The following is a 288,358-nucleotide window of genomic DNA, read 5'->3' on the forward strand; positions in this document are numbered from 1 at the left end:
TTTTTCTCTTTCAGCAGTCCACGCTGAAGTCTACATATATTAATTCAACCATCTAATTTACTAGCTGATGTGGTGGCCGATGTTATAGAGGGTGACGAAAGACTCATTCCTTGTCGGTCGTGTAAATCGTGGCTAGGGTTCAAGACAGGCCTCTGGCGATAATACCTGAGGTTGTGGCATGGTGCTTTTTTGTGGCCTAGGATCCCGTACCATGTCTCCCTTGTTGTCGCAAAAGAACCCGGGAGGATGCGCAGAGGGTCGGTCAAATCGACCAGAAGCGTACTAGGTGGCGTGCGTGAATCCTTGCCTTTGGCCAGAGGTGGTGACATCTCTGCGACCGGCATGCTTGCAGCCCATGTCCACTGAATACGTGGCCTAATGAGGCGTTATTCTCCTGAAAGTGAATATACGGATGCCTTTAAGAGCCATATAATTATTCTATATTAAAAAAAAAAACCTGTTTCAAACTAGCGCCATCGAATTCTTTCTTTTAAAGCCGTTTTTTTTTCTTGTCACTCTGAAGGTGGAATGTATTTTTATGTAATGGGTCAAATACCCCGTTTTTTATTTTGATAACTTCAGGAACAAAATTAACTTTGATTTGCCGTGGACCGTTAAAAACCACTGCTCTCAGTCTAGCTAGGATTGTATTCCTATAACACAATTACTTATTTTTTGTTTGTTTTTGGAATGACCCTTTAAACAGTTGAGGTTCACTAGATAAAGTGACTGGATCTTTTAGTTTATTACACAGCTCATCAGACTAGTTCCTCGGTTGCACTACACAACTCAATGGGAGAAATTAAGATTTTATGGTCTCAGATGACATGTTTATAATTAATACAAATTTATTAGAGACAAATAATGTCGAATGCCATCCAAGGGTGCTCTGTTGCTTACATGAAGTTTAACGAACATATTCTGGTTGGCCTCAAAACCAACGGATCAACATTAACTATAAGAACTAACGCTTTCAACCCCAGTCCCCTTGCAGTGAGACTGTGACTGTGTGACAGCGACGTAGCCAGGAATTTGAAAGGGGGGGGAGCACTTTTTGCGATTGATATCGATTTTCAAAAATTTATGCACGACTATATGAGCGGAGCGCCACCATCGGTTGGCGCGGAGCGTACAAGAAAATTTTTGGTTTTACAAACCCCCCAGATGGCCGGAAACGGCCCTTCCCGAGTGTTCATGCTGGTTCCATGGCCTCTTGCTAACTTGAGACACCTCATTCAATATCACTTTTCAACCAAAAAAACAAACGAGTTAAGATAGTACATAATTCAATAATACATAATGTATTTAAAATTAGCAAGGTACATGTACAGAGTAGTCTTACTTTTCAACTGCTGATACTTGTAGTTACATATATAGATAGGCCAGAAATGTCTTAGATACAACTATAGCCAGTAATTATCTTTGATACAACTGTAAATGTTTAAGTTAGCCTAATAAGAGAAGGCGAGAGCTATCCGACGATTGCCATCTGATTCAAATTTCTCAACTGTTTTCTCAACTGAAATATTATCTGCGTAAACAGGTTCTTAACTAGATGTTACAACACTGACAAGATCGGATCCTATAGTCTTTTTCAGCGGGTAGAGTGTTGAATGAAACGGCACGCGATAGAAATGACAGCCTAAATTAGAAGACTAGGTCACCTAATTAAGCCATATTCTTGCTACGTTCATTTCAATAGTTATTCCTGTCTAGACTCTTAAACTCGTCCAGCAAGCTTATGGATTTGAAATATGGGTGTTTTTAAAAAAAGATAACTTGGCCAAAAAAAGTGTAGGCCCGGGCCCACAGTGCTACATACTGGCTACGCCCCTGATCATATGATATCATATTATCAGCAGATTTTGTTTCCTGTTTGAATTCTTTTACATGTTCTTTTACATAATACATCAGAAAGACAAACATAGTGCTCTTTTACAATTTTTCAAGTAGGATGATTCTTGTTTATTGTCCAATGTCTGGACTTTAATACATTTGACCAACTTAACTGATGGACATTGGACAATATAAACTCTCATATTTTGGAATATAGCCATATATGCAGTGGCCTAAAAACAAATATCGTTATCACAGTGTATTAGCAGTGTAATAATTATTATAGGAAGTGCGTATCACGTACGATTGCTAGCTTGGCTTCATTACATGCTGTTCGTGCACAACTTAGGACGAATCATAGAAAGGATGAGATCGAACGTTGTCGACGTTGTTGTGCATACGGTTCGTGACATTCCATAGAGTGAGGTTAGGTAGGCAATATGTATTTTATTACGCAGTGGCCAACTGTAGGCTTGTAATAGGCTATAGGCTAAATTTAGCTAATTGCATCTGCCAAACTAAGTAAGTAGTTGAATCAGTAGGCATGAATGTTACTACGATTATAATTGAGTTAACGGAGCTGACGAGTATTCAAGATCAAAAGAGCACTGACAAAATACCATGCTAAAAACACAACAGTTTTTAAACATTTTTTTTCGACACTGAAAGGGGGGAGCGGTCGCTCCCCCTGCTTCCCCCCCCCCTGGCTACGTCCTTGCTGTGTGATCATCGTCAGGTGTGTATCACCATTCCCCTCGAAGGGGAACAGATACTACACATGATCTTAGCCAAAAGGCCGAGAAGTATATACAATAGCACGGTAGTCAATGTGGCTTCCATTCCTTACTTGTGCCAGGTATAATTAAAGGTATCGTTGCTGAGGTAATTTACTAATCGTATACAGGAACGTAAAGAAGTACGAATGTTCAATGCATCAGAGTAAAAAACGAAACCTTTAGTATTCGATCTATCAGCTTGCATATTTAGAGTTCTTCTCATCTCTGATATATACGGTGATAATATGGAGTTAAGGGTGGTTATAATCCCAGTACATCAGATTTATTGATACTGTGAAGAGAAGACACGGACTTAGGCAGCTTGTAGGTTATTAGATAGAAACCGGTGGAATCACTGGAATGCCGAGGTAGCCAACAACAAAGAAAAGAAGAATAAGAATAAGAATAATAAAGAAACAAAGACATAACAGCAACTGTGCTCTCTCGTTAAAAAATATCGCCAGCTCTGAAATATTTACCGATCAATTAATTCAAATACCGAACTGTATCGGACAAATTACCAAATAGATAACGGTGACTTTTCTCGAAATACGCAGGGATATGCATGATTTTCATTTGAAGAAACCTCTCCGCTCTAAAGAGCATGCCAGCTTTTGTCGATGTTCCAGAGTGAATGACTGCAAATGCCATGCAACTAATTAAGCAAATCTAGAGAAAGAACATCAGGCATTCGACCCCCCCCCCTACCCAAAGGCGATGGTAAACCCGTGCAATTTTTATGGTTTACCGGGTAACAGGTTAATTCGAATTATTTACAACGATTCCTCAGATTTAGTGTCATAATGCCCGTCTTTATATACCGTAATATTTTGAAATGATGGAAAAGAGATGGTGCTCTTTTCATAAGCGTTCTCTAATCATTTTATGAAATATTTAGATAAGCTTCCGTAGGTGTATTTTAAAGAGGATAGCGCCTCTTGCAAACTGCAAACTTAATGTAGACCCGTAATTGTCCGCGAAAAGACCTCTGAATTTTTCTCGCTCAAGACAATATAAGCCTGTAATTGACTGGTATTATATCACATATTTATTAAGTGTCTGTTTGTTTACTATTGAAAAATTTTCTTCTTTCATCGTCTTACAGAATAGGTCAATGGTGAAACATCTTAACAATTCAGTAACCATAGTGAAAGTATGTGTTAATGCCAAGAAAATAAAAGCAAATAACTGAATATGAAACCGATATAGTTACCACGTGGTCTCAAAATCGTGAAATAATATACAGAACATGCATAGCAACACTATAAAACAAAAATATCGTGAAATAGTGAAAACTAAGAAGAAGAAGAAGAAAAAACAAACAACATTTCAAATGGTAGAAAGTAGAGCTTATTATAATTGGCAGAAAGTAGAGCTAATTGTACATGGCAGAAAAGTATAGCGTTTCTTTTATAAATAGAAATTAGAGTTAATTATAAATCACAAAAAAAAAACGAATTAGTTAAAAATTACAGAAAGTAGAGCTAATTATAAATGGCAGAAAGTAGAGCTAATTGTGAATGACAGAAAGTATATAGCGCTAATTACAAATATCAGAAATAGAGCTTATTATTATAGGCAGAAAGTAGAGCCAACTATAGATGGCGGAAAATAGAGTTCATTATAAATCACAGGAAATAGAGCTAATTATAAATCACAGAGCTAATTATAAATAGCAGAAAATAGATCTAATTGTGAATGACAGAAAATAGAGCTAATTACAAATAGCAGAAAGTACTGAGCTAACTATACATTGCCGAAAAAAAAGCTAATTATGAATGCGATCAATTTTGCTTAGGTATGTAAGTAAGATATCAGTATCTTTAATAAGATTTGTGAATAGTAACTATAACATGGTACATATGTACTTTACCAGGTTACTAGTTATATAAAACTGTTACGCATAACACATACAAACATCACCAAGTTATTCATAGTTATAGGTCAACGTTTATTTTGGTTTTCACGCTTGTATATTAATCTGTTCCTCCGCTTTTGGATTTCTGGATATTCTTTATAATTACATTTTACGGGTAACTAATATGACAAGCATTTATGGATAAACTATTACAAAAATTAGATTCATTTGCTGTGATGTAAGCTTTATATGAGAAGTTATACGAAAAAGATCAAGTAGTCTATTGACACATTTATTACAAATAATATTATTGTGAATCTGTTCAGTTGAAAACTTACAGATTAAATATTAACACTACAACATCATTTGCAAAATCCTGTTTTTATTTCTTAGCCTATAACACTAAAAAGATTAGTGATCAGCAAACGTTGGTTGGCTTGTTTGAGGCTAGCATAAACCAGTATAGTAAACCTATGAAGTTATGAATATAATATAGGCCTAAATTAGATTATATAGCACCAAGGGCGGCGGAACCGGGGGGCACAGGGGGCACAGGGGGCACGTGCCACCCACGTTTCCTCAGGTTAAAAATGTGCCCTTTTTCTACATAAAAATTGAGGTGTCTCAAGTTAGCAAGAGGCCAGGGAACCAGAATGAACACTCGGGAAGGGCCGTTTCCGGCCATCTGAGGGGTTTGTAAAACCAAAATTTTTCTTGCTAGTATGCATATTTTCCTTCAAGGGGGGGGGGGGGGCGTTGATGGAGTGATGTGTATACGCAAATAAGATATACAGAGCTATAAAGGGTACTAAATATAAGGCTGCATCAGTCCAATCGAATTTCTGCAAAGTGCCCTTTGATGTCGGTGCCCCCCCCCCCCCCCCAGATTAAAAGTGCTTCCGCCGCCCTTGTATAGCACGCTAACGTTCTTAAGAGTAAATAGTTACAGGTGATAGAATATTAAATGTACAGATAGGTTAGAATGAACTTTCAGGTATATTTACGACGTTGCGCGTTTTTGTCGATGAGACTAAAATACGTCGTTATACCTTACGTGATCGCCTTCAGTGTTTTACTATACACATCTTTCAGAGAAAAACATTTAGCTACTTTCGCTTGTGTCCATGAAAAATATGTTTGAATTTCGATATCCACTTTTTTCTTATTCGAAATAGACTTTGTAAAAACATACCGACACCGTCTAATCATAATTTGTTAATTAAACTAGTTTATGTCAACACGTTGTTATTGGTTATATTAACGATCAAAATACTGTGTTGACTTATCGCATGTGATCAACAAAGATTGTTGAATACTATAATGAACATGAATTTATGATGACTGTAAATGAATAGTAAAAAAAGCTTGGAAAGGAAATTCAGAAGAAGAAAAAACAAAGAAAAACACCACAGCCATTTCGTTTACTGCATTTTTGCTTGTTAAAATTTGAAACATTTGTCTCTTAATAGTTAAAAAAAGGCTTTTAAATAGTTAATGTTCAAATCTTTATGTTAAATATATTTCAGATACGCTTCTCCTCAATATATATATATATATATATATATATATATATGTATATATATGTATATATGTTGATACTAGATGAGACTAGTGGAACACTAGTAGTTGTAACTCGGAGTTTCACGCTTTGTAGCGATCTTCAGACAACTGGTAGCTTCAAGTTATGCTCCATGAATATATAGGATCCTCGTCGGGATTACCGGGGATTATGCGGTTGTTGGTGTATTGTTCTGCCTGAGTATTCTCTTTCGCGTCCGTTCTGTTTGTGGGTTTGTAAGACTTTCTTCGGTGTTCGGCTGTTGGTGTATTCTCTTTTGCGTCCGATCTGTTGTTGGGGTTTTTTGCCTTCCTTCGGTGCTCGCTCCTTAGTTGTGTGTGGTTCTCTTGACGGTGTTTGGTGGTTGGACTGGAGTTGTTTATGTAGAACTTGTTTTCGTGGCGACACTTCGATATGAGCTCTGGGCGTTTGTTCAGGAGGGTCCGTTTGTCTGTGTTGATAATGATGAGTTTTTCAGTGAGACAGAGGTTGCACCGCTTCGACTCGTTGCTGTAGGCTTTGGCTCTGCTGGCGATCGACCAATTGATAGTGAATGGCTGGTTGTTCTGTTTCAGCTGCCAGATGTGCTTCGAGAGTTCCGTTGCGTTTTGGTGTTTTTCGTGGTTGAGCGACATCTTGTGGTTACCGTATCTGAGCTTGAAGGGGGGTTCTGTTAGGCCGATGTATGTCTTGCAGTTGTCGATGGTTTTCACTTCGGCCTTGTATATGATGTTAGATGCCTGGCAGTTTCCATTTAGTGGGCATGTGTCCTTTTTTCGGCAGTTGCAGGCTTCCTTTTCTTTCGATGTGTGGGTGGCTGCTATACGTTTGTTGTGTCCTTTGATGATGCTGGCGATGTTGGGCATGCAACTGTAACTGACTTTCACGGTGTTTCTGTTGAAAATCTTGTGTAGTTTCGATGTCTTCGGGAAGTGTTTGTTGATAAGTTTCAGGAATGTGCCTCCTATGTTCGTGGCTACGTTGCTGCTAAAAGGTGGGTTGAACCAAATGATGTTGCGCTTTCTGTTTCGGTTGTTCTTGGTAGGTTGGTGGGCGATGTATGAGAGATGTAAGATAGACGCCAACCTACTCTATATATGTATATATATATATATGTATATATATATATATATATATATATATATATATATATATATATATATATATATATATATATATATATATACGGACGTACGGGATTCAGAATTACCAAGTTACGAAAAGTACGAGAACGCTACAAAAACTTGTCCTTTAGTCCTTGAGTGGCTGAGTTTGATTAACATAGCAGCTTTTGAATACTATTAAAGTCATCATCTTTTAATATCGTAATAGTCAAACCTACCACGTGATAACAAGCTATAGCAATAGATTATAGAAGTTTGACAAATTTCGTAATCTCACTCACGAGACTGGATTATAGTGGGGATTATAGTGGGGGTTATAGTGGGGGTTATAGTGGGGGTTATAGATTATAGTTGGGTAGTTTTAATCCGAATTATAATCAGCTTATTGGCGGTAGATCTACTTACAATCTATCGCCCTGGTAATGGAACTCGCGACTCTCTTTAGTGTCACCAAAAAATAAGAGGGTCGCCATAACATCGGGAAGAAGATTAAGAATGGAGAAATTGCCGAAATTTGTGGGCAAAAGGTGGATATAATCATCAACATAATTTTTCTCAAAAGTTGCAAGACATCATCATTTCGAAACTAAGTACCATTAATCAAACACAAATTTCTTAAAGGGATAGGAGTACCTGCTTCCAATAGAACCGCTTCCCAGGCCATAATATGCGCCACTGGAAAGGTAGCAAAGAGGAATAAAGTGAAGGTTTGGGTCACCAAGCAAGAAAGTGTGAATACCATGTTGTCATGGATCTATTACTGAAGTTATCCAATGGACAACTGTGTAAAAGTCATGCAGTTACCCAAATGAATGCTTGCCTGGTTGAAGACACGAATATGCTACGTTATTAGCTTTAAATGTGCATAGCGTGAAATATCTTCTCCTTTCCCTCCACCCCCCCCCCCCCCGGTCTACACAGCCCAGTAGCTTTCTTGTTACGGTAAACCTACAATTGTTTTGTAAGATCAATTAATATATGCTAACAAATAAGTGTGTAAGTCATTGCATTCTTTTAATGTTTGTGTTGTTAACAAATCGCTTTATTTTTACATATTCAAGTAAACATCTTTTTGAAACTTCCGAAGTTTAATCCTATGTGTCGGGAGGCAAATATATATTTTCTATTGGAATGATGCGAAAATAATTTTCAAATAATATTTTTGGGATCATAACTTTCTCTTGCCGATAACTTTCGAACCGATATATCCAGCTATATTGAATCGATATATCCTGAAGTATACCGATAGTTTTCATATTTCATATTTCATACTTTTCCCCACCCTACCCCTCCACCGTTCCCAACGATCGAACCCGAAAATGGTGATCAAACATTATTTACAATCTTGAAAAACATGGAATCTGCAAGCAAAGCCTGATTAAGAAACAATCCATACATGTACACAAATTGCAAAATGAATCCACATATATAAATATGCATGAGCTTGATTATATCACCAAATATCATCACATATCACCAAATGATTTGCATATCAATATTAACATTCGTTCAATTTCATGAATATTGAAATCATGGAGCTTTAAGAGCAGCCGATTGGAGCAATATCCAATAATGCTAACAATTTCACTCTATACTAAGGTAGGGAGGGGGATGTGGAATTGTCTCTTCATCCTCCGTGGATACGGCCCTGCTATATAGATGTCTTTTGTTGTGAGACAATCAAGAAACAAAATTTTATATTATATAAACAACAAAGCAATATACCGTAATGTATAATATCTCTCGACTGAATAATTCTTTGTATCCCCTTTCTTGCATCATCATTCGTGGTTACAGAATAGAAACATATTCATGTTGGATACTGTCATATTTTAGGCCTATGTAATACATTTAGAGGGATTCTTGAGTGGCTACAGATTCTACAATTTTTGCAAAAAAAATGTGATAATGTTAGTGATACTTCACAATTCGATGATAAATTGTGTTGTCAGGTTTAGGAAAAAACACACACAAGCAACTCGGCAATATATCACGGAGGTTAGCTTGTTAGCTCAACATTGAGTATCATGTGCAGTTTAAGGCCCTTCCGGACCACCGTAAGTGGCCTTCATGTATGGGACCTTCGGCTTTTACCCCGCATACTTCTGCTTCTTCTTAAGAAGTATAGCGTGTGCTAGCTGTTCCTCAGAGGTAGGTAGAGATGACTGATTTCAAGCTGTGGTATGCTCGGTTTTGAAGGTTTGAACTGTTACTCCTGTTGAGTCTGATACCTGTTGTTTATCCTGCAGTTCCATTCCTTTGTATTGCTATGTGTAAAGAATGGAATTATTATGAGTAGTACGAAGAATGCGGCGTTTTCAAGTGAACTTCGTATATTTACCAACCACCGCAAACAAATATCACAATATTATTAATAAAAAAAACCCAAACCCAGTTATTCTGAACCTACAAGTGCATAAAACGCGTTTTGTTATTTTCAGCCTACCAGTGTACAATCATATATATGATGGAATCAACTTGACGCTGAAAAACATGGCCAAACACATCAACACTGACTGCGCCCTTTCATTCTAAACTGCAGCCACTATAACAAGGAAGAAACGGAGGCGTATATGTATACCATGCGTCGGTTCCTTACCGAACTAACCACTGAAAATCATAACAAAACAGAACCGCAGTTTTGACCAAAAAGCAACGAAAAAAAAACCGAAAACGAAAACAAAGCGAAAAACATAGCAATTATTTACACGTATAGGACATTTTACCAAGTCTAGTCTTATTTTGACATTTCTTTCAATTAGTGTAGGCTATCTAGCTTAGTATAGGCCTATGTATCATTTGACACCATGAAAGAGAATGATCACCTTACAACTATACTTTTAAGTTTACTATTGATACTTTTTCTTATTCGAACCTAAACACCAGAATATTGTCAATATTTTACGAAATTCTCTGATCCATCCCACCCTGCCCTTTCTCCTCTAGAAGCAACGTGTTTCCACGGTACGCTCATTCCAGAAACTTACACAAGTACAAACACCTGCACATGTACCTGCATATCCACCTACACCTGCAAATGGACATGCACAAGCAAATGCACGTTTTCGGACACGTCTCATGCACAAGGCGCTATATCGTACTTCAAAAGTGTTGAAGTTGATTCTTGAATGAGGATCTGTTATGTCATACACTTATAGTGTCGTGAACCCTCATGTATATTTAATATATGCAGATGTATGTAAATATACTCTGTTTAACTTATCCCTTTAATGATTTCTTGGAATTAAACATATGTGTAGTGTGATTGGCTGCTGCTGTCATGTGACTTAAACGTTAACTTATGATTGGAAGAAAGTATCTTGTCTTTTGCCTCGTCATGTATGACAGTTTTGTAAGCCAATTCAGTCTCACTGTATACCTCTACTGTGTAAGGTCTCCGTGTGTGAAAGCACGTACAATATACTAGAAATTACACTAATTATATAGGTTTCCACATATTTAATCTGATCAATCCTGCGAAATAAATAGTACGAATCATTATATCTCTCTGTTGGACTGGTTATTCACGTTATTCGTGTCGTCCCTGCCACGCGACCATCGAAATCTGCCTTACCGTACTGGGACGGACGCGACAGGATCTCAATAGATTGCGCGGTCAACCTCCCCCAACCTCTATTTCCATCCCGCCTTTACTATCTCCCCTCGGCCCTCACTCGGCCCTCCAAGCAAACAAACATCCGCTATACCCTTCCAAATAATAAAATAAGTTTCCCATTACCTTAGTGTTTTTCTTGAAGACCCAGACCGAAAGGAAGACCAAAATGGCGAAAAAAAGATCGATAGCTCGTAGTGAAGCTATCAGCCCGTAAAAGTGAAACCGTAGACTGGGTAGGTCGTAGAGGATACAGTTGCCAGTTTTCCCACAAGATGTCTGAAAAAGTTGGCAAGCTTTCTCTATACTAGCACCGAAGTAAATTGGACCCGGGATAAAACCTGAAAACATAAAAACGAAAGTTCTATAGATCGTTTTCCAAAAAAGTAATGATAACAATAAATAATAATAATAATAAACAGTTCTTATTAAGCGCCCGTAACAGAAGTCTCAGGGCGCTTTACAAATATAAAAGTCATAAAATACAAAAAGAATACAAGTCAAACACACAACAAAAGAAGCAAAAGACCGCTGACCAGACAAGGAACATGCAACGAAAGAGCAAACCAATAAGAAAACCAGTGTCTGGCCATCGATCCTGACCTATTCTAAAAAATAAACCAAACCAATTTGATATAAAATCAAACATGTATAAACAAGAGAAAAGTATACAGTATGCTATATTCTATGTGAGACAAAACGCAAACGCTCAGCACGGCATTCATCTACATTAGTGGTTTTCTGTAGAGTTCAATCCGCTCACCAAGAAGCAAAGCTGCCAACAACATTGCACTAATCGGGCATGTAGGAGCCACTTAAGATTATTAGTTTGTCCATTTACCTACCGGCAAACCCTGTACATTGCTCATTCGTAGGTACAGTGAATTTATTTTTATATTTGTAACCCTTTGTTGCAATCAATTGTTGTTTGTTTGTGTGGTCCTCGTAGAAATGATTCGTGGACCCCTTGATCTACATATCTGTTGTGTGAAAATCGCAATCCTACGAATGCCCATTAGTGCCATTGAAAAAAAAATCGGCGGGTCTGGGGTTGTTTTTTTTTTTAGTATGTAAATTATAAATTTAGGCGTCTACAAATTATTTGTCTCAAAACAACAGAGATGCCCAATTTATTTCTCGGAAAAAAGATAATATGTCAACTTCTCTCTTTCTCCACGTCCCTCCCAACCCCCCCCCCCCAAAAGAACACTATAGTGGGCCAACGTAAAACCGCCGTTCCACAATTGACGTAGCCTATTAATTATACGATATAACATTATCATAGGTAGCTGGCCGTTCTTTCAGTACTTGCGAGTCGGCCACAGACTTTATACATCGCTTACATTCTTATTGTATGTAACCTCAAGCAAGAATTATGAACGAGAAACTGTCAGAACTCACCGAGAACTTTCATGAACACACTTGAAATCCCCATCATAACTGATCGGTCCCTTTCTTCAACGAGTCTGTAAAAGAAAAACAATGAAAACTTTAATAAAAGTGAAAAAGAAACTCATTAACGAAAAAACCGACTGGAAGCTTGTTATTAATCTGAAATGAGCATTTATAAGCAAGAAGGAGATTCGACTCAAAATAAAAAGTAACGCCGGGATTGTATACAATTAAACTGGGGTGTAATCCGTGGCTACACATATACAACTTACTGTGGCTTCCGCGACTGGTATGGCGCAACCCCCCCCCCCCGCACCACAGTAGAGAAGTGGTCCCATATAAGGGGCCGCCAATCACGAGTACATCGCTGGTTAACTCGTTTGGTATAGCGCGGGAAAGTGGTAATACTTATCTTTAACAGCTATAAACCGTAGCTATAGTGTTGAACGACTGGGGGGATGGTGAAAACCTGGGGAGGGGGAAAACTGGGAATAAGGGGGTACTTCAAAGTCATATGTTGCAATGTAGTTTTTGATCATATGTAGATCCCCTCGTTCATGCATCCCCCCCCCCCTCACGGTATAGCGCACTTTACACTGTATGTGACCTACCTGATCTGTAACATCAGCGTCGGATTTGCGGCAAAAGTAACCAGAGTGAAAAATAGCATATTGACAGCTATGTAAACTATCCACATATTATCACAGCCTGTAGGACAAGCCTCAGAGAAAGCGTACCCTTCGTCTTCTTGGTAGAAATCATTGGATAAATCTATCGGTACACAACTGCATTGAATAAAAACCTGTAACCAAAAAGTAAAGCATACTTCTAAAATTTTGTAAATTTCAGATTATGCATGGCAAAGAGCGATCCCTCAGAGCAGTGACTTATAAGTCAGGGGTGGGGGAGTGGTTGGTAGTGGGTAGGTATCCAACCCTAAAGCAGACGTGTAGCCAGGGGGCGAAGGGGCGACCGCCCCCCCCCCCTGAGCATATATTTTGTATGTTTTGATGATATCGCTAGTTATTTCAAGCATAGATGCAACTTACAAGGCCCGGGAAGTGCCATTTCCAGCGACCTGGAGGTATTTTCAGCCAAAATTTTCTTGTACGCGTAGTGCCAACTCATGGTGGCGCTACGCTTATAGATAGATTTCAATGCAGAATCTACGGCTCTGCAAGTTTGCCTACAGGTTTGCCCCTCCCTTGGCAAATTCATGGCTACGCCCTAAGGGCGTCGCTCAGGACATAATTTTTGTACGCAATCTAAAACTCAAGCATTTACACACTTATATATTCATTTATGCACTGAGTGTTATGAATATTCATATAGCTACGTACTGTTGAGTTTTTCCCAGATATTTCCCAGGTCTCTTGCGACTTGCATCCAGCGTGACAAGGTGTGATGTAAGTGATGCCATCCGAACCACATACCGGTTGGTAGTTGACTGTACAATCACAATCATTATTGCACATATGGTCTAAATCTGATGGCGTTTCCCCCCTATATGTTGTTTGATACAACAAGTAAAAGAAGAGACGTGATAAGGTTAAAAGCAAGATGAAAGGGGTGGGGGGGGGGTGCAGGTATAGGGAGGAGAGTTGAGGGTACGGAAGAGTGAGAAGGTGGGTAGAATGAAGTCGAACACTGTTGAACATTGTTATAAACATGGTGAGTTCTTAACAAAGTTTACTCTTTACTCTTGATTTCTATGACATACGAGTCCATGTAAACCAGGCTTTGGTTTGAAACGAAAATAAGGAACAACATACTTCGCGTCCATTAGTTACCCTGGATAACACTTGATCAAGAACATACAACGATTCGTTTCCCTATTGCACAAATACTGATACGGAAATTGTATAGTTTCATCACTATCATAATTCACACTAACTTACATACGAAGCAAATGAATGAACATTAATCGAATGCTTTCGTCACTCGTATCGTCTTAAAGGCATTGAAGACTCGCCCCAAACCGCGTGCCGCCCTCTGAAAAAGTTAACTTTCCGTTGCTTGCAAGTGAAGTTTTTTTCTTGTCGCTACAAAATGCAGAGAGTAATGTATGTATGTATGCGTGTATGTGTGTATGCATGTATATATAATGAAACATATATGTATGTAATGTATGTATAATAAAACGCTGTTATCTTTTATCTGGATCTGAGATGTCCATCGCTGCTATATGTACACTGTGTTGTGGGTATTGACCGTAGCTGTATGTATTGACTGTACACTATAGTGTCTAATAACCGACGGTAGCAAGCTGTGTGTGTATTTTCTGGGATCGATGGTGGCGTCTACAGGGCGTCTAACACTTCTGTTACACCTCATTTGGCATCAGACGTTTCTTTGTGCGCGAGTCTTCACACCCTTTAATGATGCTAGACAGTCATGAAAGGTTTCTCTCATCTTCTTCTATAGATCCAACAACGCAAAGTGATACCATAGGACTTGTTCCCTGCATGGCATGAGAAGTTGCATGCTCTCATTTAAGAACCTTCAACGTACTAGGAATAATTCGAAAGGATCGCAACCATTTCAGGAAAAGAGTTTTAAAAATTGAAGCAATTTTACTTTTTTTGGCTTGCTATAATATGGTATAGCAAGTTTGATGACCTTTCACATGTACCTCCGTAATAAAATAGAGGCAGTTTTAAAAATTGTATCATAATACACAACAGTTAGGCCTATAGCTATACTTACGCGACATAACTAGAAGAATAACTATCCCTTGATTCATATGGAGCAGTAAGCCCAGCAGTCGGTGTGTTTGGACATCCAATGAAGAGATACATTATAGTGGTAAAGAAACAACCAATGTGTAGAACTAAGATCATCATAGCTTTGCCCTTGTTTTGGAGGTTGAATGCTCGTATAATACAGCCGCCTGATAGGGTACCGATGAAGGCAGCCGGTATGACCACAACGCCTATGGAGAAATGTTCCAAAAAGAGAAGCATAAAGTGCCAGTCATAATGGGATAGAATTGTTATATTGAATGAATTCCGACGTAATATTAATCTAAAAACTATATCCCACCCACTCTCCTTCCCTGAAGAAAAAATATATATATATTACAGAAGTTAATGGTCACACAATTAAAAAAATAAAATAGTAATAACAGCCACTCATCTTTAAACTTAATGATGATTTTTTACTGCAACATTTAAAGAAGTTTAACGTGTTTGTGAGACATTAACTTACTAGCACTGTAACTTGACAAAACTCAATGTCCTCATTTTAGATCAAAATCTCCAGAAATACGGAAAATTTTGGAATTTGAAAGGATAACCTGTTGGCAATATCCCATGAACCCCTTCATCTGTAGAATCTTAGATTATTAGTTTTACTTTACCTGTTAAGAGGGCAGCCCTAGATGCATCTAGATTAAATTGATTTTGGATATACTTGGGACCAAAGGCTCTCCCTCCAGCAAGACTTGCCGTATTAGCACAAGTGGCCAATATCATCGCCATTACCGTAAAGTTACGTAACACTCGGAGAACCGACTTTAATAATCCTGGATACAAGATAAATGAACAAAAATATAATATGGATTAAGGCTTGTGATTTGGATATATATATATATATATACATACATACATATATATATATATATATATACATAGGCTATATATATATATATATATATATATATATATATATATATGTGTATGTATATATATATATTACGATTTTCATTTATATATATATATTTATTTATATATATATATATATATATATATATATATGTACTTCTATATATATGTACTTCTATATATACTTTTATGTATTGAGCATGTATATGGAGGGGATAATGCTTTCAACGCAAACAGTTGCGTAAATACAACAGCATGTCTGATGATATGGAGGGGTTGGTCTGAGGGGCTGCAGCTGTGTGGCTCGGGGTCATTTATGGGTCACTTCAAAAATTGAAGACTATATAAACAGGACTCAGTATCATACTTGTCCGAGGAGCCCGACCACCATCTAGACTCTCCTGAATGTAAGAGTGACCACCCCCCAACCCCCCTCCCCCCAACCCATCCGCCCGTTCTCCATCACATCCCCAGATTCGAAGAAGTGAGGTTGGGTACGTCCTTATCCATATTTCATAATAATATGAGATAATATTTGGTCACAAATTGTTGATACCTTTGACAAATCCAGTGATACCCTCGTCTTCTTCAATGTTAGGCATATGGAAGCTGAGGGATACATCACCCATCTCTGTATCATTCTTGTCGTCCACCGAACCCTCCTGCTCCCGACTACCTGCAGCTTTGTTCTTGGATATCTTAAGAGGATGGTGATCAGCAAAACAAAAGACAGGACAGGAAAATAAAAGTACCATGCATCCGGACACCACAAAACCGAGCCACCAGGCACCTACCCAGCGAGGATCGTCTGGCCCTATGGGATACGTTTCAAGGGTATCGAAGGGGAAAGATACTGGTAAACCGAGGCACATGAATGCGATCATGTAGCCAAGGGTTGCACCGATCGGAAAAGTGGTAAAGAGAACGGCTGTGAATAGAAGGAAAAAATGTAAAAACACGTCAACTATACCCTTTGTTGATTTTTATAGCGTTACATGTTTCAGTAATGACGTGAGTTTGGAACAAAGAGGTTACTGGGCGATGTAATCATTTTGGTTTATCATCATTCTTCTTTTGTTTTTGTTAATATGATTGCAAATTTTACGTATAATTGATCAGAATCAGAATTGACATAAAAATAACAAATATTATACCATACTCCTTTTATCTCATTTTATCTCCTTCTATCCGCCTCAATTACCAACCTCTTCCCCTCTCCCGCATCTCCCACACCCCACCCTCCACCCTCCAAAAAGACTTGCATTTAAAAAATCTTCCTTTAACTCTTGTTTAGTTATCATGTGTAACTATTTGAAGGAGAACTAACAATTCTTAAAGATGAAAAGGTAAGTAAGAAAAAAAAAACTATGTTCAACATATATGTGATAGAAAGTATGTAACAAAACTACATCCCATGGCTCAAATGAACTACATTTAAACGATTCAATCGTGGAGTTAATCATTGGAAGGGTTATCTTTTGGAATATTGACCTATAGATAAACTGATGAAGGAATGAATTCCCCTGATGTCACCAGTCTAGCTGCCTGCTGTGCAGAGTAAACAGGGAACTTGTGTCAAAACACACTATAGTTGTGTGTTAATACAATATATGATTTATGGCTGGAAAGCACAGAGCCTTAATGTGCATGTACTTGCAAGGCACCCTGCTCCCCCTACCCCCTGCTCCCCCTACCCCCTCCCCCACCCCTTGCTCTCGCTCTTTCTCTCTTGATACGCTGGTACGCAGTGGAGTGTTAGCTCAGTGGTTAACGTCGGTGCCTTTCAATCATAAAGTCCCTGGTTCGAGTCACTCCCAGATTAATATGTCGTTCAGTTACAGAGTTGTTGACAATTAACAATTCATAATCATGGACGCTAAATATGAATGTAAGAGACTGACTTCGGTCAGCTTGCGGCTTTGATAAGCCAATGAGGCTTCTTCGCGAGTTCCTGCTGGCAGGAGGATCTAAAATACATACCTACATACATACGCCACTAATCGCAATGACCTGGCAGGCATAGCATGTCATTAATAAATAAATTAGTATAGCCTATACTAGTACTGCACGGTTAAGTTATGATAAGAAGGTACATGTTACGATGTCTGATAATACAAGTAACAATGGCTACTATCTTGATAAACGCAGATATTCAGACTGGTATAGCATTATAATCAGTGTACATAGTCAGACATCAACATGATAACGACACTTAAAATGATTCTTTTTGCCATGGGGAACAATAAAACCACTTGAGATAATATCTATCTCACTCGTCAGAAGTAAAAAAAAAAAAAATACAAAGCCGTATTGACTTTCTGGGTTGAGTAGGTTAAGGCGACCTATGGGAGCGATATACTGTGTAGACATACACACATAGGCTTATCACAGGTGTATGGAAATTTTTTATTTATAGTAATGTAGCACCGTAATTGAACTAGAAGAAAAATCAGGAGAGATGAAATATTACTTCCTTGTGACTAAGAAAATAATAAAGACATTTTACAGTCATTTCCTTACTTGGACGAGAAAAGGGTGGCTGGAGAGACTGATAGAAGGTATGGGGGGGGGGGGTGAAGGGGAGGGGAGGGGAGAGAGGGGAGGTTCTTCTCTCATGTAAGCCGTCTACTTGTACCAATGCTATAGTGTATGTTAGTGGCATGCATTTTTAACTTGGTAAATGTAGGAAAGGAACAATGGAATATTTTACTTGTTGTCGTTCTAATAATTTTGAACTTGAGTTAGTAAATGAGAGAAGAAAACACTGTTAATAAACTGCATATCTATTGCAGAAATTTTTAGTAAGAAGACATAAAAAATAGGTTGGGCAAGCATACTGTGTAGGATTTAAAATGTCAGGCCTTTTAACGTTTACATTGTACATGATTAAAACCAGTTAAATGTATTTATGATTCCTGTTGTAAACAAACTCGACAGCCATGTAACGTATGTGCAAATGGATGGGATGAAATGGGTTGGATGGGATTGAGTGGGTTGGATGGGTGGGTGGGATAGTGGGTCCCTTTTCTACCGACCGATATACACTGTAGAGTTTCGATGGCTAACCTTGTCATCAATGAAGTGGGTTGGATTGCATGAAGTAGGTTGGTACGGGATGATGTGGGTTGGAAGGGATGAAGTGGGTTGGATGGGTGGGTGGTTTGGTGGGTCCTTTTTCTACTTACCGATATACATTGCAGAGTTTCGATTGCTAACCTTGTCGTCAATACAAGAGACGATAAGTGGAAACACAGCGCTGCTAAAACTGGTCAGAACCTGACCAAGGAGAATCCACCATGCCTGATTGACAAGAGCTCCCGATTCACTATTCAAACCGTTATCACAATCATCATCATCAGCATCATAATGATGCTCACTGTCACTGCTGCCATGTGCGGTCTCAGTGGTACAGAAACGGTCTTCTCCGTTCTTCAAATGACCACAAGAAAAAGAAGAAAAAAACAGTGTTTAAAAAGCAAAATTTCAAATCTCGAATTGTACTTTACATTTTCTGTCCCTATGGGAACGTTAAAGGGTGCTATCAAAATGGTAAAATATTTTTTTTTCTGCAATTTTAGCTGTTATATTCACCATGTTGCTACAAAATGATATTAAGTGATAAATTTTATCATTTTGGTGCAATTTGGTTAAATTGATGACATTTGATAAATAACTTCTTTTGTCATATTTCAACAAAATGTTGACATCCTCACTTACTATAGATTCAATGAGTTCGTCTATTTATTGCAAATTTTTAACGTATTATTCGAACAATTAATCATCTTGTTGAAACTTGATACAATATTTACAGAGAGAGATCTTAACATGTTAACGGCACCTTTACGCTTCCATAGTCTTCCCATATCTCTTCTTTTCCTCCTTTGTATTTCGTTTTGAAATTTTGTTATTGTTCACTATAGGCATATCATTGTGACTATCACAAGAGTGACTTTGCCAATGTTGCCGTTATAGTTAGTTTTGTAGCCAGGTCCTTTCCAGTTTATTATATATTTTTTTTTATTGGAAAGTCCTGCAGCAAAACACGCTTTAAGGGCGGTAACGGTTATGCAACTTTAGACGTGGGGCCCTCGTGCACTCTTAATGTTTAAAGAATTAGAGGAGTGACCAGGGGAAGGGGGGAGGGGGACAAGTAGTTTGGGCCTAGTCGGAACCCCCCCCCCCCCCCCCACACCACTCCGGCTACCTCAGTTATAGTCACTCTTATCTAACACTGACTAAATAGCAAATTTAGCACTAAAATGGGTAAGTGTTTTCAATGTATCAGAGTTACATTACGTCAGAGTTAAATTAGTTAAAATTCACTCTGAAGAGAAAAACTATAAATAACACTTATCGACCAGTGTTCACTCTTTGGGAGTGTTCACTGTGAACACTCTCAAAGAGTGAATCTTCACTCTTTGGATTTAAGAGTGTGTGGCATATTTGCCATTTGGCCTTGATCGATATTGATAAAATTGTAGTGAAATGGTGAGTAAGTAAACAATTCGACAGACCGGCTGATACTCCAAACAAATAGCTGACATATAGGCATAGAGCATACTATATATTTACGATTGAAACTTTTACAAAAATACACGTGATAAATTATTCAAATTAACCAAATAAAGTTAATCTTTACCTCTCCAGTATAGTTCGACTGCGTTGCAGGATCCAATGCGGAAGGCAAACTATAGAGATAATGGGGTATCGAACACACGAAACTGCCACAAGCACAAATTAAGTAGAGCGCCCCTAAAACACGGGCCCTGTTTCTCTTCTGGCCATAATATATCACAAATAGAACCGTAAATAGGCCAACGATATCCGTGACAGTGAAGAAGAAAGCCGTCTGCGAACTTTTTAACTGAAATCTCTTCTCCAGTGTCGAAGTACATGCTCCTAGGTATGTCACGGAAGCGGCGAGACCGATGTTTGCTAACCAGACGAATGCGGTGAACATCTTGGGGTTATCAAACAGGCCCATTTCCCTCCTCGCGACCGGTGGGGAGTCCTCTACCGTCGGCTGGTAAGCTGCATTGGACCGTCGCGTCGACGGCGAACTCTGACCTGAACCCGAATAAGGCATTCTACGGTATCTTGGCCGGATTTCTGCAATGGCAGCCTGCATGATGTGTAAAAAGATTATAGGAAACTATGCATAGAAGTTTAGCTGGAGTTAACGGTATATATCGCAGAATCGGTTCTATATTACAGATTACCGTCTCTTCTTTATGTGAGGCACTACGTGTAATCTATTGAGATAAATGGCTTTGTTGTTGTTAAATAGTACGCACGTAGTTCACTGACATCCATATGTTGTTTACAAGGGCGTAGGAACCGGGGGGCTGGGGGCGCCAGCCCCCCAGTGAAAAATATGATACTTCCGCCCCCCCCCCCCGCTCCGCAAGTCAGAAAACCCCTTTTTCATTTCCAAATGAGAAAAAAATCTCATTTGGAGCACCAAATTGCATCTAAGTCCAGGTGAAAATGCAAAATTATTTACAAAATGGAGTGGGTGTTTGAAGTGTGCTATATTGCACTCAAAAGTACCTTCCTACGCCACTGGTTGTTTATCAAGGATCCAGTGTATGACTATACGTTTTAAAGTAATATTACTCTTTATTTACTCCTGATAATCCTTCTCTTATACAGATTGTTCCATAAATCTTGTTTCATCTTTTTTTTGCTCGAAAGGGAACAGTCAAACCTTTATAATTTTCTATATAGAGCTGTTATACTAAACTTATCATTTCCATAGAGATAAGTATAGGCCTAAACAATTACGTAAATTATGCGTATACTGTGTTTACTAGTTTATGTATTTACTGTTTTATGTCATTGTATATTCTAGATTGTTTGTAAAGCGCACAGATGCATCGCGCGTAGTGCGCTATATAAGATTTCATTTACATTACATTACATTTACATTGTATATATTCGACGTTCAAGTTTTATTACACAAAATATGAGTTTTACGAAAAACATAAAGTTACAAAAATCCTTGAAAGTATGCGAAGGGAATCAATTTAAATATCACGTGGCATATTAGCATATATACAGTCGATGTCCTTTATTAGCTATGTATGGCGATTAGCCAAATATGATATTTGTTGTGTACATATAGGCGTATATACAGTAGCGAAGTCGTTGATTGTGTGTTCTTTATTGGTTGTTCTCTATAGCTGTGCAAATAGATTCAAATTAGTATACATGCTTAACTGTTATAGATACCTATCACGTACATTCCACTAACCGCCGAAAACTCAAGAATGATTTCACGTCTTGTTGAAAGTTGACGAGATTAAATTAAAAAGCAAAATTAATTAATATAATAACATATATAAAACATTAAATAAAATAATTCCGTCACTCGTAAATATACGTAAAAGATTACTTTGAGTTTCAGATTTGAGTCAGAAACATTATCACACACACATACACACACACAAAAAATATTCTTAAGTATGTCGTATAATTAGTCATCAGTTTAGCGTGGGAGGGAACATCTCTTACATAACGTTCCCGCCACACGCCCACACCTGGACCAAAAACAATAAAACGGTTACACATCCAATTACTGAATTTCTAATCAAGATTAATGTTACCAGTCTGGGATATAAAGAATTAAAAATCCCACAATGAAGAGCCATTGTAAAGCAAACAAAATTTAAACATTATAACTTACCTATAAATACAACGGCATAAAAGTTTTATAAAACAAAACTCGTCTTTTTTCGGTATCGATATAAAATCACCGTGGGTATAGTTCTATTTCGATATTTTTCTTGAAGCTGTGTGCTCACCAGGTGTTGATATTCGAATGGTAAGACATACGGATAAAAATCGACAAGAACCGTTATACGTGAATTACCATCTTGCGCCAGTCACTAACCATCAGCCCGTTTGGTATCAAAGTTCAATTTCGTGTTTCTTCACAATAGCAGGTTAATTATTAACACTTTTTGATAATTATTATACAAACATCTTGTGGAAGGAGATAAATTACTCTGAATATTTTTTTTTTTAAAAGTGACTAATAAGAGAACGAACAAATGGGTTCTACACTCTGTTGACTAATGTCTGCGGTAGCAACCCAAACATTTGCTCAGAGAATTATAGCTTTCCCAAACGTGTAAAAATTTGTTATCTTACTAATTTTGATTACAGTCTTTGCTTTGTTTAAAAGTGAAACAAACCACATCCATCATCTTTGTTATATGCGATTGAGCAGGGGCGTAGCGAAGGGGTTTTTGTTGGGGGGGGGGGTGTGGAGAATTTGATTTGCCGACGGATCTGGAAGTGGTGACTGAAATGGGAAAGGGGTCTAAGGGGAGGGGGTGTCCCCCTCCCCTTTGGCAAATTTTTAGTTTTGAAACGTCCTTAGATGCAATCTGGTGTATATTTTAAGTCAAATTTGATTTGCCGACGGATCTGGAAGTGTTGACTGAAATGGGGGAGGGGTCTAAGGGGAGGGGGTGTCCCCCTCCCCTTTGGAAACTTTTTAGTTTTGAAACGTCCTTAGATGCAATCTGGTGCATATTTTAAGTCAAATTTGATTTGCCGACGGATCTGGAAGTGGTGACTGAAATGGGGGAGGGGTCTAAGGGTAGGGGGTCTACCCCTCCCCTTTGGAAAATTTTTAAGTTTTGAAACGTCCTTAGATGCAATCTGCTGCATATTTTAAGTCAAATTTGGCACGGAAGAAGCTCCCGTTCTCCTTTTCTCTATTCAGCTTTCCTTCTTTCTTCCCCTTCCGCTCTCTGCACCTTTTCTCCTTTTGCCGACAGACCCAAAATTTGCCGACAGCGACCAAATTATTGGGGGGTGTGACACCCCCCCACACCCCCCCCCCCCCCCGCTCGCTACGCCCCTGCGATTGAGGTAATTTAAGATAAAACAATTTTCGTAAACAGTTTAAAAGAAAAACAATTCCCACTTAATATGGGAGTTTTTAATATTTCAATGTTCATCCATACATGGACAAGACATAAGACTTGAGTAAGTCTAAAAATGACATCATTGATAAATTTTGTTATTTTATTTTAATACATCTCGACGGCTTTTTGCAAACACTGAATCGAAAATATTCAGGTCCATTACATGAATTTACAATTTGAACTGACATTGGTTTCCATGGCAACACTGTTTAATTCAGCTTGGAAAATATGCATAGAAAAACAAAGGGTATAGAATGTTCCATCTCCGACGATGCGTTTATAGGCATCACAGAGCGAAGAAAGAGGCCTCCCTGACACGATTTTGTAAACCCCTGATTTGTCTCTCAAGCGGAAATAATATTTGGCGGAGTTATTCATCACAAGGATCCGAATTATTATTAGCTAACTTGATTGGTTTACTTTGACCGATCGTTTATTCGATAACAACGTATCGGTATTAATGATGAACCCATTAACCGTCATGTAGTACTTCTAATAATGATATTAACATATGGCATCAATCCTGTATCTCTGGTTACATCTTTACAAGACGCCATATTACATTCATAGGTTACAGTTTGAGTAGAGAGAGAGAGCCTGGTTGTATCCTAATTTCTAAAAGTATTGTCGATAGTAGTTCCTTTGTTTTAGAACTTCTTTATCGACTCTGCAATAGGTACACACATTGTTTTTTGTCAAATTCATAGAATATATAACAATATTGATTTTTGTTTTACAAATACGGCAGATTTTAGAATTCACTTTACGACTTTAGGAGAATCTTAAAAAATTTAATAATAATAAAAACGTTATTAAATTTTTTCCTACGAGACACGAATAAAAAGCAAATGGTAGCATATTTTACCTAAATAGAAATAATAGTGAGGTTGGAATAATGTTTGTCATATTTGATTCTTCATTTTCATCAAATCGCTCAGAAATTCATTTCAATTGGGCAATTTTTTTTTATTGGTTCAGAAGAAGAAATATCATCTGTTTATATATAAAACACATGCAGGTATATTATTCAGTAATAGTTAACTACACCTATGTAGAAATTTGTATAAAATAAGTCAAATATTTCCATCGTTTTTGGAGTGTTCCTTAATTATATGTCCATCCGCTATCATAGTTCATATAATGCATGCTGCACTCTTGTGGTCATAGAGTGGAGTTATTAAATATTTACCTGCTTTGTGGCCACTTCAAATGATAGACATTTAATAATTAAGACGAGCAAAAATCCTTAAAAATTATCAGAATCATCCCTAAATTAGAAGTTAGGCGAGGCATTTCTTATACCATTTAATCATTCGGTCCAAAGTGCTAGGGTGGGGCAGTGTGAATATATTCAGTTTGTTTAAGATGAGCTTTTTTTCAATCATTTATTTTCAAAATTAAGAAACTCTATAGAATTTATTTGGGTGACTTTCGCAAGCAATATACTTTGACACAATAAGGTTAAGTAAATGGCTCAAACTGAAAGCCGTTCAATATTATTGATAGATATCGATATCGGGGGGGGGGGGGGGCTAGTATGTGGAGGGAGGTTGCATGGGTTGATTCTGATATTTGGACTCACAAGGTGCACATGCGTAATCGTAATTTGTTTATACTATCATTATGTTTTGCGATTTGTGCACTTTGAACCGCTCAAAGTAGATATACATAAAAGATACAATCTGCGAATCACGTGACTTTTTACGACCTTTCAAGTTAATAACCTGATCATTTACGGCTGTTCCAAAGGTGTATCTCTCCCTCCCTCTGGTGGCCAGCAAGCCTACAGAAAGGAATAGTTAGTGTGTGGGATGCAAACAAATACATATTGGCAGTAAATGTTAATATGGATAAGAACCAAAAACTGGCCCGAGTGTATAGTTTTAATGTACTTATACCATATATATATTCAACGTGGCAAAAGGTATACAGCACCGGCTCATGGTACCAAACTCCCGCATTCAGTGAAGACCGCCTTGCTCAATTTTTGTCACCATGGAAACCTGTCAGAAGTGTGAACATCATGTTTGTCACAAAACAAGTCAAGTAGGCCTATATAGATTTGCCAATATTTATAACAAAAAGTGCTTACAATTGCGTTGTAAATTTTATGAAACTTTGTAACGATTTTATATTGTATTCCAGAATTTGTTGTGTCATTAAGATACTGGATGGTTTTTCATACGTGCCGTAAAATATATCAACGTCCGCTTCATTTATGATCCTTCTCTTTCTTGACTGGAGAGTTTTTTTTTTACAAGATGTTAATTAGTAAATGAATATTGTTCTTTTTCGGTGATCCTTTCACTTAAAATTTTAAATCTCTTTCACACTAGTGCACAGATTACTTTATAGATTTGTAAGAAAACATTTACCCCCCCCCCTCCTCTCTCTCCCGAACTCTACCGCCCGCCATGTCCATCCTTTAAAGGATTGGTTCAGGTGTTTGACATGTCTATGTTGTATGAAAGAGCACAAAAAGACAAAAAGAACAGTGAAGAAACTACCATGATAGCATGCTCTGTTAAGGAGATATGACACTTTGATGTCACATCCTCACTTCCTTAACATGTGTGAATATATTTCTTTAAAAATTATTTACATTTTTTAACACATTTGAAAATAATATAATCAAAAATTCTTCTGATGTTTAATCTCAAATACTTCCTTTGACAAATATGAGATCTCCTGACATATCTTTTGGTTGAAAGTCATGAAATCTCATAAAATATTTAGAAAAAAAATACAAAGACTTTTCAGGAATGTGAGGATGTGACATCACAGCTAGTCAGATTTCAGCAGTTTCTACACAATCTGATAAAACTTTACACTTGAATATCTCTTTAACCGAAAAAGATATTTGAACAGTTTTTTTCACCATTGTGTTTCTTTTATTGTCCTCTTTCATATAACATAAACATGTTAAGGCGGAGTGTATAGCCTAAGGCGGAGTTTATAGCCTAGTGGTTAACGCCGGCGTCTCCCAGTCATGAGATCCCCGGTTCGATTCCCCGCCGACAGCAAGGTGTGTCGTCTGGCAAGGGTGTTGGTCAATAACAACTTCCCGACATGGACGTTAAATGGATGTGTGCCGAGAGATTGGCTTCGGTCAGCTTGCGAGTCTATAAGCCTCCATGGCTTCTTTCGCGAGTTCCTGCTTGCGGGAAGATCACATATACATACATACATGTGTGCCAACTGAACCAATCCTTTAATAAGATCATTCTATACATTGCCCCTTCTTTGCCCTTAGTTGTGTATTCAAGCGCAGTAGAATTGAGAAAAAACACGTGATGGCGGTGAAAAGTACAATAAGACAAATACAATCGTTTCGCTGATTGGTTCATAAGATTTTCAAACACTATCAATGGCTGTTGTATTGGCTTTTCAACTCTCTTGTGTTTTCCCCCTACCTGGTGAACTCGGTTTGAAGCATTCAAGTGGAAAATGACAAATAGCGAGGTTTATGTAAAAATCTCTGAATATTCATTATGTTTTCAATCGTCACTATATGATAGAATAAACAAGTGCAACACATATACGGTAGCCTTAGAGTACTTTCAAGCACAGACGAAATACAATTTAAAATAAATTAATAATCAAATAATAATCAAATCAAATAATCAAATCATTTATAATCGATAGCATTACACGAATGCATTCTTGAAATGATGAGAAGCAATAACGTATCACAGTTTGGAAAGCTGTACCACAATGTAGGGTATAACAAAACCTTTGTGTTTACTTTGGAAGAATTTTGAGCAGATCTCAGATTTTCGACATCTTTTTTCCCAACCAAAACAAAGAAAGAAAGAAAGAAAGAAAAAAACTCGTACGTATTAGCATATATAGCATAAGTTAACACTGCAATCGTTTCTTGGATATTAGTATCAAATTATTGTGTGTGTGTTTGTCTGTCTGTCTGTCTTTCTCTCTGTCTCTAAATATGTTGGTAAAATATCTGTCCGTATATGTATCATCGATAATGTTTCTTTTCTTTTTTTCAATGCATGTTTCATTTGTACCTTAGTTCACACTATTCACACTGACTGATCTGAGAGAGAAGATGTGAGAATATAGTTAATAATTAAACAGATTAAACTGATTTTCTATGCATGCCCGCATTTTTATACCGTGGGTGCGGTGGTATTATGTATGTATGTATGTCTATAAACGAATGTCTCGCCTGGCTGATCCAACCATGACCCCCTGAATAGTGCGACCTTGTAAGACGCCCACTTTTTGGACACTGAGAGAAGATTTGAGAATATAGTTTATAAATTAAACAGACTAATTCTCCATGCATGCCCGCATTTTTATACCGTGGGTATACGTTGGTAGTATGTATGTATGTCGATAAACGAATGTCTCGCCTGACTGATCCAACCACTACCCTGAATAGTGCGACCTTGTAAGACGACATTTCTTGGCCACTGTAGGTTTTGCAGTTTTGTCAACAAAGTTGATCAAAGGCCGTATTTTGGAGTTCGTAACTCAACAATAATTTGGCATCTTATAAAGAAGTTTGTTTACGAGGGCTAGTTTTGTCTATGAAATATATTTGTTGTATCTTTCAAGTTGTGACGTGTCCTATGGAATGCTGGCAGCGCATCAGTAAAGCCAAGCTTAACAGAATTTATCAGAACACTATATAAAACCTGTTAAATAGTTTAATCCACTTCCAGAACTGACTCAAAATTTGACAGTGAGACGCGCTATCGTGTGGTGAATTGCTGTGGAGGTAGGTGTTACATCAAATCTCGTTGTGTAATAATTGGTAACCTAATTCAGTATGTTGATCTTCTTTGCTGTCGTGTGTCCCTCATATGGTTTCCATTCATGTCAACATTATTTCAACAATTGTTAGTTAATTTCAGTCGGTTCTAGTCAGTATAACGACGTAAGCTATAGGCCTATTATATCAGGTTTATTTCTTTTCCTAACGAATACATACAGTTGCGGGGGAGTGGGGGGGGGGGCGAGAGGTGGATGGCCCAAAAAATATGAACCTTAATCAGAGAGGGATAACTTTATCAGAGGATTAGTTTTCTCTGATAGGGGGTGTGAGGGGTGTGGTGGGGGACGTATGTAACTGTTTAGGAGTGCAGGGTGGGAGACAAGAGCCAAGGGGACTGGTGGGGTGAAACATTTTCAAATATTTTGTATACTCCGTTACGATTTTGTAGCTCAAAGAATCACCACATTCTCACTAAGACAGACGAATTACTCTGAAATTTCTCTAAATGTAACCACCCCCCCGCCTTTTATCGGCTTTTAAGTGCCCAGTATTACAGGGGATGGTTCCATTGCATATTTGGATGAAAAAATACCGATGGTTGATATTTCAGTTGAGGGTGGAAAGTCGGGGGGGGGGAGGTAAAAACTAAAGAATGAGAAACTTTGACGTATGTTTGCTAATAGATAAGAATTATTATTATTATTATATTTTAAATAAAATTCCGATTATTTATATGTTGCCTATGGGAACCATACAATGTGGGCTGGACGCCCATAATAAGCAACAGTGAATACAAGTTAAACTCAACATATTAATCACTTCTTCTTCTTTCATCCTTGTACTACAGTTTTCTAGTCAAGTTTCCTGACCGAGTGACTATACATCTGTTAGTCAAATCCACCACCACGACGACAATGTCTAATGTACGTCATATTTACAAACCTTCCGCCACGACGGATGACAACAAGGGGCATGATGACGACATTAAAAAACCATCCGGCTCACTGATGGAGAGGATTAATAATCCAGTCGTTTTCTCGATCATCACTTTACTTGCAACGACCATGGGTGTGGCAGGATACATCTACCAAGCGTCGTGTGTCACCACGATTGAAAAGCGATTCCAACTCAAGAGTCAACATACCGCGATTTTACCGATCGTCACCGATGCCGTTGGAGTTTGTACCATGCTCTTCATCGTCCATTACGCCTCCTCCCGTCATAGACCTAGGGTCATATCCTGTTCACTCATGTTGACTGGTCTTGGGCTCATGCTCTATAGTGTACCCCACTTTTTGTACCCTGTCCCGCCCCTCCTACAGACCTCCTTCGTCGGGACTACAAACAACACAGCTAATTCTGCCGTGTCATATTTGTCATCTGGTCCTGGGGAAGTCTGCAACGATGCCGACAGCCCAGATGAAGATTGCTCAGTGGGGCAGTTACAAAAATCGGGCGCTCTACTCAACCAGGCGTTTTGGCTGTTCGTCGGTGCTGGTATTGTTGGTCTCAGCACAAGTTTGTATCCGTTGTTTATTGTACATATCGATGACGGTGTCGAGAAAAAGAAGCTCCCCATTTACATGGGTAAGTTCTAATCATAAATTGTCAGAAGCCATCGGTCCATCAAGGTTTTGTTGACGTCACTACATGTACGCACGCGCAAACAATGCGCAGAGATGTTGTGGTATCGATGGTTTCAAGTTTTGACTTTTTCACCTTAACCAATTCCGTCAAGTTTATCATGTTAGTTTTTTTCCCCAGTACGTGATAAAACAAGAATATTCAATGAATAAACTATATTGACCATAATCAGAAATACAGAATAAGTCCCTTGGGATTACTGATCGGTATGTGGGACTGACGTCATGGAGGGAGCACCGTGATATTTGATATACCAATTAGCTATCACAACTGTATATATTTGTTACAAGTATAAAAACGTCACAACAATATAAGAAGCAGATGCAGGGAAAACCCCTTTTACTCCAATTTGGCATCCAAGTGAAAATAGCATTAAGTGAAAAAAAAGGCTCTCCAGAGAAAAGAGACTCTTTTACCGTTACATGAAAACAAATTTCACACATGTTTAAAACTGCCTTCAAAACCTCTTAATTCATGCTCGTATACCATAAAAAAAACAACGAAATTCTCTGAAAATCACACAGAAACGAGTTTTGTTTTCTTTCAAAGTAGCCCTTTCTGTTCTCCTCCTCTTCCTTACCAGGAGTTTTGATGGCGGTATTTGCTGCCGGTTCACTGCTCGGATACGGTGTAGCGATATATTGCCTACAGATACCCGCCTACATCTCCGATCCAGAGTTTAATCAGCTGACACCATACGACCCAAGCTTCCTTGGTGCTTGGTGGCTCGGATTCCTCGTGCTAGGGTTATTACAAGTCATCTTTGCCTTCCCGATTTTCTTTTTCCCTCGATATCTGCCAAAACCGAAGGATCAGGAAATCGATGTCAACGGGACTGCTGCAGGAGATGATGATATGACCGACGCCATGTTAAAGGGTCTAAAGTTTGAAGTCACGGGAGATGAGGGTGAAAACTTCTTTCAAAGTAAGTATCATGGCGGAACAATGTCCTGCTAACCCCCCCCCCCTTCCCCCTCCCCTCAACCCCTTCTGCCTCAAAAGAGCAGACATCTATATCTTATATGAAAACTCACTAGTCAAGGAAAAAAAGCATCATAGTTGAAGAGGGACGTGACCTATGTGTCATTCATTGGCTTAAAGGTAATCAACGGCAACCATCCGCCCCCACCCCACCCCCGGGCCAACCAAAAATATGCCAGAAAGTCCGAAATGTGTTACCTATAATCAAACATTGTTTACTTCTTGTAACGCATATATACTAAAGAACCCTTATTTTCCCTCCCTGAGACATTTAACTGGCTCACAGAACACCCTTTTGATATATGGGAAATAATTTCTGGAGTGTTGGATTTTTAAGTAAGAACAATTTCATAACTTTTAACTATTCTAACATTGCTAGAACTTGGAGACGATAAAAACAAATATCATTGTTCACAAGGTTGTAGGCTAGGTCATGACCATATTAATTGTGTTTCTTTCCAGGATTGGATAAACATGAAGTTCCTGGAATAAACAGTTGGCAGGCAGGCTGGCTGGGTGGTGGGGTGGTTAATAACGTACGTGATTCTTGGAAGACATAACCTCACGTGAATTGCTACAGAATATTTATCCTATGGCAAGCTTCTATCATTTGGAGGCAAGAAACAAAACAGTACGAAAAGTTATCAGTGTTATTCTCCAACATGCTCTTTATGTAAGAATTACTGTTTTACTTGCAATTGAAGGATATGTGTCCTCCTTCGAGATCAAATTGTTTATCGTCTGGGATTTTCCCTATGGGGCTGAACAGTGAACGAAAGAAAGCAATTTGGTGTGTGCATGGTGGTAGGGGGTAGGGGTAGGGGGGGGGGGGAATAGACGGATGGGAAAATGATATTCCTTTAGCTATTCGATGGCGACCGTAATGCTATTCAAAACTCAAATCTCGTTTTCGAAAAATATAAAATAACTGCTAATTATTTCAACCCATACACTTATTCCTGTTGAATTAGATGTTTACCATCCCCTCCCCTCTCCCCAACACCGAGCCGCACCTTCATGAAAAGAAACAATTGGGATCATACATGGTTGTGTCCCTTCATACAATCGCCATGTCAAAGTAGGCTAAAAAAAACGTATAAAATCATTCATAAAAAACCCCTTCCTCCTACAAATTCACCGCCCACCTATAGCCCACCCCCTCATAACCCCATCCCACACCTATCACTATATACTACCCTAAGCCCGTATCAATGATAACAAAATCAAAGCCATACATTACTTCGTTTAATCTGTTTGTAGCTCCATGGTTTAATATATTATCACACTCACATACCGATCTTTCTTTCTTTCTTCATAGGTTTAGTGAAGTCCATTTGGAGGGTTTTATCTAACCCCACACTCGCAGCCTGTTTTGTCTGTTATATAGCCTTATCGGCATACTTTGCCGGCGCCGGTGTTTTTGGACCTAAATATATGCAGACACAATTTAATATCAACCCATACCAAACAGCGATGCTTTCTGGTATTTTAAATTTCTTATTTTTCCACTGAAAATATACAAGTCACTAGAGAGCCTAAGCTTTTCCATCCTATCGCAGGATCTTCTTCAGCGGTTAACTGAACGAAAAGAAACTAAGAACACAGCTTCTGAAGAAGATCTTGGTAGGATCGAAATGTCAGGTTTTTCAAACATTTAAATATTTACCTATATACTGCAGGCTTGTTGCAGTAGTTTAGCAATTTGCTGAATCCCTTTTCTTTCTCTCTTTTTGTTATCATTTTAATATGATTTTTAGCTCAAAACTTGAATATTAACTGATTACTTTGAGTACGTTTATAGTTTCTCTAGTCATAATTAAACAAAAACATTTTTTTTTTGAATATACAAGAAAAAAAGAAAAGAAAAAAAATTAAAACCGCTTATCAAGTAGTACTCCGAATATAGATGCTCTGCACATGCACAAATGGTGCTTACGTCATGATAAAAAATTAAAAAAATGAAGATATATACTACAGATACTGCTGAACAGATGTAACATTCCGTACGTGTGTATATATATATATATATATATATATATATATATATATATATAGGTGTACACATAGGCGTAGGGGCCCAATTTGTTTTGGGGCGCTTTGACGACTTGCCCGAAAAATATAACCAAAATTTTTCGCGGGTGTAATTTCATATAGGCACGCACCGGTTGTTACATCGCATGCCAATTACATACAATCATTTGCCGTGTTATTACCCTTCCATATTGGTTATTATTTTTCGGGAAGTCGTTACAATAATAATGATAATAATAATATAAGTTTAACCATTGAAAAACACATCGCAATTTATTTTTCTAATCAGTAGTTGCCCGGAAAAGTCTCAGCATATTGCCCGAATTTTCACAAAAAATATTTGGTTGGGGGCTGCAGCCCCCCTCCCAACCCCAACCACCCCGCCTCCTGCGCCTATGGGTATACATGTACTTGTTTATGGGTATAGATACTACACATGATCCGATTACAGGTTGGTTAGTAATCCCAACTGGGAATCGGAAGGTGGCATACTACATATAGAATATGTATCAATCCGCCTGATTGTTGTCCTATCTCAGGAAAATGGCCGAAACTGTATCAGGTGAACATCTTTTTAGATATTTTATCAAACAAAATATGTTCTATTGTTTTGTTTTGTAGCTTGGATAATAAAAAGCATGATGGGGAGTTCATGTGGTGAAAAATGGGTCAATTGAGGCAATTTGAGAACACTTTAGGCCTCCCAGGAACAGCGTATGAATTTTTTTTACTACTGAGTGAAGCGGTTTGCTTACCAGTGACAAAACCTTCAGGCGCTCATAGCAATAAAATCTTACATGGCCATGATACGGAAACTTGATGGTGCCATGCGTGGCGAACTTGTCAACTGTGAAGTGATGGGTAGCGGTTAGCTGCGGAGAACTTATATAATGACACTTAGAGACCACATTACTTTGACGATTTAGTATGTAAGTCAATGGGGGAAATTATATGGAGTATGCTACCTTAACATGTACTACACAGGTATTGTACCACAATTAATCGTTCCATTAACTTACACACTAAACTTCTCGTCAGATAGAAGTTTTCAACTGGCATATCCTACCCACCACACGATAGCTGCAGTCTTGGCCTATCATGGTACTTCATGCCTTTTTTTTATATTGAGCTAGAAGAGGAGCAAGTTTAGCACACTGACCCCCAACTCTTCCGTCTGCGCGAAGTAATTTTAAAATTTAACCAGAGAATCTTTAAAATAGTTATATCACCTTCAATCCTCCCTATTTTCACACCATATGTACTTTAAATTATGCTCTTTCACATAAAGGCAGGAATTGCAGTGATAGTAACTAATACTATATATGCTAAGACAAGCAATACATTAGGTCATTTTAGCTTCTGTTTCATTCGACAATGGTTAACCTTTCGAGCGCATGTACACTACTCTAACTGTTGTACGGTTGCTACAAATGATTTTGGTCAAAGGTTGAGGAGTGAGCTAAACTCTTTTATTGCCTGTATTATAGGTACCGCACCACAATTACAGTAATGTTCATCCGCTCGAAAGGTTAACCATTGTCAGAGAAAAGAGGTAAAAGTACCTAAGGTAAAGCTTGTTTAAGCATGTGATCAGTTACTGTCATCGTTTGTTCTGCCTACATATGAAAGAGCATAATTTAAAGTACAAATGGTGTGAAAATAGGGAGGATCGAAGGTGATAGTAAACCATTTTAGAAAATATTTGGTTAAATGTTGATATTACTCCGAGCGAGCAGATGGAAGGGTGAGGGGGGGGGGGTTCAGTATGCAAAACTTGCTCCTCTTATAGCTCAAAATCTAAACGGTCATGATATAAAAGTTTGCAAGTGCCATGATAGGCCAAGATCTCAGCTATCATGTGGTGGGTAGGATATACCAGTTGAAAATTTCTACCTATGCTTTGGCAGGTCTTGAAAGTGACAAGTTAAGTGTGTAAGTCAACGGAACAATTAATTGTGGTGCGAGATCTAAAGTCTACACCTGGAATTTGTTACACAAGTGTAGTCTGATCACTTGGGTACTATCCTTTATGTAGGTTACATGACAAAATCACAAGTCTAGTATATATATACACCGTATACTAGGTACAGGTACTATAGACCTATTCAAAAAGTTCTACGAACCGTGAAGTTAGCATTTGTACAATTCTTTCGGGGATTTGTTTGCCTTTTCTGTAGATTTTGTGTATAGTTTAGTTACAAAGCATAGAATTATGTTAACATTAGATCACAAGACATCTATTGCGTAGGGTGTAGGGAAATCATTCAGGTCTAGACAATATAAGGCAGCACTGGCATTGGAAGAAACTGAAGAATCTGACATTAGAAGCAAAGGCGATCATGTGTAGTATCTGTTCCCTTTCGAGGGGAATGGTGATGCACACCCGACGATGATCACACAGTCACAGTCCCGATGCAAGGGGACTGGGGTTGAGAGCGGATCAGTCGTTCGGTAGTTTGGTTTTCGTGCCCAGGTTCTTTCCTGGGCGACTTTTTCTTAAAAAGTAAGGCGATCACCATCATCTTCCAATACATGGTCTGTACTAATATCAGACAATCGAGACAAACTACGCAAATATCTCCCTGTAAATTAAACTATACCCATGAGGTCACATTGAGAGGCTTATTCAATATAGGCCCTCTTATCTAAGGTCGTGTATATACGAAAAGAAGATACAGAACAGTGCACGTGCTGAGTAGTGACATGGGGGTGGGGGAGGTTGGGGTTTGGGGGAGGAGTAAAGTGGACAAGCAAACATTTTTTCTACAGATCGGAAGCGTAAAACAAACACAGAAAACTAGAGCCAGCCAGAGGAATGGGAAAAGCTGACTTAACTGGGTGGGGGGGGGGGGGTGGGGTGCCGCGGCCCTGGCAATACCACCCTCCCTAGCCTTAAGAAAAGAAAAAGTCCCTCCCTGGTGGCTGGGCTGTTGCCCGGTACATCTTGTAGATTGCTCGATATCCTTCTAATAAAGATCATGTGCCTATCCATAGATTGACATTTGAGGACTGCATGTGATAATAAAATCCCATAATTTATAGCTTGATTTATAAGCTTGCACATGCTAAGGAAAAAAGTCGAAAATGTAAGGAAAAACTACATGCATTTTCAATAATTTTTTCCATGTATTTTATACTAATTTGCCAAAAAAAATGAAGAAGAAGCGAAGAAATTATAGAACCAATCAGAGTCATAAATAACTTAGTCGTGTATTGCATTTATTCTTGGGTATTGTTTTGATGTCTCAGTTTTGCTAACTTTATATATACTCCAGCATCTTATAATGAACATGTACGGGAGACCAATCAGAAGCAAAACACCGCTTTGAAATAAGCTATAGTGTCAGTATATATATACAACTCTATTACGTATTTAATCATCATAAAGTATATATTTGTAATCTGTTTTATGATTATTATTTTTTTTAGCTGTTATTATGCTTCCACCGGGATTATTTGGTAATCTACTCGGGGGAATTGTTGTTCGAATCTTCGGGAATACTCGGCTAAGAACTGTTACTATAGTCGTAGTTCTCGGTGTTGTTGTTATGCTGTTGGAACCTCTATTCTTGATATTTGGCTGCAAGAACGGTGATATTGCTGGGCTAACGGTGCACTATCAACCAGAAGGAGCTACTATGGCGTGAGTAGCAACTTATTTATATGTTAAAAAATACGCATAACTTTGTACTATTTCATCGCTCTTGGCTTGGAAAATCAAGTAAAAACTCAGGTAAAACGTTATCAGTAAATGTCCGTATATTTATCAAAGTTCCACATTCGATGAACAGCGGACCGGGACAGTGATTTGCTCAGGGAGGGGGGGGGGGGGGGTGGGGATGGCCCTGCCCCATCTCCATCGTCACGTTCAGATGGGGGACTTTTTCAAAATTCAAAAGTACTTGTTAGCCATAACCTTGCGTTTAAAACTACTTGAAGACCTAATTTGTAGTAGAAATATTCCTCAGAATGCACCATTTTTTGACCTCGCATTTTTTTTTTCTGGGGGAGGACGCCAATACTCATGGGAGTAGAATCCATCGACCCCAGAAACACACCCCTTATTCATGAAAGTTTGGATCCGCATACATTCCATAAAATTCCATGCCCATACCTAACTCATTTCGGGGGGAAGTTGGTATTCCCGACCCCCACCTTTGCAATCCTTGACACATCACTGGCCCGGGGGAGAGAGGACGGGAGAAGTGGGGTGGGGTAGGGGTTGGGAGGGAAAGATGTGTACTATTGTCATGGAGGTGAATGGATGATATGAAGATTATGATTAAGCCGAGGATAAGTAGTTAATAGAGCTATAAATATATAAACGACTCAACAGCACAATAAAGTATTTTATCAAACAAACAAGACCGCTGTATCAGTTGTGTATGCACGTATATCCATTTTTTTTTCGGTTTTCGTCATTTTTTAGGGATATAGAACTACCTAATCTTGATGCAGGATGCCATGAAGGGTGCGGATGCAAAGACCAGTACACCCCTGTTTGCGGGAGTGATGGGGTAACCTACGCCACTGCTTGCTTTGCGGGCTGTCAGAGTTATGGAAATGTTGAAATAGAGGGCAGTAATACAACGGTATGACATTTTTTTTCACTTCTAAGTTATAGCCAGATTTTAAGGTTGCATTTCCAGAAGTTTACAAACATGACTGTTTTTCTCTCTTATATTCTAACATTCTAAAGACCGCTAGTAAACAATAGTGACGTATTTGCTTGTTTTCCTTACTTGTTTGTCGCTTGGTAATGAAGGCTAGGAAAGAACTTTCATTATAACCAGATGCAAGGTTGCATTTCCAAAAGTTTTACAAACATAACTGTTTTTTTCTTCTCTAATATTCTAAAGACATCTATTAAACAATAGGGGCGTCTTTGATTGTTTTTTTTTATATATATATTTTGTCGTTTTGTTAATGAAGGCTTGGAAGAAACTTTCATTGTTTTTAACTTTGTGTCGGTATTACATGAATGAAACAATTATGTATAACAGACTGCCACGTCTGAACTTTCTTTAATCCTTTACTTTTACTTTGTCAAATGTCTTTCAATAAAATACGAGGAATACAATATGTGTTTTTTTATTTTGATATACTGCCATCGTTAGTGTGTTTCTTTAACATGGGCGTTGTATAGAGATATTGATAGAATTATCACAGTTTGTATTATAAGTGACTTGAAGCTAACACGTGTGAAGCACAGTTGCGCATTGACGGGCAAAAATGTTTTCTTTTACTTGAATAGAAATTGAAAATGGTTTTCGATATAGCAACGGCGGTAGTGTATTCACACTAATAATGCATCACAGGTTTGAAATACATTAAACTGCAGTTACCTGTTGAAAAAAAAAAAAATTAGAAAAGAAAGTAAAACCAATTTGTTAGTGCGCTTCTATGACATCACACCTGTTTGCTTCAAGTTCACTTCTGATGAAGACACGTGTCAACTTCAAATATTATCTCAAGAGTTAAAACGTTGTATATATGAACTGAAGGCAAATTTTCACCTGCAGTATGCTTAGAATATAACCCTCTTTCAACTATCAAATGTAAAGTTTCTTCTGGACTATCCTTTTTTAAAGAGGCCTAAAATAACTTATGTTATGAATATCTTTAAGTGAAGTTTTCTTTTGCTTTGGAGATATCCTGGTACCAAGGTTAAACAAAGCATATATAATTTTATTCGCAATTATTTTCTCTCTCTCTCTTTACTTTCTTGCAGGTGTATTTAGATTGTGCCTGCATTCCGTCCCAGGAAACCTCCACATTTATTTCTGGAAGTGACGTAGTTGATGGCGTACTAACCGGCCAATACGCCGTCCAAGGAGCATGTCCTCTTGATCCACCGTGCCAGTCCCTCTTGCCCTTCCTAATCCTGAGTCCATTAATCATGACGATAGGGACAATGCTAGCTAATCCCATATCAATCCTTCAGATTAGGTGATTATTGAATATCTACTTCGTATAATTCTAGTTCGAAAACTATCTGACATAATTGGTATAACCATGACCTCAAACACTATTACAAATCCCAGGTATAACTGATGTTTTAATTGGACAGTTTTACAGAATCCGTTTGAACGATCGGCGCGGTTTCTACACCGTGGGTATAACCGCCATATATTGGAATGTGAAGATATTGTTGTGACGTATAGTTTGTTGTACTAAACGCATCCATCGAGGGCTCCCTGTTGGCATTCCTCTATTTCCCCTTATGTCATATACTATTCTTTAACCAATATTCGTTTACCCCCCCCCCCCCACACGCACCCGCCTCCATCGACCTCGTTTCATGGGGGTGTGGTACCTCTGAGCCCCTCTCACAAGGGCATGTTCTGAAGAGATGAACGAATAATGCAAACTCTTTCCATAATTCATAAATCATTTTCCATCTTCCCATGCAGGTCTGTTGATCTGCCTGATCGTCCCATGTGTCTTGCTATGGGAAACATCCTAGGGAAACTGTTCGGTATGTTGTTTTTTTCTCCCTTTATTATAACAATGACTTCTTATATTAGTTTATTTTTTAGAGGGAACGTTAAAGCAGCATTTTGCGTCCTCGACTATGATATTTCTCAACCTCACTGACTCCACTATGCCATAACGACATACATAACTAGCTTATCTATTTATATTTTACTTCAAATGGTGGCATAAAAGTCGAAAAAAATGCAACTTTCAACTTTGTTGTTCTCCAAGATATTTTCCGTTGGGAACCCAATAAACCTCGCCCATAATATGAATATTTAAACATTACGAACGTCATTGACAGATACGTAATACAACACCACGCTTGATTTGTGTACAGTCTATATGGCAGTTGTACCAGGGTTGTACCAGAGTTGCATAACAACTCCCAACGCAAAGTCTTGAAATCTATTTTTAGCAACGGCTCATAACTAAACCTGCATCTCTGATTGGTTGAATTCAAACTAGTGGGTTTGGGAACTGAATGCGATTTAACTTTGTATGTGGAATACTCGCCAATTAACGTTTTTGGCAGGGAAAAACTTGGCTAATATCTTAATTTGCTGTTTTGTGATTTGATGTATGTAAAAAACTCGATGGACATGTCAAAAAAGTAGAAAACGGCGACCAAACGCAAAATGCTCATGAATAAACATACTATTCACTGATTGGTGGAATTCAAACTAGTGGATTTGGAGATATGAAAACTTTGTCGAGGACACTTTTACTCATTATCGATATAAATCGTTAATTACTCGCTAATTAACGCTCTTGGCAGGGTGAAACTTGGACGGTATCTTAGTTTGCTGTTTTATGATTGATACATGTAAAAAAATCGATGCACATGTTAAAAAGGTGGAAAAAAGCGACCCAACGCAAAATGCTGCTTTAAGTAACCAGCCGATCAGGAGATTCCGTTTAGAAGAACGGGGTTAATAAAAAAAACACGACCTGCAGGAAAATACGTTTGTACGTATGTACGGTGAACTTGGGGTGGGGTGGGGTGGGATGGGTTGGGGTGAGCGAAGGTAATCACTGTGATTTCCATTTTGCGAAGATGTTTGATATACTTTATAATTTTTCCTCATATATCATAAATTGTTATTTGTAGGATTCCTACCAGCCCCAATAATCTATGGTGCAATCATAGACTCCGCCTGCTTGATGTTCCAGAGTTCGTGTGGACAGAGCGGTAGTTGTATCGTCTACGATATTGAACAGTATCGGTTTACCTTTCACGGTTTGAACAATGTTTTACGGGTACTGGGGACGTTATTTCTATTCGTGGCCTACCTATCGGTCAGACTAGGATGGGACGCCAAAAAGGTAAGAATGATGTAATATTCATCTGTCCCAATGATGACAGTATATTTTCTACCAAAAGTAAGCGATAGACGATTTTTAAATTTTTATATATATTTTGTTTATGTAAAGAAGGTACCAGAGGCGAGAAATGAAGCCCCTAATCAACTTTCCACATCGTTTTCTTAATTATTAGATGATATTGTTTTTCTCAATTAACCAGTTACGCAGTGATAAGAACGGTAAATGTAGTTACCAACAACTTATGGAAGCGTATAAATTCCATTTAAATGTTTTAAATTGCATTGGTTATATTTTTGTAGTGACCTGCTTCTATTATAATAGTACACTGTTTTACATATTGATTATGCCCTGACTATATTGTCATAGTTCAGTTTTTTATGTTAAAGTGACCTTGCTAGGCCTATAGTACAGTGCTTAAATTGTCATCGTGACCTGTTCATATATTCATAGTGTACTGTTTTATATTGTATAAGTAACCTCCTTATACATTATTATGGTGCACTGTTTTATAGCATTAGTGTTCTGACTTTATTGTCATATATAGCGCACTTTTTTATATTGCTATAGTGACCTCCTCATACATTATTATAGTGCACTGTTATATGGAATTATAGTGATATTATTGTCATAGCGTACTGTTTCATATTGCTATAGGTGACCTCCTTATACATTATTATAGTGCACTGTTTTATAAAATTATAGTGTTCTGTGTTTATTGTCATAGCGTACTGTTTTATATTGCTATAGTGACCTCCTTATACATTATTATGGTGCACTGCTATATGGTATTATAGTGATATTATTGTCATAGCGTACTGTTTCATAGTGTTACAGTGATATTCCGTTGATTGTTTCCCTACTTTCTTTTGAAGCCAAAACAAGAGAACGAGAACCAAGAGGAGAAGGAACCGATGAAGAAGGAATCAAATGTATAATCGGAAACCGACCAAGAAATGCGAAACGATTGAGGTCATTCTTAAAAGGCTTTAATCAATCACTAGAAAAGCCAGTTGGCTTTGTGATTCCTTGCCATATACCATTTACTCAAACTGCCACATAATTATCCGATTGATAAAGAGTAAGTGAGTTAAAATTTGTCCAAGAATTAAGTGCGAACCAGAAGTGATCAGAGATGTCCAGCTCTTATTTGTATCACTCACTTGTGTGCAGCAACCATTTAATTCACTGGTAAGGATTTTACAGTATAGAACATTTTTTCCCAAAAAGGTTTCAATGTCCAGAATGAGCAGTCTTCCTACGTAAAATATAGACACAAAGATGTATGCATAAAAGGACATTTTCTTTCACTATTTTTGATCTAACAAACCAGCTCTGCCACCAACAATATCCCTTTAATAACTGTCATTAATGAATTGACATTGAATTACTTGACATTGTTTATACACTGTGAAATATTTTCACAACCTACTGCCAAAGTAAAAATCATCTAATATAAATCACAGAGAAAATGGCCAATTTTTGCACCATTTGAGATAACCTGTTGAACCCCTTGAAGCTAAGAGGGTGAAAACTGATAAAGGCCACTTGAGTGTGCTTTAAAGCAAGACTATCAACTCTTTGAAGCAGATTTAATGTCATGGATGACGACTGCATGTTTTGTTGAAGAACTACAGAGCCCCTTCACAAAACTAAACTGAACTGATATTGACAAAACTAGTATGTTCATCAAAAGAAAATCATAGCATTGGAGAATTCACAGGTGAATTGTAGCATTAATTTTGTAGTCATCATGCTTAAAAGGTTTTCAGACCTTGACACCTGTTGACCTCATGTGACCTTTGACCTCCACCAAATGTCAATAGGGTTCTTGTACTCACTTTGCTGGATCTGCATACCATGTATGAAGTGTAATACTTCGAGTTATCATGTTTACAAAGTTTTCAGACTTTGACCTCGGTTGACCCCAAATGATGTTGAACTTCACAGAAAAGAATAAGGTACTTATACTCAATAAGACAGATCCACAAACCATGTATAAAGTTAATCAACCATGAAATTTTTGAGTTACTGCCTTTATAAGCAAGTGTCACATACACACACACACCATCCCATAGACTCTTCCTGCCTCTGGCAAGGAATATAAAGCTGAAAGTATCAATATTTAGCTGTACCAGTCTTTCAAAGTTATATTATATCGTGTAATAACCTAAATACATTAAATACTATATATATATGTATTTTTTAATCTTTTATTCTTCAAAAAGTTAAAGAAAAAAAGGTGTACCCTTAATAAAGAGATCTGTTCCAACCATTTGATTGTTCCTCTAAAACAATTTCAATTGTGTGTGTGTGGGAGGGGGGGGGGCGGGGTGGGAGAGGAGCAAATTCTCTGGTCTCCTCACTGGATCGGCTAGAACATTGGCAATTATTTGAAGTTAATTCTTCGTTTTGGTTCGATTTTAGTGGTTTAAATTCCCAGATGTTTTGTTCATAAATACAGATAGGCCAGTATATATTATATGATTTTATGTGTAACTATATAACATTGCTTTTTCGTTAGCTATTAAGGATAACTAAAAACTATGTCTAAACCTAGATTTCATAAAATAAACGAAACGATACTCCAATAAAATTTAGTTATATATGTTTAGAAGTTTAAATACGCTGGCTAAGTACAGTAACTTCTATGGAAATTCTTTATTAGCAACTTTTAAAACATTTCAGTTTCATCATTCATTTGAGTCAAACTTTACGCTAAAAGTTGTTTTCCAAAAAATCTTAAGGAAGTTTCTGGCTATTCGAGACACTACATATGTAGAAAAGTACTCCTGGTGGGGGGGGGGGGTAGGGGGAGGTAAACTGTTATTGGATGGAATAGCTTGGTCGTGAATCTATATCAGAATCTACAGGCTAATTATTTGAAGATATTCTTTAATGTATACCAATTTTCAGGCACAAAAATACATGTTAGGAAGCGGAATTGCCTTTTTTTTGTTTAGCAAATTAGTGTTGAAGGGGAGAGAGAGGGGGAGGGAGGGAGAGGGGGAGGGGAGGGAGGGGTTAAAGACCTCCTCACCTTCCCGCTCCATATATACAACTGCATTTAATTGTTGAATGCAAGTGCTTTATGGGTGGCAGTAAAACTATGCAAGACTGAGAATATATCTTTCTTATCATCACTTACAACAATCCTGAATGTTTAACTTCAGTATTCGAATTCCAATGAAAAGAGTAATAACCTACATATATCACTCACAGATCGTCTTTTTTTGACATTCCCTTAACAGGCTCCTAAAGTTAGCAAAGGTTTAGTGTCAATCTCAGTAAAGAGGCTCTTCTTATATATCTACGAGAACTGAACTCTTTAAGTGAGTGTTAATGTTACTGAGCAAATCACAACCTGGGCGCAACCACCTTTTAACCGGGGTAGTGGCCACGATGTTAAGTCGAGTAGGGGAGGGATCTACAGTGGTGTAACATCTAGGATTTATAGGTAATATTCTGTCTACCAGTGGGAGAGGGGATGATCCCCTTGATTTTATTTTGTGGGGGAGGGGGGTTAAAGACTCCAGAAGTATACGTGGTGGCGCCCCCCTCCCTTCCCCACGTCTACAATTGTTTGTCTCACAGAGTCAATCCTTATTGTAAAATCGAATAAGCGCAAATCACAGCTAGAAGACGTCTTCGCACATAATCCAGTTTTGCCTCCGAATAAGCTATATGGTCACCAATGCTCAAACTATTATATAATATACCAAACGCATAGGTACTTCTTTTCAACACAATTTAATGATCTTATGTTAGCCTCATCATGTCCGAGCATAAAGTTTGAGGGTAGCATATATTTTCAGGAACTAACAGTTGGAATCATTGAGCTATTTTTTAGCATACTGTAACCAGTGACACAATACAAGACTCCTCTCATATGTAGAACCTTGCAGGTGTTCCTGTGTGCATATTGTGTGGGGTTGTGCTGCGTTTTTCCCTTCCCGAATACTGTTTAGGCCCAGTTAAATCATTAGTTTCTTGTACTTGCATAACATTAATGGGTATTTGTAGTTTTTTCATCCATAACATATGATGATTTCATTTCATACGCATTTTCACTCTTTCTACTTACATTGGTACAGAGAAATATATATCCTTTAAATACAATCATACAATCAATTCTCATATCATTTTTGTCTTCGTCCTGAAAATATTATACCACAGACAGAACGAAACCAGTTTCTCTTGGAGTTTATTTGTGCAAGGAGAGTAAAGATTGGAGAGGGGGGGGGGGGAGGGAGTGTGGGGGCTAATGTATTGTAAACGTGGAAACCTAGGGGCGGGGGAAGGGGGAAACACAATTAGTTATTTGCACGACAATAGAAATTGACTTTCAAGCATATTTGTGGGTGGGGCTTGAATACTGATGATCCTTTATCGGTTTCATTGTCTTTTTCCTTGAATCTAATAAATGCAGGCCCTATCTATTGTTTACAAATAAAAACTGACTGTGCCCGTTTCACCCCACCCCGCCCCCCCCCCCCTCCGTACAGGCTCTCCCCTTCCATTTTGAATTAAAAAAAAACACCCAACCCTAAATAATATACAAAAAGAAAGTCGAATTTGTGAATATGTGAACTTTATTTCAGATGAATGACGAGAAAATATAATATTTATACTAAAAGTGCCCGATCAAAGTACTCCACTAAAAGCAATTTTTTATATATATATATATACATATATATATATATATATATGTATGTAAATCACACTTTACATCTGTTTGTGTTACGTACTGTACAGGTCGTGACAAAAGACAAGGCAACCGCACAGTTAACTATGCTCATTAAATTAAAACAAGAACATAACCGTAAAGTACTACAAAATAAAAAAAATCCATGCATTCCTTTTGGACAGAGAATGCAATTAAAAACTATGTCTGGAACAAGAATTTATAGAGTATATAAGTGCACAGACCGTTCGCGACGTGACGTCTGCATTATTTCTTACCCGTTTTCTTTGACCCCCTCCCCCCCCCTCATCCCCTGTCACCTTCCTCTTCCTTATAAGGCTATTCTTACTTTATTTTAGTTTTCTTATTTGTGACCTTTGTGATGTCTGTGTATATTTCATTATATTCCAAGTATGTCTCTTTCACACCCCTTGGAGAACACAGAAAATAAATCCACTAAACTGAACTGAACCTTAACATCATGGAAGTTCATTGTGAAAAACTGACCGATATGTGTAGTCAGTCTCTCCATAACCACAAATAGCTTTTGCCTTTTGAAAGCAATCTGCATTTTCTTCCCCCCACCCCCACCCCCCCCCATGCATTTTCAACCAAATCTACAAGTACTTACTCTCAGTAATGTAAGATTGCAATTAATAAAAAAAAACAGAAGATCTCTCAAAATGAAATGAACGTTTAATCCAGCGAGTGATCAATTATTCAAAAATCGATTCTTCAAATTTCCTGCCCCTCCCCCCTCCCCTACACCCCTCGACAAGAAGATTGTGTCAACCAACAATATATAACAGAGGCAGACAAGTACGAGAACAAAACTTTTCTTGACGACGTATTCTATATCAGACACTGATATACCCTACTCGCAGTTTGCTTTATATCTTAAGTATGTAACATGTCTAGTAACAGATTCCCTTCCCCCCCCCAATTCCCATTTGACCCCCCCCTCAATCTGATTAGCAAACAGTATTTTATATACAATTTCTAATGATAACATGATTGGTTGTTTGATATAAATTTTACTTATTAATTTGGGGGGAACCATGTCTTTATTAACAGTGGAGTTACCTTACAATAGAATCATGATACGAAAAAAATTACTGCGTGACTGATTCCCTCTGAAATATCTGATTTAATCAATTAAACAAACTTCAATTAACCAATTAATAAATCTACCATTGTAACTTATTGATTCCAACTATGCAACTGCATGACAGGCCGCAGTGGACGTAAAAAATTTGCAACAGATGTACATACAAAGATGATACTGCTGACCTCATATTATAAACCAAACCAGGCCAGCAGGTTGCATTTTACCCACAACAATGATAATATTGTTAGTCCACTTCATACCAGACTCGCTGCTACTAAATTACTACTACAATCATGCCATTTAAAATCCAGGGAGGTCCCCTGTGCCCCACTATACCTCCCTAGTGTATTTAATGATGCCATTAAAATTCTCGCTCCTGTTACACATGAGGTTAGCTATGGAACCCTTCAAAGGATCCCCCACACCTCATTGTACATGTCCCTCGCCCCGTCCACCCGACCCTCACCCACCAGCTGGTGTCGAGAATATTTGGGTTTTGCTTCTGATTGGAAGCTTTGCAATTCAGGTTTGTGACTGGAGCCATCAGTGGACAGATGCCACATTACAACATGACAGTGACATGAAACTAAGGACCCTCTATCTCCAAATAGAAGAAAGAAAGAGGGGGAAAAAAGAGAGTTAAAAAAGATATGGAGCTTTTTGTTTCGAATACCTTTGGCACAAAAGTTTAAAAAGAAAAATAACAATGACCAGCGGATGGAAAAGAAGAATGGTTAAACATTTCACCATAAACCCTAACCTGTGAAAAGGTTAAGTATTGGTGGCCATATCAAACCATAAACCCTATCAAAACCTGTGAAAAGGTTAAGTATTTGGTAGCCATATCCAAACCATAGAACCTCTATCCTCCTCAAAATTCCAACTATTGATCTCCTAGTCCACACTATACCGCAAGTACTTGTCAAGGACGATCTCCCACCCAGTGCAACTAACCGTCTCTCTGTGACATCACAGTCTCTCTGTGACATCACAGTCTCTCTGTGACATCACAGACTCAGAGAGACTGTGATGTCACAGCCTCTGGGTGAGCTATGTAACAAGTGACACCTTTATGACTTTATCCGTGAGCCACACTTCAAAAAGAGTCACCATAACATTTACTGTCCAATATAACAAAACATTGAGAAACTTAAAAACCAAAAATCCCTCCCTGACAAAACGTCTCAAAAAGCCGGAACAAAAATGAGGTGGGGGGGAGGGGGCAGGTGGGGATAGGAAGAGGCACATAAGCAGCATAGAACCGCAATAATTAAAATATTGAAAACTAAAAAGGTCTTCTTGAATATTTTTATGATTTCAGATTTATCCATTTTTATTTTATACTTCTTTTTTTTCTCTTTTACTTTTTTGGTTGCAAAATTACCAAATGGTAAATCTTTTGGATTTTGGGAGGAATCATAAGCCAATTCATCTAGCTCTCTCTCTTTTGCTTGCCTTACAGAAAATTCTAAAAAGAAAAAGAAAAATTCTCAAAAGAATGGCCAACCACTGCTCATAGTTATCACAACGACCTACAAGCAAAAGATCTTGGGAATAGAGCCGAAAATGACAAGATTAATCTCCTGTAAGCTTTAACGATATATGCTGGCTATTACTTATCCATAGACCGATACAGATGTAAATTAAAATATCAAAATTTTATGAAGCTAAAAATTGCTAGAAGTTTTCAAATCTTCTTTCCTTGTGGTGATATGTCTAAAAGTTGTCCCCCCCCCCCATATAAAAAAAATAGGATTATTAAAAATTGGACAATGAAATGTCTCAGTGGGGATATACATATACTCAATGAGTAACAGTTAACTGCTTCTTGAAATATGAGCATGGTTAACCATCCTCGGACTAATATCTAGAATACCATAGGACTAATTCTGATGACCCCTTAAAAGGGATCAATGTTCTCCTTAACTTCTAATATCTAATAAATGTATGTATTACATTAATATAAAACACTGGCCCTTTAAACTTTACTTCATGTACAATTTATACAAACCCATTATATCAAAATTGGTTACTATTGTGCAATTTTCTAAAGTGGGTCAATGTAACCATATCATATATACATTTCAGTGACATAGCAAGTTTTCTTATCCTAGAGCAAGGTGGAGATATAGAGAGAGGTGGAGAGAGGGGAAAAGGGGAGATTGTTGGTTGAGAAGAGTTACCAGGGATTGTGGTACCTTTTACAGGTTGTATTCCCACACCTATGTTAATATATCTTTACAAGTATGTAATAATTAAAACTGTCTACAAGTTTTCCATGGACAAAGCGCAAAGAGAAAGTATTTACACGGATTTTGCTGTCAGGTGGCTAATGATATCATTTGAAAGATTTTCAGTAGCAAAAAAAAAACAAAACAAAAAACAACCAAAGTAAAATACTAGGGAGAAAAAAAAACATACTGTACAATAAAGGGGGGGGGTGGGTATAGGGGAGGTGGGGGAAATCGTGGACTTGCAAACAACCCATGTGAGGGGTTTGCAATGCAAGGTTTTAGCCACAATATGTCATTAGGTGTGCCCATAAAACAGATTTGAAAAAAAAAAAAAAAAAAAAAAACGAATGGAAATGAATGAATTAAAAACCTTAACCTGATTTAAAAATTGCATGAATATTCAACAGTTAATACATCAGCTGCTCACCAATAAAAATGTGCAATCAATTATAATTTTTACCCTTCGAAAAAATATTCATATTATCAGCTGTCAGTGACCAGAACCTATTCATCACATATTTTACCATCAGTACTAAAAAACAGGGGTGACTTTGAGCAGAATATTAATCTTGAAATATGTTATTAAAAAAAAGAAAAAGAAAAAAAAAGTGAATTTCTTCAAAAACATATATCTTGGCTACAACCCAGTTCCTACTGGTATCTTCCGAAACCACATCAGCCTTCAATTACTGTACAGGCTTATGGGATAAGTCCAACAATATTTGCTGATAATCGTTACCCGACTTATCATGTGTGATCGTTCTTGATGTCTCTTAGTGCCTTTTTTTCTATTGGTAAAAAAAAAAAACGAAATCCACTGGCATTAAGTCAGCAAAAAGACTGAATTTCGAGGCCTGTCAAGGTCATTACAATTAGATTTTCTAGTAGTTTTTTTTATCTTTGCTTTCAAAGTGGAGCATGGTTCCATGATCCCATACGAGCATAACGTAAGTCCCTGATGCCAGATAGCTCTACACAGACCGCGCAGCAAAACTTGTGTGTCGCTTCATTCCATCACTCTCTACCCGAAAATAGTTCAAGACTTTTGCAGGGTGTGAAACCACCCAAAAAAAATATATGTATAAAACTTACTTTCAACAAAGTATATTAATGGCTGTAAATTTTGAAAACATCAAATCACAGCAAATGTTGCGATAGCAAAGTTTGTATAGCATTAGAACACTACATATCCTTTAGTTTGTGTAATCGATAGAAACAATCTTTGCGGGTTGAGGCATTAATATTACCTCCGACAGCCCGCCCCAAACCCCCCTCCTTAGTTGGAACTGAGTTTACATTATTACCTATTGGTAATTTCATCTATAATCAGACTACTGTAACACTGAGCATAATATTCTCAAAACTCCCGTTAACATCATATCATACAAAATATTTTGTTGAGCAAATAGTTTGTGTTCATCGGCATCTGGTCACAACTTACAAAACCTCTCATTTTATGGAGCGACACCTATTCGTCTTGACTGCTGAAACAGTGTGTTGACCACAAAATAAATCTACTTTCAGTATCACAGAACTTCAAATATAATACATAAAAAGGGCTGTTTCTTTTGAATATACTTGCACTTACAAAATTTCAAACTGGTAGTTGCGTTGAACAGAATAATAGGGAAAAAAAAGAAAATCACTGAAAAAATGGTTTCAGATTTTTAACTATCATAACTATTTTTTTTAATATATCAGGTGCACAGTACCAATGTAAGTAGTTTCAAAGACAATTAAAACAGACATACTGCAAATACACTCAATTTAGGTCGAAAGGAATGCTTTTCCAAAATATACATAAATAGGACATTTTGTTCAATTCTTTAAAAATTTACGATAAAACTGACTAAAAAATTTCATTTATACTAGACAGATCCCTGATAGGTCTTTTCTCTTTTCAAATAGATTCTTTGCCTCTGTTCAGACACCCATCCAAACTGTGGGACTTTACAAACAATATTTACATCACAGAACATGAGAGAAAGATCCCTGATAGGACTTTTCTCTTTCAAATAGATTCTTTTTCTTTGTTCAGACACCCATCCAAACTGTGGGACTTTCAAACAATATTTACATCACAGAACATGAGAGAAAGAAATTAATGGAAAAAAAAAAAGAAGAAAAAAAAAAAAAGAGGATACCAGATTAATTCTCAGAGACGAGTATTTTCCCGACAACATTTCAGAAGAAAAGCATTAAAAAAGGAATACCATTGGGTGAAGTTAGACTTTCAAATCCAACTTCCTTGTTGTGGCCAAGAATTAAAAATACTGACCAAGTGCAGAAGAGTCCCAACCCCGCCCCCCCCCATAGGTCTTTGATAAACTCTGAAGCACCACTGTTCCCCAAGAATGTGACAACAGTATCCAAATGTTCTGGGAAGTACATTGATAAATGCGACTGTCTGGTGGCAGTACTGAATGGTTTGAAAGTAGATGTTATAAATTGTTTTTTTTTTCTTTTAAATAATCCTTTGTAGTGCAACCGCAATTTCATGATACCTTCACAGAAGAGGAAACGTATTTAATCGCTAATACATGATAGGATAAAAATAAACTTCTCAGCAAAACTTATGCAGTTAATGCTAGATTTTGGGATAAAATTATAGAACTGGACTGATTCAATATCAACATTCCCGAATGCATGATTTTTCTCCAGAGATTAATCTTTGAGTTAATGATATGGGGGGGGGGTATAAGGGGGGTATGAGGGGGGTAGGGAATACTATGCCAAATATTACAGAACATTTTCACTTTTGGCAACCACAAATTGCTTAGGGTTAATTTACAACAGCAAAAAATAAAACAATTTCAACCAAGCTGAAGTATCATTCAATATTTCACAATACAAGCAACATATTGAATGGATGAGGGATTTCTCCCCAAAAGTGTCTGTGGAAAACTTTTTGTCTTTTTGATTCCGAGAAATGTTTTCTAATATATTCCCTGTCCCTGTACAGCTATAAACACACCAGACTTTGTTAATATAGTAGAATTCCCTACAAGACTACAAGCCATGAGTTGTACTAGTATCAATGCCCAATGTCGCGAGTACCAATGTGAGTACCAATCTATGAGGACAAGTACAAGTATGGGCAACAATGCTACAATATGAGTACCAGTATGGACTCAATACACCTCCGGAACACACTAAGTTTTACACAAGGAAATTGGAATTTTTTTTTTCTTTCACAAATGTTGAGATGATTAATGTTTAGATCACATTCTTTCATATGTGATAAGACCTACACTTGAAAACATGAACAGACCATACATGGTATGCCATACATGACCATGACCATACATGCATTGAACGGACCATACGTGGATTAGTCATGCATTGAACGGATCATAAGTGGTATTATTCATGCATTGAACAGACCATACATGGTATTATTCATGCATTGAACAGACCATACATGTATGGTAATAGTCATTCACTGAACGGACCATACGTGGTATTAGTCATGCATTAAACAGACCATGTATAATATTAGTCATGCATTGAACGGACGTTTATCTGTTATCTCATCTGATCTTATCATTTCATGAATATATTTTCGGATCCCCTTCATAAAATATGAAACATGCCACCACACTAGACTATCGGAGAACTGTTAAAAAAATACTTTCTAATGGTTTTCTGAGATTCTTTTGAAGGCCTCTCGGCACAAAAGAAAAGTGAATATGATAACTTTTGAATCACTGCTTTCATGAAACCAAAATTTATCATGTACCATCGAAATATCTTTTCTCAGTTCACTCAGAGTCTCATTCAAGGCACATAATTGGCATAAACTTTGAATGCTCTAACTTTTATCATTCTTCATTAATCAAGAATAGCAACTTCACCCTTGATCAGATTTGCATACATGATTATTCAACGGATTGAGATGTTACAACACATGCTCAAATTAACATATATTGTTTCACCTAAGAATGTTACTAAATATTGTCTCATATATTAAAGAGCTACCTTAGAGAAGTTAAACAATTTTTGCTATCTGAAGTGTCAGATTTTTAGAATGTAACTCTAATATAAAAAAAAATTAAGTTTTTATAGCTTGTTCTTTTGTTCTTTATGAGAAGGCACCCTTTTCAACTAGAATAACCTCACAGGCCAAATTCAAGTCAACTCTTCAAAAAGTCCCTGAAGAATTACCAGATGTGCTCATTCATACAAAACTGGTCAATGACAAATTGTTAACATTCATGTCTCAGGGTCTTGAAACAACGCTATGAGGCACATGCAATTGACAGAGGTATCTGAATTAACGAAATATGAACATTCAACGAACATTTCGCCAGGAAGCAGGTTCTAGAACACCCACAACCATCCCCCCATAAAGGGAGGAGGGGAAATCCATAAACAGAACATCATAGAAACAAAGATGCCATTAAAATCTGCAAAAAAACATCTATGTGAAAATCACACTTCAAACAGAGAATTTTACCTGAATAAGCAGTTAAAAATTGAGGTAATAAAGCCTTTGCATTCCTGTGTGCGTGTCTGTGTGATACGTTAACAACAGTTTTGAGATCCACAAAAGTAGTTCTTACACGACAAAGCAATATTTAATACACATACAAATCAAACTTGAAATTACTTGAGTTTATACACTGTAGACTATTTCAAACTCTACTTGCATTTCAATAATTGGCAACAACCAAGCCTCATTACCACAGTACCTGCGCATCTTACCGATGAGATGGACCGAACAGTCCTGACGGTAGCGAAAACTCTTCATCGACCTTTGGCAGGAGGTTCGAGGTATAAGTGTGGCAAGAGTACTGCAGACATCAATCAATCAATCCATCCGATAATAAAATTGTTCAAAATAAATTCCTTATCCAATTTGAATTTCAGTTCCTTGTAAAAACCCTGAGTGTAAAAATATCTGGCAATGGTTAAGAAAATCTGTGGAGAACAAAAAATAAAAAAATAAATAAATAAAAAACAGAGAAATAAATCACATGATATCTATTGTTCTTGTTGTTTTATTCCATAAAATAGGGTTCCCAATTCTTTAATATAACTCTTGGTTTATAGGTGTGCTAATATTGTGTATACTTACCTTAATTATTAACATTAACTTGTAATTGTATACCTTACCTATCAATGTGATATCAATGTTATATTAATATAACTCTTGGTTTATAGGTGTGCTAATATTGTGTATACTTACCTTAATTATTAACATTAACTTGTAATTGTATACCTTACCTATCAATGTGATATCAATGTTATATTAATATAACTCTTGGTTTATAGGTGTGCTAATATTGTGTATACTTACCTTAATTATTAACATTAACTTGTAATTGTATACCTTACCTATCAATGTGATATCAATGTTATATTAATATTACTCTTGGTTTATAGGTGTGCTAATATTGTGTACACTTACCTTAAATTATTAACATTAACTTGTAATTGTATACCTTACCTATCAATGTGATATCAATGTTATATTAATATTACTCTTGGTTTATAGGTGTGCTAACATTGTGTATACTTACCTTAAATTATTAACATTAACTTGTAATTGTATACCTTACCTATCAATGTGATATCAATGTTATATTAATATAACTCTTAGTTTATAGGTGTGCTAATATTGTGTATACTTACCTTAATTATTAACATTAACTTGTAATTGTATACCTTACCTATCAATGTGATATCAATGTTATATTAATATAACTCTTGGTTTATAGGTGTGCTAATATTGTGTATACTTACCTTAATTATTAACATTAACTTGTAATTGTATACCTTACCTATCAATGTGATATCAATGTTATATTAATATTACTCTTGGTTTATAGGTGTGCTAATATTGTGTACACTTACCTTAAATTATTAACATTAACTTGTAATTGTATACCTTACCTATCAATGTGATATCAATGTTATATTAATATAACTCTTAGTTTATAGGTGTGCTAATATTGTGTATACTTACCTTAATTATTAACATTAACTTGTAATTGTATACCTTACCTATCAATGTGATATCAATGTTATATTAATATAACTCTTGGTTTATAGGTGTGCTAATATTGTGTATACTTACCTTAAATTATTAACATTAACTTGTAATTGTATACCTTACCTATCAATGTGATATCAATGTTATATTAATATTACTCTTGGTTTATAGGTGTGCTAATATTGTGTACACTTACCTTAAATTATTAACATTAACTTGTAATTGTATACCTTACCTATCAATGTGATATCAATGTTATATTAATATTACTCTTGGTTTATAGGTGTGCTAATATTGTGTACACTTACCTTAAATTATTAACATTAACTTGTAATTGTATACCTTACCTATCAATGTGATATCAATGTTATATTAATATTACTCTTGGTTTATAGGTGTGCTAATATTGTGTATACTTACCTTAAATTATTAACATTAACTTGTAATTGTATACCTTACCTATCAATGTGATATCAATGTTATAGTAATATTACTCTTGGTTTATAGGTGTGCTAATTCTTTGAAAAGAAGTAGGGGCCATTCTCTGGAAAATGAAACTGGCATGAAAAAACTAAAGTGTTCATCAGGACCAAATGTTATATTTTTTGTTTTAGAGGGATAACTCAATTTTTCTGTTTCATATTTTTTTTCATTAATTTCAAAATTACAACCATAACATACTAATTTGCATAAATTTGCATTATTGTAAGTTTAAGCCAAAATTTGTAGATTTTAACTGTATATTAGTATCTAGAAATAATATTTCAGTTATCAACTATCACATGGAGGCAGTCATACATGGGTTAATATATTTCATTCCTAAAGCAGAGGTTCCTGATCTTCAATTCTTCGTTAATAATGGGTGCTACTTAGCATAATTTTCCTGTCACACACGTGACCAAAATAACGCAAAAGTTTTCATAAAAAGAAACTGATGTGCCTTATGATGTCCACATTTGATATGCAACCCTTCTTGGTAAAGACTGTTAGTTCTGCAAAATATCCAGTCAAATAATTATTCCTACGATTAATTAATAGCCTCAAATTAGTCGTTGTATATTAATACCTGTCAGTTGCAAATTTGGACTTGCTTGCTTACCATACCTATAAATAATAATAATAATCAGCAGTTATTTTTTACATCGCTTTAAGGGAACACAAATGTGGGAGAAACCCGCAAGGGCTTAAGGATTACTACTTACATGTCGGGTGGCTTCCAATTCAACATTTGGAATAAAAGAGACGTTACAGTGCAACTATGCTTTCATCTTACCTTAGGATGATGATTCCAACTCTGAAGCTTCAGGCAGTGTTTCTCCTTCTCCTGGTGTCGTCTCGCTCTGCGTAGTGTCTGAAGAAGCCGGCGACAATAATCCTAAGGACGATAGAGATGTCATCTTAGCAGTCACTTGAGACACAGATTGGGATGGAGACGGCATGCCTTTCCGGGAGGTCATCCCGGACGCCTTACACTCCACCATCTCCTTGTGGAGTTTCTCGAGGGGTATGTTGTTCTCCGCCGAGCTCCTGGCGATTAACTCCACCGACTCCACGGAGAGCTGACGGAGGACCGGCAGCGAGGTCAGGAGGCGATACGACCTCCTAGCGTCCCCGGGGCTCTTACGATTGGTGTAATGGTGCAGAGCATCAAACATTGTGTTCTGTAGTCTTTGAAGAGTGCTCTTGTCCTTGATTTTTGGTGACTCTAAATAACAGAAACAAAAAGAAGACAAAAAACAGGTTAAAAATGAAATCTGGGAAGATGGAGGTGGTAGTATGGGCGGTAGAATGAAAAGGGGGGGGGGGTAGGTTGACTGGAGGTGACCAGTCACCATGAGAGTTAATAGTCTGAGAGGGTTAACAAATCCCTGTAGATACAGCAGAGAGAGTGTGCATATGTTGTGAGGAGGCAGGTAAGTTGAGGCAACAAAGGTCAAATTCAGGCAGCAATGAGATCTGTAAAGCAACCACACATAGCAAGAGGAACACACTATTTGATGGGATCGTTCAACTAGCGGAGACGACAGCGCGCACTTTGTTGTGCAAGATAAAAACCAAAAAAAATTCAGCAGGTTAGTGATACCTTGCCATATTCATGAAAGGAAAGAGAACATCAAATCTTAAGACCCTGTCCACAAGATTCTCAACTCTTTGGCCATTATTGACAGCAGCATGAACCTACAGATCAAGAAATGGTGTTCACCCCTGCTTTCCAGCTTGGGGTGGGGCTTATTATGTTTACAAGGTTCTTATACTTTGTTTAGGTCCACTACTGTTGACCTCAAATGACCTTTGACTTCAACAAAAAACCATGGGTTGGTGGATGTACCCTGAAAAGTAGTTAGCTTATCAAAAAGAGTTTCTAATGGAGTTTCTAAGCTCTTCACAAGGTTTTATCACTTTTAAGCTATGTTTATCTCAAAAATGAACTTTAACCTCCACCCACTTTGATAATTGGAATCTATAATCTTAGGCAAAAGTATCTGATGCCCTGACTGAATACTCTGCTAGTTCTCGGATGAGAACGAGGCCATACTCCACGGTTGGCTCAAATCAAATGACCTTAGCATCAGTTCAGACCAGAGGAATTAGTATTACCTAAATAGTTTCATTCACCAATTTTCTAAAGGTATGTGAGTCATCTCCCATTCTCTGGGGCACAAAGGGTGGGGGGGGGGTGTGTGTGTGTGTTTAAGTGAACAGTGATCAATGATCTACCCTAAGTCACCAAAAATATCCAGGCATTTATTAAACTTTATCAAGATAGAGGTTGAGCTCTGTCAGTTGTACTGTATAAGACATACAATTCTCATACATCTATATATGTGCCAAACTAATGACAATATATTATGTACAATAAACTTCAACTGCGTATGGCAATACCTCTAGGGCCAGAAATGTCTTATCTGAATATTCATAGAAATGCTCCTGGCAGACTCAACGGACACCTATTCCGAATAACCGTCTACGGATAATCAACTTTCAAACGAATCCATCAATGTATTACAGATAAAAATTGAACTCAATCAGACAAAACGTGCGGCAAACGACAGTTCCTTTGCAAATTTATGCCACCCCCCCAAAGAGGATTAAAATAACAAACGCTAGCGACTGTGTAGTTGAAAATGTAAGCAGTGATATTGCACGGCAAACTATTACTACTGCAGTAGTATTAAATGTGCTTGTAAAATTACCAGTTAATTAAAATAAAAATCTAAATATTCAGGCTTCCAGATAGAGGGCATCTTAAATCTAAATCATCGTAAGGAGATGTACACCACGACCATCGAACTGTTAAAGTGACGGAGCAATGTGATACTCACCTACGTTGAGAAATATGACAACTTTCATCAAGAGAAATTCCGAAAAGTCGAGACTTATATCTCTCAGCTTCCGGATCAGCGACATTCCCCGCTCAAAGTACAGCTCGCAGTCCGTCATCTTGGCAAGTTCCTTCGTTAAATAAATACCGTCGGCGATGACCGCTCTGTCTCCAACTTCATCATCCAGAGATCTAGAAAAAATAAACCAAAGAGACAGAAAGAGAGAGAGAAAAGTGAGAGGGAGAGAGTAAACGAGGGGGTTATTCCATAACAAAGTAGTAGAGTAATGGCAGATTAAGAACTATTCAATTGTGCTACTGCAAATGTTATTTGTCAAAACTGTACCAAAGAGTTGATAGCTAGCTACCTTGGTTAGCCCCGGGGTCCATAAAAATAGAACTTTCAAAGTCGGTGATTAATGCGCAGCACGATCATTGCCAGCATGTGTTCAAACCTGTTTGGGATATATGTCAAGCACATTTTACCCTGTGGTTAACAACAGGGTAAGGTACCACTTGTTGCACATAAGTTATGTAAATGTCCGGGAGTTAGTCACAAAAGTAATTGTCCAATTGCCACTCGTACTGATACATCGTTTAGATATGATTTTCTCTTGAACTATAACACTAACACTGTTTTAATGAGTGTTTATATTGAATACATTTTAACAAAGATTTTTGTGCTTGAGTAATTAATTCAATGTTAGCCTCTTCAGCAACTAGTGTGAGAAGGTGGAGCGGCAAGGATGAGGTGAAGGGGGTGGGGGGATCTTACGTTTCTATCTCGTTGACTGCACTGAGCCATTCACAGGTGAATAGAAGTGAGGTGGGCAAGGGAAAGGTCATGGTGGGGGGGGGGCAAGGAGGAGTAGTAGGGTACTTCCCACTCATCAACAGTACCTTTAGCTTTCAATAATCAAAGGTATCTGAAGTTTTGATGTAAGAAATTCATGTAACTTCTTACTACTACAGTTTGATGTTATCCCTGACCATTCCTCTGTAAAACTAGTGAATTAAATTGGGATGGACATGGGCAGGAGGGGGGTGGGCAGATTGCCTAACCAGATGTATCTACCCTCCTCCCTCTCCTTGTTAGCACATTGTTTTACCTTTTGTACATCTCACAGGTTTTGTCTACTGTATATACGGGAGACCTCCAATTCTCCTTTATCCCGGGGTACATGGAGTTGTTACTGGTTGCTAGAAAATTCATGTGGCTATAAAAACTACTGCCAGTTTGACACTTCTTCCACCTGACCATTTAAAGTGAATTTAAAAAATAATGTATTAAACCATATTGGCAAAAAATCCTCTTATTTTCGGACTAACAAATCCGTACCTTTGACAAACTCTCCAAAGAAGAACCTCCATCCAGTTCTCTTGTAACAGTACCATCTGATCCTCTAGAGGCAGCTTTTTGAAACCTGTGATTTGAAATTAAAAAATGAGAAAAATAAAATGGGGTGCACTCTCTTACACTCTGTTTTTGTCAAATTTCAGTGAAACGTACAGGCTCCCGAATAAAACCTCACTTGGTGGAAAACACTGTTACATCGGAAGTGGTGATTGGTTGTAACAAGGATTTTCCAGTGAACAGAGTCAAAGTTTATGTCGATTCAAACTGTCCCAGAACTTGGTAAGCTGTCGCTCAGTTTGTTCGGTGTTTGTTTGTGTGTTTTCGTAGAGTTTCAATACATACCTAATCATTTTTTTAGACAACATACTCCACCATTTGTGGTTTAAAGTAATGACCTATTGTTAGGTGTAACCAACACTACTTGATGACACCACTACAGGCCTGGAATATCACAATTCTACCCACTTGCACTTGCTAAAAATCAAGTTCCGACTTCCGCACATCCAGTTACTGTCCATATTGATGTGGACGATTATGTTCTTAATGTCTACCAGTTTTTGGCAGAAAAATGAAAGTGTTTTCTTTTTTGATCTACTGGCAAAACCCCAAACCTAATGAATGGTAGAATAGGTAGGAAGAATGCAGTGACCTGTGAGGGATCATGGGGGTGTAAGGGGAGGGAGGGGGGGTGCAGTGCAAGATCAGCCTGAATATGTATCTAGGAGAATGGTAAGGGAGGAATAAAGTCAATCAGGAAAATCCACTTGTTTTTGTGCCAGTAAAATAACTTGAATTTTGAGGCCTGTATTATTGTATAAATTTACATACATGTAACAATATTCGTCAAACTATCAGAGGCTTAGTTAATTAGGTCAGCTGTCTGGAAATATTTGAATGACAATAGAACCTTGAAACAGTTGGCTTAGATGAAAACAATTGATGCTACTCGACATTACAACCTCACAACAATACATTTCGTTTAATTTACCTTAACAAAAATTGAGTTTCATTTCCAATTTATAGAGATTGAAAAGTGAAGAAATGTCACGTTTGTCAATTTGCTTAAAGTGTATGTAACTTAATACTGACGCGAAAACATGCAAGTGCCCTTTTCCCCCCTCCCTCCCTCCCCCCCCCCATTTAGCCAGTAAATAACCTTAACTTTTGAGGCCTGCTTATACAATGTAGGTTAGATGTAATTCCTGACCAAATGTTACAAAGGTACAGGCTTTAAAGTTATAACACCCAGTGCATGGGGTCTTTCATTTGAATTTATATTGAGCACCAGTGAAATAATTAGAAGCATAAACCATTGACTTTTTTTTTTTTTTTATTAATTATCACACCAACTACAAAAAAAAGTAGGGCCAAGTCAATGTCATGTTTACATTCTTTCTAATTCTCTGGAACTGAGCTCAGTGTGAACCTTTACCCATGACAGGTCATTTAACTTTATAATTAATATAAACACAACTGTCTGTGTAAACATGTGCAAGCGGCAGGTGGTGCTAACAACATTTACATTTCCTACAAAATGCAAATAACATTTCTCATCAAAACATGTTGAACATTTCAGGGCGGGGCCACCAAATAATGTCATTCCAGGTGCAACTAGAGTGGGCACATTTTCAGCTACATACAGTCCATGTTAGTATACGTTTTGCCATAGCATAAAGGCATTAACACAACACTGACGATATGCACATAAATTTTGTCGATCCATTCATTTTGGGCCTCTGTCGTTCATTTCAAGAGAATGCAACTGTTTGCTTGTCTGAGCTGCTTTGAAGTGACTAATAAACAAATGTGATGCATTCTTAGTGTACAGTGCTTACAATTACCCATGACATACTTGTTTGTAAAATAACCCATTTACTGGTTTGTACAATAACCCATGCCATACTGGTTTGTTATAATAACCCATGACATACTGGTTTGTACAAGAACCCATGACATACTGGTTTGTTATAATAACCCATGACATCCTGGTTTGTACAATAACCCATAAAATACTGGTTTGTACAAAAACCCAGGACATATGGCCAGTGAGGAGACATGTGACTGGGGCAAAATTTGTACGTAAATTACCTGGAATTTGTTTAGCCCAGGCAACTGTGTTAACTAAGGCCTTGTCAGCGATTGTGGTGCTAATGGCAATAACACGGAAAATGGCGTCCTTGTTTTGTAGTTCTGGCACTTTGCTAGATGGTGTTCCTGGGGTGGGCAGCGGTTCTATATTCTTCAAGAGCGAGATCAGTTCCTCGACTGTAGTGAGATGATGCAAAAGAGATAAGTTAAACTGTGAGAAATGATCTGAACCAAAAAACAAAAAATCAAATAAAAGAACTTTACAAACATACCAAGCTAAAGCCAATCTGAAGAGACGGTTCTTTTCGATTTTTTTTTGTTTATTTTTTGGAAGCAATACGCAGACTCTCTGAGCTATGCCTTAAACAGAATTTAGTTGAACTCCGATTCCAGGAACTATATTCGAATGATATAAACAAGAAGCTTGCCACATTTCCCCTTACAGTTTCATACAGTACTGTAGGCTGTCTAAATCCTCACCGACATAGATTAATTATAAAGTCAACTACTGTACACACTTGATATGAATTCTCAACTTTACCAAAGGATCGGTTGTTCACATGGCAACAACCTTACTTCCCTCACTACTGTACCGGAGGAGCAGTCTCCCTTGACTGGAGACGGTAAAACAAGAAAGTCTGTCAGCGATTGTGAGGAGACAAACATGTACCCAAGGGAGCAGAGTTATCATTAAACAAGGTCGAATAAATATGTATGTAGTCAAACACATACAAAGCACAGGACATATATGTGTAGAACAATTCCTGGGAAATTTCCAATTCCAAGGCATATCTATGCTGTATAGTCAACATGTGCATATACTACTTCCAGCCACAATTTTACAGGGGTTGGGTATACAGTGGTGGCATGGGTTGAAAACAAAAATCATTACAGCTGTAAGTGCTTTTATGGGGGGAGGGGAGGGGAGGGGGATCATATCCTTTGCACATCCAGTTTTGACAAACTATTTTCTCTGTCTAAAAGGACCAATGTCTGGTAGTTGACAAGAGTGCATACTGTAATTACAGAACACTGGAGACAGATAAAAGGGGAGGGAAGTAAAATTACTGGTTTTAATTGGTTGTCATCTAGGCTCACATCAAATCTCACTCATGCCATTCTCCTGCCCCTACCTTTCCTCCACCCCTTCCCTCCCTCTGTCCCCCCTCCCAACAAACACCTCTATTGCAGACTACACATAACAAAATCTTAATGTTAATTATTATAATGTTCTTCTACAAAGCAGACTATTTTTATTGCTGTGTTATCGTAAAAATATGATCACCAATTAATATTTTAAAAAATGGATCAACAGGCTTAAAACAATATCAGAAATTTGCAGCAAAGTTCTTAAATTCTCATCTTGTAAAGTATTTACCACTTTTGTAAAATTTTACCGCGTGGGGAGGAGATTTGACCAAACGTGTACAGTGCTAAAAAACACTACCAGTTCACTCAGGCATGATACAGTGAGAGTGCTTATGTTGTGGGGAGACATGTAAGGAAGGAGCAAAGTAGTAATTTATACCTCTTTTGTACTTGGCAATTTTACTGGATGGAGCAGGAGCGAAATCTTTCTCTTCGGGCTTTCTCCTGTATTTCTGTCTACCTCCTCGTAGCCTGTCGTGCCTCACACCTGTACAAAGAGAACATTAATTATACATTACTTGGTTAATGAGGCAAAACAAAGACAGGAGACACCAAACTGAAGTAGGTCAAAATAGTAATTATTTGATTACTGTTTGCTATCTTCATGAGTCCCTGCTTGCAGGAGGATCTAAAATACATACATACATACAGTACATACACACATACATACACACATACATACATATATACCGTCTATAATTTGAAAGAAATAGAAGTCATTAAATTTGATTTTGTAAGTGAATAATACCCTCCAAAGAACTGCACTGATAAGCACAGTAGTTAAAAATTGTTAGAAAAGTAAGAAATAACCTGACACGGCTTGTTGCATTCCACTGCCATTTGCTCTTAAAGCTGATGTCATGTTATTACCACATCTTTAGCCCAGAAATAGCAGATATTGAATCCAATTATATCTAATTGTATCAAATCTGCAGCCCTGGAGCGGGTTCCACATCCCCCCCCAATCCCGCCCCTCCTGCTGGCCCCTATACCCCCTATACCTACTGCAAAGAGTCGCACGCCCTCGAACAAAAACAGAGATGACCAGAACTCAGGGTTGCCATTAATAAAGTTTCGTTAAAAGAAAATCCCGTGTTCATAAAACCTTTGTTTTGATTAATAACACCACACCTACGATGTATCTTTTACTTGAACTGTAAAGTTTGAAATTACTTTGGGGGGGGGGGGGAAGGCCTGTATATTGCCACCAATGGCCAGCATTGTGAGAAAAAAGGAAAGCATGCCATTTATATGTTGCATTATATGCATGTCTGATAAAAGACTGGATACCGTGCCAAAAATGAAATATGTTCAGACGACAGCGGGAGGGAGATTTCAGACCCCCTGGGTCATCCTGCTTCTTTCATTTTTTTTGACCCTCAGATCATGACCCGTATGGGAGTCTATACCAGTCTAGTGTCCCATCTTATCAATTGCTACCTGAAAGAACTGCTGTCTGCAATGAGAAATCCATCCTGAATTGTGATGTTAAGGATAAAGTAAATGGCTGCATAGGGTAGGACTGTAAAACTAGTACTGTTAATAGCCTACATTATAAGCACTGCACTGTACATATCAAACAATTCATGTAGCTGTCATTGTACCGTCTCATTTTACGGATGTGTAAAAGTAAGTTGGCCTGACATTTCGATCCTAGCAGGATCTCCTTCAAAGGCTAAATGACAAGTAACAGTGGCAGAAGGGACAAAAACACGCACAGAATACAGACAGGTTAATGAGCATAAATCAAAATAAAATAAAACTGTTAGCAAACTGCTTATCCACTAGAGAACCTGTGTAAGAGAACGTGTAAAAGTAAGTTGGCCTGACGTTGCGATCCTAGCAGGATCTTCTTCAAAGGCTAAAATTCATGTTACGGATGGCATGAGCCAAAGGTGCATGCTTTTCCAAACAGAAAACAGTTTAAATATATACGTCAACTACCGAAGTTATTAAACTGTTACCGGTTGTTCACTCTAGACAGGGTAGAGCCAGAGTGCAGAGGTTGTGCAAAGACATGTAAGCAAGGAAGGAAGTAAATCTCTCAAGTTAATTACCATGTATTTGTGAGACATGATATGAGGTCTAAAATAAGTTTGATAGATGAGTAGAATTTGTCTTGAATTCTTCAGTTGGATAGAAACATTAGATCTTTAGTATAAACCAAGATATCATAATACAAGAGTATTTAATGTGATTTCTTATTTCTAAAGCAGATTGACAAACAGATTTTGTTGTCTATTTCCTCATTCAGTTCTGAATTCTGAAGCTTTTTCATGAGAGCATATATCTGTAGCATGATTTGGCAGTAACTCTCTTAAGACTATGTCATTGACTAGATGTGGTTTTTGCTATGATATCATTCATGGGACCATTGCAATAAATCTCTCTTAGTACAGAGGGGGGGGGGGGGGGTTTAGGGAGAATGCCAAGTTTTGTTAAATACATCAAAAGCTCTCCTGAATTAGCTACTGTATTTGCCAAACAAATCATTTCATTCAGGCAAGTGCCAAGTTTTTTTATTTTTTATTATTAATTTATCAAATGGATGAGACATAGAGGGTCAAATCTTACCTAGGCTTGTGAAGATGTGACCTCTTGAAGGAAACTCTGATCTCCACTAAAATCAATGGGAGGAGAAGGAGGGGCTCTTATAAGTACACATTGTGATCTTACATAACCATCACACAAGACAAGCCGACAATGCTCATTGCAATTTTTACCATAGTAACATAGGGAAATTCGGTCTTCGAAACAGAGCATTGATACAAATTTGGAATGATCTATCAAAAAATTTGAAGTTCATTACTTCAAAACCCACATTCACCAGGCATTTGAAAAAGGAGTTCATTAACTCGTACTAGTAATATTTAATCTTTTCACGTATCCATCTAGGCGTCACTAGGATATTATTACTGTATATTTAATCATTACGTATATTCTGTATTATTAATATTTGTTCATTTTTCTTTTCTTTTCTCCCAGGGAGTCTCCTACCTTGTTAAGTCTTTTATGACTTTTTAGGAGACTTCCTTTCCCTTTGTACACAATTGGCGATAAAACAAATAAATGAATTAATTAATACAACCATGTATACCTACAGACAGTATAGTACATCTGTAAGTATACATGTCTACAGTTTACTACTGTACAGAGTGTTTACAATGTATGCCACATATAGGCCCACTGTAGGCCTACCATGTTCAGTACACTGTACAGAGTGTTTACAATGCATGCCATATACATGTAGGTCTACAGTACATCTATCCTATATAATAGTGCCATCACAACACCCACCAACATGTTTACAATGCATCCCACATATAGGCCTACTATGTACAGGATACTCTACAGAGTGTTTACAATGTATTCCACATAGGCCTACTGCACATCTAACCTATTTAATGGTGCCACCACAACTCCAACTAATATGTTTACAATGCATCCCACATATAGGCCTACTGTAGGCCTACCATGTACAGGATACTGTACAGAGAGTTTACAATGCATTCCACATATGCCTACTGCACATCTAACCTATTTAATGGTGCCACCACAACTCCAACTAATATGTTTACAATGCATCCCACATATAGGCCTACTATGTACAGGATACTGTACAGTGTGTTTACAATGTATTCCACGTAGGCCTACTGCACATCTAACCTATTTAATGGTGCCACCACAACTCCAACTAATATGTTTACAATGCATCACACATAGGTTAATTATACATGTATCTAACCTATATAATGGTGCAATCAATACTCCATCCCCCTCCTTCCTATGTTTGAAGATGTTTCATAGCCAAACCACCTCATTTCCCCAATTAGCACAGGTCTTCAGTTGAAGCTATTGTATTCAGTCCAGTGGCGTATGCAAAGGGCACGGCTCGTGCCCCTCCGCTTCCCATCACCAAACCAAAAATTGTTGCAGACATCAAAGTTTGTGAGTCAGTTTGTAAATGTTTGTATGAAACATTTTAGACATCAGTGTTGCCAGTAGAATGTGCAACATTTTGTTGTAGTTCCAAGTGGCATTACAGTAGGTGTTATATTACTGAACAGATCTCTGCTGCGGCCAGTGTCAGCAATTACAATTAAGAAGTCACACATACATACTAGAATCGTTGTGTGAATTGAGTGCAAACCAGTTTGGCGTATCCCTGCGAGTTTGAAAACCTCGCGAAAAACAAGAATACTAGGCAGTATTTTAAATTTAGATTAAACAGATGCAGTAAACAGATCTGTTTTGCTGGTATAGTTCTATAATGCAGTGCTTTTACAGTACCTTCCTACAGGTACTGGACATGTATGTGTGTGGAGGTGTACAGCTGATAGCAGTTTACAACAATATCGGTTGGCAGGAGTGTCATTTTCCGTACATACATTTATTGTGCACTTGGCAGCTCCAAATTTGATATGATCTGGCAGATGTACTGTACACCTTTAGCTACCATTTACTGTCCTCGTTCTTAACACTGTCGTGACTTGTCGTCCTTCATCTATAAACAGGGATGGTATGTTAAAATGCAATCCATCAATCTGTAGAACTGCCATATCACTGAGTGTTTGCTTTTCTTCTGGAAATGAAAGAGGAATTTGGAAATGGAAAGGTTCAATTTTTTTCCCCCCTCCTCCCCCCCCCCCCCCAAGGAGAACGGGATGGGAATAATTCCTTGTTTTGAAATCTATTCAGGGCCCTAATTAAATATATAACAGTACATGACACTCACTAATTTTAAACAGTATTGAAACAATCTTACTACAGTCATAGCGGCATGCACAGGATTTCAGTGGGGGGGGGGGGGCGGGAGTAGGGGAGAGAGGAGTTAATTTCAAAATTTCCCCAGGGCCAGTGACTAATCAAGGATTTTGTAACATTTGGATAATGGAGGGGGTGCAGCCCTGGGTTCCCATAACATAAAAAGTTTGGTGTCAAATGGTGCTTTGTCAGGCACATTAAGACTATTTATAAGCTAAAGTGCAGTTTTAAACTCAAGGTAATGCCAATAAGTACTTTGTGTGTGGTTGAAAAGGTGGAGAGGTGGTCTAATTTATTCTGCAGCTGAATGTAACAAATTCCAGATGATTAAACCATCCCCCCACCCCCGCCCCACCCCCCTCCCCACACCAAATACAGTGGACTTATATTGCACCAAATCAGAAACAAGCAGCAGCTGCTCTGGGTGCTTAACAAAATGAGTAAATCAAAATCAAAAGGACAAGTAAAGAAATGAGTCTTCAATGGTGGGAAGGGGGACATGCCCCTCAATGTCCCCTTCTCCTCCTCCCCATTTGCAAATGCCACTGTAATTTTGCTTAAATATGATTGCAAATTTTATATACCAAAAGTACCAGTAGTCATTTTACAATACACATGAATCATTGACAATGCATGATTCCAAACATGCAGTGTACTAAAAGTCAGAACTACATTTAGGGCGATCATGCATGGAGTTTTAAAGAAACAGAAAGGAACATTGGTTATCATATAGTATCGCATCACAAAATGCTATGCACAATGGGAGACTTTTTTTCTCTCTTTTTACACAGGAACAGTGTAGTTTTTTATAAGAGACGAAATTCAGATCCTCTGATAAAATTTTGGAAGATAAATCCTTCTGAATCATGGATTAATTTTGCAATATTGGTTATAAATTTTTAATGGTAACAGTAGAAAGCTAATCTTCTCTGAGATGAGTTCTTAATCCAACCTGTACTTTAATGCCCACAACTGGCATAACCATAGCAACGATGCTATCTTGAATATAGCAAACTATCAAAGAATAAAGCGTATATATTATATATTCAAGAAGTAGAAATCATGTAAAAGTAAAAGGTACAAGGGCCAGTTTGCAAAAAAAAATTAATACAAAACCTTTCTTTCAAATGTTGCAATCATTGCTGTAGTTTCTTCCTACTGTACTTTATCCTCACAGTTCTTTAATTACAAGAAAAGCCATCTACCATCTCATACCTCTACTTGGGTTTTGGTAAGTACACAAATGGCCACCTCCAGCCACACTCAAAATCAAGATAGGGTGCTGTCATTCATTGTTCTTTTCTAGTTCAGCGCAACAAACTGCAGCCTCTGAAAGCACAGAGAATTCCTTTGAGTAATCTCTGAGCACTTTTGGGCAAACTACTGTACAGTACCTGCACATTCCCCTAATTCACACAATGTGTGACATAGTCGAGCTAACATCCAGTTTTTACCGCTCCTAAACTAGCACATTTTTAGCAACCAGATGTCCACTGTTCGTTTGTCAACTTTACACGTGTCTGTCGGTCAACCAATCAGAAAGCTTCTTTGAGGAATTTTCAATCACATACACTTTTTAAACTGGGTTTAAACTTTAGGCGTGAGTATAAACCAAGTCTCTGCAATAATAGAATATATACTGTACTTATACCTGCAATTCTTCTCATAATTATTGAAGACGAGATCTTCTGAAAAATATTTTCACAACTAACACTAAAGATTGAGATCTGTATATTATACAGCGCTTAACAAAAATCTTTGGAGATTTGTAAACAGGATATAGATCACGCACATTCATTAGATCCTCATTAGTAAATTTATATCATAAAGTTCATAATAAGGTCTTCAACTGAATGGACTCCAAAGTTTAATGCACAAAGCCACGGTGATTATTAATGATTTCTCTTCCTTTGCAGTCCGAGAGCAATATCATAAGTATTGCGCATATAATCGTTTGCGATATCGGTACTGGCTGGTATTTTTGCAACATCGGCGGGATATCCGTATCAATAAAATTTGGCCTCATTGCCGATTACGGAAAACATATATACTTTTTCTTGATGCTTTATGTATTAATGTATGACTTAAAGTGTGATTAGACCTTTATTCTGGCTGATTACAAATATCGGTATCGGGCCAATATCAGGATTGGAATATAGGATATCAGCCAAAACCGATATTGGCGATATCAGTTCAACACTAAATCTAATTGGGGGGGCGGGGGACGAGTACTTCAGTGTCAATTGTACAGTACTAAATCAGTAAAGAAAAATAAAAATTTAGGCTGACTGGCTGTATAACACAGGACTTAGTCAGCTCTTTGTGTATTACATATGGAATGTATGGGACCTTATTATATAAAACACTACACAAAAACCCCCGGATTTCAAAATACTATTCAGCATTTCTCTGCCAGGATTTTCCTTTAAATACTGTGTCTACACTATTTGCAATGTGCTCCATAAATCTTGTGACAATCTTGGCACGATCACAAGGTTTTATTCTTTCTTTTCCGTGTTGACAAAGAACACATTGTGCAAAGATAAAGTCTTCATTGAGTCTTGTTTACCATTCAAGCTTCTTTTTTTTGCTTCACTTTATAGTTCCTTGAATATGACTTTACTGTGTATGACTCACCAGTGATCATCATACCCATTCTAATGCACTTCATAGTCCCTTGAATAATATTTTACTGTGTATGACTCACCTGAGATCATCATACCCATTCTAATGCACTTTATAGCTCCCTTGAATGACTTTACTGTGTATGACTCACCTGAGATCATCATACCCATTCTAATGCACTTTATAGTCCCTTGAATAAGACTTTACTGTGTAGGACTCACCTGTGATCATCATACCCATTCTAATGCACTTTATAGCTCCCTTGAATAACACTTTACTGTGTAGGACTCACCTGTGATCATCATACCCATTCTAATGCACTTTATAGCTCCCTTGAATAACACTTTACTGTGTGTGACTCACCAGTGATCATCATACCCATTCTAATGCACTTTATAGTCCCTTGAATGACACTTTACTGTGTAGGACTCACGTGTGATCATCATACCCATTCTAATGCACTTTATAGCTCCCTTGAATAAGACTTTACTGTGTATGACTCACCGGTGATCATCATACCCATTCTAATGCACTTTATAGTCCCTTGAATATGACTTTACTGTGTATGACACACCTGAGATCATCATACCCATTCTAATTCACTTTATAGTCCCTTGAATAACACTTTACTGTGTAGGACTCACCTGTGATCATCATACCCATTCTAATTCACTTTATAGTCCCTTGAATAAGACTTTACCCTGTATGACTCACCTGAGATCATCATACCCATTCTAATGCACTTTATAGTCCCTTGAATAAGACTTTACCCTGTATGACTCACCTGAGATCATCATACCCATTCTAATGCACTTTTTGTATCTGCAAGACTGGCAAGCTTTCCGACATTTCTTGGAGATCTCACAGTTTTTCTTTCCGTGGCACTTATATTTCAAGTTACCTGTAAACGAAAAAAAAAAATGGTGGCGATGAATATTGCCACAAATAATGCCATTTTGAATCTATAGTCCCCGAGAAGGTACTTTGATTGACTGTAATACCGTAAAACATGAAAGGGTGCACTGCCCTCAGTGAATACAGGGACAGCACTGTACACTAGGTCTGCAGAGAACAAAAACTACTGATTGACTGAGGGCAGAAAATTTATTTATAATAAAATATGATATAATCAGCAGTTATTTTCACAATGCTTATGGGACCACAAATGTGGGAGAAACCTGAAGGGATTATGGATTACAATAAACACATCGGATGGCTTCCAATTCAACATTTTTTTTAACTCAAAGTTGGAATCTTTTCCAAACATCAATCAAAATTTGCAAGCCCCGCCCAACAGATCATGCGCCAATCAAATCTCTGTTTTGTTGAGAACAGTTAGGTAGGCCTAGGACTACTTTCATTTTCGTGGCTAGCCTGTGTTAGGTCTCTTTCCTTGAATAGTATCTTTATCTCGGTCTTACCGATGTAGCTTGCGAAATGTGACATTTCCTTCCATTGCAATGAAAAAACAGGTGTTTTCACACGTTTCCTCTGTGGAATTGGGTAAAGAAAGTGGATGATACGAGTATAGGACTGCGTTAAAATCTTGATCGGGCCGCATGTGTAGACTATTTTGTTTACATTTTTGTAATGAAAATGTTGACATGGGGGGTGGCAGGGATATTACAGTAAATCGTTCGAGCCATAAGGGCAACACAATATAAATTTTTTTCTTTCTTTATACCCACCTGGTCATATGCATTTAGAATAAGAAACATTTAATCTACTTTGGAAGTTTGTTTTCCAAAATTCATCAGTAAACAGGTATTGAGACTTTGACTGAATGCTTTATCAATTTTGGTAACTCATATAAAAGATGTTCTTTTATGTAACTGCCTAATTCATAGAAAAGACCAGGTAACTTTCCATGACATTCATTACCATTTGCATAGGTTGACAAATTTGTGACACATCGTAAACATGTGGATTTGGGGCCATAAAACTCTTATGTCTTCCCTATGAGTTTTGGGTTACATCTGAAGAACTGACCTACTGGTCTATACATGTGTTAGACTAAATAGTCCAGTCACTCTAATTGATTGAACCTCACTAGCTTAAAGGGTCATTCCTTAAAAAAAAGTGAAAAGCATTTTTCGGGAAATCTAACCTGGACTGATAGATTGATGTTTTGATGGTCTACAACATATCAAAATCAATTTTCTGTCTAAAGCCATCCTTTAAGAACATCTGCATGTCAGACATTGAAATTACAAAATATCTAGACATATAAACATAACTGGCACTCAAGTTTTCCTTTTTCTTCTTGCACTATGACATATCAACACTAAACTTCTGGCTCAAGTAATACTTTAATGTTCCCGATTCAATTCCAGGATTTCTACTGTATCAGTGATATTGAAACTAGAAATACTGTAAATCCAACTGCGTGCAATACTGGCTGAGTAGAGTTTGTAACCTAACACTGCACTGGTATAAACTTGATTTGAACCCTGAAGTGGAATGTGGTTATTTAAAAAAGGCCATCAGGTTATTTAACATACATAACTTTTTCTATAAACTTTACAAAAACCAAGCGAGCTACTCTTTAAACAAAAAGCATAAAACAAACTAGGAAACAAATCAATCATAATTTTTTATTTTTTGAAATGTTTTTAAACTGTGCATAGGACACTTCTTACAGCTGTTGAACTGAAAGATAAGATGGATCAAAGTTGAATCTAAGCTTCTCATTTTGAGAATGATAACAGGATTTTTTTTTACCCATCTGCTTCTGTTTCATAAGAGACTCTGATACTGGACCTATTGAGTACAGACTACAAAAACTTCAGCAAAAGTCCACAAAACACTTTACCTTGTACGGTGCGTTTGAAGAAGGCCTTACAGGCTTCGCACGATGCTATCCCATAATGATAACCGGAGGCAAGGTCCCCGCAAACCATGCAAAGACGTCGACTGACCTCCTGAGACTCTTCGCTTGAGCAATCGTCCGAATATTCCTCCGTCTTTAAGATTTTTGATTTCTCTGTCGTGCTGGAGTCGCAAGTTCCGTCATAATCGCTCTTCGATGCCAACGGTGAAAGATTCTGGCTGGCTGATGAACCAGGGACGGTTTCGTCTTTGCTGGGGCCCTCGAGTGTGCCCTTCTCCTGCTTGACTTGAATGACACCAGGATCATGTATCGTTGAGGAGGAGGAGGAGGATGAGGATGAGGAGGAGGGACTAGGCGCTGACCTTTTAGCAGAACGGTAAGCTGTGAGCTTACCCTTTGATGAGAGACGAGCAAGGCTGTCAGGGCTCTGGCCTTCACCGGTTGTAGAAGCTGAATCTGGATACGTGATATGTTTCAAGGGCTGCATCGTTTCTTCTCCCTTCTCACTTTACTGAAAGACAGAAGACAAATTCAAGTACTGAATGTTCACCATATTTCATAAATGGGTAGTGCCACTCAATACTAGGTGAGCTCAATCGAGCGGGTGCAGTGTTTTTAAGTTCTACTGTACATGCAATGACATAGAAGTGCATGAACTTTTTGGAATATATCATGTAAGCCTCCACCAATTTGAAGGCAAAGAAATTTTACTGAGCGTTAGAATTTTATAGGTATTTCTTCATTGTCTTTTTTGCTTTCTTTGTTACATATCCATTGAAGCTTCTGCTGGGTAAATCTGACTTTAAAATAAATAGGTATACAGTATGCTTGAAGGATTATTTGATAAAGGTATGACGTGACAAGCCTACCTGAGGCAATACTATGGTTCATCCATACAATAAGCATGTAATTGATTGGCTGTAATTGGCATACAGCTTGCACATTGCTTAACATACAGTAACTGAAAGCAAAAAGGTTTTGATTTGAAAGCAACTACCATCAGTCTTGTCTATAATTAGTAAGGCCTTCGAGCAGATATTATCAGTTTAGATTTGCTAACTTTATCAAGGGTACAGTACAGTACTTGCTACTGACATACCATAAACAATGTAGGTCATATGTAAACAAAAGGTAAACATTTCGTTAATGTTTTCGCTTTCAGATTTATTGTGCTTTCATATCACTATGAAAGGTGTCTGATTGGCAAAACTTTTGAAGATCCAATCAAATATGTTAATTATCCTCGCAACGGCCCTCATGCCCTGCGAACATCTAGTAGTGCGCAGTTCCATGGTAATGGAAAGGACCTTTGGACTAAAGATACCACATTTCAAACAAGTGTCTCACAAACATTTTCCTTCATTTGATCAAACAAAAATCACCATTGTATATTAATACGGTACTTTGAATACACTTCCATTGCCACATCTTTGCATATAAAATACATTTCATTTTTTCAAATATTTATGAGCTGGGTAACAGATGGACGGTAAAACGGACAAAGGTGTATTTGCATAAACTCTGTGAAGTTAATAAGGTTATTTTGCTTTAAAAGTTGACAAATTTTGATACAATCCTTGGAGTTTTAGCTACACTATACTACTTTCCATTTGACAATACTAGGGTGCGTCAATAAACCGATATACCGGGTTTATCGGGTATTTCCTTCATACCGACGGTATTGAAATCTTTTATCAACGAATATACCGAAAATACCATGTATAACCGAAACAAATCTTGAATGCCCGCTAAAAATAATACCCAATAAAAAATACCGACCCAGTACGTACAGAAACGTATAACAAAGTATAATTGTGTAGATAAACGTAGAGTATACATCTACGCGGAGTTATACGCGAGCCGTACTGTGGTCAATATAAACCAAACACTTCAATCATTCACTATCCATCTACACATTGTTCTTTGTCACAAAGTAACTCTTCACTGCTTCATGATTGCATCTTTCTCATGCCCACATGTTGTCAATGATAACAGCTAATGTGTTTATCCTACTAGAAACTACTGTATATGCATGCCAACCAATACACTGCAAATGTACTGTAAAGTAATTAACCTAGTTCCTTGTGTAATTTTGGACCAATCACATGTTGTTTGGTTCTATCAAGTACTGTATGGAAAAAGTCCTGTTCAACTTTACTGGGGTCTGTTCCACTAAATGCGACATTGGGGTTGGTCTATGTATGAGTTGCCAAAGAGTACAAAGGTCAAGTTTTGTTGCATTGAATGTGTGCAAGCACGCAATGCCGGAAGAGATTGCCTGGGCTGTACAGTACAGTGTACACGCGCAGTAAAGGTAAATGGAAAGCAGTTGATCAATACTTTCTCTGGCAGGAATTGTAACAAATTTTCAACAAACTTTACACTCCAACACATCAAGACGGTCTATGGGAATGTCTTCCAAATGATAAAATTACAGAAGAATACTGTACATGAATTTTGTCCTCCCTTTCATTAGTTTGAAAATGTTACTGAGAAAGGAGTCCTCTGGTTTCCCTGAGTACCCGTTCCCATCACTACAAGATATGTCCACTTTCATCTTGTACGTCTTTGTACATGTATGTCATTTAGAACACAGGTATCTAGATAAACTGTACTACTAGAGAGTCACTCTACAATACAAATTTGGCAAGGATTCTAGGCGGTTGCGTGCAGGCGCGTAGCCAGGAATTTGCCAAGGGAGGGGCGAAACTGTCGATTCGGCATTGTAAACTATCTAAGCGTAGCGCCACCATGGTTGGCGCGAAGCGTACAAGAAAATTTTGGCTGAAAATGCCTCCCAGATCGCTGGAAATGGCACTTCCCAGGCCTTGTAAGTTGCATCTTAGCATTTTCTCTTTTGAAAATACTAGCGATATCATCAAAACATTATAAAAAAATATTTAAAAAATGCTCAAGGGGGGGGCGGCTGCCCCCTTCGCCCCCCCCCCCTTGGCTACGCGCCTGGTTGCATGGTCCAATAATAACCTTATTAAAAGAAATTCCAATCACCAAACTATTACATGTTATGATGTATCTTTCACCCCATAAACATACTTGGTGTTATGATCACGCCACACAAATGTGGACGTGAGGTACAATTGCACCACAACTCCAAGGCTAGGCTAGACTTAAAGTCTCAATGTGTGTCTGCCAAATTTTAACTTCAACCTTTGCAGCTTACTGCCCTTAAAGCTCAGTGAAAATAACACTGTTCTATGCAATTTTCATATGAACAATCATTATTTTTATTGAGTTATCTGTCGTTAAACCTTTTGAGCTGAATAAAATTTGCCAGATTTGTTAGCGAGATTCCGTAGATTCTACAAACTTCAACCTAAATTTGCAACCTCTGAACTAGTGTTCAACCGATTAACCTAATCGGAATCGGAATCGGTACGAATATTGCATAATCGGTACATAATCGGAATCGGTAAAAATTACGTGGAATACCAGTTATGTCATACCTATTATTCAAAAACATATGGAAGGTGAAAATATCATTATTCAAAAACATATGGAAGTTGAAAATATCAACTGATGTTTTTGGTTTGTTCTTTTACTACGAAATATTAAAAAATGCACCCCCTATACCTCTTTCACAGTGTATACTTTCATCAAATTAGGCTGTCAGGGTCGCCGATTTTGCTTCCCTCGTGGTTATTGACTTCATATTTCTTGGCACAGCAAGCATAGCAGCAACAGCAATTTCGCGAATTCACGAATTTGCTGGACAGGGTAGGAAATAAGCGGGGGCGACGGGTGATTCGCCCTCGCAAGTGCTAAAAAGCCCTCCTAAAGTACAATTACGAGTGCGAAAAAGAAAAATGAAATATAAGAAAATCGCCCTCGTTATATCAGGTGTCTGTGTAAAATTAATTGTGACATGCGTTTGATTTAGCTAGGAATTGCAGTTGCAGCGCGAATCGCGCAAACAGTTTTCACATCCCGCATCAAATTTGAAGCAGTGCGAGAGGGTCGCGCACAATCACCGGGAACTTCCCGTGGTAAATTACGGCCTGCAGTAGCAGCGAAAATAACCTAAAATCCTCACAAATCTCCGACCACATAGTAGCCTTACTTCACACTAAATCAACTGCATGGAAATCTAAACTTGCCATCTGTTTATTCGCTCTAGTTGTGTCGCAAATATAAACTACAAATATCCACGGAAACTGCAATCTTCGACCACATGTTAGCCTAACAACCACACTAAGTCAATGGGAAATGTAGCCTAACCATTGGTTTGCAAAAAAAAAAAAAAATTGCGTAGCTTAGTGTACAACTTTCAATTTGCTGGAAATCGGCATTTGTTTGGAAGGTAATGTAAGTGATACAGTATGTCTTATAGAGGGAATGTTATATTTTATATTGGAGTAGTTTCTAGTTGTTATTATTTCTTTACATCAATCTGGTATTACATTTTAGAGTAATTTTAAACAAGTTACGATGGTACAATTTGCTTTTCAGTTTGATTGGCCTAAGCTTACACATTCTAATTGAACCTGAATGGAGTTTTATAGGTAACGAATAGGTATGTTTAACTTCAAGTTCGTAACATTTCTATTTGTTCATAAACGGTATCATACTGAAAGTAAGTACAAAATAATGTCGGAATGAAGGCAATATGTCATTAAAATTTACACTTTGGTAACGATTGAAGATGGATGGTTTGTTTGAGATCCTTTTTGAGATGGATATTTAGAGTAACTATTCTTAGCCCATTTCAAGCCATTAACAGGTGACATTCACGTCGAGGTGGTTAGGCCATTCGCTTAGCACAGTGCTGACTAGGTAGGATGTCATATCTCCGTATTTTGGAAATAAAAAAAATTAAAAAAAAAAAACTTTTTTTTCTTTCCGAGAAACTCCAGAGGTAATTTGGTACATACAAAATGATACCTTAGAGCCTTGTATAACAACGAAGCAAAAGGAAACAGGGGAAATCACAACAATAATTGTTTCTGTCAAACTTTATTGCCGATTTCGTATAAACGGGATATTTTCTCATTTTCAAATAATCGGAATCGGAATCGGTACGATTATGAAAAAAATAATCGGTAATCGGTATTTTCTGTTATGCATAATCGGTTGAACACTACTCTGAACAACAGATCATGCACCAATCAAATCTCTCTGTTCTGTTTACAACCCTTAGGCCTAGGACTTAGTTTCACTTTCGTGGCTAGCCTGTGTTAGGTCTCTTGAATAGTATCTTTCTTTCGGTCTTTCCGATGTAGCTTGCGAAAATGTGTCATTTCCCTCCACTGCAAGGAATAAACAGGTGTTTTGAGACGTTTCCTCAGTAAAATTGGGTAATAAAAGTGTGATAATCTCATTCAAAATATGCTGAACATATGCTGAATGATTTACACATTTGAAGTTTTTCGATAAATCTGGGGAAGCTCATGCAATATGCGCAAACTATGCGCTCATCATCAAAATTTCTTATTTTAGCCCTTAATAAGGTAACCCCTAATTACAAGCCCACTATATACCATTTAAATAATGAGATGTTCCTCTTTTCAGAGAAGACAATGAAATATTTCAAAATAATCACCTAAGGCCACTAACCTGTGTTCAGTGTCCTTGAAACAAAGGTTGTGAAAACAAAGGGATAATGATGTTCATAGGTGTCAGTAGACCTTTCAGAAATTCTTCAATCATGCAAACCACATTTTCAGGAGTAATTCATTCAATGGGGCATTACACACTGAGGATTGAAAGGTTGTAGAGTTACACAGTTTACAAGTGACCAAACCCTTTCATAGATCACTAAAAAGCATAATTTTACATGCTCCTGAGCCATGGCAAGAACCATTGTGAATTGTGTAACCATCTTCTTATCTGCCATTTCAGCCAACTGCACTAGATACACAATGGCAAATTATTTATACATAGTACCTACATATTTTTTCCGCCATCAATTTAAAGTAAAACCCACAGTTCCAAGGAATTAAATGGCAAAAATATAAAAGAACCCTATTTAACACAGGACAAACTAAAACGAATGACAGCGATGACCGAATGACAATTGACTTTGTACAGGATTAATACAGTACAGGATATCATTCGCGAATGACAGCGAATGACAACGAATAACAACGAAGGACGGTGGTGAGTGGAGATAGAATGATTAACGGAGTGGAGTAAATGCGGTTATTGGTTTTCTGCGCAAAAATGATTTGAGGAAAATTGCATGTTACGTGGTTGCAAGGGGGGGGGATAAAAACAATAACAATAATTTTTTTACAGTAACAAATTTTATCAATTCCCCAAAGTTCACGGGGCAAAACCTCACAGGGCAAGTCAAACATCTTGCTCAAGAATTTCCGAAAACACCGGTCACAGTCGCAAAATGTCAACTCGGATTTTTGCGATTTTAACCCCGATTTTTGGGGAAAATTTTCCGCCAGGGGGGCGCCCCTTGTCCCCCCTTCCCTACGCAACTGTAACAGAGTAGCTCCATAACTGGCGCAAATTTTCTCCTTTTCCAGTCCCTTTTGCACCCCCCCCCTAAAAAAAAAACCTTTTTTTTTCCATAGAAATGTCCAATATAAGGACTCTTCCTGAAATTTTTAGCCGTTTCAAGATAGTATTGTTAGTTTCTAACAATTAATATCGGGAAAATGACGTTATATTTACTTTTTAAAATCAGACTTACAATTTCGCTTACTATAAGGTGCGTTTGTATCTTGTCCGGCATACTTTTTTAGTTCTGTAAGCCACGCACTTCGCGTCCACTCGGTTTGCGTGGCTGTAATATACCCACGAAGTCTGAACTGTGATATCCGGTTGAAGCAAATGTCTGTGCTATCATTCACTGTCATTCGTTTTAGTCAACGCAAATTTTTAGTGTGTACAACATATTGTCATTCGTTATGTGTAACGCAATTGTCATTCGTTTTAGTAACACCCTTTAATACTACTGGACCATGTACAGTATCCAAACAAAAATTTCCCACTAGCATAGAGAGCAATACTCAATACAGTATATACTAAATATTTTGCAAAACTTACATAGGTCAAAGACTACCATTCACAACACTGGGTATGTACCATCATAATTTCGGTCTAACAAATGCTTCAATCGCATGTGATTAAAACATAGCATTTGAAAAGAAGCAAAGGGATTGAATTTTCAGACAATAACAGAAATATTTCTCATTGGCATCGAGTAGTGTAATATCTTCTTTGACAATGGTTTTTTAGATTTGTCAAAATGAGTGGTAGGCTACCGGTACTGTAGGCTAACTAAGTTATTAGTGGTAACTGTCAGTGGTCCATGTAAGGCTGATTTTCACTTGTTGAGGTAGCTTCGACACCTTACGTAAAGATTTCAGAGTCTGAGCGGGAAAATACACTTGTAATTAAATAGGGAGAAAGAGTTCGGTCACTGGTTCAAGTTTTGTTTTATCCTTTTTGATATAAGTACACACTCCAAGAAGATAAGGAGGATTTACAGATCTATGTTAGATTACAAGATTCCTAGCAATATACAGTATGTCTAGATGAGTCTGGGACTACAATAATAACAGACTTTCAAGTTATACTGTACTCCAGACCAAATGCACATAAATCACAAATAGGCACACACAAGCATGCATGACCTGATTGGTCAAAATTGTGCAGTAGCAACTGCATAAATTAAGAAAGCAGACTGGATAGATCAAATATAAGTGCATTAAGTGTGAGCATGTATCTTCTTGACAAACAGATGATAGGCTATGCGTTCTACTCCAATAATAATAACAACTTCAACCTGAAGCTGGCAAAATGCCAGGATTTTAAGCAAAGACATCCGTACAGCTTATAACAGTAGATCTAAAGCAGTAGAAAATTATATAAATCATATGTATGGAAATAGCTCACAGAAAGAAAATATTGTTGTCAGTAACATAGGGAAGGAACGAAAATACATCTCACATTCCGCTTAAGCCAAAAATACTTAAGATGTATGGTGGTGTACGGTAACTTTGCATGTCCCCTAAATTCACGTAGTACTGTGCTTTGCGTATGTAGCTGCACTGATACACACTGTACAGTAGTTGCGGTGCTCGTAAGTAAAATTGTAAGTGCTTTCTCAACCACAACTTTATGCTACAAAGCCTTAACAGAAACGGGCAAAATTGCCACTATAAACACCAGACATCAAGTTTGTATACTGAGACACTTTCGCGGATTATTTAACCTATTTAGAAGAATTACACACTTACTGTAACTTCAATGTATGCGCAAAGGTTAGGGAATTTTTCCCTTGCTTTGAGTAGTTTGATTCCCAACCTTTACAAGTATAATTCTTTCTCTTTCTGGCAGAGTCTGGTAAAACTATCGATTATCACTTAAAAAAACATTCATGCCCTTACTATCACAAATTTAAAGCATACCATAAAGTCATAAGGCTACAACATGTAGGGTGCACATGCACATGGTGCACATGCAGTCACCACTAACTAAAAGTTGGTGCTAATGTAAGATGATGAGTTTTCCTAGGCAATAGACCCAGTAGGCTAACTTCAGGTCTAACCTAGTCTAACTTTTAGGCCTTACGTAGGCCAGTTTTAAATAGGATAGGCCTAACAGAATTTTGAATATGTTATGTTATGGTGTTAAGCTGAAGAAAACACATCTTCATGTATGATAGCCTACATATAGACCTTGGCCTAGGTACCGTTGAAAGTTTGTGAATCAGTTAAGGGTCGCATAGGGTCATGTGCCGAGAGATTTACTAAAATAAATATGAATAAACGATATAGGCCTAGGCTAAGCCTATGACTATACTACGTTTCAACACTTTTTCGTGTATTTAGGCTAGCCGTACCAGGTGCAATGGTATTAGGCCTAGTACTAGTACTAGCAGTAAACATAGGATATTATTGATACTAACATTCATATCAATGATATTACTGTTAGTGTTACTGTGTTAGCGTTGCTGGTTGGTATTGACTATGTTTTTTTACTGAATAGGAAATACATGAACTTGGACTTAAGCTTGTTACACGTAATCTTCCAAGTTTGTTTACCTAAACATCTGTAGGACAGCTTGGCCCAAGTCGCTCATGCATGAACAAAATTACCAGTATAATTTTCAGACAGCCATTGGTAAGTCCAAAATCGAATATGACCTTCACACAGTGCGACATGTACCTAGCAAGGTCGTACTTTATTTTCCTCCATGCAGTACCCGGAGTACTATACAGTTACATACAGAGCTAAGTTACGCAGTCAACCTGCAACTCTCGCGCAGTGCTCAAGACAAAAATAGATTAACCTGAAGTTCAACTCGGCACACATTTGTATGTGTTCTATGTGGTAGATGATAGTATGTTTTCAAATGATTAGTACATGCATGTTCTAGCCTTGGCACATTGTGCCCACCTCATATCGCATGCGGAACTGTAATGGTGAGTTTGTGTTCAATAATGAAGAGTGAAGGCGGTTTTGTGTAGCACTACAACACGGCGATAAGGTTGACGTACCATTGGGGGAGTGGTTGGGGGAGGTGTGGGAGAAAGGTGGTGTGCGTTAGGGTGTGTTTGTGTAAACAAACTAGGGACTTCAAACGTGGGTGAGTGTGTGCTTGAGCACAGGGACTTGCACAGGGACGAAGGGTGTAGTTGCAGGTTCGTTAAATACAACTCTCGTGTAGGGGGTCTTGGGGTGCTCAGAAGACAACTTTAAAGTTCACTTAAGGTCAAATGGTGCATTCTGATGTTTATTTAGACCATGAGTTTGGTCTTTAATTAGGTCTAAACGCAAGATTGTGCTAATAACTACCCAGGGAGCCCGACCCCTCTTACGCACGCAACTGTTTGAGCATGAGATATGTAGTGATGCCATGACATTTACCGTGATATGGTCAAAGGTAGCAGGTCAAAGGTGAAAAACCTAGGCGAGGACGTGAGAGGTGCATCAGAAGACGTCAGAGCCCATATAGTGTCGCAGTGGATCAACGGTAACTTGATGTGAAAGGGTGACAAGCCTCCACGAAAGCAAAAACCAATTGTCAGAGAGAACAAATACTAAGAGAAAAGGGAGGGCGACCGGGTGTATCAACAGCCAGCTCGCACACCAATACCTTCGTAATGATCGTACGATTGAGTCTCGACCTCGATCAGCAATTGACTTCATGGACGTGGGATCGGGAGATGGGGGTGGGGGTGGTTTGTATTGCACCCGTGCCTCATGTATGAACAGTAGAGTGGCCTTTTGCTTGAGTCCCCGCTAATTGTCGTCCAATTTATGCGATTCTTGGCGATATTATAGTGTAGATATATAGATAGAAAAGAAAATTACCAAGAGTATGTTTGATCGACAGATTTAACGAAAAACAACCATCAGCTTTAAGAACTTGAGATTGAAGCAATTTTCCTTAAGGACACACAATCCCAATCATCCTCTTCACCATTACGACAGAGATTATTATGATTAAACGACTTCTTCCACCCCACCCCACCCATCCCCTCCCTCCCACCCATTCTCCAAAAAAAAACCTAGGAAAATCTTTCTCCGCTTGGGAGATTTCCTCGATTAAAATTCGTGTCTGGAGCTGTCGTTTATGCGAAGTCATAGCGCCAGTGACTAGGATCTGAGACCATTTACTTCCTCTTTGCTATGTACTTTTCATATTTCCATGGTGAGTACGTGTTGGCATTGAAACCAATACTATCATGAGGTCATGTTAAGGGCAATATTTTCCATACAGCATTTGAAAACCCATTGCCATTAAAAAATATTATCATTGTAATGAGTAACTTAATAAATGAAAACAGAAGAAATCAGGCATAATGATCGATGATGTCATATTTAGACTTGATCAAGTCTCCAACCTCAGAGTGTGTGTGTGTGTGAAGGAACACTTACATCTGTGATACCTCCTAAATGGTGTACGATTTTTCTTTGCTGTTCAATTAGGACGTTGTTCATGATATTTATCTCTGACAAATAGGCCAAAAGTGATAGTAGCGATTGCGTGTCGGATTTTAAAAATAGTCAATTTCAAAACAAAACTTTCTCCATGTGAGCTTCCTCTCCTGGGCCTGTGGCTTTGGTCAGGCGCGGCGGAACGGGAAAATTATTGGGGGGTTAATGTGTGGAGACTATCTAAGCGGAGCGCCACCATCGGTTGGCCCGGAGCGTACAAGAAAATTTTGGGTTTTTCAAACCCCCAGATGGCCGGAAACGGCACTTCCCGAGTGTTTTATGCTGCGAATACCTAGCCCTAAAATATGGGTCCCAAGCCTGCAATTTCTCAGATTGCACGTAAAAATCTGTAAAAACATTGTAATTTGTATATTCGATGGTGTTTTAAGAGAGTAGCTATTACTCGTAGTGTACTCGCAAAGACGTTTTTGAGTGTAGTAAATTACTACTTGCCCATAAATGCAATAATTAAATAAATGTCATAAGAAAAAACAGAAAGCATTTCTTAATGTCAACAAATGGGTAATTCCAAAACCATATGCAGTTGCCAATAAATTTCTATGAACCAAGAACTTTCACGAATGCATGTACCCTATACAGTACAGGTGAAATGCTAATATTGTGTTTTTGTTCGTTTAATAATTGATTGCGTTTAAACATAGAGCCATGTTCCACGCCTTGCGTGTACTCGTAGTGTAAACGCAAATTTTGATGAGTGTAGCGTTTAGCTTATTACACTCTTATTTAAAACACTAATATTCGATGAGGCATGATACAGACAATCAATGTGGTCTATAGCCAGGGGACGGGCCGAGCAAGGGCGTAGGAACCGGGGGGGGGGGGCTGGGGGGGCGCAAGCCCCCCCAGTGAAAAATGTGGAGGGGCGGAAGTATCATTCCGCCCCCCCCCCGCTTCGCAAGTCAGAAAACCCCTTTTTCATTTCCAAATGAGAAAAAAAATCTCATTTGGAGCACCAAATTGCATCTAAGGCCTGGTGAAAATACAAAATTAAGTTTACAAAATGGAGTGGGTGTTGAAGTGTGCTATATTGCACCAAATTGCATCTGAGGCTACCTGGAAATGCAAAAAATTCCAAAGGGGAGGGGGACACCCCCTCCCCTTAGACCCCTCCCCCAGGCCGGCCATCAGTCTTCAGCCCCCCCCCACTCAAAAGTACCTTCCTACGCCACTGGGGGCGAGAGTCCCCCAGCATTTAGTAAAATTATTACACCTATATAGTATACGTGTGCATCGGACAGATCGACAAGTATGCATTGAAAAATGGGCGTTTCGGAGCCTTGGTAAATACTGGGGGGGCTTATCATGCATTTGCCCCCTCAACTTTTTCATTGGGGGGGGGGCTGAGCCCCCCCCCCCAAGCCCCCCGGTTCCGCCGCCACTGGTTTTGGTCATTAATGTTTCAGTATTTGGTTGCTGAGATATCCATCAAAAACAATATCAATATCCAATAAAAATTAAATTCTAAGTTTTTTTTACAATGACCCTTCAAATTAGCGTCATAATGATGTCATTCTATATTACTTGAAAAACTTGGAAAGTGGCGCTATTTTTTATTAAACCTTATCTAAACAATGTTTTAATTATTTAGATGGATCTTATGAGTTTTCTAGGTGCGTTTTTATAGGAGAATAGTTCCACGTTGGGGTCATGTATGTTCAGTGGACATGGGCTGCACGCATATCGGTCGCAAAAAGTGTTTCGACCCTCATGCAGCTCTGGCCATTGGCAAAGATTCACGCACGCCACATAGGACGCTTTTGTTCGACCTCTGACCAACCGACCCTCCACGCATCCTCCCGGGTTCGTTTACGACAACCAGGGAGACATGGCGCGGGATCCTAGGCCACAAAAAACACCATACCCAGGCGCGTATCCAGGGGGATGTTGGGGGCGCGCGCCCCCCGGGTAGGAAAAAGAGGAGAGAAAAAAAGAGAGAAGAAAAAAGGGAAAGAGAGGGGGGGGGGGAAGAGGAGGAAGGAGAGGAAGGAAGGGAAAAGAAAAAGAAGAAAGAGAAAAGGGAGAAAAAGGAGGGAACAGAAGAAAAACGCCAAGACACCGGGAAGAGAAAGAGGAAGAGTGACATAATTACAGCGCTGATCCCTATTATATACACAGGGTAGCCAGTGAGGGATCGAGGATTTCGGAAGGGGCGTGCGCCTCAACCTACACCTTACACCGACAACTCCATTTTTGACGGTTCCATTTTTCCTCTCTCACTAATGTATATATATATATATAAATATATATATATATATACATATATATATATATATATATATATATATATATATATATATATATATATATATATATATATATATATATATATATATATATATATATATATATATATACTATATATAGTATATCATGACGCGCGTGTGTGTATGGACGCCTTAAACAATTGTAAAATTGTGCTATGAAACCAACTGTGGCTGGTCTTGAACTCGACCGAGTCGTCGGGGAACATGACGCATTTCGGTATTAGCCCAGGATCTATATGCGAACTGCACTTGACATATGTCCTTCGATGCAACACTGTCATCCAGAGATAAAAAAATGTTATACAACGCGAACTGAATGCTAATTGTTACCCCACCCCTAGTACCGTTGTAACTCATACAATGAATCTAAAAATAAAATAAAAAATTCCGCATGCGATTTGAGAATTGAGCACATTTCCTGTGAATATCATGTAGTGGATCCAAAGGTGTATCATTGCCGGCAGGGGGTGGGGCGTGGGGGCGGACGCACACATCACTTCTTGAGATTGTTCCCACCTGTATGAAAACGTGCGCCCCACAACCCTATACGCCCACCCCTCTAATCGCTTCCCGATGAGTTACGAAACCAGACCCATCATATACAAAAGTCTACTTGGATTATTAGTCCCCTGATTTTTTCTGCAGATGCCCATGCATTTCCCCAAACTAAATTTGTAAGCCATGAGATTTAAATCTTAAGGAGGTTTGGGAGCATCATTGGGTCTGGGAAGTGTTATTTCCGGTGATATTGGAGGTATATTTGCCAAACATTTCTTGTACGCTACGCGCAAACCCATGATCGCGCTCCGCTTAGATAGCATCAGACAACAGACACGCGTCCCCACCATTATCCAAGACTGATCTGCGCCCATGCACCAGTAAATTAACTTTGTCTGAATTTTCGAAATTCCCCTGACCAACATTCCTAAACATTCTTCCCTCTTCTCGTGCAATTTGACCGGTCTGTTAGGGGTTGAAAGAGGTTTTCTGTATAAGCTGTCCAGAAATTGTGTGCAACATTATGGGTATGTTTTGAAGTGAATTTATTTCACGAGAAGTGTGAATTTTCAAATTCTGAACGAATAATGGGCTTAAAACTTTGAAAAGTGGGGCTGACGGGTATTGAGGGCCGCGACGTAGAATCATCTACAAAAGCAATGATCCACAGAAGATGCGATGAGGTCGAACATGATGTGTGACTGGTGACAATCTTCAAAAAGGTTATGGATGGAAAAACAAAATATTGGGAAAAATACTTGGTTTACTCAGGCAAAAGTGAACATCTAGTTGGTCATTTTCAAGCCCGAGACGTGCCATTTCCGGTGATCTGGGGGGGGGGGGGTGTCAAAACCAGAAATCAGTTTTCTTGTACGCTGCGCGCCAACCGATGGTGGCGCTCCGCTTAGATAGTCATTCGCGCCCCCCGGGTTAGAAAATCCTGGATACGCCCTGACTACCTACAGCCGTGGTATTATCCCCTCCGACCTGTCTCGAACCCTAACACGGATTACTCGATTAGCTGTGCAAGGTCTTTCGCTTACACCGTCGCGCTAATCAACACGACTGCTGGAAAATTAACTTCAATATCAGTACTTTTAAAGATTCGACCGACGAAATTGTCAGTTAATGAAAAATAATTTGGTTCTTAAACTGTCAGTTGGAATCGAACTCGGAACAGACTACTCATGTTTGTTCGTTGATTCGCTGAGCTATCTATGGACACTGAAACGTGTGACATTGATTTGAAGAAGCAAACTGCAAAATCACCTGAAAACGTCTGAGAAAATGAATCCTCTTTGCATTCCGGATCACAAGTTCCAGTATTTGATTGTTTTCCAACAAACCTCTATGATGTCACTCTCTTTACCCTTTGAGAATACCATTTCAAAGAAAGGAATTCCCCAAAGTTCTTTTCTACAGACTGTTACTTGACAAAATAAAGGTACCCTTCTTGCAATAATATCTTTACAAGGTTTTTCACAATTTGACATCTCATGACCCCAAATGACCTTTGACCTACACCAAAACTATAGGCTTCTTGCACTCAATGTGGTTCATATAATATTAAATACGAGATCTACCTAAGCTCACCTTCTTGAGATATCATGTTTACAAGGTTTTCACAATTTGACCTCTGACGACCCAAATGACCTCCACCAAAATAATATGCTTCTTGAACTCAATGTGGTACTTCTACACAGCAAATATGAGGTCTGCCCAAGCTTTCGTGAAATATTGTGTTTTCAAATTTTGACCCCAAATGACATTTGACCTCCACCAAAAATGATAGGCTTCTTGTACTCAATGTGGTTCATATACATATTGAATATGTGATCTGCTAAAGCTTACCTTCTTGAGATTTTGTGTTTACAAAGTTTTCACAATTTAACCCCTGGTGACCCTAAGTTACCTTTGACCTGCACAAAAACAATAGGCTTCTTGTTCTCAATGTGGTACTTCTACACAACTTATATGAAAATTGGTCAGACCTTCCCTTCTTCAGATATCGTGTTTACAAGCTGGGCGTCACAAACGCACACACAAGCATACATACACCATCATGAATGCAAAGGTTACAATCATCATTGAAACCAAGCTAAATTATGGGGCCAATACTTATGACCTAGATTAAAGAACATAATATTACTGCGTGTCTCTTACTGCGTATCTCTTATATATACAGAAAAGAAGAAAGCATCAACTTTTGCAAAGTTAGTTTATTTATTTCACTGTGTATCAAATATCTCTCATACTAGAATCTGACATGACGTACTCTTCATAAAATATCCCTGCTTCACATTAAAAACCTTTCCCACATCTACATCGACTGGCAAAAAAAAATGCATGTTGTTTGAAAAGATTTAAAACAAAGCTCATATCTGTACATTTCACAAATGTCATTAGTCACCATTCACTGTGGAAGTGAACAATCACCGTATAAAGTACACAACATCCTCAAATCCCCCATTGTACAAGAATAATTCAAAAGGTTTTACTCAACAATCAAATCATGTATAGCAAATGTGTACCACCAGTGGCGTAGGAAGTTACTTTTGAGTGAGGGGGCTGAAGACTGATGGCCGGCCTGGGGGAGGGGTCTAAGGGGAGGTGTCCCCCTCCCCTTTGGAAATTTTTTGCATTTCTAGGTGGCTTTAGATGCAATTTGGTGCAATATAGCACTGCACTTCAAACACCCACTCCATTTTGTAAATAATTTTGCACTTTCACCTGGCCTTAGATGCAATTTGGTGCTCCAAATGAGATTTTTTTTCTCATTTGGAAATGAAAAAGGGGTTTTCTGACTTGCGAAGCGGGGGGCGGAATGATACTTCTGCCCCACCATATTTTTCACTGGGGGGCCCCCAGCCCCCCCGGTTCCTACGCCCTTGTGTACCACCCCACTACCCCCCCCCCCCCCCCCCCCCGGTTCCAACTTCCTCCCACACCTCCGAATAAATTGATAAAAATAAAGCACAGTGCATTTTCTAGATCTTTAAACTGGGAAAAGATCGACTTAAAACAAGGAAATGTTGAAACTGCATTAGGAAAGCAACTGATTATGACTGACTGTTTTGTAACAAGGGCAGTGATAATAAAACTGACCAAAACCACATTCATAATTTCACTTTTGAATGTGAAGAAAAAAAAACCAAAGTTAGTTTTTCAATGCTACTTTTCTTTTTTGTTTCTATTCTTTTTACAATGCTGAGTGTTAGTTTGCTATTAATATATGTTAATTTAATTAAGATGTGTAATGGTCTTATGTACAAAGAATCCTTTCACCACAGAACCTCGTGTGGGAAAGTACCACCCGTACCATGCACATGCACAGCTTCTGCATATACTACATGAGCTTCTATCATGACACATTGAATGTCAAAAATTATTCCCTCCTTGAACCTAGGACCAAAGGGGTTACTTTATGCCAACCGTGCTTTTTCAGTTTCTGGTCCCAAATTGTGGAATTCCCTCCCAAACCATTTAAAATGTATACCTAATAAATCACTTTTCAAATCTAAACTAAAAACCTACCTCTAATGCTAAACATTTTTCAATTTGATTTGTAATGATATTTCATTGTTGCATTATTATTTTTGCTTTTCTTTCTATTCATATTTATATGTATGGCGCTTTTGACAACTATTTTGTTTATAATTAGCGCATTATAAATCTTAGTTATTATTATTATTATTAAGAAACAGACCATTTTGTGACAACATCCTTCGTCAGAGATGGAGCAACAGAATTGTTCACAAGACATTGATCACAGTTGAAAGCAGCAGGTTGTATTTCATAGCTATCACTTTAAAAGTCTGCACCTACTTACCCCAAAATTCAACACTTTTGGAACTCACATAAAATATGTATTTATTGCTCTGCTCAAACGTGATCATGCAGTTTCTCTCTCTCTCTCTCTCTTTCAAGATGGTGTAATCAGTTGGCACTTAGCCTCATAATTTGATGGCAATAACCATCACATCGCCATTTATGTTGATCATACTGGTGTTGGTACAGCAATCTATAAACACTACTACCACAAAACATTATAGGACAGCGCCCTCTATTGAAATGCTGGAGGGTCCCATTGGTGGTAGTGGCAACCTAACTTTCTTAATTTTAGATTAAGAGGTATCTAACTATCGGTGAACATTACATGACCTCGTTAACGCAGGGGCAATGTTATACATCTGGTTTTAGGGGGGTGCCCAATGTTTTTCTAGGGGAACAGGCATGACCTATTTTCTAATAAAATTTGGGGGGCCTGACAGATATTTGGAGGGAGGGAGGGCCCCTGTGTTAACAGCATATCGACAAAGTACAACGCAGCGTTAAATGGAGAACAATGATCTTGTCGTTAAGATACTACAGGAGATGATTTAGAATTTTGATTGAAATATCATAAAATTACCCGGGATTGGTCAAAAACAATAAAAGAAAATCATATTACAAATAGATTGAAAAAGTGATTGAACATGTATAGTGCAACTCTATCCTTACCTAATTCTAGACCAGTAATAAAATCCTTGGAAGTATTACTCAACCCTGTATAGATTTCTCAATAGCAACAAGATATTCTCAATAAATTATATTACAATTATTTCATCAACTGCCCTTTTCTTCTCTTATAACAAATTCTATGTAAACAAAGTCAATTAAAATTCATACCATAATCATAATGCAGGTGTATTAAAATATATTCACTTCTCTGCAAATGTCAGGGAAATAGAGGGAAAAAAGGAAAGAAAGGAAAAAATGGTCACACAATATGTGTAGTTTTAGTAAGTTTTACACCCTATGGCAAACAGATTAACGCAATATTAACATTTGGTTTTTTTTTTTTTTCCATTTTTTTCTCTGAATATTTTGTAAGTTTTCATAATAAACACTGTATATAAACCTTTCATTTGTCAAAATTATATTTTTTAATAAAATAATGAAAGGCGCTGAAAGAGACTAATGCTTTAATAAGTATGAACAAAATAATGTACACTAGGTCTATATAAGTTGAATTTTTAGCATCAATTCAAACTTTTTATGTTAATAAGTAACAAGTGGTCAACCATGAAAACAAAGCCCTGCTACGGTAACATATTTTGTTCATATTAAAGCTTTTAAAACTCTTTTGATCATCGTATTTCGGTTCACGGATTTTTATAGTAGAAGATTTCTATACACCCTGTTAAAGTTCACTTTCAAAGAGCATTGTTTTTCCTCTTTTTCCCACTTATTAATTTTGGTTTAAACAGTTTACTTTGTAAAATATTAATCTACATATATATATTCATATATTTCTGTTTGCATTTGTAATGAATACAACATATCATCTTCATAATAATATGTACAGAGAGCTGTTTAAGGTGTGTGGTGTCCCCATAAGACTTGGTCTTTACACTATCATCCCCCACCCACCACCAATACCTCACCAACTCCCCTCCCCCAGACTTCATCCCTGCTAGTCTATCATACTGACACTAAAAGAAAACCATAAATTTTCTAACATTCAATACTCATTATGCAATAGCCAACACTACTAATTATTGAGATCATCAGTACACTCATTATTCCATAGCAACACTACTGATTATTTATAAGATCAGTATACTGATTATTCAATAGCCAACACTACTGATTATTTAGATGACAAGGTGTACTGATTTTGTGATAGCCATTACTACTGAATGTTAAGATCATCAGTATGAGTGATTTTAATAGCCAATCCTAAGAATTATTGAGATCACCAGTACACTCATTATTCCATAGCCAACACTACTGATTATTTAGAAGATTAGTATACTGATAATTCAATAGCCAATACTACTGATAATGTGTGTGGAGTAGCCAACACTACCAATAATTGAGATCATCAGTACCCTCAATATTCCATGGCCAACACTACTGATTATTTAGATGACAAGGTGTATTGATTTTGTGATAGCCATTACTACTGAATATTAAGATCATCAATTGAGTGTTTGGAATAGCCAACACTACCAATTATTGAGATCATCAGTGTATTGATTATTCAATAGCCAACACTACTGATTATTTAGATGACAAGGTGTACTGTTTTTTTCATAGCCATTACTACTGATTATTAAGATCATCAGTATGAGTGATTTTAATAGCCAATCCTACCAATTATTGATATCATCAGTATATTGATTATTCAATAGCCAACACTGATTATTTAGAAGATTAGTATACTGATAATTCAATAGCCAACAATACTAATTATTGAGATCATCAGTACACTCATTATTCCATAGCCAACACTACTGATTATTTAGAAGATCAGTATCAACTGATTATTAACTAGCCAATACTACTGACAATTTAGATCATCACTTGAGTGTTTGGAATAGCCACTCCTACCAATTATTGAGATCATCAGTATACTGATTATTCAATAGCCAACACTGATTATTTAGATGATTAATATACTGATTATTCAATAAGTGCTACTGATTATTTAGATGATCGGTAGTACTGATTATTAAACAGCCAATGCTACTGATTAACTTAGATGATCGTTCAGTACAGATTTTGATAAGCTAATACTACCGATTATGATAGCAAGTAATACTGATTATTGAAAGCTATTACTAATGAGTTTTGTTAACCAGCATAGTTCTAGATGACTGACAGCCAGCACTGCCAATGATTGACAGCCAGTGATTATCAATAGCGAGCACTACCGGTTATCGAGAACAACTTTTACCGGGTACTGGCTAACTAATGAATATTTATAGCCACTACTACAAACTGATTATTAGATAACCAGCAGATATTGATAATATCCAAAGAATGGTTGTTATCGGTCAGACAGTCAGATATTATCTAGTAATTTATTAGATATTATACACCAAATGATTTATGGTACATATGGTGAAAACCACTAAACTTGAAAAGCATAATAAATCTGTTTACCTCAATCTTCAATTTTACCACTGAGTCAAAATAAACCACTTGTATCATGTTAAGTAAATAATGTTTATGCAGACTCACCATATGTATACAATAAAAGTTGAAAGGTCAATAAGCCACTGTCACCATGGGCGATATCCTTGTTAACAAATCACATAGCTAAGAAAGCGATATTGTGGACTGTAAACCAGATTTCATTCCTGGCAATTTATCATTGTTTTGATTGTTTTTTGACCTTGTAACCTGATCATAGGTATGTGTGTGTGTGTTTCTTCTTTCTCTGAAGTAAGTACAATTTCAAACATTGTACACACTACTGTTTGTAAATTACAGAACAATGGAAGAGTCGTCTGTGTGCCTTCATTCATGACCAAATGAAGGTCAAAATGGAAAAGCTCTGGTAACGCAGGTTGTACATAAAATCTCCCACAAAATCTATTTATCTTACCATTACAACACATGTCAGCTGATGGTTAGTGATAACTTCTTGGTAATCTGGTTGATGCCAAAAGGGAAATCTTTCCAGAGTTGCTTTCTTCAGAGAAAGAACCTTTCTCTTCTTTTGTTCTTCTCCACATTTACCAACCTTTCCTTCCCAAAATTACCTCTCTGGACGACGTTACAGCTGGCTCCTGGATCCGTCACCTCGGAGGGGGGTGAACTTTGACCCGACGTGACCCTAGAGACGATTGGTCGATCAGTCCTGGCTGAGATTCTGTGAAAGCGATGAGGTAGCTTGCGAGTGCGTGGTACACTGAAGCATCTCCTTAAAGAGCTGTTGGATCGGCACGCTTCTCTCTTCCGAGTATCTCGACACGTGTTCGACCGACTCTATGGCTAGCTGCCTGAGAAGAGGCAGGACGGTCAGTAGACGACACATTCGCCTCGAGTCCCCCGGGTAATCCTTAAAGATATGGTGGTATAAGGCATCGTAGAGGTTATTCTGCAGATGTCTCAAGTTGTTGGCTTCTTCGATTCTTGAGGCTTCTAAGAGAGGCATTCAAAGAGAAATCGTGAAAGGAAGCTTTGACCATTTGCTTAAGGATATGACATCTGGGATAAGATATTGGTTTAAAAGGTGGACACATGCAGTACCGGAAAGCCAAGACATTAAAGGGAGGCAAAGCAGGGACACTTGATAGACGCATCACATACATTTTGGCATTCCTCCTTCTGTGATAAATTTACCGTAAAATTAAAATATTTTCAATATGATATTAAAAGGTAGTTTTCTAGAATGGTCAAATAAGAAGTCATTTTTTGGTCAAAATTATAATCTATCACAATCTTATCTACCTAGCACCATACATATTAAAATCTGGAGAAATCCTTCTTTTTATTCTAACTGCCAGTATTTTAGACAAATATCCAAGAATGGGGAGAAGACTGTAAGCAAACTGCTAAACTATTGCAAAGGGCCTGTGTAGGTAAATGTAAAAGTTTTGATCCTAGCAGGATCCGATTTTGTCCCTCAAAAAGATCCTGCTAGGATCGATACGTCAGGCCCTCCAACACGCGAGCCATATTAGACCCTTTTAATACCAGTGGTGTGTTTCAATATGTCTGTCTAACTTGATTGTATATCATAGAGATGAGACCTGGAGCTCTATATCTATTGTAACAATTACAGTCCATGTCATGTATAAAATTCTAATTTTACAGATACTGTAAATGCAGGTAATTCAAATTCAAATTAATTATTAATTGATTTGTTAATGACCAAACTAAGGCACTTCCCAACATTTATATTTCAATACAAACTGCTATCACTAGCTGTTCGATAACGATTTCAATGACATTCTCACAAATCTGTCGACCAAGACAATTTCTGATACATCAAAATGAGACATGTTGCAAGCCCAAACAAACAACGACACAATGTTTTCAGGGTTACCTGAAAGATGTTATAAATCAACAGATTTAGAACTTGATATTACTTGATGAACGGACAACAAAATTTAACGGCGATTGAATGTATACATTATAATTGCATCTGGACATCCTTACAGTCGTTTAGTCAACAACCATTTAAGTAGAAGACAAGAAACAAACGATAAAGACAAAAAAGATGGAGTATAATATTAGCATAAATTTGCTCATGTCCACTCTTCACGTCTCCATGTTCGATGCTCTAGACTGATTTTTAAGATTAAAAGAAAAAAGCCAACTTACCGACGTTTGTAAGCACCACCGCCTTGAGTAATGTGTACTCCTCCTTGTCGATCCCGACTTCCCTCATTTTCTTGACGATGTGAAGGCCTCTGTTGAACAAGGGCCCCAGACCCGTACGCTCTGCTTGTTCCGTGTCCATGCTAAGGCCGTTGGTGAAAAAGATCCGATCCGGATTGGTAAGACTGAGTGAACGGAACAAGACCTGCCACAGTAGGATTTCCATCCAACCCTCCTGTAGCAAGATCATTTGGTCATTGAGAGATAATTCTGTTACACCTGTAAACCAGAGAAAAGCAGCAGAAAGATAGGTCATGATCAAAGAAACCAAAGAAGATGAAATTAAAACTATAAACAACCCTCCTATAGCAGGATCATTTGGTCATAGAGAGATAATTCTGTTACACCTGTAAACGAGAGAAAACCAGCAGAAAGATAGGTCATGATCAAAGAAACCAAAGAAGATGAAATTAAAACTATAAACAACCCTCCTATAGCAGGATCATTTGGTCATTGAGAAATAATTCTGTTACACCTGTAAACCAGAGAAAACCAGCAGAAAGATAGGTCATGATTATGAAAACCAAACAGAGAAGTTCAAGAAGATGAGATTGAAACTATATCCTCGACGACGACGATGCTGGACTGGAGTCGGAAAATTCAAGTCGAACTAATTATTCGACGAAAAGAAGAGGTGATGCGACAATCTTCTTCTTCGTATTGTCTATGGCATGCCAGGTAGATGTGTGATACAAAGGGTAGATATATGATACAAAGGGTAGATATGTGATACAAAGGGTTTGTTTGTATGAATCAAAAGCCTGACTGGGGTACTACACAGTTCAAATCATTTTACAGCTTTTTTAGATGCTTCTTTCATTTGGTTACAGTTTTATGGTTCACCAACATTAACATTTGACTAGAATCCAATGTTCATAGTGATGGTGTGATGGCATGATCAGGAACCTTAACTAAACAATTTTTTTACATTTCGCAAATACTCAAAGTCACCCTCTTTCCTGCTGTTACGGCCAAAAATTGTACATCCAAGACCAGGCAAAGTGAGTGTCCAGTGAATAAAGTAGTTATAACACCACCTGTAGGAAATGGATTCACTTGAAATATTTGATATTTCTTTAAGCCACATCAGACCATCAAAAACCCATAGTAGATGTTTTATCATTGCTGCCTCAGTCTACCGAATGCCTACATATCCCTTTCTCGGGATACCAGTGGTGGTTTGCTCCTAGAGCATTTGAATTACTGTTTTTAAATGTAATCTTTGATGCAATTAATACTCTGATGATATTTATTTTTGATGTTCAATTACAAGTTCTCAAACCACTCTGCTTGGTCTTACATCTGTTTTTATTTTTTTTATTTTCAAGTTTTCATGCCTGGACCCTTGTTTTTTACAGTGACTGTGGAAACCTACCTGGGACCTGCTTGGCCCAGTGGACGACATTAACCAAGGCTTTGTCACCGAGATCGGTGATAATCTTCATAGTTCTGAACTCCATATCCCGATCCCTTAGACTAGGATCTAGAGGACTCATGTCACTGACGGGCGGTTCAATCTTTAAAAGTAACTTCATCAGCTCTAGAGCTGAAAGAAAACAGAATGACGAAAAAAAAGAGTAAGTTATACATATACATCAAAAGTAATCAAATGCATTCAATTGCACAAACTAAGGATTGGGAGGAGAAGCGAATGCTTTAAGGGCAGGTTAAAAAATTGCCATGGATTTTCATAAGAATGGCAGAGTACCACACACCAGTCTTTTCAGCTTTAAAATGGGCACCAAGGCAAGTTTCAAACTTACAAAGGGCACAGAGGCATTTTCCCCAAAATAATAGAAAAACACATTCAGAAATGACAGAAAAACCAGGAACGTATCAATTTCTTCTTCTTCAAACTTGCTTTTTATAGCATTTTCTCAGTCATCGCTGTGGTCTCGCACTAACAAGGTTGGTTCAGCCATAATTCAGTTTGATACTGGAATATAACAATTAAACTTGGTATGAGGGCAGCTAGGGCAACTTCATGAAAGGGAAACGGCAGTCACTACCTTCGGTAACGGTGATTTTTTAATTGTTATTGGCATGCACTGCCAGTGGTTTTTTCATCCGATCCGGGCATTGAAGAGACAATATCTGAATTGAAAACTCAAACATAGTCTTCCAATAGATTTACTTGTCCTTCGACTCACAACTGCAATGTCATGAATAAGCACTCTGAACTAATTCTTCACATCCATAAAGCTGGTGTATTCACTTGGTTAGTAGTTATAACAATTAGCAGCAGTTAAACTTCAGCCCTGATTCAACATGCAAATTAGACTAGGCTTGGTACACCTTATATGATTTGTGCGGTCGGTCAAATCTGAAGAAGTTCATGTTTGTTTTGAAAACATAATTTATATCTATTGTTTCCACAATTTAAGACAAAATAATAAGTTGTTTACATTAATACAGCATGTTTAAAATAAAATACTGTCCATCCAAAGACATGTAATGGCAAGGGGGTTAATGGAGCTGCAAATGTAACAAGCTGGCGGCTAGTTTAAAATATCGTTTATCTTTGGAATACTTAATTTTATCGCAAACTTAATTGACTGACAAGCAATGAACTACACAGACAAAAAGAACTGTTTGCTTAATTAAGCAACTGTAAATATTTTGAAGTGAGACTACATCATACAGTGCCTTCAAGTTTTATCAGTCATCTCAAAGCTATTCAGATTACAACAGTAGCATATATCAGCTGGATACAAAGTTAAGTTTTTCTCTGATAAGCAGCGATGATAAATCATCGACTGGTTTTGATATAAGTGCATTGAGGTATTAAAGATCATGTGAATAGGCACACCTAGAGTAACCTTTGTAACACATCGATCCATGGCATGTGTACACCTGTGCAGTAGAGATAGGGCATGACGTGGCAAATTATTTGATTTGTTAAAAAGGGTGTGAATGGGAAGGTAATTTGGAAGATTTTAAAATCATTTCTGAGGTGAAGATGACATTCTTCGCCATACCTTTTTTCACGACAATAATGGCAAAGGTAATTCCAAAACCTGACTCGTTTTGGATATTTTAAGAGTGATGAACTTACCTGTCTCTTCACAAAGTTCTATTGCACTCTTGACTACTGACTTTAATTGATGGTTGCTGACAACCACACAGGGATCTTGAAAACCTTTTAGAATACACAACTAGACACATCCGATGATAGTATGAGGCCTGAGATGGACTGTAGGTGACTTAAATTGTCTACAGGTGACCTGTGACCGTCAGAGGTCAACGGCTAAATGTCATCAGGTCACAATATACATGGTAAAGTGAGAGCAGTAGTTCCAAAGCAAATGGTAAGGGACTAGTTGAGAATAGTGGAACACTGGTAGTATATATATATATATTACTAGTATACATATACTGTATATATAAATATCAATCCCATTCCATCCTAAGCCCTTTCCATCCCATCATAAATCACTCCATATCCCATATACCCTTATCTCTACTCCATAGAAAAAAAATATTAAAAATAACCCCCCAAAAAACCCAAACATTACCACAACTCTGAAAAAGAGAGCTAAAAATAGTGAATGGTATGTTCCCATAGATATGAAAGACAGCCTCAGATAAACACTTGCATATATATATATTGTCTGATCCAACCCAATCCCAGTGGCTGACAAAGAAATTCTATCACGCGCCGCAGTGAAAGAAGCTTTAGTGCTCAAGTTGCATGAAAACTACATAGGAATATCTAAACCATAGGTATGACATATATCGTTACACTGACTGGAAGTAATACACAGTTAATTTTGGACGACTAATCACGAACCTCTCCGATACTTTGCTCTTCTGGCAGATGAAGATGGTGCAAAGTCTGTCTCTTCGGGTCTTCTCCTGTATTTCTGTCTGCCCCCTCGGACTCTATCTGGTCTCACGCCTAATGAAGAACAGTTGATTAATATGCTCATTATCTCTGTGACTGAGACGGTTTGAAACGAACCGCTTCACAAATACCATTGGTACTCAATACTGTTTTTTTATTTTTTTTATAGAGGTGGTTTGGGTATGTGGGGATGACCAAATTTGTGTCCCTGATATTAAAAAAAGGCACTCAATACTGTTTTTCTAATTTTTTTTAAAGAGGTTGTTCGGGTATGTGGGGATGACAAAAATTGTGTCCCCGATATTAACAAAAAGCAAAGTGAATAACAGTACAGGATGACTATACGTCAGGCACATTTTGACCTGATTTTGCAGAAATGTAAAAGAGATACTACTTTTCAACATTGTGTATATAATAAAATATTAATATTGCACAGTACTGTATAAAAGCTGACTGCAAAGAACGCTTCCTAGTCATGTGCATAAAAAATATCTAAACATATTACATACAAAATGTGATGAATTCCAACTCTTACATCATCTGCATGAAATTAAAATGATTAAAAGCAAAAGTGAACTGGAATTATTGCAATTAGTCATTACTGTAATATATTACTCTGCTATATTAACTTTGTAATGTACACAAATAATTGCAGATATGAACATAGCATATGATTTCAATAAAAACATCCTGTTAGAACAGTAAGGAATCATTTATATGAAGCACCGCATGAAAAATGAAAGAAAAACTGGGTTTGCCAAAGGAAGACAATTGACATGTGACAAGAGCCAAACAATGCTCTGGTAATCCACCTATTTGTGACCTTTAGACATTTTGACGATGAGCCACGGTGGAAAATATCAATCAAGTAGAAAGGAAATTTATCTCAAGTGAGGAGGAAGTGTGATTATCATCTGTTTTTATACCTGAAAGAGACAGGGCCTTTCCACCTTTGTCCTTGATTGTGTCTTTGTTCCACATTCTCATGTTGCCTTTAGACATATTTTGTTGTTTTGAGGTATAACCAAGTCGATAGGGAAAATTTGCTATATATATTGTCAGGAATACAGTACTCCCAAACTCCCTGGGGTTTAATATGTATAACGGATGATACTCACCTGTCCCTTTTATCACACTTTCTCTTCTACCTAGCTTATTAACTGCTAAGTTTATAGCACCGCACACCCCCACTCCCCTCCCCCTCCTCCTCCATTAACCCCTTATTCTGGTCATGAATAAGCCCAATCTCTCTGCTTTGGATATGTATTTATAAGGGACGATACTTACCAGTTTCTACACTTGTATCACACTTTATTCATCTACCTAGCCTTAATAACTGTTAAGTTTTTAGCACTGCACACACATCCCCCTCCCCCCCCCCCCCATCCTCCATTATCCCTCATTCTGGTCATGAATAAGTCCAAACTCCCTGGTTTGGATATGTATAAGGGACAAAACTTACCAGTCTCTACACTTCTATCACACTTTTCTCATCTACCTAGCCTCATTCAAGTTCTGCTAAGTTTTTAGCACTGCACACACATACCCCCCCCCCCCCTCCCCCCTCCATCAACCCTTATTCTGTTCATGAATAGGTCCAAAATCCCTGGTTTGGATATGTATAAGGGAGGACACTTACCAGTCTCTACACTTCTATCACACTTTTCTCATCTACCTAGACTTATTAACTGCTAAGTTTTTAGCAGTGCGCCTCCATTGACCCTTAATCAGGTGAGGTCATGAATTTTAACTCAGATGATACCTGCAGACCAGATATCAAAATTAAATGCTTCCTTAAGGTCATAGGTCAAATATCAACTCAAAAGAGAAGCTGTCAAAGAAACTAAAAATGGCAATGGATTTAGTGATTCAGTTTTGAAACAAAGTTTTTTCTGACATTCTTACTTACCATCTAGCATCATTCCCATATCCATACACTTCTTAAATCTGCATCCAGGGCAGGCTTTTCTCCTCTTCTTCGTCACCTCGCATCTATTTTTGGCGTGGCATAAGTATTTGAGATTACCTGAAGGCACAGAGGTGTGAGACAGAGACTTTGAAGCATATTTAACAACACACGGTCTACCGTATGCAAAATACAGACTGACTCAGCCTAGTTAATAAATGATAGATCTCTGATCAGTTGATAAGTAGAAAACAAAAAATGATTGGAACAACAATGATTGGAGAGAATATTTTACATGAAGAGATTAATAAAAATATCATTTATTTGTCTCTGTAGTTTTATTGAAGGAAAAAAAGGCTACTTACACTTATAAATTAAATAGTAAATATCAAAATGAAAAATTATACCATATGTAGGCATTCATCCTGTATTTTAAGTGCAGGTGGCATAGAGATAGATGGTGGTTTAGAGAGGTATTCCAAAAATACAGCATAGTGCTACTACTTAGTGGTTGCTTTAATCACCTTCAGAAAAGCAATTGACAGCCGATTTTGAGTGGTAAGTTTTGTTTGACTGATATGTATGTAGTCACAAAAGGCTCCAATAATTGCACCCTTGCCACGACAGAGTAATTGAAAATGCACAAAACAATTTTTTATTAATAATAATAATAATAATAATAACAATAACAATAATAATAATAATCATAATCATAATTATAATAATAAATCATAATAGTAATATAATGTGCCTTGTTGTGTACTGATAAATAAACTTTTACCTTGTACGGTCCTTTTAAAGAAGGCTTTGCACGCTTCACATGAGGCGATGCCATAGTGGTAACCAGATGCTAGATCTTCGCAGACCGCACAGAGCCTCGGATTGGATGGCTTGTCGTTATCTTCCACCGCCCCCGGAACCGATCGTTCGCCCATAAAGTCGGGAGTGGAATCCGGAATGACCTGCAGGTCGCTCAGCAGCATGTGGCCGCCATCGCTGACCGATCCGATGGTGTCGCTGTCACCGCTCCCGATGGAGGAAGAAGGGCTGGTCATCGAGATGATCTCCTGCTTCAGAATCTGCTCCTGAAGTCCCGACGCAACGGAGAGCTCTTCCATAGGGTTGAGCTCTGACCTACTGTCACCTTCCTCCAGTGATGTCATGACAGACTCGCATGAAGGATGGTACAAAACCTGCAAAACTGCAACGACACAAAAATGGGAGGAGGGCGGGGGGTAGTTAGAATAAACTGAGATAAACAATCATAAATGAAATTATCACATTATAATAGAAATAGTGCTCTGACTGGGGATAAGGGGGGGGGTAGTTAGAATAAACTGAGATAAACAATCATAACATGAAGTTATCACATTATAATAGAAATACTGCTCTGACTTGGGGATAGGGGGAGGGGAGGGGGAGTTGTGAGGGGGAGGGAGAGCAAGGTGAATTGTTTAAGAGACTTCTGTTGTTTTGCTATCAACAGATGATATAATCTCAGATGATATACTCTTACTAGCAAAAGCCCTGTTAAAACAAAATGATTGAAAAGAGCAACAATTTTTTTTGGGGGGGGGGGGGAGAACGGGATTGGAACCAGTGACCCTATTGTGTATACTGCAGTCACTCGTCCAACTCCTGAATGTGTACAAGTACACTTACCTTCTGTGGATTTCTAAGGAAAAAACTGCTGCGATCTGAAATTGTATCACTGACTGACTGTTCGGTACTTACAATTTCATGAATGTTAACAATGAGACCATAGAGAGGAAATAATTAAATGATGTCAGTAAGGTTGATCCAAGTATAACTATATTAATGCTACTCTAAAAGAAGGCATTTCGGACTATAAGCTTCACGAGTACCCACCTTGTGAGCGTTACTTTCATTTACGGACAGAGTAGTTTTTTTACTGTATAATAAACAGCACATATATACCGTACGTACTTTCGTCCAACTAATCTCCCAACCATGCATCCTGTGACCTAAAAAAGGCATGTGTGCTATTAAAGATCCTGTTATTTACACATCAACACACATCATATAAATCTATAAGAAATTGCATGCCTTCCTTTTTAATATCAACACTTTCATTTTTAACGTCGGGTTTTGTAATTCATTAACTGTTTTGACTATTATATATATATATAACAACGGCTTCTTTCATGTGACAACCACTACAGTGTACTCATGCTTCTGGAGTGACTCATATAAACATATCCATTTGTTTCGAATGTAGCGTGACCTACTTACCTTTCTAAATTTACAATACATTCTGGAGAGCCTTTATGTACAAAGATCTCGACAGCTCGATACAGTACAACAAGTAGACACTTTGGGTGGTCGACAGAGGAGGAGGTAGTGAGGTTGATAGGAGGTGACGGGTAAACAGGGGACGTCTATGGCAAGCCTAATGTATAATTATTCGAAAAACTCAGTCTATTGCCAACAAACTCGATTTTTTTCAAGCGAAACACTAGAGTCACGAGAAAAGCTCAATTTTTCGACTGAAAAACAGGATTTTTCAAAACTCTGTTTTACAGATTGTAAAAATGAGTTTTACAAGTGGGTAAACTCAGTTTATCAATGATAAACATTGTTTATTGAATAAATCTTCCGGTTGAGAATAAGAGTTTTTCGAAAACTCAGATAATATTACAAATCTAGGACTGATGGTTAGCCAATCACTCTAAATGAATCTATAAGTTTATACTGTACATTGTATAAACAATTGCCTGCGCCCAGTGATAAGAATTCTCATACTTTCACTGTTATGTAACACCTATATACAGTATACATCTATACATAAACAATAAAAACTGATCAAAGCTTACAACCTATAGCATATCAACATGGCCGACTCATTTCTAATCTTGTTATGGAGTGACCTCAGGTATGGGAATTGCCAGACCAGATTGATATTTGTAATTTTATATGCATTTACAGGTACAAATTTGAAGGTATACTGTATAGTGTAAGCCATGTTGAGGTTATCATGTCCACAACACGTAAAATGGTACTTTATGTGAATCTAAGAATTCTGATAATCGGTCACCAAATTACGACTGAAACTCACTAAAGTAAGTGCCAACATTGAAAGTTACACCACTGATTGTGAATAGGGCCATGTACAGTAATAATGTATGTTGTGTGCGGTACCTGACTATGAAACCCATAGACCAAACTTTCATATTCAACATTGACCAAATTTGGTCTTTCCATACCCACTGTACTGTAGCTATACCACTAGAAGAAGCCTTGACTCAGTCGTAGTCTGTCACACTGTTTGCATTATTCTGTTGCAAAAGAGTTTTAGATTTACGCTATCATGGGTGTTTGTTTTTGTTTTATAAAAAGAAAACAATCCTGAGGCTAATTCTCAAAGATAAATATACAATTAGTTTATATAATGGCATGTTAAAAATATTATGAAAATAAGACAATGTGAAAGATCTATGTCATTAATACAGCAAGCTCCTTTAACACAAATCAGATTTTACACTAAACTAGCTGCATCCTAAAGCAAAACTACGGAATCTGTTTATTTTAAGATGTTTGCTTAAAATATATTACAAATAAACATTACTGTAGGTGCAACTACAAAACAAATTTCCATTTTATTTAATTTTCTAAATCAGAAAGGTATGGGATCTTTGCATCCTTCAGGATTGAACTATTAGGTTAACCCCTCTTCCCCTCCCCCCTCCCCCACAGCCACCCATTCATATTTTTTCATCTTCTTGCTTCAGTGATTAGGTACTGTACAATTGAGCTGTAAATTACATCTTAACGTTTTACTATTACAGCAAAGCCATGTAAGCATGTAATTTCACAAGTCACCAAAAACAATCTGTAATTATATGACATCTGTGAGGCTAAAGACAAACAGTTAGTTACAGAATATTTATTCCAGTACAGGAAGAAAGGAAAAATTGTGTCCCATGAACTTTGGTAATTACATCGTTTGCAGAGATCTGTTAATTCGTACAATAATTCCATTCCTGTGGTACTGTATTTTGGCACTGCAGTCTATTAATCTAACTCATAGTCTGTGCTTTATTTCAAGTTAGAGCTTATATTTCATTAAGTACTGTCAGTATCCACAAGATTGTGGCAAATTTTAAACAAAAATACAGCTTTAAAGTTATTTCATAACCTGGACTAAATTCATCAAACTGGTGTATATTATATACTGTAAGATCATTCCCTACCAGTGTACCATCCTCATTAGAATTGCCTATGCACAGTTGGTATGAACACTGTTACCAAGCCTATGATAATCATCAACAAATTACTACCTAAAGAGAATGTACAGGATGAATTATAACTATTAGATAACCTTGATATATATGGTACAGTAGGGCTTCACAGAAAAGAGCTGAGAGATCTAACAATACACCAGAATGACCTAGACCAGCGGGGAAGAAAGGAAAGGTCAATTTCGATTAAGTACTCTACTACGGTCGTAAATACTCGAAGCAAATTGAGTTAATAATATAGTACAATAGCCAATTCATTTCAATGGAGTACTGGTTAGCATTGGACGAAAAACTATAAAATGAAAAATGTGCATTTGTCACGAGTATCGCTTTCTGTCTTTCTTTCTTTAGGTACTGTCTAGCTTTGATGGATAACGTGGGATGTTTTTTCAGCTCTCAAGGTAGAGTAGCTATAATTGCTTCTGCTATTGGAAGCAATCAAGGAAGGGTTTACAGAAAAGCAGATAAAGAAACAAACTCAAACTGACCTTAAATCACCACCTAAATAAAAGTAATCATTCTAGCAGTGTATGCCCGTCAAAACATTTACTATTGGGGACGTAAATGTTACCAGTGGAAAGAGGGTTCTGGCAGTCACTCTGAACTCACTTCCTCTAAAATGTTAATACTTGGAATGGGAACAGGGATGGGGGTGGGGTGGTCATAAAACTGTTGCCAAATTTTCTCATGCAGTTTATGCCATCAAAACATTGACTATTGGGGCCGTAAATATAACCAGTCATAACAGTGTAAAGTGGGTTCTGGCAGTCACATGCCATGAATTTGAAGGGAACAAAACTTGCAGCTTTGTTGATATTGCATAGATCTACAGATACATAGTTGTGATTGAATAAACATCAGTTGTTACAAGTAATATAGTACTATTTCTACAATGATAAAACATTAAAATTATGGAATATGTGCCATATCAGGCTATAAATCTGTCTAAAATCACTTCCTCTTAATGGGAGCATAAAAGTTAAAGCTGTTGCCAAAATTTCTCATGCAATACTTCAGTATACTTACAAACATTTTGGAATCTGAAACTCACCTCTGAATGAGTTGTTTTCCCATATATATACTGTATGGTACATACCTCTTTTGTTATGTAAATTCATTTAACAATACTTGTTATGGCCATTATTAGACACACACCGACAATACATGTATTGTTGCCTTAATGGGCCCATAGGATCTGAGCATATAATTGACCTAATCGTTCGTAAGGTTGCATTGTACAGCATTACAGTGATTTTTCGTGGTCTGTGCCCTAGGAATGTACAATGGGCTACCCATACTGTCCTGTGGTTTCTGGTCCTGGGAGCCTTTTTCTTGGGAAGAGACAAACATACTGTACACCATATAGTACATGATAACAATAAACCACATCTACTGACCCTTGAACCTCTGCCATTCTACAGGGGTACACATATAGCAGTGCAAACAACTCACAATAGTCTATTCTGGTATCAATCTATTCAAGTGCTACTGTTTGCATTACCACTGACCTTATATTTAGAATATACTATTGTTAGTACAGTAACATAGTGTTGCTACATATACAGAATAGGAAGGCATTGTCATATTTCAAATTATCTGTTATTTGAAGGGAATGTATGGCTTATTATAAGCCTATATCTTTATATAAATGTACTGTTTTTGGAAAGGGTGAGGCAGATCAATCCAAATGTTGCTCATGGGTGGGAGGGGGAAGGGGGTGAATGGTGGGAAAGAAGGCATATGGAGGTTGAAGGGAAATTTGTATGGAATTTTATTCTAACCTTTTGGTTGTCTGAAAAATGTAGCAAAATAACAAACAAAGATGAACAAAATGAAAACTACTACACTGGTACAATAGCAGAGATGTATAGGTTTGGTGGATAGAACACCACCTTTGACCATTTACACCCCCCCCCCCCCATCCACCCACTCCTGTTTCTTTCACTGGGAAGGAAATTTGACTGCAAATCATCAATGTAACATTTTTACAAGATGTAAAAAATTTCATGTTCACTAAAAGACATGTTGGTTTAATATTTTAACCCAATATGCTCCTTCCTATACTTGTGACAGGATCTCACTATATTCAAGCCAACAAAATTGTCACCTAAACACTCACACCATCCACCCCCCCCCCCACACGAGACATGTAAACTTGGAGATTTCTAGAAAAAAAAACCTGAAGGTTGTTCCAGGCTGAAAGCTGGAGATTTTACAAAACAGTTTCATGTCAAATAAAGTTGATTGTTCATTCGAAAAAAAATGCTACTCCATGTAAATCTGATCTACTCTGTTATACATTGGTATACTGTAAATTTGTGGTAATAACGGCATTAATGTAATTATAAAAGATAGCGGTGATGACGATCTCACTGAGTTTGCTCCTTGATTTAGTTCTAGATCCTTCAGCGATGTGATTTCATCGATGGTTTGACCAGATTCCACCAGAAATAAAAAGAATTACACTTGTCAAGCTTGGTGACCAGTCAAACTACTCAAAGCAAGGAAGAAATTCCCTAACTTCGAGCATGCATTGCATTTTAGTGTATATAATCGGGTAAAATAATTGACGAAAGTGTCTCAAAATATACAAACTTGATGTCTCTTAATTTCACTGTGGCAATTTTGGCCGTTTTCGTAAAGGCTTTGTGGATTACAATTGTGATTGAAAATGTGGTTACAGATGTCTATCAGTACAGCTGTACAGTATGTGTAAAACGCAGTACGAGAATTTTGAGGACACGCCAAGGTACCGTGCACCACCATACCGGTTTCAGACCGGTTTCAGACCGTTGGACATGAGATCATCCTGGCACCATGATACTCTCACCATTAAACTGTGAGAGTTGGCAGGGTATGTAAGCATCACCCTAGTTAACATGAAGATGGAATGTGGATTCAAGTGCTTAGGCTTCTGATAAGAATTTTTTAACATTTTCTTACAAAAACTGTCAACAGCTTCACCTGAGGTTGTCTAGACCTGAGTATCCATACTCTGCAAACTAATTCCTGGAATTTTTTTTCAACTGTTCAACTGTTCAATATTTCCAGTGCAATGTGCTTATCACTGTCAAAGATACAGTACCTGAAGAATTTACTCATTCAATACAGCATTCGCTACATTTTAAATAAGCAGACTTTACTTTCAATACATTTCTTCAACACGATGACATAATAAAGTCCTGTTACAAGATATTTATCTACGTAGTGGAGCAGTATAGAAAAAAATTATTGACCGCACATTTTCTTCTGTATTGCATGGGTATAGTGGGGCTTTATAAGTTTTCGGTTTTTCATGCATGCTTAAGAGTGCTTAAACTAACAAAGCATCTAGCGAAAAAAATAAATACTAAAGAAACAGTTAAAATGATGGAAAATAGCAACGGTTTGCATCTAATCTTACTTTAAAAACAAAATTCTCATAGGGGATGGGATCCTTCCCCTGGTTCAACAAAAGCCAACAGTTTTGCCTCTCCCCCCCCCCCCATTAACTTAACTAAAGTTTTAATACAAATAGAACCCTGGTTATGGGTTTACTCCATATATAGTTATTACTAAATATAACAACAAAGTAAAGATGACTGATGCAGAATTAGATGAATTATAATTAGATACTCCAAACACTTGACCTCAAGTGACCATAAGTTTGTAATAAACATGAGTGAATGAAGACTGAACTCACTACCAGGCATCCTGTTTAATAATACCAATCATTCATTTCAAGCAATGTGCTGGAAATATCCTGTTTCTAATAACTATTTGTGAAAAGATTTACGACACTGACTTAAACACTGCCCTCTGATGACCACTTATTTCCTTTCGATTAGTTTACTTCCATGAAAGGGACGTTTCCTGTATATATATAGTGTACTACTGTACCGTATACTGTATGGGGTTAATTCACAATGTCCCTTATGGATTTAATGTATAAATGTACGAGGACCTCCAGTTGAGAATCTTTGACCAACACCATAAGGAGTGCTTAGTCATGGGCTGTTTATCCAGCATCATGGCCTGTGCAAGGCACAATTTACGATTACCTCATATACTCACTCAAGATGTTACAAAATGTTTTTAAGACAAGCTGCATGTCTAGGCAGTAGATGTAAGAAAAACTATTTCAACCAAATCCAAATATCCAGAGCAATGAATACATGTAAACAAATTAGTCTGGTACAGGTAGTGCCAATCATAGATACTGTAAATGGTTCTAGTATATAAGTGCTACTGTCACACATACATTTACCTTATTAATAAAACAATATCCCTTTCCTGGAGCTGAGAGCTTTTTAATTAATGAGGACTTAGGGAGAGGACAATGTTCAGTACAATACTGATACTGGATATCTTGAATAATGATGGCTTTCCAACAACATACTGTATATTCAAAGTGCTGTGCCGGACAGAATAAAGCGCAACTGTGGGAATAGATGTAAGAATATTCCCTTTGCAGTGTATTTGTAATCATCGACAGAGAACAGAAACCATGGAGTCTGTGTCCCAATCAGATGAGCAACTGCTGGGCAAATTTAATGATTGCTACACTGCCAGGCATCCTACTGCCAAGAGAAAACCCACCAAGTTTCTGGGAATTTGCAGTAACATGGAGAGCTGGAGAACTTTCAAAGTGGAAACATGTATAAAAATATACAGAAGCAAAACAGCTTGACAATCTTACCACTCCACAGTAGAGCTTAATTTTTTTTATACTTGCTCAAAGTTGGTGGTGACTTAGGTTCTTAGGCTAAGATGTATAAACAGTGTAGATATGCCAGACCAATCGTCTTTCTTTCTCATTCACATAATGAAGGACATAAAATAAAAGTCCTACCATTAAGGTCCATGGTCTACTGTAGATCCATCCTCCTTTAAGTTTGTCTGATTTTGGAAGACTACAGCAGTGGTTTAATAGTCTTGTACCAATTCCTCAGTGTCTTCATTTTAAACGCAATTTAGTGATCACATTTTTGGTCCAAATATCTCAGTTAAATTAGTTAGAAGTACATATATCTGTGTGACACCACAAAAATATTAATAATACTGATATAACAGTTTCTGAAATCTTGATCAAAAAAAAAAAAAATGACAGCAATACATGTAGTGTTGATATTCTTTGCCTCTAGTGTACTGGACACTCACAGAAAGCTAAAGGTTTGCTCTGAGTATATCCAGACAATTAGTTTAGTTCAGGTTGGGAACCATTAAAATACAACTACAGCCGTGTGTTCTTATTTTTAAGGTACGCTTTATGTTAGCATGGACAATCATTTGTTCAGTTTTGCTTTTAACACTGATTAATTCTGTCGCAGTGGATGCCATGAACCTCTTCAGCCAAAATATTGCAAGTTTTGTTTTGCCGCTTCCAAAATGATGCAACAGATTGAAATCTTCAAGCGTTTGGATACATATATAGTTAATTCTCAGCACTTGTTTGACTATCTTTAGAACTCACTTTCTCAGCACTTAGTTCAGACAGTAGCTCTTCCTGGGAGTTCACTGTCTGAGGCCGCTATACATGTTTATATTGCAAGTGCAAAATAGCAAGTTTTTCGTGTTTCAAATATTTGTGAAATATAATTGTGATATGCAAACTGGATTCTCAAAATATAATCTTTTTATCATTAATCGATGGTTTTAAGGAATCAAAGCTGCATCCATGATACTTTTTGCAGTTTTTAATAGATGCGCTAATTTTGGAGTGATTTAGGAGGGGTTTTCTACGTGTTGTAACTTTTATTCTCACCGGAGCCCCACAAGCACTCTGCATGTTAGTGATCTATAGGCTACAGTAGATTTATCAAACGTTTTTCAACATCACATACACAGTAAAGTACTTCTTACATTGTGGGTGACCACGGTGTATTGTTTGTAGGTCACAATATTCCAACTTTTTGACAGGGGTCAGTAGGTATGTTCAGTTAAAAATTGTTCTGTGTCTAGTGAAGTTTACTTTATTATTATTATTATTTCGCCGTTATTTATATAGCGCATAATCCACAAGTTCTATGCGCTTTGACAACTTTATCAGGCAGTGAAGAAGGTTGGCAATTTTTAACGTTGGTAGCCCGACCGGATTTAAGAGCATGAAGTTAAGTAGCCCGAATACAGTAATAAAAAGCCCCGGCCTCCTGGCGCCCATGATTTTTTTAGCCCTGTTTACTGTATGTCAGTTTGGGAATGAACCAAATACTCAGTATACTACTGTACCTAGATATATATCACTACAATGATGGGCCTGTGAGGAAGAATTGTGTACAAGGATTAATTCACTGGTGCAACTTTCCAATGAAACACACTAGCACCTACAGGACAGCATGCACAGTAATTTACAATGTGTGTTACGCAGTGCAAGCCTAACAGTAACATAGTAATACAATAGTACTGAAATTAATAATGAAAAGCATTAGTTTACTGGAGACAATTCTCATGTGCCCTTGGGAGTAAATAATTCAACTATCAGTTTTGCAATACTTTCTAACTTAGTCTACATGCGCTTGTGTCACTATAAATGTAATGCTAGGCCTTCACCTGAACTTCTTGAAGATTAAAACATCCACTAAGCCTACTACTAATAGTAGTACTACTACTAGCAAAAGCAGGTTTCTTTAATTTGATAGTAGGCTATAGCCTAAACATTATTCACTGCATTGTACGCTACGAGTCTGGGTAATGTGTAATCTAGCATTGTATAGCAGTGGAACTTTACTGAGCCTATACAACTGGTGTAGATTTAGGAATGGTAGTGTACATAGCTGAGCCTTAGAAGTTTGGAACTTTGGGATAGCCTAATACCTGTTAGGCCTAGCCTACCGTAGGCTAAACGTTGTGCAATGGAACTAGGTAGCTTTTGACCTGGAAAGCCTACGTTAAGCTCCTAGCTGAGGGCGCACGGTATTTTACTTACTTTGTGACGAATAATACGACAAATGAACTCTCAACTTTGTACTACTGGTGAAATGTTTTCAGTTATCTGTAAAAAAATTCTTCATGATACCTCCTTCAATGTGTCATATGCTGCTAAGATGCTTTACGGAAGAAGTCAATACCAGCAACAGAACGCTATACAATGTGCGAACAATTAGCATGGCGCTTTGCACCACTGTACAACAGCCAAGTCAGGTGACTTGTTCTGAAAATAGTAAACAGAGATTACGTAAGTTCCGGGGACTTTGAACTTGCGAAACTCTTCCGCGGTGAGGTGTTTTGATGTGTTTCAGTGAAATTGGGATCGGAGTTTATCAAACAATTAAACAGGAAATTCCACCTTCGCAAAAGTGACATACGAGAAATCACCTGATCATTTGCTAAAAGCGTCGGATCAAACCTATGAATCCAGTCACCGTAAGGACGAGAACATTAAACACTGCTAAAATGTTATTTGTGTGTCAGTTGTCTATAAAATAATGAACAACCAATTGAGCCATCGCAGTATAAAACATTTCAACCACCGAGTCAATTTAGTTGGCTCTAATCAGACCAAGTCAGATTATTTGAATGTTCAACATAATGGATTAAACCTGCGGATTGTTTTTGAGATAACTCATTGTATAGTCGGTTAATGAACTGATATTGTTATGCATGGAATTGTTGTATTGATCAAGTGACCTACTGCCGAAAGTTTACCACAATCAGTGCAAATGTAACGCTTTGAATTTTATATGCAAATTGGTTTCATAGTTTACAAGAATACGTGATGAAACCCAACAGTCTACTATTCTTGAGTAAAAAGATCTCATGTTCAAAGTATCTTAGCAGTATTTTTCTTTCCTTAGGTCACCCATCGCGACAACGACGTTAAACTGTCTCATTGAGGTATTACAGGCTGACAAGGAGTCCGTAACAGAAGAGCTATTGCTTGCCATTTTGTATAGTCTATCTAGTATATCTGCAAGTTAGGGGTGGGGGGGGGGGGGAAGCTGAAGGTGGGCATAATTAGCTAGTGAGGAACACTAAGGAATAAGCTCAATGGTCGAAGCCAAATGAAATGATCTAATTTATACCTTACATGCTGACACGATATTCAGTGCCCTACCAGTTTGTGAGTGCTCCCGAATCCCTGCAGTGACGTGGTCCTTAATGTTGCAATAGGCTTCTCAATAGGATAATAGTGGGTAGCCCCTGTTCGACCTCAGGGGAATAATACATGCGCCTATAGTATACGGGTGGAATTTATTAGTTCATTGGTTAGGAGCTAGTCTTGTTAAGACCCTAGTATATATGAACAGCATATAGTCTGTCCGTCACTCTGAGACATGTACGTATGCGATTAAAAGAGTACTAAACATTGAGTTATGGCATAACAACTCCCTGCTACAAACGACTTGGCCAAGACTAGTCAGGAGCCGCTGAGATCATCGGGATTTTTTTTTTGTCTGGCAGAAACGTAGTGTTTACTTCAATGGAAGTATATAAGTGATACAGTGTACGGTATAACGATAGAGAAGATTGATTGTGTACAATATATAGGACTTAGCCTGGCGTGACGTAGTAAGATTTTAAAAAAAGTAATTCCCACAATAACCTCGTTGCAAACTTACCTTTGTGAGAATCATATTCCATCGCGTACGACCATTCATTTATAGTAATGAAATATACGATAAAAACAAATTTTCACTGGCGGATTTCAGTCCAGAGCGAATTATCCACGGTGAGGTCAAAAGCAGTCTGTTTTCTTAGTAAACGCTGTTAAAAACAAGTTCATAGAATGAATGATTAAATGCGAAAGACGCTAGCTAGTTTTACTACCGTGTTTTGTTTTGCCAGATATCCAGGGCAGACAATTAACGATATGTATATAGCGATGAAAGTATATATATATGAAATGGCACAGCTTAGAGTCTCTGATGCATGACCTGCCAGTCAGCGTGCGTCATATTAAGGAACTAAATAATTCAAAATAACATCTCTGTTCCACAATTAGTGCAACAATCCGAACCAGCCTTAGTACGTTGTTTAAAATATGTAATTTTTAACAAGATTCCAAAGGCTGGTTATGGAGAGTCAACTGAAGAGCTACATACTGGCACACTACAGAAAAGTGATCAATGTGCGATCTGAGAGATTTTTCATATGTTATGTTTGCAATGTATGTATGTATTTTAGATCCTCCTGCAAGCAGGAACTCGCGAAGAAGCCTCATTGGCTTATCAAAGCCGCAAGCTGACCGAAGTCAGTCTCTGAGATTAATATTTAACGTCCATGATTATGAATTGTCAATTGTCAACAACTCTGTAACTTCACGACATACATTAATCTTGGAGTGACTCGAACTGGGGACCTTATGATTGGAAGACACCGGCATTAAGCACTGAGCTAACACTCCTATGTTAAAGAATAAAAGCAAATGTCCATTTTGTCGTGTAATCCTGATGCCATATGTTCATACTTTCCTACTCCGTTCAGCTAGGTATCAACGTCTCCCCTGTCCAACCGTCCGAACAAATGTATATTCTCATATTCTTGTCTGGTAATATGGTACATGGTTTGTTGGATTCCAGATCATGAACGCTTAACCATTCACATTAATTGTCATTGATAAAAATGAAAGGTTTCATGTTCTAATTGGGAGTGGACAACCATCCTCAGGCCGGTGGTGACGAATAGGGCGACCGTCTCGGTGGAATTGAAGTGAACAACCGGTCAGCGGTTATGTCAATAGGACGGTATATACCCATCCCAGCACCCTTGTGGTGATGCAAAGGACATCCATCTCACTTGGGGATGGAAGGGATACCACCTCAGTGGTGACGATATGGACCACCGTGTAATGAAGTGGACTACAACCATCTCAGTGGAGATGGATATACTGTCCTCAGTGGGGATGAAATGGATATACTGTCCTCAGTGGTGATGGTATATAAATAGCTAGAATATCTTGGTCAGTGTCACAGGTTCACGTCTTAGCTATAATGGAGTCACGGTGGCCTACCATCTCAGTGGTGATAGATGGACAGACCCAGGGCCGGATTTAGCTTGTGGTGGGCCCGGAGCCAGAATAGTTTGGGGCCCTTTCACGACTAGGGCCCACTATCTTAGCGGAGCGCCACCATAGGTTGGCGCGTAGCGTGCACGAGAAGGTTTGGCAGAAAATGCTTCCCAGATCGCTGGAAATGGCACTTCCCAGGCCTTGCAAGTTGCATCTAAACATTTTCAATTTTGAAATCTCATGTTCTGGAAATTCACTATTGTCGCAATTAATATGTAAATTTTGTTTTGAGATGTTTTTGCTAATGCCCCTCCAGGAATCAATATTCCGTTTTCCGTTTTTCGGAATCACATGATCGGTGGTTGATAGCCAGAACGTCATCCATATATCTACAGGGATGCCAATTTGTTTTGTGGAAAACCGACAGAATTTACATTTGTAAACACTGAATTTATGGGGTTTGTGGTGTCACGTGTGTGACAAGTTACGCAAATGCCGTAGAATAATGACCAAGCATCCTTATAGGCCCCATGTATTTATGGAAAGACAACTTTTGTTCAGTGTGGAGTTTTGAACAAAGGTCCGTATTTTACATATTGACAATCGACGGACGGACGGAAAGGCATCTTATGCCTCCATTTTTTTAGACACCCAAATGTGGGGGCCCCTTAAAGTGGGGGCCCGGTGGGCCCCGTCGTAAATTCGGCACTGGACTGACCCACCTCATTAGTGACGTGTAATAAGCACTCATGTGAGTATTCGTGAAATGGACATATTCTCCTCAGTGGAGATGGTGTTGAAAACCAACTTACTGGTTACGTCATAGAATAAAGCCTTAGTTCTAATGGTCATACAAGTAATACAAAAAAAAAATCCGCTTTTTTTATTTTGCAGCTAACCTCAAAGCAATTTCTCTCCAGGGTTGCAATCGAGTCCAACAAACCCGATTCCGAGCAAAGTCCGAGTCCACTAGGGTCCGAGTCTGAGTCCTTTACTGCATTATTGAGCCTCTCTTGTGAACTGGACATTTGGGATATAAGGATTACCATACCAACCTTATGTTGAGACCTGTAGACTAGACGATTCCTCACACAGGCCTTAAGGGAACATATGCCTACTATATATGAAAGTAATAACAGTAGGAAGGGGAAGGACTCATGTACAAAAGAGCATATCTAACAATGGGGCAGGGGATCCCCCGAAACCAACCCTGTTTTTCTCACTCTCTGAGGCATTTCATTGTCTAATTAAGCACTTCTCAGTATATAGTAACAATCTAGCTGGGCGTTCAGAACCTCCACATAATAGACTATTGGAAGCTCTTATTATTAGTCATCACAATGACCATTCTTTGCATATACTAACATTGGAAGGATTTGCAAAGTGACTCTATCGTGTGTAGCATATACTGTAGCTGTAATGTTCCTTCCGGAATGGAACTGTCTTGCTCAGCAGATCTCAATACACAAAAGCAAACGGTACGCAGGTAATTTATTGAAAAATAAAACACAAAGTCAAAAACTACTTCCGAATTATAACATTACGGACGTTGAACACCTTTTCTTTTACTCAGGTGGCTAAAATGTCGTTTTTGTTTCGTGTCCTCATTTTTATAACGAATATAGGTTTGAAATATATGATTCATTAATTAAAAACTTTGACCCTTAAAGATGAGTACGTATGTTGTATCACAAATCCACCTTTAAACCTTGTTAATTAGTCCGTAAAAGTAGCTATACTTCTTTAAAAGCACTTGGAATTTCCTGAATTGCCACCTCAAATTATTACTAAGAAACTACGTAAAACAATAAATCATCTCGGCACGCAAAAAAAGAGAGTTTCGCCGATGATATAAGTGCCTATTAAAGCTTTGGAATATGAGAGACCCTTATATGACTTCCTATCACAGGATTGGAGATGGAGGGGGTTGGTGGGGGGTGATGAGTCCGACCAATTCAGCGATGTGCAAAGTGTACCTCACCAACATGAAATTAATAGCTCCGAAAATAATGCGGGGATTATCGCTGCCCGTGTCCGATGGTGTCCCTATAGCAAATTTAGAGGCAATACCGCGGGGACATTTAAACACATATTACTACAATACGTATCATATATAAATGCAGAAACACGTCACTGAGAAACCAATATTTACTTTCTATATCTACACAAACGATAGTGTGACTTGCTTATAACTGTGTTGAGCCTGTTATTATATACTTACCGTATAAGGAAATAGGCATGAATGGCACACTAATGATCCGATATCGTATTTTGAATATCCACGGTATAAATAGCTATATACATATAGGCTATATATGCATATACGTATATGATTACGTAGGATAGTATACAACAGTTTACGATTATCCTGATGTGCCCTAGTTGTTGACCACATGCAACCTAACGTGCATATGGATATAAGCCTTTCGGATTTGTTACACTTAAATCTTTATACTAAACATATAAAGGTCAGATTCCAGACAACCTTAAACAACAAGCACTGATGAAAACAAGAAAAAGCTTACAATACGATTTATATATTTACTCATAAATTACTTAGAACGGTAATTAATCTGATTATCTTTTCTTATCTGTGGCTATGCCCATGTGATCTTTAGACTCATAAGTTTGGATCAAAAGACCAAAAGAACCGAAGTCCAATTTATCTGGTAAAGATACGGGGCGGATTCATGAAGACTAATGGTTATTTTCTTCAGGTTGAACGAGGTCAATTCATGTACTAATCGTATAGGAGATACCATCATGCAAAGAAAAACTAAAACTAAACAATAACACTGCGTAGCATGTTCTTTGTTTTCTTCCACCTATATGCGGAGTACATGGGATACAGAATTTACAGAGTCGACTTACGGCGGTAAACAACCAACTGATCATTAACATGACTCACAGATAAAACGTTAATCTATCTACAGGCAGCTATCAAAATAAAGTGCAATCACCCGCACCCGTGTTAAAGTATTAAAGGGAGGGCGGAATGGGGCGGGCTTGGGGGAATGGGTTGGGGTGCGGAAGGGGATATGTGCAGGAAAACCATATTAAAAACGCCACAAAGCTGTGGATAATATACTGTCGCGGGAGTAACTGAAATAATCATAAAATAAACACAAAATCGGGTGCAGAGGTATGGCTTGTCGATAGTAACATCGATCTCTCAAATTCACTGAAGTTGGATGTATGAATATTTTGTGACTTTTTTTGTTGGTTTATGACGTACGGCCCGGTGCAGTGCTAAATGTATACTACAAATGAGTCCCCTACGCTGCCGAAGTAAGGAATTAAGTACGGTTACACAGGAAATACAGTTTCAGGTGACACAATATTTTTTTTTTTGGGGGGGGGTTCCTTTGTTCTTGAGAGGAATGGGGGGGGGGGTCAAAAGATTTGCTCCAGTCTTCTCAAGACATCCTTACATCTTCTCTGACTCGTGGTTCTGTGAGTGGTGCGTCTGCACTCATCGAAGTACTGCAGTCTTCATATATAGGGATCACAACAGGCCCAGTGCGGTCCTTCCTTCCACACATTGCAATGTTAATTTGTACTGCTGTCACAAGGAGTCGTTAGCGTCGATGTGCTTGGAATATATACAAGTTGTTGATATGAGCACACGAGCCAAATAAGCATGGAAACTTAAACGCAATATCTACTTAAGAATACATAATCTTTCCTTACCAGATTATCCAGATAATTCTGAGCATACAATCATAAATCCTGTAAAGGTGGCGCTCTCTCTATATATTTGCATATATATTAACTCAGAATATATGGAAAGTAGTTGACATACAACCGTTCTGTGTATACATCCGCATGAAAGGTTTACCATCGTCCTGATAAGTCCCAAAATAGATCTACTGAAAAACCAAAAATGTTGTGGCATGTTTGCAGTATCCATCATTTTATTGTCGTTGCTATGTTGTCGAAGAGTAAGAAATACACTATCGATGGTCTACACATCAGTAGGATTAATGGTGATTCTAGGAATTATTAGGAATTCTTTAGTGAAGGACGAAGATTACGATTACAACGAGAGCTGGCAATCGATATATTGTTTACCTCTTACACATCTGGAAGTTGTCTAACGGTCATGTTGCTAAATGTGTTAGTACCACCACAAGCCATCAGCTATAAACGTGCGGGGTATATAGGATATTTCAGTTGAAATCTCCTATATTTGTGCTCTGGGACCTAACGAATATAGTGTATAGGTTAATGAAGCATTTAATTACATAATAGGCATGCCGAGCACATGTGTATATATGTTAGTTATGTAGGTGTTATTTCGATGTTGGCAATGGTATACGTCGCAGAGTAGAAAAATAGACCGTTTCTTTACCTTTAGAACAACCTTGAAACATTCCTCTAATTATTCTGCTATAGGCTAACTAGTTTGATGACGAATAGCAGTAAATGGGGATGGTCTAATGTTATTCCCTACTTAAAGCTCCCTCCCCCCCCCCCCCCACAGACACACACCAACGTACACGTCACTTCAAGGGAATAATATTGGCAAATTATCCATCTTTATTATACAGTATGTTTGTAGCTAAGCATGACACAATTTTGCGCAAAGATCACGAGTAAATCTACACAAAACTTGAATAGCGTCCTCAGTTTTTAAAGTTTCACCTTCCAATCACTGTAATGCCGTGTGAAGTCTAGTAACTCCCTTGATTTTTTTTTTTCACTCAGTGAAAGTAGCACGGCAAGCAATTACAGACGGTGATCAAGCACGAACTGTCAAGACCATATACCACTTATATATCAGGTGTATCCTTTTAACCATTTAATCCGTCAAGGTTGATTATAGTGCTTCTTAACTTTTAGAGTGTTATCAGAAACAATATATCATCATGCATGAAAGAAACCGTTTTACGTATATAATACCTGCAGATATAAATTTATATGCATTTATACTACTTTATGACAGTGAATTTATAGAACCCTTCTTTACAGCCAAGGCTACAGTTTAAGCATTAACTATCGCTTAAAGGCATTGAAGACTCGCCCCAAAACGCGTGCCGCGCTTTGAAAAAGTTAACTTTCCGTTGCTTGCAACTTGTCGCTACAAAATGCAGACAGTGATGAAACGTGATACCTTGTTATCTTGTATCTAGACCTGAGATGTCCACGCTGCTATGTACACTGTGTTGTGGGTATTGACCGTAGCTGTATGTATTGACTGTACACTAGTGACTAATTACCGACGGTAGCAAGCTGTGTGTGTATTTTCTGGGATCGATGGTGGTGTCTAACACTTCTGTTACACCTCATTCGAAACTAGGTCAGATTACCGGCATGAGTCGTTTCTCTGTGCGCGAGTCTTCACACCCTGTAAAGTACTCTTTCATAAACGCTTCATCGCCATTTTCTTTATGCGCTTCGTACATATCAATTCATTCAGCCAATGTATAAAAATATTACACATCGAAAATCAGAACGTTCCCCTCCCCACCCCCCCCCCCCCATGCTCCGTAATAGATATTAGCAAGAAATTGAGAAAAATATGTGAAGATATATACAAAATATGTAAGAATATAAAAATGTCAGAAATATGTAAAGATATGCAAAAAATAATTTAAGAAACCTAAACAGTGCAAAAAATGTTCATATGAAATATATAAAAATATGTAGAAAAAGGCTGAAAAGTGCCTAAAAATAGGAACAATAAAATCTAAAAAGAAAATATATATACCTGTTATGACGAATTCAATAATTCCATAGCAGATGGGGAAAAAACCATCAGTTAGACGCTTATTTCCCCGACACAATGTTTTGAATTTCCCATAGCGACACAACATAATATTAGCTGAAGCATCACACTCTGATACCGAACTATGAGCAATGATCAATCAAGTGATCCGTTTTTGCTTTCATAATACGTCATCGGTATAATAAGAGGGACGTTCGTTTGCTACTAATCGACAAATGTAATGCATGTCATATCCTCTTGATTTTAAACTGAACAACAAAACTGCATAAATTCATCGAGTTTAGTTGAATAATAAACGTTGAATTCTCGACGGAGTAAATCACCAAAAAACATGTGTGGAATGACTCCGATGAAACGCTTCCAGTGTTTCTAAGTCAGGATGTAAGACATTCCTTAAATGTTTTATATCGTTCTAAAATACTTCCTAAACATGCTTTATAATATACGTCCTCATTTACCCTCCTCACCCCACCCCCCCCCCACCACAAAGAGGTTCAAACGGTCCCTCCTATACTACTTACGTGAAATGGCGCATTTATTGAGTCTGAGATATTTATGAGCTATAGATTAGGTCTACACGCAAGACTGTGCTTATAACTTCTTTTTGTTTGTTTGTTTCTTCGTTCGTTCGTTTGTGTGTGTGCATGTGTGTGTGTGCGTGTGTGTATGTATGTGTGTGTGGGTGTGTGTGAAGGTGGATGGGGGGGGGGGTACAACCTCACATCACCTGGCCCGGTGATGCGGATGTGATCTTAAAACAGTTAAGATAATATGGTCAATTTGTGTGAGCAGAAGAACCTCTTACTTAATCCTAAGAAATCTTAAGAAATCCTTTTTGAGAACATTAACATTAAATATTAAGGTCTCATACAGACCGGGGATCAGAAAACTTAAGGCTTCATTGTTAAGCGGGTATCTCATACTATGTACTTAGGAGTTGATATTAACGCCAAGTTAACCTTTACTAACCATATATATCTAAAATGTTGTCTAAGGTGTGTTACATTGTATCAACGTTGGGATACATTACTCCTTATTTGCATTCTTGTTGGTAAAAGATAAGGTATTCACCTCATCAATTCTGCCAGTCATTGTGTATGCAGTTCCTGTCTGGTATCACCTTCTACTTGAAAGGGACAAGAAAAGAATCAGAAGTTTCTTGAAATACTGCTCAAATATATTTTATCTCTATAAAAGCCTGCTTGGTAAAGTAAACATTACTGCTAGAAATGACTTCATAAGACTAGCGAAGAATAAACATAATTCTAAAGATCACCCACTTCACTCCGAATTGATCTCTCTGTGCAATAGAACAAATAAGTACAATCTACGAAATCCTACTATCTTGCCAACTTTTAGAATTATGCTTTCAAAGAACTCATTTATCTACAGAGCAGCCATGGCATTTTTATTCAAAATGGGTTCTTAGAATCTCTGTTATAATACTTTTAATCTTTCAACCTTCTAATACTCCATCTTATTTCTTATTTGTTCGTGCTTTCATGATTGTACATTTCACATCTTTTGTGTATCATTATTATGCGTTCTATTTATAAATTTTGCAATTGATACTGGAATGAAGAAATTGAAATTGAACTTACGCGGAAAGGACAAACCGTATCAGAACGTGACGAATATAGTGCGCCTAGTAAGCCATAAGTTCTGAAATTTACATGTCGATTTATATTGGCATATGTCGGTTTCTCGTACTCTCATTGGACGACCAGTGTCACATGTTGTGTTATAATGCTCTTATTGGGAGAATTCAACATATGTCAAATTAAATAGACACAGGCCTGTGTCGGTTTCTCGTGCTTTCGTTGGACAACCCAGTGGCACTTATGGCACACTTGGCACACCATAGACGAATACCGTTTGTCAATCAGGTGAAAGATTGAGCTGAGTCTACGGAGACATATAATAGCCATTTGTAGATACGTAAAAGGGAGAACAGCTGCCATCTTTCAAAACGGCTCACGTAAGAAAAATATACCATTTGAAATTTCAGAGTACCTCGTCAAAAAGGTGTAACATTAGAGAAATATAATTCCGTGCGCCTATCGAAGTTGAAATTCGGAGCTTATCACAGTGGACGAGCAAATAACAATTTGCAAGGACTTACTTTAGGCATTTATCTTAATGCAATCAATGTCCGCAGGTTGTATTACCTTTATGAGATCAACCACTCAACACTTCCGTAATCGACACTGGGTTCTTCCCTACGATCTACATATCAACGATAACGTCGTATCTACCATATACATGATAATAAGTACGGCTACTTCCTTAACCCAGATCAAGCTACCCAGGAACCATCAATCTGATGTATTTTATACGCTTCCGTACCTTTCTGTATTTTGCAACAGTAGGCCATGGGCCGTGGCTCTGAAATCCTTCCAGAAAATGATTCTTGTTACGTCCGGAGTGGTATTACATGAAATATAGTCTGAGTTATAGATAATATGTCCTTAATAAAGAATCAAGTTGTTCTTTTGCTCAAAAGTGGCACATTAATATGTAATTCACGGATTAAATGTCACATTTTCCAACATAAAGAAATACATAAAAAAAACAGCGCCCTCACTTTTTCAAAAATAATTATTCTGTCTCCAGAAAGAAACAGTTAACCCCCAAAAAATTCACATTTTAATGTGGAAACCTTTATAATTGTAAAGAATATGTATGGCACAACATTTCTAAAAGTTTGGATAGGCATATAACTATTGGAATAATATTTTTCAACTGTACTTGGTGTTTATTTGTTGTGGGGATAGGCCAGTTTGTTCATTGTTAAATTGTTGAAATACACTATTTCTAGGCAATTAATGATCCAGTAATAACAAATGAGAGCAAGGAGTAGGCCAGCAAGTATACATTATAACATGACTGAGGATGGGGTCATTCTTGGTGAATAAATAAGCACACTATTTCATATTCATTATAATCAAACTGGAGATTCCGATAGACTTTTTTAACAAACAAAGTATGTCTAAACAGCCCTAAAAAAGTGACAAACTCAGATCTATATGTTCTTCTTTTATTTATCAACTGCAAATCTTTTCAACATGTTTAGAACACCAAAGTTCACAACAGACTACTACATGTACAATGTTTTGTTACAAGCAGCGCTTCACCTAACTACCTTCACAAAAAATTTTAAATCTCATTTGTAATATGCATTAAAACTGTTTGTTGATCATAACATTGCACATGAAACTTTCTGTAGATAGTATCAGTAAGTTGTACTCTTATGAATACCCATGGTGAATGGGTGGCACTTGTTTGTTTGTTTGTTTGTTTTTTGCGGGTGGGGGGGGGGTGTTTGAGTGATCGCATAATCAATATTCAATAGGGTGTGGTGCACTGACTATGTCCTTGATTATTGTATATTAGATTCCATACTGAAATGGTGTTCTGGAGACTGGTGTCAGCCACGATTAAACTAACATGAAATAAATCAACAATGTGTGTGGAAATTTGCATCAAATTGAATAAACAATAACGTGAGATATTACTTCATGGGACCATTTCGAATCACATTATAGTCCTACACCTTTTCCAACTGATACTGAAAGTTACAACAGAGTACAATTTAATTTTTTTTTTCAAACTCAAGGCATAGCCACAACTCTTGACAATACTGAATTTGTTTTCTTCATGTTTGTCCTACAGATCCCTCTATTTTCTTACACATTATTTGAACATGTAACTAATGATGCACTATATATAGTTCACACATTCCTGCATGTATTTACACATCTAACAATCACAATTTTTGAGTTCACATTATAAAAATGCTAGATTTTGAAATATTACTCCAAAGTCCAATTGATGTCTGATGTCATGCTGTGTCCACATGTACCTCTTGGACAGCAATTCTAAGCTGTCTAGCTGTAAAGTACATGTCACTCAATGAAATGCCTTGACTTCTACATGAACCTCTTTGTTCATGCTGCAAATCAGATTCACTACCACTTGAAATGTCTAACTCGTTACTTGACTTTGTATCATATTGTAGATTAACCAGGTTTACTGCTAGATCCTGAGCTTCTACAATTCTGGAAATTACAACTTCACTTTCATAGCGTCGCGTTGGTTGCAAAAAATGAAGTTGTGGATAGGAGCCTTGGAGACGCTTTTTTAAGTTGTAGGATCTGTAACTTGAGGCATCAATCCCTTGAACTTCTTTAACCATTTTGATGAACTGGGCTGTGAGTTTTGTCATCCTGATCGCACCCTGTTGTTTAAGAATCTGTTCATCAATGACATTGTGGCAAAACTTTGCATATGCCTCTGCATATAGAATATCTGTTGTTTCTTTTGGCCACTTCCGAGTGAGAAATCTGATTGCGTTGCGAAAACAACTCGGATGGTATCTTGCCTCGGAACTTCAACAAGGTCTCTGCCACGCATTTGCAAAAGAAGGGATTCGTTACATGTCAGCTCAGCAGCCTTTCTGAGTTTCCCAGCATCTATTGTCTCGTAACGAGTCAGGGGCTCTCTTCGTCTCTTACAGGTCACCTTGCCCCATATCCAGTGATCAGCGTGACAAATGATGCACGACACTGGAAGTATGTGTGGTCTGCCTGAAGAAGATGGTCCAGCTACATTTGATCTTAGTGTTCGCTTCTTACAGACAGGTTCAACATCGTCATTGTCATCATCAGTGGAATCATCTGTAACATTCAAACAAGAGAAAGATACATATTAAATACAACTTTAAAAAAAAAAGTTTAAAAAATTTGCTCTGAATTCATTAACCTACACCGTTTTACAACTTGAATTGACAAACCTAGCCCAGTTTATCTAAACTTGTTATAATGAATAATTTTTTTTACAAATGAAAAATTGGGCACAGATTTGGGGCCCTTGTCTTATTTTATCAAATCATTGAGCAATAATGAAATATCGACCTCCACCCATATAAAAAAATCAACCAAGTATTTGTACAAATGAAAAATTGGGCGTGGGTTTGGGGCCCTCGTCTTATTTTATAAAACTCACGGAGCAATATTGAAATATTGATCTCCAGTCCACCCATATAAAAAAAAAATCAACTAAGCGCAAATGGAAAATTGGGCATGGGTTTGGGGCCCTCGTCTCATTTTATAAAATCATGGAGCAACTACTGAAGAAAGTCTAAAAGTTAAATACCAACCCCCCCCCCCCCCCATGACAGGTACTTCTATTTGTTGAACACATGCCAAATGTAACTTAACACACACTAAATACAGATTTTGATTGTAAATGTATCCCTGTTGTTTGTACATATCTAACCCTAACCCAAATAAATTCACGATTACATCAGGTTGATGCATTTTGCACAACAAAATGACAGCAGGACTAGGCCTAGGTTACAATACAATAACAAACCGTCAAGAACGAATGTAAAAACTTAAAAGCACAACCACATTCCACAAAATGTCAGATTGACATTTCTAATTTCAGTTGGAAAATGGATTCATACTCATAATATTATTTAAATGTTTGCTTACCATCTTTGAGCGGATTTTTAGCAAGCCTTTCTTCAGTCTTGTTGAGTTTATTCATCTGTGAATCTCTGTTAGCACTCACAATGATAGCCAATGCACGACTCACCATGCTCATGATCTTGAAAATCAGCTAAAGATTTTGAGCTCTCTATACAGTATTTTGAAGTGACATCTCTAGCTAATGCACCATAAATACCTGGTTACACAATCCACCTTAAAACACAATCCTTGAATTTGGCAAAAGAGCTGTCAGAAAAGGATGAAATATTCGTTTTTGTCTGTGCACACACATGCATACAACATTTGAGTGTGGGAGCAGCCATGTTTGTGCAGTTAGTGTAACCATGGTGTAACCAGACCACAGATCAACAGCTGTGATTGGTCAATTAAGGTTTGACCTGAAAATACTGACCAATTAGATAAGCTCTTTTAAGAGCAGTGGGTAATTTCTTTTGTTAGTTTTTCTTAAATTCTGACTGTTTGTGCCAGTAGAACCAAAAAGAACAAGTCAATCTTGATTCAGTACATATTTATACTAACTATTTCAGAGAAATTAACTTTCCCCACTTACCATGTGAACAAAAGTGCATTTAAATTGGCCATGGCCCATGGCCTACAGGGACCAAAGTGGTTTTGGATCGAAGAACTGCGATCACTTCTTTGTTGTGCGTTGTACAGTTCATACGCGGCAAGAGCATATTTTGAAGTCTTACGATATCAATAGCAGACGACATGGAGGCTGATGGAGGTAGCAAATATTGTGTCTTTTACTTCTTCTGTAATGGCAAAAAGGTTTGCATCAATGTCTTTACTTTGTAATTACATACGTTGCTATGGTCATTGGCTACTGGTGTAGCTGAAATGTATAACAGTTATTAGAGTTTATTAAATTTGACCTTTCCCTTTGTCCGAGGGTCTAAATTTACATTGGCAGTAAGGACAATAGGACATGCACACTCAAGCCTAGGCCTAAGTTTGACATGTAAAATATATGCGGTGCCAACCTTATGCAATAGTTGCCTAACTTGTAAAGTTGTAGGATTTGTAAGTTACACACATTGAAGAAAAATGTCATCTCTTGTCTAAGGACATGTCGTAGGACTGTCTGAAGTTGTGCAAGAGTAGGACTAGGCTTAGTCAATATTTTTTCGATTTTATTGACAAGATTGTGATATACCGTAGGCCTATTGTATTGCTACTGGGGTTCAAGAACAAAATAGAAGTAATGTACACTGCTGAATTTTGTTGCAGATTGTGTTAGCTTGATGAAATTTGTAAAGTTTATAAATGATTTTGTGGAACAATGTTAAATTCCTCACATTTACAGAATTTGTCATTTTGTTGAAAATTGTTAATGACAGCAGAAAATCATCTTGTTGAAAATTGTCATAAATATGTACAAAAAGATCTTAGAACTTTGACAGCACCTCAACGTTTCCATATCAGAGGCTCTAAGTGAGGCACTGTAGTCTAGCTAGCTGCAACCCTACGCTAATTTATAAGTATATAAAGTATTATAAGTATTTATAAATAAGTATATATAAACGCAAATAGTATGAAGACAGAGACAAATGGTAGTAGGTTTCTGCTATTTCAATGTCTTTCTTCCATAGCCCCCAGATATATAGACTACTCATATGTAATAATGGCAAATATTTAAGAGCTGAGTAAACTTTATTGACAGTGGCTGACTTGGCAGGAGCCTGGAGGGGTCAGAAGCTGACCCTGTTTGTAGGGCCTATGCTGGGATATTTCAAAACCCTAATGTTGTTACGGCGGCGTGACAATTTGGCTGGTTTTTGTGGTGTCATGATCCAGACTGTGAATATTAAAAGCCCTCAAAATCTGTGTTTAAAGACTTTCATAAGACAAATTTATAAAAAAAAATCAGAACTGGAAAATCTCTTTTCATTTTGCTGTGAGGTGCATTTGAAATTTTGTTACGGCGTGACAGGATAAATTTGAACTTTTGTCGTCATCTGCATTCATTCGTGAATATTATCTCAAGTATATACTTACATTGAGTTTCTCCCCTTTGGCTCAGTTTATTTTGCAAATGTATTTTACCATTTCTAAATAGGATTAGTGCAAGGTCATTGTGGTTTAGGAGAAAACTGGCTTTCCCCATTTTTTGAAAACCGTTACGGCGTGACGCATAGTCTACACTGTTTTAGAAAATTCGATATTTGGCCAAGTATGTTTATTATTTTGTTCCATTTGAGTAATAAAATGATAACAATCACTACAATATATTGTATTTCTAAGGAATATATTGAAATTATCACTGAACAATCAAATTCATACTTTAAATTTTACAAATATATCTGAAATTGAGAAGCATCATAAAACAGAAAGAAAATGCTCCATTGGGTACTGTTTTAATATCAACATTAGAATCTTTATAAGATCCTCTTCCAATAAAAAACAAGGATTTATGTTTAAAAATTAATGACACAGAGTGAAGAGATTTTTGAAATAAAAGTAAATAAATCTCTCTAGGTTGATTTTACATTGTCATTTACATAAGTTACAGTGTTCACAGAAGGTAGTCAAGATCAACAACAATTTCCTTTGAAATCCACTGCATCCCCTCCCGTAAACCCGATCTAAGTATCAAAGCATAATACAGTACTTTGAGTCCATGAAGTTGAATATTGTGGACTTTTCCAATGGATTTTTGAAAATCATTATATAAGAGAAAAAAATATAAAACAAACTGGTGAAACAAATCATGTTGATATCAAATAGCTACAAGAAGTTTGAATATTCAAGTTTGAAATTCTAAGAAATTGTCTGCAGATAGACGGTCAAAGGTTAAGTGTGACATCCCAGTGGCAAATTCAAGCAAAGTTTTTATGAATGTATTTTGATAGAATATGTCATTCAATTTTTTCATAACAAAAACTGTTGGGTACATGGACAGATGATTTACAAATATTAATATAAACTGTATGTTATTACCTGCCAAAATTTGTTTCTGAAAAATGTTTCAAATATCTTAGAACAAGGTGATGAATTTTCAAAGAAATACAGTACATATCGAATTTGTATAGATTTGTTTGTATGACATCACAGAATTAAATGAACATAACTGCAGTGTCTTTTAAATGCACTTTTTTACTCTGTAAAAACTCATATCTCTTTAAGGGAACATGGTATCAAAGTGGTTTTAGCACCTTTTTGTTTAAAAAATGTTCCTCTATTATATAAAATTTTCAAAAATCCATGTGAATATTCCTTTAAAACTTAAACATTACTACTCAACAAACAATTTCTAACATACTCTACCTACTAAGAAACTTTGAATTTCCCAAAAAATTATAAAATCTAAACAAGCTAACTGGCAAATATGTGCTTGAACATCAAAAACAAACAAGTTACTCAGATTAAAATTTCAGCCAATATTATAGTATCTAGAATTACAAAAATTCTGGCCAAATATCATACCTAATTGAGCAACATAATATATATTTTTTGCAATTATTGAAAACATTAAATTTTGCACTTTTGTGGGGGCAGCTATTTTGGTCTTTAACAAGCAGATTGTGAATTCACCAGGATGTTAGAATGTTATGTTTCTTATTATAATCTAGCTCAAGGTTGCTACCCCTTAACAATTGATTTTATTATAATCAAGGTCGTGGACATTTTTGTGTACACAGTCATTATCAAAACAAGCTTTTACCACTTTGTAGTACCAAGTTTTGGAACAAAAAATGAATATACAATTATGAAGGAGAAAAATACACTCCATCATCATTCTGAGGAAATGATGTCATCATGTTTAAGTATTTGGTCCAGAATTGAGCATATGTCAAATTTAAGCATGGATAACTTGGGCTAGATATGAGCTTTTAACTAGCTTTTTTTTTTATAACAATTGGCTTAGATTTTAGTTTTCTGCCATAGGAGTTTTAAGGTTGATGTTTGAGTTTATGTTTCTCCTTTCAAATGCATACAAAACATCAAGAGCATTAACTGAAAAAGCAGCTCACAAGCACCAATTTTATAACTCAAAGATTAGCTTTGGCTATGTGAGTGTTTTGTGAGATTTTAATGACCTTTTAATCATTTACATATTCCTATTATAAGGTGAACACAATTTGGAATATTGAGACTTTCAATCAGCATATAATATGAACCAAATTAAAAATGTTACGGCGTGACATGCATGATTGTCACGCCGTAACGTTACGGCGTGACCATAATATTGCTACCCATTCCACACCATGCAGACAGACAATCTAGACCAGCCCTTGTTTTTGTGTCATCTTGGCGGCTTAGAGATAATTTAGCTGGATTCAATCTGTTCAGTGTGGTTTATATTTTCTGGGTAAAACTATTTGACCCTTTTTTTGTTACGGCGTGACCCTGAAATATATGAACCCTTTAATCAGAAAATTATTGGTCTTTGAATATTTTGTAGCTTGAAAGTTTAAAAAAGGTGCAATATCTATATTGAAAAACATTATGATAGTGGCATACCTCTTGTTACTTTACTGGTACTGAAATTTTTGAATTCATAGCGTTTTACTACCTTTTTGGAATATCAACTTTGAGTGCGTTTAATTTTTCTTGTAACGGACAGAAACCAGCCAGGCTGTTTGGTTCTTTAAATTTAGACCCTTTTTCAGATAAAAACAGCATTTGATGGTGTAAAAGAGGCAAAATAAATTTTAGGTCAAGTTACACCTAGTTTTGAAATATCCCCGCCAGTAAGATAAATGTGACAGGTGACAAAGTACATACTCTGGGAATGTCAGATAAGATTACTGAATACTGTACATCACATTACCCCTCCCCCCTCCACTAGAATCAGAAAGAATCAAAGAAAATAAGATCAGGTTACTTCACTAAGTTCAGGTATAAAAACTGAATATTTGCCCACAAGTGGTGGATGATGATCCGATTAGATTCCAGGTGCCTGTTATGGAGCGGTAAAATTGATGGTTCAGCAGCACCCGCTCTGGCATGTGGGATAGATGGATAAACTGCCTAGGAATTCTCGAACAGATTTAAGTATTGGGGTAGCTTGGAGTAAAGCTGTCATTATGAAATCATTCAAATCTGGCGTTACTTTACTGGTACTGATATTTTTGAATTCATAGCGTTTTCCTACCTTTTTGGAATATCAACTTTGAGTGCGTATAATTTTTCTTGTAAAGGACAGAAACCAGTCAGGCTGTTTGATTCTCTAAATTTAGACCCTTTTTCAGATAAAAACAGCATTTGATGGTGTAAAAGAGGCAAAATAAATTTTAGGTCAAGAATCAAAGAAAATAAGATCAGGTTAAGATCAGGTTAGGAGCGGTAAAATTGATGGTTCAGCAGCACCCGCTCTGGCATGTGGGATAGATGGATAAACTGCCTAGGAATTCTCGAACAGCTTTAAGTATTGGGGTAGCTTGGAGTAAAGATGTCATTATGAAATCATTCAAATCTGGCGTTTTGAGGCATATAGTATTGTTAGGACCAACAATATCCGTTGCCACCTTTCAGTGACCAGGGCTTAAATTAGAAGTTGAACATGTAGGTTGCATAGGGCCAGGTAGTATCCTAGCCATATCTTTATCATGTCAGGCGTGTAGCCCCCTTGAGCATATATTTTTTGTATGTGTTTTTATGATATCGCTAGTAATTTCAAAGAGAAAATGCTAAGATGCAACTTACAAGGCCTGGGAAGTGCCATTTCCAGTGATCTGGGAGGCATTTTCAGCCAAAATTTTCTTGTATGCTTCCCACCAACAATGGTGGGGCTACGCTTAGATAGTTTGCAATAACGTATCTAAGGCTGTGACAGTTTGCCTACAGTTTCGCTGAGCTCCCTTGGCAAATTCCTCGCTAGGCGCCCGTATCATGTGACTGGCGTACTGTATAATTCTTAATAATGGTCTCAATTTGTTTATCCATGAGTGGCCACCAGTAGAGCTGCCTTGCTCTTTGTACTGACCACACCTTAGTGACCCTGGTGTGCAGTATCGGGATAGTGGAACACTGGAACAACCATTCACCCCATGCCACTGAATAGAATAACACTATTTAGAGACAGCTCGCTTTGGATTCGAGAATAGGGCAGAAAGGCTCCAGAATTGTGCTCTTGTCATTCGGCCATCCATGAACAACATACTCTGCACTTTAGCATGGACATCATCATTAAAGCAGTCTTTTTGTGTCCCTTTCTATATTTTTTCAACCTCCTTGACCCCACGATGCCATAACGACATACATTACTAGCTTATCCATTCAAATCTAACTTCAAATGCTGGAATTGGTTGTTTTTTCCTCGAAGATATTTTCAATTAGTATTGCAATAAACCCCACCCATATGTTATGTCGCACGCGTATATTGTAAGTAATAGGATGAATGTAATTAACCTGAATAAATAAGTACACAGGAAACGAATGTATACATTAACTATTTATTCCATGTCTTCCTTGGTGAGTACCCATGTAGCAACTGTTCTCATTCATATCTTATATTATATAATAACATAAATGAGACTAAATCACAAGCTGACCCTATTGGTATGTAGGTTGCAGGCATATGACAGGTGATATTATACAGTGAGTAAAAATGGTCATCGCAGGCATATGACAGGTGATATTATAGAGTGAGTACTAATGGTGGATTAGATGAAAACTAATATATCATATCGGTAATAATGAATGGTCGATTAGATAATAACTACTATATCACACCAAAATATTTAAATTCTAAAGACAACATTTGGGGAACTGTATATGTGATTAAGTTTAAATGAGGAATTTGTCGGAAGACGCTCTTCTCATTATCTGCAGAAATCCTAAATTACTCGCCAATTAACGCTCTTGACAGGGAAAAAACTTGGCTTATATCTTAGTTTGCTGTTTTGTGATGAATACATGTAAAAACTCGATGGACATGTCAAAAAAAGTGGGAAACGATGACAAAACACAAAAAAGGTGCTTTTAGTAAAACGTGGTGTAACTTATCTTTACTAATGCTTTGACAGCCCTAGCATATTTTTGTTAATATTTTATTGGATTTTCTTTCCTGCATGGAACCTTAGTTCTGATGACATTAAGCACTCCATTCATTCATTCATTCATGACATAGCAAAGAACATTCAGAGAATGACATACAGTATATGGGCAACCAATACGTAATTCTATTGACCAGAGTTTTTACATGAAAGCATGTTATTATTTGTGAGGGTAGAAGAAATTTAAAAACTGAGAAAGCATATTGAAGAATCATGAAATAACCAGGTCTCATTTATTTAAGATTTCATATTCTCGGTGCTTTACAGATGGGAATTGACAAATCGAGCAAATACAAACTGCTTCCAGATAAACTTTTTAAGTGGTCACTGAAAACTTTTTTAAGTGGTCACTGCAAACAAAGTTTTGCATACATGTACAACACAGACTTTATACTACAGTGGCTCTGCTGGCTCAACCCTTAAATGGGGTTGAAATTAATTAACTTTTCTGCCTTTTGGCTAAGATCATGTGTAGTATCTGTTCCCTTTCGAGGGGAATGGTGATGCACACCCGACGATGATCACACAGTCACATTCCCGATGCAAGGGGACTGGGGTTGAGAGCGGGTCAGTCGTTCGGTAGTTTGGTTTTCGTGCCCAGGTTCTATCCGGGGCGACTTTTTCTTAAAAAGTATTAATTAACTGAGAAGAAATTAAATCTTTGGCTTCATATTTCACAGATTTCAGATCCAGAAGTTGATCCATCGAAGACTCTCTCATCTTATCTTCGGTTGAATTGTATCCTTAAATTTCCGTTATCTCACATTTGAAAGAATGAAAGTCTGGTAAATAATGATTTCAAACACTCACTATATATAAATATGTAGAACCTTTTAAAGTTAGATTGGTGGTTTGCCGTTATTGTATGGTTGTCGTCATACCAGCTCAGTGTACAGAGTAATGCCTTTCATATATGCCATGAATCATGTGTGATGATATCTTTCTTGACGATTATGAAATCTTCTGTTCAGTGGATCTAAAAGGAACAAAAGTAGCCTGCCAGGAAGGAGGATGTGGTGCCTGCACAGTGATGGTATCCTCGGTCAACGTGACGACTGGCAACATTCTGTATCCTTATCATCACATTTTCCTCTTTTTTTTTCAAAAAATAATTTAAGTGCGCAATATGGATCGTATAGCCTTTAATACTAAAAATTATCAAGGCAAAAGGTAAATTATGAAGAAATATCACATTATTTTGTTCAGTCGAGAAATGGTCTTTGGGTGAGATTAATTTGCCAGATTGATAGTTGCATTTTAGTTTTTTAGTTTGGAGAATTTGAATCTAAGCCTGTTTTTATAATAAATAAACACTGTACGCTGAAGATTGTGCAACAGGATGATTCTTTCAGTTATCTATTTATCCAGTTGGTAAAGTCCAATTTTGAATTTCTCAGTGCAATGTTTAGAATACTTCCTTTTTTTTAGTAATCTCTAATTTGCAGACATACTTTGTGCCCATGCTCTCTTAACTTTTAGTAGTCGTTGAAATCCACATATTCCTAACTATTTATCACAAATTTCACTAGGTTTGTTTCTACATCTTTAGCTTTATATGCAGTATACACTCTCTTCTTGTTTGTCTTATAAGTCTTAGTTTTTCTTTGGACAAATATATATATATATATATGGGCAACTGTAAAATTCAGATCTGATTGTCAATACTTAATTATGTGCATCAAAGTTGATGTAATATATAGTCTTCATAGGCTTTTGTTTAACTCATTGGAATATATTAAAGTCAAAGTGGCTTTGAGTATCTGGTTTGCATTGAGTGTATCGTCTGCTTAATATGGTTAAATTCTTAACCTCAAACATAATTGTCAGACATACAGCAGTAAATTCTTGTCTTACGCCTATTTGCAGTGTCTATGGCATGGCTATTACTACAATAGAAGGAATTGGGAGCGTCAAGAAGCTTCATCCCGTACAGGTGAGACAGTGTCAGCTATATATATATACTTGACAGGGAATAATTTATCCAGTATTTCGTCTATAGTATCATGCTATGCAGAATGGTCAAATTGCTATACAAATACAAAAGATGTATATCTGTTTTTGTACACAAGATATCATAGTATTTCATAATAACAAATTTCAGAGACTTCAGAAACTGTTACACAAACTTTGAATGCTAAAACTATTCCCTGCTTGATCAAGAAAATATTGCTTTGTAGGCCTACCTGAGATGCCCTTCACCACATGACAACATTAGCATGGTAGAAAAGTAGCATGCTTCTAGTAACTTACAAGTGTAAACATAGCACGAGAATATTCCCATCAATTTGAAGGCAATACTCTGCCTATTTGCTCTACTAGATTCATTAACACTGCAGTTGCATGAAAAACTAGAATGCAAAACGGGTTGCACTTCAGTGCACTAGACTTCTGCTTGTTAGTAACCAGAACGGGTTGTTACAATAGAATTACAATAAGAATTTATGAAATGCTAAAAGACTCTTTTACTCCTAGATTTTATTTGGAAGGTTTTTATTTTCAAAAAAATGATTTGGTATCAACAGCAAGAGATGTGCAAAGTATGGTTACAAACATAATAAATAAATTGGCTCCCTGCACAGGTTCAATTCAAATGCCTTTGTGTTTATTTTGTTGTTGTTGTTGTTATTGTGCAGGAGAGGATAGCTAAAGCCCATGGATCCCAGTGTGGGTTTTGCACCCCTGGATTTGTCATGTCTATGTACACCTTGCTTCGCAACAACCCAGAGCCCACAATGGAGGAAATCGAGACAGCCATAGAGGGCAACCTCTGTCGATGCACAGGGTATCGACCAATCATAGAAGGCTTCCGGACGTTTACAAAGGTGTGGATTTTCATTTAATCACCGCTTGTATATTACATCTTGTCTTTCAAAAAGATATACTCTCAATTGTTTTCACATTGTGGGAAAACCGTTTTTCTCTGTTCATTCCAATTAGGGAAACTGCGATCAGAGATGTACTGTGGGAAGGTGCTGCCAGGACAATTTGTTGGATAGTCGACAAGACGGTATCAAGGTGAATGATAAATGTGAGGAATTCTTAGGGGGGGGGGCAGTATTTTGAAAAGCAACAATGTCACTAATTGGCTAATATCTACTGCTGCTGATACAGACAGACAACATGAAATGGCTTTACTTCTGTGATGTATGATGAACCATGATAGGTGGAGCAATTCACTCTGCAAAAGTAAATTGTGCTACATCTCCAGGGTAGTAGTTTTCTTTTACCTCTGTTATACCTTGCTTTTTCACAGCTGACGTCGACTTTGTTCAGACCACAGGAGTTTATTCCGTACGATCCTACACAAGACATTATATTCCCGCCAGAACTCATGGTTAGTTATAGACTGTTGTTTGAAATAACGGATTTGTTTGTACCTCTTAATTGTTTTTATTAAATGTCACGTCATTGGCTAGTACCACTTTGCATTTTGTCAATCAGGTTTCATGAAATTAAAGAACCGAAGATCTATGCAATTGACTTTATCTGAGTTTTATAACTACTGCATCCATTGAGCACGTACTTAATTCAGCAAGGACACTCGAAATTCATCGCTTTTTTAAATTTTCCATCTTTCAGATAAACCAAAAAGAACAACAAACAAGTGATGAATGTCTTATCTTTACATCAAGGAGGGTCAAATGGCTCCGGCCTTTGACCCTCAAATCTTTACTGCAAGCAAAAGAGAGACATCCTTCGGCAAAGTTGGTGATTGGAAATACAGATGTTGGTAGGTTTAATTGTCATTCGTTCATTTGCAGGCATAGCTTGCATCGACTAATGTTTTGTGTCACATAGTAGCAGTAATGAATATGCAGTTTAATAATGAATTATCAGTAAGTGAATATGCAATAAATGAATATGCAGTAAAAATAGTAGCAACAAATGTTGGAAAAAGGGTATTTAATAGTTTGGTTTTATTTCCAATTACTCAAGCTGATATGTTGATGATGATGAAAAGTTTCTAGATACAAATTTTAATATCTGTTGATTAATTAGGACAAGGAATATCTTTGGACCCACATGGAGGCATATATGCCATTTTCGCCACTTTTATTCCTTGCAGAATAATAAATCGAAAGTGAAGCTAGGATAAACTTCACAGTTGATATCTAAATCCACATGAGTGTACCTATCCTACTGGTAATAATTAGTATTAAAAACATGTATAATTTTTGTGGAGTCTATATATTAAATACTTCTTCTATTTATTTAAAATGTAGCATAGAATAACCAGTAGCCTGTTGGTTTTGTGGTTTCTCTTGCTTGCGATCCTCAGAGGGGAAGGACAAGAAATTACCATTTGTTGTTGTTGTTGTTACTGTGAATACCTACCTGCATATCTACCTACATACCTGGCACCTGGTTCAGTTCGAGGTCACCTATTATGAAATTAATGACCTCACCTTGGCTGGTTTTCTTGCAATCAGTTGCCTCGATTTTACAATTTCCGTTGCAAAACAGACCAGCAGCTGTCAAATTTCTTTCTTTCTTTTCAGCCAATTTTTGTTACCATTTATACTTTCGTACTCTTCACAGATCAATTAACAACTTAAACCCTTTTTTTTTGTCATAATTTTTTTCAATCATACGTCCTTGCCACCAAAAAATTGATTGATAGCACTTGTGTAACTTGATGTGAAACAAACACTTTAAATTTAAAAAAAAAATACTTCTTTGAAGAGAGGAAGTATTCACATCAAAAAAATTTTTTGAACACTTTGCAAATGGTACCATGGGTAGTTGTAACTTTCTCATGAGTAAGACTATAAGTCATGGGGTAAGAAAACCTCCACTATTAATCTCACTTGTCTTTAATACCTACCATCGCCATGGAGTGGGTGGATTTGGTGATTAGGGGGTGGGGGGTGGGAGGGGGATGATGGAGGCGGGCTCAGATTTAGTGTATAGTTCAACAAGATTTCATCACAGTCTTGTCGAGTTCTACTTAATGGAGATAACATAACAGAACACAAATTGAGTCTAATCATTTCTTGAAATTAATCTTCAACAGGATATATTTTCATGTCTTAAAGAATAAGACAAACGTAACCCACTTAACGTTTTCTTTTATCGACAAAAGGTGTGGAGGTAAAATATTCGGATAAATTTTATCCGATCGTCATCCACGCAAAGCACATCCCCGAGATGAATCAGCTGAAATCTGTGTCAGATGGAATCTTCATCGGATCTGCGATCACCGTCACGAAGCTCACCAAGTTCATCGACGAACAAATGTCGTGCTTGAATGGTAGGTATACAGGTTTCTGGAACTGCTGCTACAGATTTCTCATATAAAGTTACTAGCACAGTTGATGCTCTGCTGTTTTATATGAGTTTCATAATTTTTTTAATAATGCTATTTTGATATTGCACTTTTGAAAATGTAGGTCACTAACTTGACTAGTCAACTGTCAAATTTTCAAATAATGATAGTTTCAGGTAAAGTTTTCCAAAAAAAATCTAGGGTGCTGTTGATACATGTAAATATATTATTACTATAAATACAGTCTGTGTGATGAAATGTTTAAGACTAAATTTGGAATTCATTAATAATTCTCAGAGATTAACCTTAATTTGATGAAAATATCTTGGAGGGTTTTTCATTTTGGTTTGATCCATCGCCATCTTGTTTTGAGTAGTACTAAAATAAAGGCTTGGTAAATTAATGACCATTCTCACATAGCTGATTTTTTTAAGTGCTTTTTCCTCTCCAGAAACCCTCAAGTACATTTGCATATTGAAGTGCCAAAAAAAAAGTAACACAAGTGTGAAAAAAATCATCTCTTCGTGACTGTCATGCAGGCAGTTAGTAGTTGAAAAAAGTTGAACAAATAGATACAAATAATATTTCACTGGGACATATTACAGCAATATCTAAGAAAGTTAAAGTTATGATTATTTGTGTTCAAGGTCAACTTGAATATGGATGTTGCCGGTACATTTCAACTTTGGGTGGTCTATTCGTTTGTATTTACCTGCATTATACCTCGAAAAATCAAATTTCAAGGTTGTTTAAGCAACATCACGATTTTTGATGGTGGACTGAGCTTCAAATCACGTCATACTTACTGGTTACTGTTACCGCCTCACCTGGCTTTAAATTGATCTACCGTTGGAACAAACGCAGAGAAAATATAAGAACACCTCTCGAGACATATAGTCTTTCTTCCATAGACGTATATTGACTTCTTAATTTTGGTAACGTTAGAGGCGAAGAATGGTCGGGCCATAAAATGAAATGGATGCAAGAAGAAAAGGTCTGTATAAGGCAAAACCTACATAGGAAAAAAAAAACTGCCTGAAACATAATGGCTCCCTGCTTTTATATGAACTAAAGAGAGGAACAAGCACGGCAACATATGATTGCATAATCGTAATGACTGGCTATGCATGCACAATGTAAACTTATTCTGAATTTCATGTGTATGATAAAGGAATAAACTCTTTTACAAGACTAGGCTACTGTTAGTAATACTCGCATTAAAGTGTCTCATTTTGGCAAGCTCCTCTAAAGAGCTCAATGCGGATATGTTTTTTCAACTTCCTTTTAATTTTGTTCTCTCCTTATTATCTTTCTAGATTCCAAGGCTACAGTCCTGCAGGCTATCAAGGAGATGTTGAGTTGGTTTGCTGGTATGCAAATTCGCAATGTGGCTGTGAGTAATTAGTAATAAGTAATAAGTATTAGTAATTAGTCGACAGACTTATATACACAATGGCTGAGCATTATCATTTGTTGACGTTTTAAAGCAGTTTGCTTTTTAAGAAAACATTTAGTTGATTTTGATAAAAATTTCCATTTGCAACTTGATGATATAATCCTAATAAAAGTGTTGGTTATTAAATTGACTATAGTTGTCAAGCTGTTATGCATGCTGATGGGTGTCTAGGTGAAGAAAACTTAGCCCCTCACCCCCCCCTTTCTAGAATTGACTCAATTATTACTTGTGTAGGCTAAATGTTTAATGTGGTGGAAGAAATATAGAATGTTAACCTTAGTTTGAGCAATTGCAATCTTCTTTTGAGAAACACTTTATTTTAAGGGTTTTGTTTGAAAGGTTAGACCAAATGAGCAGAGGACTGCTTGGAAAGTTGTGTTGCTTTATCTCAGTGTTCTCCAATCCAGAGACAAATTTTTAATTAATCTATATGCTCTATTGTCTTATATACCCTTCACTGCTAATCACTTGAGCGAGCAACGATACAGTGAGTAAGCATTGACAGATATTAATTAAAAGTGTAAAACTGAAAAACAACGAACAAATACAACTTGAAAAACAACAAACAATGTACAAGTTAACTGTGTGCTGAATGATAGCCTTTCTGTGAGTATAAATCTCTGATAACTCTGCTGTGACCGCAATAACATTCATTTAACTTTAATACCGATTACTTAATATATTTTGACTTTGACTGTGAAATATATAAAATGCCATTTAATCATGGTGAGATATTTGCTGGAAGAAGCCTTGTACATAATACGTCAAGTGTTGTTTCAATGAAAGGATGCAGTGAAAGAAGAGCAGAAACGAAATAAAAAATTTAAAAACTTATAAAAGTGGCTGGACTACTTAGTTTAGTGGATATACCATCATGACCCATGACCCAAAATGAAAGTATAATCTGTGACAGTGATGATATGGAACTTATAATAACTTATATACATATTTACATTTATGACTTCATCGATGAGAAATCACATAAGTGTTATTTATTTATGCTTTTGTTTTTGGTCCATCTTCAGTTTTTGTTTTGGGATGATGAATTTTGTATTTATACAAGAGAACTTTTAGCTCATGACATAAAACCAAAAGTTCACAATGTTACGTAACTCTCTGTTTTGTAGTCTGTTGGTGGTAACATCATGTCAGCCAGTCCCGTGTCTGACCTCACCACACTCTTCATGGCATCGGGAGCCACTTTGCATGTCGCTTCCATCAAAGGTAAAATTCATATTTTTAATAGAATTAGTATAGGAAAAAAGAGTTTTTTTGGAATGTGATGCTGAACCTATTAAGGGAAGACATTTCACTAAAAGAAACAGGATCTATATAAAGAATGATTGCTTGATGTTAAATCTGGACACTGGCATGTGTAGTAGGTAGAAATAACATTGTAAGTCTTCTACACATGTAAAAATACAATTTTGCATTATTTTTTATCAAAATATACTTTTTCCATATTTTTGATAGCTATCAAAGTCACAGAATTGTTCTGTTTGTTTATATTTTCATTTATGCTTGTCTGATAATAATCTGATTGAACAAAAACCAATACTACTGTTTAATAAAAATGTATGATATTATGAACCAAGTGTTTCTCATTCCAACTTGTTTAATAATCCCAACGTTTATCTGAATTACTAGGAAGCCGAACTTTAGCGTTGGATGACAAATTTCTTATCGGACAGAGGAAGACAGCTGTTCGTCCAAATGAAGTCTTGATCGGAGTTCAGGTTCCTTTTACAAAGAAGGTATTACCTCACCGATTGTAAATCGATTGTTTCTAGAACAATTATATTCTACACTGGTTTGTTTGCTGTTGTTCAACAAATAAACATGGATTAGGTCAGAGCTTCTCAACCTTTTCCATTACTTGCACCCCGTTTTCACCCCCTTATTCAAGTATTGATAATAGCTCTGTGCATTATTTTTGCTGCTTATGCTTATATCTTTGCACCCTGAAGAGTTCTCACGCAGGTTTATATAGCAAATTTAGATTTATGCAAATTATGATTTCCAAAGTTTACAGCTTATGTTATTGCATGACAAATGTGAATAGGGTTCTATGGTATCATTTTTTCAAAGTTTCCATCATATAATAGCAGATGGCTTGTACTATCATTGTATTTACCAATATATTCACCACGGCAATGATCTAGATTAGGTGAAAGTTTAGAAAAACACCCCCTCTTCCACTGTTGAATATTTTCTGTTTCACACAGGAATCTGTAAAATGCCTTGACTCACCTTTAGTCCTGTTTTTCAAAAACCATCCGTACAATTTTCATCCCCTTCAACTTCCAAGCATAAATAATAAAGATTTTGACTGAAAACTATCCATAAATGTCACTTCATGTGAGACAATTTATGGTTTTTTCTTCTCGACAATGGTTGACTTGTCAAGCAGATGTACACTACTCTAAATTGTGGTATGCTACCTGAGTGTATAGGCTTTCTATACCTTGGGATTCACTTGACTAATATCATATACTGAACAACACCCAAGTAAATGTTTCTAATTATTAATAGGATACGTAGTAATAAACGTCTTTGTTTCTGAAACCAGCTGGCATTTTAGGCTATTATAATTGTAATAAAATGATTTTTTTTTGCCCAGAAATAAACACAGGTATAAAACCATCTATTAAGTGGATTTCAAAAGAAATAGATAAAAAGAACTACTATTTCATTTTTATCCAAAATTCAGCTTTGGTGTTTTTCTTTCCTTCCGACAGAATGAATTTTTCTACAGTTTCAAGCAATCGAGAAGGAAGGAAGATCCCGTAGCAGTCGTCAAGGCAGGTATGATGGTGGCTTTCAAAGAGAATACCAACGTCGTATCGGCAATAAGAGTCGCCTTCGCTGGCGTGGCAGAGACCGTCAAGCTGGCTGAAAGGACTATGTCAGAGTTAGTAGGAAAGTGAGTGACATTCCAAGTCAGTAAAGTGGTCCAAATAATAGAAATGAAAGAACAAACTATTAATGGGATATATTTGCTTCATGTGCTTTGAATTGTCTCCGGAAAACACAATTTGCTAATTAAAGTTTATGTTTGGAAAATAACTCAAATTCCATTAAGTGACTTGTGAAATATATTTTATGAATACTGCAACTGTTCTTCTTGCCCAATCAGCAGCAATTATGTGGTAACTGGCTTTTCCACGTACACACAATAAAACACACAAAAAACACAACAACAACCTTTCCATGCTGAATATACAAAGTAGGCTATATGCTAGATGCATCTGATATGATAACAGATTTTGATAAATTCAGCTTCTTGAGGCTCCCCAAGGAGTGGGGAGGGGGGAGGGGGAATGGGCTGTGATGCAGACATTTCTTTAGGAGACTTGCAAAGTAATAGGGTCTTGGAAAGTTGAAGGGTTTCCATTAAACATTTTACTAAATTTCTATATGCTGCCATGAAAGTTGGAACGACTCTGAGGGTACTGTCTCGAGTAAAGGAAACCAACCATGGTAGGGTAGATGTTACCGGTCATTCTTCCTATGTCTATGGGTCTGTGAAAATGTTTCTATTGCCCTTCTTCTCAATATTTCAAATAGGCATTGAACATAAAGTCCAAAAAATTAAAAACAAATTACATTTTGTGTTCAAGTATGTTTCTTTGGTGAGTGGTTTTGTTATTTCTGTTGTTTTCTAACCATATGGAAACTTTGACTCTATAAACGGCCTGTTGTCAGAGAATTAAATGCTGTTGTATACGCACAGTAAGCTTTTGGGTTTTCACTCTCCGAAATTGCTGTGAGAGCACTGCACACTGTACTGTGTTCAGATTAGCCGTGTAAAGGAGGACTTCACACATTTCTTACAATGCTTTTGATTTGCTGGTGAAAAGTACGATCCTTATAATTAACCAATCAAGTCAAATTTTATATCACTGGAGAAAAGATTCAACAAACTTTTCTTTTGCATAGGAATGAAATCATGCAATCACACTCTCAGCAGGCACAATGTAAGCATTGAGAGATAGGGACATTTTGAAGAGGTTCACTGCTTTCTGAAGTGGTGTTTACTTTTTCAGATTCAATAGTACGGGGTTTAGTTCATATGTATGCTAAATAACGATGCATCATTGTAAAGAGGTTACAATATTCTTCAAAATGACATAAGAAAGAGTTTTCTGAGTGCTATACTCAGAAAGTTATGAAAAGAGTTAGCGCGAAATGTGCTTATATTGTTGCGATATTTGCTGTGTAACAGGGTGTTTTGTGCCCAGTTCCGCAAGGATTCCATATATTTGTTCAAGCATGTTTATGTGGTGAGTGGTGTAGTTATTTCTATTGTTTTTAAGATGTGCTCAAATTAAGCTCATTTCCAGTTTAATGTTCTATTCGTGTACTGGAGAATCATTGCTTCCTTGCATGCAGACTTAACGTTACACTTAAATGCTTGACTGATGGTGTGAATCTGAATCTGGCTGTCATGACGTATACCTTTTCTCAACAAGTGTTGTGTCCGGTCGCTTTATCTTAATATTGCTATAATGGTTGATTATGTTTTGGTTCATTGCGGTTGATTATTAATATTTATTTGTTGTTATAAAATTGTAAAAAAAAAAAAATGACAGTGAATGTTATTACTACAAAGAGTTTATATTATCAAGTCATGAACTGGTTAAGAATCATACATTTCCCATAAAAATCATCTCTTTATAATTCTCTGTCTTCTTAGAGCCTGGACTGATGATCTGTTGACATTGGCTAATAAGAAACTCTTAGAAGATTACCCTTTGACCCCCGAAGCTGCTGGTGGCATGACAAAATACAGACACTCATTGGTCCTTGGATTCTTCTTCAAATTTTATTTGCGGGTTTTGATGAGTCTGAACAATACGAAGGTGTGTTTTCAAATATTCAAGCGATTTTTTGACATAAATTTTGATAGTACACTCTTTTAAATGTAGTTTTTGTTATTATTTGCCTCAGTAACAGCAAACATATATAAAATATTGTAACACATGTCAGATTGGACAGTGTTTTCACAGTCATAGAAAACCTGGAAAAAGTCACAGAAAAGAGTAAAAATGTCAAAAGTCATGGAAAAGTCTGGAAAAAGGTAAGATTCTTTAAAATTGCTTCTACCCGATTCTTCATCCTCCTGCAAATTCTGTCCAAAATGTTTCGACGACAAAGCTCATGGAATTCCTTAAAGTTGTCATGGAGCTATATATATATTCAAGAACCCTGTTTGAGAGATATTTGTAATTTTTCATGTTCTTGTTGTTCTTATCCTCTTTATTGACTATTTTAGTTACAGATTATGTCCGAAATACAGCCAATTCCTGAAACATGGCACTCTGCTGTTGATGGCTTATCCAAACGTTCTTACAAGAGCACACAACTCTTTCAGGTTTGTACCCTTTTCATAAACAATGAGAAGGCCTGTTGGTTCATCTTTACCTAAACCAATAACTAAATATCAGATGGAGTCATTTATCATTCATCTTGTCTTTGTTTAAAGTCTTGCATTTGCTTCAAAATATCTTGTCTATTCTGAGTTTTGCACTTAAGATTTCCCAAAAAATAGAATCCTGAAAAAAAGTAGGTGACTGCATCATGATGAATATTTTCTACCTTTTTTTACTTATCTGAGCCATTTAATATTCTGATGGTGCAGTTTAAGTCAGTTAATTGTTTTATCCGAGATTTCATAGTCATATCTGAGAGCCATTCTTTATTTGTCAGTGTAGTTAGTTTGGTAATTCTTTCATTTAAAAACTATGCAGTGTTTAGTTCAATAGTTCTGCAATCTCAATTATTAGTTTTATTTGTTTGTCTTTGAGGGTTAATATGGTTGCCTGAATATATAACGTATTTTGACTGGCTAAATCTCCCCTTAGTCCAATAAGTGGGTCACAAGTGGTCTGTAATTATGGCGGGCCATCAGTCTCAAATCATGGGAGATCAACTTATACCGATTTAAATCGACATATACCAGTTTCCTTCGACTTATACCAGTTTCCAGCAGCTTAAATTGACTTCTACCAATTTAAATCGACATATACCAGTTTCATTCTACATATCATCGATTTAAATTGACATTTACCAGTTTTATTCAACATATCATCGATTTAAATCGACATATACCAATTTAATTCGACTTATACCAGTTTAAATCGACATATTTAAATCGACATATACCAATTTAAATCGATGATGAGTAAAATAAATCGGTATATGTAAATTTAAATCGACATCTACCAGTTTAAATCGATGATATGTCGAATTAAATCGGTAGACGTCAATTTCCTTGGACTTATACCAGTTTCTAGTAACTCAAATTGACATTTACCTATTTAAATCGACATATCATCGATTTAGCTCATTAACATATTCCAAATCCTGATTTCAGTGATGATTGACATGTGGAGATACATCACGTGTAGTCACTTGGCTTGTCTATACTCAAACACGTGGAGCTACAGTATAGGAATACACATGCAACTGCATAGGCCTACAGTATGTACACAGATGCAATTACCTACTCCAGTTACACCATTAACAAAGATGATATTGTTCTGCAGTGAGGCCTACTGTAAGGTTACGTTTTACTGTAGCTAAATTTATACCAAGGGGGGATTAACAATCACAGTATTCAAGCTCAAATCATGCATTCCACTGTGCACGTGTGTATTTTCAATTATTCGCGCGCCTTGTCAGGTGACTACACGTGATGTATCTCCACATGTCAATCATCACCGAAATCGGGATTTGGAATATGTTAATGAGCTAAATCGATGATATGTCGATTTAAATAGGTATATGTCAATTTGAGTTGCTAGAAACTGGTATAAGTCCACGGAAATTAACTTCTACCGATGTAATTCGACATATCATCGATTTAAACTGGTAGATGTCAATTTAAATTGACATATACCAATTTATTTTACTTATCATCGAATTAAACTGGTATATGTCGATTTAAATCGATGATATGTAGATTTAAACTGGTATATGTCGATTTATTAAAATCGGTATAAGTCGATCTCCCACGATTTGAGTCTGATGGCCCGCCATACTGTGATATGTCATCAGGTTCGATGTGCTTCAGAAACTTTACTCACGCTACTAAAATATTCTTTTCGATTTATTCTTGCAACCTGATACATCTGGAATGTTTTCTGCTGTTGCCAGATGCAATTTTCGAAATATTACCAAATTTAAAAATCAAAATTGTAAATTTTTGATACAAAATGCTGCAAGGATGTGGTTTGTGATCTAAACATTCATAAAAATATGACTATTGCAATCAGGTTCAGCCAGCAGCAGATCCCTTGAAGTGAATTCTCTAGAAATATCTAATACATTGTATAATTTTACAGGAGGTGCCATCCTCTCAAAGTAATATGGATCCTGTTGGGAGACCTATAGTGACCATTTCATCTATTCAACAAGCTACAGGAGAGGCTAGATATTTGGATGATATTCCTGAAGTTAAAGGTAAAATGTCCACTTGTTTTTGGTTTGACAGGGAATGGAATTAGGGCTCCGATATGAAGTCCGGTTGGTCTGAAATATTGCATCAAAAAATGCAGACGTTTCTATGACGACGATATGCGACGGCGAGTAATAGTAAATGAATATCTGTGAATGCATTTCATTTTTCATATCATATTTTTGAACTTCCCTTATGAATGATGATAAACCATGAAAAACACCTACTGAGCACTTCAAATTAAATAATGTTTGCATGGTTCTTATAAAAGTAAACTTTTAAATGAATATAATCACACACAGAGTGTATAGCAATGGTCAGTTCAGGCAGTTCATGTAACTAAGGCCTATTAAGTCCAGAGCCCTCGCGGGTTTTTCAGGTCTTTTTTTTGCATGAATGGTTGAATTTTTCTTATGTATTATGGGTAGGCATACCGGAGCTTGCATTAATTCAGATCATAGTAGATGTGAATACAGGGTTGAACAGGCCATGGTTTGTCATTTTATCCCCTCACACTTAATCAGGACTGCACTAAATAGCACCATTTTGCAGCCTCCATACCCCCTAATTATCTCATAAGAGAGGGACACCCGTCCTTCCTTATACATGACAGCCCAAAAATAGAAATTGAAATTGGCCTGGTGTCAAGTCCAGGTTAGATGAAGTGAGAGTGAGATCTTATTCTTGAACAGGGGGCCCTGAAGCCCGAAACTACCTTGATCACACACGCACACGCATATGTATGTCATAATATGTCCAAAAAAGAATCATTTTTTCAATGTCACAAAAGATATATTAGTTACAGCTCGGTTCACATACATAACCTGGTGGGATATTACTATTCTTCACATCGCATGACATATAAACTTGCTTGAAACAAACCACCGAAGAAATGACACTGTTCCAGATTATTGTAAAATACAGTCCACTTTCCTTTCACTTTTAAACGGCACTTTGAACCTTGAAGTATTGCGTGTATGTATGCCAGGCATGATCGATCATCCATACAAGACAATAAATACTGAAGGCCACTTTCGTTAACCTTGGTTGGTACGAAGTTGTAAAAATCATTGGACTTTTAATGGAATAATATCAAGTGGAAGAGGGTGTCACATGTAAATGTACGGAAATATCGTAGATGTAAAATAATATAGCTGGAATCAGAATTGAGCAGGTTAAACAATATATTTATTTTAGAAGAAATTAAAATCCTCAGTAATTATTGATTTTTATACCCTCTATTAAAGTTACTGTAATTTCAAATTATTTCGAAGTCAAAATATTCAGGTTCAGTTTCTAAATGTTGAGTCTTAAATTAAAAAATTATAGACAAACGTCAAACTTTCAAGATTTATAATCAAAGTTTTGAAATTAGAAATACAGAGGGATGTATTTAGTTTGTTACTTTGTATACTATGAAGGAACATCTATTTGCAATATGGTGGTTTAGTAAGAACTATGAAAAATGAAAGGGAGAAAATCTCGAAAAAAAATACAATTTTTACTTTTTCAACAGTGTTGTCATATTTGGAAAATTTAAAAATTAATGTAAGTCAAAATTTCTAGATTTAGCAAATAGCATACAAATTTTGAAATTGAAATCCAAAATGTCTAGTTCAAAACTAAAAATTGTGAATTTTACAGTTATGTACAGAGAATTTGACTTTTTGAAGCCCAAGGATTTTATTTGTCCATGTTTCTAATAAACCACCACACTCGTAATGTTTGTAAATGCTGATATTCATCGTAATGTTCTGTTATATTCTATTCAGGTACCTTGTATTTAGCTCTGGTTCAAAGCAGGTCTCCTCATGGAATCATCAGGTATGTAGGACAAAAATGATTTAGAAAGATAGATTTTTTCTTCTCAAACTATTTGGACTAAAATAAAGTTTGCATTTTGCCATAGGAATTAAATGGACGTAACATATATATTATCTGCTTAGATAATTAACAAGGCCAAGGAGTCATAATACAGATCTTTAGTTTTCATTCAAGATGTCAACGAAGTCTTTGGTCTGCATATCACATGGATGCCTCTTTTTTTCCTTTTATTATAGGTCAATAGATTTTGAGGCTGCCCTCTCTGTGGAAGGCGTGGTCGATGTGGTTACAGCTAAGGACGTCCCCGGAAGGAATACCTTTGGTATATTATCAGAGGACGAAGAACTGTTTGCCACAGAAAAGGTTACTAAATTAAACACCTTTCTGAATTCAGTGGACACGTATCAAATTGCTTTTTTTGCTATGTCTTGTGCAGCTATGAGGCTTGTAGTGTCTATGATGTACACATTCATCGTAGAATCTTGTCTTTCACTTGTCAAGTATAGAATTAATTTCCCTCCCTGTCTGTTGATATTTACACAGTAACTAGTTTGCTTAATAACTCTCTAAAGCAGGGGTGGGCGACCTACGGCCCGCGGGCCACATGCTGCATGCCAGTGATTTTTTTGCGGCCTGTGAGATGTCTCAAGAAAATGAAAAAAAAATCAGTCTATTTTACATCATCACAAAAAAAGAGCTAGCTGCTTAGAATTTACCTGCACTAATGATGCTGTCAGGTAGGCCTATTATCCCCATTAATTATGAACTGTACTGTATTGACATTATGTTTTTGTGAATACGGATTAAGTACACACACCTATTGCTTGAAAGTCCTCGGAGTCAAAGGTTTGAAATCAACAGCAGGTCATTGGTGAGGTGTGGCCCTGTCAATCTTTCACTCCTAAACTCTGGCCCATTCATTCAAAAAAGTTGCCCACCTCTGCAGTCTAAAACGATCCTATATCACCCTTACAAACTGCGGATCACCGAACCTCTTCGTTTAATGTGGATACCCTTCTCTCGTCTTTATATGATTTCCGTCGAGTCTACACTTCATTCTTTGTTCTTTGTAAGGAATTGTTTTTCAAAAAGAAACTCAATTCTCTCTCTTTTTTTTCTTTTTTTTATAAAGAACTGGTTTGCCAAATTTGGGTTTGAAATTTAAAAATCACATCAATAATTTGATTTTAGGTTCATTGCATTGGTCAGACTGTAGCAGGAGTTCTTGCCAAAGATGAAGATACAGCTAGGAGAGCTGCTAAACTAGTTAAGGTGGAGTACGAGAACCTAGAACCAGTCTTCACTATCAAGGTAGGTTGCATGTTACTTTAATAGAACAATGTCTCTGTTGTGGTACTGCTGTCGGTTTAGCGTTCATTCAAGGCCTCTGTAGTTTCCGTTCTCAGTATTGCAGATTTTATCGTAGACTCATTTCAGTCCACAATTTGATACATCATCTAAAGAGAATTTGCCAATGGTTGTCTAATTGAGTAGGCGCGTTTGTAGGAGAGGATTTTTCATGAAAAAGTCAAGCCAATAATCCCCTGTGAAAATATGTCTTTCTTTAGCAATATAACACGTTATGCATTTACTGACAAAAGAAGAAAAAATGTTACTGAAGTGAATAGGGGTTTGGTATGTTAATTGATAGGCCGAGAAGAGACAGGAAAACGTTAAAATTTCTTCAGTAGTTACAAAGTGCTGTCACATTTTGTATTATTTGATCAGATAAGACGGGTAGAATAGGAGGAAAGGTGTCTCCCAAATAAATAGTAACTGACATTTGGTTTTTGTTGCTTTCAACCTCAACATGACCATGTGTCTCTTTGTCAACCCCCTCCCTCCCCCCTCCTCCACCCTGCAAGTTACATGATTGTATTATCTAATATTCCTTTCTTTTTTGTCCCTTTAGGAAGCCATTGCAAAAGGCAATATTTTGGGTGAACCTGTCATCATTACGAGTGGCGACCCTGATAACGGTCTCGAGATGTCCGATCACGTGATCGAAGGAGAGATTGCGGTCGGTGCTCAAGAGCATTTTTACATGGAGACACAAAGATGTATGGTGATACCTCAAGGAGAGCATGATGAAATTGAGGTCATCTTATCGACGCAATGTCTATCTCCGGTGCAGGTTAGAACCCAAAAAAATGTTTTACATAAAATGGTCGTTGACTCAGTCTTGCATGTGTGATCCCAATTTATCAACAATTTTTTTTTGTTTCCATTTATATTATTTGATAATTGCTTTATTGAGGTGAACCATGTATGATGGATTTTGAAAGAGCGAAATTTAAGAAATGAAAAGCGTTTTGCTTTGTATATAACCTTCTTTCCTTTGATTTTTCATTTCAAACCACCATTGAATATAGCTTGACCTAAACCTGTTATGCATCATATATTTATACTTTTCATATATTGTATATATAAGCGAAGCGAAAACTGAAAAATTAGCTGGCTGGCAAAATTGTAAACAATTCGGAAAGAGCAGAGCGACTTTGGTGGCTGTTCAATACAGCAATCAGAAAATATTTATGTGGCGCCCAATGTCACGTTTGACTTTTAACGCTAATTAGCATATTAGACCTGCTTCACTGTCATGGTAACGTTTGACATTGCTCAGCCTTAACTTTGCATTTAAGAATCAGGAAAGCAGACATTTTAATAGCAGTTGTCAGATGAAATTCTTCCCAATTTGACTAAAAAGACTAAACTTTATTCCTTTTAATTTGTGAAGCTTTTAGCAAGAGTTTATATAACAAAAATCATTAAAACAAATATTAATGGCACCTTAAAATTTATAGAATTATATTTAAAGACGTGTTTAAGCTTTTTGTATTTAGCCAGTTTTCAGCTGGTTTCTTTAATAATACATAAAATTGACCTTGTTTAATTTTCAAGGCCGCCATAGTTTCAGCACTTGGCATTCCGAGCAACAGGATCGTCTGCAAATCCAAGAGGGTAGGTGGTGCTTTCGGAGGCAAAGCCTACCGTTCCACGCCCTATGCAACTGTCACGGCTGTAGCAGCAGTCAAGTGAGTTTCTAGTTTTTGGCCTTAGTTTATTCGTTTCTAACATATGGTTAGGTTCAAACTGATGAGAAAATGCCTTTCCAAAAAATATATGATTTCTGTCTCGGTAAACACCTGCATTTTATATACATGACTTAAGTTGAAATTAAATTATCAATGAAGTGACTTCATAAATGTAAATCATATGCAAAAGAAAGTCCCCGTAACAATTTTTAGTCCTAGAACTGGTTATACACTATGGACTCGCTTGCTCGTGTAACTTTGTAGTATATGCTTAGCAACTTATTACCAATTAGTGATATAAAATGTATGTGTCCTGGTGGGAAGGTTTTTGAATTCATGAAATCCACCCACCTGCTGATATTGAAAATTATTTGCATACCCTTCGGAGATAACACAGCAGTGACACTTTCTAGACTTGTCGCTTGATGTAGATGTCAGTCATATTTAACACATATTTAACGTACAGTACCTTGAAGAACTTATTGTAAAATTAATTACAAACACCCCTATAGTCTCATTTGTTAGAGATTGCAGGAACAAAAATTTAAAATAAATGTTTCAGTTAAATGAATTTAATATTCCATCATGTCATGTGGAAACTGGCAACATCAGAATAATGATGCAATTATGAAAAAAAGAAAAAAGAACAGCTATAGCAGAGTTATTGACAAACGAATATCTACCACAACTTCTAAAAATGTTCAATTAAACCAACAGCCCTAATAAATATATGAATGAGTTTAAAAAGTTGATTGCTTTGTTGAATTGATAGGCTCTTGTTTGCATATATAGTTTTATAGGCATTTTCTTCTTCTCATGTCAAAAAATTACTTTTAATTTAAAAATTAATATAACAAAAAAATGATTTTACATAAAAAATTATTTTGATCAGGGTCGGATCCCCGGTCAGATTAATTCTGGACAGACACGAAGACATGATCAGCTCTGGGACCCGTCATCCTTACTTGGTCAAGTACAAAGTAGGATTCACTGACCACGGCAGGCTGACCGCTGTAGACGTTACCTACTACGCCAACATTGGCTTTGTGCTCGATATATCACAATCTGTAAGTTAAGAAAAGCCAGACTTTTAGGCAATTTAGCTGGAAGTTTAATGACTAAAATCCTCTTGGAACAAAGGTTCTCTTTCACATCCAAATTTTGACAGAAGTGTGGCTGCAGTTCTTATTTTTTAAGGTGAGGAGATTTGTATTCCTTTCCCGACTGACTACAAAATATGTAAATTACATTTCTTTGATATTGGTTATGGTATAATATCAGACCTGTCAACTCTCCCGGCTTTTACCCGAATCTCCCGGCCTTCGGTTTCATATTCTATTCTCCCGGTTTTTTAATGTTTCATCACTTGAGACATTTCTGAAAATAGCCAACAATTAGTCCCATGCTTTCTCACTGTATTGCATAACTATACTTATTTAGGAGTATTTATATCATTTCAGTTGAAAATTACCAACCTCCCTATTTCCCCCTTGTTCTCCCTATTTTTTGGCCCTGAAAAGTGTTATTCTCCCTATTTTGGGGTCAAACTGGTTGACAGGTCTGTAATATGTTTATTGAAGTTTGAGAATGCTCACAAGATTTGTTTTGCATAGCATATACTTAGCATTTAAGACTCAGGCAAGAGACATTCAGCAAATTGTCAGATAAAAATTCATCCTATTTTGACAAAAAGACAAAATGTTTTGTCTGTAATCTTTTGATGCATTTTAGCTGGAAGTTTAATACTTATAAAGCCACTGAAGCAAGATTGTCTTTTGCATTCAAATTTTGGACAGAAATGTGGTTATACATTTCTTCTTCTTTGAATGAGGAATCTTGTCTGTTTTCTACTGACTACAAACTCTATGGATTAATTTTCCTTTGATACAGGTCATGGTTACATCCTTACTGAAGTTTGAGAATGCTTACAAGATACCCAATGTTAGAGTGACTGGTATCTTTTGCAGAACCAACATTCCCTCGTGCACTGCCTTTAGAGCATTTGGTGCACCGCAGGCGATGATCGCCACGGAAACATGGATGAACGACATCGCCCGGATTTGTGGGATATCACCAGAAAAGGTAAGTAGTACTTAATAAAGTATGCTGGTTTGGTTTATAGTAACAACTCTTAACTATTTGCTCATAGTAACCGTATATTATTGCTCTGTCTTTCAGCTTAACCATTTGTGTGATGCTTCACACATTGTTTACAGGTATGTGGTAGAATTTGGAGTTGGTGGTTTTAAAGATGAAGGTAAATATATAATGTTGTCCAAATCTGCATTTATACCTGCCTATATAAGCTAAATGAGCTGGAAAATGTACATTATGTGTTGAATATAAAAGCAAATCTTTGCTCATGCAAGACAATTAACAATGAGTTTACTAACCCGGAGTATTTACTCAAACTAAAACTATGGAATAGAGTAAAAAGAGCAGAATAGAGTAGATAAACATTTTGATACTAGTATTGTTCAGAATCGAAACTACACATCAAAACTGTTGAACTTAAAACAATTGTTTTCTTTTCTTTCATTTTTGAAACAAAACTTGTCAGCGAAGTTGTCATTTCAATGGGATCTTATTATCAATAGTAAAATTCAATATTTAAACAAAAAAAAGGAAAAAATTATCACTACAACAACAAGCTGCTCCTAACCTGCAAATTCGATCTACTTGTTTTCCGCAACTCTTTTCAATAGCTTTAACAAAATTCTCCATCTTTCTCTCAGATTTATTTTGTAATTTCATATTTATTTACTTCTGGCTAACTCTTTCAGTCTCCCTGTACTATTCTTTAAAGAAAATTAATCAACCAAAACAATTTTGAAATGAACCATTTAATATTGCATTTTACTTTTTTTTCCAACATGCACTCATTTGGTACAAACTTTCAGTAACATGTGACTCCATTTTCAGACAAGAAGGGAGAATTTCTCTTTTACCATTTTCAGTGGACAATAAATATAACAGATAATGTATAAACAGGTGCCTCTTGTTTAACTGTGGATTCTGGTATTACACAATTTTTACAAATTTTGTACAAAATGCAGCTTTTAGTGTCATTTTGTACTGTTTTACCCTTGGTGTTGTCATGATGTATACTATGCTTCATATATTCTTCAATACAATTTGAAAATGCTTGTACAGTGTCCTTTGAACAATTCGAACATGGAAATACCCAAATTTATTTGATTTACTTTTAATAAAAGGACAGGTAATATTGTGTAATTAATATGGCATGTAATTACCCTATTGTCTGCAGGTTCGAGAACTGAATTTCTACAAGGAGGGAGATGCGACCCATCACAGCCAAGTTCTTCACGGTGTTACGTTATCCCGTTGCTGGGAGCAGTGCCTCACCCAGAGTAACCTTGCCACCAGGAGAATAAGTGTGGATAACTTCAACAAGTAATGTTGAATATTTCTTCAGTTTATGTTGAATTTGAGGTGATAGATCATTCACCAACGTTGAATCGGTTTTCATCGTAACTTATTCATCTGAGAAATGGCTAAAGGTTTGCAGGTTAACTGGTTTGCAAACTATCATTGTGTCACTCTTTTCAGAAGTAAATACATATTTAAAAAAAATGAATAATGTAACAACTTTCAAAGATTCACAATGTACTTCGAACGACGACAAGATGAATTCCAATCCCAACTCCATGGATATTGGCTGAAGCTAGATTGATTTGGTCGAAACAACAGATAAACACAGTTAACAGATTACGGCTTATTAAATGTGTCAATTACCAATCCTTTCACCCTCAAGCTGGAAACCTCGTCTGTTCGCTTGATGCAATTTGTTATCATTTTCGTTTATCTCTGCTGCTTCAATTGGTCTGTGAATTTGACCTACCTGTTTATTTCTTTTTCATAACATATTCACAGGGACAACAGATGGAAGAAAAGAGGTCTGGCAATAGTTCCGGTCAAATACGGGATCGCATATATCGGTTTGGTCAAGTTTATGAACCAGGTTAGTGGTAGTATGTTCAACATTTCTCTGTTCTTTCTTTCTTTCTTTTTAAATTCTTTAAATTATGTCTGTCCTTGCTGGACATCCCTTTATTCTCTCTCTGTGTTGTGATTGTACATTCATAAATACAACGATGGTTTACTGTTTTTCCAGGGAGGTGCCTGCGTGCATATCTACAAGGATGGTGCGGTCCTGTTGTCCCACGGTGGAATCGAGATAGGTCAGGGGATGTACACTAAGATGCATCAGGTCGCCAGCCGAACTTTGGGAATTCCCATGGATAAATTCCATACCATCGACACAGCTACTGACAAAGTCCCTAACACATCGGGGACGGCAGCCAGTACCGGAACGGATTTGAATGGCATGGCAGTCAAGGTGAGCAATAATTGTTTCTCTTTTAATTAGTAAAGCCAGTGGCGGAGCTAGGGGTATTGGTCAGGAGGGGCGAGAATGGTTTGTAGGGGTGTTTTTGACACTATCTAAGCGGAGCGCCACCACAGGTTGGCTCGGAGCGTACAGAAATTTTTTGAGTAAAGATACTCCCTAGATCGCCAGAAATGACCCTTTCTGGGCCTTGCTAATTTGCAGATAAATGAAGAATAAATAGGTGTCATCGCCATTTTGTCAGAAAATTACACCTACAAAATGTGCCAAATGTCAATAGGTATTTGAGAGCACAATAAAAAAGTCAATAATCGTGAATAAGTAAAAAGTGGTAAAAAGCTGAAAAGGGCGCCAGCAGTCCATTTTAGTCTTTCAGGGGGGGGGGCATCCGCCCCCTCTGACTGTATGGACGCTCCGCCACTGAGTAAAGCGACTGCACTGACCACAGAGGGTGTAGAAGGGAGGGCAGTAGGGGGAAGAGGGGAGGGGGGGTGGAGAGGATGGGGATTCTCTAAGTGCTATTCTCACAAATTTCACCCCATCCTCATACTATCTAGAAGAAATGGAATATTGTATACTGCAGAAAAATGTATGAGGATAAGGTAGAGGCTCAAATCCAAACCCTTGAGTCAGTTTCTTGAGGCAGTTTCTGTTTAGTTAATTAAGCCTCCTGATGATTACATTGCTTCAAGTGGTTTTTATACAGTTACAAGTTTTCACAGAAAGGTACAAAAGTTGTAAAATTAATACTTTATGTAGAAATAATTTACTACATTATTGATTGATTATTTTACTTTAATTTTCCAAAGTTGAAAAGAAAATTGATTTGCATTTGGTTTGGTTTCCCAAGTGTCTTTCAGTTTAGTTATTAACCGTAACGATACAGAGTAATTAATTTTAACTTTGAATGAAAACGTGTTTCTCATATGCAAATGGCACAGTGAATATTTCATCAAAGTGCAAATCAAAGTAAGGATTTTAGGAAAACACATAAATGCAATGGATCAACATACCGACCTACTGTGGGTTTACACCCAATGAATATGAATTTATTTGCGAATAACTTTTATAAATGATTCCATGAAAGTCTAACAATTTTTGTCACCCGGATGCGTTTGCATATATTTGCATTTAACTCATACGAAGAGAAAATTTCATTTTTTGGAATTTTATTATCCAGTAGTGTAGGAATACCACAAAAATCAACTCAAAAAGATGAATTTTAAATTAATCATTTTCATTCTTTTTTCTCTTCTCAGAATGCTTGTTTGAAAATCATGGATAGATTGAAACCTATTGTCGATAAGAATCCTTCTGGAACCTGGGAGGATTGGGTAGGCATTTTGTTTCTCTTTCTCTTGATTTGAAAATGCGTTGCTGTTACTGCAATCGTGTGATGCCGTGTTTCAATATTCATCATTTAGTTTAACTACCGTGTAAAGTTGGCACTACTCGCCCATAAGCTCGATGGGGTAGGTTCGATATTAATAAAGTTTTATGTGGACATAAATTTATGTCAAGATAAATAAGACACATCAGATTTGAGATACTCTCAAAACACCAGAGGTATCTTGGGGTTTTTTCTGCAGCTAAGGCTTACACAGGCCACTGCAATAGCAAAAACTTTGAAGATGGTAAATAGGAAAATTCAAGTTTTGGGGTTGAGAATGCCGAAGTGGTGACTCATTGCCACATGTCTGAGATCAGTGATGGTTTCTTGTAGCCTGAATATGATGTACTGTACTGTTTCAATATGAAACATGTTCAATCGACCCATGCAATGATATGGGCCAGTTATGTCCTGAAGACTGACTCGAAAAATTATAAAAACAATGAGATTGTGATAGGAGACTATCTGTCCTTAAACAAAAGAGAATATAAATGTAACGAGAAGACTTTCAGATAATGTAACTGTTCAGTATGAAGCATGTTGAATCGACCCATGCTATTATACTAACCAATCATGTCCTGAAAACTGACTCGAAAAATTATAAACAAATTTTGAAAGGACAAAGGAATCGTTGGCTGGATTTTAAATTAGCGAGCTCACTGGAATACAGGCGTTTCTCGTGCATTTCATTAATCAGCGAGTGAAACATTGACTGGTTTATAAATGGAACAAATCATAGTTAGATTATAGATATGATGGGCTCAGAATTTGACATTGAAATTTCTCTCATTTTTCACAAGATCTCTGAGGCCTATCATTCTCGAATCAGTCTATCAGCTACTGGGTTCTGGAGGTAAGTGCTTCAAATAGTTTTTATTCTCAAGGCTATAACATGATAAAATGAGATTCAGAATGGGAAGAAGATGAGAATTGGAAGGTGAGATATAAGGAGGATAAGGAGCATAAGGAGGATGGTTAGAAGGTAAGGAGAGGAGAACCAGTCTTTGGGCATACTTCAGCATACAATGTTTACTTCTAGGAGATGTAAAATATTATCTCTATCACTAAAGATGAAGAAGAAGAAAAGTTGGAAGGATTACAGTGTTTGAAAATTAACTTGCGTTCCATCTTTCAATATTTTTGAATTTGATGTAATCATCAGAATTATTTATATTTTAAGAAATTACATTATTTTTGTCTTAAGATTTGGTTTTATTTGAAGAAATTTTTCAGATAATTTCTATAACCGATAATTACCTAGTGCTACATTAACACCCTCAGGGACCCTGAGGCATTGTCATGACTCCCCCCGCCCCCCTCATTTGTTAAGTTTTACATGCACAACCTGGAAATTGAAAGTTGGTGTGTCTTGCCTGTTAGTGTTCAAAGAGGAACCTTGTCCATTGTGGGCCCCTTGACCTTAGGGGACCTTAGGGGCCCCTAGACAAGTAGCCAATTGTGTATTCAATAACCCCTCCCATTAACTACCCATGCATCCTTCTATCAATTGGTTTTCCTCTCTTTCCCACCTCCAGGACCCCTGACTTGGGTTACGACTTGCAAACCAATCAAGGAAACAATTTTAATTACTTTTGTTACGGGGCTGCAGCATCTGAGGTAGAGATAGACTGCTTGACGGGAGACCACGTGACCCTAAGAACGGATATCGTAATGGATGTGGGAGATAGCCTCAACCCAGCTATTGATGTCGGCCAGGTGAGAAAACAGAGTAACAAAGTAATGCTATGGTGTGGTAGTGGTACGTGCAGGGGTGCTGTTACCCTCCATCCCACATGAGTCATAATGTTTAGAACAAACTAGTATAACAGAGTAACAAAGTAATGTTATGGTGTGGTAGTGGTACATGCAGGGGGGTGCTGGTCCCCTACATCCACATGAGTCATTATGTCTAGAAACAAACTAGTGAAACAGAGTAACAAAGTGATGTTATGGTGTGGTAGTGGTACATGCAGGGGGTTGCTGGTATCCCTACATCCACACAGTCATTATATTTAGAAGCAACTAGTTAAATCAACCGCCTCCTACTTTATTACGTTAACGTTAAAGTCTGCAAAAGTATTACTCCTAAGTGATATCAGATTAATAAACATTCTCCTGTTTGTCTTCATTAAAATATATAAATAATTAACGATATATTGAGGAGTTTATTACTAATTCATTCATTGAAATATAAAACCTTACATGTTCACCTGCTATTTTGAATTGGTATCAATATAGCGCAAACAGAAATTTGGTATTTATAAATGAATTGATGTGCTTTTATTAAAGCATTTATTAGTGCATGCTATACCAATATTTACCAGCTTAAACCACCAAAACATTAACCCAATTAAAAGGATTTAACATATGAGGTACATTTTGCAATGTAGAGAACTTGTTAAATAGTAAAAATTGTTTGAAGTCTGATTAAATTCATTCCTGGGTTTCATCCACGTTGGAAGTTGCTATTTTTGCAAAGTTTTTTTGTTGTTGTTTCTTTTCATTTTAATTAAAGATGGGACTACTTCTTTTTCTCTCCTTGGCCCCTAATGTTATTTTCTTTTCATACTGCTTCGTTAAAATTGAGGAAGAATTACCAACGATATTCTGTTTTGTGTTTTGCTTCCATTTCTAAGATTGAAGGAGCATTCATGCAAGGCTATGGGTTGTTCCTATTGGAGGACTACCGTATCAACTCTGCTGGTCAACTTCTCACTATAGGACCCTCTGCGTACAAGATTCCAACCGTCAGGAACACTCCTGTAGAGTTTAATGTATCTCTACTGCATAATGCTGCAAATCCGAGATCAGTTTACTCATCAAAGGTCAGATTTATATAGTTTTTATTTCTTGTGTTTTCCGTGGGGTACAGGTGAAGGATGGGAGGTAGGGAGGGAAGGGGAATGCATCTGTTCATGTGACAGTATAAGTGAATTATATTAAAGGGTGTGAAGACTCGCGCAAAAAGAAACGTCTAATGCCTGTAATCTGACCTAGTTTCGAATGAGGTGTAACAGAAGTGTTAGACACCACCATCGATCCCAGAAAATACACACACAGCTTGCTACTGTCGGTAATTAGACACTAGTGTACAGTCAGTACATACAGCTGCGGTAAATACCCACAGCACAGTGTATAAACGACACAGCAATGGACATCTCAGGTAACAAGATAACAAGGTATCACGTTTCATTGCTGTCTGCATTTTGTAAGGACCGAACAAAGCGTCACTTGCAAGCAACAGAAAGTTAACACTTTCACACGGTTTGGGCGAGTATTCAATGCTTTTACTACTTGACTATCGGGGCATGTCAAGCATAAATCACATAATTTTGTGAGAAGTGGACAGGGGCATGAAAGGCATCAAACATGACACCCCGACATTTGGTCGCATCTTGTCGCTGCGTTCCTATAAACAACATTAACTGTTGATCATGGAGTATAAGTCATAGAGAGTCAGAAGCCACCCCTTCTTACAGCAACATGCATGCTTACCCTGGGATGGGGGGGTATTCAATCTGAGGGAGGGGGTGGGAGTACAGACTTTGTGGGGCAGTGAGACATGTGTGAACTGATCTGAGGGGGCAAGCTCATATTGACCTCTGCGCCCACCTTCCCCCACTTCCAGCTCCACTGCCTGTGATTAATTACCAGTGTTAGCCATTCACCTGTTATCACAGTCCTGTATATTTCTGAACAATCTCTATATTTAGGGTGTCGGTGAGCCTCCTCTTTTCTTGGCATCGTCTGTGTACTTTGCTGTGAAGGAAGCGATTTCATCAGCGAGGCTGGACGCACATCTGCCCGTAGAGTTTAGATTGGATTCACCAGCAATACCAGAGAGAATCAGACTGGCATGTCAAGATTCTATCCTCGGGGAGGTAAGAAGTCATTTGAACTGGTTGGTTGTTTTCTTCAAGTGAGTTAAATCATAGAACATGTATGCCATAGGTCGTGTGAATCTTATGCTTTCCCACTTGCCCATCTTGTGACTGATTTTAGTTTGTGACTTAATTCTATTGAAAAAAAACACAAATACACAAGCATGCATTTGCTTTATTTATTTATTGAATTTTCTGGTAGATACTAATTCTCTTTTGAGCAATGCCATATATCGGTAAGCCTTACCCATAGGCACCTGGCAAAGACCTGTGAACTTCCACTTCCCCCCCCCCCCTCCCCCTACTAACTTCTTTTTATTTCATTTTGATAAACATATTTTTATGATTTCGGTCGGGGCTCAATATTATGTCATATTTTCTCCCGAAGTCTTAAGCAAGTGCCTGCATTATTAGAGCCCAGTGCCATCCCACAATCCATTGCTATCTTGCTCATGTGCACATGCCTTCTTATAACTTTTCTCTCACAAGTTTTACCCCTTTTTCTCCTTTCAGTTACCTGAAGAAGAGACAAGTAGCCCTTTCTTCCTCAGACCGTAACCATGGTGATTGCTATACTACAGCTGCTGAGAGGGTAAAAGTCTGGTGAAATTGAAATATACAAAACATATTACATAAGCATAAGAACATGTATGCCCTTAATACTTTTAGTTCTTAAGAGTACTTTGTAAATTTATTTTGTAAATAATATTATAATTATTTCTTACCTGAGGCAATACACTTGTTTAACTCGCGTGCAAAGCGATCTGGCCACAGTGTGTGATCTGTCACTTGCAGCTCTCTGTGCTGCTTCTGTTACTGTTCTGGTTCTGCTTATTTAGTTTTATTCTTGTAGTTGTTCACTAATAGCTTGTTTATTGTATGGTTCTGTTTGTATTCACTACTGTTTTATGTTTACTGTCGACAGGAAATCATTTTCTGTTTTTGTTTTCTGAAATGGACAATAAAGTTCTATCTATAAGAAAATTGAGAACCTGCAAAAATGATTTTTGGTGTTGTTTAGTTTCAGACTAGAGTGGATTGTATCTATATCTAAATGGAGTAATAAATGTAGAAAATGTTTTTGGTTAATATGTGATGAACAGAACTTGAGCTAGACTATTTGTATGTAACTAATAAAATACATTAAACAGATTGAGACAAAACTTGAGAAAAGTCAGAAATGAGGAAATTCACGCAGGTTCATCGTGCAATGCAACCACTAGTAGTTTGTGGCTCATTCCACAAAGAAAGTTGTATATAAACTAGACTATTTGAAAAACAGAAAAAGAAAATGGAGAGGTTACTGTTTTGAAAGTATGTATTAATTGAAGAATTGAAAGCTGTTAATTTGACAATGGGAGGTTAGGGGGTGAGGGGGGGGGGGATGTGGTGCTAAGTCAGTTCCAACTATCATGGCAAATGTTTCTTTCACTGGAAAAGTAAGCAAAATTTAAATTATTTCTAAATCTATTACAGATTTGTACAAACATTAAGCACAAAAGTTAGAACATTTTTTCTCCAATTTTGGACTTTTTCTTTTGCATCAGTTTAAAAAAAGGAAAGAAAGAAAAAGAGATTGACTTGTAAATAATTTATGGACTCAGTGCAATAAATAAAGGTGAGTTCTCAACTAGAAATTTCTTTGACAGAAATAAGCTAGATTTGCAGAAATGTAAATAATGCATTCTGCCAGGGATGAAATGTTTCACGAGACAATAATGTATATAAGCCAAGTCTTGTTCACCGAAACACGAGATGCAATTTCCCATATTTAGTTGTGGAATTATTGAATGGCATGGCTACTTGACCAAATAGTTTTATTTATTAAGGTTATGGGAGGTATTTTCAAGTTTAAAACATTTGTCTATACGGGTACATATACAGCAAAACCATGTATTTTAACATATGTATTCACCTATTATTATTATTTTTGGTTGATATTATCCTTGGTTATAACTACAGCATTAGTTACTCAGTTGTGTATTGTAATAATTGCTTACTTTTAAGTACTACTCTATTGTTATCAAAAGATTAATTATGCATAATAACTGTGGGACTGCACCAAATCCTTTTAATATCAAAGTCATTTTGGTACTTGTTATATCTTCATGCATACACCTAAACATATTTAAAATATGATATGTACGGATCTAAGAATTATGAAAAATGTAATATATATAGTACTGTATATTTGATTTTAGATAATATCTTGCTTTTGCATGTTGCATTGTTCCTAAATTTCTTTTTCATTTGTAGTAGTTTTCAGTATATCTACATTTTCTTAACAATAGTCTAACTGTCTATAAGTTTGGCACAATGGCAAAATGGCAGTACCTTACTACTTCCTGATGTGTTAACAGGAGTGTCAGACTAATAGTAATATACTGCAATCATACTACTAATTGTTCGGTATGTTAGTAAACATACATCACCGGTGCATTCTTATCTTCACACAGCCTGTATGTACAGGATCATACAGTAGCCTACATGTATATCACTGCTGGGGCAGACACATATGAGTATAGTTTTATTATAGAGTAATACATATTCCCAAAGGGTCGAAAAATTATACGGCTACAAGTAAGTATGAGTACTTTAGCAACCCAGTCTGGGTACTGCATGACGACGAGTACAATCAGTAATACCAAGTACAATTAGGAATATCTAGTACAATCAGGAGTACCGAGTACAATTAGGAATACCGAGTACAATCAGTAATACCGAGTACAACCAGGAATACCGAGTACATCCAGAAATACTGAGTACAATCAGGAGTACCGTGTACAATCAGGAGTACAGAGTACAATCAGGAATACCTACAGTAGTACAATCAGGAATACCGAGTAGTACAATCATGAATACCGAGTACAATCATGAATATCGAGTACAATCAGTAATACCGAGTACAATCAGTAATACCGAGTACAATCAGTAATACTGAGTACAATCAGTAATACCAAGTACAATCAGGAATACCGAGTACAATCATGAATACCGAGTACAATCATGAATACCGAGTACAATCATGAATACCGAGTACAATCAGGAATACCAAGTACAATCAGGAATACCGAGTACTAGATTCAAGTAATATACAACACTGTCATGTGTTATAGTATCTTGTTTTATAGAGGGAAATGTATAACGGTTGAATAAAATTGTAAAACATTCTGTAGAGAGTAGAAAATATATTATAAGGTAAAATACCTGTCTATCTTTGTATGAATATGTCTCAAGAAGTGTTAAATTGGTGTAATGGATGAGTTTGGGCAGACATAGCACAAAAATACCATAGCGTAGCCTGCAGAAGCACAAAATATGAATCTTTCACATGATCCTGATATTCCAAACAGAAAAACACATGCTCAAAAAATTAGTGATAAAACATGAAGTGGTTTAATGATCAGGAATGGTTTTATTGCAAATGTATGACACACACAATACAAAGTATTGTATAAAATAAACAATTAATACTTTTCTGAAAATGAGGTTACCTCTCTGATGTTTCTCTACTCCATTAAAAATTATCATTATATAACATATTACCTTATTAACCTAAAAATTATTTGACCTATAGGTAGAGACTGGATTTTAAAGGGTATCTTAATGAGCAATAATGCCAACAATATCACAACTCACTGGCAAAAACTAACATCTTACTTAAACTTCCAAAACTTAAGAAATCAAAAGAAAAACAAAAAAGATTTACCAAACTTGAGAATTACCCATGTAGGCAAATAGAGAGACGTTTGCCCTTGCATTTAAGCAGACTGCAAGAAACTAAAGATGAATACTTACTAGGATTATAATGTCAGCTGGCCACCTAACTTTCACATAAAGTATGTATGTATGTATGTATGTATGTATGTATGTATGTATGTATGTATGTATATGTGATCTTCCCGCAAGCAGGAACTCGCGAAAGAAGCCATGGAGGCTTGTAGACTCGCAAGCTGACCGAAGCCAATCTCTCGGCACACATCCATTTAACGTCCATGTCAGGAAGTTGTTATTGAACAACACCCTTGCCAGACGACACACATTGCTGTCGGCGGGGAATCGAACCGGGGATCTCATGACTGGGAGACGCCGGCGTTAACCACTAGGCTATACACTCCGCCTAAGTAAAATGATGAATACAGTCAAACTTCACATCAACAGAAATGTTGTTTACAAACCTGACAGAGAAATTTATTTTTTGAATAAATCTTCATTGTTAACTCAAAATTCTCTGGCAGTGTATCATCAAGTATGTGACACATCCCAAGCACATCAGATGGACTAACCTAGTATATGTTATATATGAAGTACATAAACAGTGCATTTTACAGGGAATGACCTAGTATATGTTACATTAAGTAAACATTGCATATCACAGGGAATAACCTAGTATACAAAGTAAATGCATATCACAGGGAATAACCTAGTATATGTTATATATGAAGTACATAAACATTGCATATCACAGAGAATGACCTAGTGTATGTTATATCTAAATTCAACAGCATATCACAGGGAATAACCTAGTATATGTTATATGTGAAGTACATAAACATTGCATATCACAGAGAATGACCTAGTGTATGTTATATCTAAATTCAACAGCATATCACAGGGAATAACCTAGTATATGTTATATGTGAAGTACATAAACATTGCATATCACAGGGAATAACCTAGTGTATGTTATATCTAAGTTCAATGGTATATCACAGGGAATAACCTAAGTATATGTTATATATGAAGTAACATAAACATTGCATATCACAGGGAACTACCTAGTATATGTTACATAAAAGTAAACGCATATCACAGGGAAGTACCTATCACACTGAAGAGCAAACTACTACTCTATTATTGCTATGGCAAAACTAAATTATCTCTTCATTAAAGAGAAATGATTTAGAGAGATGTAAGATGTTTAATTTCTAGTTCCAAATAACTTGTTTGAATACCGAAAAAATGGACATTTATGTTGGGGAAAAAAATATTCAAAATTCTAAACATTCTTTTAGGACTAGAATCTAACAGGACACTTCACATATCATCAAAGCTTTACAATGGATTTATTAATAAAACATGATTGTAAACCAACAGAGGTAAGAAGACAGAAAACCCTGTAATTATTAAAGAAATATATAAATATTATTATATATTCTCATTTATGATATCTTTAAATTCCTTAGTTGGTACAACAACTTTCTTTTCGTTCTCATTCTTTGAAAACTTGAAAATTATCATATGATTACATTGGACCCTGATTTCCAATACTGCTAGTGATAAATTCTACCTTTGGTTTTCATATTATTAAATGCTCATGATAGAATGGTTACCCTGTTTATATATGTCTCCTGTACCCTCTCCAACCCCATTCTCCTTCAGACATCGTTTCCACTACAAATTCACATATATGAGGCATAAAATATTTTTAAATTTTTTGACAGAGTATTAAACCACATGACAAATCCATCCAATGTCCGATGTGTTTAGGAGTTGTCGAAATAAAGATATATGGAGTTTACTATTGTTCTTAAAGTTTTCTTATAACATCATTATACAATTCTTAATGAAACAAAACTTTACTTGGTGTTGATCCAGAATTAAATAAGCCAAGATAAATATATATATATATATATATATATATATATATATGTCAGTTATAGGTGAAAACACGAGAAAACATCGACTTCTGAAACATTTATGCATTTATACGAAACACAAATTTAGCTATCAAGATGTTAGGTTTCAGTTAACTGCCGGTTGTCTCGTAACAAAAAGGATAAACAGCTCTGTGAAAAATGACTAATAATAATAAAATTAATATAAATTAAAGATGCAAGTAATGTTTATCAATTTGACGGCACCAGCAAAAACTTTGAAAAAAAAAGACAAAGAAGAAAAACCAAATATTGAACTGTACAACTGAGGACAAGACATCAAAAACACTTTCTTCACATCTTATATGCCATCCTATCTTCAGCTCAATGCTGGCTTATGTCTGAACCACTCTTGATGGGAAAACAATGTAACATACAATAAACAACCGTGGTTCAAAATGGAACCTACTAAAATTGATATATATTCATTTGTAGGTCTAGTCGTGTATCAAGGCCAGGCCTTCTTGTACGACCTTACAACAATTAAGTCTTTGGTACAGTGATTAATCACACACATATTATCAAGTGTGCACAATTCAAACAGTCACTCCCGGGGAGGGGTTCTAAGGAGTGCGTCACCTCCAATAGGGTACTGCCAAAAGTTGGCACATGCATGAAAGTTTATTTTATATGTTACCTTGTAGGTCCCCGTTCTGTATACACCCATGTGAGGTGGGGCATAGGCGATTATTATATTATTGCCGAAGGGGGCAACGTTATCATCCGATCAGGACTGGAACCTGCGATGCTTAAGATGGCAAGTCTACTGCTGTAGCCAATCGACCACAATATACTCCAGATAGCCACTATAGCCAGCCAATAAGGAATCAGCAAATATTATACATGAATAATTCATTATCCCTGAGATAGTTAATAGAATATGACAACTTTGCAGAATATCACTCCAATTATTAAGACTGAAGTAAATCATTCATAATAATTAAGCATGGAAATAAAGTGACATATCTCTACATTTTGAAAGCAATCTTCAGACTATTGACACCTCTATCAACCCTACTATTAACAAAAACTGGAAAATGCTATGAAATTCAACCGAATCTTTATCCAAAATATTCCAGTCAAGGCCATTTTTCGAAATCTTCTTTGATTGCTTTTTTCTAGATCGTTTGTTAAAGACATTGATCACCGAATCATCTCTGTTGCACCTTTTAACAAAACTTGTTGTAAACCCCCTCTCTGCTTAGAACAATACAATAATTAACTATATGACACAGACCAATAATTTCTACAAGACAAAGACTGCTTGTGACGAGTAAAGGCAACAGGATGAAATGAACGGATTTCACGGAGAGGAGCGGAAAGTTTCAACGGGAGGGTTTCGTGAAATGCATAGACATTTGGTAGGGGTATGTAACAACAGTGCAGCCTCAAATCACAGCAAACCTAACATTAAGAAATAAGATATGAGAGTCGTAACATTTTGACCATTATGACCAAAAATAGCCAAAGAAAAGTTTTCGACTGCCAAAAAAGAAAAGAAAGGTCAACGAACTTATCGATAATGAGCTCTAAACAAATACTGCCCTTCTGCGATTTAAACATATTTTGTCTTCTTGGATTCTACTGCATATTAGCCAAGTGAAAATCTATATGTGAATGTAACCATGAATCTGGCAGAAAAACAACCACTTATGTGGCTTGATTAAATCTCTCATAATTCATGGTAACATAGAAGTACCTGATTTGGAGACCATTTCATTGATAAAATAGTTATAGTTTTTTTTTTCTCAAGGGTCATCAGGAGCTTATATGAAACCCTACCCATGTGGTGATCAAGGATTGATACCAGTTTACATCAAGGATTGTCTTTTCAATATTTAAAAAAAAAATGGTTTTCCTATTTTATTTGCATTCATCTCTTCGGCACAACAAATTATGTTAAAATGAAAGATCGATCTATTTCATGACATAAAAAAAACCCTTCATTTCCTTTATCAATAGTGCAAGGAATCTCCTTGCAGTTTATAATTTCTTTGTCTTTTCAATAAGTGTTCAGAAATTTTCAAAGCAGGTGTATAATTGTCACCACTATTTCTACCCATGGCAACATCTCCACCTTCTATGTTATTCTGTAGAGCTTAATATTTTGTTGATACATGAAGTTCTAATTGTTAATTGCAAAGAGTATTTGGTTTTAATCAACATTTTATATTCCACTAAAAGTTTGCTTGAACAGAATATAGGGTCATCTTTTATACAAAATTCAGTACAAAATATTTGTCAGAAAACCACTAACTAAATATATTTTATTTCACCCCGTTTCTTCATGCTCGATAGATGATGGTATCATGAAATTGAAAAGAAAAATATTTTCTTTCTGATATACAGTTTCTGCATAACTTGTAAAAGTGATTACCCAACTTGTCATTTGGTGCTGCAATACACCATCCATGATTACAGATGGTTGTGGATAACCATTAAGCCTCCTTGTTTTATTTATTATACTCAAGTGATAACGAGCATCTCAAATAACGTATTTCTAATCGATGCTAGCGCACTGTAAACAGTATTGTCGATCATTGATAAGTGAAGGAATAAATCTCTTTACTCGTATCTGTCTCAGAGAGACATTTAAAATCAACCTCTGATGTTTCTCTTTCTTGTGCTCTATGATAAAGAATTTTGAAAGACAAACTATGGAGAAGGAAGCCCGGCTTTTATAAGGTCATAGACGAATAAACGCACGGTTGTGGACAAATAGCACCAGTATGAAAGATAATTGACCATGGTAATACCAGGATACTCTTCTTACATCCAAAAACCTTCTGATTTGATGAAGTAAACAAAAGAGTGGGATCTTTAATTGACCAAACAATTCCCACCCTCCCCCTACCCCTTACTTCCTAACCCACCCCTCTTTTAATTAGTCTTCCTAACCAGTAACACAACAATGACTTACTCCATCTGTTTCTATTTCATAAAAGTAGTCATTTTATGACAATTTTAATCTTTCAGATAGTAGATGGGAAGTGTGTATGTGGGGGGGGGGGGCTTGTGTGTGGAGACACAATAGCTAATGAGTTTTGAAATGAAGTAGGTCAAACCAACATTCGACCTACCTAATGCCCCCATCCACGATTATCAATTTCAGACGCACCATCACTGTCACTTATTAGTGAAATTCTTTGGCAAGATCTAAACAGAGGGGAAAGAAACAAAATTTGCTCCTCATGTTCTTCTGGAACTACATCTTTTCAAGCTCATGTTCTGTAGCTTCAATATTCTCTGTCAGCTTCTTCTTGGAGACGACACCATTGGAATCGAGAACTTTGTGGTCCACCTGCTTTGGTCTGAGACAAAAAAACAGAAATCAAGAATGCGTCACTTGGCTGATAACTCGGTAAAGAATTAGATCACAGCTTTTAGATTTTAGGAAACTAAATAATAATGCCCCCTAAACTTGATATTGAAATTTAGAATGTTACTGACATTATGTTTAATCAAATGACCAAAATGTCATTTTAATCGGGGGAAAAAGAGATGAAATGAGTGAACTGATGACAACATTACTGATTAATTTTGTCAGAATTCCTTCCTGAGCCTAATTCTTTTTCTACAACCCCCTCCCCCCACCACCGCCCTCTTTTTGTTATGTTCATGCTTGGCCCTATGTTGCAACCCGTAACAAGTTTTTTTTTAAAGGAGAGAAATTAGCAATGATCATAATAAAAATGATTTCTACAGAGGGTGTATAAGCAAGATGAAATCTTTCTGTTTCAAAGTTGAAATATCCTGAATCTAAATGTTTGAAAGGATATCGCCATTCACACTGTTGCTAACCATGTAAATACAACAATCATACATCCCCTCCTCCACTAGAAACCATACCTGATGAATGTAGCCAAGAGCTTTGGGTCCACTTTCTTGGATTGCTCTGCTGGTATTAGGTATCTGAATAACTCACTGAGTGGGACGGCGAGTAACACAGTGGTGGAGATAGTCAGTGTCGCGTACCAGTTAAAGGACAGCTGAGGAACAGAACAACAAACAGACACCGAAATGAACATTTACATTTTCATCCAACAAGATGATTAGGCTTTTTCTATGGTGATGAATCCCACACCATAACACCTTATACTTTAATCCAGTAGACATCTAGGCCTTCCGATCGGGTGATGAACGTCCCGTTCTTAAATGTGATAACACTAAAGCGTTAGTTGTAGGAAAATTTGGCTGAATAAATGTGGGTAATTTTCCAGAATTTAAATCAAAATTCTGAGTGCCAACGGGTTTCAGGTTACATATCATCTAAAGACTCGCCAGTCAGTTTTACTGGATGCAGAAAATATATATATATCTAAGTCACCACAGAATTGCTGGCGACTATCTACTTACTCAAACAGCAATTTTTGCTGTTGTTATAATATCTTTACACCCAACTAACATAACATTACTTCAAGTGCGAATGACCAGAAGACATCAAGATAGTAAATTTTTATTGTTCTTTGTAAAAGTAGTCTGCATTTCTGAGACGATGATGTGGTGAGTTTTCTCTTCTTCGCGTATAAATCGAGCAAAAAAAAATAAAAAATTCAAAGTATCTTCTTTTTCTAACGGTTAAGTTAGGAACAACCAGACTTTTGAAAAGATCCATGCAAAATGTATATTTAACAAATACTATATATACAACCAAATATTGCAATAATACATTTTAAGAAGAGCTAAAAGGTTCTTTCAGCTTTTATCACAGATCGTCAAAGAAGTGTATTTTTTCAAGCTAAATTTTCATCTAACAATCAAACAGAACAATCTATTGAGCAGGCTGCCAGACCACTGAGCATTTTTCATAACAACTTTCTGTCGTATTATTTTTAAAAAGATGTAGTTGAAATATTTCCCTAAATGAATAAGCATGGGAGTAAAGCCATATAGTGATAAACGGACGAAATATACTTCTATGCTCCCTGGTTACATTTGAAGAACTTCAGCGGTCCTCACCTGGTAGATGGCTAAAGCATCTCTGTTAATAAGTGACCCGGCACTTATCCAAGCACCGAGGGCAAAACTGCACAAGGTTCCTATCAGCACTCCCCTAGAAAGGAACAAAGATCGAGAAAATACATCGACATCGTCATCACAAATCTAGCCACGGATTAATAAAAAATTCATTCATCTAGTCCAACTATCTGTTGCCTGATTTAAGTTTTTGGTTAAAGGTTTAAAGGTGAGTGGCTATTAGCACATGCCACAAGATATTTATTGATAAAAGAAGACCACAAAAATTAGTAACAGATTTATCTACAGGTATCCCACAAAGTAAATCTAAACTTACCAAATTGAATATTTCAAAAGTTAACAAACAAACTTTGATTTAAATGATAAGTGGAGAATATGTCACAAGAGATTTATAAATGAGATGAGATAAATTTAGCAACAGTTTTATCTAAAATATAAATATATTTATAGAAGTTGTCCAGGGTTCCATAAACCACAAAGCAAACTTAAAACTAACAGACATTCTGTAGTAAACAAGTTTAACAAACAAACAATGTATTATGGTATTATATTATTATGATACCATAGAGGATGTTGTTATTTTATAGTAATATTCAAAAGATATAATTGATGGAAAAGAAAAGTTGTTCATTTAAGTTATGTTCCCAAGAAGCGTTGGTTTTACTCTGTATCTGTTACAGATTCTGAGCAGAGTTATAGTTCAAAGGTCATCATTTGCTATTAGGTAGGCCTGCACATGTTTGCTTGATATACTATTCTTTCCGAGATGTATCGGTTGGACCGATGCAATCTACTAAGTTGCAAAACAGGTTTGTCCGAGCATTGTTCGTCAAAGTGGTAATTTGGAAGAATATAAATTATAGACTCACCACGTGTTAGCTCTCTTCCAAAACATGCCCAATAGGAAGGTTGCTACTAGAGGGCCTCCTAGTGCTCCAAATATAGAATTAGCTAGAGTGACTAACGTCCCCAGTCTGCTAGCGGTAAAAGATAAGACTATTGTGAAAGCACCGAATACAAATGCTGTGAAAGAAAAGAGGTCGAAAGAGAAATGTCAAAGGTCACAGAAGATCTGTTAAACCGAAAGCAACTTAGCAGAAGCATTCATCACGATAACCACGACATCGTTTTCGTTCGATGCAAGAACTTTTATCGTCTGAACATTTTTGTATGAATGTACGACGTATGTATGTGTCAATACACTCAGAGAGCTTGTTGGAACTTTCTTAAAATTTCTTTATCATTTGGAATGAAAACGTGACTAGTCAAGCAAAGTAACTACATTCACAACTGTATTAAATTAAAACAATGCAAACGCTACATTTTGAATGAGTTTTTCCAATTTCTTTTAATACTGTTCTGCTCCATTAAAACCAGGCAATATTTGATTGGCTCTTTAGCCCATCGAAGTCATTCCCAAGAATCAATTAGATATTCCCTTTCAAAGGTTTGTGTTTAAGAAAAATAAAAGATTTGCAATAAATTTTTTGTGGCACAGACTATTCTCTGTTTGGGAGTAAATGCTTCAAAACTTACTAAATAGGAACAGATAAACCAAATTGTTGTGTTGATATTGCATGGCTTGGTAAGAGTGATACCAATTTACAACCCAATGTAAAGACAAAAAAAACCCCAAAACATACAGTTTCTTAGCGTCGGATAATAAAAAGTGACTGGAAGTTAAGACTAACACATACAGTGTTGAGTTAGTAGCTAATTCTGCACAGTGGGTTTTAGTACACAAATGTCATTTTTACTGCTCTTTGAAAACTGTGATCTTAAATGAATCTTCCTCCTGCTAAGCCAACCATACAAAGGTCTCATACAATTATGATCTCTTAAGAAGATCAAAATAAAATAAAACTGTTAGCAAACTGCTTATCCACTAGAGAGCCTGTGTAAGAGAATGTGTGAAAGTAAGTTGGCCTGACATTTCAATCCTAGCAGGATCTTCTTCAAAGGCTAAATGACAAGTAACAGTAACAGGAGGGAAAACCCCCTTCCTTGTCCGTCCACTGTTTATCTCCTACCTCTCCCCTTCCCCTGTTGGTTTCTTTCTTTCTTCTCTCCATCCCATGTCTACTAATCCCCTTACATCTATCTCTTTGTGTTCACCATGCTCATTAACCTGTCTGTATTCTGTGCATTTTTTTGTCCCATTTGTTAATGTACTTGTCATTTAGCCTCTTAAAAAGATGTTTGATAATTCTCAAGACCTTTCTGTCTAAATCATTAGGTTTAATACACTTGAATTAAAATAACAACCTATATCATTTGATTTGCTTTGAATTCCTTACTAAGAACTTTCGCTATGAGAGTGTTGTGTGCATCATTGTCCACTAACTGCGTGTGTGTCCTCTCTGCGTTCCATTTCTTGAAAGGTTTGTAAATGTCGACGAGTATGACAGCCACGATGGCGTTCAATCCAGAAGACACGGTGCTGAAGAGAAACGAGATTGAACGACGACCGTTTTTATGATTTTATCGACTACTTACGTAAAGTGATATCACTGACAGGCAAAGCAGTGGGTATTTGCACTTGGGTAAACTAAGAATTAAGTCTAATTAAGAGTTTATATGTAGCTGAAATATTCATGAGAAAATCTTCTCCAATATACCGTTTATGGCTATGAAATATTGAAAACATCAAACCCAATGGCTCTGTCAGATATGTGTTTCATTGATTAACACAATAATGCAAAATGTAGGCAAATTTCAGATCTCTGTACATCAAAACAGAGCTGCATGTTTAACAGATCAATATAAAACAACCATACTAGTATAAAAAAACAATTCCGATTGGTACCACATTGTGTGAAAGACTGGTTGCTATGGTGATACAATCAGAGTTGTTAATAACTTCATTTGTCAAACTGTTGCAAATCACAAGGATTTTTTTTTTTTGGTTTTTGTTGTTGTTGTTGTTTTTTTTTGGCTTTTTTTTTGGCAACACGCCTGTCAGACTATAATAAAGACCCCACAAGTCAAAGCACTGTACTAAAAAAAAAATATATCTGGAAACACGTTTGAGTACAATGCATACTTTTATACATACACCATATGTGCACATAATCATACAAACTGTGAGTCCTTTTGAGTACATCATTCTTGTGTGTAAGTGTTGTTCAGGTTTCAGTGTACCCTTATGAGTACATGTAAACATCTGTCTATTCAAGTAACGTAAATGCAATTCTGGTTAGATTAATTCCTTTGGGGGTGGACAGCCTCCTTTCATGTACCCAAGTAACATGCATCCATCTTACATTTCAGCCAGTCATTTTGATTAAAGAGAAGGCTTCTTATACAACCTCTATAATGCACAATGTTACTCAATTGTCTGTGGCCCTTTAAGATACATAATGCTGTACAACACACTTACATGTATGTAACTTGGGATTCAATGGCCCCTGTTAATTACAATACACAAATTATGTACAACAAACTTAAATGTACGTGCCACTATGGTTTCAGTGAATCCTTTATACTACAGAACAAGGTTTAAACTTCTCCCACCCCCCCCCCACCCACCCACACATATACAATATAATGGGCAGTATGACATGTATAAATTGAAACAAATCATGTAAGACCCAACACACCCTTTGTTTGAGCACTACAATTACAACCGCTCTAGACTGCGTTTATGCCCACCACGTACACTTAGGGCCCGCTAAAGATACTCATTTGTGCCTAATTCTATCCATATATTTAATTCACAAGTGAGAAGATAAGTTTCTTATTTGTAGGACTTGCTGTATATATGTTTTTATTACTGTATGTGTATCGCAGTCTATTGATACTTATACTATTACTGTATGTGTATCGTAGTCTATTGATACTTATACTATTGCTTTTCTTTTTTTTCTTTTCGTTTACGACCTGTGTAAGCCGAATTTCCGATTGTGGACAATAAATTCAAATTCAATTCAATGTATGATAAACAGTTAAGTAAAAGAGAGAGAAACATGAAGTTGCAAATGAAAGCCAGTTACCTGAGTGCTCCAGCAAATAAACATGAAATGAAGAGACCCTGGTAGCCTGGTATATGACCAAACTGTTCACTCACAAAAAACATCAGAATCTGTGAAAAAAGGAAAATTCCACAGAATAATTGAGTTAAGATTGGAGTCAATGATTTGGTAGCAGCAATGGAACACAAAAGTTAAAAAGGCAAATTATTAGAATTGTGACATAACTGGGTTGTCAGCTCAGGGATAGGTTCTTGTAAACAGTGCTTCTAATTTAATCGACTACTATCTATCGTTTTTATTCTGTTTGTGTGATTGTTTTTTTGTTCAGGCAGTAGGTTTTTGACGAGCCATATAGGGTTTCTTGGTTTACTTCTTTAAAACCATGTTTGCATATGCATTCATTTTAGATTTAGACTCTGTATTACATATCTAAAATGTGGTGTGGAAAACGAACTAAACGAACAAATAAACGAATGAACCAATGAATATATAAGCTAGGCAGACTGATGAATTTCTCTCTGTTTGAATTTCCTTCACAAAGGAACTTGGATTTGATAAATAAAATTTTATTGATTATTCCAAATTAAATTTTAACAGCTGCGTTAATAAACTGGACTGTATTATGTGGATGAAATGGGAAACGTCTTCCAGATTCAACGAAATGGACTGTCCGAACCATTTGTGCCAAGAAAACTTCAAAGTGCTAAACGAAATTTAGCCAACAAGGGAAACTCTGTAAATCTGTAAGCTTTGCAATAACACAAAAAAATGTTGCAGGCTTGTTATACTTAAAGACACATTTACTTGAAGACCGGATTGCCATGGTAACTTGAAGAAATATTTTGCATAAGATGCTCCACTCCTCAACCCTTGACAATTGTTTTCAATTCCATTGTCCTATATTTGTGTGTTTGCAATAAAGAAGTTAGCCCATAAAAGTTTATTCAGATGTTTACATGAAGGTTCAGGTAAAATAAAAAAATTCATGCATGTGATATTATTGGATTGAAAGGTTCACAAATACATCTGGCTACCCAGACAACAGGACAGTTTGCTTCCACCCCAGCCCCCACCCCCCCCCCCCCCCGATCCACTATCTCTTCCCTTAACCTTTGGTTTATGTAAACCCTAAAGGAAAGAATTTAAGAATCAAACTATGATCACCTGATCGGATTTGTCAAGGTCGGGAGGAGACCGCCCATTTCCCTGTGGTGTTGGATAAGTGATATTGCTGGCAGGTGAACCTGTAGATATAGATTGTACAGAAATAAATGTATAAATAGAAACACTAAAAAACATTATTACTATAGTGTAACATAGAGATTGATATGATTATTACTATACATTAATACATGTTATGGTAGATTACATAAGATATGTATTTCCACAGCTGTTGCGATACATTACATAAAAACAATGTAATGCCTCCTGTAACTGAAAACATTAAGAGTGTAGTAATAATTCATTGAAATATGATAGCAGGAAATATAATACAGTAATACCACTCAACAATAATTGATTCAAATTCAAGGAAGTTAATTACCTGTCCCTGTGAGGTAACCTATTTCAGTTGGATTCAAATCAGATGGCTCTGGGAAAAGGAAAGAAATAAGTCGATAAATTGTTTCGAGGCTGAAGAGGTTCATTAGACATGTCGTACCATGCATCGACTATCTGGGTGCCTTTTCACCATATGAATATGCATTATGAAGATTGCCAAATAAAAACATTTACTTTACAGACTTCCAAGACAAGTTAACAGTAGAGGATGTGTAATTGGTCTCTTTAAACATCTGACCAAATCTACCATTGTGATTGGTTGGAAGGTATATATTTCTTTGCCTCACATTACCAAAAAAGAAAGACCATTCTTGGCATGTACAAAAGCTATCTAAATTCATATATGGATTGTCATTAAATTACTGACAAAATAAACCTAGCATAGGAGTGTTAGCTCAGTGGTTAACGCCGGTGCCTTTCAAAGGTCCCAAGGTCGCGTCACTCCAAGATTAATGTATGTCGTCCAGTTACAGAGTTGTTGACAATTGACAATTCATAATCATGCACGTTAGATATGAATCTAAGAGACTGACTTAAGTCAGCTTGCGGCTTTGATAAGCCAATGATGGCCTCTTCGCGAGTTCCTGCTTGCAGCAGGATCTAAAATACATACATACATACATACATACATACATACATACATATCAAGATATGGCGTCTTCGCTGATTCCCTTGTGATATACTTGCTATGCTACCAAAGATTTATATGAGAAGGCATCCACACAATTCGCCTGTCAACTTTACTTTTGATTGAAACTGAAGATATTAAAAGAATCAACATAGCTTTAAACCTCATAAAACGATGGATAGTAGGATGACGAATGGGAATTTAATTACAGTTTGGTACTTCAAAGGGCAAAAGGCTCACCATTGTAGAAAGCATACAGAACCAGGCCCTCTATACAGGTGATGGCTACCAGAGTCGTTACAAATGGAAGGTTCAACCACGCTGAACTGTAAAGCAAATGTGATGTTCAGTAAAATGATAAAATGTTGAAAAGGATGCAGGCTCAAAAGAACCAAAAGGTTCTAATCCGAAGGGTTTCGATATTGCTAAGAATGAGGTGTCTTGCATATTACTGGAATTACTTCCATGGGGATCTTTGTTAAGATCCACCCTGCCGTATCTAGTCTTCAACGGAGATAGTATCACTTACATAGCAACGTCATATGAAAAGGATGAAAAAAAAAGGAAAAAAAGACAAACAAATTTGAGTGCTCCCAAACATGTCTATATGTATGAAGGTTTTAAGATGTCGGCTTTAACAATAACAATCATAATAATCAGGCATTTATTTTTACGACGCTTAAGCGACCATTAATGTGGGAAAAACCCGCAAGGGCTTGTGGATTACAAACTAACACTTCCAGTGGCTTCCAATTCAACATTTTATCTGAAATTTGAAAATCTTTTCAATTTAGAAAGTCATTTCAGATGGGAAAACCGTAGATTGCTCTTGGATGAAAAACCCGCCTTACTATGACCCCGCCAGGGATGGAACCCCGAACCTCACGATTGCTAAGCCTAAAAGCTTTAAATGCCACTGCCTTTATCCACTCGGCTAAACAAGGCTATGATGTTGACAGTCAAGTGCAGACTTTTAATGTTAAATACATTGTTTTAAAACTTTGAATAACACAAACAAATAATGTTCTTTCAGCTTCAGATAAATTTTAGAGCAGCCCTGGGATCATGTTTACACAAAATTTGTCCTTGATAAACTTTGGTTTTGTATCCGAGGAACTGTCATAATGTTCTATATGATTTTGCCTTAGCAGTTTCGTCTCTTTAATTGATGAACCTCAGATGTTTAAATGGCCATTTCTCTACATATTTAAAAGAAACCTGTACAGATTGCAAAGTTTGTAATGGTCTACCAAACAACCAGAATGAATTTTATTGCTTAAGACACAACACAGAAAAGTCCGTGACAGATCTATCATTCAGATAGTAATGCAATAGCAACATCATGTTCGCAGAACCTACATACCTACATTAACACCTTTAAGCTCCATCAAGACAAAACTATGTTAAAAGGCTTAACATGGCTATCCAGTTCAACACGGACAATTTTTGGATAAGTACAAACAGGACAAACTGACCAAACCTCTACTTACAATTGAGCATGTCTACGTGACTTGGCAGCTAGGAACCTCTGGACGGCAGTTTGGCCGACAGCCCAGAGAGGTAAAGAATTCAACCAAGTTCCAAACACGACTCCAAGAAAGGTCATTCTGACAGTGGGGTCAAATGGAAATCTGAAACGAGACGAGTAAGATTGTAATGGAACAATGTTATCAGCTCCCTCCCCTCTTATCACTTTCCATTGATGAGAAATCAACTCTTTAAAAATCTTTCCACACAGACATGTTTTTTTCACATTACTATCAATGACATGCATGTAAGTTTCAATTGTTTTCAATTGTTTTGTAATTAGCTTGGTCACTAGTTGAGCCTTGCTGTTTGCTAGTGTCCTTTATATGTTAACCTTCCTACTGTAATGTTAGGTTGTAGTTATCTTGTACAATGTAAGGAATAAATTTGAAATTCAAATTGAAAAGTTGAAAATAGTGGAAATGAAATCCAACCAGCCAAGTTGAAGAGAGCAACATTCTGGTAAGTTTCTAGGATTTAGTATGAAACGGTAAAATAAAATGTTTTACAACAAATCCAGCCAACTATTCTGCATAAAAAGTAATATTTACTGAACAGGAGGTGAAGATGGGAAACAGGGATAATTGATGAAGAGAGATTACCTCAAGCATCTGTTCTAAGAAAAGCCACAAATTTAACAGGATATGAACACTGAAGATTGGTATGTCATTAATATTGGAAAAAGGAGAAAATATGTTTAATTTTAATTTCACACTGTGATGCTTTTATCTCACAAATTCATTTGTTTTAAATAGGTTGTATTGTTCGTTAAGTTCTGTTTGTTTGGGTACCTGTAAAAGAGAAGTTTTTCTAACAAATACATGATAGTCGCCGATGACTCATCGTATAAGAAACAGGAAATGAGAAAGGCAAAATATATCTTACTCAAAAAAATTTAGCCTTCCTGCCTCCTTGTTAATTTCCCAAACGTGGCTCATACCACCGGCTTCTGCCGTTCCCATGACGATGACCAGGATGCAGGTGATGAATATAACAAAAAACATCAACACGTCCGTCCATATCACTGCCTTCATACCTCCCTAGGGGAACAAACATATTTCAAAACAAAAAGCTTTAACGGAACTTCGACCCTACAATTCACCAATAAACACGGTTATTATTTATACTGTAATATTTTTGGAAATATTCCAAAACACCTGTTGAATGTTTTTCACAACATGCACAGAGTCGCGGTTCATCATGTCATTTACTAAAGGAAAAATCAACTATAATTGGTATTTGTATTGCAGCAGTTTACTTTCAGACTTTCAGTAAATTACCTTTGATACTTCATCTGATGTAAAATTTACAGCTTAACAGGCAACAACAGTTGTTGTCTTTTTTTTTTCAATATTGATTGAAGATAGGCACTCCAAATCTGTGCCAAAAATAAAAAATAGATCTCCCAGGTTATTTTGCTATGAAATAATTTTCAGTTAATATGCAATAGGCATTTTCAGCAGTTTCTGATGACACTGAGGCTTGACACTACTGTATACAAAAATGTTAAAGTGACTGTATTATTGATAACAGAAAATCCAGGGACTTGATATTGCTCTCCTCATGTTGGCATCAAGGTGAACTACAGTACTGTACTATGTTCAAAGGGAATTGTGGAATTTTTTAAGGAAAGCTCAGTGATTTTGTTGCTTTTCTTGTTACAATCCATGCTTAGGTTCAAGCTGTTCCTACCAATGGAAGGTCAAGAAGGTCAAATTTAAAATTATTCTGCAAATCTACAAATCTTGGAGATATTTCTGGCACAGTAGACCTTCATTTCAGGAGACACTTTTATGTCTTCTGACTGTCACATGACATCCAAGGACTGTTGCTGGGAATCAGGGACTTCTGGTCACCTTAACCAAAACTAAGACAAATATTAAGTTGACATTCAGAGCAAGAAACACAAGCCGTGCAGATTTAACTGAGTATGACTAATTTCAGCATGTCATTCCTTGTCTGTGTCTGTGATCCAATCTTTACAGAGCTGCTGTAGCAGTTAACCCAAATTCGTTTGTTGTTCTTAGCAATAAGGAACAATACAAGGAGTGAAAAATTCACTGTGCAGACACTGCAGACAGACCAAAGGTCTCTAAATTTGTTTGCAATCTCCTTCTTACTCTTATAACGATGTTTATTTTGAAGCCTGCAGCTTACTTACCAAGGTGGTATAAAATGTACAGACAACCCCCGTAATTAAGATGGTCTTCCACAAGTCAAATGTTGTAACTGTGGAAACAGAAACAGAAACATCTCTCAAATAAAAGAAATCAATCAACACCTGAGTCACTTATGTGTTTTTCCCGCAAATCAATGTGTTTTATCTACCCCCACCCCCCCCCCCCCAATCAAATGTGTTAGATCCTTGTCTCACATATGAAACCAGTTTCTACAAACTAACCCTTGTACACTTTTACACCAACAGAACATACTGCAATTATGCAATTTCTTTGCTTCAGGAGTCATGTTATGTTTCAATATGTATGATCCAGTAGACAAAGAGCCGAATTCTTGACCTTTTTATATGATTTTCACATTCGGCATGATTGGTAATAATACCTGGGCGACTAAACTTTGCAGATTTGAGAGGGAATCTGTTGTCAAGAATACACCCATTTAACATTCACTTGATGAAGAAATCTACAGTGAAGGATGTCTTACTTGTATTATTAAACTTGGACTCTTAGTTGGTAGTTTTTTTTGTAAAATCGGTGGCAAACGACCGCCAAGATGCAGCCAGTTGCTTTAAAATGGACTCACAAACTAACCTAACATCAAAATGACTATCAAAAATTATACACAAGAAATTGCTTTGTACTAGCAGAACTCTACATGGTGACCATTTGACAATTTCCCATTAAACTGTGCAGGCCAAGTAACTTGAAAAGTGTTTTAAATAGTGTTTATATGGGTACCAAAAATTGGGAACCGGGTCCCCGAGGCTGTTACCCGTCGGGTATCCGGGTACCCAGAAATTTGTCTATTTACCTTCTGGTATAGCTTTTCAATAAATTGCAAATTGAAAGCTATAATATAGCAAGTGTATTTTTCTCTGACAATGTTTCCATGTTCATACATGTTCGTTAATTTCAATTTGCATTCGTTTCTTTCAATTAACCTGTCATTATAAAAATTTGTAGCTTTCGAAAAAACATTTGTAAACTTCTTAAAAAGTAAAAGAAAAGGAATATACACATTCAATAAACAAATTTAAAGGATTCGGGTAACAAATTAGGAACCGGGTAGTAGAGCGTCGGGTGGGTAACCAGGTACATGGATAACCTGTGCAAACACCGGTTTTTAATTCCAAATTGAGATTAAGATGAGGGGAAGATGACGGAATTGGATCGAAGATAACAAAGTACAAAATTGGACTCACCGGCCTCGATAGCCAATGCTGGAGTGAAGGTGACGATGGCCATGTAGAAACACGTCTGGAGTATGAATATGCATGCTCCCACAATCCTTAGGGAGAGACCATATCGAAGTTGGAGGTACTGTGGATAAATTATAAATTGAGTTAAAATCCTATGGTTTTCTCTTTTATACAGACCTTAAAAGTCATACAGAGCGGCCGAAAAGTCATTTTAACTCGAAATTAAGACACAATTACTCAAAACCTCCGCAGTCGGCACGTACTTAATTTCTCACTCTGTTGCTAACCTGCTGGCTCATGTCCAACCTACCGGTATGAAGTCTAAGTCACTCTTAAGACTACAAGAAAGAAAAAAAAAAATTTCCTTCAAATTTCCAAATGGCTTAATAGTGATTCCTTGCACATCAGCAAAGGTTCTTATACTCGTGTGGACCTGTTTAAGCCGCTTTCATACCTTGATCTCAGGTGACCTTAAATGACCTTTGATGTCTGACGAAGCAAGGTTTAATTCTATCAAAAGAATGTGGGAAATTTCATACCTCCGGTTTATTATTAAATGTTCTTACTACTACAATTGACTGAGCATTTTCCACGACAGAATTTTGAGCTGACAAAGGGAAGCTTTTGCGCCTAAATTTCCGTTGGACTAGACCATACGACCAAACCAGCTAAATATACAAGCTTATTGTCTTTGGAGTTGCTGGTACTGTAGCTGTGTGGAAGGAAGTAGATCTTAAATCATCACGTGTGCATTGAATCAATCAAGCGACGCATTAGAGCTGGAAATAACAGACCATGAAACCGAGATGACAGAAAAATGAGGGTATTTGTAAAGGAGTCAAATTATCAGAGGAAGTAAGGTTTTAAGGGTGATTAATATGAACATCAACTTATTTGTGGTAAAGAGAAGAAAAAGCAACTTACTGCAAAAAAGGCTACAGAACCTCAATACTTCTTTTGTGCAAACAGTTGGGTCATTCCATGTCAAATCACCAAATTTTGGAGTTTGTTGTAGTTTGACCTCTTTTTCTTAAAAATTATGTTATGCTTGGGAACACAATGAAATAAGCATATTCTGAAAATTTCAGTTGCATTGCTTCAAAATGGCCTGATTTAATCACACTTTGAAAATGGCCTACTATCGCAATTTGTATTCAATTCCTAAAAGTTTTTTCTACATTGCTAACTGAAATTGTCACAGTATGTTACCATATCACTGTAGGTGAACTCTGGAAGGACCTTCAAAGTAAAGTAGTAAACTGTACATGCTGCTTGTAACCCCCCATTACCATATTTTTGTGTGGTTTTCTTGCAAAGAAAGGTAACAAAAACAAAAAAACATGTCACTGCACAGTTTTGTTACAAACTACAAGCCAGTGAAGTTTAAGATGGATGTCTACACATACATACGTGTGCATGCTTTATGTGTTGGCTTGGATTTACTTGGATAATGTCAAACTATTTATCCGGTGACAAGAGTCCAATTCTGGAACTACCCCCTCCTCATTTCCCTTACTGATTTATTTACCTCGTAAGCTGTAGTTATGTCAAGACCATGAAAGACAGGGACAAACACCAGGGCAATGGTAGGAAAGAGGAGAAATTGCATGAGGATGAATGCCATATACTGCCCTCCATACGTGTAGATCTCAGCAGGAGTCCCTAGCAACGTGACCGGAGAGATGAACGAAGCTAACAGCGTCATAGCGATAGCTAGTCCGTACACATTACGGTCGGCCAGGAAAAATCTAGATGGTAAAAAGACGAGAGTTGGTAAAGTGATGAACACACACATTGCTTTCGGGCATGTAGTCACGGGAGAGGGGAAGGGGGCATTCTGGGACGATGCCCACCCCAATTTCAATTATGCCCCAAACATTTATTTTCAAAATGATGGTGTCAGTAATGGACCCCTATGGGGATCCATGCAAATGGCCCCTCAAACAAAACAAAATCTGCCCCTCCAAATTTGACAAGCTTGCCAAAGGCCTCACTATGCTCACAACTAACCTTGCTTTAGATCACTGCCTAATTGCTTGTTCATCTGTGTCTTTCTTTAAACAAGATGGCTGCTTTTTATATACTCTAACCACATTACTTTTCAAAAGACTCACTCAAACTTGTCTTCAAGAGCAACATTACAATACAAATGTGGATTTTAAAGTTATTCTTTGTGTCCATTATGCAACTATACTGAGTTGGTTATTGACTGCAGCAGTTTAATATGGACACTACACATAGTAGATTCTATCAACAACAAAGATCTACGGATTCTGGCAGGCTGCCAACCAATGCAAGGAATAAAGTAACTAAAAACAATCTTGAACTTTACATGACGGTGTCTATACCCCAAAATACGTCTCACGACCATACTGTATGTCCAGTACTTTCTCACTGTTCAGATATTGTATTATTTTAACTGAACATCTACTTCTATCTGTACTGATGTGATAGTGAACAAATTGCTGACAAATGGAAACTGATTAATTAGTTCATTAAATAATATATCGTGTAAATAATTGGCTGAACTTGTTTATTAATTCAATAATAATAATGTAGTTACGGTAGTACGGTTAGTACAAAGGTAAAGGTCAACATGGTCAGTTCTTTGAGAGTGCAACAGTATGTCTGAATTTCTTGACCACTTTGCTGCCAGTTCATCATAATTTAGCAATCTGATGTGGTCCCAGATAATGTATGGTTGTTGGCATTGAGGTTTTTTACAACTTTTTAATTTATCATAAATAACTCATAATCAAAGGGTGCTGATCTAAATCTGATTCTAATAGGGGGGGAGGGGGTGATGACCATAAAACCTCAAAAGGTTGTTATCTTATGACCATCACTGCACAGTGTTACCAACCAATTAAAGACTGTGAGAGAATACTCTTGGTAAGCAAAAGAGATTAACAGTAGAGTCACTAAAAAAAAAACTTGTCTGCGGGGGTGGGGTGGGGGAAGGGGGAGGAGTGTACTTATGAACACAATTCACCATTTAGCTGAATTTGCAGTTTCAGCTCTAGGATAAATAAACTTCAAACATACAGTACATGCTCAAATGGAACAGTACTCTTAACCAGCACATAAATTACTTCCCATTGTTCTCAGGTGGGGACCGGTAGGGTCACCACTAGGGTCACCACCACCCACTAAGGGTCTGAACCTTCTGGCAAAGTCAACAGGGAATTTTGAATTCACTGTGTATAAATGTATACAATACTTGCATTTTGTGATGTTATGGTTCTAAGCCAAGCATAGCAAATTGGGCAGAGACAGTACATATATGAGTTTGATGAGAAGAGAAATGTTTCTGAGAAAAACATTTTAAGTACTAACTGTACCCCAACCATTCTCAGCATGAATAATTAAATAAGGCTTGCTGGTTTCAACAGTTTTCCAAGAAGGGATAGGTTAAATTCAAAACATTGTGAATTTTGACCTGTCCTATATAGTAAGGGCACTTTAAAAGGGATTTGTAAGGTGCACCATGGAGCTATTTCGGTAATAGCTCCATGGGTGCAAAATTGTGTGTCATGTGATTTCAAAGAAGACATTTTGTTGGTAAAGCTGTACAAACAATGGAGATATTGACAAGGGAAGAGTGATATTCAAAATTTCCTTATGTACATAGTTTTAGGGATCATTTTAATTGACATGGCCTTAATGACGCTGTTGAAACACTGTACATGTATATTACGTATTAAAAGAATACCCACTCCCAGAGTACAGACAAATCCAAAGCATCAGGCTGCATCTGTCCCTTTGTTTTAGGTAATGGTCTTACTGTAATACTGTCTTAGCAATGTTCTTCTCATATAACATTTTCCTACTTTGTATAGTAGGAGTATTATAGATGCATAATGCATGCATTTAGTGCTATGCACTGAAACTAACAGGTCACATAACACCAACCACATTTTACAATTTAAGGACATTACTGGCGACCATTTGATAAATTAATTTGGAGATGTGGAAAGGAAACTTAACAAACAATAGATGAAAGACACTCAAAATGATGTCCAAAGAGAAAATTCTTTTTAACTTGGATTACTATACAGTAATTGATATGCCTAATAAACCAGATAAAGTAATTGAAACCCTACGCACATTTATAATCGCTTAACCCAGGCAGATTCAAATACTGTACCAATTCTCGGCATAGCATTTTTATAGCGCTTACCGTTTAGTTGTTTTCTGGCCACCTCTGGCAACACTATGGTATATGCCCATCGTTGCTGCTGCAAATAACATGACAGACATCAATACAAAATCCACCCATCCTAGTGGATTTGTTGTAGTTGTCATGGCAACACTGAAAGGATCACACTTAAGCTGAAAAGTAGATTGATGAGAAAAGATATAAACAAATCTCAAAGTGAAATAAGAGAAGAGAGTTAACCTGCTATATCATAGTAAAGACGGTTAGGACCGTTACAGTACAACAGGTAGTTAATTATACCTTTATATTCATCATTATCAGGAAAAGTCATTTACTAAGTATCACCTTGTAAATTTTTCCAAATATGGCAAATATAAACGCATTCACCGGAACCTTAAGAGTCCAGGCTCGTTCTGCCTCCGAAACGTTTTTCGAGGGGCCGGGGGGGGGGGGGGGGGAGAGGGAACTGGGACAGAAATTATGTAAATGTCATCTGCAATTATGCTACAGTAGGCATACGGTAGTGATTGCATTTAACATGTAATCTAGCATACAGCCTAATGTACTGCACAGGTTACGAATGGAAAGGTCAACACACCTGTTCGCACATGCATCGGATAAATGTTATAGAATATAAACAGTTCTAAAGAGATACCATTGTCTGAATTTTTCATACTCACTGACCCTGCGAATAGGCCACAAATCCAGTGTGGTTAAAAAAGTTCATTGACATTACTGTGCGATAATTTACTACACAATATAGTATTAGATTAGATTTGTTTATTTACCATATAGATTGAATGCATAACAAGATGTTAAAGCTGAACTTTTCCCAGAATACTGTAGCTATAGATCATTACTAGAACAGAGAACTTAACAATTTTACTTCGAAACATTTTGTGGTTGTAACAGAACTCGCTGTAACAATAAAATAAGAGACAAAGAATGCTACAAAAAAAATGTGTTGTGGTTTTAAAACTTAGAGCTACAGAACACAATGGCATAAGCATTGTGTACAAAAACATTTCCTGATAATCAAAGTTGATTTTCTACAATTTCAAATTTTCCTAAACCAAGTAAGATCCTAAGCTTTGCCCAAGTTCTAGAAATCAACCCCCCCCCCTCCCTCTCCCACATATTAGCACATAATAAGATCCGTGAGAGGCCGCAGAAATGATAATTTCCTACTGAAATTTGATATGACTTTGGTTGCTATCTCACTGTATACCCTATCCCACAGGATCACATCAACATCAGCTGTTCCTATTGGCAAGGTACCTTGTGTTGCAAAAGGTCTTATTTTGTTTTGCTTAATATTCAATGGCAAAATTATTACTGTAATTAGCATGACCTATCTAAATACTTTCACATGACCTAGATTATTGGTAATATCTACTTAGGCTTAAGCCTACATTTTTCAGAGTCAGAACTGAGGATTGTTAGTGATGACAATTTGAAATGTGGGAAAATAGGATAACTTTCCTGCCAAGTTATGCCACCTGCAAAATGTTTTCAAATGTCACTAGTTTTTGGTTATTTTTGTTTTGTGTAATTTGTAGTTGCCTTTTAAGTTTTGCTTAGTTAGCATTGGGCCCCGGCCAGTAGTACTTACTAGGCCTATAACTGGTTACATTACTAATAAATATGATATAATATGTTTATAATAAGATACCAAGTACAATGGTACGCTACTAATTCTATATAACTACTAACAATACGTTCAACTGTTGTGTCTGCCTTAATTAGTTAGTGAGTCCTAAGAAAGATGTAGGCTCACACATCCTATGCCTAGTCACCGTCAGTAGCAGCAGTTATGCGAGTGACCTACGATACGTTGTCATTCAGGATTACAAATAAAGTTGTGTTGTTATGCCTAAATCTGTCACGTTAAGCCTAACGAATCATTTTTATGTTAACATGACTGCGACGTTTTGTAACAGAAAACTACCTTTATTACCTTTTCCTTGTGTACAGCAAGCGATGGAATTTCTTAAAATTCTTATCACTCGTAAGACTGGTTAACATGCGATGTCGTACGCTCAGAACCTACATAACACTATAGCACTATGTATGCTCTGTGTAAAGTAAATAGAACAAGCATGCATGGCTGTAGTAATCGGATGAGTAGAAGGCGGAGCCTATCCAGTTTATTGACTTCTGATTGGTCGATCTCCTCGTACAGTTGTAGCGGGTTGGCGATTGATTTTTGTTTATCTTTTCGGCTATACATTGGCCGATTCATAACTTATATGATATGGGCGGCCATTTGGGCAAAAAACACAAAGATGACACAAGAGACAACCAGACAAGAACAAAGATGAAAAGAAACAATAAAATAAGAATGCAGTGCATTACAGATAGACTGAAAGGATATAGCGATGAAACATTATTAACAAGAAAAGAACAAATAAACAGACCAAAATGAAGAAAATTAACATGATAATTCAGCTAATCATAAGTAAAAGATGCACCAAAAGGAAACTGAATAAACAACCAAATTAAACTACACCAAGCCATCAATAAACGACATGACTGCGATTGAATGTTTTCCCCATAAGTCAAAACGAACGTTGGGACAGAAACACAATGTCCATGGGGAGAGAATCAAAACATACTGAGGGCGATATACTGAGCACGCCTCTTAAATAACTTTAGGAATGCCCTCAGCACACCGCAACAGCGCAGCTCGAACAGGATCTTGCTGCTTAGAAATTTTGTCATATCATCAGGCGTAGTGTTCTTGGTCACGGTGAAAAGGCCTGTCTATGGTTGGACAGAAGTGTCGTGCAAACAAGATGTCGTAATACATTTCGACAAATATATATATATACCGTCTATGCATAGGCCTTTTATAGTTGCATGCAGCACCAATGTATTTCAGCCCTGGGACTCGGGATTTGTTTGTCACTGCACAGTCAGTCCGCAGTGTAAATCAATGAAGATTTCTTTATTCCGTATTCCTGAACTCAGTAATCCAAAGATTATTCAACGCATATGTAATGAGTCGATTCGTTTATTTTGCTGTGATATCTGGTAACTAAACAAATATAAACTAAACATACGTTTGTAATTAAACAATCGATTAATGAATAAGTCAATTATTGAAGAATAAATACATAAATCCAAATCATACAGAATAAATAATCATGTATACAACAAATATACAACGCTATATCAATAAAAACACAACTTACATAAAATCTTTGGTTTAACACTGGAAAACACTTCTTGTTTGAATACGTTCTTAATATCGACTGAACTCATATACCGGTACATGACCGTAAAGACAACCAACGAAAACAACAAATGTCAAACACATACTCACGCAAGCACGCACACTCGCACCCATACATACATACAAACACGCATACATACACACATTTGCGAGTTTCCCAATGGTAATACCAGTTCCTAGTATACAGGACGATACCATGGTTACATACGGTTACCCAATTTACCTAGCTTCGTTTATACCTTTCATGCTTAAACCTGAACTAATGCTTTATAAGAGTCGACCATGTCAGAGTGTTGACTTGCATTGCACATATAAAGCTATAAAAACATCCAAACCCCGTCATCGTCACCGTCCCTTCCTCATTACCATTCAGTCTTTCAAAATGCAACGTTGGCTGATAATAGATCAAAATTTGATATTTATAAAGATTATTATCATATTTGTATTAAACTAAATACACACTTCGTATGTGTGTGGAACAAAGTCATGTGGGGGGGGGGAAGGGGGCTATACACGCAAATACCGCAGTTTCAGAGGATCAATAAACACGTCTAGTCATTTGCGGACTAAACAAAGTCTTGTAGTTGACAAATTCCCGATCCCCGTGTTTCCCAAATCTCATTGCATAAACTCAAAACCCTATGAATTATTTTTTAGGTTTCGAATAACTATGCTATTTCCAGCGATTCAGATCCCTATATAAGATTAGTCACATGTATAGTGAACGTGTTTGACTTAATAAGTATTGTCCTTTCCTCATTCAAAAAGGTCTTGATATGTGAATAGGTATTGTTTGTTGAAATTTCAGACTTAATCCCAGTTCATGATCGTCTGCATAGAATATTGTTGTAAAGGGTGACAACTTACAGCAAGAACACTCTTGCGAGTATAATCTTAATCAAGCTTAGTTTGTGAATAAGAAGATTACACGGAATCCGTTTTTCTTTTACTTCGAAGTCATCGATAGTATCGGGGCATAAGCCTATTGTACATTTACATCTTGGAAGGAAGCGACATTCTTACTGCTTGCTGCAATGTAAACAAACACAAGCGTGAGCTTCTTGTAAATAAAGATATTCAAATCCGATGTTCTAATGAGAGTAAAACAGGATGAATAGAGATTTTGTTGAAGGCAGTGTCGTTCACTGTTACCAATAGATTGTATCCAACCAACAATACCAATTTAAGCTCGTAAAAAGTTAACTCGTCCAATGGTTCAGTGGGTAGAGCAGTGGACTGGTAACCTGATGAACTGAGTTCGACTCCATCAACGATTATACACGTTTAAACATTCTTTTTCTCTTTCAGCAGTCCACGCTGAAGTCTTCATATATTAATTCAACCATATAATTTACTAGCTGATGTGGTGGCCGATGCTATAAAGGGTGACGAAAGACTCATTCCTTGTCGGTCGTGTAAATCGTGGCTAGGGTTCAAGACAGGCCTCTGGCGATAATACCTGAGGTTGTGGCATGGTGCTTTTTTGTGGCCTAGGATCCCGTACCATGTCTCCCTTGTTGTCGCAAAAGAACCCGGGAGGATGCGCAGAGGGTCGGTCAAATCGACCAGAAGCGTACTAGGTGGCGTGCGTGAATCCTTGCCTTTGGCCAGAGGTGGTGACATCTCTGCGACCGGCATGCTTGCAGCCCATGTCCACTCAATACGTGGCCTGATGAGGCGCTATTCTCCTAAAAATTAATCTATGGATGCCTTTAAGAGCCATATAATTATTTCATATCCTCAAAAGCCGTTTTTTCTAGTCACTCTGAAGGTGGAATGAATTTGATTGTAATGGGTTATTTGTGGTAAGCCAAGCTAAACATTCAAACAGTCATGCGGTTCACAAGGGTTTGAAGGAACTTAATTAAACTCATTGCTTGACATAAATGTGTTCAACTTGACAAAGATTTACACAACCTACAACAAAACAAGTATTATATTCGTTGCAATGCCAGAGACATACAAGCCAGCAAGACCATAAGATAACATTTTAATATACATAGAATTCAATCTATATCACTTCTGCAAGATAAACAAAGTAGACCAGTGTCAATATGGTCCCATTATAAGCAACGGTTGTAGCAAATTCTCATACCGGATAGTAGGTAGTTTCAGAAACTGAGTGATTGAGATTCACCAAAAAATATACCCCGTATTCTGTTTTGATAAATTCAGGAACAAAATTAACTTATATGTCGTGGACCGTTAAAACCACTGCTCTCGGTTTAGCTAGAGTTGTATAGCACATTACTTTTTTTTTGTTTTTTGAATGACCTTTAAACAGTTGAGGTTCACTAGTTAAATTGACTGGACCTTTTAGTTTAGTACACAGCTCATCGGACTAGTTCCTCGGTTGTACTACTAAACTCAATGGGAGAAATGAAGATTATATGGTCTCAAATGACATGTTTATAATTTACTACAAACTTGTTAAGGAAAAATGATGTTAAATGCCACCCAAGTGTGCTTTGCTGCTTATATCATGGGGGTAAAAACAGATTTTACCTCCATGCTTATATGAAGATTAACGAATATATTATGGTTGACCTCAAAAACAACGGATTAACATTAACTATAAGAACTGCAGTGAGGAGCCGACGTTAGCCTATACGAATATTCCAGAAATTAAGTACATTTAACGATACATATCTTGAAAAATACTGGAACAGCTATAGAAAACATTATTGGACTCAAAGTTGTTTGTTTTCTTTGTAATATAACATATCAAGACTAAAATTCTGCCTTACTCATTATTTAACTCTTTAAGTGACTTATCAAGTTACAGCAAAATCTATCTGTCGATAATGCTCCCATGATTGAATACTGGGGATACTTTTTAAGGAAAGTCACCCAGGAAAGAACCTGGGCAAGAAAACCAACTTACCGAACGTCTGATCCGCTCTCAACCCCAGTCCCTTGCATCGAGACTGTGACTGTGTGATCATCGCCAGGTGTGTATAACCATTCCCCTCGAAAGGGAACAGATACTACACATGATCTTCGGGGATGTCTTCAAGTTTGATCTCCGAAGAATATTATCCGATTCCTTGTTCCAAATTGTATTTGTTTTACAAGTCAATGGACTACATTCTGATGAACAATGAATAGATGAAGAAAACTGCCATGACTGGAATACCAAGTAGTTCGATACTCAATGACGAACCACATCATCTTTATTCGAAACAAGTTTATAACAATAGATAAAGATTAATGTCATTCAAGTGGTGCATTTGCTTTCATAATACTGAAACCTGTGCGACAAAGATGTTTACGCTATGTGAGCAGTCCAGAATGCACAGTAACGTTTAGTGTTTTAATCGGCTTCCGGTAACACGTATCAAGCATTCAATTGATGACTATATAACGACGAAAAGACAATATGCACATGGACATTAATATCCTCCTACTTGAGGTACGTATGTAAGGCTCATTTGCATCCATTATTATCATTTGCTGTAAAATCAACTTTGCTAGCATTTTTGTTTCGCAATCTGGGAAATCAAACTCGACCACTTCGAGAAAACTTAAGGTCCCTGAAAATAGCACCGTGTAATGGTATCCCCTCGGTAGGACCAGGGACGATTATATATGATTTTCTTTTCAATAAATAAGCAAGATTTATGTGACTACGGTGACTTTGTTGTTATTACAATGATAAAGTTGTTTGCTAAACAAGACAAGCCTGAATTTGTATTTTATATAGTCAAAACCCACATTCTCGCATAGAATTTTGTATGGTGAAATAAGAAGATGATAGTGTGTGAATGCATCTGGCAACAGTAGGCTGAATGATGTCATCACATCAAATTGATGTTTTGTTATTCTTTACAACATTTCATTCAGTTCAACCCCCCCCCCCCCAAAATGTTCTTTAATGAAATGATAAATACAGAGAACTTTGCTTTTAGGTAAGCGAACGTTTTAAAGCATGTATCAGATAACAAGGATAACTCAACCAAAATATATTAATACGAAAGTAAAATATTGAAAGACGCATTTGTCGTGATGGCATCGCTGATAATAACTGTGATTTACTCCCTGCAAAAACAGATTACAAGGGACAAGGTGTCATTGAAATGATGTTGTTTCCAACTAAGACGGTGCAGTGGAATATTTATCTCTTTTAAGAAATTTCTTACACTGTCCAACTAAAATGAATGTAAAACAATAGAAAAATCATTAGCACAAAAGCAAGAACCAACAGTTTAGTTGAATCGTTGGGGGTATTTGTTAGTCTTGATCATTTAAATTATATTATTTTCAGTTTTCCTGGTCAATTTTGACTGTATCTGCCAGAAATGGCAGAGACAGTTTGGTCACTACATTGGAAGAAAAGATAATCAACTTCTGATCTGCCATTGTCATAAAATTTGTCATCTCATCCATTGTCTAGGGAAAAAAATGCATCAGAAAAACTTTTATGGTCGAATGTCTAATGCCCTTTTCGTGGCGAATTCAAAAGAGCTAGCGATGAAAAATTGTGTATTAAAGATTCCAAACATTTTGGCCCCAGAGCCAAATTGAAGTTGAGCTAATGTGGTGTTGAAGAAACTATCAAAAGAAAATGAAAGCAACCTGTACTTTTCTTGACCTTGAAAGGGGACAAAAGTCGTTTAGAGGCATGTTTTTCAGAGGCACTGAGAAAAATCATTTGAAGCAAAAATAAATATTAGTAGCACAAATTTCATTTTGTGGGCTGTATAAGCATAGCCTACCACATCGAATGAAATGTAAATTTCTATCCTAAGCTCAGCAACATAAAAATAATTCTCAATATTGTAGTACATACCATACACGTGTGCCATATTGTTTATAGTTCATGCTGTGCGGGGAAAATTAAAATAGTAATACGTGAGCAGACGTGCCCAATTACATCATGATGCACCTATAGTGAGGTGGCTTAGCAACAATTTTTAGGATTAACGTTACCGGCCGGACAAAAGTACTAAATTTGGCATGGAGTTTCTTTTCGACCTATCTATTGATTTTATCCGTGGAACCCACTTGATCGGCTCCGATTTTCCAAGATGGCGGCCAAAATCCAAGATGGCCGCCAGAAAAAAAGGAAATGTCATATATCTGGCTGTAAAAATCGGAGATGAACAAATGAGGGGTCAATTCAGGTGTTTCCGGGGTTCACTGAAACAGATGATGGTCATGGCATGTTGCTTGGGCAACCCATTTCCAAGATGGCGGCCAGAATCTAAGATGGCCGCCTGGAAAAAAAGGAATTTTCATATATATTCATTCCCCAGACCCCCTGTGCCCTTTATTGATCGGGACCATCAAACCTTCCGTCCTCAAACGTGTAAATGAAACTGGGCTAGCACCTTCACTATATGTTATGGCTGGTATTCTAATTGTGTCACTTTGGCTCAGGAAGCCACTTAGGACTTATTTGGGAACTTCGAGGTGTGATCGACCGTGGATAGACACTGTCGCATAAGACTGATTACATTGAGTCAACTATATCATAGGGTAACTTGAGGGAAAACCGACCAGATGTGAATACCGACTCATTGGGAGATTTTGTACGATTGTGCACCCTTCATAAAAACAAAGTCAATTCTGCGAACAACACACGCTAAGTCAGGTCACTAGTCATCTGAGGTATTTAGGTCGTTCTTTTCGAACCTGTACTCCAGGGCTGCTGTTAGCGAGGATCTCCAGGAAGACATGTTGTCTGGTATAGACAAGCCCCCCCCCCCTCATAGTAAAAACGATAGCTTGGGTTCGAATCTCTCCGTTGGTGAGCTCTGGACAGCGGTAGCAGCGATGAAGAAGGGAAAGTCCCCCGGTCTCGATGGCCTCCCTGCTGAGTTCTATAGGACCTTCTGGGAGGTTCTCGGTGGGGACTTGAGAGACGTGTTCGCTACCTCTTTCCAGTTGAATTACATAAGGCCAAACACAGCGGGTTGGAAATATTGTTCTCCTCCCAAAGTCGGGAGACCCTTTGGACCCGAATAGGCGTCCAATAACGCTGTCAACTGTGGACTACAAAATCCTGGCCAAAGCATTAGGAAATCGCTTAGCGGATGTGATGCCGGATATTGTAGGTCCTCTTCAGACTTGTGTTGTGCGAGGCAAGTGTATTCAACATAACCTCTGGTTGATGAGAGACTTGATCGAATTTGTTAAAGTTCGTGATTTGCCATGTGCACTGGTCTCCTTGGACCAGGAGAAGGCCTTTGACATGGTAGATCCTTCGGATTGAACTCAGTGTTTATTCGTTGGGTCTCGTTACTATATAAGGACGTCTCGAGCATGGTCAATGTTAACGGATTAACTTCTGGTCCCTTCCCGGTTCGAAGGGGAGTCCGTCAGGGTTGTCCCCTCTCCCCGTTGTTGTATGTTCTCTTCAGCGAAACGCTCAGTACCTCGCTGGACAGATGCTTGGGTTTTCAACCCTTCAATGTACCGGGTGGGGCTAGAGTTACAAGCGTGCAATATGCCGATGACGTCACTTGTATTGTGTAGGACCTCGCCTCCTTCAAGTCTTTATCGAAGGTTTTGGCCACCTTCCAAGAGGCTACTGGTGCCAGACTTAACAAGTCCAAGACCAAAAGGGTGCGTTAAGGAGGTTGGCGCGGCCAATCCCTCCCATTCGATGCTACTTGGTCAGATGTCATGATCAGGGTAAAATGGCATCTGGCTAGGTTATGGTGCCGAGAAGGCTGATCAGGTGGAGGCAAGGCTCTCCCTACCTGGGAAGGTTACAGTTGTTAATCGTTTTATTCTTCCTCTCCTTAGGTATCCTGGTACAGTGATTGCTTCACCGGATCATGCCTTGGTGAGATTGGAGAGGATCATTTTTGATTTCATTTGGGGAAAGCGCAAACCAAACCTTGTCAAAAGGACCGTTCTGTAAAAGATACCCTTGAGCGGTGGGCTTGGTTTGGTCCACCTTCCATCTAAACTGGGCTTTCTCCTTTGAAAGGTGTTTTTGTTGCGTTTGAGAATCCTTCGTTTCCCTTTGCCTTTTTTGTTAGGTTCTGGGTGGGTTTCTTTTTCGCCACCACTGGCCCGGATCCTTTTCCAATATCCAGCCAAAGGCGACACGCCCTTCGGGGGTGTATACTCAGATTGGTGACTCACTTCGTAGAATCAAAGAGGAGGGTGGGCCAGATGCCTTGCACATCTCTTTGTTGATGCACATGTTCATCCAAATAGTGTAAGTCGACTGTGAACTGTCTGGTAAAGAAACATCGTATTGAAACATTGTAGACAGAATTCCCGAATACTTCCAGTATGTACTTAAAGGTCAGTGGAAGTGTAAACTTACATTTTTGAAGGTCACTTTAAGTGCAGCGGATTGATTTGAAACTTACGTAGATGAAAAGAGTGTATTTCATAACCCCAAATATCGAATTTTGAGTTTCAAACTCATTTCGTTTTTGTGTTACCTAAATTAAATATCCGGGTCCGTTGACGTCAAGAGGGGAACGAAATGAATGTCGCTATTGAGTTTACACAGTAATTGCTGATTTTTCTTCCTCCATAGGTGAAAAGTTCAAGTTAATGTTTTCTTCAAAGTCAATGAATGCTTGCATCTATATATTCTTCAAAATTCTGTAACTTTTCATTCAAATCAGATTCGCCGTTCTTAAGTGGCAGAGTTTTGAAAATGTAAATTTTTACAGCCAGATATATGACATTTCCTTTTTTTTCTGGCGGCCATCTTGGATTTTGGCCGCCATCTTAAAAAATCGGAGCCGATTAAGTGGTTCCACGGATAAATTCGATAGATAGGTCGAAAAGAAACTCCATGCCAAATTTGGTACTTTTGTCCGGCCGGTAACGTTAAAGTTGCTAAGCCACCTGACTACTACGGATTAACAGCAAATGCTTCCAGCGATATCATGTCCCGGATTGTCCTGCAAAAATATGGTCACCTTGCAATAGGGCCAGTTCTTTGAGTAGCAGATATGCATATTGGGAGAGATTCCTGGTATGCTGAAGTAGTCCCTGCCTAGGGTGGTAACTCGAGAGTGGGTTGGGGGAGTGGGGGGGGGGTTGTTGAATCACTTGCCGTGGATACCATACATTGCTCAGGTAACATCATGCATGAGTTCAACACTGATGTATGCATTATTTATTAAAGATAAGTCAAGAAGGGAAGGTTGGACGAATCCCATATTTAGTATATAGTTGGTACAAGTTCAGTACAAGATTGTATTGAGGTCAAAGGTCAGTTGGAGTCACCAGATGCCAAATTGTGGAAAGCTTGTTTTATAAGCATCCGTATCTCCCACAGACCAGCCTATCAGATAACATGTGCGTTACGCCTCATACGAATAGGAGGCTTTTGGCAATTGGAAATGAGCTTATGGGCATCCGTAGAATCTAAAACTGAAAATACACATACGCATACACCCATTACAAGAAGGGTAAAGGCATATAGCAAAATTATGATACAATACACTAATGGGTGAAATTCAAAGATATTTATGGTGTACATGCTGATTGAAATTAGGACAAAATTATGCTCAATGTGAGGTAAAACTGTCCTACAATTAGTGTAAAATCCTGGTAAACTGAGGTAAAACTAAGGTAGAAGTGTAGTAAATCTACGGTAAAACCATGGTAAAATTGGGGTAAAAGAACGGTAAACGTGGTAAATTTGTGGTAAAACTAAGGAAAAAGCGTGGTAAATATATGGTAAATTGGGGTAAAAGAATGGTAAAACTGTGGTAAATTTAGGGTAAAAGTGTGGTAAATCTACGGTAAAACCATGGTAACCTTGGGGTAAAACCATGGTACACTGTGGTAAATGCATGGTAAAAGTATGGTAAATTGAGGTAAAACTAAGGAAGAGCGTGGTAAATATACGGTAAAATTGGGGTAAATGAACGGTAAAACTGTGGTAAATTTGGGGTAAAAGCGTGGTAAAAGTGTAGTGAAAGTGCGGTAAAAGTATGGTAACAGCGTGGTAAATTGCGGTAAAATTGGGGTAAAAGCGAGGTAATTTACTGCGGTTTACCGCGTCCATAGGGCCAAAACACCGCGGTAATGTACAACAAATTTACCGCGGTTTTACCGTGGTAAAATTGTGGTATGTTACCGCGGTAAATTTGAGGTAAATTTTTTCCTGGGATACACTTAAGATGGCAAAACATCTCCTTAATTATTTCTTAATGCATTTTCTTACTGGCTATCAGTCATAATTCGCAAAGTACTAGTATAGAACAAGTTAAGGAGTTTTGAGACAAGTTTCATGATGTTGTTGCTACGGTTTTTGGAAGATAGATGCTCTTACAACCTTAGATTTTCATCATGTGTTGTAAGTTTAAATTTCATACTGCTAAGAAACATGACTTTCCAATGCGCAATTACGTAGCACCATGTTGTCTGCCTAACTGCCTAACCTTTGTTCATAGAAAGTATTGATGTTGCTGTACAATCATAGGCCTACTGGCTAGTGAAATTTGGCGAGTAGTTTATAAGCCACGGTCGCCAAATAGCTAGTACTTTTAAAAATATTTGCCGAGGCCTGAAACATTCATGATTTCTCATGGTAGAAATCATGGATACTTTTCATACATGGTATATGGATTTGCCATATTGAATACAGGAATCATGTTGCTTATGAGGTCCAATCTCCTATAGGTCACTAGAGGTCAAACGCTGAAAAACCTATTACATGATATCTAACTATGGAAATCGTGGAAACCTCTAATATTTGGTGTGTGGATTCATAACATTGAGTACGATACCCCTATTGTTTTTGGTGGAGGTGTGTATAGCCACGTACGTACAGTAGACTGACCTGTGTTTATCATGCCATGTAGTGGTATTGTAACAGCTAGTTCTGGACTAACAAGCAGAAGTGCGTTGAGGTCATCGAAACCTCAATGCATTTTGCATTCTGGTTATGGTGGCGCTTGTTCTTTTGGTTCTGAGCACTTGTTCGTTCGCGTGAGAGCGTTTTGATTTCGTGCGAATGTTCTTTTGCTTACAATACATCTTGTTTTTATGGTGGCGGTTGATCTGTTACTTCTGACTTTAAGTGGATCAATTTTGACTTCCCGGTGCTCCTTGTTTATCCCTTTTGTTGCATGTGTTTGATATGTTTCGCTATTGTCTTTTTATTTTTTATTTCTCTTTTTAAGTATGCCGTTCACAATTTTTACATTGGTATTATATATGTTTGTTTCATTTTGCATATTTCTTCTTTTTAATTTTCTTTCTTGTTTATTTGTTTCATCGTTGTCTTGTTTTCACAAATGGCCGCCCATAATGTGATGTTTCTTGTATGTTGACCTAGAAATCCCCTCCCCTCACGAAAATGTTGCTGTTATAAGGGGATTAGATGCAAAATTGTGCTACCATTTGCATCATTTTAGGTACATTAAAGTGCATGTTTTTTTTTTGTAGAAGCAGACAGCAACTGCGGTATGCTTTCGATGACGCTACATGGATAATATTATATGAATGTGACACACTAGGCTGTAGGGTATAGCCCAGGATGAACAACATACTTCAATCTAAGTAGTATACAGCAAAAAACATTGAGATTAACAAACAATATTCACATTGACAGCTGATGACCGAGATGGAAGCTTTCCTTGAATTCAGCATACAGATTGATCTCTACCAAAGACAACAGGCTTCTTCAGGCACACCTACAAGCCGTACATTAAACAGGTGCCTGGCGATTTTACCCCCTGTTTCCCAAGATTTTGCGTCTGGTTTGCCTCCAAAACATCCAACTAAGCGATAGTTAATTTTTGTAAACGGCGCATGGTCATTTCTCCAATGTTACTACATCCAAACCAGTTTATTTGGCTCTGAATCGCGACAATTGCGACGGAAAACTTCAACAACGGAAGCAAAGATAGAATACCGATTATTCACATTGATATCGTTTATTCTAATAGCGACGTTGTTTGTACCAACTGCACGACGTTCATTACACACCTTTGTGGACAAGCATGTATGTAGCGACGTACAAGACAACTCCAAAAGTTACCGACACACCTAAGCCAAGAGAGATTTGGTCGAGACGCCTGATTCTTATCTACGGATGCCTTTAAGCTAATTTTCAATTGCCAACAGCTTCTCCTATTCTTATGAGGCGAAACGCACATGCCATCTAATAGGCTGGTCGGTGGGAGATACGGTTTCCACAATTTGACCCCTAGTGACTCCAAATGACCTTTGACTTCCACTAAAATCCAAAGGCTTCTTGTAATTAACGTGTCACAACTACATAATAAGTATGAGATGGTCCAAACTTCCCTTCTTGAGATACCGTGTTTACAAGGTTTCCACAATTTGACCCATGGTGACTGCACATAGCCTTTGAACTCCTTCAAAAACAAAAGGCTTCTTCTACTCTATGTGGTACTCCTACACACCAAATATGAGCTTGGTCCAAGCTTTTCCTGTTTGAGATGTCGTGTTTACAAGCAAGGCGTCACACACACGCACATGCACACACACTCATTCGCCTGCATGACTACAAAGGTTACGATTATCATCGAAACCAAAAAAACTAAGCTTAATAAATTGCCTTTGATGAAATGCCCAAATTTTCCGAAATATTAATAATAGTGTTTGTTCGGGCATGTTCGAAGATGACCGCCCTAATTGTTTTGCGACCCTTTTTTTCGGTCGCGACCCCCGCTTTGGGAACCGCTGCTTTAGAGGATATCCTAATGCACAGAAATAAAAGTTAATGTTGTAGACCGTGTAAACACTTTTATCCATTAAGTTTTATTTCTGTACCACTTTTAATTTTTGAGAAATGACCCTTTTAAACTTCTGAATGAGGATTATCAATTAGTTATTGGTTTACGTAGTCTAACATACAGACCGATAGGTCAGTTCTTCGGATGAAAACCGAAAAATTAATAGGAAAATATAAGACTTTTATTGTCTTAAATATCAATTTTACAATGCATTTTATTGCATTAGTTAAGCAGTTTGTTAAGTTTTCCTCGCTTGGTTAACAATATTTGTGATAACAGTTTATGACGAGCGCCAGCTATCTGGACTTGTCATCTCCTGCTCCTCTGAAACAGGCGCGGACGTGACATGTGCTACCTACATTGATGTTTATTTCTGTTTTTCTTCAAGGGAAACGCATTCATTCAAACCGAAATATCGAAGGTAAGTTAATTACTGACGAAGTGATAACCTCTCTTCTCCTAGCCTAAGCGATGTTCACCATTGCTGCACTAACTGTCACGTAAAGAACTGACGGCATCTAAATCCTTGGGGAGTGGCGGAATCGGCAATCTCTGGGGTGAGGGGTTTAGGTAGAAGGAGGTTTGGGTCAGAAATGTTTGATGTTGGTTAAGAGTAGAAGTGTTATCTTTTTAATCAATATGAAATTTGATATTTTATTTATACGAAACTGGTTCGTTACTTTTTGTTTTAGTCGTCAATACATTATCAGTATATGCTACAAGCTCTGGCTTTTTTCTCTCTCTCTAAAGTTAGGGCGTTCCTTGCATTTGAAAAAAGAGAAAAGAAGTATAACGGGACCAATCATAGCTCTGAGTTTGTACTTTATTGTTTCTGTCTGTATACATGAGCTGTTTTATATTGGAGCTATACCATTGGACAGCGGGCTCTGACGTTTGCAACCCCTGCTCAGGCTCTTCCTCGTGCCCATTATTTCTGTTTTCGCCACCGAATATCGCGTATTAGGAAGCTTAAGGTCAACAAAGCCTCAAAACAATGCATCTAATTAACAGCCTATAGTGCCATTTGGATATTTGGACCAGGTACATTGTAATGTAGTTGTCTGTGAGGACGGATGTATGAGAAGGGTAATATTTCATCAACATACATAACTTAAACATAACATGATATGCATATAGATGCAGGTATAAATCAACGAATGTTTATAGCTGAAATACAAACAACTGTCTCACACATGTATTCACCTTGTCACTTTCATTTGCCAATCACGAGTAGCCGTTATGCCGAACTGGTTACATCTGCCTGTCTACTGCTAGCCAGTTGACAATACTTGCCAAGCTTGTTTGATTTATCATGCATTAAGCAACACTGAACCTGGCAGTGTCATATGTATACGTATAGGTTTATATGCCAATCGCATGTTAACCAGGTTCAGGAGTGGTAGGGAATGGACGAAGTTCAATCGCTCGCTGCACAAAAGGAATAAGGTATAAACTATCGCAGTATTCTGTTACAATCCTCGGCACAGTAAAGTTAACGTAAGAATGGTTCGTTCGACTCAACGTAACTGATTTAGGCATAACATTACTTTTATTTTCGACCCTGAATAACAACGTATCGTACATCGCTACAGCATATAACAGTAACAGTTAACCGGATACACCTTAGGATTCCCTATATAGGTGGACGGACAGACAGACGGACGGACAGACAGATAAACCATAGATTACTGTGGGGGTGGGGTCAACCGAACACAAGGAGCATCGGTTTTATCGTTTGTAAGTCATTCTTCTTTTACAGCTTGACTGAACCTATCGGTGTTACCATGACAACAACAGAGAATCCACTAGGATGGGTGGATTTCATTGTTATGTCCGTCATGTTAGTTGCAGCAGCAGGAATGGGCATATACCACGGCGTTGCCCGAGGTGGCCAGAAAACGACTAAAAGGTAAGCATGTAAAATGCTATGCCTGCAAGTATGGGTATCTGTATATATATTGCCTTTTCTAGCATATTAGGCTAACCAATTACTGTAAACAGTCTATCGCTTTTCCGTTTTGGACATGATTTTACATAATTCATTTCGACCGTATATGTTAGGTTCCTTTCCCAGATCTAATTTCTAAATTTGTATACACTGACGTCCTTTTTTGTTACTAGTCATTGATTTCATGTGTTCTATCAGTAACTTGTCACAGAACAATTTCAGCAACATACATTATTTAGCTACAAGGATCAAAACTCTCAGTTCCGGTCCAGTTTAAATTTCAAGCATTTTACAAATAGGAGACATATATAGGAGTAAAATTAAAAAAGGAAAGATTAAGAAAGCGAGGTCATGGTTAGTGAATAGAATAAAAAATGTAGGAAAACATCAAATAAAACAAGGTTGAAGGTGGGAAAGATTACATCCAAGGCTTTACTATAAGCGTTAAGCAGTGACAAATGGTTACGAAAGAAAAGAATCTTCTACAGAGAATGACTTAGGCACAAACTCAGTTTTTACATATACTGGAGAACTTTAAAAAACATTACTTTGGTCCAGCTTGTATTTCTATACCACTGGTTTTTTTTTTTTTTGAGAAACGAACCTTTAAACATCCAAAGTTCATCGATGATTAAAGCGGCTGGACTGCTTAGTTTAGCACATAAACCAAGCCATGTTAGTTCCGTAGATGCAGCACACAACTCAATCGAGGAAAAATATCACTCTTTTATGGCCTCAAAATAACATTTTTGAATTTCAAATTTGTCAGGGACAAACGGTGTAATAAGTCACCAAAGGGTGTTATGTTGATCACATGAGATTAAAAGAACATTTTTTTGGTTAGAGTTACTAGAAGTTACAAAACAATGGATTAACATTGACATGTCGCCTTAAAGGAGCGTTTCGGCAAAGTTTTAGCATATTTTACAGTTGAATATCTTGAAACGAGAAAAACTATATAGAAACAAGGCCAGCACTCAAATCCTTATTTTTCTTTGAACTATGATTTGTCAAGACTCTTCCTAAAAGGCTGTCATAAGTCACCATTAAAGACAGACAGACAGACAGACAGACAGACAGACAGACAAACAAACAAACAAACAAAAATATAGGGTTATCTAAAGCAAGTTTAATTGTTATACAAAACAATGTGTGCGTTCATCAAAATCAGCTCATCATTTCTTTTTCCTGCAGATTTTTCCTGGCCGACCGTAATGTGTATGGACTAGCCATCGCAATGACGTTGTTAGCTTCGTTCATCTCTCCGGTTACGTTGTTAGGGATTCCTGCAGAAATCTACACGTATGGAGGGCAGTATTTAGCATTCACCCTCACACAATCTCTTCTCTTTCCTACCATTGCTTTGGTGTTTGTTCCTGTATTTCATGGTCTTGATATCACTACAGCTTACGAGGTAAATACAATATGCATGTGCAAAGTGATGAGGGAGACAGAGGCATGAGACATGAAATAAACTCTAAATCATTTGAAGCCTTTGTAAAGTGCTTTTGTAAAACTTGTGCACGGGATATACACTGTATAGGTTTACACTGAACACCTAACGACACTCTCCAAGCAAAAATTGTACTGGATAACGAGTTCTCTGGTATCGTCCAACTTCCACCATGACATAAAAATGTTTCACTGTTGTGATTTGAAACGTTTAAAAAATCATCGCTGCATAGGAATTGGATGCAATATTCACCCAGATGCTGAGAATATGTTACTCGCCGATCAAAAGTAAACCTTCACCATACGTTCAGCACGGTTGAGTAGAATGCTTTCATGAAAGGAATTTGAATAACTTTGAGTAAGACCGTTTTCGTTGAGGCTGTTTGGATCAAAATTGCGATCGAAATAGACAAAAAAATTGTTAGAATTTTCACTTCAAAAACGGCAACGTCGATCAGTGCAGCTGCGTTGGGTAAACCACTGGTGTACGAGAAGTTAGGGGATTCGTGAAGTTACCTTTACACCACCATGAGAGAGTACCCAAAAAAAGAAAAGGAAAAAAGACGAAGAATTTTACTACTTTTATCTAATACATTTTTGTTTGTATATGACCCTTTGAGGCCTTTATATGGCTGTGCTGTGGCCGAGTGGATAAAGGCGGTGGCATTTGAAGCAATGAGGCTTAGCAATCGGGAGGTTCGGGGTTCGATTCCCGGCCGGGTCATAGTAAGGTGGGTTTTTCATCCAAGAGCAATCTACGGTTTTCCCATCTGAAATGACTTTCTAAATTGAAAAGATTCCAAATTTGAGATAAAATGTTGAATTGGAAGCCACCCGACGTGTAAGTTGTAATCCATAAGCCCCTGCGGACTTCTCCCACATTTGTGGTCGCTTAAGCGTCGTAAAAATAACTGCTGATTATTATGAAATGCCATATGAATAATTTCCTAAATTTATCCACAGTACCTCCAGCTTCGATATGGTCTCCCCCTGAGGATTTTGGGAGCATGCTTATTCATACTCCAGACATGTTTCTACATGGCTATTGTTACTTATACTCCAGCTTTGGCAATCGAGGCTGGTAAGTCAAATTTGTACTTCGATCTCTTCTCTCCATTGTTACCCCCCCCCTCCCACCCCCCGCCAATCCCACCCACCCTCGCACCTCCTTAATCTCGCTTTCGACTGCAAAGTTTATTTAGATGTTCTTTGTCCAATTATCCAATGATCACTGAATAGAATTGGTTAGAAGATTTTAAACAATCAATAATAGCATTTTCCATGTTGTGTTAATTTGTTAGAAAGTTTTTTTTTTTCAAGTATTTTCAGATTGGTAGTCAACTTCTACCAATAGTGTCAAACCATATAAACAGCAGTTCATGAAACTAAGAAACCCTTTACTGCAGAATTTGCGTTTTCACACAGATGAATCCTAATAAACAGTTAAGATTAATTTTCTTTCTTTCTGTAAATGTTGTTGTACGGATAACATTCATGTTTTGGATAATATCATGTGTAGCATTATGTTCCCCTTGTAGGGGAACCGTGATACACACCTGACGATGATCACACAGTCACAATCTCCATGCAAGGGGATTGGGGTTGAGAGTCGGTTCGTTGTTTGGGTTTTACGTGCCCATTCTCTCCTAGGTGACTTTCCTTAAAAGGTATTATTCAGCACTCGAAATACAAATTCAGAAAATGTTCCACGTTATTGTTGTTTATAATTTGAATCGTAACTTGGCAACTGGCGCTTATGATCAAATTGGATAATTATGTAAAATTTTGGGATTACAATTTAACCGAACATCAATGTCAAAGATGGGTTCATAATGTGAGACAAAGAAAACAACAAATTTGATTGAAATGGTGTATAGCTAGTAATATTAAATCTGCTAAATATTTCTGTAACCGTCTTATAAAGCTGTTTTCCCGCCTTTCTTTCTGTCTCCACAGTAACGGCATTTGACTTGTGGAAAACTATTCTAATAACTGGCGTTGTTTGTACATTTTATACAACTCTGGTAAGTAAACTGCAAGTGAGTGAGTGATACCATCATATCGTGGTTTTGGTATGACAAGAACAAACATCGTACACTATGCAAGAAGTAGTTTTGCAAACATCTTGATATATGAGGCAATTGTGCTGACTGCAATATCTTTGGACGTGGATTAAGTGTTTTATTTACGACTTGGGATAGTTTCTTATCGATAGAAAGGTCAAGTGACACCAACTCAAAATAAAATAAAACTGTTAGCAAACTGCTTATCCACTAGAGAGCCTGTGTTAAGAGAATGTGTAAAAGTAAGTTGGCCTGACGTTTCGTTCCGAACAGGATCTTCTTCAGAGGTTAAATGACAAGTAACAGTAACAGAAGGGACAAAAACACGCACAGAATATAAACAGGTTAATGAGCATGGTGAACACAAAGAGATAGATGTAAGGGGATTAGAAGACAAGGGATGGAGAGAAGAAAGAAAGAAACCAGCAGGGGAAGAGGAGAGGTAGGGGATAAACAGTGGAAGGACAAAGAGAGGATTAAGGGAAGGGGGTAGGGAATAAACTGGAGAAGGACAAAGACAGACAGGTGTGGAGAAGAAAAGGGGTGGAAGAGAGCTATGAGAAGAGGAGTGATAGGGGGCGGGGAAGGGGGAACATATATACATATTAAATAACTGTTTTAGTTGTAAAAGTATAAAAAGATTGTAAATCTATACGAGGAATGACCCTGCTGGATTTTTTACACTGATATAAATATGAGTTTGCGTTACTTGATTTCCATGGAGAATTGATATCCTGCTTCAGGGAAGTATCCTGCTCTTATACATCAACTATTAAATTAATATCCTGGAGGCTGGAAATATGACTCTTAAATTAACTGATGAAAAACATCTCACAGCTATTTGAAAACCTTATCTCCATAGCTGGTTCCTATAACTCGGATTTTGACTGTTTGAATATAAGTTGAGTATTGCTAGACTATTGAAAAGGGAAGATGATGTAAGAACTAACAAGGAAATCCTTCACTCACGATCAGAAATTGCTTAAAGTGAAAGGGAATATGAATATAAACACTTTTCTATAAATTTTTAAATGATACTTTAATTTCCTCCCATGAACCTGTACATTTCGGGTTTAGATGGAATAACCATTCATTCGTTAACATTTAAAACATCGATAATTGCTAATGACATGTGTTGTTTTCTTGCTAAGCTGTTCGCTTTGCCTCAGATGAAGTAACTAATTTTTAAGGTAGTAGTAGAAGGAGCTGCTGGTTGTCATGGTAACTGATTTTACTTCATTTGGTTCGTAAAGTTTGATGAAAAGACAACCCGTTATGACTAACAAGTGCAGAAAGCTGTTTTCAATGTTGAATTTTAGGATCACTTGTTTTTTTAAATTCCATGTTGATTTTTTTTTGTCCTCAGGGAGGTATGAAGGCTGTGATCTGGACAGATGTGATGATGTTTTTTGTTATATTCATCACCTGTATCCTGGTCATCGTCATGGGAACGGCGGAAGCCGGTGGTGTCAGCCACGTTTGGGAAACTAACAAGGAGGCAGGAAGGCTGAACTTATTTGAGTAAGATTTGTCGGAAAGATTTCTCTATTACACATATTAGTCAGTATAAACAAATAACGCCTATAGCTAACCCAACTCAAATGGTGAGATTAAAACATAACATTTCATCTTTTTTATTCCAACATTATGTGGCATCTTTAATGTCCATCTCTGTAAGTGTCTAGTGGATTCTTGAACCATATGTTGAGCAATAAACCATGCACTGACGTGTGCAGGGTTTCCAACGATTAGATGCAAATGGGATTCGGTGGTGGGAATGGGGGGGGGGGGGGGTCAATGGGGCAATATCCTAGATTCTCCGACTGATTTGGCAGGGCATGGACCTTTATGGAAATAATGTGTTAAATATGTTTTTGACTTAGATTGATGCTAAACGAGAAATGGTGTCTGGTTGACTAAGTTTTTTCTTAAATGGAATCATTATTTTTTTCTCACTTTTGAGAGTTCATTTGATTTCGATCATCTACAGAGAGGGTTTGATTAATGCAATGCAAATTAAACTTTGAGAAATCATATGTAGCTTTGGGTAAACGTGCTGGAAAAATAATTGAAGATCAAACACATAAAAGAAATGATTATGTCTGCTTCTCATTTCAGGTTTCCATTTGACCCCACCGTTAGAATGACCTTTCTTGGAGCCGTGTTTGGAACTTGGTTGAATTCTTTACCTCTCTGGGCTGTCGGCCAAACTGCCGTCCAGAGGTTCCTTGCTGCAAAGTCAGTGAGACATGCCAAATTGTAAGTGGTGGTTTTGAACGGGTTTGTCCTTATATTGTACTCACAAAATGTTGGTGATGGAATTAAGAGATACGTACACGAAATACAGCTATTTACAGCAAAGTTATATAGCTCGACGAAGTTTCAATACGTCACTGATATATACAAATATATATATATATATATATATATATATATATATATATATATATATATATATATATATATATAGACATATTCTTGTTCTGGTTTTTAAGGTACTGTCTGGATAAGGGACAAGAACGAGAATGTTTTGGTGGCAACATGATTTAAATATTGCATTGATCTAATGTAAAACTACTTACTATCAATTGAAGACAACGTATTGCAGGGTCGTGGATTGTGGGTTTAGACACAGCTATCAATGGGAAGGCTTCAAGAGAGGGTAAGAGGTTTCTTTTTCTTAGGAGAAAAACAAATGGAACCTTGGTTCTTTGGAACTTTAACAGTGTTCAATATAAATTTAACTCACTGAACATCATTATTGCTTTACAGGTCAGTATGGTTGAATCTTCCATTTTCTACTGCTCTGGTAGCCATTGCCTGTGTAGAGGGTCTGGTTCTGTATGCTTTCTATAATGGTAAGTCGTCCGGTAAACTAAACTGATAAGCCCTATTTAGAGATAAGAGCCACACATATATATATATACATATATATATATATATATATATATATATATATATATATATATATATATATATATATATATATATATATATATATATATATATATATATATATATATATATATATATATGTAATGTTTTGGACGTCAATGGCCGAATCAAGTCTCAATACTGTTGTCTATAGTTTCACTTTCATTTAGTCTACATATACAGGAACTCTTGTTATGGAAATCTGTTGAGTGAAATGTTAACATTATTTTGTAATCTACATAATGCATATTCAGGTCGGCAAAAGGTAATCATACAGTCGATGTGTAACACAAAACGGGCAATGTTGTTGAGCGTAAAGCCAAGTTGTTAACTTATAGTGTTTATTTCCTTTTCCATATGCAGAGCCATCTGAATTATTCCCAACTGAAGCAGTTTACTCTAGAGAGATAGGTATTGGTATATACAATCTTAGCATCTTGGTTCTTTATCAGTTAGACTTGACAGGTGTTATATTTGTCATTGTTTAATAAAGACATTTGTATTCAGTCACCGACTAATGACAATTGAACAAACCTTAACATTCTTACTAACAATACGAAACTGTACTTTATCGACTAAACACCCCCCCCCCCCATCCCCTCCCCAATAATTTTATCAAAATAATGAAGGAAGTGACTACTTAGTGATAAAAGTTTTAATAATGCAAGACGAACCGAAAAGTATATTGTTTTCTTTCTCCTTTTAGCATTTGGAAATGGAAAAGAGAATGTCCATTTTCAGGTTAAATTAAAAGGTATCATACAACTCTGTTAACAGAATATACATCACAAGCGTTATTACAAATATAAACCGTTGATATACGTCATCGCTACAGTTAATTACTACACATCTAGTGTAGTCAGTTACAAGAGGTATTACAAACATACCTTTTATGTAATGTATCACAACAGGTATTGTAACATTTCTAATGTAATCTACCATAACATTTATTAATGTATAATTCATCATATCAATATCTATGTTTCACTATAATATGATAATTTGTTCTGTGTTTTCTATGTTTTTCATGAATCACTGTATACTTTCTTTTTCTACAGGTACAGCTCCAAGCAATGTCACCTATCCAACAACACATGGAAATACACCACCGTCCCCTCCTGACCTCGACAAATCCGATCAGGTAACAACTACCTACATATGTCAAAGCCCATGTTTTAGTCTTTTGTTTTGTAGGGGTACAAAAATCGACTTTAACTCAGTCTCTTATTTTACAATGTACATATTTTGTTTCCCCCCACAGATTCTGATGTATTTTGTGAGTGAACAGTTTGGTCATATCCCAGGCTACCAGGGTCTTTTCATCTCTTGTTTATTTGCTGGAGCCCTCAGGTAACTTGCATTGTATTTTTGACTGCACAACTACATGTGACGTTGGTTCTAGCAAAATTGCTCTAATTCTTCCTATATATCTTTTATTTACTTCTTTTACGTTAACATGCTACACAATTCTATGTTTTACGTATTTTGACAAGAAAACAAACAAACAACAAACAAAAGCAATTTGCACAATTAAAAGTAAACTAGCTAATAATGGCGCCATTTTGGTATCTTTTTTTCGACGCATTATTGTTCTAAAGGGTGGAATGAATCTGAATTCACTAAGATGACCTCAAGCGAGCTACGAATAATAATCTTTGTTTTAATTCAATAAAGATGTACAGACGTAGGCTGTTTACAATTTGATTTGTAAAACATGCAAATATGTTATTAAATTTTGCGTTGCTGTACTCATCTGTGAAATGCATTGTGAGTAGTATGAGTACCACTATTGGGGAAAATGGCGGGTGATGACGTCATATGGTGACGTCATATGAGTGACGTAATATGGGTGGAGTCAATCATCCGCCAATGGTTTGCCATATAGTGGAACCGGGTGATTACGTCATATGTTAACGTCATATGGGCGACGTAATGTTTCTATTTAAATGGTTTGTTGGCATTTCTATCGTTAGTTATGTTGTGCCTACCCTTTCTAACGTACTTATTTTTTTGTGTAACAGTAAGAGGGCCTGACGTTTCGATCCTAGCAGTATCTTCTTCAGAAGCTGAATGACAAGTTACAGTAACAGAAGGGACAACTTAATACACACACAAAATACAGATAGGTTAATGAGCAGGGTGAACACAAAATAGTACTTATTTTGTATCGATACCTTTCTAACGTACTTATTTTGTACCTACACTTTCTAACGTACTTGTATTTACCTATCCTTTCTAACGTACATATTTTGTACATATACCTTTCGAACGTACTTATTTTGTATCTACCCTTTCTAACGTACCTATTTTTTTACCGACCCTTTAACTTAGAACAAATAAACATTTAAACAATCATCGACAGCGACGACAATATTAACGAATCAGACCCGGATAGTGCTGTTTCTCTGTTGTTGTTTTTGGGCGTGAAGAACAAGTTTTATATTATAAAAATCACGCTCTAATTAGAAAAACGGGAGGATTTGCTTCGAATTTTTATGTTTTACGTAATTTCGGCGAGAGCATTTCTCGATTGGAAGAATGATGAAGCCATGTTACTATAAAGGTGAGTGCTGCTAAAACAAGTACGAACCGATTCTGCGAAAAGTCAACTAAATTATCACACACAAACAGAGGGAAAATATAGACCCATTTCGTTTATAATTTGGAAGGAAATCTTACTTCGATAACATTCAAAAATTATTCTCGTCTTTCATAGACATCATTCAGTAGCATCACATATCAAATTAAACATGACCAATATCAACTCTTCTCACCCCCTGACAATAGTGGTACACTTACGCATATGACGTCACCCGCATGACGTCACCCACATTATGTCACCAACGTGACTTCACCCTACATTACGTCACTCACGTGACGTTAAAATATGACGTCATCACCTGCCATTCCCCCACCCCCTATAGTCGTACTCATGCTGCTATTGTGTTTTGATATTTTGCAAAACTTTCATGGTCACAAATGGTATGTTGGAGTCGAAAACATTAATGTCATTCGTTTTTCTCTACAGCACTGTGTCTTCTGGATTGAACGCCATCGTAGCTGTTATACTTGTTGACATTTACAAACCATTAAAGAAATTGATCGCAGAGAGGAGACACAAGCAGTTTGTGGAAAACGATGCGCACAACACCCTCATAGCTAAAGTTCTTAGTAAGGAATTCGAGTTCTTTTTTGTTTTGTTAGCAGTGTTGTAGTCAAGGGCGTAGGAACCGGGGGGCTGGGGGCGCCAGCCCCCCAGTGAAAAATATGGGGGGCGGAAGTATCATTCCGCCCCAGCTATGCAAGTCAGAAAACCCCTTTTTCATTTCCAAATGAGAAAAAAATCTCATTTTGGAGCACCAAATTGCATTTAAGGCCAGGTGAAAATGCAAAATTATTTACAAAATGGAGTGGGTGTTGAAGTGTGCTATACTGCACCAAATTGCATCTGAGGCCACCTGGAAATGCAAAAAAAAATCCAAAGGGGATGAGGTACCCCTCACCTTAGACCCCTCCCCCAGGCCGGCCATCATTCTCCAGCCCCCCCCCCCACTCAAAAGTACCTTCCTACGCCACTGGTTGTAGTCAAGTACTTCTATCCAAATACGAGTCCTTGAGGTACCGAATACTAAGCACCAGTGTCTGAGTACTGCTTTGACATAATCTGTTTTTCCGAGGACCACTGTCCGAATAGAGCATTTAAGAATCAGATTTCCTTTCGAGTACGTTTGATTGATTAATTATACAAGAACCCTGAATGCTAATATCTGCTCCTTGTTTATAGGACAGTGGAATGTAACGATATTGCTCGGTTATTGTTTTAGTGTTGGCAAATTGAGAATGGCTCAGTATTATCATAATTTCTGTTATTGGTCCGTAGTGAGCAAGTTTCTGACGTTTACACAGCAGGCCTAGAATGTTGTAATATTGCAATCATGTTACTAAAATTCAAGTGCCCAAATTAACTCTAGTGCAACCTAATATTCGTTAGCAACAATCGTCACTGATGCTTACTTCATCTATATACGTAGTAAAGCACTAGCCTACATGGTCTACTATAGGTGTTACATGTCAGAAGTCGTAAAGTACTCGTCTTGAGTACTACTGGAGTACCAAGTACAATGACTAAACGATATTTCTGTTCTTCACAGCGTTTGCATTCGGAGCTTTTACAATTGTATTGTCTTTCACCGCTAGCAAATTGGGGACTTTAATTACCATAGCTAATTCTATGTTTGGTGCCCTAGGAGGCCCTCTAGTCGCAACCTTCCTATTGGGAATGTTCTGGAAGAGAGCTAACACATGGTGAGTATATACTGTTGAGCTCAACTAGTTAAGCTATTCTTCTGGCAGTGCGTCAGTCTGTCTGTCTGTCCGTCCGTCAACGGCTGTTGAAAAGTAACTGCTCGTATATCCATTGCTGTTTGCTGTTTTTTGGGGCATAAAATTTGGTCATAATGATCAGTAGTTGATGGGTAACAAAAGTTGCATTTAATCTGCTGGTCAGAAGTTATTTACAGCCAAATGAGATCAAAAACATCGAATTCAGACTCAGGACTCAGAAGCCCCTTGTTTAATGTTTGACTTTGACCAAACTTGGACAAAGTGATCAACAGAGAATTTGGTCATTAAAGGTTGACCTAATATCTGGCCAACAGTCATTTTGGAAAGGAAGGAAAAAACAAATGAAAGCAAGCTTAATTCTTTTAGAAATTTGCTCAATGTTGATCTAAACCTGGTCACAGCGATCAGAAGATAACTAGTCAGTGGTAATGTGGGCGATCTTTAGGTCAATGATCATGTAGGGCTCCCTCGGTCAGCTAGATTATCAAACCCCAACCATTAACATAATTATCCATATCATCTTCGTACACTGATGTCTTCTCAGGCTCAAGTTTCTTCTATTAGTGTAGTGTGTTAGACATTACATTCATCTATACTTCTTGTTTTGTGCCTGTCAAATAGAACACATGGCCGTCGGGTGTACACATGGCCGCAGTACACATGTACACCGTGTATACACACCGTGTATACACACCGTGCATATACACCGTGCCCACACCGTGCTGACACCGTGTACACCGCGTACACACCGTGTACACAGTACACATGGCCACATGGTGGTATTGTCTTCGGAATGTGTTGGCAACTAAAGTTGCCACAAGCTACCAGGTTTCACCTTTCCTGACTTTTGTGGCAATCCCACATAAGTCTTATAGACATATAGGCTGCTTCAACTTTTCTATTTTACACATGTTATTGTAGTGTTCACATTTTATTGTAGTGTTGATTGAGCTTTTGCTCAGGCCAAAGAAGACCGTCAATGAAGTCCGTACCACAAATTAGTCTTATAGACATATAGGCTGCTTCAACTGAAATATTTGTATTTTACACATTTTATTGTAGTGTTCACATTTATTAAAAAGTCTTCGTTCTACTATTGACATGACAATTTTCTGTTGGCTGAAGTTGATTGCTGAATATTTCCTGAATCTTTCAGCCAGAAACCACATCCTCATAACATTTCTCAAAAATAATAATATATCTCCAAAATAAGAATTGTTCAAATTTGTTGATAGTTTGTAAATGCAATCTGGCAACAGCAGAATGGATGATGTCATCAGGGCACTTCAGCCGGAAATGTCTTTGTATTTTTTTATATAATTAGTCAATCATTTATCCACAGAGGAAAATAATATATCTACAAAAAGGATACATTTTCATGAAATTCAAAAGTACAGAGAGCTTTGACAGCTAAGCAAACATATTCCAGATGTATCAGGTTTCAAAGAAAACGCAATTAACCCCAAAAGTAAATCTAAGTGAACTGTAAACAACTTAGGGCGGGATAGATAGATTTACGGTGGGTCAGAAGATTTTTTTCAAGACGTTGAAAAGTCTTGTGACTCACCGAAAAGTTATATCCACTCATGTTAGGTCTCGCCCCATAATTTGCGAACCATCCCACTAAAAACCACTCACATTTTAACAAATGAAACGACGATCAAAAACTGAACATGATGAGTTGTGTTAATTTGTGACCTGTTTTTGTGATAATTAATATCATATTTTCTTCACTTCTATAGGGGAGTGCTGATAGCAACGTTAATCAGTTTTGCTCTTGGTGCTTGGATTAGTGCTGGATCATTTCTTAACAGAGAAGCGTTAATCCTTTATCAGGTGAAGAACACTTGGATTAATTCATGTTTAATGTTGAAGTACAACGGCATATTGTCTCTTTCAACACTGTATTTCTCTTATATATGTTTAAACCAAATCAACCTGAAACAAGTATTCGTCTTGTTGGATAACAGGAAATTAAGAATGTTCATTTCCCTATTTGTATTTACGTTCTGTTTATCAGATATCCTTTAACTGGTACGCGACACTGACTATCTCCACCACTGTGTTACTCGCGGTCCCACTCAGTGAGTTATTCAGATACCTAATACCAGCAGAGCAATCCAAGAAAGTGGACCCAAAGCTCTTGGCTACATTTATCAGGTATGATTCTAGTGGAGTGGATGTATGATTGTTGTATTTACATGGTTAGCAACAGTGTGAATGGCGATATCCTTTCAAACATTTGGCTTCGCGCTATATCAAACTTTGAAAAGGGTATTTTGTAACTTACCAATACAACCTCTGTAAAACCAACTTCTTTGATTATCATTGCTAGGGGTCACATGACACCATATCGGCCAATCAGAACCAAAAATGAAAACAGCGAATCGAACAGACCCCTCTACATGAGCCCCATTCAACGACCCCACATCCACATCCTTCATATATTCATTCTGGATCCGCCTTTATAGCTCGTTTATAAAGGTTTCACTTCCCTGCCTATCTCTTTCGGAGGGGGGGGGGGGGGTAAATTGCAAATTTACAAATTTCCAAATTTCCAAGACATGTAACTGTAGTGGGCGTGTGATTGGTCTTTGTAAACATCTGACAAAATCTAGCATTGTGATTGGTTGAAAGGTATAAATTTCTTTTCGTGATCTCATCCTCACCAGTGACATTAAACAAGATTACTTCTGGTGAATTATCTCTTCGAGTGAAATGCAACAGCTCCCTCTATTGAGTAATAGTAAACATGGTTTTTAATCTAACCAATTTGTTGGTCTTGATTTCCTTTTGTCTCAGGCCAAAGATGACCGACAACGAAGTCCGTACCTCAAATGTTTTTATCGACTCAAAGAAGAAGAAAAAGAGTCTGGAATCGACTGAACAGGAATTAGAAGAACATGAATTGAACAGTTGTGTTTCCAAAGAACACCAATGAGTGGCAACAATATAGCGTTATAGAATACTAATTGAGAATGGGTTAGAGTGGGGGGGGGTGTTGCGGGGGGGGGGGGCTAGGTTGAAGATTGACTGTATCCACTGTATTCCACGAGAGTTCAACCATTGATTCTTCCCCACCTCAAATCTCCTTTCTTTTAACGATTAATTGTCATAAAAAGGCGTACAATTTTGATGAAATCTTGGGAGGACTCATGTAGATTGAGTTGAGAAGTAAATTATAATATCATATTTTAGGAGGCGTGTGTGGATTAATCGTAGGACTGAAATTTAGGTTGGGATTGAGTTTGATTAAATAGAACATGTCTACAGTTAATCAATGCTAGCACTTCTTCAATTCAACTTATTTTTGGGTTTAAATATTCAGTTTAATATGAATAAAGTAAAAAGAAAACATCCCCAAAAAATACATAAAGATGTTGGCAAAAGAATGGGAAACATCGAGATATGTGACCCTAAAAAGTGGCTCACTCAAAACAGACCTCATCAATATACACACGCGAACAAGCGCAACCAACTCTTACCAAGCAGTTGCCATCCACGTTACTGTACCAGAAACATTCCATACAGTTAAGCGTTGCGCATTCGACGCATTTACTCCTCTGAAGTCGACTTTGATATTTGCGTCAAAGAACTGTCACAACACTTTCTCAACAGACAGTATTTCGGGGTTCTATTGAAAATACCACCAAAAAGGCAAAACAAATCCCGCACTGATACATTGACTTATAAAACTCGTCAAACCAGTTCCAAAAGGATACCACAGCTGGTTACCGAATTCCGTCAAATCAAATCAAATCAGTCAGAAGAATCAAAACAATTCCTTTCAAGTTACGACGGAATCTGATTAAAATAATCCGACACGGATTACAAATATTCCGAATATCCCAAACAAAACCCTTCAAACTACAACTTCAAGCAACTAACGTAGAAGTGTTTATATATATATATATATATATATATATATATTTTTTTTTTGGGGGGGGGGGGGTTAATTTAGTGATTTCTTTCGCCACCTATGCATCCCATCCCTGTTCCTCCTATCACACACACACACTCTGTGGAAGTACTTAAATCTAACGGTTCTAACACGTTAATTGCTATTTGGTTGCTAGTGATTTAGCAGAGGATTCAGGTAATTTCTTCCTCAATAAATGAAGATTATTCAAGTGTTTAACCTTTTGGGTAATCCGTATATTTTGACCTATCTTCTCCTTTCGACATTGATCTGATGCATGAAGACGAATAGACCGTTTACTTCCAAAGCGCCATCTAATACCTTGCGGTGTTTTAATACAAATTTTAACGTTAAAGCAGTGTTTTGATTGCCATCTTATAAGTTGTTAGTAACGTATAACTATCTCGTAGAAACATTGTTTAAAATAGTTACAATAGACGCCTACCCCAATTATAGGAACACGATAGAACAATACCTTAAGAACATTCTTTGAGCTGTTACCTTATTATTGTATGGATAAACTGAGCTATAGCCTAATACCCGACCGTTATAGCATAATACCCGACCGTTATTGCCTAATGCCTGACCATTATAGCCTAATGCCTGACCATTATAGCCTAATACCATCACTAATTGCATATTACCCGACCGTCATAGCAAACTTCCTGAACATTATAGCATAATACCCGACCGTTATAGCCTAAAGTCTGACCATTATAGGCTAATACCCGACAGTTATAGCATAGTACCCGACCGTTATAATGTAATACCTGACCGTTATAGGCTAATACCCGACCGTTTTACCATAGCAACCGACCGTAGCATAATACCCGACCGTTGTAGCATAAATACCGACCTTTATAGCAAAATGCCGACCGTCATAGCAAATACCTGAACATGATAGCAAAATACTCGACAGTTATAGCTATAATACCCGACCGTTATTGCCTAATGCCTGACCATTATAGCCTAATGCCTGACCATTATAGCCTAATACCATCACTAATTGCATATTACCCGACCGTCATAGCAAACTTCCTGAACATTATAGCATAATACCCGACCGTTATAGCCTAAAGTCTGACCATTATAGGCTAATACCCGACAGTTATAGCATGGTATCCGACCGTTATAGCATAGTATCCGATTAATGCAACATACCGACCCCCTTATTTAAAAAGCATTCTTAGGTTTCTTCTAACCTCTTTTAAAAAAAAAAAATACTTACGAATCTTTCAATGAGCGACATAATATGCTACTGATTCAAGCATCCCTACCCCCCATATCCTACCCGAACCCCCAAAATGGAAAACTAAAATTTACATACGTTTCTAACATTATCAGGGTTGTGTCCCTTTTCAACGTACAAGGTCAAAAACTGGAATGAGTTTACACAAATCACATTAAGACCTACCACACTTTCATGGCAAGAGTTACCTAGCCTATAGCCTTTACACATTGCCTGGAGTGAAACCATTTCTTGTCTTACTATTCACATTTCAGTTAACTTTTCAGCGTACTATGTCTTTATGGACGAATATCACTTCGCATACCTTGTAGTGAACATATGAGAAACCTTGAACGAGATGTGATTATGTCAATGAAAGGCAAGGGCGTAGGAACGGGGGGGGGGGGCTGGGGGGCGCCAGCCCCCCCAGTGAAAAATATGGGGGCGGAAGTATCGTTCCGCCCCCCCCCCCGCTCCGCAAGTCAGAAAACCCCTTTTTCATTTCCAAATGAGAAAAAATTCTCATTTGAAGCACCAAATTGCATCTAAGGCCAGGTGAAAATGCAAAATTCTTTACAAAATGGAGTGGGTGTTGAAGTGTGCTATATTGCACCAAATTGCATCTGAGGCCACCTGGAAATGCAAAAAAAATCCAAAGGGGAGGGGGAAACCCCCGCTCCTTAGAACCCTCCCCCAGGCCGGCCATCAGTCTTCAGCCCCCCCCCCCCCACTCAAAAGTACCTTCCTACGCCACTGATGAAAGGTCAAATAATAAATAATAAAAAAAAAGCACAATATTGAAAATAAATTTTCGGGAGTTTCTCTGATTCTCATATCTTTCATAAAGGATTTAATAAATCATTTTAATAAATTTTGAAACGGCATTAAAATGAAATTGTTGGCAAGTTGGATCTTCTTTAGAATTGCAAAATAAAAGAATGTGTTATATTTTTGTATCACAAGTATTGACTTCTATACGTGTACTCACAAATAGCATGATATTGAAAGTTCAGTATCGATTTTGTTTCAAGCGATTCTTCAAGATTCTTCGTAGGGGCCTTGACAGAAATCTTTCAAAAGCTCTGCGAAAATAATATTAATATATCATTCAAAGTTGCTTTAAAATGTATTGTCCCGATTTTACATCTTCAAAAAAGGCAAAAAACAGAAAGACAAACACAAAAAAAAAACCAGATAAGAAAACAGAAGAAAGGACATGAAGAAGTATCAAAGCCTCAATCGATTTCATTCTCTGCGTTATTCTATTCCAGGATAAGAAATAATTGCATCCTCGTGTTCATATTCTGTTGGAAAAGTCACTGCGAAATTTCAAACCAAAGATTCTATTAAAGAATATTACTTTTTGAAAAAGTGATTGAGAAATGAATATCTATCTAGTGGCTAGAATTTTGTAAGACTGTATGAAAAACATAAAATAATAATATGTACTCTCAGATTTTGTCTTGGATCTAGCAGAATTAAAAACGTTTGGTTTCTGCTTAGAGTTGAAACTGACTATTAGCTCTCGGGTTCTCAATTTGTGAATAGCAAAGACCAAACCATTTATGTGGAGCGGATTTTATACCAGCACGTATAGGTGTGTAAAGTGATACATACCTCTTGTCCAAGGTGACAGTATATCTCATCTCAAACATTATCTTGATCCTTGTTTTATACTTTGGCATTCTGCGCAAGGATCATTATGCTTACATTTGTATGAGTCCTGCTTCAAGTTTTGGAACCGATTTAAGATTTCATCATTACAAGAAACTATTCAGTTATTGGTCACGTGGCTTTAAGATTTTCCTTCAATTGTTCTCGTTTCAAATGAAAACAATGGCAATGTTTACTTTGACACGTTTCCTAATTTTTGCTTTAGCTGTTTCTGTTTCCACTGGGCAGCGGTGTCCTCCTCCTTGGAAGGAATATAAAAGACATTGTTATTTTTTCTTCTCCACGCCGTTGACGTTCAAAGCGGCCGAAACGTACTGTCGTAACGTATCTCTCTCCGCATGCCGCCTTTCGAACTTAGTCTCCATATCAGATCGAGAGGAATTTGTTTTCGTGCGCGATATGGTCTACAACACGATTTTCCAACCCCTTGCGTTCTTCATGGGGGCATACACTACCAAAGTATGTCACGAGGGCACCTGGTCGGACGGATCTAACCATCCAATCCTTATCGGAGGTAAAGAATCGGTAGTCACGGATGGCTGTATGCCGTGTGGCTTCAACGAAACCGTCGACCTATCCAGCGCCTGTGATATCGACAAATGCATGGTTGCTAACTTAAACACCTGGATGAATTCTCTGGATGACGGGTTCATCACGTATGTAGCCGAACACCGCTGCAATGAGTTACAACTACCGTTTGTGTGTGAAGGTAATGATATATATGATGAGTAGAGGTATACCAGGTAGAGAGACAAACGACAGAATGGTTCATGTTGATGGGCGCCATTATTATCTTTGTGATCTTTATATAGGAAATACGGATATTTCCGAGAATGGTTATCGGAAATTTACTGTCAATACTATTTTAAAGTAGTAATTAAATAAATTGCTATATTAAAGAAGTTATTAATTACAAGTGACTAATTAATAAGGAAGTTTAAGTCTATCGTCTTAAGATAGTGATTATTATAGCTAAGTAAAGCAACAAACGTTTCGGAAGGTTGTATCGATGTTACTAAACGTATCGAATATTGTTCTGAAAATCTTTGAAATTATCATTCATAAAAATCTAAGACATCGCCTGGTATCTTATTATTAATATTAATTTCATAATTTTAAGTTAAATATCTTAAATTAGTGTTTAGCAGAATAAATTACAAAATGTTATTGTTTATAGTATTTATTATACAAACACCATTCTTGCAAAAACTGAATGACTCAAATAGCAACTGACCAACTTATTTAGAGTATTTGAAACAAAAGGCTATCTCTGTTAAGCTGATGTGTTGCGAAAAAATTGCAGCCTATATAGACTATGATATCAAAACAAAACACACACTCTTCACTGGGTACAAACTATCGCTATTATTAGTTTGTTGAAGGAATGATATATTAAGGATGCTGTTAAAGACCTCTAAATGTGGAAAGAAACCCGCGTGTGAAACTTTGAAAATCAACTATATATGCTATCCGACAAGGTTACTCAAACTTGAATTAAAACGTTATCATTCCGCTTTCAACGGTATTCTGATGCTACACAGGCGTCCTATATATACCGTTAGAAACCTTTATAGACTTTGCCGAATATATCGTTGGTTTCTGAGCCAATACCCAATACGGGTGACTCGGTCCTTTCATAACATGCATGGTATGAAAACGACATTCATAAATTGACCAACATTTAATTAAAAAAATGTTCAAAAGGGAGAGCCTATAATCCTGATATTTATTAGTACAATATATCAGATTCTATCCAATTATACACGAAATGGTAATAATAAAGATTAATAAACTAATCGTATAGCCTAAAAATGAAGGCTCTAAATGCGTTTACACATATTTTTTTGCACGATTTTGTTTACAGTACAAATACTGTGGACTTAACTTATCGCATAACACAGAATAGAGTAATTTTTCTTTAAAATAACTTTAAGAATAGTTTAAATGTGTTATATGATGTAGTGCATATAGATATAGTGAAGTTACCGGACGTGTTGTATGTTTGTGATAGTATCTATAAAAGTAATGCAAAGTTCATTGTTGTTAATTGTTAATTATTGTTTTATTTTCTGTTATTATTAATTATTATGTGATTCAATATAATAAATATTAATTATTGTATTATTTTCTTTATGGTCTTAAATAAATACTATGTCTATATATACTACATACTGAGATATGGTTTTAATTTGGCTGCTGTATCAATATACCCAGTACTTATGGTATCATATTTATGTGTCACCTATCTCGATATGAACTGACATGAGTTTTGAATATAATGGATCTTACTGGGAAAATCATGCATAAATTTGAAAGAGCAAAGAAAATTATTGGCTGGAACGGGACTCGAATCAGTGACGTCAGCATGTAAACGATTTTTTTTTTGTTCATTTTATTTTATGATGGGTTATATATAAAAAAGAGAAATTCTCTTGAAAAGCCCTGTAGCTTTCTTGTTGTATCGAATGCAGTTGCTGTGTGATCTTAGAAATCTTGTAAGCATTGCTGACGTCACTGACTTTCCAAGTACGATTTCGTTTACCATTTGGTCTACTTCAATTCATGTTACAATGGAAACTTGAAAGCTACATGTGGGTTCTGATTCGCACCCCCCCCCCTTCACCCCCTCGTAAAGGAACGGTTACATAAAGATTCACGTCAGACTATTTTTAATAACCGTTTCAAGCTGATATTGAAGTAAAAGAACAATTCCAAAAGTGATGTTTTATACCAAGTATTATCAATCCAGCCAAAATTTGAATATTAAAGGAACTCGGAATATTAAGTTACCCATACTATGGTAGATATTGTAAAATGTTCACAAAGACTTTACCAAAAACAAAACAAAAAACATGACAGAAGCTTTTAAGTAGTTATTTACAGTTTTTAATGCTTACATTATATGTATGGTGTAATACTTTCCTGACAATCGTTGTATACCAAGTTTCCATGGTAACATAACTTGAAGTAAAGGCATATCTTTGTTTGGTATCATAAGTATTGTTTAAACATCGGAGTTGTAGGAATAAAAGGCATAAATAGTACTGTACAATATAACACAACAACAGCAACAACAAAATCAGCAAGAAAACGTAAGGCTGCACAAGAGAACTTTTTTGGTCTTAAACAACGTGTAAAGTCCAATATGTAAACTAGCTAGAGTAAAGCTGCAAAGTCTACGAATAAACGCATACTGGATATAAAAATCACCTTCTTAGTCTTACTCATGTCTGGAAAAGAAAATGAGTCTGGCTTTCTTGCGATGTGATATGCACGATACTGTGTTATCTGACAGGTACCCACATTAGGACATGAAATGAGCAGCGGTGTAACGAAGCCGCTGCTACCGCGAGGGGCCCGGACATCTTGCAGCTGGCCCGGCGACAATTATACAGAAATAAAATAACTACCCACCCGAAGCAGCCGGTCTCTGGCCGTGCAGCTATGTTTAAGTATTAAAAATATTTCAAAGATGGATCTATAAGCCCCATGGCCCTCCTCCCATGAACCACCCTGGCTCTTGCACACATCTATGAGACACGAACGGAATGTTCCGAGACATTTGTTTCTGCTGTGTATAACCTTGTTTAGCTTATACGTTGTTTACACACACACACGCACATATATATATATATATATATATATATATATATATATATATATATATTATATAAAAGGGGAAAAAACAACTAAAGCTTACAACCTTACACGGACAAGGCGTATATAATGTGTGTTTGTGGTATAGTTCCTTGCCGTCAACCTTGTTTGCTTTTGTATAATTCGATGAATTAACATTGGAAAACTCTGAGACGTTGCTTTGACTACGAATCATTTTCGTACGTTTAGAAAACTTCAGAAACATGAAACGCATGATTTTCCAATTATACAGACAATTTTGAAGCTTTACTTAACTTTGCTGGTTGCACAAGAAACGTAAAGCTTTTTTTTTTGTATTTGGATGATCCTCAGGCGCGGATCGGGGATGGGTAGGGGGGGGGTTAAAGGGGTGACAACCCACTTTTATAACCCCCACAGAAAACAAAGGAAGTTTTAGCACAACCTTACGTGAAGATCAAATTATAGACCTACTGTACAAGAATGCAACATTTCACGTCAAAACTGTAATTTCGTTTCGGGGGGGGGGGGGGAAGACCCCAGTCCGTACCCCTGTATGGGATTTGTCCTCGTCGAACTGGCAAAGCCACATATCCTCCTTTATACAATCTTGGATCTGACTCTGCTTTCAGTGATTTTACCAATTGAATATTACTTGCCGATTATATTAATAAACGCCATGCCGTTTCTTACAGGTTCGCTTTCAAATTGATTTCTCTATTCCTTGACAAATATTTCGAGTAGAATGAAATCTGAATGGTCAGTTATTGAACTGTATTGTTATCAGATATTTTAAAATCACACAGGGTAACAACTTTACCAGAATCAACTGCAAGAAAGTGCAGCCATTCAAAAATCCCTCAAACAGCTGAGATGTTCATGAACAGGTATACTGTAATGTATACTGTCTTGTTAGTTGTAATAATATCACATGCAAGAGTCGTTTCAAATCTTTGATGGCCTGCTGCTTTAGAAAGAAGCAAGTAAGCAAACAAACAAGCAATCAAACAAACAAGCAAGCATCAACGGTTAGCCAAGATTGACAAAGCCTTGTAATTGACCCTCGCCTAATTTACATAGAAGAACCTGGGCCCACGCTATCATTGAAACTATATCTATTGTCTAATATTGTCGTTCCGCACGCACGGTATATAGCTTTAGGAACTATGATGAGAGGATGACTTCCCTTAATAGTTCTCCAGCCAGGGCAGGGGCAGCCTTCCATCTCCACTTCCGCCTTCCCACAATTCTCATTTTTTTATTAAAAAAAAAAAACACGGCTCGTCCTATACACAAATTATTTCCTTTCTGCTTAGCATTCCTTATTGTTATATAGTTTCTTTCCAAAGTTCTGCAGGAGCTAGGCTCCGCCCAGTTCGATCAGATTCCAAACACTTTTCACACGAAAGGCTGGCTTATGGTTATGAAATGCAATAAGTTAGTCTCATGTATTACCTTCACCTATTGCACTTAAGTTAAACCGCATATTGCAACAGCCATATCGATTTGCCGACTTTTGTATATCTTGATTATACGTTATATCAACTCTACAAGAAGCCACATATTTACTTTCAAATTCATAATATAGTCTGTATTGTCGTGCCATGGGTAATCGAACTTTTTCAGTAATCGAGGCGCATATCAGGCTTAGTGTATACCTGGATTATTATTAAAATTTGAAGTATATTATATGACTTTAAAAAGTACAGCTGAGACGAAGATAACACGGTATGTGGCGAGTAGATTCACGTCGATGTTTTGGAGAACTTGGTTGTTTTGTTACCGGGTCGAGGGGTCATTTGAGAGTTAATAGATGTCAAAGTGATCCTTGTTAATCCGTCAAATCAAATAGGAAAGCAGTCACGAAAACATGAGTAAGGCAAACCAATTATCCAATAATTTATTAAACTGGGTTTATCGGTCGATAAAACCGATTTATCAAATTATAAATTAGGTTCATCAATCGCCTAATAAACCTGGATCATATTTCGATAAACCTGCATGGTCTATCCGTGATGATCCAATTTAATCACTATATAAATATGGTTTTTCATTGATAAATCTGGAATTCGACCCAAATACTCAGTTGTTCGATTAATCAGGATATCGGTCGATAAACCGGGTTAATCGACCGATAAATCTAATTATCGATGGCTTGGCTTGTCATGCATGAGTTCAAGAACTTTGATGATTTATTGAAATCAACAATGGTCAAATATCTGGTGTGGAGTGTAATACATTGCATAATCTCATATATAATTTGGCAATGAATAAGAATAAACACCTTAGCTTTTCTATAGTTTCATCTATTTCGTTATATAGATAAGTGCCATTGTTTTACACTTGTTCATAGTTGGCGAAATAACCATTAAATGAAACAGAGAACAAAAAAAAGAAGAATATATATGATACGTCACTGTGATGATATGTGATGAAGAAGGAACAGAGGCGAGGGTCAACATTTAGAAAAAGGAGGGCGTGTGACACTGGGGTGATTGAAGCTGATATCACATGCAGGGGAGTTTAGATGTTCAATGCCGCATTCTGTTTTATTAATATAAATAAGGTCTTTACGCAAAGTTGTGCTAATAACCACTTTTGATTTTTTTTTGTGTGCTTGGGGTTACAAATGGAAGGGGTACCCCCCCCCCCCGTTTCCGCGCCAAGTAAAGTTAGAGCCCGTGTGTATAATGGAACACATAAATACGTTTAAGAAGGTAACTCAACCATTAAACTAGAACTGCATTTGTAGTGCGCGTGGAGTGCTAGCAGTATCAGCATGTATTGCAGTATTAACAACTTTTAGGTTGTTCATGGTGTTTGGGGAAGGGGGGGGGGGGGTGCGGAAAACACACCAGGGAGTATAGTCATATATGGACCTACAAAGTGAGGGCGCTTGTGAGCGCCGTGACAGGCTCAGAATAAGTTGGCTACGCAGCTAGCCTCTGAAACTGCAAATGCACAGAGATTATATGAAACTTTAAGTTTCAACGTCCAGTCATGTATAGATATCGTTCACTTGGCCAGTAATGCCAATATTGTAGCGCGCACGCGCACTACAATAACAAACGCGTGATATTCAATTTACTTTCATAAAGGTCATATTCCTGTGGACAAAAAAACACTACCACATCTACGCGAAAGACGCAAGTATTCTCCACTTCTATATATATAGGTGAACTTCCATCTCGGTATACCTTGCACCTAGAAATCTAGATATTTTCGTTTGAGGACGGTTTATTTATGGTAAGATAAACCCCTTACATGGGACTTCAGAATCTGCGCTTTAGTAGTTAATCAATTCGTAATTCAAGGTCTAATCGAAATACGCATTTTTGGAAGAATAATTCAACAAACTTTTTAATTCAAGGTTGAATAAATATGCACTTCTGGAACAATAATTGATTTTTACAGTTCTGTTTGGAAGTGATTGTACATTCATTAATAACGATGTTTTCAAGTTGTCATGATAACGTCACTTTATTATGCTGCTATACACTGAGATACATTTATATAAAACAAAAGTCGCAAGATGTTGAAAGACAAATCAAACAACCACACACCTTCGCGCTTAAACAAGCTATAGCAGGTGATGATTTTCAGTTTGTGAAAATTTATGCAACGTTTGTTTGAAATATTCAACTTCTAACTAAAGGAGTATTTCGTTCAGAGCAGTGCCGTGTCATGTAACTCTAGTCTCTTTTTTCAGTGTTTACATTTGCTTTCGGTTCATATCGAGTTAAAGAAGCTGAATGTTTGTCTATACTGAAAAATTCGATTAGCTAAAGAGGAGGACCCAAAAGTACAGAGTACCGAGAATATCTGCAGTGTATTTAATTAACGGTCATTGGAATTAAATTTTGAGGTATAGGCCTTTAATGTCCAGCGTTGAATCGTATTGAAATGGTCCGAGTTAATTACTATAATTGCACAATTAGTTTGAGCGTAATTTGAATTAGAGAGACACTTCAGTATGTCAAGAATTTAGAAAGTTAAACAGAAAAATAATTAAGAAATAATTCTATGGACGTGAACAATAAACACAGTCGTCCACATGCTTTTGGACAATGAGGTCCGAGGAAACTTCCGTCGATAAATTGAATTACTTTATACTCACTTATGGCAAGCAGTGGATGGATCCGCAAGTAGCCTTAAACACATATGTCGTCTATACAAACACATCCAAACAGTTATAAATATCAGCTCGTACTTGTCTCAAGCCTGGGAGTTTTTTTGTTGAAGATATCTAGATCCTTGGAAGAGCTGTAACTAGACTGTTCTGGAGTGAACGAAAATTCACTATTCGACTTTTCTAGTCTCTTGCTCAGGAAGGGCATTTTATTGGTCTTAACCACTAAGTCTATACGAGATGTGTGGTATATTTTAAAAGCATAAATTAATCCAGCATTTCATCACGGAAATTAATTGTACGTTTTAAGGTGATATATATGGAATTTGGTCATTTCATTTCATTCTTAACTTTTGAGTTTTAACTGAGCTTAACTAGCAACATGAATTCCTCAGTTTCGTACACCAATACGGACAATGATGCTCACACGTTACCTTTTACGTTTACCAATGATGGTTCTGATCCTGTTTGGACCACTGGATCTTCACCAATATATCCATGGACGTTAAGTCCTGGATTTGACGTTGTTGCATCCATACCGTGGTACCTACTTACCTTAGGAACAATCCTCGCCAATGGTATAACATTATTTGTTTTCACCAAGGAAAAGAAACTGAGAAGCCATGTGAATTATTACGTGATGAACTTGGCTCTGGCCGACCTTTGTGTGGGTATTTTTGTGATGCCCGTTTATGCAGTGGTGGTCATGCTAGAATGGTATTGGCCAATCTTTGGGTTCTACGGATGCAAAGTCTTTCAAGGTATCGGTTACTCGTTGGTAACGGTGTCAAATTTGACCGTCCTTGTGATCAGCGGTGACCGGTTTTATGCGGTCGTTTCGCCGCTGAACTATTTTAAGAATCGTAGTAAGAAGGTAGCCATATTTGTCAATGGCTTTTGTTGGATCTTGGCATTTGGCATTTGGATACCGTTTAACACTATTTGGCCGATTTGGCGTGCCAAGCCTCCCCTTTTGCATACAATTTGCGGTCCAGACTACGGCCAAACATTCCTCGGTACGATTGTCGCTACATGTATTTTGTTATGGTGTCCTATCCTCTTGCTGATTATTTTCAATACTACCTTGTACCTAAAGATCATCAAACGCGGACCTCTATCAGTTGGTAAATCATTCCAAGATGAAAGTCATTCGAATAAATCTGAGAATGTTAACTCCACAACGAATGCGACGTCATTGGCACATGACAGTCACAGCGATTACAACTACCATAATAATCCGACATTCGTCGAAGAGGACTCAACCACAGAGTCAGATCAAGGGATAGGCACGGGTGGCATCTGGTTAGGAAGTGGCGATGTTAATGTCGACAAAGAGACGTACAAGTTGAACGACCTACAGGGTGCAGTATGTGTTGTAGAGAAAATGAATAATTTAAATATTTTGAAGAACGGATGGCCAACTTCTGATTTTGTGGATGGAATACATCGCTTGCCTGGCCAGAATACCGATGCAAAGTTTGCACCAGATACTACAAGGAGCCGACGTGGCTCAAGACTGCACGCCAATAGCCATCATGGGGTGAAATTAACATCACCACAAAAGGAGAGTTCCAAAGAATCTTTGACAGCTTTTCGTATTTTGTCGGCAATTGTGTTATCGTACATTTTATCATGGATAATGTTCGGTGTTGTGGTTGTTACGATTTCTGTCTGTGTGAAGATTAACAATGTTAAATGCACCTCATCAACTGTCGACCTTATTGCTATGTATTTGTCATTAAGCAACAGTTTGATCAATCCTGTTTGCTACGTTATCGTACAGCCACATTTCAGACGATCTGTTGCAAAGCTATTTTGTAAGTAACTCGATCATATGTGTGGACCCTACTACTAGTACCGCTGCTGTGGCCTAGTGGATAAAGGCGGTGGCATTTGAAGCAATGAGGCTCAGCAATCGGGAGGTTCCGGGTTCGATACCCGGCGTGGTCATAGAGTAAGGTGGGTTTGTCATCCAAGAGTAATCTACGGTTTTCCCATCTGAAATGACTTTCTAAACTGAAAAGATTCCAAATTTGAGTTAAGATGTTGAATTGGAAGCCACCCGACGTGTAAGTTGTAATCCATAAGCCCTCGCGGGCTGCTCACACATTTATAGTAGCTTAAGCGTCGTAAAAATAACTGCTGGCTTTTATTATTATTATTATTATTATTATTATAAGATTATTATATCTCGCATTTTTCGTAACTGTTCACTTTCTTCGAGGAGAGAGCTTTTGATGTCAGTAGCCTGGATGTAAAATAATCTGACATTGCTCGGTGTTTTGGGTGGATTCTATTTTCTGTTTAGTTTCAACAATTTACAATATTTCAAAATCACCTCTTCAACAGTAAAAATAATTAATTTTTATTTATCAGTGTACAATAGTTAGGCTAACTTCCTGCATGCTATGTTATCTCGCTAATGAAGATCTTTTGAAAATCTGTTGCAGATATATTTGTGAGTAACAGGATCATATTGATATGATAGAGTTCAAACGAACTATTGTATATACCTTGAAAATTTCCGATCGATTGAGACTTGTAAATAAATGTTCATCTTTTTCAATACATGCCATAGCTTGATTAACACCGTATATGTGTTATATTATAATACAACTGATCTTCAGAATTTCATGTGCAATATGATGACTTTGCTGGTAACTTTGTCGGGTGGGCTTAAGTATAGAGTATGCTCTACTACTGATGTAAATAGTGACGATTGTCAAATATTTGTAACCAAACTCAGTTATAAAACTATAAACAAATACCTTATGAAGTGGTGTATACTTGTCTTTTTATATAAAGGAATAAAATAAAGACATCTGATAATGTTATGTTATCAAATTCATATTCAATTGGTTGTCTAGGATTCCACCAAAGCAAGAAAGTGTTGCTGTTGTAGTTTATGGCATATTGTGGTGTGTGGTTGTAATGCTAGTTTTAAGCTTCACATTAACATTTTACATGGGCTGTCCAGGACGCCACTGAAGGCACTTTGTTAACATACGTACAATTAATAGAGCAAAGATGATAAATAATATCATGTTGCTTTCAAATTTGTCTTTAACTTGTAAGTGATATTTCAAAGAGTTCGACTGACAATTTATCGAATAGTTCTGAAGCAACAAGTTTTGTTCTTTTAAACTATTGTTGTTACTCATGGTATGTGTAGAAAATACTGTAACGCTATGGTTGTAGCTTCACATATTACATGGGCTGTTTAGGATGCCACTGATGGCACTTTGTTAATTTACATACAATTAATAGAGCAATTATTGTAAATAATGTCATATTGTTTTCAAATGTGTATTTAACTTGTAAGTGATATTTCAAAAAGTTTGACTGACAATTTATGGAATAATTCTGAAGCAACAAGTTTTGTTCTTTTAAACTATTGTTGTTACTCATGGTATGTGTAGAAAATACTGTAACGCTATAGTTGTAGCTTCACACATTACATGGGCTGTTTAAGATGTCACTGATGGCAACTTGTTAATGTACATACAATTAATAGAGCAAAAATTATAAATAATTTTATGCATGTTGTTTTCAAATGTTTCATTAACTTCTTATTGATATTTCAAACGGTTTGACTTACAATGTATTGAATAATTCCGAAGCAACAAGTTTTGTTCTATTAAAAAGTTGTTGTTACTCATGGTATGTGTAAAAAGTACTGTAATGCTATAGTTGTAGCTTCACATATTACATAGGCTGTCCAGGATGCCACTGATGGCACTTTGTTAATGTACATACAATAAATAGAGCAAAGATTATAAATAATTTAATGCATGTTGTTTTCAAATATGTCTCTAACTTGTAATTGATATTTCAAACGATTAGACTGACAATTTATGGAATAATTCTGAAGCAACAAGTTTTGTTCTTTTATCCTATTGTTGTTACTCATGGTATGTGTAGAAAATACTGTAACGCTATAGCTGTAGCTTCACATATGACATGGGCTGTCCAGGACGCCACTGAATTAGGCACTTTGTTAACATACTTACAATTAATAGAGCAAAGATTATAAATAATTTTATGTTGTTTTCAAATGTGTATTTAACTTGTAAGTGATATATCAAACGGCTTGACTGACAATTTATGGAATAATTCTGAAGCAACAAGTTTTGTTCTTTTAAACTGTTGTTGTTACTCATGGTATGTGTATTAAGTACTGTAATGCTATAGTTGTAGCTTCACATATTACAAAGGTTGTCCAGAATGCCACTGATGGCACTTTGTTAATGTACATACAATAAATAGAGCAAAGATTATAGATAATTTCATGCATGTTGTTTTCAAATGTGTTTTTAACTTGTAATTAATATTTAAAACAGTTTGACTGGCAATTTATGGAATAATTCTGAAGCAACAAGTTTTGTTCTTTTAAACTATTGTTGTTACTCATGGTATGTGTAACAAATACTGTAACGCTATAAAGTTGTAGCTACACATATAACATAGGCTGTTTAGGATGTCACTGATGTCACTTTGTTAATTTACATACAATTAATAGAGCAATTATTGTAAATAATGTCACATTGTTTTAAAATGTGTATTTAACTTGTAAGTGATATTTCAAACAGTTTGACTGACAATTTATCTAATAATTCTGAAGCAACAAGTTTTGTTCTTTTAAACTATTGTTGTTATTCATGGTATGTGTAAAAAATATTTTAACGCTATAGTTGTAGCTTCACATATTACATGAGCTGTTTAGGATGCCACTGATGGCACTTAAGAAGCAAAAGAAGCAATGAATCACCACTTACAAATTTTAAAGCGTAGGATTACATAAATTAGATCTGCCAAACTGTACACCGAGTTAATTAAAGTGAAAGTGGAAAAGAACCGCATATGGTTGTATTTATATGTGATGCTATGGTCGGTGGAGCTTCTATTACAGTGTGTGTGTGTTGGGGAAGGGGGGAAGGGCGGGATGGGGGGGGGAGGTTGCACGGCTCGTGTAAGTAAGCAAGAACATAATTATTGCAAATAGCAGAATAACAGTGTTAAGAGACAGCAGAAAGGGTAAATAATTCTAACAAGCAAATAGGTTTCAGACTGAAAACGTTTACAATACGAAATAAGTAGAAGCTAAGAGTAAGAAAAAGCTGACTTTACTGGAAGGCTGCCCCAGACCTGGCATATACCACTCTCCCGGGACTCGAAGAACTTAGCCAAGAAAGGAAGAACCAAATCCCTCCCCGGTGGCTGGACTGTTCCCCTGAAGAAAGCTTTACTTCTGGATTTTTACTCAAAAGTCATCTAGCCATGTAGTCCTCTGCACGCACGATTGTGCTAATAACGAATTTGAAATTATTTGTGGTGTTGAAAAGGGGAGCGGGGATGTGCACCCCACCCCTTGTATTCGCACCTGAACTGCATTGACTTGTGACATTTTGATACAACATACAATTATTGTCATGCATAAAAGCAATATATACCCATTTATTTATATCGTGACCTCAGGAGGGACGGGGGAGGGTGGGAGGGGGGGTGGTAACGTAGTTGATATACCAGTGTTATTTCATCTCTACTTTCTAGTGCTGTTACAACGTTGTTTATTAACGAGAGCTCTAGTTTACCAGCAGACAAAAATAAATATCAAATTTCGTGAAAAAAAATGATAAAAATAGATTTGTCTTGAGCGAAAATATTGATAAGGTAAGACTTTTCACAATTATTGTGAACGATTGGAAAATGTATAGAGCTATAGAAATCTCCGGTGTTTGGCGATATTAAAAATGGCAAATACATGCGAGATAAGAAAGACTGTCTTTCAGGAACAATTCAATGTATAAAACTCTCAGAGCCCGAGTTATGGAGTTCGTGTCGGTCTAAAGCGAGGGCTTATACGTATATTCTGACGTCACCACTTCTAGATATGCAAACCCTAATTTAACAATAATTCTAACGAGCATTATAGACCTTGATTTGTTATGTATGTTTATTGCTAGTACGATGTCAATCGTTTTTTTCCTCAAGTGAGAAAATTCTGAACGTGAGTGAAACATTTATAATAAGTATAAACTTGACGATGGTTCATCTTTTTTGTCAGGGAGAGTAGGCACAGAGGATTATATCAGTGGCGCGCGCAAGGGTGGTGGAGGGGATCAGCGGACCAGTAAAGGGAGATTAAGCATTTCGCACCTCACCTTTGATGTCGTGAAAGGGTAAATTATTTTTCAATAAAAATTGAATTGTGCAGTTTGCTCATGTTTCTGTTCTTCATTTTTGATCTTATTCTTCTCCCAGGTTGATGCTACATCACGAACCATCAGATAATAACAACAGCATACTATATCACGTGACCACAATAATATCATTATTCAACAATAAAATAAAATAAAACCACCCACCCACACGCACGCACACACACACATGCACACACACACGTAGAAAATATTTGTTCCCGTATTCGCAATATTAGAAAACGATAACTTGGAAGTTGGAACTGAATACAATATCTACAGTTGGCCCTTCTCGAATTATCGATTCTCGCTTGAATTGATCAGTATATATCAGATAATAAATGAATGCACGTGGAAGAAATGACATTATTTTTCTTCGTGACAGAAAACCGTCCTCATTAAATTCATAGTAGTTGCGCTTTTATGTGGTTATCTTTAGTAATCACGTTACGTTACAGCCTACTTGTCTTAAAGTGGTACGGACACTTAGCCAATTTGCCCCACATTCAGTACATTTGTTGTGTGTGATAATCTCATTCAATTCTGTTGACATTTTTCGAAAAGCTCTTTTCGTTTCCAATATTTTTAAATCTGGGAAACTCAGTAAATATGTCCAAACTATGACGTGGAGTATTGCGCTCATCAAATTTCTCATTTTAGTCTTTAATAAGTTAACCCTAATTACAAGCCCACGTGTTTCATTTGGATAATGAAAATAATAATAATAATAAAAATAATAATAATAATAAAATATTTCGTAGGCCACAATTCTTTCTCCAGTGTCCTGGAAACGAAGGTTGTCAAAAACAAAGGGCTAACAGAAAATTAGGCAGTCACTCCCTGTACATCATAAATTTGCTTAATTAGCTTATGTTCCAAAGCAATTATATTTCAAGGACAAATCAACAAGATATTTATAATAGGAAAATAAATCTTTTGAAGAAGTAAACGAGGAGGGGTGGGGGTATATCTACTAAAACATGTAACATTCAAATTCGAGGTTAGAACAATATTGAAATGGGGTTTTTCACCAAACAGCGTGGAATAGTATACAAATAATGAATGGTTTCCATTCGTGCAATAGTGCAAATGTTTCATGAGTTGAAAGATGGAATGTTCCATTCAACGAGGCTGCGCCTCGTTGAATGGAACAAATTACATCTTTCAACGAATGAAATATTTGCACTATTGCACGAATGGAAACCATTCATTATTTGTTTTATACAACATATAATATTAAGATGGGTAAAATGCACTCATGCAACAGATTGTTTTGAACAGACAGGTTTCTCTGCTCTCTTACCATTGAAAAAAGTGCTACCAAAAAAGTATAACGCATGGTTCTATCATCATAGCGTGCAATAGAGCGGATTTTGCATGCAATCGACGAGCAATTGACCAATCAAATGGCCGGAATATAATTAGGTGTTGTATAATTGTCTCTAAGATATATATTACATGGCCTTCCGGAAACCCTTCTAAACACCATAGACTCATCAATCAGATTACTTGAACTAGTAAACCAAAAATGACAAAAATCAATTAAAACACGTAGCACCCGTAAATAAAATATTGATAACACTTGTCAATGAAATACGGGTAGAGTGTCATTCATAAGGGATCATTTCTCTATGAAGTTATTAGAAGTTTGTAAAACTGTGGATTAACATTACCATGTGTGCATGGACTGACGTCATAACGAATCGTAGCCTTGGATGGGTAGTCAAGCATCTTCCATCCTTGGAAAACCAGATTAGCATATATAAAACATAAACAAAAAACGTGTATGATTTACATTTAATATTTACCGATCCATTTATTTTCCATTGTAACATTTTATCAGCACTAGAATTGTCCAAGCTTAAATAGACTGCTGGCTGTGCAATGTAAACAACAGGTGAGACATAACTTTGATTCAGTACATTAATGACAAGCGAACATTAAAGGAGCAATCCACACAAATGGATGTTTTTATCTTCCACTTTTGCTGCAATTGATGATGTACCACGGAGTCTGTTTTGTTTATTTAAAGCTTACACAGTCATATAGAGATAACTATATAAAACAATTAAATACATAAATAGTTTTTATTTTCGCGCTTCGTAAAGGTGTACATACCAGCGATATACATTGAGGTAAACTGTCCCCTCAAAGAAAAAAACACAAGAGGTGGGGGGCGGGGGGGGGCTAGAATATTTTCAAGAGAAACAACTTTAACTGGTGCTTTAACTGAGGAAATCCACAGTGACGTTTCCATGGCGATACCACTTTAAGAATCAGACCGACCTTTTACCTCAGTATCAGATGCCAAGCGATATCGATGATTCGGTTTACCCTTCATACGTGGACATCCCTCAGATTGCGGTTGTGTTACGCTGAATGGTAACTGATCCGTAGTTGCACATTGTTCGTTCAAAGTGAATTTTTTACTCACCGAACGTGGACCTAAGTTGGTTATGCATGGTAAAATATATTTGAGCGTTGAGAACCGTCAAACTAAAGGCTGGTATCCAGAACTGGATCGGAAAAGCGGTCACTGCTAGCACAAAGTACCTACCGTAACCAGGAGAACAGTTGGTCTGTACCTTAAGACCATTGACGTTAAAAATGGGCCAGACTGTGTCGATTGGCATCCAGATACAAAAAGATAAGAACCAACAAAAGACATTAATTCGAATTGCGACTTTCTTGCTTCGGTTTCTGTAATAGCTGAAGGGTGCAATGGTAGCGTAGAATCCAGTAACGGACTGGCCACACGGGTATTTGGACATTGCCCGGTGGGCCGGTGGCCCGGTGGGCCGGTGGGCTGGGGAGCCTGGAAGAAATTACAGCCCATTTTCGCAGAAGTTATTAGAATACAGACGGGATGTGTAGAAATATATTTGGAACTGTCGGAATCAGCTCATGAAATCACCATGTTAGTTAGTCTGTTAGTTCGTAACAAAAGAACGTGCTATTAGCAACCCGTCCGTGCTAATGGACTTTATTTAGGTTTATTGCAATTTTTTGAAGCATGTTGTCACACAATGCTTGAAAAACTAAATAAAATCCAGTCTAAAACATATATTGTTGTCTATATTCGTTTACGTTTTTATCTTTCCTCAGTTTAATCGCGTGTTGCTTCTGGAAAATTATTTTTGGGTCATTTTTAAAGGATTATGGTTACCTACAAAATTGAGAAATATAGCACCATTTTGCATCTTAAACTTCAAAAAACTTAGACCCCTCCCCCAGGACGGCGATCACTATGTAAGTAGCATATCAATGAATAATGGGCCGGTCTAGGTGGGAAATGCCCGGGCCGCTTTTAAGACCCAGTCCGCCCCTGCTTACGGGTGTAGGGAGGTTGATGCAATATTCATCAACCATCAATTTCTCTCTTATATTTGCAATCGTTATGAGCAGTCTCAAAGCAAAAGTTTTTTTTTTTTAGGGGGATGGAGGTGGGGTGAGTGTGGCAGGGGGGGGGGGTTCAACATTACATAATAACATAAAGTCCAGCACAAAATCTCAAGCGTTCGAAGCATTTCCGTTTCATAGTAATGACTTTGGAGTGTTAGCTCAGTGTTTAACGCCGGTGCCTTTCAATCATAAGGTCCCCGGTTTGAGTCACTCCCAGGTTAATGTATGTCGTCCAGTTACAGAGTTGTTGACAATTAACAATTTATAATCTTGGACGTTAAATATGAATGTAAGAGACTGACTTCGGTCAGCTTGCGGCTTTGATAAGCCAATGAGGCTGCTTCGCGAGTTCCTGCTTGCAGGAGGATCTAATATACATACATGCATACACACATACATACAAACTTTGCAGCACACTTTTCTGCACGGGTTTGACCAATTCTATATATAACCTACTACAATCGCGTGCCGGTTATTCACCTTCAACATGAACGACGGAGAAGGGGGGGGGGGGGCTGAGGTGTGGATTTATCCGTCATTTTTAGTTTTGCCATGTCTAAACATGTATAATAATAACCCAGGCAGATGTTATCATCGAAAATTCGAGTCAATGTTACAAGTATATATGACTGCATAGCACATTGGTATACCAACGTTAAAGCAATGCCCGGTTTCATTTCTACGAGGAAATTGACATTCTGTGTTTTGTCATAGGCCTACCAAATGTCCGTGGAAATTTTGGATTTTTCCTTAAAATTTTTGAAAAGGTCGAAAGTTTGAGGGAAACACCGAAATCATTCAACAGTTTATTGGACCTTTCGTTATGCCCTCATACACTCTCCTTCTTTATATAGTACCACCTAACTATGTAATTATCCCGAATTTTTAAGAAAAGTTGATATTTTGAGATTAAAATAGTCTGTTGACCATTTTGAGATAAAACGTTACAATTTCTAAGGAAATACATCGAAATATTGGAAGATTTAAATTTGTGTCATGAGTGTGTCATTTTGTCAGGTCATGATGACAAAGTGTTGCCAGGAGGTGGAAAAACGGCTCTTCCCTTAGATATTTTATTTTTCTCTATTAATTTTTCCTTCTTTCATTTCAAGCTGAATTTACACTTGACACTGAAGAATGGAAGCATAACTTATTACGTACATGCTCAGAAATTCAACATGTTCGATTTACCATTATTTTGTGAAGCCCAACTTTATAACGGGAAATAGGTAGCGTACTGCAATAAATAATAAGTCTATAAAAATCAATGCAAATGATTTGTTCAAGCTATCACCTCTGTCTGTCAAAGAACTGTTAAGTTGCTATTTCCCTGCAGGGTGGAATTAACATGTTCTTACCTTTTGGGGGTATGTCGTTCATCTCTATCACATAGACACTTGATAATGGTTGGGTGTGCTTTTGCTACCTAAACTAAGACTCTTCTGAGAAGGGTATGTAAATATATTATTAGAGAATTATCCTGTACACAAGCATTAACAGATGCCAGTAGCAGCGGCGAATTAGGTATAGGAGCCTGACATTTTATGGAAACAGCCAGATGCGATTGAAGGATCTTGTGGAGGAGTCGACATTCCAGCCCTCTCTCCTTGCGCACGCCATTGGATTTTAGTGTGGTTGCCAGATAATGGTACCGCTTGGAACCACATCGTGACCGGGTTTGCGTTACTTTTACCAAACAGCGTAATACAAAAACATAAGTGGATCTATCCACTTGTACAAATAACGAATTGTAAACGAATTTAATTTAATATTTTGCTCATTTGGAACCCACGAAAGGGGTTTCTTATATAATCGTACCTGTTCCTACCGAGGGGATGCCATTACAAGGTGCTTTTTCCTTGAAGAGGTCGAGTTTGATTTCCAAGAATGCGAGAAAATATGCTACCAAAGTTGATTTTGCAGCAATTGATAATAATGAAAGCAAATAAGCCTCACGGACCTACCTCAAGTAAGAATAAATTAATGTCAATATGCTTAATGTCTTTTCGTCGTTATATATACATTAATTGAATGTTTGATACGTGTTACCGGAAGCCGATTAAAGCGCTAAATGTTCACTGTGAATTATCGACTGCTCATATAGCGTAAACATCTTGTCGTATAGATTTGAGAAGTATGAAAGCAAATGCACCACTTGAATGGCATTAATCTCTATCTCCTCGGCCTTTTGGCTAAGATCATGTGTAGTATCTGTTCTTTTCCAGGAATGGTGATGCACACCTGACGATGATCACACAGTCACAGTCCCGATGCAAGGGGACTTGGGTTAGAAGCGGATCAGTCGTTCAGTAGTTTGGTTTTCGTGCCCAGGTTCTTTCCTGGGCGACTTTTTCTTAAAAAGTATCTCTATCTATTGTTATAAACTTGTTTCGAATAAGGAAGATGTGGTTCGTCAATGAGTATCGATAAAGTCCATTAGTGCGTTACGTGGTCGACATACCGGGGACTACTTGGTATTCCAGAAATGGCAGTTATCTTCATCTGTTCATTGTTCATCAAAACGCAGTTCATTGACTTATGAAACAAATAGAATAAAGGACAACTAATCGGATAACATTCTTCCGAGATCAAACTAGTTTTATCCTTAATCGTGTACAACTAACAGATCGACCGAAGAGTTGAAGGCATCACCGAAGATCATATGTAGTATCTGTTCCCTTTCGAGGAGATTTGTGATACACACCTGACGATGATCACACAGTCACCGTAGTCTCAATGCAAGGGGACTGGGGTTGAGAGCGGATCAGACGTTCGGTGCTTTGGTTTTCATGCCCATGTTCATTCCTGGGTGACTTTTCTTAAAAGTATCCCCGGCATTGAATCATGGGAGAATGATCGACCGATATATTTTGCTGTAACTTGATAACTCTCTTAAATAATAAGGCAGAATTTTAGTCTTGATATATTATAATACAAAGAAAACAGACAACTTTGAGTCCAATAATGTTTCTGTAGCTATTCCAGTATTTTTCAAGAGATGTTTCGTTAAAGATACTTATTTCTGTAATATTCGTTTAGGCTAACTTGATGGTGACGTCGGCTCCTCATTGCAGTTCTTATAGTTAATGTTGATCCGTTGGTTTTGAGGTCAACCAGAATACGTTCGTTAAACTTCATATTAGCAACAGAGCACCCTTGGATGGCATTCAACACCATTTGTCATTAATAAAATTTGTAATAATTATAAACATGTCATTTGAGACCATGTAATCTTAATTTCTCCCATTGAGTTGTGTAGTGCAACCGAGGAACTATAGTCTGATGGGCTGTGTAATAAAGTAAAAGGTCCAGTCACTATAACTAGTGAACCTCAACTGTTTAAAGGGTCATTCCAAAAACAAACAAAAAATAAGTAATTGTGTTATAGGAATACAATCCTAGCTAGACAGAGAGCAGTGGTTTTTAACGGCAACGGTCCACGGCATATCAAAGTTAATTTTGTTCCTGAAGTTATCAAAACACAAAACGGGGTATTTGGCCCATTACATAAAAATACATTCCACCTTAGGAGTGTTAGCTCAGTGGTTAACGCCGGTACCTTCCAATCATAAGGGCTTTGGTAAGCCAATGAGGCTTCTTCGCGAGTTCCTGCTTGCAGGAGGATCTAAAATACATACATACATACATACATACCTTCAGAGTGACAAAAAAAAACGGCTTTAAAAGAAAGAATTCGATGGCGCTAGTTTGAAACAGGGTGTTTTTTAATATAAAATAATTATATGGCTCTTAAAGGCATCCGTATATTCACTTTCAGGAGAATAACGCCTCATTAGGCCACGTATTCAGTGGACATGGGCTGCAAGCATGCCGGTCGCAGAGATGTCACCACCTCTGGCCAAAGGCAAGGATTCACGCACGCCACCTAGTACGCTTCTGGTCGATTTGACCGACCCTCTGCGCATCCTCCCGGGTTCTTTTGCGACAACAAGGGAGACATGGTACGGGATCCTAGGCCACAAAAAAGCACCATGCCACAACCTCAGGTATTATCGCCAGAGGCCTGTCTTGAACCCTAGCCACGATTTACACGACCGACAAGGAATGAGTCTTTCGTCACCCTCTATAGCATCGGCCACCACATCAGCTAGTAAATTAGATAGTTGAATTAATATATCAAGACTTCAGCGTGGACTGCTGAAAGAGAAAAAGAATTTTAAACGTGTATAATCATTGATGGAGTCGAACTCAGTTCATCAGGTTACCAGTCCACTGCTCTACCCACTGAACCATTTGACGAGTTAACTTTCAATCAGCTAAAATTGGTATTGTTGGTTGGATACAATCAATTTGTAACAGTGAACGACACTGCCTTCAACGAAATCACTCTCTATTCATCCTGTTTTACTCTCATTAGAACAAAGATCTGAATATCTTTATTTACAAGAAGCTCACGCTTGTGTTTGTTTACATTGCAGCAAGTAGTAAGAATGTCGTTTCCTTCCAAGACGTAAATGTACAATAGGCTTATGCCACGATACTATCGATGACTTCGAAGCAAGCAATAACAGAAAAACGGATTCCGTGAAATCGTCTTATTCACAAAAGGTTGCTTAAGATAATGCTCGCAAGAGAGTTCTTGCTGTAAGTTGTGTCCTTTAACAACTATATTCTATGCAGACGATCATGAACTGGAGTAAGCCTGAAATTTCAACAAACAATACATATTCACATTTCAGTAGCGTTTTGAATGAGGAAGGGACAATGCTTAGTAAGTCAAACACGTTAACTTCATGTAACTAATCTTATTTAGGGATCTGAATGGCTGGAAATAGCACAGTTATTCGAAACCCGAAAGAGGATTCATAGGTTTTGAGTTTATGCAAGTAGATTTGGGAAACACGGGGATCGGGAATTCGTCAACTACAAGACTTTGTTTAGTGCGCAGCCTGCTTGATGTACTTATTGATCCTCTGAAACTGCGGAATTTGCGTGGATAGGTCCCCCCCCCCTCCCCGCCCCTAAATGACTGTGCTCCACACATATACAGAAGTGTGTATTTAGCTTAATACACAATGTTAGAACCATCTTTATAAATATCAAATTTTGATCTAAGCATCCAACTTGGATGACAAGGTTGGGACGGTGACGAGGATGGGGTTAGGGTGTTTTTATAGCTGTTATATGTGCAATAAAAGTTAACACTATGAGTTGGTCGACTACATCAACAGTTATAATCACTCATATCAAATATAAGTTATAGAAAATCATTCTTGTAAGAAATTCCAACTGAAAATAAACACTCTATCCAATCATAAAAGAGCTTTACATGCTGCTTGATTCTTCAACTGATTTAAAGTTAATGACATTTGATCGAAAGAAAGTGAATAATACAACCGTGACCCACCTCTTTTCAATCTTTCAATCGCATGTACTATGCGATTGGCAGGGGCTCACCAATAGGGGATTCTCCATAGCAGGGATTCTCCCATTGTGCGAATGAGTGAGGGTTAAACTAATGTACGTAACCATGGTATTAGGAACTGGTATTACCATTGGGTAACAAGCAAATGTGGCACGCTCACTCCAATGCATGATAAGCAATTATTGGCTTAATTGTTATCAACTTGAATCGTACTATTGTTCCAAATTAGTTGACAAAGAAATAGGGAATTCTTGCAGCTAAGATTACAATTGAAATTTAACAGATAGTAGTATACTTTGCATATATAAGACATGATCCCGCCAGAAAGAATCTTTGATAATATTACCGTCTCGTTTCAATCTGCCCGACGTTTCATTGAGTGACGTCACACATTAAATTGTTATCAGATACCTTATTTTTTTGAGTAACCTTACAATGTGTTTCTGTCAGGATGTTTAGAATTCAACGCAAAAAAAAAACAAATGCAAACAAACTTTTATAATCAGAAAATCAGTTTTCATATCTGGGCTTAATTTGACATAATTTCGTTACGTAACTAACCTGGCTGTACATTTCGAAGCGGTTATAGATAGATCACGGAAGTCGAGTCGTCTCCAAGTTATTTGCTAAAAAACATCTCAATAACATACCAAACGATTTTGAATAACAGTTGGGAGAGGTGAGATTGGCAGACGTTCTCTAATATCTTCTCCCCCAAACACACCCCTCCCTCTTCCCCTTCCCCGCCCCCCCCCCCCTCTCTCCCTGTAAAACTATTCATGTCAGTAGGCAAAGGTATGTCTTAAATGTGAACTAACGGAAATATGGTTGTTGTTGATTGGTTGCTTTCTCTGAGATATAATGACAGCTTGTATCATTCTGGCCCCTTCTTCTGCTCAGAAAATTGCTCGTTTCCGAAATCAGACATTGATAAAGGGACTTAGTACCACCCCAGGGAACTGGTAATGACTTCAATACTTTCGCCGAGTTGATAAAAACAACAGCAAATTGTATATCGTACTTATGTCAATATTTAGGACGTATGTAATGTTACTATCATCAATTTTTATAGGGACCATATTGGTAGATGCATCATAGCAGATATTTCGATTGAGCATACTCATTTAACTCTTGTCTGTAGCTATGGTCCAAATCTCGATAATCCTTCTTTCTTCAAGAGTATTACGAGCCGATTACATAGCTTCAATGGTCAGTCTATTATATGGGGTGGCGACTTCAACTTTGTTTTTAATCTTAGTATATTGATAAGCAAGGGGGGCAGCCCAGAACAAACTTCCACGCCAGAGATGAGTGCCTTTTAGGAATGGCAGAACACGATCTCATTGATATTTGGAGAGAGAGAAATCCGTTGAATAAGTCCTTTTCTTGGCATTCGTCTGTTGGTAATATTTTTTGTAGGCTGGATTTCTTCCTTATATCTCGGTCGTTGGTTAACAAGGTTACTAATATTTGCTTCCAACCCCCTATCCAGTCGGACCATTCTTTAGTTGTTTTAGCGCTGTCATTATCTGACGTCCCACGGGGAAGAGGCTTTTGGAAGTTCAATAATTCTCTGTTGCCTGACCCGGCGTATGTGGAGGCCACAAATATTTTTTTGACAATTTCATTGATAGCACATTTCATCTTGACCCTGCTTCTCGCTGGGAGTATATAAAATACAAAATTCGTTGTCACACTATCTCTTACAGTAAACGGAAGGCATATATTTCACGTAAGGAAGAACATGAAATGCTCATGTTGATTTCCGACCTTGAGCAAAAAATAGTCATTGACACCTCCGCCGAAATACGCCGCCAACTGCATGAAGCCAAGGATAAACTTAATCTTTTGTATCGTAATAAGTTGGAGGGCATTATTGTTCGGTCGAGAGCGAAATGGGTAGAGTCAGGGGAGAAGAATACCAAATATTTTTTAAACCTGGAACGTCGTAATAAAACTAACAACACTATAAGCAAACTCGTTGTTAACAATCATCATATTTCTGGTAACGAGAATATATACTGTTCGAAATGAAAAGGTTCTATGAAAGTTTGTATTCTAGGGTTTTTTGCGACATAGGAACAGTATTCAGTAATATTCCTGTTTTTAATCCCGATGGAAACGATTTCAGTCATTGTGATGGCGATTTAACCCCCGAAGAGTGTTATAATACTTTGTTATCATTGTCTAATGGTAAATCTCCTGGTTCAGATGGTTTTTTCCACTGATTTTTATAAGTTTTTCTGGCCTACCATCGGTGACCTTGTTGTGGGTTCACTCAATTATGCTTTTCGCAACAAAGCACTGTCTTGTGAACAGAGCAGGGGTATCACCACTTTGATTTGTAAGCAAGATAAAGACCCACGTTATCTCAACAATTACAGACCCATTACATTGTTAAATACGGATTACAAGATAGGAGCTAAATCCTTGGCGAATAGATTAAAAAGTATTATTCCACACATAATTGGTGAACATCAAACTGGGTTCATCTCAACTTAGATTTATTGGCGAGAACATTCGTTTCATACTAGATCTAATAGATTACACTTCCGACACGCACAGGCCGGGTCTTCTGCTTTTCATTGACTTTGAAAAGGCTTTCGACTCCATGGACTGGAATATCATTGATAGATCTCTGGTCTATTTTAATATTGGGCATACTTTTCGTCGTTGGGTTTCCACTTTGTATGCGAATAGTGTTTCCTGTGTTTGTAACAATGGGTATTCCACTGGTTTCTTTCCAGTAAAGAGAGGCGTTAGGCAAGGCTGCCCACTGAGTCCATATCTATTCATAATTTGTGCTGAAATACTATCCAGGTCTATTTTAAATAACAATAATATAGGAGGGATCAATGTTTATGATAAGTGTTTCAAAATGTTACAATATGCTGACGATACTGTAATTTTGACTGATGGGACCAGGGAATCAATTATTGAGCTAAACAATACTTTTAATGTGTTTAAGTTAGCCTCTGGACTCAAAATAAATTATGGAAAGACAAAGGTTTTTCCCAGTAGGCGATATGATCATGACCCCCCTTGATTTCTTAGTGATTTTAATCTCAGTATTAGCAAGGACCCTATTCATTTCCTTGGTATTAGTTTCACACATAATGGAGACGATCTTTTCAGATTGAATTACATTCAGAAGCTCTCACGACTGAAAAGCCAGCTTAGGATTTGGAGCTCAAGGGATTTAACCCCTATTGGCAGGAACGTCGTGGTTAAATCTTTTGCTATGAGTCAATTGGTGTATTTATTCCAAGTTCTCCCCAATCCCCCTAAGTATTTCATGAAAGAGATACAGGACATTATATTTGACTTTGTTTGGCGTGGTGCTCCAGATAAAGTGAGGCGTGTAACTATGATCAATACTGTTGTTCGTGGTGGCTTGAAAATTATTCATGTTGACACTTTTGCCAATGCTCTGAAGACTTCGTGGATTAAGCGTTATTGTGATCCTACAGCTATAGGATTCTGGAAAATATTTTTCGATTATCACTTGACCCCCTTTGGAAAACAATTCTTATTTCGTTGTAATTTTAAAGGTACCGATATCGCCCATATTAGGAATACTTTCATTAAACAGATTTGTACAGCCTGGGGGGTTGCCAATTTCGCTATTCCGACTAGCTATTTTGGTGATCAGATCATTTGGAATAACTCACTCATTAGAATTGACAATACAACAATCTATGATCGGAGGTTTCATTTGGCCGGGGTTACTTATGTGAAAGACCTATTAAATGAGGAGGGGTCATTCTTTAATTATGTTCAATTCATTCGTAAATACAATATCCCTAGTTTTCCCTTCACTCGGCTGACAGGCATTATTTCCGCTATTCCCCGTGATTGGAAACGGTAGATGCAGGAAACAGTCGATCGTTCTAGTGAAGATTCGGTTATCGATCGTTTATCCAGTATCACAAGTGTTTCGAGGCTGATATACCCACGTTTAATCAGACATATCTCACTTCCGCCACGTGCATGTGTAAAGTGGAATGCCTCCTTCACATTAACGGAAGATTAGATTTTTACACCGGGTATTGGGTACAAATAAGTTATTGTACTATATGAATAAAGTCGACTCACCGCTCTGCATTTTTTGCCATATTGAGACAGAGAGCGTGGAACAGCTGTTTTGGAGTTGCCATATTACATCTAGTTTTTTGCTAGATGCAGAACAGTTATTCTTCGGACGACAATTTATTTTGACAAATCGTGATTTCTTTTTTGGTTATAATTTGGTCCTGGACCAACCTATGAACTTCTTCATTTTGCATTGTAAATATTATCTGTATATCTGTAAGCAGAATGAAACTCTTCCTTCAGTTAATGACTTTTATTATAGAATGAAGTTTGTTATGAAGGTGGAGTCTTGTATAAATTCGAAAAATGGTTGTACAAAGAAAGCGAAGACAAGATTCAGTATGTTGAAAGATCTGTTTAATCATATCCCCGCAATATTAGGGAACTGATATTTTACATATGAACAAATATGCTAGATATGCTACTAATATGTACACTTTTAGAATATCTGTTTAATACAAGTTACATTTTGCTTATTATTTGTTTATAATTGTATATATGTATAACCTATGTTATTTATTAATACTAATAGTTATAATAATATTAATAATAAAAATTATAAACATTTAATAATTATAATAAAAATATTAATAAAAATAATAATAATAATTATTATGATAATATGTAACATATTAATATTTGTGTATGCATGTATATATACATATATATTTGAATGTATATATATTTAGGTATGAATGTACATATATATGTGTATATCTATGTATTTATGTATGTGTACTGGTATTTATTTGTTCACATATATTTATAAAAGAAGCGAGGGGGGAAAATACTCAGTTCGGAAACATTTTTTTCTCATTATGTAAATAGTTGCTTTGTAACATTGAGCTGACATAACAATTTAGTAATCAGAATTGTAAATAATGTAAAAATTGTAATTGTAATAATAATTTAAACAAGTGTGTACCATATGTTATGATACTTTTGAATAAATGAGATTGGAAAAAAAAGACCTAAACAGGAATGTAGCGAGCTACGGGTTGGAGCTATTCTAATCCATATTTACTTTTATTGCTTGTTGTTCTATTCATTCCTAGTTTAAAAATATTCACTAAAAAAAAAATTTGCTATAATATATATATATATATATATATATATATATATATATATACAGAGAGAGAGAGCGCGCGCGAAAGAGAGAGGATAAATAGGAATATTCGTTCAACCTGTTAACTGATCCTCAAATACAGATGTGGTTTATTGTTTCTTTCTTTGCATTACTGCGATTTTCTCTGCTTTGCCTGGACTCAGTCTGCGGACATAATGTTGCCCAGAGGCTATACGAATAAAGCTGGTTGGGTGAATTGCTCCATTTGATGTATTTTTAATCCAGCTACAAGTATACTACGAACTGATTTAATAACCATAATGAAATTGACCCAAAGTAGAATTCACAACCGTGAATTTGATATAGACTCGAAGAGTAACCACAATCTGTCACAAATATATTAAGTATTTGTAAGAATTCGAAGTGAATATACCTGGAAATAATTATTTGAATGATTGGTGGGCCATACAAACATATATGTAAGGGAGGATTTAACCTAAATTTTTAGCATGTGTTATGCCAGTATTCCACATAATTTCAAAATAAAGAATTTACAATGAAAAGAAGAAAAAAAATATTTAGGACGTATCATAACCTCGTGTTAATACACAACTGACGAAAGCGTAGGCAATAAAAAGCAAATGGTGTGGGTGTTTGGTATTTTATATATAGTAGATAACTCCCGCGCATCATATTTCCATACGATAATAATAAACTATGGAATTGCGGAGTAAATTTCACCATGGCTTACACAAGGGATCGAACATTACTTAAGGGCAGTGGCGGACTGGCCACACGGGCATTTGGGCAGTGCCCTGTGGGCCGGTGGGCCGGTGGGCAAGGTAGCCTGGTAAAAAGTACAGCCCATTTTCACATGAGTTAATAGAATACAGACGGGCTGTGTAGAAATATATTTTTAACTGTGGGAATCCGCTCATGAAATCACCATGTTAGTTAGTCTGTGTAGTTCGTAACAAAAAACGTGCTATTAGCAACCCTTCCGTGCTAATTTATTATATTTAGGTTTTTGTCAATTTTTTTGCAAGCATGGTGTCACAAAATGCTTGAAAAACTAAATGAAATCCAGTCTAAAACATATACTTTTGTTTATATTCGTTAACGTTTTTATCTTTCCTCAGTTTAATCGCGTGTTGCTTCTGGAAATTATTTTTGGGTCATTTTTAAAGGATTATTGTTAACTACAAAATTGAGAAATATAGCACCATTTTGCATCTTAGCTTCACAAACTTTCAATAAAGAGGGGGAAGCCCCCTCCCCCAGGACGGCGATCACTATATGTATGTAGCATATCAATGAATAATAACCCGGTCTAGGTGGAAAATACCCGGGCCGGTTTTAAGACCCAGTCCGCCTCTGGTACAATCGATCAAAGCCAATGGCTACTATTGAAAATATAGATACATTAGTTAGTGAATGGTTCACACCTTGTGAAATCTTGCAACCATATAGAAACCGAAAAACGGCCCTAAAGTTTCGACGACAGAGTGAACAGGAAGCACAATGATTCCATCAAGAAGATCGGCAAGAACCAAACTAATGATGTCATAGTTAATGTACGTTCTAAGACGCTTTTCTTCATTAATTAAAGGACAGTTAAGTTAAACCGTTGATCGCAATAGTTGCCACGGTCAGGGAGTACCAAGGCAATGCATTGACGAAGGTTAAATCTTAGTTCTTTCTCAAAAGAGAAGTTGTACGGTTCCGCAGTAGTGATTTGTGTCTCATCAGTGATCTCCAAGATAATTGATACTCATAAATCCCAGTTGCCAGAAATTTCAACTAGAAATACTTGCTTGAGAAATTGAAGCGTGGTTTGTTCTACCAAGAAGAATGCTTATATTTGCCTTTTCTTTAATTCAGTGTCTTAATTCAATGTCTGTCGTGAAAAGTTGCAAAATGAGACTTCCTCTCTCCAACAAGATTTCCTATTTTCAGATATGCTCTGAATAGGTTCTAGTCTAGTATTTTTTAATGTCGCTTATAGATCCAACCAGATGTTACTGTTCTTTTTGCCATGCGCATGTCTCAAGGAATTAGTTAGCTGTCACTTTCTACAGTACCAATTAATTGTTGATGAATTCTACGTATAAGTGCGAGTAAATTCTGAGATTTCGAAATTATTTTACATTTTGTTTTTATTCAATGTTAAACTAGAGTTACGGGAAACTTTAGCACCATGGCAGTTTAATATATCATTTATCCCGGTTGATGTGATATCCTTTGGTTTTCCTCTACCGAATGAAAAAAAAAATGAGAGAAAAGTAAGAAAATACATAAACATAGGGAGGTGTTTCGATTTTTTTTAGGATATTAGATTAGAATCAGATTATGTTTAAATATCCTTGTATTTCAAGAGTAACATCCGTCGACATCACATAATTTCTACCACGAAAATAAACAAAACAATGAAAATAATATCAATTTTTAGAGTCAAAACACCATGAAAATAGTTTTGCAATGTTATTTTTAAACACAAAGGCTCAGACCTTGCAGGAAAGAGTAAATTTTAAATCTCCAATTTGCGTTCTTACTTAAAACTATGGATTGGTATTGGAAATCTACATAGTAGTGGTCGATGGTAGCAGGCAATATATGAAGCACATATTATATCTGTTTTTTTTTTAAAAAAGAGAAAACAAAAAGAGAAAATAAGAGAAAAAGAAGAAGACCAAGGTAACAGCAACAGCACAATATCACCATAAGTGAACAGAGTAACGCTAAATATAGCGGTAAATAAATATGTAGCACGTTAGAAGCCAGTCAACTAACCACCAAAATATATTCAAAGAAATATGGAAGATCGTAATATTAAGATATTAATAATGCAAATATCGCCTTTTTTTTAAACAATATCTTCCTTTTATCATCAGTGTTTTGTTTGTGACGTTATATCACACTCAATCAAACTTTGAACCGTTCTTGCAATAGAAAGCTTTTATCACCCTTTTGCTCGTGGAATGTTAGTGTCAGAACATAACTAACGTAGTATTGCTTCGACTTCACATACAATTTCTATCTAATTTTTCTTATCAACAAATTGGTAGCATCTATTCTGGTCAGGTGAACAAGTGAAACATATATGCAAGTCAAATCATTTGATTTGATTGCCAAGACAAACAAATGTGACTCGAGTCCAAGTCATTCATTCAAGTCAATATCACAGAAAGAAAGAAATATATAATATTACACACACATATATATATATACACATATATATATATATATGTGTGTGTGTGTGTGTGTGGGTTGGTGCGTGTGTGTGTGTGTGTGTAATATATTTATTTCTGTGATATATATATATAGGCCTATATATATATATATATATATATATATATATATATGTATATATATATATATATATATATACATATATGTATACATATATATATTCTTTTCAATACTAGATTTGGTTTGTAGGCATATTATACTTCCTCATGGAATATAAGTTTATTTCGTGTACGTACTGAATACCGTGGCTACTTTTAATTTCATAAAGATCGTCAAGCGCGGCATGAACACGTACTTTGCACACGAAAAAACTGTTTTAATCAAAGTTGACCTTGCTTTAAATACATTCTAATCAAATCTACGCTTTAGGTATCTTTTAAAAATGGCCTCCAAATCATTATTTATTTTTATCACATTATTTCAGGTCATCGGTGACAACAAATAAAACGACTTCATCCTCGGTTCACTTATATTCCTCCTGACTTTATATATTACGACTCCAATATACGAACAAAAAAAAGAAAGGAAAAAAGGCATTTATTAGCTTTTAAAAATTTTAGTCGTGATGGGGGAGAAATATGAGAGAGAAGATACAGGCGAGAAGATGCGGAGGTAAAGATGAGTGTCAAAGAGAGATGGAGAAGGCGTGGATGGTATCATGACAGTTGCATATATGTTTGCGCATTGAATATTATCTATAGTTCAGTACCTTTTTTTTAATAATGTTTCAAAGAAAATCATGATTCTATTTTTAAGTTCAAGATGGTTTTCCTTTAAGAGACTGGCCAACATAGTAGGATATAGCTCAGTTGGAATTAATCCAGTAATCGTCGACAAATCGTTTTCGTCGGTGTCCTTCATGTAATTATAGAATGCACGCTTTATAATTGATGTACCTAATGCGCTCTTGGTAATTAACGAGATGACACGAAACCTTGTTTGATTTAGGTTGAGAATTATATATGTTCCAACTCAATATAATCTCAATTATATATAATTATATATAATTATATTCATCAGTTGCCTTCCATTTCACGTAACAGAGTCTGTTCAAAGTATCTCTTTCGAGATCCGGCTTAAGGAATCACACATGATTCCGAGTTGGTTAGCATCAATTTTAATCTCTCTCAGTATATAATAGACATTTTGATTAATGGAACATTTGAGTGGGATTCGTGACACCTCAAATCCGCCAAGTACAAGAAATAGTTAGATTTTCATTCTATCAGCGATATTAATTATATAAACTATATTAATACTATGATATGATATCTCCATGACAACCGTTACTTTATAATATAATCTCTAATTGCATCATTTCTAAAGTTAAAATCAGTGAAACTTGTGGCCATGATATTGAAGTTGAGCTAAAACGAAATGAAAAGTAACAATAAGAAAAGTTCTCGAGAATGCATCATGATATTTACAAATCCATAAACTGTGTAGATCCTCGCCGGATAATATTTACCTTGCCTGGGCGACTTTGACTAGTGAAACCTTGCATTTGTATTCTCAACAATAGATGTATTTGTGTCATACAAACAACGTATACGTAGCTTGTCTCGTTATCATATGGTTGTATTATGACATAAGAGCTGTCGAAAACCATCAAAACGTTTTTTTTTTTTTCAGGCAATCATATGACCTTACCATAATATATGACAGCGTTGCGTAACCTGTGTTGTACAGAATCGCCCCCCCCCCCACCGTCGCTGAAGGGTACGAGAAAGGACTCCATGCAGGTGCGATTTAGCTGTAAGCATGAACAGTAAATTGGTCACACGCTTGATGTGCAATGACTTCATCCAATTAATTTACCTTTGCAAGAAAAATGACTCCTTCCTTAGCATCGTATAAGCACCTTTGAGTTTCTATATTTACATTAAAAGCGGTAACATGAACAGCTTAAGTAGGCTCTCATTGACATAATACACTATCCATCGCTTACGTTATAAATGAATAAAACAAACTATAAACAAATTGTCTTCCGGAAACAAGGAACAAGAAAAGAGTAGGCTCTTTAAGGATTGTGTATCACTTTATATATCTGTTTATCAGAATCTCATCAAAGTCGAATGAATAAAATCAGATCTCTTTATAACGTTCCTTTATCATTCAAATTATTCATTCATTATTTCATTATTGTGAGATGATTTCATTTCACTGTTTTTAATAAATATTTATAAATATTATAATAACATAAATCTATATAAATCAAAATGGATCAAACCACCTCGGTACACCCCAGTCCGTTGCGTTCAATATTTGTAACGTTTGCAGCATACACAGTACTGAAATCATATAAGTTTCTAGAAATGAACCAATTCTTTTCATTTTTTAACTTAAATCTGTTAAAGTATGTTGATAAATAATCTTCATAACATTCTGTATTTGTTTTATAATTCGTCTCTCATATATTTCAGAGGTGATACAGTTTAAACCAATTAATTGCGCTTGGGTTGTAACTTCATAATTATATGACTTTATTTACACTACGGGGTTTGCGGATTTAGATGCGCTTAATGGGAGATTTATTCATCTTTAAACCCAATATATAAACTCACGGATGTCCACACATTTAATAATAATGTAGGATTTTGTTTTATTTGCAATTCACTTCATCTGTTCTGGTGATTATTTTGGAACACAAAAGTTAATTGTTATGTTCTCAAGCTACCTTGTTCGTTTCTGGAAATAGTCAAGAGTATCATATCTTTATGTCTTTTTAATATACCTTTATATACAGGCGAAAAACACATTACAGAACACAATTAATTTTAGGAAAGAAATTATAACGTTTTAGATTCTTCCCAAGATCAATCAAGGAGAACTGGCGTCACACAAGGACATGGTAATTATAATATGTACTTATTGTTAAAACAGAACAAATACAAAAATCGAATAACAAATATTTATATCATTTTAATATACCCTAATACTGTTTTTACAGAGCTCAATAAATGTTTTATCCAAATTTGATAATTTCGTAAGGCTATTGAGCCAATATGATATATCTAAAAGCTATTTCTAAAAAACACAACTTAGAAAAAAAAAACCTTCCTATTGATGCGAAGGACGTAAGGATGGCGCCCTTTTGATTCCATACCAGGGAACCATAGTTCTACAGTATATCGCTTTCTTGTCATTAAAATCTAAAAACTAAAAAATGAAAAATATTAGTATAAAATGTTAATGTCATTTAATATACATGAGATCATATAAAACCCTATTCAAATGAAGATACGTTTGGTCGACCTCTTTGAACGAGTGATTTTAATACATGCCTGGTCACTGATATTTGGAGGTGGGAATTCTGAAACGTCTTTCAACCTTTAATTCAACAGAAAATGCCTGTTCGAGCATTTTGAATCAGTTTTAAATATCCATATAGAAATTCGACAACATTGATTTTTCTTCCAAATTTGATAATTTTGTAATGGCTTATACAGTTTTATGGTTTTTGATGTTTCGAGGTATTTCATGAATTGCAACACAAGTATTGCGCTTAAAAAGTAATCCCTGCATAATGCAGAGTTGAATGAATAATGTAAAATGAATAATTACATACATTAATATTCTGAACGTTTAAGTAGTAAATAATATATATTGGAAGATTTGTAACATTATGTAATAGAATATCCAAATGGACATTTCAAATACATTGTAATAACACGCTATGACGTAATTATGGTTTTAGGGCCCTTTTCAAGAGTGAGAGCTGAGGTCCTTCACTGTTACTTCATCTAAACTGCACATTTTGTCTGGCTATCTTGCTTGACAGACAGTTTTGATCCGTTCGGTCCAAAGGTCAGAACCAACCCTTGGGGCCCAGGGATATCGAGGGGTGGGTGGCTTGTTCAATAAACCTCTTGAACCGCATATTACTTCGCCTCTGATAACATGCACGTTCGATGATTTTTAGTGATTACTTCAACTTTGTTGCCAGTTTCAGAACCTCCTGTGGCATCTTCAATATCCTCGCTGATGTAAGCCGAGCCTTTTGAAACTCTGTGTATCTGGGTAACATTAAAAATAGAAACACATGATAAGACAACATATTATACAATAATGCATGATATTGATATCAGCGGAAGTTATCATGAATACATTAAATTAACCTGTAGACTGTGTTTGATATAGGTTTCTCTAGCAACTGTTACATCAATTATATGTAAGACAAACATTGCACTGTATTTGTATTTCAGTGAACGGAATTTGCAGTTGTCGCTCTCTTTTAAAATTGAATTTTCATATTGAATTATCTATCGAGTTGCAAACCTATAAACTAGAAGAACCAAAATGGAAAGACAACATTATAGTGCCACTATGACGTCAGTGATTGGCTGCAGAAGATTAAAAAACAAATAGCGACTAACTAAAGTTTATCATGTTACGCGCATATCAGCAAATGAGAATAATAATGATTAATATAAGTACATCGTTAATATAAAAATTCTTCTTCTTCTTCTTCTTTGTTGGGGGGTTCTAGGATAAGGATACGTAGTTTCAGTCAATATCCAAATGAAGTCAAATTTTAAAAATTACATATCTTGCGATATATTTCCTCAAATTATATTTAATATCTTATTTAGCAGGGCAACCCTCTCATTATAATTACACTCATTAAAACCTTGAAATATTGCACGATGTTTCAAAATTAAAAGACGGTGCAGATTATCATCTCAAGGGAAGCTCTTACTCTCCTCTCCATTCGAGCACCAGCTATACCTATGCCTTAACCCCCCCCCCCTTCCTCCCCACCTCCCTCTTCTATATCCACAAATCTTTACATCTATCTTCATGGAATCTACCTTCACCAATTATATGGACTATATCCAGCCTAAACAAGTTTCATGCAATCCACACACGTCTTATGCAATCCACACAAGTACAACTTTTTAATGTTCTACCCAGTTCACTATTAGATTTCTACATTAATAATATAAGCTGCACACCTTCCGGTTACACATTGCACTATTTAAATGAAGAAAAATAAAACGCGAAATTACAACATTCTACAACATGACATACCTTTCTAACTCTATTATTATTATTGCTATGTGTATTTGCGTGACACCGTTCCCTCACCCCAACCACCCTCCCCAAAAACAAAACAAACCAAAAAACATACCAAGGACGTAAATTTGCCTATACACTTTACAGTCATAATGATAGCACTTTACATTTCACAAAACAAAAGTGTGTTATGCAATTGAAACATCTGGGACTATACAATATTGACAATGCTTAATCAATGATTAAAGAAAAAAGACATGTTTCACTTTTTTCGAAGTAGAACTAGGGTGATATCTATTCGAATCATCCTAGCTAGTGTTGAACTTTTGTAAACTGCTGTTATTGAAAATGATTAACCAGTGTATAAAAACACTGTTAAGTAGTGGTATTTAGTTATGACAAAGACTAGGACAAGTCAATTATACAGAGTGGAACCTATAGCGAAATACTTACCTCCAGTAAACACGAAACTTTGACACCTGAAAAAGATTACAACAATTTTGATAAATTATGAAATGGAAGCTAATATTGTGGTTAAGCACTTGCTAATAAGTTATTGCTTTCGTCGCAAGTGGTCACAACACCGTGTATCAATGGTAAGCGTGCCCGTTTATGAATATTGTAACAGGAAATTATACAGTATTAATATTTTTATGATTTCGTGGGGTGGGGGAGGGGGAGGGGAAGGAGAAGGGGAGGGAGTGTGGGATAAAGGTCCTAAATTTTGCTCCGCTGTGTGATCTGCTTGGGCTGACATTATCTAAAGTCTCTGCCAGTGTTGTAAAACAAACTGCTTTATAGAATGTTTGTTATTGAAATGAACTATGCCCGTGCAACTAATGGAATGTTTTAAGGCAATCTCCAAACAATTTGTTTTCTTTTAAATCAAGCAGGTCCTTTGAAAGTTGAGTGGTTTCTAAGTCTAGACTAATGAAACAAACGACGCTTGCAATATCGTGATATAAGTAAATCAAACTTGACAACTAACCTCTCCAGCATACTCTGCATCTCTGATATATTTCTTGGTATTACCATTCTGTAAATTGAAAGAGAGCCCCCACCAATGTTAACAAGATTAAGAGATCAACTAGATATCAATACTTTTGTAAATGTGATTGTATTCAGCATGTCTTATTTACTTAGTATTCAAGACGAGAAATCATGTCGATGAATCGTAGCTTTAAAGTATGGGATACTCGAAACTTAAAGTACAAATAACATACTGCTTAAAAACTTGATACAAACGTGAATTGGCAGTCAACAAAATCTGATTGAAATCACAGAAGCCTATCTCTCGCTGGAGTATTTATGATGGTTTTCGTAATGTTCAATTTGACAGTTCTTGCAGCCCTTCGTTAGGGAAGCATTTTGTAAGAATTGTAGTAACCCCCATTATTTCTTAAGCGGGGTGGGGGCTTTTACATAACATAAGAATACTTACTATCCAACGACCAGACTCAAGATCGAGGTTATACTGTAGGAAGGCGTCGCGAGGGTTCCATAAAACTACAAGGAATAAAAATGTAAAGAATTTAAATTCTGTTGAATTTTATTTCGAAAAGCTCTTTCCGTTTCCAAGGTATACACATTTGACGTTATGATATATCTGGTGAAACTCATTAAATATGAACAAACGGTAACGTAGAGTCTTGCGCTCATCAAAATTTCTTATGTCAGCCCTTAATAAGTTAACCCGTAATTACAAGCCCACATATATGATTTGAATAATGTGATGTTCCTTTTTTTAAGAAGACAATAACATATTTCCAAACAATCACCTAGAGCCACAAACATGTGCTCGGTGTCCTTGAAACGAAGGTTGTAAAAACAAAAGGAATAACATAACAGAAAATTAGGCAGTCACTCCCTTTACATCATCAACGTGCATAGTTAGCTAATTTTTAGTCATCAATGAAACTAGAATTAATAGAAGACTGTAAAAAGGTCAATCTGTGAGGGATTTTGATGGGAGTTGCAGCTATTTTTATGATTTCGAATGCCTATCAGAGTGACTATGGCATTGTTGTTCCTATGTGTCCGTAGACTTTATTACAAACAATGCTGGTTAAAGAGTTGGTGGTCACAAAACTCGAATCGTGTAACTGTTTACTTTTCTTTAGTTGTAAATAGAAGACAACGTCGGTTCTCCCAGGGTTGCTTGATGATTTGTTAACTCTGGCAAAATTTTGTTCAATTTTTACCAAGTTTGCAATATCGTGTTTTCATTTTATATACACTTAATGGTAAGAAGCTTTCTCAAGATATGATCTTAAATTCACGACAAAGGCAATGACTATAGGTCCAGAATCTGATGTCACTTCCGTTCCGTGACCGCTGGCAATTCCTGAGGAGCGCTTTGCGTGTCATCGAATTACTCAGATGCACTTTTTTTAGGTAGGAGAGAGACCTTCACCGAGGTGTATACAAATATATCTTCAACACATGATTATACATCGTTTTTGAAAAATCTATTATTGTAAGTGGTTTTCTGGTTTGAAAAATACTGAGTAATCTACTCTAGTATACCTTTGACGTTTTTCAGTTTCAGTTTTATTGGAACGGACGCAGCAGGAATAGACATCGGTAGTAAGCAGTCTCCAAACCTACGAATTTAGAACAGAAAAAGAACAGGGCTAGCATTTCACATACAGCAGTTTGTCAGATTGAAGAAAAAAACAACACACAAAGTACACACAACCCTCATTAGATTAACTAGATATACAGTAAGTTACTGCTAAATTCTACTACAAAAGACAAGAGTTGTTCGTCAAACATTAAACCTACTTGCACATAAACTAATATATTGACATCATTAGCTATATCATTAATAACACGAGATTATGAGTAATTTAAGACAAACAAACAGTGGCTGAAATGGATGTTCCGCATCGTCGATATTCAAACTATACCAAAGGAGAATGGGTGTAATAAATGTATTTAGGTTGTTTAACAACACTGCATATATATATCCATTTTCGATTTTTTTTCTTTCTTTTTTCTGTTCAATATATTTCCATACCAATACAATGTGACCACTGGTTAACAAAAACTATGTAATAGTATGACGAATGCTTTGACAAAAATGTATACGTATATCTTGTATATATTTGATCAATAGTGTTAATATCACTTGATATGATGTTATACTTTACCACAACTCATTCAATCTTTCTGATTTTTGTGCAAATAACAACACCCTAACAAAGTCTGTCTCCGTCAGTTCTCTGCCCTCTTCCTCTGTATTTATTCCTATCATCTGCACCAATGAGGGACACGCAAGACGGATCTTCGAGTTCAGACTGATGATGTTTTCATCACAAATCCCATCAAAGGATCGATAAAGGTGAAGACAGGATATTGAGATCTGAGCAAAGACAATATAATCTCAATTGTATACGTCATGAAATAATGAATAAGCAAAAGCCTGGAGTTAATTTATGCAGAATATCACCGCACGTCAAAGTCATCCTACTGAATGAACGTTTATCAGTGCAAAGACGATAATGTGATCTCGGCAGAGAAATAAAAAAGATGATAAAATGATACATACTTAAACCAACATTTCATCAGCTAAAGCTTGCTTATGGTAACATGAAATTTATCCAGGCGAAATCTGCCGATCCTGTTTTGAAGTACGAGATAATCTGGGACCTTATGGGGTTATTGGGTTATAACAGGAACACGTTTAATTGATTTAACCGGCTTATATGATAGTCAACGTTTTATACATGAGTAATTATAGTATAGCTTATTTATTGTTATGCATAGATCAAATGGACCTAACGAATAATATTAGTGAATTAATTTGGTAATGGTGAATCTTTAATATACATTTGTCAGATTTATGTCAGACTCTATACTGGGCTCGACTCACGTCTAAATTAAACTTAATTTAATCAACTTTAAATTTTGTAAATTAATTGATTAATTGATTTCAAATGATTTCTTGGGTAAATAGCAGTTACATTCGACATTAGTCAACTTACGTTGCGTTTAGCAGCAATGTGTAGAAGCTGTACAATAGACCTGTGTTGTGATTTGGTGTCTCGTTTGTACAAATTTATTGTATCTGAACAGAACTGCGTAAGGGACTCGATGGAGTCTGTTGTCTGATAAAGAGAGATGAACGTGTAAAACATCTGAAAAATAATTTTCTGTCGCCTGCAAGGGATAAAAGTGGTCCTGCAGATGGTACATATTACACGTTATTATACTGAATTAATCGATAGGGAACAGTAATCTGACTCTTAAGCATCGTGAGAAAGTTTGACATTTTCTAAAGATAAACTTCGGCACTTTGTTGAACTGTTCCATGTCTTACACCAGACACAATTCTTGACGTAGCTTAGATAATGTACAAAATAGGATAATTGGATATGGAAAGAGCCTTATTAAATGTGTTATAATACAATTAAAACCGTCGTTCGATATATAGAAACAAACATCTCCTGGACAATCACTGACAATCATCCGTTTCCTGCGCAAAACTTGTTGATAGCTTTTCTTCACCAATGAAACAGGAACTATAATTATTACTTCAAAGTCTGAAAGGGACATCAACAATGTCGCAAGTTTGACCAATACATTCGGACATGACGATCACACCAGCCTTATTATAAAAAAAATACAGTGACTAGACATAGTTACTCTAAAATTTTGTTAGTATTAGTTGCTTTTGCATAAATATTATCTCAGCAACCTGCTTACCTCCCACTCGCCGGACTGAAGATTCAATAGAAACCCTTGGTCAGATGGACGCCAATTAACTAAAAAATGATAAAAGCAAATAAAGTCATCGTTTACATTTCCGTTTCTGAAGAAACCAGTCTTAGAGATCGTTTGACAACAGAGGTATTGTAAATTCATGAAAGTTTTATCTGTTTATTGTAACGAACGCAGGAAAACAATATTACAATTTACTAATTATTAACCAATGATACTATTTTATGGCATCGGATAAAGCAAAAGAAAACACTATAATTTCATTCTTAATGAAATTGTTTACCAGACGGATTTGTGGGCATGTTTGCTTTTGTAGGTCGCAAATCATTGAAATTTTCAATATGAAAGAAAAGTAAAATTGCTGTTATCATCAAAACCAGATAGAGCTGAATGAGTGAATGTATTAGACATACCTTTATATGCATATTGTTTCCATTACCAGATCAGGATATTGTAATTAAAATGATCCCCTTGTATTTAATAACTTTAAATTATTTACCTTGGACTTTCCATGATCTCAGCCGTTGTGTTATTTTCTTGGGATCTATTGACAGAGGCAGCAAACAATCTTGAAACCTGTTTTCATTTTGTAGAGAGACGAAATAGACTCATTAATGATTGAGTTGAAGTTACCTACTATGAAACGTAAATTGTGAACAATCGATGCTTGGCTGAAATATCTAAAACAATTGCCAAAATGAGTCTGTATTCATTTCTTTTGCTTAACTTATCCGGTACGGCGTGGATAGCTCTTTGCAGTACGAGTGACATTTCCCTGTTATCAGATTATGCAGGGGGTAAAAACACCAACAAAATGCCAGCTAGTGTTATATTTAATACCCATTTATCTAAAATACGATACTTTCTTACCTTAGCTCTTTCATTTCGTCACAATGCTGTCCATAGCTAGCTATTCCAATAACGTCTTCTGCGGTCAAATCCCTTCCGTCCGCTTGAATTAATATCTTCTGTAATGATCGAATACTTGCTAACCTCACACCAGATTCCAATCTGATGGTGTCGTTTTCGTACTTACAGTTGGAAGGATCAAGAACTAAACATGGCACCGCAATCTGTGAAAGAAAATCATTTAGAATGTAAGTCTCTATAGATATCATGATGACGATTATTTACAGAGTGCCTCCGCAACGTCTTCAATTAACTGCTCAGTAAATGGGCTGGTCATGGTCTGACACATTGCACAATGCATTTGTCGTAATGAATATCTTTTTCATTATATGCCTACCTGACAGTGAAACTATGAGACAAGTTCAGTATTTTGGTACCCAGGGAAGGCTTGTTACTTGTTTTATATTGTAATTTTCTTAAAAAGATTAATCGAAATTTGTGGGAACTAGCCTCGTTAATAGTCTCCCTGTTTTCTAGTGTCCCTTCATATTACGCTATTTTCTACAGTGTACTGTTTGTTATGTTTTCTTCTGTAGGATAATATGAGAAACAAATTTAAATTGACATGAACAGAAATTGAATTGTGTGCAATTATCAATTGCGCTGTTTTAAGTGTAATGTTTAAATGACGTTCAAATTAACTTGATTTGGTGCAATTTAGTTGCCTCTGACGATTGTAATTGTAAATGGTGTAATGATTGTAATGTTAATGGTGCCGCTTGTAATAATAAGTGATGGATAAATAAAGCTTCAACAACACCTTTTCGTGTCCAGAAATATTAGTCGTATTCATTGCTGAATTAGAGTTGATAAGGTGTGTATGGATATAGATAGGATATACTGTTATACAAATACAATGTTTGTAAATATCTCTCGTAAAAGGTACTTACACTATTGCTATTTGCAATGCCCAGTAACGTGACCGCTGACATCTTTTGTAATGTACTCTGTGTGCCACTAATCGAGAAAGCTTCGGAACAAATCTTTCTTACAGAGTCCAAATCATCAGTCTGATGAAGAAATCGTATAATTTAATATCGTAAATGTTGTATAGTACAGTCAAATGCGATACAAATCAGATTAGAAAATAAAAATCTCAAATCTAACCTACCCGAAATGAGAGAGTATTTACACATTCAGGTTCTAGTTACAACAACATGAGGTCTCACAATCATTCATTGATAAAAATTGTTAGTTCTCCAATCACAGTAAATCACCAAAATCCTAGAAGTAGGACATACGTTTTGTCCCTTGGAAAGTGTTTGAGAAAACATTTGCTGTTTTTCACTCGTTTTCGGTAATGTAAGTCATCTCTATAGTGTCCTTTACCTACCAAATTAAAGGACCGTTTTAATTATGATGGCAAACATTACTAAAGCATAAATTATGATATATAAGAGGATTTCAAAAATAGAATAATAAACATTAAGAAGGATCTATTGAAGTATGGATTTACGGTAAATGTAGTTCGTAACCTATACAAAAATGGTAATAAACAATATTGAACTTACCACCCACTGACCCGAACTGAAATTCAGTAGGAAGTCATAGTTGAATGGACGCCAATAAACTACGTGAGTAATGGAAACATTCATGTATTAAATAAGGTAAAATTGAAAACTGAAAAATCAAACCAAAAAGGTAGTTATTTTCCAGTTCCATTTTGAAATTTTGTTTTTCTTGTGAGCAAGGCAAAAGCGGAATGCAATTCGTATTGTTCCTGGTAAATGCTGTAAAACTGACGGTGTTTTGATTATTCTAACATCCAAATATACGAAACCATACACTAAATTTACAGTGGCTCTAAAGTCGCATAGTTAACAATAGTATTCTGAGTTCACAAAGTTGGAATATAGTGGCTTAATAAGCAACCAATTTTGAAGACTATTTATTTACCTTTCACACTCCAAGATTTCATCTTCTTCGGAATTCGTTTTGGATTGATAGACATCGGTACAAGGCATCCATCCAATCTTGGTAATTAAAAGAAGAACGTTATATTTATTAAGAAAATATGTAATTATTCCAATATTCATTGACAGGCCACCCAACACATATATTTTACACCTTTTACACTCTCTATAGCTATATGCTGTAATTTATTACATAGTGTTCTGGCTTAACTTGATGCAAAATACGGAACTTTCTGCATTCATTGCAATTATTACAATCTCCCATTCTTAGCCTTTTTCTTTGTACGTGATGTAAGTTCCTGTTCGTGATGTATTCCTTAAGAAACAAGAAGAAGAAACAGTAAGAGGCAGCCAGTGAAACATGAGGTAATTCATAACCTATCAATTTTAACCAAGCAGTGAATTTAAACACCGTGCATTATCGAGAGTCATCATGGCAACCATCACATATGCTTCTATATGGGTATCACATACTAGTCTTGTCTAAATTATGCAAAAAAGAACTTTCATATTTTGTTTTCTTTTCTTACCTTATTTCTTTCAATGATCTACATCGCTGTCCATAGCTTGAAATTCCTAAAATTTCTTCTTCAGTGACTTTCCTCTCGTTCAATTTTACCAATATTTTCTCGACTGATAATAGACTTGGTAGCACTAAACCTGTCTTCATTCTTATTTTACCCTTCTCAATTTTACATTTTGAGGGATTAATGACCAAGGGTTCCGCGACCTGAAGAAATATATTGATCATTCAAAAGTATAAAAAGGTAATATTTAAGGGAAAAGTGAAAGTGACAAAAGGTTTTAAAAAAAAAAAAGGTGATATGCATGCTTTTTCAGTACAATGTATCGCCAACACTGGCTAAATTACCAGCCAATACTCATAGCTAGTACAGTAACTACTGTTCATGTTCCACAACCGTGCATCAGTAACTACTGCGCTGTGTTCATAACACGGTAACATGTGTTACAGGTGGCACAGTAATTACTGCAAGTTTTTTGTTAATGCAAATTTAAAAATTTAATTTAAAAAATTAAAAAATTTTAAAAATTTAAAACAATTTAAATTTAATGTTTAATTTTTTTTAAATTACTACAAATTTTCACCTGTCGGACTCGTAGTTCAACGTGTAACAGCTTTGCAGTAATTACTGTGCCAACTGTAACACATGTTACCGTGTTGCGAACACAGCGCAATAGTTACTGATGCACGGTTGTGGACCATGAACAGTAGTTACTGTACTAGCTATGAGTATCGGGTGAAATTACAGGATTCTTCTAAGCATATTTTGTATCTTTGTGGATTCATATGAGCTTTACATTATATTACAGTAGGACTACAAATACTTCAATTTAGAAATGGGCACAATTGGTCCATTTAGTAAAAGCTTGATTACATCTCTGAAAAGCAGAAAAACACCCTCATTTCTACTAACCATATAGGCTTTCGCCAATATGTATTCAAGACAAAACGGAAAAAACAGAATTGAATACTAGTGAATATGGTGTCAAATTATCATGGGAAATGTTACATCTTAAGTATTTATCTTACAAAGAACCTGTTTTATGAAAACTATGTGGGAAATAAATGGTGATCGGTGAGATCATTTTGGAACAAGAATGTGCCCCGACATTCCTCATGGTCCATTGAAACATCAATACAAAACAAGAACAGTTTTAACATAATGATATCATCATGAAAATACAAAATGATTGCTAAATTGAACAAAATGTATACATAGGATCTCATGCTCTTCATAGCTAGTTACTTAAGAGAGATTTTAAATAGCAAAATGTTCCTTTTCCCTTATACATGACTTGGGCGTATTGGGTGTCTATATTCATAATCATTTGGTTCAGACTTCATAGCGATTATTAACTTTGATATCTCTACAATAGTCAATAATTTCAGCATCTTAATCTGGATATAGCTCATAAGGGATCGAATCGTCCCATTAATTTACCTTCCAAAGACCGCAAGCAAGATCCAGTTGAAATGAGTAGCGAAATGAATTCCACAAAACTATTTGGGGAAGGAAACAAAAAGTGGAATCGATGTTGTAGTAATATAAACACATTAGGATAATAACCATCAGTCCATATCTCTGCAAGTGAATTACACGATTTCTATACAGACGTCTTACAATACTGAAACATCATGTTGTCGTTCGTAACAGTTTGATTCTTATATGGACCTTAAGAGAATAACGCTAACCCAGTAAGTTAATACATGTTAATATGGCAGAACTCCCGACTTCACAGTCACGTTAGTTTACCAAAAACTTGAGCTTAGAAATGAGTTCCTTCAAAGTCGCGTATTGCCAGATGGACCGGCAAAGAAAAGATAATGTGCTCGTCTGCGGCAGAATGATGTAGCCATGGGCGCAGATCCTGGTGGGACAGCGGGACGCGTCCCACCAACTTTTTCAGTGGTGGGGACATGATATACCGTGTGCCCACCAATTTGTCTTGACCAAACGCTGCATTTCAAATTTCCCTGTATTGAACTTTGGCACAGTTTGATACAGCATTGTGCAAATGACATGCAGCAGTTCTCATTTTATTATATTTATCCACAGTTGTTAAATATTGGACGGAAATCGCATTTGCGGCAGTCTTTATTTGTTTTCTGGGAAAGGACCCCAAGAAAGACTGATCTGCGCCCATGGATGTAGCTGTGCTCAAGAGTACCTTATTAGGTCCAGAACACACCCTCATTTCGTGTCAAGAAGACATTGTTTGTTTGTAATTCAGTGATGATTTTTCAAATACCTTTGGTAACAGTAGAGTGACTTTTGTCATTAAGACAATTCAACAGAAAGGTTTTTTTGTATTTCTTAAAATGTTATATTTTTATTGTATATTTCAACAGAGGAAAGTTATATTTCTAAACTTCGATTTATGATGAAATTCTTACTAGTACAAAGGACATTGATACTTAAGATCATTTCCCCGATGTGTCAGACCTCAAGGATGAAGCAACAATACTTTTACAATAACCTTAGTTCAGCTACGAAGCCATTTGTCCTTGTTGACACCACAAGCCACTTAATGTGACCACTTCCTGGTGTAAGAACAGTTTTTAGTCAGTCAAAGTTAGTTACTATCAACCAACCATATCTCCAGTTAGGGATTACATTTTCTGCTACTAGCTTATCCACTTGAAATGTTTTGGGAAGCTTTTTAGATTAGATGGAGATAATAGATAGAATACATATATAAGTAGTTGCTTACCTGGCACATTCCATGATTTAATGGACGGTGTTAGTTGGTTATTATTGAATGTCTGCGGCAAGGAGCAATCTTCAAATCTTTGTTGTAAAAACAAAAATAGCTACAAAGAACTTCGGCAATTTAATAATGGTTAAAAACATCTGTCATTGTTTACCGCCATACATTGGTCATTTAACCACATATATTAGACGATTCACAGCCAAGTATGGTGATTAGGTAAATCAAAAATATTTCTAACATGCTCAAGCAAAGAAGTATCGCAATTATGAGAAACTGGTACTTTTTCATGTTTAAAATGGTAATATACTAAATGTGTATTTTTATATAAAAAAAAAAATGAAAAGCGTATCTTACCTTAGTTCCGTTAATCCATGACATTGTTGACCATAGCGTAGTAGTGCAATCACTTCTTCCTCCGTGAAAGCTTTCCGCTTCCCTTTGATTAGTATCTGTTCTACTGATGAGAAGCCAGGTAAGAGCACACCGGACTGCAGTATCACTTTCCCATGTCTAAAAGAAGCACAGGGTCCTTCTACTTTTAACACTGGTACTGGAATCTGTGATTGATAAAAAGTAAGAATGCAAATAGAATGAACGAAGAATGTTTATAAAACCCTTAAGAAAGTGAATTCATATATTATAGTTTCTGTATGACACATTGACATATTCCTTTGTCAGTTCTGGAAATCGTTCTGGCTGAATACATCTTTATAACATGACACTAAGTAATCAGAACAGAGAGTTTTAATCCGAACAGATAGTTTGAAACAATTAGTCAATAGCTTTACGACCAAATACTTACAACGTACCAACAAACATACCTGGTTTAACTGAATCCTGATAAAAGAGGTACATATGTGTTTAGTTACCAGTTTGCGGTATAACAAAATATCCTGTATCTATCGTCCTATTGAACGTAGTAGAGCAACGCATTTCTTCAAAAGTTTATCTGGTATCTGATGTTTGATTGCTTAACAAAATTGCTGAAAATGTTATGAATCTTTAGGTGAAGGTCACATCCTTATAACATTTTTTATCCCGAAGATATGATTTTTTTTTAAAATTATGTGACATATAATAAATGCATCTGACAACAGCAGAGTTGATGATGTCATTGGGGCACGCAGGGCAGCTAATAATATCTGTTTTTCTTTATAATTTGTAAATCATTTTATCCACAGTAGAAATAAGATACATTTTGATGAAATTCTAACTACAGAAAACAGCTAAGCAAACATTCCAAATTTGTCAGGTTTTCAATGATGATTCTACAAGAAGATTATAATAGCTTATGTAAAGTGTTTCAAGAACATTTGCCCAGATGACATCACAGACCCCCTACTGTGATCCAACTTCCTGGAGTAGTTGAAGGTTTAGCTAGTAAAAAACAGGTTATATTCAATCATCCATATCTCGAGTTAGGTTGCAACTAGCAGAGTGAAATAATGTTTCTCTTCATTATAAGTTTCAAGTTGTTTGTAACCATAAAATCCTTTTAAAACGTGAATTATAAACGTACTTACCTTAAGTAATACAAATACAGGTAGATTACGTTAGTTGCACATTTACCTTACTTATTATTTTGTGTTTACCTGACTTGTTGAGGCAATACTCAGAAGCTGAATCTGTGACTTCTGTTGGAGTGTGCCATCAGTCGTTTTGATCACCATGCCATCCGAACAGAACGTTCTCACCAAGTCAACAACATAGTCAATTTCATTGACCTGCTCTATGGAACAAACGGCTGCAAAGTAGTCTCCGCCTTCCCTTTTTTTAATGTATTTGATAATGTTTGCAGACGCTTTCTGATTCAGACCACATGCAAACCGAAACAAAAATTGATGATCGGAATGGTTGATCTCTTTCAACTTATTCTTTATTGAAAAACTGAAGAAACTACCCAAGTTAGACGAAAGATAATTCGCTGCAAACCATTCGACGAAGATGTTGTGATAGAATCTGACAAACATTTTCTTCACAATTCTTCTCAAGGTTCCCTTTCCGGGAATCCCTAAATTATCTTCTTCAATGAGAATCCCGATTGCGATTAGCTCGTTGAAACATTCGTTCCCAACTTTGCTCCTGAATTCGTTTTTCGGCCACCGAAATCGCTGGCTTCTGCCAGCTGTGAGACAATCGAATGAAAGTTTGTTGAGTCTGTCGTGATTCGGTAAGGTCGACGTTTCAACAGATGACTTTCCTGTCCTCATTTTCTTCTTCCACATGTGGTCATAATAACACATCAATGTAGATTTAAAGAAGCTTGTCAGAGAGGCAAAGGGCTCCACATTTTTGTTGGACATGTGAGCAAGCATCAAAGCGAAAAGTGGAATTTCACATATCTCACTTAGGACAGGATTACGAGTAAGAATATTCCGTAGCTGATTATCTGTTGGAGCTTCTTCAGGACGACGATTGGGTTGGATATAATCAGCAACATCTTGCAGAAGCAAGATGGATTTGTTGTAACTAGGATTTACAGAACTTTTGGAATTCTCGTTTCCTTTATGCAATACATCATTGTGCTGCGATTTATGCGTAGGGGCATGTCTCATTCGTTGAAAACGTGTCTGTTTGTCTTCAGGTTCAAGCCTCACTAACAGGTCATCACCAGCATTGAAAATGTTTTCACGGATGTATGGTACATATTGTATCTTGCCGTAAAGTTCATTGACCACCGTTTTCCTCACTCCCTGAGTCAAAACGGTTTCGCCTGTCAGAAAGAATGCTAATAAAATTAGATTTTAATAGTGTAGGAATATGCAGTATGTTATGTAGTATGGAATATGTAGTATGTTAATAACATATGCTGCTGTGAAATGTATCTTTAGTAGATGAAGGTTGGTTAAAGGGTAATATAGTAACGCTTCTGGCACCAAAACAATTAACCCTCAACGGATTTCAATAGTGCCGTAGATCTTTATCGTAAATAGTTTCATTGGATTTTTTTTTATAAAATACAAACAAAGGGAAAGAATATGAACAGACGAGCCAAATGAATGATATCAGTGGCTAAACTTAATTAGAAAGTTGAAGAAATTGTATACCATATGACATTGGTTGTTTAAAATTATCTTCGTTTATCAATCAACATGCAACAAGTCCTGCTTAAACCGTATACCACACTTAATATAAAGTAATTTGTTTGCTTCAAAGCTGTTCATTCTATATGTTATGTTTTCTTGAAATTGGAAAGATGCAGACTACGAATTTTCTTACTACTGCAAGTGGTTCTTGTTACGACATAAACACCGAATCAAACGTATTAGTTGCGTTTTAGAGTCATGGATGAGCAGTACACCATACTTACTCATCTGTCGTGGTTTGGATACATCTTCATTCCAGTTATTTGCCATTTTCGAACTGAAAGAGAATAACACAATTTATGTTACATACAAGATACATTAATTTCCTTAAATGTTTTATGATTGATTTCACTAGTTGTTTATCTTGTCATTCTAATTTAACTATTTACATAGTATAGAGGTAAGAGGGTTCAAGCTGAAGAGGGGTGGGGTAGGAGTGGGGTGAATATGGGGTCAGGGGAGGTACAGTGAGAAAGGCAGTGAGACATGTAACTTTGATTTTATTGATCAAACCGCAAAATCACCCCCATGCGTCCTGACAAAACTATTTTTTTGCATTCTGTAACACAAATTCCAGTACTTGAACGGGTTTCTGAACGAAAAGATAAGGAACTTGAATTACATTTTTTTTAATTCTCTCCAATAATTTCTTTTAAATTTGTCAGCAAAAAGACATTTGGAAAATAACAAAAAAGCAGACGGTTGTTTAATAAATTTCAACAATGTGCAGATTCTCGGCCTGTTTTCCAATTACATTAATGATTACGATATATAATGCTCTCTGCATTCTTCAAACGAAACATGACAAGAAATGTTTTGGAACTCTTTTCCCGCAAAAAACCCCCCAAAAAACAGTCAGTGACATATGAAGGCCACTCCACACACTCCTGATAATGAATTCAGATAAACAGTTCCAACGCCACCATCGAATGAAATATCACCGTTTCGTTTCTTTCATTTTCACTTATTAAATGTACCTGATACTTAACAAAATATCTTTTCTTAATTTAAGCATACCTGTTACGTTGAAGTGACACGTCCTTACAGAAGTACTCCGAGTTCAAACTGCAGGATGGTTAAACCAACCGAAGCCATTACAAAATGACGGTTGAATGATAGACACTACAGATTAGTGTTAACAAAGGTATCGCGTAAAAATACCAATGGGGCACCTACAGAAAACGAAACCTTAATAGTGTGTCAAAGTCCATCCCTTAAATCAACACAATAATCAAGTACCCGGTTAGTAAATAATCAGAGCAGATGCATTTTAAATGTACAATATAGTAATTGTATATCTATATATCTAATATATCAGGTGAAGGTATAGGAATCGAACCTCGGACCTTCGTGTCACAGACATAGGTCCACACCACTAAGCCACAGTGATTCTACTTGTGTTGATGCGTATTATAGGCATTCCATAACTGTCAATGATAGCATATTACGCACGTGTTACGATTGTACAGAGTGCATGCACCCCTAGTGCTTTTGAATGACTATGAATGACAATGTACACAGAATTACCACTTTTAGAGGCAAGTCAAGCACACACACGCATCTACACATATATATATATATATAAAAAAAATATATATTAAAAAAATATATATATATATATATTTATAAACATATATATATAAATATATATATATATATATATATATATAGTCAGTATATAGTCAGTATATATATAGTCTATATATATAGTCTATATATATAGTCTATATATATATATATATATATATATATATATATATATAAATATAAATATATATATATATATATATAGTCAGTATATATAGTCAGTATATATATAGTCAGTATATATAAATATAGTCAGTATATATATAGTCAGTATGTATATAAAGTCAGTATATATATATATATAAACATATATATATATAAATATATATATATATATATATATATATATATATATATATATATATATATATATATAGTCAGTATATATATATATTGTCAATATATATATATATATATATTGTCAGTATATATATATAGTCAGTATATATATATAAAGTCAGTATATATATATATATATATATATATATATATATATATATATATATATATATATATACAGTCAGTATATATATATATACAGTCAGTATATATATATAATATTCTCTTTCTTGAAAACTACGAATATCTCTTGTCTTTAAGGTCTGAACAACATAACTTGATATGAAATGTAAAGGATACTGTATTAACATAAGACACTATTGCTTTGCTTGTTCAGTTTGCAGTTATGCGGTTAGAAATGAAATATTGGTCCAAATAAAGGAACGTGTTTCGTGAAATAACGAATAAAGCCCTTTGGGGTTACGAGTTGGATACTTTGAGTGCTAAGTGGCATTACAGTAGTGGAAGCGCTTCATTGTTCACAAGAATTAGATCCCATTGACATGCAAAACTATATCGTAGATTAAATTGATCAGCTGTATACTTAGAGAAGTTGAAAGCAAACCAAATCTATTCACTGATATGATCGACAACTAATAATGGAATAAGTGTTTACTGCCTGATCAATAATGAGCTAATTGCACAATAAAATATGGAGTGTTGTTAATGTCTTCCGAATTGTAAATAGAATATTTAGCTGCTACAGGACAGTGACTTTAAATTCGACCAGTTTGGCAATAGTATAATTGCAGTACCTGAATGTTTAGTCTTCATTTTTTTTAAGCCATCATTTATTGTTCATCTTTTGCAACAACAACATTCATTACATATTTTTCCTTAAAGTACATAAGCGCAAACATTCTGCATTAAAACCTTTATGCATATAAACAAAACAGTAATGGCATAACAGCAACCACTATTCTTCAAATAAAAATGGGTACGTACTAAAAGTGGCCTTTAAGGTCTGGAACGGAAACGGCCCAGGTAATTTGTTCTTATGTAATTGATGTTTTCCACTTGTAGTTGAAATTTGAACTTATACAAAAATTCGTTTACAATTAACGAACCATCGTTAACTTTCTTCGGAAAAATGTAATATTTGATATAAAAAATTAGAAAGTTCAATGGATGTTTTGATAACAGTTGATATCCAAAGAAAACATGGAAAAAACAAACTGTCTATTGAAAATGTTTTGCTCAACGTCTAAAATAAAGCTAGCACTAATATTACATTCCCAAAAAAAGATGTTCTATTGTTTCATCATTAACTCCGCAGAAATTACAACGAGGGTTATCTGTCATTTTCATTTAAAATAATAAATAATTTGTTCCCAAAATACGGTGAAGAAAGCGATACTGGAAATACTGTATCTTTGTTTCCCTTAAAGACTTAAACGGAATTGAAAGATAACATTCCATTGACTCTCATTAAAATCAAACTTGTCATTCCATTTAACAATAGACTTAGGGCGAGTGATTACTCTTTGAATAAGGTGCTTATAAATGAACCGTGATTGATATTGAATAGCCTGAGTGTTCAATGTTTCAGGATTAGTAATACTGTGATTCAATGACCTTCTCCAATGACCTGGAATAGCACAAATGACACCATAGTAAATAGTGAAAGGACAATTAATATGATACTTTTCTCTAAAGTCAGAAAAAGATAAAAGATTACCACCCTCATTAGTAAGATCGCTTACAAATTTGATTCCATTGTTACACCATGCTTTATAAAAAATAATACGATTATTCACCTTTATGTTGTGATTATTCCATATCACTTGACTTTCATAATTTTCAGTGACATCTTTAAAGGCGAAGAGAGTCCAGCCGTGTAAAATATCATTGATAAATACATTATTTGTGTGTATATCAACTGCCTAGTAATTACAATCAAAAACCAAATGGGCCCCATAATCCTTAAGGTAATAATTAAAGTACAACTTCCAAAAAGCAGTGTTATTACTAGTATAACGCTTAACCCATGAACATTTTAAACCGTGTATGAAACTTTTAATATGAGTTGCATTCAGCCCACCTTCTGGGATAGAGCTAATCAACGTATTACGTTTAATCTTGTATGGTTTCCCATGCCAGATGAATTTGAATAAAATAGTTTCCAATTGCTTGATAAACCAATCCGGGGGATTTGGCAAGCATTGAAATAAGTACAAAAACTGGGAAATACCAAAGCTTTTAACCAGAATAATTTTACCAATTGGGGTTAAATCACGACATAACCACAAATTCAAAATACTCTTTAGCCGAGATAATTTTGGCATAAAATTCAGCCTGAAAAGGCTGTCACGGTCATTACTCACAACGATTCCTAAAGCAGTTACTTGGCTTTCAATCCACTTGAACGAATACAAATCAATCAAATTTGTTTTACGACCAATGAAAGGACCAAGAGGGAAAATATTGGACTTGTCAAATTTAATTTTAAGTCCTGAGGCCAATTCAAAATGCTTCAAAACTAAAACAGTCTCCTTTAATGAATTACAAGAACCATCTAAAAACAAAACTGTGTCTCTGCATACTGAAGGATTTTAAGCTCCTCATTAAGAACTGAAATACCTTTAATACTCTTATTAGCATTAATTTTCATAGCCAGCAGTTCTACACAAACTATAAAAATATAAGGACTTAAGGGACAGCCTTGTCTAACACCTCTAGTAATGTCAAAATAATGAGATGCAAAACCATTATTGCAAACTGTAGCAGAAGAACATGCGTAGAGGGTACGAACCCACTGACAAAAGTTATCATTAAACTTGAATAAATGTAAGCAGTGAAAAATAAAGTCCCAATTCAACCTATCAAAAGCCTTTTCAAAATCAATAAAAAGTAAAAATCCAGGGATCGAATTATTCCTACAATAGTCCATAGTGTCCAAAATACAGCGAATATTTTCTCCAATAAAACGATCTTTAATATAGTCTGTTTGACTGGAGCCGATGATCAAGTTAAGTACTTTTTTATTCTCGTTACGTTGCTAACACCTTGGAACAAATTTTGTAATCTATATTTAGAAATGAGATTGGACGAAAATTTTTGACCAAAGTATGATCTTTATCTGGTTTCGGAATAAGTGTTATCATGTTTAGTCATCATGATAAAGTTCATTCCCGAGGGATTTTTATCTGTCTGAAAGATGTAAAGTTACTTTTTTATTTTTCATAGATATTCAAATTTCTGTTGAAGGACATCATTTTTTGTGTGTGGCCATATCAGACTTTAAAGATGTATTTTGTGAATGAAGCACACACTCACACACACAAGACCAGAATTTAATTTTTCCTTACTATTCCTTAAACATAAATTCAATCTATGCTGATGAAGCCAGATTTAGTATTTAATCTTGTCCTCTAAAAGTCAAGCATACGATAAGTGAACGAATCTAATGCCTGTCGTTTCTTCACACAATGTTACATAAATTGTGTTGCTATCATTCCAGTGATGTATCTATGTCTTATTGTTTTATAAAGATCACTGAAAGTTTTGACCATTCAATTACGTCTGTGTCGCGTGAATGAAAAATGATGGCGCTAGTTTCAAACTCAAAGTTATCTGTTTAGAAAATACTTTTCTGTCCATTTAAAAGCATCCGTTCGTTCAGTATAAGGGGAGTAGCGCCTCATCAGGCCACCTATTCAATGAACAATGGCTGTACACATGCTGGTCACAGAGAGTGTTTCGACCCTCTGGCCATAGGCCAGGATTCACGCACGCTACCGAGGACGCTTCTTGGTCGATTTGACCGACCCTCTTCGCATCCTCCCGCGGGTTCTTTTGCGACATCAAGGGGAGACATGGACACGGGATCCTAGGCCACAAAAAGTGCCACCGGCATAGCTAGCGTTGTGAACTCAGGTGTGCATTGAACCCTAGCATGCAACCAACAAGACGTGGGTCTCTCACCAATCTCAATCACGTTGGCCACCACGTCAGCTGGTTAAAATATATGTTTAAATTAATATATGGAGACTTCAATGACGAGAATGCGATAGGAAATAGAAGTATTGCATGAACCAATGTTAGATGAATTCGATCCCGGAACACCAGGTACCCAGTACAGAGCTCTACCCAATGAGCCACCTGACTACTTGTATCGTTTCGCTAATATTTATCTTGACTGTTCGACAATGTACGTTCATTGCTATAAACACCGCTACTGTCAACTACATTTTAAGACTTGAAACGCTGTTTAACTTGCTTACGCTTGCAAGCGGGGTTCTCATTTGACTTGACTAACCCCCTTGTAATGAAACTATATTCAGACCGAGAACAGCTCGAGGAAGTTATAACGTTAAACGAACAACAACTACTCACATTTCGTTTTTACAAGGCAGGGGAAACGCTTTGATTGGTCCAATACGTAAAGTGAATAAGATGATCTGTTTAGAGACCTGTTTGGCTTATTTTGAGATCAAATAGTCGAAATTTTGAGATTTAATGTTAACACGCAATATATATTAAGAAATCAATGGAAAAAAATCCGTATCATAGTATTGGAGGATATAGAGGACGTTTTGGGATAAATTAGTTGAAATTCTGATTAAAGAAACCAGAAGCGTGAGGGCAAAGTCGGAATTTTTGGGGGAACGAGTAAAAGTGAAGATAAAATAGTCGAAGTCGAAAGTTTGGAATGAAATAGTTGAAATATTGAAATATATTACTTCAAATATTGAAATGAACAATGTCGAAATACTTTCTCTTGTAGGTAAAGATATCAAGAAAAATAAGTCAAAAATTGAAAAAAAAAATCGGTAACGAAGATTGACAATTCGAGCAAAAAAGTCGAATGTTTGAGAAGAATCCAAGCTCTGAGGAAAATATATGAATTTAGACACATAATAGTCGAACTTTTGAGATAATAGCTGAGGAGAATGTGCCTCTGGGAAAATTCTTCAAATTTTAAAATTGCTAACAATTTTCAGTGTGCTAAAATTGTGGGCCAATGCTGATACCTTTAATTAATGCACGAGTCTCAATATCGCTTTTTATGCTTGCATATTATATATTTAATTAATAGAATTTTATATATTGAAAGATATGCTTCACAGTCATATTTTGCCATAAAAGAAACTGTTAGAAGTATTGTCTAACTCATGATATAAAGTTTCCACGGTTTTGTCATAACAATTAAATGTATAAAGATAACGTTTAACAAAATCGTACTGTAAACACAATGACTCTTCATTACACATACATTTCCAATCATCTGCGCATTTGTAGGATGAATTCCATATATTGAAAATAATTATTTGCACTTGAATTTTTTAGGGATGTCAGTAACATGTTATATATATATTCCCTACAAGCATGCCAGTAATGTTCATGGTACACTATAATCAAGTTTTCTTTTGAAATAAAACGTGTGATGCGCCCTCATTTAACGCCAGTTTCTTATTTACGCACACCTCATAGAAAAATAAGTCAAAATAAAATTGTTATTAATTTGTTCCCTCTTCATTATTCCACTACGTCGAAAGAGATCAAGATTGAAACCTTAAGGAGTCCGTATGAGTTTAATCGCTGGCAGGAGGCTTATGTGTGTGGGTTGTATGTGCAAATTAACCGGACCGTTGGCTGTGACTAAAACATATCGTACGGATGGTTCATACGAAAAGCGTGGCATCCTCGCATTGGACAATATTACGGTCTTTAAAGGCCTATTGCGTACAAAATGGTGTAATAGAAGTGTTTTGCTGCATGGAAAGCGTGATTGCACAATGATATACCAACATCGGACAGAGTAATGTCATGTAGCAAATTAGTGCCCCATACTAACCATTACAGCCCCTTTTAATTCGACCAACGTTCAATTTTCACTCTCATATTTCCTTGCAATAGTTCATTTTAATCGCGTTAAATCCTTGAGTATGTTTAAAATGTGTAAATGCCTTTTCGTGTTCGTACATATAGGGGTAGGTTGGGGGGGGGCATGGACTGGGTATGTGATTAGCTTGCGAAAAGAATAAAATATTCATCAAACAGTAGTATTTACATGCATGTGTTTCTTTAAAAGGGAGGATTGGGCAGGCTTAGGCAACTGGTCATACCTTGAATGTTGGGTATAGTTTACGCTACTGACTCTTTTATTTTACACCAGTACATCTATACATAACTCAGGGTTATGCAGAGAACCCGATTTACACGAAAACAGATTTAAAAAAATAAATAAATGTGGGACCACAAACGTGTATGTGTGTGTGAAATGTGTTTTCCGACTGCCCCCCCCCCAATATCCATGGGGATGTATTGCAATGACCTATCCTGCCAGTACTTTATTCGTTTGATTTTTCCATCTTATGATTACCCATTTCATTTGGGGTAGGGGGTGGGAGACGATTGTGCGGGGAAACATGCAAAAGATATTTCACCAAAACGTTCTCTCTCCTTCTCTTATGCATGCGCCCCATCCTAACCCCTGATGCACCCCATCCTAACCCCTGATGCGCCCCACCCTAACCCTTGATGCGCCCCACCCTAACCCCTGGTGTAAGACCATCGATCACTGGAGTGTTTCCCTGTGAATATTCGTCTCGATGTATAACCACATACCATTTGTCCCCTCAAGGTTATTAATTATCCGATGAATCTGCTGCACTTTCCGCCAAGGTCAAACGCCAAAAATGGGCGTGGCAAAACGAGTTCAACAGCGTTATCATTATTAACTGCAACTTTAGTCGATTACTCATACACAGTGCAAGAAGGTCTATTATAAGTTAATATTAATAAGAATACTGAACGTTGCCATAGCAACTCGGTGCGTAGACTTTTTTTCATGTTTTGTATAGAGAAGTTCTTTTCTTTATTACTACAGAAAACCTAAAAATGATCAATACTCAATACTTGAATTTAACTTTTATTCTAGCGCTCGTTGAGACATACAACAGATCATGATGAAAAATTGCCGTTTCCTTTACATTAAGAATTCAATGTGAAAGCAATTATCGTTTTTGTGGAACTGCCTATACGATGTTTCATCCGTCGGACAATGAGTTTGTTTGCCAATCGGAAGAACGGAAGTAGGCGTAATGAGGCAACTTATGTTTCCAATTCACACTTTGGATACATAACGGCTCGTGCACTTAAACTGTAATATTGCTCTCAGTAAAGACTATACAGTCAGCGGAAGAAAATTGTCATGTTTACCGTTGTCAAATTATTCGATGCATTCTATCAATTCAAAGAGGACATTTTGTGAGGCAACTCAGAGCTGCTAATAAATTCATTAATATCATTAGTGAGCTACGAGAGAGAAACGGGACCATGGAGAGAAGTACACCATCAGCTGATCCGGGTAACCAGGATGTTAATTTGTTGCAGACTTCGTCATTTTACTGGTGCTTTACTGGTGTTATGATCGTGATCATGAATTTAACCGTTATAGCACTTTTCGTTCGAAATCGTAAAACACTAACGGATTGGTTGCTCATTAACCTAGCTATTGCAGATGTATGTGTTGGTATCAGTATTATTCCGCTTCACGGTTTACCGTTGGGACAACTAGAAGATTACAGCTCGTATTATTATTTATGTTTTATATCAGAATGTTTAGCCAACTGTTTCATGACCGTCGCCTCGCTGTGTCTCATTGCGTTGTCGTGCGATCGCTTGTATTATATCACTTCACCGTCGCGGTACAAAGACACTCAATGCAAAGGAAAGATCTTGTTGGTCAACATTTTATACTGGATCCTCTCATTCATGGTTTGGATTGTTGTCGGTGTGTTGGTGACATCTTTGTCCAACGATATTAAAACCACTGGTGCAAGTTGTCCGATAGAAAGTGACCTTTCGAATGATATACTCGGTGCCAAAACCATCGCTATTTTCTGGGCACCATTTTTCACCGTTCTTGTCTTGTTCTTACTGACGAGTCTAGGCAGATCACCTGAACCCACTTCCTCGATTGAGTCTAACGTAAGACCCAGGTCATACCTCCTCCGTGAACAGCAGCATAACTTAGCTTTTGATGGTGACATTTCATGCAGTGAGGGGACTAACTTAGAAGATGGTGGAATATGGGTAGGGAAAGATAACCAAAATTTAAACACCGAAAATTACCGATCCAACGACCTTCAAGGTAGTGGGACCTGCACCCAAGATCTTACTTTCGCCATCACAAGTGGATGGTGCGATTCACCAGAGGCATCACGTTCGTCATCTCATGCGCAAAACCGCATCAAGGAGAACAACAGGAATCCAGGCGAACTAGTCAATGGAGGACAGGAATCTTGGAATAGAAAGGATGGCAGCCCTCGTTTGATCTACTTTCTGTTTATAATTTTTGTCATTACGAGGATGCCATTGGCGACCTTCCAAGTTTACCTATTTATAAGTGATATCACGATTCGAAACACTTCGATTGTATATCGTATGGAACTTGCATTGTTGTTTTTGTTTTGTTCAAATAGCTTTTTCAACCCTATCGTATTAATAGCCTTTCGGAGAAAGTTTCGTCTTCAATGAGCAGATTCTGCTATGATTGAGATCAATCGGAATAATTGACACGAAGAAGCACCGACGATTGGAAAGCTTACATGGGCACTTTGTGTGTAGTAAAAAAACTATCATGTACTTGTTATATAAGACTCTGCAAGGGTTGGGAATACGACAGTGGGGACGACCCGGGGACGCCACAATTACTGTCCTACTATGAAGTGAGCTTGATATATATATATATATATATATATATATATATATATATATATATATATAAATATATATATATATATATATATATATTAAATTTGCCTCTCTATTCGCCTCATTCGCCTCATATATATATATATATATATATATATATATATATATATATATATATATATAAATATAAATATATATATATATATATACATAATAAAAAAAACTTACTCCTTATTTGTCAATTATGAGTCATATCTTATTTCTCTGGTTTTCTCTAATAATATATATACATATATATATATAATTTATGACCGACAAAATATCCCCGTTTTAATTTTGACAATTTTCTTGTATCAAAATTCTTAATTTGGTTTATATATACGTATATATAATATATATATATATACAGACCAAAGACGCATAAACATTTTTTCCTCTTTGTACGTTTTTTCATGCACTAAATTCACTCAGGTAACCTTGTAAGTTTCTTATAGATTATGAATCCACCTCTACATATACGTTTATATTTGAGCCGCATTTACAGCGGCTACGGACGGTCTTGATGTAAATTGTCAATAATGTTAGAAATATTGACGATGGTCTTTGTGTAAGTTTTTCTGTTGTGTTTGGTGTATTGATCGCACTTTTGCGTGTGTCAACAATGAAGTGAGAAAAACACTCACTTCTTTCTATATGCATCTAGAGTTTCACTATAATCCTTGTGGGCTTACGTTTCTGAACGAATGAATAAATTGAAATTGCACTTATTACTTATGTCGAATAAGCAAATTTCACATTTTGCCATTTCAACTGTATATTTCTACTAATACAGGAACTGACAGGTGCAGTTTCGTTTGAAAGAACCTCTATAGTGTGGAACTTCCTTAATCATCGGCAGATAAAATAGTTGTAATGTTAAACATGACAGTATTTTGTAAGCCTACATTTATTATGTTCTTGTGTGTCCGAGAGGCGAGAAGGATTGCAATGAGTCCATATTCGTACTCGAATTCAATTAAGTGTATAGTTGCATTCATTTGTACTCGCCAAGGTTTTGTTGTACTCGGGGCATATTGAAAAACTAGTAAAAAAGTACGATCGCGTACTCACATGCCTAGAGACTTGTACTTGTACTCGTGCTAAGGTAAATTCCTACGTGTACTCACCGTAGCCTGCCTGTTGAACTGTCTTACTGTAATGTCGGCAACTAACTTTATGAATGTCTGTAAATCAAGATATTTTCGAAGACAAAATTGTATCGGAATCAAATTCAAAATCCTTAATTTTGGCATCTTGCAGCTGCTGAAAACGTTACTTAACTGTTATAAAACTTGAAACAGTCTTTGTCTTTCTCTGTATACAGTTACTTGTGTTGCATGGTATCATATTATACATCAAAGAGATACCTCACAGAAAGTATATTAATGTAAACGCTACGATCTTGTTAAAATATGGTTTCTCATCAAAGTTTATTAATCACGAATGCAAATCACCTCATGTGACGCACTAAATTATCGAATTAACATCGACTATGTTTAAAAAAAAATTGACCGACTTTGTGTCCATCATTTAACGGAATCATTTGGTTTTTCTTCCTAAGTAAAAAACATCGTTTTATAATTGCAAGGTTGGAACGACTGGGTTGGATGGTAAGGGTCCTGCGGGATGGAGGCTAAGGGTCGCGGGGATGAACGGGTGACCGCAATAATTTTCGTGGCAATGATCTTCACACCCTATCTTTGTTCACCAGGTATATGATTGCCTGCTCCCTCCGCCCGATCTGAAAACAAACTGTGTCGGGTTCACTGACGTGTGTTGCTTCATCGATCGTTATTCAACAAAGAATATGTCTCGTTGCAAGAAAAAAATCAGCGTTCCAAGGACGGCTAATTTCTTGCCACTCGCCGCGGGGCGGGATGTTGTTTAATAATTGCCTATGTTTAAATGACGATACTTCATTTCAAATAATTGTCATTCGTTCGGAGACTGTGTGTACATAATGTTTTATTGATCACAAATAGTTTCAAACCAACAACATTTTATATTTTTATTTATTTACTTATTGATTATTATTTAAAAAAATATTACAGAGCGAGGTTATATTACAATAGATGTGTTGGTATAAAATCTGTTATTTTTTCAAACAAATATACCACAATATGCAGATTTTGGATATCACTAGACCAGGGCTTTCCAGGACAAGATTCGACCCGAGAATGATCTTATAATCTGGCGGACCCCACCAAAACAAAGTCAAACCATACGCTTGCACTAATCGGGTTTCGAACCCTCCGTATATAAGGCCTTTTAGTATGGGCTTGAGCACTCTACCGGTCTCCCCTGCACATTTCATGAATCTACGATATATGTGAGATTTTGTATTATGTCTGCGACTCTGCTTAAACCAATATTTCTCTATATATGATCCTGTTAAATAAAAATGATTCCAAACTCCCGATATATCTGTTCGTACGGAACATTTCACTAAAAATTAACGTAAGGTTACAAACCTATCGCGACGATAGAAACATAATTCCGTAAATGTATATGAATTTATCATATAGAGACATTTAGACAGCTACTTTAAGTCACGCTCAAACTTCTAACACGATCATTACACAGAACTAATTGCAGACAGTGAATAAGTTCATGAAAATTTAGCAAGATTTAGCTCGATCTTAAATTTACACACACTGTTTAATAGTCATTAATTACACTCAATGAATATACTGCTATTCATGATAATATCTTTGAATGGCTTTTACCTGCAGGCTATCAGTGTACGAGGTGCTTTGGTGCATTTTAACCTTATAGATGGGAGTGATGGGCATTAAAGAAGACATAGTACACATAGTACACATATTATATAGAGAACACAGTGTACTTAATGTTTTACAGTAGTTACTGTAATCTCTGTGTGAATCGGGTGTGTGTTGAAAGAAATCATTTTACGAAGTAACTAACAGTTCTGTTAGTAGTGTCATTTACTCACAGATCTGAGAATTAAGGTATTGTGTTTTTGTGACCAACCTTTTGGAAAATTTGCGCATTCGTTTATCTTCAGCATCAGGATAAAATTTGAAACTTCTTGTAAGTGTACAGTGTATGAGGTGTTTTAGTGCATTTGAATCTTATAGTTGAGATGGTCGATGGGGAATTAAAGAGGTGGTGGAACTTTCAAAAGTGGCTCTTTAAGTAAATGAAATGAACACAGTTTTAACACGGCAGGAGTTTGAAGGAATTTCGGTCCTTTGCCCATGTGTCCCTTGGTCCTCACTCCTACACCCCCCCCCCCCCGCACCATCGTCCTTGTTTTCAACAATTGGTCATTTGTAGCTAACCTAGTATATACGATAGCATATACGAGAGAGCGTGATATAGATTTCACTTTTTAATTTCGCAAAATATGGAAAAGGGTACATTTCATTAAGAAAATGGGGAATTTTACTTCTGTAGGGACAGTTCACAAATGGAGGGTAAGTTTAATTTATGAAAAGGGAACTTTTTCATATTTTTGATTAAGTAAGGGACACGACAGTACTGCTCCATGTACTCCCACCCCCCCCCCCCTTCCAACTTACATGTGCATACATGGTGCAAGTTGGTTCCAAGTTCTATATGTTTAATGAACGACCATCCGGGGACAGACCGAAATTAGCAAGTGGATACTCGGAGCAGTACTTGGGATGTCTCATCGCTACCAAGTAATGGATGGGTCTAAGAACGACATGTAATTGCTAATAATTCCGAATGCAGCTAGGCCGATGTGTAGTTGCAGTATTTTACGATGGACAGCGCAATACTGTAACTGGCTGCGTATAGTTAACATAGGTGTTGTTTGTGTCACTTTAGAGCGAACGAAAGTACACGGTTGCAACGGGTCGATTTTATCCTAAAGAAACAACCATAAGGGGTCCAGATGCTATGAGATATCGAGATTTTTGCCTGCGTAGCGAACTATCGTTTTGAGGAACTTTGAATGTTCACATCAACTTTATTATTAAACAACGTTACATAGGTTTGGGACTTAGCAATCATTACTGCAGGCTAAAAAAAATTCATTCGGAATAGTTGATTAGTGACGCAACAAGCTGTTGTTTACTTTACACAACGTATATTTTCAACGTGTAAAATTATCACAAGAATCGTGTTAAGTAGAGGGCAGGTGGAAGGGTGTTTTTTTTTTTTACATTTTTATCGATTTTACCCATCCTTGTATACGTTATACTTTCATGAATATATGAATACCTAACTTGCAGTTAAAATTCAGATGATGCCTGATGTGAGTTTTACTGAATGTCAGGGTGATTTTTGAAGGACATGTTTTTCATTGTTCTTTTTGCTATTGACAAATTCTTTTCTCTTGTATCCAGCTGGCGCGATTCTTGCTGTTCTCGTTTGACCTTGCAGTTCCATTGGACTGTGGCCAATAAGACGCCTTCACACGCGTCTTGAGAACCTATGCTTAATAGATACAAACAATTTACTTAACACTTGTAGTTCAACTTCACTAAATATTGAAGGAGAAACAACAACAACAACTACAACAGCAACAAAACAATACGTTGAGACTAACGATGATGATTTTGCAAGCCACATGCATTCTTTCCGATCTATGAAGTTAAAAGTCTAATTTCAATGCGGCGACTTTC

At 36.8% G+C, this 288,358-nt stretch overlaps 11 protein-coding genes and 2 pseudogenes across 18 annotated transcripts in view; 6 read left to right on the top strand and 7 right to left on the bottom strand.

Annotated features, from left to right (window-relative positions):
• Window positions 1-2,415: 2,415 nt before the first annotated feature.
• On the bottom strand, window positions 2,416-2,644 carry LOC139972695 (U2 spliceosomal RNA; annotated as a pseudogene).
• Window positions 2,645-7,490: 4,846 nt separating this feature from the next.
• Window positions 7,491-22,600, bottom strand: LOC139971340 (solute carrier organic anion transporter family member 3A1-like). Its single transcript, XM_071977695.1, has 11 exons — window positions 22,445-22,600; window positions 20,399-20,881; window positions 18,945-19,188; window positions 16,316-16,687; window positions 15,516-15,680; window positions 14,864-15,089; window positions 13,498-13,660; window positions 12,769-12,959; window positions 12,167-12,231; window positions 10,892-11,106; window positions 7,491-9,419 (listed from the first exon to the last, which is right to left on the bottom strand). The coding sequence occupies exons 2-11, from the start codon at window positions 20,843-20,845 to the stop codon at window positions 9,324-9,326; spliced, it is 2,184 nt and encodes a 727-aa protein (XP_071833796.1). The 5' UTR covers window positions 20,846-20,881; window positions 22,445-22,600; the 3' UTR covers window positions 7,491-9,323.
• A 5,579-nt stretch (window positions 22,601-28,179) lies between these two features.
• Window positions 28,180-45,009, top strand: LOC139971341 (solute carrier organic anion transporter family member 5A1-like). Of its 2 annotated transcripts, none has more exons than XM_071977697.1 (10): window positions 28,180-28,441; window positions 29,282-30,021; window positions 30,662-31,003; window positions 32,378-32,542; window positions 36,520-36,733; window positions 37,520-37,682; window positions 38,822-39,039; window positions 39,504-39,568; window positions 40,679-40,893; window positions 41,766-45,009. In XM_071977697.1, exons 2-10 carry the CDS (start codon window positions 29,349-29,351, stop codon window positions 41,826-41,828), a joined length of 2,118 nt encoding a protein of 705 aa, XP_071833798.1. In that variant the 5' UTR covers window positions 28,180-28,441; window positions 29,282-29,348; the 3' UTR covers window positions 41,829-45,009. The 2 variants fall into 2 exon arrangements, with proteins under 2 accessions (XP_071833798.1, XP_071833797.1); XM_071977696.1 differs by having other exon boundaries at window positions 28,180-28,437.
• Window positions 45,010-45,579: 570 nt separating this feature from the next.
• LOC139971344 (steroid hormone receptor ERR1-like) lies at window positions 45,580-82,271 on the bottom strand. Of its 3 annotated transcripts, none has more exons than XM_071977702.1 (9): window positions 82,067-82,271; window positions 73,029-73,557; window positions 71,001-71,117; window positions 63,207-63,314; window positions 61,679-61,855; window positions 59,573-59,657; window positions 58,235-58,425; window positions 56,185-56,616; window positions 45,580-53,836 (listed from the first exon to the last, which is right to left on the bottom strand). In XM_071977702.1, exons 2-8 carry the CDS (start codon window positions 73,531-73,533, stop codon window positions 56,186-56,188), a joined length of 1,614 nt encoding a protein of 537 aa, XP_071833803.1. In that variant the 5' UTR covers window positions 73,534-73,557; window positions 82,067-82,271; the 3' UTR covers window positions 45,580-53,836; window position 56,185. The 3 variants fall into 3 exon arrangements, with proteins under 3 accessions (XP_071833803.1, XP_071833804.1, XP_071833805.1); XM_071977703.1 differs by lacking the exon at window positions 82,067-82,271 and adding an exon at window positions 78,618-78,641; XM_071977704.1 differs by lacking the exon at window positions 82,067-82,271 and adding an exon at window positions 71,638-71,707 and having other exon boundaries at window positions 73,029-73,161.
• A 6,679-nt stretch (window positions 82,272-88,950) lies between these two features.
• LOC139971345 (estrogen-related receptor gamma-like) lies at window positions 88,951-118,302 on the bottom strand. Of its 2 annotated transcripts, XM_071977705.1 has the most exons (8): window positions 118,061-118,302; window positions 114,452-114,596; window positions 102,437-102,856; window positions 101,659-101,775; window positions 99,696-99,803; window positions 97,281-97,451; window positions 95,849-96,124; window positions 88,951-94,663 (listed from the first exon to the last, which is right to left on the bottom strand). In XM_071977705.1, exons 2-8 carry the CDS (start codon window positions 114,471-114,473, stop codon window positions 94,374-94,376), a joined length of 1,404 nt encoding a protein of 467 aa, XP_071833806.1. In that variant the 5' UTR covers window positions 114,474-114,596; window positions 118,061-118,302; the 3' UTR covers window positions 88,951-94,373. The 2 variants fall into 2 exon arrangements, with proteins under 2 accessions (XP_071833806.1, XP_071833807.1); XM_071977706.1 differs by lacking the exons at window positions 114,452-114,596; window positions 118,061-118,302 and adding an exon at window positions 112,819-112,981.
• A 6,294-nt stretch (window positions 118,303-124,596) lies between these two features.
• On the bottom strand, window positions 124,597-127,664 carry LOC139970668 (uncharacterized). Its single transcript, XM_071976545.1, has 2 exons — window positions 127,063-127,664; window positions 124,597-126,243 (listed from the first exon to the last, which is right to left on the bottom strand). Exons 1-2 carry the CDS (start codon window positions 127,172-127,174, stop codon window positions 125,789-125,791), a joined length of 567 nt encoding a protein of 188 aa, XP_071832646.1. The 5' UTR covers window positions 127,175-127,664; the 3' UTR covers window positions 124,597-125,788.
• A 31-nt stretch (window positions 127,665-127,695) lies between these two features.
• On the top strand, window positions 127,696-165,273 carry LOC139970665 (xanthine dehydrogenase/oxidase-like). Of its 3 annotated transcripts, none has more exons than XM_071976541.1 (32): window positions 127,696-127,851; window positions 134,762-134,819; window positions 135,053-135,149; window positions 135,909-136,014; window positions 136,715-136,903; window positions 137,019-137,096; window positions 137,335-137,415; window positions 137,661-137,811; window positions 139,165-139,332; window positions 140,664-140,740; window positions 141,931-142,027; window positions 142,451-142,557; window positions 143,542-143,726; window positions 145,500-145,665; window positions 146,079-146,177; window positions 148,150-148,267; window positions 150,035-150,086; window positions 150,323-150,449; window positions 151,278-151,397; window positions 151,999-152,220; window positions 152,988-153,121; window positions 154,014-154,188; window positions 155,012-155,203; window positions 156,390-156,535; window positions 157,016-157,103; window positions 157,257-157,481; window positions 158,750-158,824; window positions 159,681-159,733; window positions 160,416-160,596; window positions 161,517-161,705; window positions 162,594-162,761; window positions 163,275-165,273. In XM_071976541.1, exons 1-32 carry the CDS (start codon window positions 127,792-127,794, stop codon window positions 163,317-163,319), a joined length of 4,029 nt encoding a protein of 1,342 aa, XP_071832642.1. In that variant the 5' UTR covers window positions 127,696-127,791; the 3' UTR covers window positions 163,320-165,273. The 3 variants fall into 3 exon arrangements, with proteins under 3 accessions (XP_071832642.1, XP_071832643.1, XP_071832644.1); XM_071976542.1 differs by having other exon boundaries at window positions 146,085-146,177; XM_071976543.1 differs by having other exon boundaries at window positions 127,717-127,807.
• Window positions 165,274-168,375: 3,102 nt separating this feature from the next.
• On the bottom strand, window positions 168,376-190,711 carry LOC139970666 (sodium-dependent multivitamin transporter-like). The gene is made up of 16 exons (XM_071976544.1): window positions 190,574-190,711; window positions 188,638-188,789; window positions 185,986-186,205; window positions 184,461-184,578; window positions 183,243-183,310; window positions 181,967-182,121; window positions 181,045-181,185; window positions 179,795-179,880; window positions 178,910-178,957; window positions 178,531-178,610; window positions 177,388-177,476; window positions 175,693-175,835; window positions 174,265-174,418; window positions 173,378-173,471; window positions 172,268-172,407; window positions 168,376-171,729 (listed from the first exon to the last, which is right to left on the bottom strand). The coding sequence occupies exons 2-16, from the start codon at window positions 188,760-188,762 to the stop codon at window positions 171,624-171,626; spliced, it is 1,767 nt and encodes a 588-aa protein (XP_071832645.1). The 5' UTR covers window positions 188,763-188,789; window positions 190,574-190,711; the 3' UTR covers window positions 168,376-171,623.
• Window positions 190,712-204,844: 14,133 nt separating this feature from the next.
• On the top strand, window positions 204,845-219,259 carry LOC139971592 (sodium-dependent multivitamin transporter-like). 2 transcript variants are annotated; one of them, XM_071978212.1, is made up of 16 exons: window positions 204,845-204,987; window positions 205,301-205,450; window positions 206,684-206,903; window positions 207,905-208,022; window positions 208,898-208,965; window positions 210,371-210,525; window positions 211,123-211,263; window positions 211,777-211,862; window positions 212,302-212,349; window positions 212,997-213,079; window positions 213,200-213,288; window positions 214,967-215,109; window positions 216,090-216,243; window positions 218,025-218,118; window positions 218,303-218,442; window positions 219,085-219,259. In XM_071978212.1, exons 2-16 carry the CDS (start codon window positions 205,326-205,328, stop codon window positions 219,221-219,223), a joined length of 1,803 nt encoding a protein of 600 aa, XP_071834313.1. In that variant the 5' UTR covers window positions 204,845-204,987; window positions 205,301-205,325; the 3' UTR covers window positions 219,224-219,259. The 2 variants fall into 2 exon arrangements, with proteins under 2 accessions (XP_071834313.1, XP_071834314.1); XM_071978213.1 differs by having other exon boundaries at window positions 204,911-205,038.
• An 11,496-nt stretch (window positions 219,260-230,755) lies between these two features.
• Window positions 230,756-232,754, top strand: LOC139971999 (muscarinic acetylcholine receptor M2-like). Its single transcript, XM_071978862.1, has one exon. It carries the CDS (start codon window positions 231,230-231,232, stop codon window positions 232,670-232,672), a length of 1,443 nt encoding a protein of 480 aa, XP_071834963.1. The 5' UTR covers window positions 230,756-231,229; the 3' UTR covers window positions 232,673-232,754.
• A 9,864-nt stretch (window positions 232,755-242,618) lies between these two features.
• LOC139972692 (U2 spliceosomal RNA) lies at window positions 242,619-242,714 on the top strand (annotated as a pseudogene).
• Window positions 242,715-256,834: 14,120 nt separating this feature from the next.
• LOC139971347 (uncharacterized) lies at window positions 256,835-274,284 on the bottom strand. Its single transcript, XM_071977707.1, has 20 exons — window positions 274,137-274,284; window positions 273,344-273,396; window positions 271,626-272,746; window positions 270,388-270,590; window positions 270,034-270,110; window positions 268,764-268,822; window positions 267,330-267,529; window positions 266,783-266,859; window positions 266,398-266,456; window positions 265,777-265,896; window positions 264,848-265,050; window positions 264,477-264,553; window positions 263,963-264,021; window positions 263,242-263,364; window positions 262,408-262,619; window positions 261,782-261,858; window positions 260,697-260,761; window positions 260,244-260,291; window positions 259,709-259,734; window positions 256,835-258,255 (listed from the first exon to the last, which is right to left on the bottom strand). Exons 2-20 carry the CDS (start codon window positions 273,387-273,389, stop codon window positions 258,165-258,167), a joined length of 2,943 nt encoding a protein of 980 aa, XP_071833808.1. The 5' UTR covers window positions 273,390-273,396; window positions 274,137-274,284; the 3' UTR covers window positions 256,835-258,164.
• Window positions 274,285-288,186: 13,902 nt separating this feature from the next.
• Window positions 288,187-288,358, top strand: part of LOC139970773 (uncharacterized) — a 12,235-nt gene continuing 12,063 nt past the window's right edge. Inside the window, exon 1 of the mRNA XM_071976748.1 lies at window positions 288,187-288,358. This exon is cut by the window's right edge and continues 300 nt beyond it. The gene's annotated coding sequence lies outside the window, so the exon portion shown is untranslated.

The sequence above is a fragment of the Apostichopus japonicus genome, chromosome 8 (genome assembly GCF_037975245.1).
Source record: "Apostichopus japonicus isolate 1M-3 chromosome 8, ASM3797524v1, whole genome shotgun sequence".
Taxonomy (NCBI): Eukaryota; Metazoa; Echinodermata; class Holothuroidea; order Aspidochirotida; family Stichopodidae; genus Apostichopus; species Apostichopus japonicus.

Excerpts from the sequence above, each read along its gene's own strand:
- LOC139971345 (XM_071977705.1), bottom strand. The coding sequence starts at position 114,473 with ATGGAATATGATTCTCACAAAG. Across the intron at positions 102,857-114,451 it reads GGAATATGATTCTCACAAAG|TTTTGCAGGTTTTGTACCAT; the intron begins GTAAGTTTGCAA and ends GTGTCGTTGCAG. Across the intron at positions 99,804-101,658 it reads TATGGGAATGATGCTAGATG|GCGTGAGACCAGATAGAGTC; the intron begins GTAAGTAAGAAT and ends GTTCTTCATTAG.
- LOC139971341 (XM_071977697.1), top strand. The coding sequence starts at position 29,349 with ATGTCTAATGTACGTCATATTTACAAACCTTCCGCCACGACGGATGAC. Across the intron at positions 30,022-30,661 it reads GAAGCTCCCCATTTACATGG|GAGTTTTGATGGCGGTATTT; the intron begins GTAAGTTCTAAT and ends CTTCCTTACCAG. Across the intron at positions 36,734-37,519 it reads CCAGAAGGAGCTACTATGGC|GGATATAGAACTACCTAATC; the intron begins GTGAGTAGCAAC and ends GTCATTTTTTAG.
- LOC139970668 (XM_071976545.1), bottom strand. The coding sequence starts at position 127,174 with ATGAGCATGGTGAGTCGTGCATTGGCTATCATTGTGAGTGCTAACAGA. Across the intron at positions 126,244-127,062 it reads TAAAAATCCGCTCAAAGATG|ATGATTCCACTGATGATGAC; the intron begins GTAAGCAAACAT and ends TGAATGTTACAG.
- LOC139970666 (XM_071976544.1), bottom strand. The coding sequence starts at position 188,762 with ATGACAACTACAACAAATCCACTAGGATGGGTGGATTTTGTATTGATG. Across the intron at positions 184,579-185,985 it reads ACATAACTACAGCTTACGAG|TACCTCCAACTTCGATATGG; the intron begins GTAAATAAATCA and ends ATTTATCCACAG. Across the intron at positions 181,186-181,966 it reads GGAAGGCTAAATTTTTTTGA|ATTTCCATTTGACCCCACTG; the intron begins GTAAGATATATT and ends GTCTCGTTTCAG.
- LOC139971347 (XM_071977707.1), bottom strand. The coding sequence starts at position 273,389 with ATGGCAAATAACTGGAATGAAGATGTATCCAAACCACGACAGATGA. Across the intron at positions 270,591-271,625 it reads GTATTGCCTCAACAAGTCAG|ATTCCAGTACCAGTGTTAAA; the intron begins GTAAACACAAAA and ends TATCAATCACAG. Across the intron at positions 258,256-259,708 it reads AAGTTTCGTGTTTACTGGAG|ATACACAGAGTTTCAAAAGG; the intron begins GTAAGTATTTCG and ends AATGTTACCCAG.
- LOC139970665 (XM_071976541.1), top strand. The coding sequence starts at position 127,792 with ATGGAGGCTGATGGAGGTAGCAAATATTGTGTCTTTTACTTCTTCTGT. Across the intron at positions 150,450-151,277 it reads AACTGTTTGCCACAGAAAAG|GTTCATTGCATTGGTCAGAC; the intron begins GTTACTAAATTA and ends ATTTGATTTTAG. Across the intron at positions 151,398-151,998 it reads AACCAGTCTTCACTATCAAG|GAAGCCATTGCAAAAGGCAA; the intron begins GTAGGTTGCATG and ends TTGTCCCTTTAG.
- LOC139971344 (XM_071977702.1), bottom strand. The coding sequence starts at position 73,533 with ATGCAGCCCTTGAAACATATCACGTATCCAGATTCAGCTTCTACAACC. Across the intron at positions 63,315-71,000 it reads AATGGGTATGATGATCTCAG|GTGTGAGGCACGACAGGCTA; the intron begins GTGAGTCATACA and ends CTCTTTGTACAG. Across the intron at positions 58,426-59,572 it reads CTTTGGAGAGTTTGTCAAAG|ATCTCTGGATGATGAAGTTG; the intron begins GTACGGATTTGT and ends TATTTTTTCTAG.
- LOC139971999 (XM_071978862.1), top strand. The coding sequence starts at position 231,230 with ATGAATTCCTCAGTTTCGTACACCAATACGGACAATGATGCTCACACG.
- LOC139971592 (XM_071978212.1), top strand. The coding sequence starts at position 205,326 with ATGACAACAACAGAGAATCCACTAGGATGGGTGGATTTCATTGTTATG. Across the intron at positions 211,264-211,776 it reads TCAGTGAGACATGCCAAATT|GTCAGTATGGTTGAATCTTC; the intron begins GTAAGTGGTGGT and ends ATTGCTTTACAG. Across the intron at positions 213,289-214,966 it reads TTATTTGCTGGAGCCCTCAG|CACTGTGTCTTCTGGATTGA; the intron begins GTAACTTGCATT and ends TTTTCTCTACAG.
- LOC139971340 (XM_071977695.1), bottom strand. The coding sequence starts at position 20,845 with ATGCCTTATTCGGGTTCAGGTCAGAGTTCGCCGTCGACGCGACGGTCC. Across the intron at positions 13,661-14,863 it reads TATTCTTCTAGTTATGTCGC|GGGGGAAACGCCATCAGATT; the intron begins GTAAGTATAGCT and ends AACAACATATAG. Across the intron at positions 9,420-10,891 it reads TCTTCAAGAAAAACACTAAG|CAATACAAAGGAATGGAACT; the intron begins GTAATGGGAAAC and ends CTTTACACATAG.